Source organism: Kogia breviceps, chromosome 3 (genome assembly GCF_026419965.1).
Source record: "Kogia breviceps isolate mKogBre1 chromosome 3, mKogBre1 haplotype 1, whole genome shotgun sequence".
Classification (NCBI taxonomy): Eukaryota; Metazoa; Chordata; class Mammalia; order Artiodactyla; family Physeteridae; genus Kogia; species Kogia breviceps.
This window is the reverse complement of record NC_081312.1, coordinates 107,806,450-108,082,390: the sequence shown is the minus strand read 5'-3', so window position 1 is coordinate 108,082,390 and position 275,941 is coordinate 107,806,450. Positions and strand designations below refer to the sequence as shown.

At 57.6% G+C, this 275,941-nt stretch overlaps 1 long non-coding RNA gene and 101 other non-coding genes across 110 annotated transcripts; all 102 read right to left on the bottom strand.

Annotated features, from left to right (window-relative positions):
- Positions 1-1,935: 1,935 nt before the first annotated feature.
- On the bottom strand, positions 1,936-2,027 carry LOC131753929 (small nucleolar RNA SNORD116). Its single transcript, XR_009334986.1, has one exon. It is a non-coding gene; the product is annotated as a small nucleolar RNA SNORD116 (small nucleolar RNA).
- Positions 2,028-2,136: 109 nt separating this feature from the next.
- LOC136793933 (uncharacterized) lies at positions 2,137-70,235 on the bottom strand. Of its 9 annotated transcripts, none has more exons than XR_010840022.1 (9): positions 70,195-70,235; positions 18,726-18,849; positions 18,330-18,467; positions 15,539-15,676; positions 12,833-13,294; positions 10,927-11,061; positions 7,663-8,532; positions 5,756-5,923; positions 2,137-2,435 (listed from the first exon to the last, which is right to left on the bottom strand). It is a non-coding gene; the product is annotated as an uncharacterized lncRNA (long non-coding RNA). The 9 variants fall into 9 exon arrangements; XR_010840021.1 differs by lacking the exon at positions 70,195-70,235 and adding an exon at positions 23,815-23,837; XR_010840020.1 differs by lacking the exon at positions 70,195-70,235 and adding an exon at positions 21,095-22,121.
- On the bottom strand, positions 5,423-5,514 carry LOC131754015 (small nucleolar RNA SNORD116). The gene has a single exon (XR_009335067.1). It is a non-coding gene; the product is annotated as a small nucleolar RNA SNORD116 (small nucleolar RNA).
- On the bottom strand, positions 8,037-8,128 carry LOC131754078 (small nucleolar RNA SNORD116). Its single transcript, XR_009335126.1, has one exon. It is a non-coding gene; the product is annotated as a small nucleolar RNA SNORD116 (small nucleolar RNA).
- LOC131754072 (small nucleolar RNA SNORD116) lies at positions 10,571-10,662 on the bottom strand. The gene has a single exon (XR_009335121.1). It is a non-coding gene; the product is annotated as a small nucleolar RNA SNORD116 (small nucleolar RNA).
- LOC131754014 (small nucleolar RNA SNORD116) lies at positions 13,052-13,143 on the bottom strand. The gene has a single exon (XR_009335066.1). It is a non-coding gene; the product is annotated as a small nucleolar RNA SNORD116 (small nucleolar RNA).
- On the bottom strand, positions 15,211-15,303 carry LOC131754083 (small nucleolar RNA SNORD116). The gene has a single exon (XR_009335131.1). It is a non-coding gene; the product is annotated as a small nucleolar RNA SNORD116 (small nucleolar RNA).
- LOC131754082 (small nucleolar RNA SNORD116) lies at positions 18,026-18,118 on the bottom strand. The gene has a single exon (XR_009335130.1). It is a non-coding gene; the product is annotated as a small nucleolar RNA SNORD116 (small nucleolar RNA).
- LOC131754011 (small nucleolar RNA SNORD116) lies at positions 20,789-20,881 on the bottom strand. The gene has a single exon (XR_009335063.1). It is a non-coding gene; the product is annotated as a small nucleolar RNA SNORD116 (small nucleolar RNA).
- Positions 23,469-23,561, bottom strand: LOC131754068 (small nucleolar RNA SNORD116). The gene has a single exon (XR_009335117.1). It is a non-coding gene; the product is annotated as a small nucleolar RNA SNORD116 (small nucleolar RNA).
- On the bottom strand, positions 26,247-26,339 carry LOC131754010 (small nucleolar RNA SNORD116). Its single transcript, XR_009335062.1, has one exon. It is a non-coding gene; the product is annotated as a small nucleolar RNA SNORD116 (small nucleolar RNA).
- Positions 28,924-29,016, bottom strand: LOC131754067 (small nucleolar RNA SNORD116). Its single transcript, XR_009335116.1, has one exon. It is a non-coding gene; the product is annotated as a small nucleolar RNA SNORD116 (small nucleolar RNA).
- LOC131754009 (small nucleolar RNA SNORD116) lies at positions 31,700-31,792 on the bottom strand. Its single transcript, XR_009335061.1, has one exon. It is a non-coding gene; the product is annotated as a small nucleolar RNA SNORD116 (small nucleolar RNA).
- Positions 34,377-34,469, bottom strand: LOC131754066 (small nucleolar RNA SNORD116). The gene has a single exon (XR_009335115.1). It is a non-coding gene; the product is annotated as a small nucleolar RNA SNORD116 (small nucleolar RNA).
- On the bottom strand, positions 37,153-37,245 carry LOC131754007 (small nucleolar RNA SNORD116). The gene has a single exon (XR_009335059.1). It is a non-coding gene; the product is annotated as a small nucleolar RNA SNORD116 (small nucleolar RNA).
- On the bottom strand, positions 39,833-39,925 carry LOC131754064 (small nucleolar RNA SNORD116). The gene has a single exon (XR_009335113.1). It is a non-coding gene; the product is annotated as a small nucleolar RNA SNORD116 (small nucleolar RNA).
- Positions 42,609-42,701, bottom strand: LOC131754006 (small nucleolar RNA SNORD116). The gene has a single exon (XR_009335058.1). It is a non-coding gene; the product is annotated as a small nucleolar RNA SNORD116 (small nucleolar RNA).
- LOC131754063 (small nucleolar RNA SNORD116) lies at positions 45,289-45,381 on the bottom strand. The gene has a single exon (XR_009335112.1). It is a non-coding gene; the product is annotated as a small nucleolar RNA SNORD116 (small nucleolar RNA).
- On the bottom strand, positions 48,065-48,157 carry LOC131754005 (small nucleolar RNA SNORD116). Its single transcript, XR_009335057.1, has one exon. It is a non-coding gene; the product is annotated as a small nucleolar RNA SNORD116 (small nucleolar RNA).
- Positions 50,745-50,837, bottom strand: LOC131754062 (small nucleolar RNA SNORD116). The gene has a single exon (XR_009335111.1). It is a non-coding gene; the product is annotated as a small nucleolar RNA SNORD116 (small nucleolar RNA).
- Positions 53,521-53,613, bottom strand: LOC131754004 (small nucleolar RNA SNORD116). Its single transcript, XR_009335056.1, has one exon. It is a non-coding gene; the product is annotated as a small nucleolar RNA SNORD116 (small nucleolar RNA).
- Positions 56,201-56,293, bottom strand: LOC131754061 (small nucleolar RNA SNORD116). The gene has a single exon (XR_009335110.1). It is a non-coding gene; the product is annotated as a small nucleolar RNA SNORD116 (small nucleolar RNA).
- LOC131754003 (small nucleolar RNA SNORD116) lies at positions 58,977-59,069 on the bottom strand. The gene has a single exon (XR_009335055.1). It is a non-coding gene; the product is annotated as a small nucleolar RNA SNORD116 (small nucleolar RNA).
- On the bottom strand, positions 61,657-61,749 carry LOC131754060 (small nucleolar RNA SNORD116). The gene has a single exon (XR_009335109.1). It is a non-coding gene; the product is annotated as a small nucleolar RNA SNORD116 (small nucleolar RNA).
- Positions 64,433-64,525, bottom strand: LOC131754002 (small nucleolar RNA SNORD116). The gene has a single exon (XR_009335054.1). It is a non-coding gene; the product is annotated as a small nucleolar RNA SNORD116 (small nucleolar RNA).
- On the bottom strand, positions 67,113-67,205 carry LOC131754059 (small nucleolar RNA SNORD116). Its single transcript, XR_009335108.1, has one exon. It is a non-coding gene; the product is annotated as a small nucleolar RNA SNORD116 (small nucleolar RNA).
- LOC131754001 (small nucleolar RNA SNORD116) lies at positions 69,889-69,981 on the bottom strand. The gene has a single exon (XR_009335053.1). It is a non-coding gene; the product is annotated as a small nucleolar RNA SNORD116 (small nucleolar RNA).
- Positions 70,236-72,568: 2,333 nt separating the features above from the next.
- LOC131754057 (small nucleolar RNA SNORD116) lies at positions 72,569-72,661 on the bottom strand. The gene has a single exon (XR_009335107.1). It is a non-coding gene; the product is annotated as a small nucleolar RNA SNORD116 (small nucleolar RNA).
- A 2,684-nt stretch (positions 72,662-75,345) lies between these two features.
- On the bottom strand, positions 75,346-75,438 carry LOC131754000 (small nucleolar RNA SNORD116). The gene has a single exon (XR_009335052.1). It is a non-coding gene; the product is annotated as a small nucleolar RNA SNORD116 (small nucleolar RNA).
- Positions 75,439-78,025: 2,587 nt separating this feature from the next.
- Positions 78,026-78,118, bottom strand: LOC131754056 (small nucleolar RNA SNORD116). The gene has a single exon (XR_009335106.1). It is a non-coding gene; the product is annotated as a small nucleolar RNA SNORD116 (small nucleolar RNA).
- A 2,684-nt stretch (positions 78,119-80,802) lies between these two features.
- Positions 80,803-80,895, bottom strand: LOC131754013 (small nucleolar RNA SNORD116). Its single transcript, XR_009335065.1, has one exon. It is a non-coding gene; the product is annotated as a small nucleolar RNA SNORD116 (small nucleolar RNA).
- A 2,587-nt stretch (positions 80,896-83,482) lies between these two features.
- LOC131754055 (small nucleolar RNA SNORD116) lies at positions 83,483-83,575 on the bottom strand. The gene has a single exon (XR_009335105.1). It is a non-coding gene; the product is annotated as a small nucleolar RNA SNORD116 (small nucleolar RNA).
- Positions 83,576-86,258: 2,683 nt separating this feature from the next.
- On the bottom strand, positions 86,259-86,351 carry LOC131753999 (small nucleolar RNA SNORD116). Its single transcript, XR_009335051.1, has one exon. It is a non-coding gene; the product is annotated as a small nucleolar RNA SNORD116 (small nucleolar RNA).
- A 2,587-nt stretch (positions 86,352-88,938) lies between these two features.
- Positions 88,939-89,031, bottom strand: LOC131754081 (small nucleolar RNA SNORD116). Its single transcript, XR_009335129.1, has one exon. It is a non-coding gene; the product is annotated as a small nucleolar RNA SNORD116 (small nucleolar RNA).
- A 2,684-nt stretch (positions 89,032-91,715) lies between these two features.
- On the bottom strand, positions 91,716-91,808 carry LOC131753998 (small nucleolar RNA SNORD116). Its single transcript, XR_009335050.1, has one exon. It is a non-coding gene; the product is annotated as a small nucleolar RNA SNORD116 (small nucleolar RNA).
- Positions 91,809-94,395: 2,587 nt separating this feature from the next.
- Positions 94,396-94,488, bottom strand: LOC131754054 (small nucleolar RNA SNORD116). The gene has a single exon (XR_009335104.1). It is a non-coding gene; the product is annotated as a small nucleolar RNA SNORD116 (small nucleolar RNA).
- Positions 94,489-97,172: 2,684 nt separating this feature from the next.
- LOC131754018 (small nucleolar RNA SNORD116) lies at positions 97,173-97,265 on the bottom strand. The gene has a single exon (XR_009335070.1). It is a non-coding gene; the product is annotated as a small nucleolar RNA SNORD116 (small nucleolar RNA).
- A 2,586-nt stretch (positions 97,266-99,851) lies between these two features.
- On the bottom strand, positions 99,852-99,944 carry LOC131754052 (small nucleolar RNA SNORD116). Its single transcript, XR_009335102.1, has one exon. It is a non-coding gene; the product is annotated as a small nucleolar RNA SNORD116 (small nucleolar RNA).
- A 2,683-nt stretch (positions 99,945-102,627) lies between these two features.
- Positions 102,628-102,720, bottom strand: LOC131753996 (small nucleolar RNA SNORD116). Its single transcript, XR_009335048.1, has one exon. It is a non-coding gene; the product is annotated as a small nucleolar RNA SNORD116 (small nucleolar RNA).
- A 2,588-nt stretch (positions 102,721-105,308) lies between these two features.
- On the bottom strand, positions 105,309-105,401 carry LOC131754025 (small nucleolar RNA SNORD116). The gene has a single exon (XR_009335075.1). It is a non-coding gene; the product is annotated as a small nucleolar RNA SNORD116 (small nucleolar RNA).
- A 2,683-nt stretch (positions 105,402-108,084) lies between these two features.
- LOC131753995 (small nucleolar RNA SNORD116) lies at positions 108,085-108,177 on the bottom strand. Its single transcript, XR_009335047.1, has one exon. It is a non-coding gene; the product is annotated as a small nucleolar RNA SNORD116 (small nucleolar RNA).
- Positions 108,178-110,764: 2,587 nt separating this feature from the next.
- Positions 110,765-110,857, bottom strand: LOC131754051 (small nucleolar RNA SNORD116). The gene has a single exon (XR_009335101.1). It is a non-coding gene; the product is annotated as a small nucleolar RNA SNORD116 (small nucleolar RNA).
- A 2,683-nt stretch (positions 110,858-113,540) lies between these two features.
- LOC131753994 (small nucleolar RNA SNORD116) lies at positions 113,541-113,633 on the bottom strand. The gene has a single exon (XR_009335046.1). It is a non-coding gene; the product is annotated as a small nucleolar RNA SNORD116 (small nucleolar RNA).
- A 2,587-nt stretch (positions 113,634-116,220) lies between these two features.
- On the bottom strand, positions 116,221-116,313 carry LOC131754075 (small nucleolar RNA SNORD116). Its single transcript, XR_009335123.1, has one exon. It is a non-coding gene; the product is annotated as a small nucleolar RNA SNORD116 (small nucleolar RNA).
- Positions 116,314-118,997: 2,684 nt separating this feature from the next.
- Positions 118,998-119,090, bottom strand: LOC131753993 (small nucleolar RNA SNORD116). The gene has a single exon (XR_009335045.1). It is a non-coding gene; the product is annotated as a small nucleolar RNA SNORD116 (small nucleolar RNA).
- Positions 119,091-121,677: 2,587 nt separating this feature from the next.
- On the bottom strand, positions 121,678-121,770 carry LOC131754050 (small nucleolar RNA SNORD116). Its single transcript, XR_009335100.1, has one exon. It is a non-coding gene; the product is annotated as a small nucleolar RNA SNORD116 (small nucleolar RNA).
- Positions 121,771-124,448: 2,678 nt separating this feature from the next.
- LOC131753992 (small nucleolar RNA SNORD116) lies at positions 124,449-124,541 on the bottom strand. Its single transcript, XR_009335044.1, has one exon. It is a non-coding gene; the product is annotated as a small nucleolar RNA SNORD116 (small nucleolar RNA).
- A 2,584-nt stretch (positions 124,542-127,125) lies between these two features.
- Positions 127,126-127,218, bottom strand: LOC131754049 (small nucleolar RNA SNORD116). Its single transcript, XR_009335099.1, has one exon. It is a non-coding gene; the product is annotated as a small nucleolar RNA SNORD116 (small nucleolar RNA).
- A 2,683-nt stretch (positions 127,219-129,901) lies between these two features.
- On the bottom strand, positions 129,902-129,994 carry LOC131753991 (small nucleolar RNA SNORD116). Its single transcript, XR_009335043.1, has one exon. It is a non-coding gene; the product is annotated as a small nucleolar RNA SNORD116 (small nucleolar RNA).
- A 2,587-nt stretch (positions 129,995-132,581) lies between these two features.
- Positions 132,582-132,674, bottom strand: LOC131754048 (small nucleolar RNA SNORD116). The gene has a single exon (XR_009335098.1). It is a non-coding gene; the product is annotated as a small nucleolar RNA SNORD116 (small nucleolar RNA).
- A 2,683-nt stretch (positions 132,675-135,357) lies between these two features.
- Positions 135,358-135,450, bottom strand: LOC131753990 (small nucleolar RNA SNORD116). Its single transcript, XR_009335042.1, has one exon. It is a non-coding gene; the product is annotated as a small nucleolar RNA SNORD116 (small nucleolar RNA).
- Positions 135,451-138,037: 2,587 nt separating this feature from the next.
- LOC131754047 (small nucleolar RNA SNORD116) lies at positions 138,038-138,130 on the bottom strand. Its single transcript, XR_009335097.1, has one exon. It is a non-coding gene; the product is annotated as a small nucleolar RNA SNORD116 (small nucleolar RNA).
- A 2,683-nt stretch (positions 138,131-140,813) lies between these two features.
- On the bottom strand, positions 140,814-140,906 carry LOC131753989 (small nucleolar RNA SNORD116). Its single transcript, XR_009335041.1, has one exon. It is a non-coding gene; the product is annotated as a small nucleolar RNA SNORD116 (small nucleolar RNA).
- A 2,587-nt stretch (positions 140,907-143,493) lies between these two features.
- LOC131754046 (small nucleolar RNA SNORD116) lies at positions 143,494-143,586 on the bottom strand. Its single transcript, XR_009335096.1, has one exon. It is a non-coding gene; the product is annotated as a small nucleolar RNA SNORD116 (small nucleolar RNA).
- Positions 143,587-146,269: 2,683 nt separating this feature from the next.
- Positions 146,270-146,362, bottom strand: LOC131753988 (small nucleolar RNA SNORD116). The gene has a single exon (XR_009335040.1). It is a non-coding gene; the product is annotated as a small nucleolar RNA SNORD116 (small nucleolar RNA).
- Positions 146,363-148,949: 2,587 nt separating this feature from the next.
- On the bottom strand, positions 148,950-149,042 carry LOC131754045 (small nucleolar RNA SNORD116). The gene has a single exon (XR_009335095.1). It is a non-coding gene; the product is annotated as a small nucleolar RNA SNORD116 (small nucleolar RNA).
- A 2,684-nt stretch (positions 149,043-151,726) lies between these two features.
- On the bottom strand, positions 151,727-151,819 carry LOC131753987 (small nucleolar RNA SNORD116). Its single transcript, XR_009335039.1, has one exon. It is a non-coding gene; the product is annotated as a small nucleolar RNA SNORD116 (small nucleolar RNA).
- Positions 151,820-154,406: 2,587 nt separating this feature from the next.
- On the bottom strand, positions 154,407-154,499 carry LOC131754044 (small nucleolar RNA SNORD116). The gene has a single exon (XR_009335094.1). It is a non-coding gene; the product is annotated as a small nucleolar RNA SNORD116 (small nucleolar RNA).
- Positions 154,500-157,183: 2,684 nt separating this feature from the next.
- On the bottom strand, positions 157,184-157,276 carry LOC131753985 (small nucleolar RNA SNORD116). The gene has a single exon (XR_009335037.1). It is a non-coding gene; the product is annotated as a small nucleolar RNA SNORD116 (small nucleolar RNA).
- A 2,587-nt stretch (positions 157,277-159,863) lies between these two features.
- Positions 159,864-159,956, bottom strand: LOC131754043 (small nucleolar RNA SNORD116). The gene has a single exon (XR_009335093.1). It is a non-coding gene; the product is annotated as a small nucleolar RNA SNORD116 (small nucleolar RNA).
- A 2,683-nt stretch (positions 159,957-162,639) lies between these two features.
- Positions 162,640-162,732, bottom strand: LOC131753984 (small nucleolar RNA SNORD116). The gene has a single exon (XR_009335036.1). It is a non-coding gene; the product is annotated as a small nucleolar RNA SNORD116 (small nucleolar RNA).
- A 2,584-nt stretch (positions 162,733-165,316) lies between these two features.
- On the bottom strand, positions 165,317-165,409 carry LOC131754041 (small nucleolar RNA SNORD116). Its single transcript, XR_009335091.1, has one exon. It is a non-coding gene; the product is annotated as a small nucleolar RNA SNORD116 (small nucleolar RNA).
- A 2,683-nt stretch (positions 165,410-168,092) lies between these two features.
- On the bottom strand, positions 168,093-168,185 carry LOC131753983 (small nucleolar RNA SNORD116). Its single transcript, XR_009335035.1, has one exon. It is a non-coding gene; the product is annotated as a small nucleolar RNA SNORD116 (small nucleolar RNA).
- Positions 168,186-170,769: 2,584 nt separating this feature from the next.
- On the bottom strand, positions 170,770-170,862 carry LOC131754040 (small nucleolar RNA SNORD116). The gene has a single exon (XR_009335090.1). It is a non-coding gene; the product is annotated as a small nucleolar RNA SNORD116 (small nucleolar RNA).
- A 2,683-nt stretch (positions 170,863-173,545) lies between these two features.
- On the bottom strand, positions 173,546-173,638 carry LOC131753982 (small nucleolar RNA SNORD116). Its single transcript, XR_009335034.1, has one exon. It is a non-coding gene; the product is annotated as a small nucleolar RNA SNORD116 (small nucleolar RNA).
- A 2,584-nt stretch (positions 173,639-176,222) lies between these two features.
- Positions 176,223-176,315, bottom strand: LOC131754039 (small nucleolar RNA SNORD116). The gene has a single exon (XR_009335089.1). It is a non-coding gene; the product is annotated as a small nucleolar RNA SNORD116 (small nucleolar RNA).
- A 2,683-nt stretch (positions 176,316-178,998) lies between these two features.
- Positions 178,999-179,091, bottom strand: LOC131753981 (small nucleolar RNA SNORD116). Its single transcript, XR_009335033.1, has one exon. It is a non-coding gene; the product is annotated as a small nucleolar RNA SNORD116 (small nucleolar RNA).
- Positions 179,092-181,675: 2,584 nt separating this feature from the next.
- On the bottom strand, positions 181,676-181,768 carry LOC131754038 (small nucleolar RNA SNORD116). Its single transcript, XR_009335088.1, has one exon. It is a non-coding gene; the product is annotated as a small nucleolar RNA SNORD116 (small nucleolar RNA).
- Positions 181,769-184,451: 2,683 nt separating this feature from the next.
- On the bottom strand, positions 184,452-184,544 carry LOC131753980 (small nucleolar RNA SNORD116). The gene has a single exon (XR_009335032.1). It is a non-coding gene; the product is annotated as a small nucleolar RNA SNORD116 (small nucleolar RNA).
- Positions 184,545-187,128: 2,584 nt separating this feature from the next.
- On the bottom strand, positions 187,129-187,221 carry LOC131754037 (small nucleolar RNA SNORD116). Its single transcript, XR_009335087.1, has one exon. It is a non-coding gene; the product is annotated as a small nucleolar RNA SNORD116 (small nucleolar RNA).
- Positions 187,222-189,904: 2,683 nt separating this feature from the next.
- On the bottom strand, positions 189,905-189,997 carry LOC131754012 (small nucleolar RNA SNORD116). Its single transcript, XR_009335064.1, has one exon. It is a non-coding gene; the product is annotated as a small nucleolar RNA SNORD116 (small nucleolar RNA).
- Positions 189,998-192,581: 2,584 nt separating this feature from the next.
- LOC131754036 (small nucleolar RNA SNORD116) lies at positions 192,582-192,674 on the bottom strand. The gene has a single exon (XR_009335086.1). It is a non-coding gene; the product is annotated as a small nucleolar RNA SNORD116 (small nucleolar RNA).
- Positions 192,675-195,357: 2,683 nt separating this feature from the next.
- Positions 195,358-195,450, bottom strand: LOC131753979 (small nucleolar RNA SNORD116). Its single transcript, XR_009335031.1, has one exon. It is a non-coding gene; the product is annotated as a small nucleolar RNA SNORD116 (small nucleolar RNA).
- A 2,584-nt stretch (positions 195,451-198,034) lies between these two features.
- Positions 198,035-198,127, bottom strand: LOC131754071 (small nucleolar RNA SNORD116). Its single transcript, XR_009335120.1, has one exon. It is a non-coding gene; the product is annotated as a small nucleolar RNA SNORD116 (small nucleolar RNA).
- Positions 198,128-200,811: 2,684 nt separating this feature from the next.
- On the bottom strand, positions 200,812-200,904 carry LOC131753978 (small nucleolar RNA SNORD116). The gene has a single exon (XR_009335030.1). It is a non-coding gene; the product is annotated as a small nucleolar RNA SNORD116 (small nucleolar RNA).
- A 2,584-nt stretch (positions 200,905-203,488) lies between these two features.
- LOC131754020 (small nucleolar RNA SNORD116) lies at positions 203,489-203,581 on the bottom strand. Its single transcript, XR_009335071.1, has one exon. It is a non-coding gene; the product is annotated as a small nucleolar RNA SNORD116 (small nucleolar RNA).
- Positions 203,582-206,264: 2,683 nt separating this feature from the next.
- LOC131753977 (small nucleolar RNA SNORD116) lies at positions 206,265-206,357 on the bottom strand. The gene has a single exon (XR_009335029.1). It is a non-coding gene; the product is annotated as a small nucleolar RNA SNORD116 (small nucleolar RNA).
- Positions 206,358-208,940: 2,583 nt separating this feature from the next.
- Positions 208,941-209,033, bottom strand: LOC131754017 (small nucleolar RNA SNORD116). Its single transcript, XR_009335069.1, has one exon. It is a non-coding gene; the product is annotated as a small nucleolar RNA SNORD116 (small nucleolar RNA).
- A 2,683-nt stretch (positions 209,034-211,716) lies between these two features.
- LOC131753976 (small nucleolar RNA SNORD116) lies at positions 211,717-211,809 on the bottom strand. The gene has a single exon (XR_009335028.1). It is a non-coding gene; the product is annotated as a small nucleolar RNA SNORD116 (small nucleolar RNA).
- A 2,587-nt stretch (positions 211,810-214,396) lies between these two features.
- On the bottom strand, positions 214,397-214,489 carry LOC131754070 (small nucleolar RNA SNORD116). The gene has a single exon (XR_009335119.1). It is a non-coding gene; the product is annotated as a small nucleolar RNA SNORD116 (small nucleolar RNA).
- Positions 214,490-217,172: 2,683 nt separating this feature from the next.
- Positions 217,173-217,265, bottom strand: LOC131753974 (small nucleolar RNA SNORD116). The gene has a single exon (XR_009335027.1). It is a non-coding gene; the product is annotated as a small nucleolar RNA SNORD116 (small nucleolar RNA).
- A 2,587-nt stretch (positions 217,266-219,852) lies between these two features.
- LOC131754035 (small nucleolar RNA SNORD116) lies at positions 219,853-219,945 on the bottom strand. Its single transcript, XR_009335085.1, has one exon. It is a non-coding gene; the product is annotated as a small nucleolar RNA SNORD116 (small nucleolar RNA).
- A 2,684-nt stretch (positions 219,946-222,629) lies between these two features.
- LOC131753973 (small nucleolar RNA SNORD116) lies at positions 222,630-222,722 on the bottom strand. The gene has a single exon (XR_009335026.1). It is a non-coding gene; the product is annotated as a small nucleolar RNA SNORD116 (small nucleolar RNA).
- A 2,587-nt stretch (positions 222,723-225,309) lies between these two features.
- On the bottom strand, positions 225,310-225,402 carry LOC131754034 (small nucleolar RNA SNORD116). The gene has a single exon (XR_009335084.1). It is a non-coding gene; the product is annotated as a small nucleolar RNA SNORD116 (small nucleolar RNA).
- A 2,683-nt stretch (positions 225,403-228,085) lies between these two features.
- On the bottom strand, positions 228,086-228,178 carry LOC131753972 (small nucleolar RNA SNORD116). The gene has a single exon (XR_009335025.1). It is a non-coding gene; the product is annotated as a small nucleolar RNA SNORD116 (small nucleolar RNA).
- Positions 228,179-230,765: 2,587 nt separating this feature from the next.
- Positions 230,766-230,858, bottom strand: LOC131754033 (small nucleolar RNA SNORD116). Its single transcript, XR_009335083.1, has one exon. It is a non-coding gene; the product is annotated as a small nucleolar RNA SNORD116 (small nucleolar RNA).
- Positions 230,859-233,541: 2,683 nt separating this feature from the next.
- LOC131753971 (small nucleolar RNA SNORD116) lies at positions 233,542-233,634 on the bottom strand. The gene has a single exon (XR_009335024.1). It is a non-coding gene; the product is annotated as a small nucleolar RNA SNORD116 (small nucleolar RNA).
- A 2,587-nt stretch (positions 233,635-236,221) lies between these two features.
- LOC131754076 (small nucleolar RNA SNORD116) lies at positions 236,222-236,314 on the bottom strand. The gene has a single exon (XR_009335124.1). It is a non-coding gene; the product is annotated as a small nucleolar RNA SNORD116 (small nucleolar RNA).
- A 2,685-nt stretch (positions 236,315-238,999) lies between these two features.
- On the bottom strand, positions 239,000-239,092 carry LOC131753970 (small nucleolar RNA SNORD116). Its single transcript, XR_009335023.1, has one exon. It is a non-coding gene; the product is annotated as a small nucleolar RNA SNORD116 (small nucleolar RNA).
- A 2,586-nt stretch (positions 239,093-241,678) lies between these two features.
- On the bottom strand, positions 241,679-241,771 carry LOC131754032 (small nucleolar RNA SNORD116). Its single transcript, XR_009335082.1, has one exon. It is a non-coding gene; the product is annotated as a small nucleolar RNA SNORD116 (small nucleolar RNA).
- A 2,685-nt stretch (positions 241,772-244,456) lies between these two features.
- LOC131753969 (small nucleolar RNA SNORD116) lies at positions 244,457-244,549 on the bottom strand. The gene has a single exon (XR_009335022.1). It is a non-coding gene; the product is annotated as a small nucleolar RNA SNORD116 (small nucleolar RNA).
- Positions 244,550-247,136: 2,587 nt separating this feature from the next.
- LOC131754030 (small nucleolar RNA SNORD116) lies at positions 247,137-247,229 on the bottom strand. The gene has a single exon (XR_009335080.1). It is a non-coding gene; the product is annotated as a small nucleolar RNA SNORD116 (small nucleolar RNA).
- A 2,683-nt stretch (positions 247,230-249,912) lies between these two features.
- On the bottom strand, positions 249,913-250,005 carry LOC131753968 (small nucleolar RNA SNORD116). Its single transcript, XR_009335021.1, has one exon. It is a non-coding gene; the product is annotated as a small nucleolar RNA SNORD116 (small nucleolar RNA).
- A 2,587-nt stretch (positions 250,006-252,592) lies between these two features.
- On the bottom strand, positions 252,593-252,685 carry LOC131754073 (small nucleolar RNA SNORD116). Its single transcript, XR_009335122.1, has one exon. It is a non-coding gene; the product is annotated as a small nucleolar RNA SNORD116 (small nucleolar RNA).
- A 2,683-nt stretch (positions 252,686-255,368) lies between these two features.
- LOC131753967 (small nucleolar RNA SNORD116) lies at positions 255,369-255,461 on the bottom strand. The gene has a single exon (XR_009335020.1). It is a non-coding gene; the product is annotated as a small nucleolar RNA SNORD116 (small nucleolar RNA).
- A 2,587-nt stretch (positions 255,462-258,048) lies between these two features.
- On the bottom strand, positions 258,049-258,141 carry LOC131754029 (small nucleolar RNA SNORD116). The gene has a single exon (XR_009335079.1). It is a non-coding gene; the product is annotated as a small nucleolar RNA SNORD116 (small nucleolar RNA).
- A 2,685-nt stretch (positions 258,142-260,826) lies between these two features.
- Positions 260,827-260,919, bottom strand: LOC131753966 (small nucleolar RNA SNORD116). The gene has a single exon (XR_009335019.1). It is a non-coding gene; the product is annotated as a small nucleolar RNA SNORD116 (small nucleolar RNA).
- Positions 260,920-263,506: 2,587 nt separating this feature from the next.
- LOC131754028 (small nucleolar RNA SNORD116) lies at positions 263,507-263,599 on the bottom strand. The gene has a single exon (XR_009335078.1). It is a non-coding gene; the product is annotated as a small nucleolar RNA SNORD116 (small nucleolar RNA).
- A 2,687-nt stretch (positions 263,600-266,286) lies between these two features.
- On the bottom strand, positions 266,287-266,379 carry LOC131753965 (small nucleolar RNA SNORD116). The gene has a single exon (XR_009335018.1). It is a non-coding gene; the product is annotated as a small nucleolar RNA SNORD116 (small nucleolar RNA).
- A 2,587-nt stretch (positions 266,380-268,966) lies between these two features.
- On the bottom strand, positions 268,967-269,059 carry LOC131754027 (small nucleolar RNA SNORD116). Its single transcript, XR_009335077.1, has one exon. It is a non-coding gene; the product is annotated as a small nucleolar RNA SNORD116 (small nucleolar RNA).
- Positions 269,060-271,746: 2,687 nt separating this feature from the next.
- On the bottom strand, positions 271,747-271,839 carry LOC131753963 (small nucleolar RNA SNORD116). The gene has a single exon (XR_009335016.1). It is a non-coding gene; the product is annotated as a small nucleolar RNA SNORD116 (small nucleolar RNA).
- Positions 271,840-274,426: 2,587 nt separating this feature from the next.
- Positions 274,427-274,519, bottom strand: LOC131754024 (small nucleolar RNA SNORD116). The gene has a single exon (XR_009335074.1). It is a non-coding gene; the product is annotated as a small nucleolar RNA SNORD116 (small nucleolar RNA).
- Positions 274,520-275,941: the final 1,422 nt, after the last annotated feature.

Sequence of the window (275,941 nt, the reverse complement as noted above, 5' to 3'; positions counted from 1 at the left end):
GTGAACGCGTCGTGGCGCAGATGCCTTCAGAGCGTGCGGCCATCAGGATAAAGAGCGCCGCCGTCCAACAACCCCCTGGTCTCGGGCCCTGCAATTCCTCTCCTGAGCACTCTCCCCTCCATCACAGCAAAAGGCTGTCGTCCTGAGCCCCTGAGACACCCTGAGGGCAACTGTGCCCCCTCAGCCTAAGAGCCGGTGCCCTCAAGGGGAACACAGCCGCCCTTGGCACAGATGCTTCCACACATGGATGCGCCCTCAGTGGGAAGTGATCTTCCCCAATGGAACGGCCCTTGGCCGAACATGACGGCCTCCATCAAAAGCGGCTTGCAGGGACCCGTGACAAGGGCACCTGAGGAACACCTGGCCTGATCAAGGGAGACTCATCAGCAGGGATATTTCCTGGCTTGCTGCCAAGACAGATGACCTACCCTGGGCCAACACACAAAGCTCATGGCATGGGAACCATTCCGATGACCAACGTGGCGGGGAAAATCCTTGGAGCCTAACGGCACGGGAGCCATTCCGATGCCCAAAGTGGCGGGGCAAACCGTTGCAGCAATTGGGTCATTTGTAGTGGTGCCTGGCACTTTCGCACCCTGGGCCCATCAGTGACGTGGCCTCAGACAAACCGTGAGGCAGAGGTCCTCTAGAAGCAACGTGTTACCCTCAGCCGTGCGACGCGAGAACCCAGCCAACAGCCCAGACACCTGAACTGGTATGACTAGTCTGGCCCGTGGCCAGGCGCGCCGGTTACCACCGTCTCGACGCACCAGGGGCGGCAGGGAAAATGACGCCCGGCCACACATCCTGTCCTGCGCTGAAACCTGTAACCTTTCCTTGGCAGCCGACTCCCTTGTTTCTGCAGGGTTGCACCCAGTGTGCTCCGGGGAGAGCGGCAATCCTCAGGGAACACTATGTGGGCCGGGATTACAAACGATGCTGGGCTGTCCTGTGGTGCACCTTCACACCTTCAACACACGGGGAATGTGGCCTGACACGGACAAATGCCCCCACGGCCTCCAAATCGGTGCCCATGAGAAGACACCATGCTGTGCCACGAATGCAACCATGCGCCGGCACAGGGATCCGCCATGAAGGAAATCAATAAAGGAGGGCCAAAAGGCGGGACAGTGCACAAACCTGCTCCCGTGTTCCCTCCCTACACGTGCTTCCAAACGCTCCGGAGGTAAAAGAAAAATGTGTTCCGGGAGCCCCTTGGCCACTGGCGATCTGTCCACCCACCAGTAAACCTGTGGGCTTAGCCAGACTCCTCAAGTGTCTTTTTCACTCGCCTTGCCTTTCTCTCTCCCCTGGGATCCCAACGTGTGAAGGCAAGAGGCCAGAGCACCCCTCCCCAAAGAAGATTGCCGGGACTAAGCTTGACTACGTCATTTTCCAGCCCCTTCACACGGAACAACACACAGGCAGGACACAACCCGAGGAGGAGCCATCAGCTTCGCCAAACCCCGGCGACGGTGGCCCATTTGATTTCTCGCCCCATCAGGAGAAACCTAAACTGCATCTGGTCTCCCAAGCACAACATGACAAATAAGCCAGCCCTACGCCGGGAATCCTGCTCTGACCCTGAGCATACAGACTTCTCTTTCTCTGGGGGCACAAGGCAACGGCCAGCCGGTGGGGGCGGCCTGGAGAACTCTAGTGCCGACGGCAGGACCACCAACGGCTCACCCTTCCTCTCCCACCCGCATGCTGAACCGTGGCAGGGGACATCAGCCCTGGCCATACCCAGGAAGCCAGAGATGGCACACTGTCCCTAGCCTTCCCACCTGGATTGGCATCCCAGGCTCCTTTCCAAATGGCTCTCCTCCCCATGAGACGGCCACCACCTTCAACGTGAACAACGTGGCTGTGGACACCAACGGCACCACATGCAACGTGAACCACTCCCTACTTTCCTTTTGGGAGCCAAGTGCTGGACCTCAGTTACGATGAGGAGACGGTATGGATTTCTCACTCATTTTGTTCAGATTTCCAAGGAATGCATTTGTGGGACTCATCATCGATCCAAGCACACGCTCAAACGCTGGACATGCAAATTTGCACATTCCACCACGGGACGGCCAGCGAGCTGAATCATGTCTGCCTACGGAGGTGGCCAGAGCCGAGCCATGGGGCAGGAAATGCAGCCAGTTCTCAGGGAATCGAAGCTCGTGTTCCCCGAGAGGAGGCCAGAGGGTGAGGGTGTAGCCGTGTTGTACAAGTTCCCGTGGCCAAAAGTCTAGGTTTTAGCAGAGAGGTGCTGCTTACCACGACAACGGTTCGACCAGGATCCGCATGGAATGCACGCCAACACCCCTCCGAGACCCCTTCGGCTGGCCTCGCCTTGCCGCACCGTCCTCACTTCACTGGTATCACGGATTTTAAGGATGGCCCCAGGCTGCTCTGCTGCTGCCATTCCGCCCTTGGCATTCCACCTGGCTCGGGGTGAGACAACACACACACACACTTGAGGAGGCTGCACAGGCACACCGAGGGAAAAGTCAATACCAGCCAACGAGGTGTGCTCTGTCTCCACTACGCATTTCATTAGGGGCCCGTCTAGCCTGTGTGTCCGCAGCCACATGTGAACGCGTCGTGGCGCAGATGCCTTCAGAGCGTGCGGCCATCAGGATAAAGAGCGCCGCCGTCCAACAACCCCCTGGTCTCGGGCCCTGCAATTCCTCTCCTGAGCACTCTCCCCTCCATCACAGCAAAAGGCTGTCGTCCTGAGCCCCTGAGACACCCTGAGGGCAACTGTGCCCCCTCAGCCTAAGAGCCGGTGCCCTCAAGGGGAACACAGCCGCCCTTGGCACAGATGCTTCCACACATGGATGCGCCCTCAGTGGGAAGTGATCTTCCCCAATGGAACGGCCCTTGGCCGAACATGACGGCCTCCATCAAAAGCGGCTTGCAGGGACCCGTGACAAGGGCACCTGAGGAACACCTGGCCTGATCAAGGGAGACTCATCAGCAGGGATATTTCCTGGCTTGCTGCCAAGACAGATGACCTACCCTGGGCCAACACACAAAGCTCATGGCATGGGAACCATTCCGATGACCAACGTGGCGGGGAAAATCCTTGGAGCCTAACGGCACGGGAGCCATTCCGATGCCCAAAGTGGCGGGGCAAACCGTTGCAGCAATTGGGTCATTTGTAGTGGTGCCTGGCACTTTCGCACCCTGGGCCCATCAGTGACGTGGCCTCAGACAAACCGTGAGGCAGAGGTCCTCTAGAAGCAACGTGTTACCCTCAGCCGTGCGACGCGAGAACCCAGCCAACAGCCCAGACACCTGAACTGGTATGACTAGTCTGGCCCGTGTCCAGGCGCGCCGGTTACCACCGTCTCGACGCACCAGGGGTGGCAGGGAAAATGACGCCCGGCCACACATCCTGTCCTGCGCTGAAACCTGTAACCTTTCCTTGGCAGCCGACTCCCTTGTTTCTGCAGGGTTGCACCCAGTGTGCTCCGGGGAGAGCGGCAATCCTCAGGGAACACTATGTGGGCCGGGATTACAAACGATGCTGGGCTGTCCTGTGGTGCACCTTCACACCTTCAACACACGGGGAATGTGGCCTGACACGGACAAATGCCCCCACGGCCTCCAAATCGGTGCCCATGAGAAGACTGTGCCACTTTTGCCACAGCAAAAGAATGTCTTTCTGAACCCCTGAGACACCCTCAGGACAACAGTGCCCCCTCAGCCTAAGAGCCAGTGCCCTCTAGCGGAACACCCCGGCATTGGTACATATATTTCAACACAGTGAATGTGCCTTCTCAGTGAAGATATCTACCGCAAGTGAAGGACCCTTTGCTGAATATGGTGGACTGCATCAAAAACGATTCGTCGGGGCTCGTGACAAAAGGCACCTGAGGAACACCTGGACTGATCAAGTGAAACTCACCAGCAGGGATAATTCCTGTCCTGCTGCCTATACAGATGACCTACCCTTGGCCCGCACACAGCGCTAATGTCATGGGAAGCATTCTAATGCCCAACGTTGTGAGGAAAATCCCTGCAGCTTCATAGTATGGGAGCCATTCCGATGCCCAAGGTGGTGCGGCAAACTGTTGCAGGTATTGGGTCATTTACAGTGTTGCCTTTCAATTTCGCACTCTGGGCCCATCAGTGACATGACCTCAGAGAAACCATGAGGCCCAGGTCTTCTAGAAGCAACGTTTAACCCACAGCCATTCAACGAGAGAACCCAGCAAACAGCCTAGACACTTGAACTGGTATGACTACTCTGGCCTGTGGGGAGGTACACAGAATAGCACAGTCTTGATACACCAGAGGGTGATAGCAAAAATGTCCCCCGCACCACACTTCCTCTCCTGCTTTTAAACCTGTAGCCTTTCCTTGGGAACTGACTCCCTTCTTTCAACATGATTGAGCCCAATGACTTACGGGAAGTGCAGCATTCCTCAGGGAATGCTGTGTGGGCTGGGTGGACTAACGATGCTGGGCTGTCCTGTGGAACAGCTTCACATCTTCAACACAGGGGGTATGTGGCCAGACACGGAAAAATCCCCCCATGGCCTCCAAATCGGCCCCCATGAGAAGACAGCATGCTGTACCATGAAGGCAATCATTCCCTGGAAAAAGGACCCTGAATGAAGCCAATCGACAATGTAGACGACAAAGGTGGGACAGTCTACAAATGTGCTCCCGTGTTCCCTCCCTACACGTGCTTCCAAACTCTCCTGAGGGAATCCCAAATGTGTTCTGGGAACCCATTGGCCACTGTCGATCTATCCACCCAACAGTAAACCTGTGGGCTTAACCAGCCATCTCACGTGTCTTTTCCACTCGTCTTGCCTTTCTCTCTCCACTGGGATCCCAATGTGTCAAGGCAAGATGCCAGAACCACCCCTCACCAAAGAAGATTGCCAGGACTAAGCTTGACTAAGGCATTTTCCAGCCCCTTCACACAGCACACAAAAGCAGGACACAACCCGAAGAGGAGCCATCCCGGGGACAGTGGCCCATTTGACTTCTCCCCTCATCAGGAGAAACCTAACCTGCATCTGGTCTCCCAAGCAGAACAGGACAAAGAAGCCTGCCCTAGACCAGGAATCCTGCTCTGACCCTGAGCATACAGACTTCTGTTTCTCTGAGGGCACAAGGCAACAACCAGCCGGTGGGGGTGGCCTGTAGAACTCAAGTGCAGGCAACAGGACCACCAATGGCTCATGCTTCCTCTCCTACCCGCATGCTCAACCATGGCAGGAGACTGCAGTCCCTGAGATGGCACATTGTCCCTATCCTTCCCACCTGGATTGGCATCCCAGGCTCCTTTCACAATGGCCCTTTTCTCCAAGAGACGGCCACAACCCTCAACTTGAACAACGTGGCTGCGGACACCCACGGCAGCAAATTCAATGTGAACCTCTCCCTACTTTCCTTTTGGCAGCCACCTGCTGGACCTCAGTTCCAATGAGGAGATGGTAGGGATTTATCACTCATTTTGTTCAGATTTCCAAGGAATGTATTTGTGGGACTCATTGTCGATTCAATCACATGCTGAAACGCTGGGCATGCAAAATTGCAGATTCCACCATGGGACGGCCAGCGAGCTAAATCATGTCAGCATACAGAAGTGGCCAGAGCCTAGCCAAGGGGCAAGAAATGTAGCCAGTTCTCAGGGCATCAAAGCTTGTGTTCTCCGAGAAAAGGTCCGAAGGTGAGAGTGTAGCCCTGGTGCACAAGTTCCTGTGGCCAAACCTCTAGGTTTTTGCAATGAAGTGCCGCTTACCTCAGCAAGGTTTAAACCAGGATCCACACAGAATGCACGCGAACACCCCTCCGAGACTCCTTCACCTGGCCTCACCTTGCTGCACTGTCCTCACTTCACCAGGTGTCACGGATTATACAGATGGTGCCAGGCTTCTCTGATTCTGATATTCCTTCCCTGGCATTCCACCTGGCTCGGGGTGAGAGAACACATGCATACTTGAGGAGAGTGCATGAGTGCATGGAGGGAAAGGGCCATACCACCCAGCAATGTATGCTCTATCTACCCACAACATTTCATTTGCTGCCCATCTTCCCTGTGTGTCTGCTGCCAAACGTGAAATCATCGTGGCGCAGACGCCTTCAGAGCATCTTCAGTGTGCGGCCATCAGGACAAAGAGCTCCGTGGTGTAACAACCCCATGGTCTGCGGCCCTACAATTCCTCTCCTGAGCACTCTCCCCTCCATCACAGCAAAAGGATGTCTTCCTGAACCGCTGAGGCACCCTCACTGCAACTATGCCCCCTCAGCCTTATAGCCAGTGCCCTGTAGGGGAACACACCTGCCCTTGGCACATACGCTTCCACACAATGGATGTGCCCTCAAGGGGAAGAGGTCTTCCACAAGGGAAGGGCCCTTGGCCAAATATGACAGCCTGCATCAAAAGCAGCTTGTACGGACCCATGACAAAGCACACCTGAGGAACCCCTGGACTGACCAAGTGCAACTCACCAGCAGGCCTACTTCCTGGACCCCAGCTAAACCATAGGACTCTTCCTTGGACCACATGCAAATCTAATGTCGTGGGAGCCATTTCGATTCCCAAAATGCCGTGGCAAATGCTTGCAGTGTAGTGGCATGGGAGCCATTCCGATGCCCTATATGGCGGGGCAAACTCTTGCAGCAACTGGGTAACTATCATGGCACCTTGCACTTTCACACTTATGATGGCACCTTGCCCTTTTGCACTCCTCTCTTCAATGAGAATAACTCGGAGAAACCATGAGACCCAGGTACTGCAGAACCAACGTGTCACTCACAGCCGTTCAACAATAGAATGCAGCCAACATCCAGACCCTTGAACAGCCATGACTTCTCTGGCCCGAGGCCAGGCATGCCAGAGATCATAGGCTCACAGCAGCAGCGGGTTGCAGGACCAAATTATCCCCGCACCACACATCCTCTGCTGCCCTTAAACCTATAGACTTTCATTGCAACCAACTCCCTTGTTTCTGCATGGTTGCACCCAATGACCTTTGGAAGAGCTCAAAACCTCAGGGAACATTATGTGGGCTTGGTATAGAAATGACGCTGTGCTGTCCTGAGGAACAACTTCATATCTTCAACACAGGGGGAACGTGTATAGATATGGACAAAACACAGCATGACCTCCAAATAGTACCCCATGAGAAGACAGCATACTCTGCTGTGAAGGCAACCATTTACTGGAACCGGGACAAGCCATGTAGCAAGTCGACAATGGAGAGGAAAAGCGTGGGATGGTCCATGAACGTGCACCCATACTCCTTCCCTACACGTACCTCCAAATGGTCCTGAAGGAATCCCAAAGGTGTTCCGGGAACCCTGTGGCCACCGTTGATCTATCCACCCAAGAGTAAACCTATGGGTTTTGCCAGCCATCTCACGTGTATTTCCTGCTCACCTTTCCTTTCTCCCTCAACCAGGATTAAAATGTCTGAAGGCAAGGTGCCAGAGCCACCCCTCACCAAAGAAGCTTTATTTTCCTGAGAACTGCCTAAGGCATATTCAAGTCTGCCTGCACACAGTACACAAGGGGGTCACAACTGAGGAGGAACCATCAGCTTGGCCCAACTTCCAGGGACAGTGGCCCATTTGATTTCACCCCTCATTATGAGAAACCTAATCTGCAACCTGTCTCCCAAGCAGAACATGATAAAGAAGACTGACCTAGGCCAGGACTCCAGCTCTGACCCTGAGCGCAGAGACTTCTGTTTCCTTGAGGGCACAAGGCCATGAATAGGGGGCAGAAGAGGATGTTAGAACTCAATGGCAGGCAAGAGCCCCACCAAGGGCTAATGCTTCCTCTTCTGAATGCATGCTAGACTGTGGCAGGAGACAGCAGACCTTGATAGACTCAGTTGGCCATAGATGACTCATTGTCCTAAGCCTTCCCAGGTGGATGGGCATAACAGGCTTCTCTCCAAATGGCCCTTTTCCCAGAGAAGGCCGCCACTCTCCACTTGAACAACGTGGCTGTGGATCCCCACGGTAGCTAAATGCAACGTGACCTCTCCCTACTCTTCTTTTGGGAGCCACGTGCTGGACATCAGTGCCAATGAGGAGATGGTAGGGATTGCTCATTCATTTTGTTCAGATTTCCAAGGAATTCATTTTTGAGAGTCATCACCGATCCAAGCACGTGCTCAAAGCCTGGACATGCAAAGTCACAGCATCCACCATGGGACAGCCAGTGAGCTCAATCATGTCAGCAGTCAGGAGCGGCCAGAATCAAGCCATGGAGCAGGAAGTGCAGCCAAATCTCAGGGCATCGGAGTTTGGGTGCCCCAGGAAGAGCCCAGAAGTTAATGGTGTACTCTTGGTGTACAATATCCTGTGGATAAACATGTAGGTTTCTGCAAAGAAATTCCACTTGCCGCCACAAGGTTTCCACCAGGAACCTCAAGGACTTCATGCCAACACCCCTCTGAGACTCCTTTGCCTCGCCTCTCCTTGCCACAATGTCCACTATTCGCCAGGTATCACGGACTATACGGAGGGCCCAATGCTGCTGCTGGCATTCATTCTCTGGCAATGCACCTGGTTTGGGGTGAGAGAACACATGCACGTTTGAGGATGGTGCACGGGTGCACAGAGGGAAAGGGTGATACCACCCAGAGATGTGTGCTCTATCTCGCCTCAACATTTCATTTGCTGCCCATCTTGTCTGTGTGTCCGCAGCCAAACGTGAATGCATTGTGATGCAGAGGTCTTCAGAGCATGTAGCCATCAGCACAAAGAGCACCACTGTCCATCAACCCCCTGATACAGGCCTTGCAATTCCCCTCCTGAGAGACCTCCCCACCAACACAGCATAAGGATGTCATCCTGAACCTCTGAGACACCCTCAGGGGAAGTGGGTCCCCTCAGCCTAAGAGCCACTGTCCTCCAGGTGAACACACCCACTCTTGGCATATATGCTTCCTCACAATGGACTCGCCCTCAAGGGAAAATGTGGTCCCTGAGATCTTCCACAAGCGAATGGCCCTTTGCTGAATGTGATGACCTCCATAAAATGTGGCTCGTAGGGACCCATGACAAAGGGCACCTGAGGAATCCCTGGACTGACCAAGGGTGACTCACTAGCAGGGATACTTCCTGGACTCCTGCCAAGCCAGAGAACCTTCCCTTTGACCACACACAAAGCTAAAGGCATCGGAGCCATTCCAATGCCCAAAGTTTCAGTGCAAACCCTTGCAGCAACTGGGTAATTTGCCGTGGTTCCTTGCAATTTTGCAGTCTCAGCCCGTCAGTGAAATGACCTCGAAGGACCTGTGAGACCCAGGTCCTCCAGCACCAAAATGCACCCACAGCCGTGAAACAAGAGAACCCAGCCAACAGCATGGACACTTGAACTGGCATGACATCTGTGGCCTGAGGCCAGGGACACCAGAGACCACAGGCTTGCTGCACCAGCTGGTGGTGGGACCAAATGACCCCAGCACCATACATCCTCTCCTGCCCTTAAACCTGTAGCCTTTCCTTGGCAGCCGACTCCCTTGTTTCCGCATGATCGCACCCAGTGACCTCAGGGAAGAGCTCAAATCCTCAGGGAACGCTACGTGGGCCAGCTATAGAAATGATGCTGGGTTGTCCTGAGGAACACATTCACATTTTCAACACAGGGAGAACGTTGCCAGACAGGGACAAAACACTCCACGGCCTCCAAATCGGCCCCCATGAGAAGACATCATACTGTGCCACGAAGGCAACCATTTATTGGCACAGGGACAATCCATGAAGCAAATCGACAAAGGAGAGGAAAACAGTGAGATGGTCCTGGAATGTGCATCCGTATTCCTTCCCTGCACATGCCTTCAAACGCTCCTGAGTGCATCACAAAGACCTTCCGGGAACCCTACGCCCACCGTGATCTATCCACCCACCAGACTACCTGAGGGATTAGCCAAGCAACTCATGTGTATTTCCTGCCTAGCTTGCCCTTCTGTTTCCACCTGCATAAAAACGTCTCAGGGCAAGGTACAAGAGGAACCCCTCACCACAGAAGCTTGATTCCCCAGGGAATTGCCTAAGGCATTTTCCAGCCCCCCAGCCCACTAACACACAAGGGTGATACAACCCAAGGAGGAGCCATCAGCTTGGCCCAACTTCCAGGGACAGTGGCCCATTTGATTTCCCCCAATCAACAGGAGACACCTATCCTGCATCCCATCTCCCAAGCAGACCATGACAAAGAAGCCTGGCCTAGGCTAGGACTCCTGCTCTGACCCTGAGTGTAGAGACACCTGTTTCCTTGAGGGAACAAAGCAACGACCGGAGGGTGAGGAAGGCCTGTAGAACTCAATGGCAGGCGTGAGGCCCATCACAAGCTCAGACTTCCTCTGTCACCTCCACGCTCAACTGCGGCAGGGGACAGCAATCCTGGCTAGACTCAAGCACACCAAGATGGCATGCTGTCCCTAGCCATCCCACATGGATGGGTATCCCAGGAACGTTTCCCAGACATCTTCCCCACAAGAAGCCTGCCACCTTCAACTTGAACAACGTTGCTGTGGACGCCTATGGTAGCAAATGCAACGTGAACCTTTCTCTACTTTCCCTTTGGGAGCCATGTGTTGGACCTCAATTCCAATGAGGAGATGGTAGGGATTGCTCACTCATTTTGTTCAGATTTCCAAGGAATGCCTTTGTGGGAGACTTCACCGATGCAAGCACCTGCTCAAAGGCTGGATGTGCAAAGTCACAGCCTTCATTGCCATTTGGCCAGTGAGCTCAATCATGTCAGCATTTGGGAGCGCCCAGAGACGACCACATGGCAGGAATTGCAGCCAAGTATTAGGGCGTCAGAACTCATGTGCCACAGGAAAAGCTCAGAAGCTGAGTGTGTAGCCCCAGTGCACAAGTCCCCTTTGCCAAACATCTAGGGTTTTGCATATAAGTGCAGCTTGCCACCATGATGGTTCCACCACTAACCTCGCAGACTGCACACCAACACGCCTCCGAGACTCCATCTTTCGCCTGGCTGCCGCACCGTCCTCACCTCACAGGATATCATGGAATATGCTGAGTGTCTCACGCTGCTGCTGGAATTCATTCGTAGCACTCCACCTGGCTCGGCATGAGAGAACACATGCACTCTTGAGGACGGTGCATGGGCACACAAAGGGATAGGGTGATACCACCCTGGGATGTGTGCCCTATCTTGTCTCTGCGTTTCATTTGCTGCCCAGCTTGTCTGTGTGTCAGCAGCCAAATGAGAATGCATCGTGGTGAGGATGCCTAGAGAGCATGCGGCCATCAGGAAAAGAGTACCACTATTCATCAACCCCCTGGGTTTGGGCCCTGTAATTCCCCTCCTGAGCTCCCTCCCCACCGACACAGCATAATGATGTCATCCTGAACCCGAGACACCCTCAGGGGAACTGGGGCCACTCAGCCAAAGAGCCACTGCCCTCCAGGGAAACACACCCACTCTTGGTACACATGCTTCTTCACAATGGACTCACTCAAGGGAATGGCCCTTGCCCGAATATGATGACCTCCATCAAAAGCGGCTCCTTGGCCCAGTGACAAAGGGCACCTGAGGCAACCCTGGACTGACCAAGGGGGACTCACCAGCTGGCATGCTTCCTGGCCTCTTGCCAAGCCAGAGGAACTTCACGTGGATCATACGCAAAGCTAATGACATCGGAGCCATTCCGATGCCCAAAGTTGTGGGGCAAGACCCTTGCTACAACTGGGAAACGTGCCGTGGTGCCTTGCACTTTCACACTCTGGGCCCATCAGTGACATGGCCCCGGAGAAGCCATGAGACCCAGGTCCTCCAGAACAAACTTGTCACCCACAGTCGCATGAAGAGAGAACCTAGTCAACTGCCTGTACCCTTGAACCAGCGTGACTTCTCTGTCTTGAGGCCAGGCACGCCAGAGACCACAGGCTTCGGCCCCAGTGGGTGGCAGGACAAAATGACCCCCACGCCACACAGCCTCTCCTGCCCTTAAATCTGTAGCCTTTCCTTATTTCCACATGGTTGCACCCAATGACTTCCAGGAAGAGCTCCAATCCTCAGGGACTGCTATGTGGGCCAGGTGTAGAAAAGATGCTGGGCTCTCCTGAGGAACACCTTCACATCTTCAACACAGGGGTAACGTGGCCAGACACAGACAAAAACCCCCATGGCCTCCAAATCGTCCCCCTTTCGAACACCACATACTGTGCCACAAAGGCAACCATTCACTGGCATGGGGACCAGTCAGGAAGCAAATTGACAAAGGAGAGGCATAGGATGGGATGGTCCATGAATGTCCACACATAATCCTTTCCTACACGTGTCTCCACATGCAACTGAAGGCATCCCAGAGGAGTTCTGGGAACCCTATGGCCACCGTTGATCTATTCAGCCACCAGTCTACCAGAGGGATTATCCAAGCAACCCATGTGTATTTCCCGCTCACCTTGCCTTTCTCTCTCCACTCGCATGCAAACGTCTCACGGCAAGGTGCCAGAGCAACCCCTCGGCACAGAAGCTTGATTTCCCCGGGAATTGCCTAAAGCATTGTCCTGCCCCCGCAGCCCACAAACACACAAGGAGGACACAACCCAAGGAGGAGCCATCAGCTTGGCGCAACCTCCGGGGACAGTGGCCCATTTGATTTTCCCCCATCATCAGGAGAAACCTACCCTGCATCCCATCTCTGAAGCAGAACATGACAAGGAAGCCTGGTCTAGGCCAAGACTCCTGCTCTGACCCTGAGTGTAGAGACGTCTGTTTCCTTGAGGGAGTAAAGTAACGGCAGGTGGTCTGGGAGGCCTGTAGAACTCAGTGGCAGGCCCGAGGCCCGCCAGAGGCTCCCACTTCCTCTGCCACCCGCACACTTACCCACAGCAGGGGACAGCAGTCCTAGCAAGACTCAGGCTCTCAGAGACGGCATGTTGTCTGAGCCTTCCCACATGCATGGATATCCCAGGCTCCTTTCCCAGTGGCTCTTCTCCCCACGAGAACGCCGCCACCCTCAACATGAGCAAGGTGTCTGTGGACAGCCAATGCAGCAAATGCAACATGAACTTCTCCCTACTTTCCCTTTGGGAGGCAAATGCTGGACCTCAGTTCTGATGAGGAGATGGTAGGGATTGCTCACTAATTTTGTTCAGATTTCCAAGGAATGCATTTGTGGGAGTCATCATCGATCCAAGCACATGTTCAAACGCTGGATGTGCAAAGTCGCAGCCTCCACTGCTGGACAGCCAGTGAGCTCAATCTTGTCAGCCTTCGGGAGCACCCAGAGCCGAGACGTGGGGCAGGAATCGCAGCCAAGACTCAGAGCACCGGAGCTTGTGTTCCCTGGGAAAACCACAGAAGATTATGGTGCAGCCCCAATGCAAAAGTACTGTGGGCAAACATCTATGTTTTGTAAAGAAGTGCAGTTTACCGCAACGAGGGTTCCACCAGTAACCTCACGAACTGCATGCCAACAAGCATCTGAGACTCCCTCGCCTCACCTTGCCTCGCCTTGCCACGCCTTCCTTGACTCACTGGGTATTACAGAATATGCAGAGGGTCACACGTTGCTGCTGGCCTTTGTTCCCTGGCACTCAACCTGGCTCGGAGTGATAGAAAACACAGATTCTTGAGGATGGTACACGTGTGCACAGGCACACAGAGGGAAAGGGTGATACCACCCAGACATGTGAGCTCTATGTCACCTCTATGTTTAATTTGCTGCCCATTTTGTCTGTGTGTCAGCAGCCAAACATGAAAGCATCGGGGCCTGGATGCCTTCAGAGCAGGCATCCATCAGGACAATGTGCACTGCAGTCCATCAATCCCCTGGTCTCGAGCCCTGTAATTCCCCTCCTGAGTGCCCTCCCCACCGACACAGCATAATGATGTCATCCTGAACCCCTGAGACACCCTCAGGGGAATTGGTTCCCCTCAGCCTAAGAGCCACTGCCCTCCAGGGAAACACACCCGCTCTTGGCACATACGCTTTCTCACAATGGACTCACAATCAAGGGGAAACGCGGTCCCAGTTACTTTCCAGAAGGGAAAGTCCCTTGGCCAAAAGTGATGACCTCCTTCAAAAGTGGCTTGCCGGGCCCCACAACAAAGGGCACCCGAGGCACTCCTGGACTGACCAAGGGGACTCACCAACTGGCATTCTTCCTGGCCTCCTGCCAAGCCAGAGCCCCTTTACTTGGATCACATGAAAAGTGAATGGCATCAGAGTTATTTTGATGCCCAAATTTGCGGGACAAGACTCTTGTTGCAACTGGCTTACTTCACGTGGTGCCTTGCAATTTCGCATGCTGGGCCCATCACTACCACAACTTCAGAGAAAGCTTGAGACCCAGGTCCTCCAGAACCAATGTGTCAGCCAGAACTGCACAATAAGAAAACCCAGCCAGCAGCCTGGACTCTTGAACCGGCATGACTTCTCTGGCCTGAGGCCAGGCACACCAGAGACCACAGGTTCGCCCACCAGTGGGTGACAGGACAAAATGATCCCAGTGCCACAAAACCTCTCCTGCCCTTAAACCTGCAGGCTCTCCTTGGAAGCCGAATCCCTTGTTTCTGGGTTGTGCTCAAAGACCTCTGGGAAGATCTCTAATCCTCAGGGAACAGTGTGTGAGCTGGGTACAGTAATGATGCAGGGAAGTCCTGAGGAAAACCTTCACATCTTCAACATAGGGTGAACGTGGCCAGACAGGGTCAAAACACCCCATGGCCTTCAAATCAGCCCTCTTGCGAAGACACCATACTGTGCCACAAAGGCAACCACTAGCTGGCACAGGGACCCGCCGTGATGCAAATTGACAAAGGAGAGGCCAAGGGCGGGATGGTTCAAAAATGTGCACCCATAATCCTTCCCTATATATGCCTTCAAATGCACCTGAAGGCATCCCAGAGGAGTTCCAGGAATCCTATGCCCACTGTCAATCTATCTGCCCACCAGTCCACCCATGGGATTAGCCAATCATGTCACATTTATTTCCCATTTGCCTTGCCTTTCTCTTTCTCCCCAGATCAAAATGTCTCCAGAGCCACCCCTCACCACAGAAGCTTGATTAAACTCGGGTGCCCAGAGATGACATGTCTCCTTAGCCTTCCTCCATGGATGTGAATCCCAGGCTCTTTCCCAATGTCTCTTCTTCCCACAAGAATCCCATGAACTAAACCCTCACAACGTGACTGCAGATATCCAAGGCAGCAACTGCAACGTGACACTCTCCTTACATTCCCCCTGGAAGCCACAGAGTGGACCTCAGTTTCAATAAGGAGATGATAGGGTGTTCACAATCATTTCCTATAGATCTTCCAAGGAATGCATGTGAGGAAGACATCATTGTTCCCAGTACGTGCTGGGATGCTGGAGAACCCAAAGGGCAGGCGGCTCAGTGTTAAGATCAGTCAATCTGTATGGGTCCACAGAGAACTCAGTGACCTCGGAGAGCTCCAGAGCCTGGGGAATCCCCACCACCCAGGCCTCTCAGCATTAAGATCAGTCAATCCATGCTTGCAACCACTGGGACCATCCAAGGAAACCCTAATATCGAATGGCACACCTTGGAGTGGGAGAATACCTACTGTCCTGAGTGATCCACAGCCATGCTCGGCACCCTGGGCTGCCCCATTTCTTCTATGTCTCCCTTGCACCTCCAGTCATCAGACCACGCTAAGGTCTTCTTGTCTTAGTCAATGGCCAGCCTTGCCCAGCAACTGCATCTGAGAAGTGGACAGAAATCACACAGGTTTCAGAATTGGACCAGCGTACTCAGAGAACAGTATTCACGCCAACATTTACCTGGGGATAAGCCCTGCACCTGCTTCCCAAGTACCTCAATCCCTTATGGGGGAGTGAATGCGTGTCTGACAGCACGACTGAAGGAAGGTAGGCATGTACGTGGGCCCGCGAGTGTGAGGATATATGTGTACACGTGCACACTTGCACATGTGTGTGACTGTAACTGCACACAAGGACTCGCTTGCGGGTTTCTATGTGTGCCTCTGTACCTGTGTCTGGGCTTCTGTGTGTCTCTGTACCCCTCTGCAAAGGCCTCAAACAGGAAAAGCAACAATTTATACACAGAGCCATGGCCTCGGGCCCTGCCACAGAATGTTGAAAGACCCCTGCTACCTTCAAGAGGCCGCATGCAAACTTTGACCCCAGGGGCTGTTGAAATAAGCAACGGACTCCTGCTCTCCAACAGCACTGTCTTCTGACCAAAGCACATAGACTTGTTGAGACTGGCTTGGCCTCCTGGCTGTGGGTGTGACGTCTACATAAGCCTGGAGACCCTGCCAGCTACCCTAGCACATCTGATGTGCACTTGCTGGCCACTCCCAGCACCTCTGGGAAGAAGGGAACCTCCCACGGGCAGGCCAACACTGCCCTGCAGCTGGCTACAGGCAACATGCAGCCCCTCTTCCTCTCAAGGGGCCAAAGGACTTAAGACCAGGTGCCACTTAAGGCCAACTATGCCAAATCACTTGCCGTGGGCCCACGGGCATGGCGACCATGGGAAGTGCTGGTCTTCAACCACCATTATGCAGGGTCGAACCACACAAGGAAACTAGGCCACCTTCCTGGCCAGGTTCCAGCAAGATAAACAACTGACAGGATTCGTGGCTCTGGTTCCTGAGGAAATGCTCAGATGCTGGATATGCTTGTCCCACGTGCCCTCCTCCTGCCACAGGGCAATTGGACACAACAAGAAGCCACAGACACCATGGTAACATGGGAGGCACTGAGCACCATGGAAGACAGACAGTAAGCATGTCGGCTTTCATGAGGTTGACCCCATGCCATACATTCTGTAACCTCTTCACCATCACAGCAACACCAACAAGGACCTCACAGAGAACAAAGGTGCCATCTACAAGGATCACAGAAAGACTTCAAATGGAGGACCTCTGCCACGGGAGGGGAACTGAAACCCTGAAAGAGCACAACTGACTGTCCATGGCAGCGTGCCTGGCATCACAATATCGCCCCCATCTCTGCCACACCCATGGTTTTCCACAGATAAACATCTGGCCCTGTGAAAGACTTGCGTGCTACCTGGGCAGGCCGTGTCATGCCCTTTGGGAGAAACACTTCCACCTCACACATTACATAACCAGGGAACAAAGGGGCCAAAGGGCATGTTTGCATAACTCACCTCCCCCTAGGGGGGCTAGCCCCAACTCCTCAGCAAGTGGATCTCTTATACCCCCTGCAATAAACCATTTGGGTGTCATTCCTCAGGCAAGTGTCCCTGATCAACATAGGTCACCAATCACACACATCCACTTGGACCGCAAAAGCCCTCTCCTTCCTAGGCAGCTGATGGCAACCCTCATGGTTCGGGGACATACTAGGGAAGCCGAGGAAACTGCCTGCAACACAATGATGACAGCCCACCCCATTACATAACACAGGACTTGTCCTCATCATTCAGTACCTTCCTGTCCAGGCCATCAGCCATTATACAGGCTTAAATGCAGCACTTGGTTCTCACCCAACTACATGATGACCCACTTGGCGCCAACGTTGTGCCGAGAGTTGCAGTGCACAAGCTGACAAGGGCAACACTGAAGCCTAATCCATCAGCCCCCTTCTGCTGATGCCCAGCCCAGCTCACCCCCACCCATTGCTCCAGCCCCACTGGGCATTCAAGAAACTCATCACGGCAAAGGCAACAACAGGGAGGGCCACATGCCTGGCCTGGGGATCCAGGCCACAGCCAGGGAAGCTTGATCATTTTGGTTTCCAAACACCCTCTGAAGTGCCACGACCAAAGAGGAAACATGGCCAAAACACACATCTCCAAGCCACATGCTCAGTGAGCCTGGACCAGCACACACTATGACACCTAAAACCAGCAAGACAGCCTGCCACCTTGTAATCTGTCATTGGCCTTTCACCAAGGACCTGGGATTCATAGACGTCCCAGCTAATGTGCAGATATGGTTGACCTTCAGATAGGAGCCCCTCAAATGCTGGCACCCTAGGTGGTGTTTCCATGCATGTCAGCAAGCAGACAGTGGCCCTCACTCCCAACTGTACCCTACCCCCGAGGGAGGAAACGTGCTGGAACTCAGTTTCAATGAGGAGACAGTACAGCGTTCTCACTCGTTTTATTCAGATTTTCCAAGGAATGCATACAAGGGTGTCATCTTCCATCCAAGAAGATGCTGGGACAGTGCACAACACAACAGGGCAGGCTGCTTGGCTCTGCAGAGGAGCCATGACCCCAGAGTATTCGAAAAGCCTGAGGAATCCACAGCCCTCAGGGCACTCAGCAAGAGGAACAGGCAATCCACTACTGCAGCCACTGAGCCCGTCTCAGGAAACCCTAATATCCATTGGCACATCATGGGGTGGTTGAATGCCTACCGTCCTGAGTTATCCACAGCCACAATCAGCAACATGGGCACGCCTCACTTTTTCCATTTCTCCTTAGCACCTCCAGTCTCAGACCATGCGAAGGTCTTTTTCTCTATGCCAACGGCCAGCCTTGTCCAGCGACTTCACCTGAGAAGTGGACAGAAAACACACAGGCTTCAGAATTGGACAGGGGTCCTCAGAGAACATGATCCATGCAAACATTTACCTGGGCTTAAGCTCTGAACCTGATTCCCAAGGACCTCTAACCCTTACGAAGAACTGAATGTTTGTCTGACAGCACGACTGCAGGAAGTTAGGCACGTACATTGGCCTGTGTGTGAGATGCTGTATGTGTTTATTCACACGTGTGTGCATGTGTGAATGTGACTGCCCATGAGGACTTACTTGTGGGTTTCTGTGTGTGCCTGTGAATAGGCATCTTGTTCTCTGTGTGCCCCTGTGGCCTTCTTCAGATGTCTCCAACAGTGAATGCCACAGTTTATACACAGCACCCTGGATGGTCCATCAACTGAAAGGAAAAAGACACCTGTCAGTTTCAAGAGGCCGAATGTGAACTTTGAGCCCCAGGGGCTATTGAAATATGCCACGGACAACTGCTCTCCAACAGCCAAGCCTTCTGACCAAAGCACAAAGACTGGACGAGACCTGCCTCCCGGCCGTGGGTGTCACATCTACATGACCTGGAGAGCTTGCCAGCTAGTAACACATCTGATGTGCACTTGGGGCCACTCCCAGCACTTCCAGAAGAAAGGGAAACTCCTAAAGGGGGGGGCAAGACAGACGTACAGCTGGCTATATGCCAGATGCAGCATGGTAGCTCTCATGGGGCTAATGAACAATGGAACAAGTGCCACTTCTTCCCAACTATGCCGAATCACTTTCCATGGCGCAATGGGAATAACCACCACGGGAAGTGGTGGGCTTCAGCAACCATGACCCACGTTGGAACCCCACGGCAGAAACTAGGACACCTTCATGGCCACGTTTCAGAAAGCTGCCAGGTGGCAGGGTCCATGGCCGAGAACAGTGAGGAAATGATCAAACACTCAATAGTCTCAACTTAAGTGCCCTTCTCCTGCCAAAAGGGCGCCTCAACCATCCTGGAAGCCATAGACATCATGTGAACACGGTGACATTGAACACCAGGGAAGACAGACCACAAGCATATCTGCTTTGACGATGTCCACCCCACCCAATGCAACCAGGCAATACTGCACTGCCACAGAGACACTACTAAGAATCTCAGAGAGATCAAAGGCACCATCCGCGAGGACCAGAGACAGACTTCCAACAGTAGACCTCGGCTACGCGAGGGTACCTAGAAGCTTAAATGGCACAGTGGCTGTCCACGGCAGTGCACCAGGCATCAAAACAGTGCCCTCATGTCCGGCCCGCATAAATCTCTGCCTGTTTGAAAGGCCCGCGTGACACACGGGCTGGCCACGTCATGCCCTCTGGGAGAAACACTTTCACGCTGCACATTCCCAAACGGGGGAACAAAGCGGCCAAAGCGCATGTTTGCATAACTCACCTTCCTCCTCGGAGGCCGGCACAAATACCTCAGCATGTCCATCTACTCTAGGTCCCGCAAGACACCCTTTGGGAATCATTCCTCCGGCAAAGGGATCGCAACTGAACACAAGTTACCTACCTCACCGCATCCTCATGAACTGTCAAAGCCTCCCCTTCTTAGGCAGCTGATGCCAGCCCATCACAAATAGGACACATCCTTGGGAAGCCGAGGCCAGCACCTGCCACCCAATGATGACAGCCCATTTCATGACATCACAGAGGACCTGTCCTCATCCTCCCGTACATTCCTGTCCCGGCCATCAGCCACCACGCAGGCTTAAGTGCAGCGCGGTCCTCACCCCACTCCACGATGACCCACTTGTCCCCAGCACTGTGCCGGCAGTTAAAGTAGGGGAGCAGACAAGGGCAATACCCAGGCCTGATCCATCAGCCGCATTAGGCCGACGCCCAACCCGAGCCACACCCGTCCACAGCTCCAGCCTCACTTGGCACTCAAGAAACTCACCGTGCCAAACGCAAGAACACGGAGGGCCAGAGGCCTGGCCTCAGCCTCCGGGTTCCAACCAGAGAAGCTCGCTCATTTTGGCCTCCAGAATGAAACCCCGAAGCAGCATGCACCAAGCGTGATCCTAGCCAAAACACACTTTGCCAAGCTGCAAGCTCACTTGGCCTACACCAGCACACACCCCGACTCTCAAGACCAGCAGGAGAGCATGCCCCCTCGCATGGCCTCAACGGCCTTGCAGCAGACACCTGATATTCATAAGCGACCCAGCTTATGGGTAGACACAGTCGACCCTCAGACAGGGGCCCCTCCAATATTAGGAGCCTTGGGTGGTGTTTGCATGCATGTCAGCAGGGGACGCTGGCCCGCCCTCCTCACGGTCCCCTACCCCCGAGAGAGGAAACGTGCTGGACCTCAGTTTCGATGAGGAGACGGTAGAGGGTTCTCACTCATTTTGTTCAGATTTTCCAAGGAATGCATACAAGGGTGTCATCATCGATCCAAGCACGTGCTGGGAGGCGGCAGCACACAAGCGGGCATGCCGTGGGGGTCTGCAGAGGGTCCATGACCCCCTGGTACTCCAAAACCCTGGGGAATCCACAGTCCTCAGGCCAGAGGACTCAAGAGCAACACTCAATCCACTCTGGCAGCCACTGGGCCCGTCTGAGGAAAACCTAATATCCAATGGCACATCTTAGGCTGGGTGAATGCCTACCTTCCAGAGTTAGCCACGGCCACACTTAGCAACATGCGCCCGCCCCGTTCTTCCAATTCTCCTTAGCACGTCCAGTCATCAGACAACGCGAAGGTCTTCTGGTCTTTGCCGACGGCCAGCCTTGCCCAGCAGCTGCGCCTGAGCAGTGCCCATAAATCACACAGGCTTCAGAATTGGACCGCGTTCCTAAGAGAACATGATTCACACGCCCTTTTACCTGGGCTTGAGCCCAGACCCTGCTTCCCAAGGACCTCTACCCTTACCGAGAACTCAATGTTTGTCTAACTGCACAACTGCAGGAAGTTCGGCACGTACGTTGGCCGGTGTCAGAGAGGGAGTATGCGTGTGTTCACGCGCGTGAGCGTGTGTCACTGTGACTGCGCACGAGGACGCGCGCTTCTGGGCTTCTTTGTGTGCCTCTGAATCCGCATCCTGGTCTCTGTGTGTCGCTGTGGCCCTCTGCTGAGACCTCGAACAATGAAACCCACAGTTGATACACAGCGCCGTGGCTTTGGACCCCCCCAATTGAATGGAGAAAGACCCCTGCAAGTTTCAAGAGGCTGAAGGTGAACTTTGACCCCCAGGGGCTGTTGACATAGGCCACAGGAGATCCTGCCAGCTTGTAGCACATCTGATGTGCACTTGGGGCCACCCCCAGCGCCTCTGGAAGCAAGGAAACACCCTGTGGGCGGGCCAATACTTTTGTGCAGCTGCCTACAGACAAGATGCGGCCCGGCACCTCTCAGGGGCTAACCAAATTCAGCCCAAGTGACAATTCTCGCCAAATAGGCCAAATCACTTTCCGAGGACCCATGGGAGTGTCCACCACAGGAAGCGGGCGGCTTCAGCAACCATGACCCAGGTCCCAGCCCCACGGCGGAAACTAGGCCACCTTCCCGGCCAAGTGTCGCCAGCGCCCGGCCGGAAGGGTTCGCGGCCCTGAATCCGGAGTAAGCGCTCAAATGCTGGACAGCTTCGTCCTATGTGCCCTCCTCCTGCTCACAGGGCAACTTGACCCTACCGGAAGCACACACGGGGACACTGTACACCAGGGAAGACAGACCGCAAGCATGTCTGCTTTCATGACACCGACCTTACCCCGTGCATCCTGGCACTTCTGCCCTGCCACAGCGACACTACTAAGAACCAAACAGAGGTCAAAGGCACTGTCCCCGAGGACCACAGACAGATTTCAAGCGGAAGACCTGTGCCACGCGAGGGGACCTGGAAGCTTCAAAGGGAACAGTGGCTGTCCACGGCAGCGCACCTGGCATCGCAACAGTGACACCCACCTCTGCCCCGCCAACGGACTGCTCCAGATAAACCTCTGGCTGTTCGAAAAGCCTGCCTGCCACACGGGCCGGCCGCGTCATGCCCGCCTGGAGAAACACCTTCGCTTTGCACATTCCCAAATCAGGGAACAGAGTGGCCAAAGGGCACGTTCGCATAACTCACCTACCCGCAAGGAGACCGGCACAGACGCCTCAGCATGTCTATCTTGTCTACGTCCTGCAAGACACGCTTGGGGCGTCATTCCTCCCGCAATGGAATCACAAGTCTAGGCAGGTTACCTACCTCACCGCATCCACATGAACTGCCAAAGCCATCCCCTCCATAGGCAGCTGATGCCAGCCCAGCATGAACATGACACATCCTTGGGAAGACGAGGCCAGTGCCTGCAACCCAATGATGCCAGCCCATGCCACAACATCGCGCAGGACCTGTCCTCATCACGGCTTACCTTTCTGTCCAGTCCGTCAGCCGCCACGCAGGCCTAAATACAGCACTCCGGCCTCACCCCACTCCACCGTGACCCACTGGCAGCCAACGCAGTGCCAGGAGTTGCAGTACAGGAGCTCACAAGGGCAACGGCAAAGCCTACTCCCTCAGCATCCTTCTGCAGATGCTCAACCCGAGCCCACCGCCACGCACTGCTCGAGACCCACTGGGCACTCGAGAACCTCACCGGGCCACACGCAAAATCGGGGAAGGCCACAGGCCTGGCGTGAGGCTCCAGGCTGCAACAAAGGAAGCTTGCTCATTTTGGCTTCCGGACTCAAACCCAGAAGCGGCATGAATAAAGTGTGATCCTGGCCAAAACACACCTATCCAAGCTGCAAGCTCACTGGGCCTAAAAGAGCACACACTCCGACTCTGAAGACCAGAAGGGGAGCTAGGTGCCTCGCAAGCCCTCACCGGCCTCTCAGCAGGGACCTGGGATTCATGGACGACCCAGCTCTCGTACAGACATGGTTGAACCTTAGACAGGAGCCCCTCCAATGCTGGAGCCCCGGGTGGTGTTTGCATGCATGTCGGCAGGGGACGCTGGCCCTCACTCCTCACAGTCCCCTATCCCTGAGAGAGGAAACGTCCTGGACCTCAGTTTCGAGGAGGAGACGGTACAGCGTTCTCACTCATTTTGTTCAGATTTTCCAAGGAATGCATACAAGGGTGTCATCGTCGATCGAAGCACATGCTGGGACGCTGTAGCACACAGCCGGGCAGGCCGTGGGGCTGTTCAGAGGAGCCTAGACCTCAGAGTACGCCAAAAGAGTGGGAAATACACAGCCCTCAGGCCTCTCAGCAAGAGCGACAGTCAATCCACTCTTGCAGCCACTGGGCCCGTCAGAGGGAAACCTAATACCCAATGGCACGTCTCGGGGTGGTTGAATGCCTACCGACCTGTGTTATCCACGTCCACGCTCGGCAACGTGGCCCACCTCACTCGTTCCAGTTCTCCTCTTCACCTCCAGTCGTCGGACCACGCAAACGTCCTCTTCCCTTTGCCATCGGCCAGCCTTGCCAATCAACCGCACCTGAGAAGTGGACAGAAATCACTCAGGATTCAGAATTGGACCGGCGTCCTTAGAACATGATTCCTGAGAACATTTACCTGGGCCAGAGCTCCGAACCTGCTTCACAAGGACCTCTAGCCCTTACGAAGAACTGAATGTTTGTCTGACAGCACGACTGCAGTAAGTTAGGCACGTACGTCGGCCGTTGTGTGTGAGGGTGTGTGTGTGTGTGTGTGTACCTGCGTGCGCGAGGCCGTGACAATCACTGCGCAGGGTGACGCACTCGTGGGTTTCTCTGTGGGCCTCTGAATCCGCGTCTTGGTCTTTGGGTATGCTTGAGGCCCTCGGCAGTGACCTTGAACAGTAAAAGCCACAGTTTATACACAGCACCGAGGCTTTGGACCACCCCACCGAATGCAGAAAGACGCCTGTCAGCTTCAAGAGGCCACGTGTGAACGTGGACCCCCAGACGCTGTTGAAATAGGCAACGGTCTCCCGCTCTCCCACAGCCATGCCTTCTGACCAAAGCACAGAGATTGGTCCAGACATGAGTCCCGGCCGTGGGTGTCGCACGTACGTGGACCTGGAGACCCTGCCACCTAGTAGCACATCTGATGTCCACCTGGGGCCACTCCCAGCACTTTTGGAAGCAAGGAAACCTCCCATGGTTGGCGTTGACACTGACCTTCAGCTGGCTACAGGCAAGACGCAGCCCCGCACCTCTCAAGGGGCTAGCGGACTTCAGCCCAAGTGCCAAGTGCCACTTCTCGCCAACTAGGACAAATCACGTTCTGTGGACCCTTGGGAATGCCCACCACGGGAAGTGGTGGGCCTTAGCAACCATGACCCAGGTGGGAACCCCACGACGGAAACTAGGCCATTTTCCCGGCCACGTCTCGCCAGCTCCCAGCCGGCAGGTTTTGCAGCCCTCAACCCGGAGGAGACGCTCAAATGCTTGACAGCCTCGTCCTACGTGCCCACCTCCTGCCCGCACGGCGACTCGACCTTGCTCAAAGCCACAGGCATCGTGCGGACATGGCGACACTGTACACCAAGGAAGACAGACCGCATACATGTCTGCTTTGAGGACGCTGACCACACCCCATGCATTCTGGCACTTCTTCACTGCCACAGCGACACTCCCGAGGACCTCACAGACTTCAAGGCCACCGTCCCCGAGGATCACACACAGACATTCAATGGAAGACCTCTGTCACGCGAGGGGACTTGCAAGTCTGAAAGGGCACAGTGGCTGTCCGCGGCAGTGCACCGGCCATCGCAACGGTGCCCCCATCTCCGGCCCGCATAAACCTCTGCCTGCTTGAAAGGCCCACGTGCCACACGGGCCGGCCACGTCATGCCCTCTGGGAGAAACACTTTCGCGCTGCACATTCCCAAACGGGGGAACAAAGCGGCCAAAGCGCATGTTTGCATAACTCACCTTCCTTCTCGAAGGCCGGTACAAATACCTCAGCATGTCCATCTACTCTAGGTCCCGCAAGACACCCTTTGGGAGTCATTCCTCCGGCAAAGGGATCGCAACTGAACACAAGTTACCTACCTCACCGCATCCTCATGAACTGTCAAAGCCTCCCCTTCTTAGGCAGCTGATGCCAGCCCATCACAAACAGGACACATCCTTGGGAAGCCGAGGCCAGCACCTGCCACCCAATGATGACAGCCCATTTCATGACATCACAGAGGACCTGTCCTCATCCTCCCGTACATTCCTGTCCCGGCCATCAGCCACCACGCAGGCTTAAGTGCAGCGCGGTCCTCACCCCACTCCACGATGACCCACTTGTCCCCAGCACTGTGCCGGCAGTTAAAGTAGGGGAGCAGACAAGGGCAACACCCAGGCCTGATCCATCAGCCACATTAGGCCGACGCCCAACCCGAGCCACACCCGTCCACAGCTCCAGCCTCACTTGGCACTCAAGAAACTCACCGTGCCAAACGCAAGAACACGGAGGGCCACAGGCCTGGCCTCAGCCTCCGGGTTCCAACCAGAGAAGCTTGCTCATTTTGGCCTCCAGAATTAAACCCCGAAGCGGCATGTACCAAGCGTGATCCTGGCCAAAACACACTTTGCCAAGCTGCAAGCTCACTTGGCCTACACCAGCACACACCCCGACTCTCAAGACCAGCAGGAGAGCACGCCCCCTCGCATGGCCTCAACGGCCTTGCAGCAGACACCTGATATTCATAGGCGACCCAGCTTATGGGTAGACACAGTCGACCCTCAGACAGGGGCCCCTCCAATATTAGGAGCCCTGGGTGGTGTTTGCATGCATGTCAGCAGGGGACGCTGGCCCGCCCTCCTCACGGTCCCCTACCCCCGACAGAGGAAACATGCTGGACCTCAGTTTCGATGAGGAGACGGTAGAGGGTTCTCACTCATTTTGTTCAGATTTTCCAAGGAATGCATACAAGGGTGTCATCATCGATCCAAGCACGTGCTGGGAGGCTGCAGCACACAAGCGGGCATGCCATGGGGGTCTGCAGAGGGTCCACGACCCCCTGGTACTCCAAAACCCTGGGGAATCCACAGTCCTCAGGCCAGAGGACTCAAGAGCAACACTCAATCCACTCTGGCAGCCACTGGGCCCGTCTGAGGCAAACCTAATATCCAATGGCACATCTTAGGCTGGGTGAATGCCTACCTTCCAGAGTTAGCCACGGCCACACTTAGCAACATGCGCCCGCCCCGTTCTTCCAATTCTCCTTAGCACGTCCAGTCATCAGACAACGCGAAGGTCTGGTCTTTGCCGACGGCCAGCCTTGCCCAGCAGCTGCGCCTGAGCAGTGCCCATAAATCACACAGGCTTCAGAATTGGACCGCGTTCCTAAGAGAACATGATTCACACGCCCTTTTACCTGGGCTTGAGCCCAGACCCTGCTTCCCAAGGACCTCTACCCTTACCGAGAACTCAATGTTTGTCTAACTGCACAACTGCAGGAAGTTCGGCACGTACGTTGGCCGGTGTCAGAGAGGGAGTATGCGTGTGTTCACGCGCGTGAGCGTGTGTCACTGTGACTGCGCACGAGGACGCGCGCTTCTGGGCTTCTTTGTGTGCCTCTGAATCCGCATCCTGGTCTCTGTGTGTCGCTGTGGCCCTCTGCTGAGACCTTGAACAATGAAACCCACAGTTGATACACAGCGCCGTGGCTTTGGACCCCCCCAATTGAATGGACAAAGACCCCTGCAAGTTTCAAGAGGCTGAAGGTGAACTTTGACCCCCAGGGGCTGTTGACATAGGCCACAGGAGATCCTGCCAGCTTGTAGCACATCTGATGTGCACTTGGGGCCACCCCCAGCGCCTCTGGAAGCAAGGAAACACCCTGTGGGCGGGCCAATACTTTTGTGCAGCTGCCTACAGACAAGATGCGGCCCGGCACCTCTCAGGGGCTAACCAAATTCAGCCCAAGTGACAATTCTCGCCAAATAGGCCAAATCACTTTCCGAGGACCCATGGGAGTGTCCACCACAGGAAGCGGGCGGCTTCAGCAACCATGACCCAGGTCCCAGCCCCACGGCGGAAACTAGGCCACCTTCCCGGCCAAGTGTCGCCAGCGCCCGGCCGGAAGGGTTCGCGGCCCTGAATCCGGAGTAAGCGCTCAAATGCTGGACAGCTTCGTCCTATGTGCCCTCCTCCTGCTCACAGGGCAACTTGACCCTACCGGAAGCACACACGGGGACACTGTACACCAGGGAAGACAGACCGCAAGCATGTCTGCTTTCATGACACCGACCTTACCCCGTGCATCCTGGCACTTCTGCCCTGCCACAGCGACACTACTAAGAACCAAACAGAGGTCAAAGGCACTGTCCCCGAGGACCACAGACAGATTTCAAGCGGAAGACCTGTGCCACGCGAGGGGACCTGGAAGCTTCAAAGGGAACAGTGGCTGTCCACGGCAGCGCACCTGGCATCGCAACAGTGACACCCACCTCTGCCCCGCCAACGGACTGCTCCAGATAAACCTCTGGCTGTTCGAAAAGCCTGCCTGCCACACGGGCCGGCCGCGTCATGCCCGCCTGGAGAAACACCTTCGCTTTGCACATTCCCAAATCAGGGAACAGAGTGGCCAAAGGGCACGTTCGCATAACTCACCTACCCGCAAGGAGACCGGCACAGACGCCTCAGCATGTCTATCTTCTCTACGTCCCGCAAGACACCCTTGGGGCGTCATTCCTCCCGCAATGGAATCACAAGTCTAGGCAGGTTACCTACCTCACCGCATCCACATGAACTGCCAAAGCCATCCCCTCCATAGGCAGCTGATGCCAGCCCAGCATGAACATGACACATCCTTGGGAAGACGAGGCCAGTGCCTGCAACCCAATGATGCCAGCCCATGCCACAACATCACGCAGGACCTGTCCTCATCACGGCTTACCTTTCTGTCCAGTCCGTCAGCCGCCACGCAGGCCTAAATACAGCACTCCGGCCTCAACCCACTCCACCGTGACCCACTGGCAGCCAACGCAGTGCCGGGAGTTGCAGTACAGGAGCTCACAAGGGCAACGGCAAAGCCTACTCCCTCAGCACCCTTCTGCAGATGCTCAACCCGAGCCCACCGCCACGCACTGCTCGAGACCCACTGGGCACTCGAGAACCTCACCGCGCCACACGCAAAATCGGGGAAGGCCACAGGCCTGGCGTGAGGCTCCAGGCTGCAACAAAGGAAGCTTGCTCATTTTGGCTTCCGGACTCAAACCCAGAAGCGGCATGAATAAAGTGTGATCCTGGCCAAAACACACCTATCCAAGCTGCAAGCTCACTGGGCCTAAAAGAGCACACACTCCGACTCTGAAGACCAGAAGGGGAGCTAGGTGCCTCGCAAGCCCTCACCGGCCTCTCAGCAGGGACCTGGGATTCATGGACGACCCAGCTCTCGTACAGACATGGTTGAACCTTAGACAGGAGCCCCTCCAATGCTGGAGCCCTGGGTGGTGTTTGCATGCATGTCGGCAGGGGACGCTGGCCCTCACTCCTCACAGTCCCCTATCCCCGAGAGAGGAAACGTCCTGGACCTCAGTTTCGAGGAGGAGACGGTACAGCGTTCTCACTCATTTTGTTCAGATTTTCCAAGGAATGCATACAAGGGTGTCATCGTCGATCGAAGCACATGCTGGGACGCTGTAGCACACAGCCGGGCAGGCTGTGGGGCTGTTCAGAGGAGCCTAGACCTCAGAGTACGCCAAAAGAGTGGGAAATACACAGCCCTCAGGCCTCTCAGCAAGAGCGACAGTCAATCCACTCTTGCAGCCACTGGGCCCGTCAGAGGGAAACCTAATACCCAATGGCACGTCTCGGGGTGGTTGAATGCCTACCGACCTGTGTTATCCACGTCCACGCTCGGCAACGTGGCCCACCTCACTCGTTCCAGTTCTCCTCTTCACCTCCAGTCGTCGGACCACGCAAACGTCCTCTTCCCTTTGCCATCGGCCAGCCTTGCCAATCAACCGCACCTGAGAAGTGGACAGAAATCACTCAGGATTCAGAATTGGACCGGCGTCCTTAGAACATGATTCCTGAGAACATTTACCTGGGCCAGAGCTCCGAACCTGCTTCACAAGGACCTCTAGCCCTTACGAAGAACTGAATGTTTGTCTGACAGCACGACTGCAGTAAGTTAGGCACGTACGTCGGCCGTTGTGTGTGAGGGTGTGTGTGTGTGTGTGTTCCTGCGTGCGCGAGGGCGTGACAATCACTGCGCAGGGTGACGCACTCGTGGGTTTCTCTCTGGGGCTCTGAATCCGCGTCTTGGTCTTTGGGTATGCTTGAGGCCCTCGGCAGTGACCTTGAACAGTAAAAGCCACAGTTTATACACAGCACCAAGGCTTTGGACCACCCCACCGAATGCAGAAAGACGCCTGTCAGCTTCAAGAGGCCACGTGTGAACGTGGACCCCCAGACGCTGTTGAAATAGGCAACGGTCTCCCGCTCTCCCACAGCCATGCCTTCTGACCAAAGCACAGAGATTGGTCCAGACATGAGTCCCGGCCGTGGGTGTCGCACGTACGTGGACCTGGAGACCCTGCCACCTAGTAGCACATCTGATGTCCACCTGGGGCCACTCCCAGCACTTTTGGAAGCAAGGAAACCTCCCATGGTTGGCGTTGACACTGACCTTCAGCTGGCTACAGGCAAGACGCAGCCCCGCACCTCTCAAGGGGCTAGCGGACTTCAGCCCAAGTGCCAAGTGCCACTTCTCGCCAACTAGGACAAATCACGTTCTGTGGACCCTTGGGAATGCCCACCACGGGAAGTGGTGGGCCTTAGCAACCATGACCCAGGTGGGAACCCCACGACGGAAACTAGGCCATTTTCCCGGCCACGTCTCGCCAGCTCCCAGCCGGCAGGTTTTGCAGCCCTCAACCCGGAGGAGACGCTCAAATGCTTGACAGCCTCGTCCTACGTGCCCACCTCCTGCCCGCACGGCGACTCGACCTTGCTCAAAGCCACAGGCATCGTGCGGACATGGCGACACTGTACACCAAGGAAGACAGACCGCATACATGTCTGCTTTGAGGACGCTGACCACACCCCATGCATTCTGGCACTTCTTCACTGCCACAGCGACACTCCCGAGGACCTCACAGACTTCAAGGCCACCGTCCCCGAGGATCACACACAGACATTCAATGGAAGACCTCTGTCACGCGAGGGGACTTGCAAGTCTGAAAGGGCACAGTGGCTGTCCGCGGCAGTGCACCGGCCATCGCAACGGTGCCCCCATCTCCGGCCCGCATAAACCTCTGCCTGCTTGAAAGGCCCACGTGCCACACGGGCCGGCCACGTCATGCCCTCTGGGAGAAACACTTTCGCGCTGCACATTCCCAAACGGGGGAACAAAGCGGCCAAAGCGCATGTTTGCATAACTCACCTTCCTTCTCGGAGGCCGGTACAAATACCTCAGCATGTCCATCTACTCTAGGTCCCGCAAGACACCCTTTGGGAGTCATTCCTCCGGCAAAGGGATCGCAACTGAACACAAGTTACCTACCTCACCGCATCCTCATGAACTGTCAAAGCCTCCCCTTCTTAGGCAGCTGATGCCAGCCCATCACAAACAGGACACATCCTTGGGAAGCCGAGGCCAGCACCTGCCACCCAATGATGACAGCCCATTTCATGACATCACAGAGGACCTGTCCTCATCCTCCCGTACATTCCTGTCCCGGCCATCAGCCACCACGCAGGCTTAAGTGCAGCGCGGTCCTCACCCCACTCCACGATGACCCACTTGTCCCCAGCACTGTGCCGGCAGTTAAAGTAGGGGAGCAGACAAGGGCAACACCCAGGCCTGATCCATCAGCCGCATTAGGCCGACGCCCAACCCGAGCCACACCCGTCCACAGCTCCAGCCTCACTTGGCACTCAAGAAACTCACCGTGCCAAACGCAAGAACACGGAGGGCCACAGGCCTGGCCTCAGCCTCCGGGTTCCAACCAGAGAAGCTTGCTCATTTTGGCCTCCAGAATTAAACCCCGAAGCGGCATGTACCAAGCGTGATCCTGGCCAAAACACACTTTGCCAAGCTGCAAGCTCACTTGGCCTACACCAGCACACACCCCGACTCTCAAGACCAGCAGGAGAGCACGCCCCCTCGCATGGCCTCAACGGCCTTGCAGCAGACACCTGATATTCATAGGCGACCCAGCTTATGGGTAGACACAGTCGACCCTCAGACAGGGGCCCCTCCAATATTAGGAGCCCTGGGTGGTGTTTGCATGCATGTCAGCAGGGGACGCTGGCCCGCCCTCCTCACGGTCCCCTACCCCCGACAGAGGAAACGTGCTGGACCTCAGTTTCGATGAGGAGACGGTAGAGGGTTCTCACTCATTTTGTTCAGATTTTCCAAGGAATGCATACAAGGGTGTCATCATCGATCCAAGCACGTGCTGGGAGGCTGCAGCACACAAGCGGGCATGCCATGGGGGTCTGCAGAGGGTCCACGACCCCCTGGTACTCCAAAACCCTGGGGAATCCACAGTCCTCAGGCCAGAGGACTCAAGAGCAACACTCAATCCACTCTGGCAGCCACTGGGCCCGTCTGAGGCAAACCTAATATCCAATGGCACATCTTAGGCTGGGTGAATGCCTACCTTCCAGAGTTAGCCACGGCCACACTTAGCAACATGCGCCCGCCCCGTTCTTCCAATTCTCCTTAGCACGTCCAGTCATCAGACAACGCGAAGGTCTGGTCTTTGCCGACGGCCAGCCTTGCCCAGCAGCTGCGCCTGAGCAGTGCCCATAAATCACACAGGCTTCAGAATTGGACCGCGTTCCTAAGAGAACATGATTCACACGCCCTTTTACCTGGGCTTGAGCCCAGACCCTGCTTCCCAAGGACCTCTACCCTTACCGAGAACTCAATGTTTGTCTAACTGCACAACTGCAGGAAGTTCGGCACGTACGTTGGCCGGTGTCAGAGAGGGAGTATGCGTGTGTTCACGCGCGTGAGCGTGTGTCACTGTGACTGCGCACGAGGACGCGCGCTTCTGGGCTTCTTTGTGTGCCTCTGAATCCGCATCCTGGTCTCTGTGTGTCGCTGTGGCCCTCTGCTGAGACCTTGAACAATGAAACCCACAGTTGATACACAGCGCCGTGGCTTTGGACCCCCCCAATTGAATGGAGAAAGACCCCTGCAAGTTTCAAGAGGCTGAAGGTGAACTTTGACCCCCAGGGGCTGTTGACATAGGCCACAGGAGATCCTGCCAGCTTGTAGCACATCTGATGTGCACTTGGGGCCACCCCCAGCGCCTCTGAAAGCAAGGAAACACCCTGTGGGCGGGCCAATACTTTTGTGCAGCTGCCTACAGACAAGATGCGGCCCGGCACCTCTCAGGGGCTAACCAAATTCAGCCCAAGTGACAATTCTCGCCAAATAGGCCAAATCACTTTCCGAGGACCCATGGGAGTGTCCACCACAGGAAGCGGGCGGCTTCAGCAACCATGACCCAGGTCCCAGCCCCACGGCGGAAACTAGGCCACCTTCCCGGCCAAGTGTCGCCAGCGCCCGGCCGGAAGGGTTCGCGGCCCTGAATCCGGAGTAAGCGCTCAAATGCTGGACAGCTTCGTCCTATGTGCCCTCCTCCTGCTCACAGGGCAACTTGACCCTACCGGAAGCACACACGGGGACACTGTACACCAGGGAAGACAGACCGCAAGCATGTCTGCTTTCATGACACCGACCTTACCCCGTGCATCCTGGCACTTCTGCCCTGCCACAGCGACACTACTAAGAACCAAACAGAGGTCAAAGGCACTGTCCCCGAGGACCACAGACAGATTTCAAGCGGAAGACCTGTGCCACGCGAGGGGACCTGGAAGCTTCAAAGGGAACAGTGGCTGTCCACGGCAGCGCACCTGGCATCGCAACAGTGACACCCACCTCTGCCCCGCCAACGGACTGCTCCAGATAAACCTCTGGCTGTTCGAAAAGCCTGCCTGCCACACGGGCCGGCCGCGTCATGCCCGCCTGGAGAAACACCTTCGCTTTGCACATTCCCAAATCAGGGAACAGAGTGGCCAAAGGGCACGTTCGCATAACTCACCTACCCGCAAGGAGACCGGCACAGACGCCTCAGCATGTCTATCTTCTCTACGTCCCGCAAGACACCCTTGGGGCGTCATTCCTCCCGCAATGGAATCACAAGTCTAGGCAGGTTACCTACCTCACCGCATCCACATGAACTGCCAAAGCCATCCCCTCCATAGGCAGCTGATGCCAGCCCAGCATGAACATGACACATCCTTGGGAAGACGAGGCCAGTGCCTGCAACCCAATGATGCCAGCCCATGCCACAACATCACGCAGGACCTGTCCTCATCACGGCTTACCTTTCTGTCCAGTCCGTCAGCCGCCACGCAGGCCTAAATACAGCACTCCGGCCTCAACCCACTCCACCGTGACCCACTGGCAGCCAACGCAGTGCCGGGAGTTGCAGTACAGGAGCTCACAAGGGCAACGGCAAAGCCTACTCCCTCAGCACCCTTCTGCAGATGCTCAACCCGAGCCCACCGCCACGCACTGCTCGAGACCCACTGGGCACTCGAGAACTTCACCGCGCCACACGCAAAATCGGGGAAGGCCACAGGCCTGGCGTGAGGCTCCAGGCTGCAACAAAGGAAGCTTGCTCATTTTGGCTTCCGGACTCAAACCCAGAAGCGGCATGAATAAAGTGTGATCCTGGCCAAAACACACCTATCCAAGCTGCAAGCTCACTGGGCCTAAAAGAGCACACACTCCGACTCTGAAGACCAGAAGGGGAGCTAGGTGCCTCGCAAGCCCTCACCGGCCTCTCAGCAGGGACCTGGGATTCATGGACGACCCAGCTCTCGTACAGACATGGTTGAACCTTAGACAGGAGCCCCTCCAATGCTGGAGCCCTGGGTGGTGTTTGCATGCATGTCGGCAGGGGACGCTGGCCCTCACTCCTCACAGTCCCCTATCCCCGAGAGAGGAAACGTCCTGGACCTCAGTTTCGAGGAGGAGACGGTACAGCGTTCTCACTCATTTTGTTCAGATTTTCCAAGGAATGCATACAAGGGTGTCATCGTCGATCGAAGCACATGCTGGGACGCTGTAGCACACAGCCGGGCAGGCTGTGGGGCTGTTCAGAGGAGCCTAGACCTCAGAGTACGCCAAAAGAGTGGGAAATACACAGCCCTCAGGCCTCTCAGCAAGAGCGACAGTCAATCCACTCTTGCAGCCACTGGGCCCGTCAGAGGGAAACCTAATACCCAATGGCACGTCTCGGGGTGGTTGAATGCCTACCGACCTGTGTTATCCACGTCCACGCTCGGCAACGTGGCCCACCTCACTCGTTCCAGTTCTCCTCTTCACCTCCAGTCGTCGGACCACGCAAACGTCCTCTTCCCTTTGCCATCGGCCAGCCTTGCCAATCAACCGCACCTGAGAAGTGGACAGAAATCACTCAGGATTCAGAATTGGACCGGCGTCCTTAGAACATGATTCCTGAGAACATTTACCTGGGCCAGAGCTCCGAACCTGCTTCACAAGGACCTCTAGCCCTTACGAAGAACTGAATGTTTGTCTGACAGCACGACTGCAGTAAGTTAGGCACGTACGTCGGCCGTTGTGTGTGAGGGTGTGTGTGTGTGTGTGTTCCTGCGTGCGCGAGGGCGTGACAATCACTGCGCAGGGTGACGCACTCGTGGGTTTCTCTCTGGGGCTCTGAATCCGCGTCTTGGTCTTTGGGTATGCTTGAGGCCCTCGGCAGTGACCTTGAACAGTAAAAGCCACAGTTTATACACAGCACCAAGGCTTTGGACCACCCCACCGAATGCAGAAAGACGCCTGTCAGCTTCAAGAGGCCACGTGTGAACGTGGACCCCCAGACGCTGTTGAAATAGGCAACGGTCTCCCGCTCTCCCACAGCCATGCCTTCTGACCAAAGCACAGAGATTGGTCCAGACATGAGTCCCGGCCGTGGGTGTCGCACGTACGTGGACCTGGAGACCCTGCCACCTAGTAGCACATCTGATGTCCACCTGGGGCCACTCCCAGCACTTTTGGAAGCAAGGAAACCTCCCATGGTTGGCGTTGACACTGACCTTCAGCTGGCTACAGGCAAGACGCAGCCCCGCACCTCTCAAGGGGCTAGCGGACTTCAGCCCAAGTGCCAAGTGCCACTTCTCGCCAACTAGGACAAATCACGTTCTGTGGACCCTTGGGAATGCCCACCACGGGAAGTGGTGGGCCTTAGCAACCATGACCCAGGTGGGAACCCCACGACGGAAACTAGGCCATTTTCCCGGCCACGTCTCGCCAGCTCCCAGCCGGCAGGTTTTGCAGCCCTCAACCCGGAGGAGACGCTCAAATGCTTGACAGCCTCGTCCTACGTGCCCACCTCCTGCCCGCACGGCGACTCGACCTTGCTCAAAGCCACAGGCATCGTGCGGACATGGCGACACTGTACACCAAGGAAGACAGACCGCATACATGTCTGCTTTGAGGACGCTGACCACACCCCATGCATTCTGGCACTTCTTCACTGCCACAGCGACACTCCCGAGGACCTCACAGACTTCAAGGCCACCGTCCCCGAGGATCACACACAGACATTCAATGGAAGACCTCTGTCACGCGAGGGGACTTGCAAGTCTGAAAGGGCACAGTGGCTGTCCGCGGCAGTGCACCGGCCATCGCAACGGTGCCCCCATCTCCGGCCCGCATAAACCTCTGCCTGCTTGAAAGGCCCACGTGACACACGGGCCGGCCACGTCATGCCCTCTGGGAGAAACACTTTCGCGCTGCACATTCCCAAACGGGGGAACAAAGCGGCCAAAGCGCATGTTCGCATAACTCACCTTCCTCCTCGGAGGCCGGCACAAATACCTCAGCATGTCCATCTACTCTAGGTCCCGCAAGACACCCTTTGGGAGTCATTCCTCCGGCAAAGGGATCGCAACTGAACACAAGTTACCTACCTCACCGCATCCTCGTGAACTGTCAAAGCCTCCCCTTCTTAGGCAGCTGATGCCAGCCCATCACAAACAGGACACATCCTTGGGAAGCCGAGGCCAGCACCTGCCACCCAATGATGACAGCCCATTTCATGACATCACAGAGGACCTGTCCTCATCCTCCCGTACATTCCTGTCCCGGCCATCAGCCACCACGCAGGCTTAAGTGCAGCGCGGTCCTCACCCCACTCCACGATGACCCACTTGTCCCCAGCAGTGTGCCGGCAGTTAAAGTAGGGGAGCAGACAAGGGCAACACCCAGGCCTGATCCATCAGCCGCATTAGGCCGACGCCCAACCCGAGCCACACCCGTCCACAGCTCCAGCCTCACTTGGCACTCAAGAAACTCACCGTGCCAAACGCAAGAACACGGAGGGCCACAGGCCTGGCCTCAGCCTCCGGGTTCCAACCAGAGAAGCTTGCTCATTTTGGCCTCCAGAATTAAACCCCGAAGCGGCATGCACCAAGCGTGATCCTGGCCAAAACACACTTTGCCAAGCTGCAAGCTCACTTGGCCTACACCAGCACACACCCCGACTCTCAAGACCAGCAGGAGAGCACGCCCCCTCGCATGGCCTCAACGGCCTTGCAGCAGACACCTGATATTCATAGGCGACCCAGCTTATGGGTAGACACAGTCGACCCTCAGACAGGGGCCCCTCCAATATTAGGAGCCCTGGGTGGTGTTTGCATGCATGTCAGCAGGGGACGCTGGCCCGCCCTCCTCACGGTCCCCTACCCCCGACAGAGGAAACGTGCTGGACCTCAGTTTCGATGAGGAGACGGTAGAGGGTTCTCACTCATTTTGTTCAGATTTTCCAAGGAATGCATACAAGGGTGTCATCATCGATCCAAGCACGTGCTGGGAGGCTGCAGCACACAAGCGGGCATGCCATGGGGGTCTGCAGAGGGTCCACGACCCCCTGGTACTCCAAAACCCTGGGGAATCCACAGTCCTCAGGCCAGAGGACTCAAGAGCAACACTCAATCCACTCTGGCAGCCACTGGGCCCGTCTGAGGAAAACCTAATATCCAATGGCACATCTTAGGCTGGGTGAATGCCTACCTTCCAGAGTTAGCCACGGCCACACTTAGCAACATGCGCCCGCCCCGTTCTTCCAATTCTCCTTAGCACGTCCAGTCATCAGACAACGCGAAGGTCTTCTGGTCTTTGCCGACGGCCAGCCTTGCCCAGCAGCTGCGCCTGAGCAGTGCCCATAAATCACACAGGCTTCAGAATTGGACCGCGTTCCCAAGAGAACATGATTCACACGCCCTTTTACCTGGGCTTGAGCCCAGACCCTGCTTCCCAAGGACCTCTACCCTTACCGCGAACTCAATGTTTGTCTAACTGCACAACTGCAGGAAGTTCGGCACGTACGTTGGCCGGTGTCAGAGAGGGAGTATGCGTGTGTTCACGCGCGTGAGCGTGTGTCACTGTGACTGCGCACGAGGACGCGCGCTTCTGGGCTTCTTTGTGTGCCTCTGAATCCGCATCCTGGTCTCTGTGTGTCGCTGTGGCCCTCTGCTGAGACCTCGAACAATGAAACCCACAGTTGATACACAGCGCCGTGGCTTTGGACCCCCCCAATTGAATGGACAAAGACCCCTGCAAGTTTCAAGAGGCTGAAGGTGAACTTTGACCCCCAGGGGCTGTTGACATAGGCCACAGGAGATCCTGCCAGCTTGTAGCACATCTGATGTGCACTTGGGGCCACCCCCAGCGCCTCTGGAAGCAAGGAAACACCCTGTGGGCGGGCCAATACTTTTGTGCAGCTGCCTACAGACAAGATGCGGCCCGGCACCTCTCAGGGGCTAACCAAATTCAGCCCAAGTGACAATTCTCGCCAAATAGGCCAAATCACTTTCCGAGGACCCATGGGAGTGTCCACCACAGGAAGCGGGCGGCTTCAGCAACCATGACCCAGGTCCCAGCCCCACGGCGGAAACTAGGCCACCTTCCCGGCCAAGTGTCGCCAGCGCCCGGCCGGAAGGGTTCGCGGCCCTGAATCCGGAGTAAGCGCTCAAATGCTGGACAGCTTCGTCCTATGTGCCCTCCTCCTGCTCACAGGGCAACTTGACCCTACCGGAAGCACACACGGGGACACTGTACACCAGGGAAGACAGACCGCAAGCATGTCTGCTTTCATGACACCGACCTTACCCCGTGCATCCTGGCACTTCTGCCCTGCCACAGCGACACTACTAAGAACCTAACAGAGGTCAAAGGCACTGTCCCCGAGGACCACAGACAGATTTCAAACGGAAGACCTGTGCCACGCGAGGGGACCTGGAAGCTTCAAAGGGAACAGTGGCTGTCCACGGCAGCGCACCTGGCATCGCAACAGTGACACCCACCTCTCCCCCGCCAACGGACTGCTCCAGATAAACCTCTGGCTGTTCGAAAAGCCTGCCTGCCACACGGGCCGGCCGCGTCATGCCCGCCTGGAGAAACACCTTCGCTTTGCACATTCCCAAATCAGGGAACAGAGTGGCCAAAGGGCACGTTCGCATAACTCACCTACCCGCAAGGAGACCGGCACAGACGCCTCAGCATGTCTATCTTCTCTACGTCCCGCAAGACACCCTTGGGGAGTCATTCCTCCCGCAATGGAATCACAAGTCTAGGCAGGTTACCTACCTCACCGCATCCACATGAACTGCCAAAGCCATCCCCTCCATAGGCAGCTGATGCCAGCCCAGCATGAACATGACACATCCTTGGGAAGACGAGGCCAGTGCCTGCAACCCAATGATGCCAGCCCATGCCACAACATCACGCAGGACCTGTCCTCATCACGGCTTACCTTTCTGTCCAGTCCGTCAGCCGCCACGCAGGCCTAAATACAGCACTCCGGCCTCACCCCACTCCACCGTGACCCACTGGCAGCCAACGCAGTGCCGGGAGTTGCAGTACAGGAGCTCACAAGGGCAACGGCAAAGCCTACTCCCTCCGCACCCTTCTGCAGATGCTCAACCCGAGCCCACCGCCACGCACTGCTCGAGACCCACTGGGCACTCGAGAACCTCACCGGGCCACACGCAAAATCGGGGAAGGCCACAGGCCTGGCGTGAGGCTCCAGGCTGCAACAAAGGAAGCTTGCTCATTTTGGCTTCCGGACTCAAACCCAGAAGCGGCATGAATAAAGTGTGATCCTGGCCAAAACACACCTATCCAAGCTGCAAGCTCACTGGGCCTAAAAGAGCACACACTCCGACTCTGAAGACCAGAAGGGGAGCTAGGTGCCTCGCAAGCCCTCACCGGCCTCTCAGCAGGGACCTGGGATTCATGGACGACCCAGCTCTCGTACAGACATGGTTGAACCTTAGACAGGAGCCCCTCCAATGCTGGAGCCCTGGGTGGTGTTTGCATGCATGTCGGCAGGGGACGCTGGCCCTCACTCCTCACAGTCCCCTATCCCCGAGAGAGGAAACGTCCTGGACCTCAGTTTCGAGGAGGAGACGGTACAGCGTTCTCACTCATTTTGTTCAGATTTTCCAAGGAATGCATACAAGGGTGTCATCGTCGATCGAAGCACATGCTGGGATGCTGTAGCACACAGCCGGGCAGGCCGTGGGGCTGTTCAGAGGAGCCTAGACCTCAGAGTACGCCAAAAGAGTGGGAAATACACAGCCCTCAGGCCTCTCAGCAAGAGCGACAGTCAATCCACTCTTGCAGCCACTGGGCCCGTCAGAGGGAAACCTAATACCCAATGGCACGTCTCGGGGTGGTTGAATGCCTACCGACCTGTGTTATCCACGTCCACGCTCGGCAACGTGGCCCACCTCACTCGTTCCAGTTCTCCTCTTCACCTCCAGTCGTCGGACCACGCAAACGTCCTCTTCCCTTTGCCATCGGCCAGCCTTGCCAATCAACCGCACCTGAGAAGTGGACAGAAATCACTCAGGATTCAGAATTGGACCGGCGTCCTTAGAACATGATTCCTGAGAACATTTACCTGGGCCAGAGCTCCGAACCTGCTTCACAAGGACCTCTAGCCCTTACGAAGAACTGAATGTTTGTCTGACAGCATGACTGCAGTAAGTTAGGCACGTACGTCGGCCGTTGTGTGTGAGGGTGTGTGTGTGTGTGTGTTCCTGCGTGCGCGAGGCCGTGACAATCACTGCGCAGGGTGACGCACTCGTGGGTTTCTCTGTGGGCCTCTGAATCCGCGTCTTGGTCTTTGGGTATGCTTGAGGCCCTCGGCAGTGACCTTGAACAGTAAAAGCCACAGTTTATACACAGCACCGAGGCTTTGGACCACCCCACCGAATGCAGAAAGACGCCTGTCAGCTTCAAGAGGCCACGTGTGAACGTGGACCCCCAGACGCTGTTGAAATAGGCAACGGTCTCCCGCTCTCCCACAGCCATGCCTTCTGACCAAAGCACAGAGATTGGTCCAGACATGAGTCCCGGCCGTGGGTGTCCCACGTACGTGGACCTGGAGACCCTGCCACCTAGTAGCACATCTGATGTCCACCTGGGGCCACTCCCAGCACTTTTGGAAGCAAGGAAACCTCCCATGGTTGGCGTTGACACTGACCTTCAGCTGGCTACAGGCAAGACGCAGCCCCGCACCTCTCAAGGGGCTAGCGGACTTCAGCCCAAGTGCCAAGTGCCACTTCTCGCCAACTAGGACAAATCACGTTCTGTGGACCCTTGGGAATGCCCACCACGGGAAGTGGTGGGCCTTAGCAACCATGACCCAGGTGGGAACCCCACGACGGAAACTAGGCCATTTTCCCGGCCACGTCTCGCCAGCTCCCAGCCGGCAGGTTTTGCAGCCCTCAACCCGGAGGAGACGCTCAAATGCTTGACAGCCTCGTCCTACGTGCCCACCTCCTGCCCGCACGGCGACTCGACCTTGCTCAAAGCCACAGGCATCGTGCGGACATGGCGACACTGTACACCAAGGAAGACAGACCGCATACATGTCTGCTTTGAGGACGCTGACCACACCCCATGCATTCTGGCACTTCTTCACTGCCACAGCGACACTCCCGAGGACCTCACAGACTTCAAGGCCACCGTCCCCGAGGATCACACACAGACATTCAATGGAAGACCTCTGTCACGCGAGGGGACTTGCAAGTCTGAAAGGGCACAGTGGCTGTCCGCGGCAGTGCACCGGCCATCGCAACGGTGCCCCCATCTCCGGCCCGCATAAACCTCTGCCTGCTTGAAAGGCCCACGTGCCACACGGGCCGGCCACGTCATGCCCTCTGGGAGAAACACTTTCGCGCTGCACATTCCCAAACGGGGGAACAAAGCGGCCAAAACGCATGTTCGCATAACTCACCTTCCTCCTCGGAGGCCGGCACAAATACCTCAGCATGTCCATCTACTCTAGGTCCCGCAAGACACCCTTTGGGAGTCATTCCTCCGGCAAAGGGATCGCAACTGAACACAAGTTACCTACCTCACCGCATCCTCGTGAACTGTCAAAGCCTCCCCTTCTTAGGCAGCTGATGCCAGCCCATCACAAACAGGACACATCCTTGGGAAGCCGAGGCCAGCACCTGCCACCCAATGATGACAGCCCATTTCATGACATCACAGAGGACCTGTCCTCATCCTCCCGTACATTCCTGTCCCGGCCATCAGCCACCACGCAGGCTTAAGTGCAGCGCGGTCCTCACCCCACTCCACGATGACCCACTTGTCCCCAGCACTGTGCCGGCAGTTAAAGTAGGGGAGCAGACAAGGGCAACACCCAGGCCTGATCCATCAGCCGCATTAGGCCGACGCCCAACCCGAGCCACACCCGTCCACAGCTCCAGCCTCACTTGGCACTCAAGAAACTCACCGTGCCAAACGCAAGAACACGGAGGGCCACAGGCCTGGCCTCAGCCTCCGGGTTCCAACCAGAGAAGCTTGCTCATTTTGGCCTCCAGAATTAAACCCCGAAGCGGCATGCACCAAGCGTGATCCTGGCCAAAACACACTTTGCCAAGCTGCAAGCTCACTTGGCCTACACCAGCACACACCCCGACTCTCAAGACCAGCAGGAGAGCACGCCCCCTCGCATGGCCTCAACGGCCTTGCAGCAGACACCTGATATTCATAGGCGACCCAGCTTATGGGTAGACACAGTCGACCCTCAGACAGGGGCCCCTCCAATATTAGGAGCCCTGGGTGGTGTTTGCATGCATGTCAGCAGGGGACGCTGGCCCGCCCTCCTCACGGTCCCCTACCCCCGAGAGAGGAAACGTGCTGGACCTCAGTTTCGATGAGGAGACGGTAGAGGGTTCTCACTCATTTTGTTCAGATTTTCCAAGGAATGCATACAAGGGTGTCATCATCGATCCAAGCACGTGCTGGGAGGCTGCAGCACACAAGCGGGCATGCCATGGGGGTCTGCAGAGGGTCCACGACCCCCTGGTACTCCAAAACCCTGGGGAATCCACAGTCCTCAGGCCAGAGGACTCAAGAGCAACACTCAATCCACTCTGGCAGCCACTGGGCCCGTCTGAGGAAAACCTAATATCCAATGGCACATCTTAGGCTGGGTGAATGCCTACCTTCCAGAGTTAGCCACGGCCACACTTAGCAACATGCGCCCGCCCCGTTCTTCCAATTCTCCTTAGCACGTCCAGTCATCAGACAACGCGAAGGTCTTCTGGTCTTTGCCGACGGCCAGCCTTGCCCAGCAGCTGCGCCTGAGCAGTGCCCATAAATCACACAGGCTTCAGAATTGGACCGCGTTCCTAAGAGAACATGATTCACACGCCCTTTTACCTGGGCTTGAGCCCAGACCCTGCTTCCCAAGGACCTCTACCCTTACCGCGAACTCAATGTTTGTCTAACTGCACAACTGCAGGAAGTTCGGCACGTACGTTGGCCGGTGTCAGAGAGGGAGTATGCGTGTGTTCACGCGCGTGAGCGTGTGTCACTGTGACTGCGCACGAGGACGCGCGCTTCTGGGCTTCTTTGTGTGCCTCTGAATCCGCATCCTGGTCTCTGTGTGTCGCTGTGGCCCTCTGCTGAGACCTCGAACAATGAAACCCACAGTTGATACACAGCGCCGTGGCTTTGGACCCCCCCAATTGAATGGACAAAGACCCCTGCAAGTTTCAAGAGGCTGAAGGTGAACTTTGACCCCCAGGGGCTGTTGACATAGGCCACAGGAGATCCTGCCAGCTTGTAGCACATCTGATGTGCACTTGGGGCCACCCCCAGCGCCTCTGGAAGCAAGGAAACACCCTGTGGGCGGGCCAATACTTTTGTGCAGCTGCCTACAGACAAGATGCAGCCCGGCACCTCTCAGGGGCTAACCAAATTCAGCCCAAGTGACAATTCTCGCCAAATAGGCCAAATCACTTTCCGAGGACCCATGGGAGTGTCCACCACAGGAAGCGGGCGGCTTCAGCAACCATGACCCAGGTCCCAGCCCCACGGCGGAAACTAGGCCACCTTCCCGGCCAAGTGTCGCCAGCGCCCGGCCGGAAGGGTTCGCGGCCCTGAATCCGGAGTAAGCGCTCAAATGCTGGACAGCTTCGTCCTATGTGCCCTCCTCCTGCTCACAGGGCAACTTGACCCTACCGGAAGCACACACGGGGACACTGTACACCAGGGAAGACAGACCGCAAGCATGTCTGCTTTCATGACACCGACCTTACCCCGTGCATCCTGGCACTTCTGCCCTGCCACAGCGACACTACTAAGAACCTAACAGAGGTCAAAGGCACTGTCCCCGAGGACCACAGACAGATTTCAAACGGAAGACCTGTGCCACGCGAGGGGACCTGGAAGCTTCAAAGGGAACAGTGGCTGTCCACGGCAGCGCACCTGGCATCGCAACAGTGACACCCACCTCTGCCCCGCCAACGGACTGCTCCAGATAAACCTCTGGCTGTTCGAAAAGCCTGCCTGCCACACGGGCCGGCCGCGTCATGCCCGCCTGGAGAAACACCTTCGCTTTGCACATTCCCAAATCAGGGAACAGAGTGGCCAAAGGGCACGTTCGCATAACTCACCTACCCGCAAGGAGACCGGCACAGACGCCTCAGCATGTCTATCTTCTCTACGTCCCGCAAGACACCCTTGGGGAGTCATTCCTCCCGCAATGGAATCACAAGTCTAGGCAGGTTACCTACCTCACCGCATCCACATGAACTGCCAAAGCCATCCCCTCCATAGGCAGCTGATGCCAGCCCAGCATGAACATGACACATCCTTGGGAAGACGAGGCCAGTGCCTGCAACCCAATGATGCCAGCCCATGCCACAACATCACGCAGGACCTGTCCTCATCACGGCTTACCTTTCTGTCCAGTCCGTCAGCCGCCACGCAGGCCTAAATACAGCACTCCGGCCTCACCCCACTCCACCGTGACCCACTGGCAGCCAACGCAGTGCCGGGAGTTGCAGTACAGGAGCTCACAAGGGCAACGGCAAAGCCTACTCCCTCCGCACCCTTCTGCAGATGCTCAACCCGAGCCCACCGCCACGCACTGCTCGAGACCCACTGGGCACTCGAGAACCTCACCGGGCCACACGCAAAATCGGGGAAGGCCACAGGCCTGGCGTGAGGCTCCAGGCTGCAACAAAGGAAGCTTGCTCATTTTGGCTTCCGGACTCAAACCCAGAAGCGGCATGAATAAAGTGTGATCCTGGCCAAAACACACCTATCCAAGCTGCAAGCTCACTGGGCCTAAAAGAGCACACACTCCGACTCTGAAGACCAGAAGGGGAGCTAGGTGCCTCGCAAGCCCTCACCGGCCTCTCAGCAGGGACCTGGGATTCATGGACGACCCAGCTCTCGTACAGACATGGTTGAACCTTAGACAGGAGCCCCTCCAATGCTGGAGCCCTGGGTGGTGTTTGCATGCATGTCGGCAGGGGACGCTGGCCCTCACTCCTCACAGTCCCCTATCCCCGAGAGAGGAAACGTCCTGGACCTCAGTTTCGAGGAGGAGACGGTACAGCGTTCTCACTCATTTTGTTCAGATTTTCCAAGGAATGCATACAAGGGTGTCATCGTCGATCGAAGCACATGCTGGGACGCTGTAGCACACAGCCGGGCAGGCCGTGGGGCTGTTCAGAGGAGCCTAGACCTCAGAGTACGCCAAAAGAGTGGGAAATACACAGCCCTCAGGCCTCTCAGCAAGAGCGACAGTCAATCCACTCTTGCAGCCACTGGGCCCGTCAGAGGGAAACCTAATACCCAATGGCACGTCTCGGGGTGGTTGAATGCCTACCGACCTGTGTTATCCACGTCCACGCTCGGCAACGTGGCCCACCTCACTCGTTCCAGTTCTCCTCTTCACCTCCAGTCGTCGGACCACGCAAACGTCCTCTTCCCTTTGCCATCGGCCAGCCTTGCCAATCAACCGCACCTGAGAAGTGGACAGAAATCACTCAGGATTCAGAATTGGACCGGCGTCCTTAGAACATGATTCCTGAGAACATTTACCTGGGCCAGAGCTCCGAACCTGCTTCACAAGGACCTCTAGCCCTTACGAAGAACTGAATGTTTGTCTGACAGCACGACTGCAGTAAGTTAGGCACGTACGTCGGCCGTTGTGTGTGAGGGTGTGTGTGTGTGTGTGTTCCTGCGTGCGCGAGGCCGTGACAATCACTGCGCAGGGTGACGCACTCGTGGGTTTCTCTGTGGGCCTCTGAATCCGCGTCTTGGTCTTTGGGTATGCTTGAGGCCCTCGGCAGTGACCTTGAACAGTAAAAGCCACAGTTTATACACAGCACCGAGGCTTTGGACCACCCCACCGAATGCAGAAAGACGCCTGTCAGCTTCAAGAGGCCACGTGTGAACGTGGACCCCCAGACGCTGTTGAAATAGGCAACGGTCTCCCGCTCTCCCACAGCCATGCCTTCTGACCAAAGCACAGAGATTGGTCCAGACATGAGTCCCGGCCGTGGGTGTCCCACGTACGTGGACCTGGAGACCCTGCCACCTAGTAGCACATCTGATGTCCACCTGGGGCCACTCCCAGCACTTTTGGAAGCAAGGAAACCTCCCATGGTTGGCGTTGACACTGACCTTCAGCTGGCTACAGGCAAGACGCAGCCCCGCACCTCTCAAGGGGCTAGCGGACTTCAGCCCAAGTGCCAAGTGCCACTTCTCGCCAACTAGGACAAATCACGTTCTGTGGACCCTTGGGAATGCCCACCACGGGAAGTGGTGGGCCTTAGCAACCATGACCCAGGTGGGAACCCCACGACGGAAACTAGGCCATTTTCCCGGCCACGTCTCGCCAGCTCCCAGCCGGCAGGTTTTGCAGCCCTCAACCCGGAGGAGACGCTCAAATGCTTGACAGCCTCGTCCTACGTGCCCACCTCCTGCCCGCACGGCGACTCGACCTTGCTCAAAGCCACAGGCATCGTGCGGACATGGCGACACTGTACACCAAGGAAGACAGACCGCATACATGTCTGCTTTGAGGACGCTGACCACACCCCATGCATTCTGGCACTTCTTCACTGCCACAGCGACACTCCCGAGGACCTCACAGACTTCAAGGCCACCGTCCCCGAGGATCACACACAGACATTCAATGGAAGACCTCTGTCACGCGAGGGGACTTGCAAGTCTGAAAGGGCACAGTGGCTGTCCGCGGCAGTGCACCGGCCATCGCAACGGTGCCCCCATCTCCGGCCCGCATAAACCTCTGCCTGCTTGAAAGGCCCACGTGCCACACGGGCCGGCCACGTCATGCCCTCTGGGAGAAACACTTTCGCGCTGCACATTCCCAAACGGGGGAACAAAGCGGCCAAAACGCATGTTCGCATAACTCACCTTCCTCCTCGGAGGCCGGCACAAATACCTCAGCATGTCCATCTACTCTAGGTCCCGCAAGACACCCTTTGGGAGTCATTCCTCCGGCAAAGGGATCGCAACTGAACACAAGTTACCTACCTCACCGCATCCTCGTGAACTGTCAAAGCCTCCCCTTCTTAGGCAGCTGATGCCAGCCCATCACAAACAGGACACATCCTTGGGAAGCCGAGGCCAGCACCTGCCACCCAATGATGACAGCCCATTTCATGACATCACAGAGGACCTGTCCTCATCCTCCCGTACATTCCTGTCCCGGCCATCAGCCACCACGCAGGCTTAAGTGCAGCGCGGTCCTCACCCCACTCCACGATGACCCACTTGTCCCCAGCACTGTGCTGGCAGTTAAAGTAGGGGAGCAGACAAGGGCAACACCCAGGCCTGATCCATCAGCCGCATTAGGCCGACGCCCAACCCGAGCCACACCCGTCCACAGCTCCAGCCTCACTTGGCACTCAAGAAACTCACCGTGCCAAACGCAAGAACACGGAGGGCCACAGGCCTGGCCTCAGCCTCCGGGTTCCAACCAGAGAAGCTTGCTCATTTTGGCCTCCAGAATTAAACCCCGAAGCGGCATGCACCAAGCGTGATCCTGGCCAAAACACACTTTGCCAAGCTGCAAGCTCACTTGGCCTACACCAGCACACACCCCGACTCTCAAGACCAGCAGGAGAGCACGCCCCCTCGCATGGCCTCAACGGCCTTGCAGCAGACACCTGATATTCATAGGCGACCCAGCTTATGGGTAGACACAGTCGACCCTCAGACAGGGGCCCCTCCAATATTAGGAGCCCTGGGTGGTGTTTGCATGCATGTCAGCAGGGGACGCTGGACCGCCCTCCTCACGGTCCCCTACCCCCGAGAGAGGAAACGTGCTGGACCTCAGTTTCGATGAGGAGACGGTAGAGGGTTCTCACTCATTTTGTTCAGATTTTCCAAGGAATGCATACAAGGGTGTCATCATCGATCCAAGCACGTGCTGGGAGGCTGCAGCACACAAGCGGGCATGCCATGGGGGTCTGCAGAGGGTCCACGACCCCCTGGTACTCCAAAACCCTGGGGAATCCACAGTCCTCAGGCCAGAGGACTCAAGAGCAACACTCAATCCACTCTGGCAGCCACTGGGCCCGTCTGAGGAAAACCTAATATCCAATGGCACATCTTAGGCTGGGTGAATGCCTACCTTCCAGAGTTAGCCACGGCCACACTTAGCAACATGCGCCCGCCCCGTTCTTCCAATTCTCCTTAGCACGTCCAGTCATCAGACAACGCGAAGGTCTTCTGGTCTTTGCCGACGGCCAGCCTTGCCCAGCAGCTGCGCCTGAGCAGTGCCCATAAATCACACAGGCTTCAGAATTGGACCGCGTTCCTAAGAGAACATGATTCACACGCCCTTTTACCTGGGCTTGAGCCCAGACCCTGCTTCCCAAGGACCTCTACCCTTACCGCGAACTCAATGTTTGTCTAACTGCACAACTGCAGGAAGTTCGGCACGTACGTTGGCCGGTGTCAGAGAGGGAGTATGCGTGTGTTCACGCGCGTGAGCGTGTGTCACTGTGACTGCGCACGAGGACGCGCGCTTCTGGGCTTCTTTGTGTGCCTCTGAATCCGCATCCTGGTCTCTGTGTGTCGCTGTGGCCCTCTGCTGAGACCTCGAACAATGAAACCCACAGTTGATACACAGCGCCGTGGCTTTGGACCCCCCCAATTGAATGGACAAAGACCCCTGCAAGTTTCAAGAGGCTGAAGGTGAACTTTGACCCCCAGGGTCTGTTGACATAGGCCACAGGAGATCCTGCCAGCTTGTAGCACATCTGATGTGCACTTGGGGCCACCCCCAGCGCCTCTGGAAGCAAGGAAACACCCTGTGGGCGGGCCAATACTTTTGTGCAGCTGCCTACAGACAAGATGCGGCCCGGCACCTCTCAGGGGCTAACCAAATTCAGCCCAAGTGACAATTCTCGCCAAATAGGCCAAATCACTTTCCGAGGACCCATGGGAGTGTCCACCACAGGAAGCGGGCGGCTTCAGCAACCATGACCCAGGTCCCAGCCCCACGGCGGAAACTAGGCCACCTTCCCGGCCAAGTGTCGCCAGCGCCCGGCCGGAAGGGTTCGCGGCCCTGAATCCGGAGTAAGCGCTCAAATGCTGGACAGCTTCGTCCTATGTGCCCTCCTCCTGCTCACAGGGCAACTTGACCCTACCGGAAGCACACACGGGGACACTGTACACCAGGGAAGACAGACCGCAAGCATGTCTGCTTTCATGACACCGACCTTACCCCGTGCATCCTGGCACTTCTGCCCTGCCACAGCGACACTACTAAGAACCTAACAGAGGTCAAAGGCACTGTCCCCGAGGACCACAGACAGATTTCAAACGGAAGACCTGTGCCACGCGAGGGGACCTGGAAGCTTCAAAGGGAACAGTGGCTGTCCACGGCAGCGCACCTGGCATCGCAACAGTGACACCCACCTCTCCCCCGCCAACGGACTGCTCCAGATAAACCTCTGGCTGTTCGAAAAGCCTGCCTGCCACACGGGCCGGCCGCGTCATGCCCGCCTGGAGAAACACCTTCGCTTTGCACATTCCCAAATCAGGGAACAGAGTGGCCAAAGGGCACGTTCGCATAACTCACCTACCCGCAAGGAGACCGGCACAGACGCCTCAGCATGTCTATCTTCTCTACGTCCCGCAAGACACCCTTGGGGAGTCATTCCTCCCGCAATGGAATCACAAGTCTAGGCAGGTTACCTACCTCACCGCATCCACATGAACTGCCAAAGCCATCCCCTCCATAGGCAGCTGATGCCAGCCCAGCATGAACATGACACATCCTTGGGAAGACGAGGCCAGTGCCTGCAACCCAATGATGCCAGCCCATGCCACAACATCACGCAGGACCTGTCCTCATCACGGCTTACCTTTCTGTCCAGTCCGTCAGCCGCCACGCAGGCCTAAATACAGCACTCCGGCCTCACCCCACTCCACCGTGACCCACTGGCAGCCAACGCAGTGCCGGGAGTTGCAGTACAGGAGCTCACAAGGGCAACGGCAAAGCCTACTCCCTCACCACCCTTCTGCAGATGCTCAACCCGAGCCCACCGCCACGCACTGCTCGAGACCCACTGGGCACTCGAGAACCTCACCGGGCCACACGCAAAATCGGGGAAGGCCACAGGCCTGGCGTGAGGCTCCAGGCTGCAACAAAGGAAGCTTGCTCATTTTGGCTTCCGGACTCAAACCCAGAAGCGGCATGAATAAAGTGTGATCCTGGCCAAAACACACCTATCCAAGCTGCAAGCTCACTGGGCCTAAAAGAGCACACACTCCGACTCTGAAGACCAGAAGGGGAGCTAGGTGCCTCGCAAGCCCTCACCGGCCTCTCAGCAGGGACCTGGGATTCATGGACGACCCAGCTCTCGTACAGACATGGTTGAACCTTAGACAGGAGCCCCTCCAATGCTGGAGCCCTGGGTGGTGTTTGCATGCATGTCGGCAGGGGACGCTGGCCCTCACTCCTCACAGTCCCCTATCCCCGAGAGAGGAAACGTCCTGGACCTCAGTTTCGAGGAGGAGACGGTACAGCGTTCTCACTCATTTTGTTCAGATTTTCCAAGGAATGCATACAAGGGTGTCATCGTCGATCGAAGCACATGCTGGGACGCTGTAGCACACAGCCGGGCAGGCCGTGGGGCTGTTCAGAGGAGCCTAGACCTCAGAGTACGCCAAAAGAGTGGGAAATACACAGCCCTCAGGCCTCTCAGCAAGAGCGACAGTCAATCCACTCTTGCAGCCACTGGGCCCGTCAGAGGGAAACCTAATACCCAATGGCACGTCTCGGGGTGGTTGAATGCCTACCGACCTGTGTTATCCACGTCCACGCTCGGCAACGTGGCCCACCTCACTCGTTCCAGTTCTCCTCTTCACCTCCAGTCGTCGGACCACGCAAACGTCCTCTTCCCTTTGCCATCGGCCAGCCTTGCCAATCAACCGCACCTGAGAAGTGGACAGAAATCACTCAGGATTCAGAATTGGACCGGCGTCCTTAGAACATGATTCCTGAGAACATTTACCTGGGCCAGAGCTCCGAACCTGCTTCACAAGGACCTCTAGCCCTTACGAAGAACTGAATGTTTGTCTGACAGCACGACTGCAGTAAGTTAGGCACGTACGTCGGCCGTTGTGTGTGAGGGTGTGTGTGTGTGTGTGTTCCTGCGTGCGCGAGGCCGTGACAATCACTGCGCAGGGTGACGCACTCGTGGGTTTCTCTGTGGGCCTCTGAATCCGCGTCTTGGTCTTTGGGTATGCTTGAGGCCCTCGGCAGTGACCTTGAACAGTAAAAGCCACAGTTTATACACAGCACCGAGGCTTTGGACCACCCCACCGAATGCAGAAAGACGCCTGTCAGCTTCAAGAGGCCACGTGTGAACGTGGACCCCCAGACGCTGTTGAAATAGGCAACGGTCTCCCGCTCTCCCACAGCCATGCCTTCTGACCAAAGCACAGAGATTGGTCCAGACATGAGTCCCGGCCGTGGGTGTCCCACGTACGTGGACCTGGAGACCCTGCCACCTAGTAGCACATCTGATGTCCACCTGGGGCCACTCCCAGCACTTTTGGAAGCAAGGAAACCTCCCATGGTTGGCGTTGACACTGACCTTCAGCTGGCTACAGGCAAGACGCAGCCCCGCACCTCTCAAGGGGCTAGCGGACTTCAGCCCAAGTGCCAAGTGCCACTTCTCGCCAACTAGGACAAATCACGTTCTGTGGACCCTTGGGAATGCCCACCACGGGAAGTGGTGGGCCTTAGCAACCATGACCCAGGTGGGAACCCCACGACGGAAACTAGGCCATTTTCCCGGCCACGTCTCGCCAGCTCCCAGCCGGCAGGTTTTGCAGCCCTCAACCCGGAGGAGACGCTCAAATGCTTGACAGCCTCGTCCTACGTGCCCACCTCCTGCCCGCACGGCGACTCGACCTTGCTCAAAGCCACAGGCATCGTGCGGACATGGCGACACTGTACACCAAGGAAGACAGACCGCATACATGTCTGCTTTGAGGACGCTGACCACACCCCATGCATTCTGGCACTTCTTCACTGCCACAGCGACACTCCCGAGGACCTCACAGACTTCAAGGCCACCGTCCCCGAGGATCACACACAGACATTCAATGGAAGACCTCTGTCACGCGAGGGGACTTGCAAGTCTGAAAGGGCACAGTGGCTGTCCGCGGCAGTGCACCGGCCATCGCAACGGTGCCCCCATCTCCGGCCCGCATAAACCTCTGCCTGCTTGAAAGGCCCACGTGCCACACGGGCCGGCCACGTCATGCCCTCTGGGAGAAACACTTTCGCGCTGCACATTCCCAAACGGGGGAACAAAGCGGCCAAAACGCATGTTCGCATAACTCACCTTCCTCCTCGGAGGTCGGCACAAATACCTCAGCATGTCCATCTACTCTAGGTCCCGCAAGACACCCTTTGGGAGTCATTCCTCCGGCAAAGGGATCGCAACTGAACACAAGTTACCTACCTCACCGCATCCTCGTGAACTGTCAAAGCCTCCCCTTCTTAGGCAGCTGATGCCAGCCCATCACAAACAGGACACATCCTTGGGAAGCCGAGGCCAGCACCTGCCACCCAATGATGACAGCCCATTTCATGACATCACAGAGGACCTGTCCTCATCCTCCCGTACATTCCTGTCCCGGCCATCAGCCACCACGCAGGCTTAAGTGCAGCGCGGTCCTCACCCCACTCCACGATGACCCACTTGTCCCCAGCACTGTGCCGGCAGTTAAAGTAGGGGAGCAGACAAGGGCAACACCCAGGCCTGATCCATCAGCCGCATTAGGCCGACGCCCAACCCGAGCCACACCCGTCCACAGCTCCAGCCTCACTTGGCACTCAAGAAACTCACCGTGCCAAACGCAAGAACACGGAGGGCCACAGGCCTGGCCTCAGCCTCCGGGTTCCAACCAGAGAAGCTTGCTCATTTTGGCCTCCAGAATTAAACCCCGAAGCGGCATGCACCAAGCGTGATCCTGGCCAAAACACACTTTGCCAAGCTGCAAGCTCACTTGGCCTACACCAGCACACACCCCGACTCTCAAGACCAGCAGGAGAGCACGCCCCCTCGCATGGCCTCAACGGCCTTGCAGCAGACACCTGATATTCATAGGCGACCCAGCTTATGGGTAGACACAGTCGACCCTCAGACAGGGGCCCCTCCAATATTAGGAGCCCTGGGTGGTGTTTGCATGCATGTCAGCAGGGGACGCTGGCCCGCCCTCCTCACGGTCCCCTACCCCCGAGAGAGGAAACGTGCTGGACCTCAGTTTCGATGAGGAGACGGTAGAGGGTTCTCACTCATTTTGTTCAGATTTTCCAAGGAATGCATACAAGGGTGTCATCATCGATCCAAGCACGTGCTGGGAGGCTGCAGCACACAAGCGGGCATGCCATGGGGGTCTGCAGAGGGTCCACGACCCCCTGGTACTCCAAAACCCTGGGGAATCCACAGTCCTCAGGCCAGAGGACTCAAGAGCAACACTCAATCCACTCTGGCAGCCACTGGGCCCGTCTGAGGAAAACCTAATATCCAATGGCACATCTTAGGCTGGGTGAATGCCTACCTTCCAGAGTTAGCCACGGCCACACTTAGCAACATGCGCCCGCCCCGTTCTTCCAATTCTCCTTAGCACGTCCAGTCATCAGACAACGCGAAGGTCTTCTGGTCTTTGCCGACGGCCAGCCTTGCCCAGCAGCTGCGCCTGAGCAGTGCCCATAAATCACACAGGCTTCAGAATTGGACCGCGTTCCTAAGAGAACATGATTCACATGCCCTTTTACCTGGGCTTGAGCCCAGACCCTGCTTCCCAAGGACCTCTACCCTTACCGCGAACTCAATGTTTGTCTAACTGCACAACTGCAGGAAGTTCGGCACGTACGTTGGCCGGTGTCAGAGAGGGAGTATGCGTGTGTTCACGCGCGTGAGCGTGTGTCACTGTGACTGCGCACGAGGACGCGCGCTTCTGGGCTTCTTTGTGTGCCTCTGAATCCGCATCCTGGTCTCTGTGTGTCGCTGTGGCCCTCTGCTGAGACCTCGAACAATGAAACCCACAGTTGATACACAGCGCCGTGGCTTTGGACCCCCCCAATTGAATGGAGAAAGACCCCTGCAAGTTTCAAGAGGCTGAAGGTGAACTTTGACCCCCAGGGGCTGTTGACATAGGCCACAGGAGATCCTGCCAGCTTGTAGCACATCTGATGTGCACTTGGGGCCACCCCCAGCGCCTCTGGAAGCAAGGAAACACCCTGTGGGCGGGCCAATACTTTTGTGCAGCTGCCTACAGACAAGATGCGGCCCGGCACCTCTCAGGGGCTAACCAAATTCAGCCCAAGTGACAATTCTCGCCAAATAGGCCAAATCACTTTCCGAGGACCCATGGGAGTGTCCACCACAGGAAGCGGGCGGCTTCAGCAACCATGACCCAGGTCCCAGCCCCACGGCGGAAACTAGGCCACCTTCCCGGCCAAGTGTCGCCAGCGCCCGGCCGGAAGGGTTCGCGGCCCTGAATCCGGAGTAAGCGCTCAAATGCTGGACAGCTTCGTCCTATGTGCCCTCCTCCTGCTCACAGGGCAACTTGACCCTACCGGAAGCACACACGGGGACACTGTACACCAGGGAAGACAGACCGCAAGCATGTCTGCTTTCATGACACCGACCTTACCCCGTGCATCCTGGCACTTCTGCCCTGCCACAGCGACACTACTAAGAACCTAACAGAGGTCAAAGGCACTGTCCCCGAGGACCACAGACAGATTTCAAACGGAAGACCTGTGCCACGCGAGGGGACCTGGAAGCTTCAAAGGGAACAGTGGCTGTCCACGGCAGCGCACCTGGCATCGCAACAGTGACACCCACCTCTCCCCCGCCAACGGACTGCTCCAGATAAACCTCTGGCTGTTCGAAAAGCCTGCCTGCCACACGGGCCGGCCGCGTCATGCCCGCCTGGAGAAACACCTTCGCTTTGCACATTCCCAAATCAGGGAACAGAGTGGCCAAAGGGCACGTTCGCATAACTCACCTACCCGCAAGGAGACCGGCACAGACGCCTCAGCATGTCTATCTTCTCTACGTCCCGCAAGACACCCTTGGGGAGTCATTCCTCCCGCAATGGAATCACAAGTCTAGGCAGGTTACCTACCTCACCGCATCCACATGAACTGCCAAAGCCATCCCCTCCATAGGCAGCTGATGCCAGCCCAGCATGAACATGACACATCCTTGGGAAGACGAGGCCAGTGCCTGCAACCCAATGATGCCAGCCCATGCCACAACATCACGCAGGACCTGTCCTCATCACGGCTTACCTTTCTGTCCAGTCCGTCAGCCGCCACGCAGGCCTAAATACAGCACTCCGGCCTCACCCCACTCCACCGTGACCCACTGGCAGCCAACGCAGTGCCGGGAGTTGCAGTACAGGAGCTCACAAGGGCAACGGCAAAGCCTACTCCCTCACCACCCTTCTGCAGATGCTCAACCCGAGCCCACCGCCACGCACTGCTCGAGACCCACTGGGCACTCGAGAACCTCACCGGGCCACACGCAAAATCGGGGAAGGCCACAGGCCTGGCGTGAGGCTCCAGGCTGCAACAAAGGAAGCTTGCTCATTTTGGCTTCCGGACTCAAACCCAGAAGCGGCATGAATAAAGTGTGATCCTGGCCAAAACACACCTATCCAAGCTGCAAGCTCACTGGGCCTAAAAGAGCACACACTCCGACTCTGAAGACCAGAAGGGGAGCTAGGTGCCTCGCAAGCCCTCACCGGCCTCTCAGCAGGGACCTGGGATTCATGGACGACCCAGCTCTCGTACAGACATGGTTGAACCTTAGACAGGAGCCCCTCCAATGCTGGAGCCCTGGGTGGTGTTTGCATGCATGTCGGCAGGGGACGCTGGCCCTCACTCCTCACAGTCCCCTATCCCCGAGAGAGGAAACGTCCTGGACCTCAGTTTCGAGGAGGAGACGGTACAGCGTTCTCACTCATTTTGTTCAGATTTTCCAAGGAATGCATACAAGGGTGTCATCGTCGATCGAAGCACATGCTGGGACGCTGTAGCACACAGCCGGGCAGGCCGTGGGGCTGTTCAGAGGAGCCTAGACCTCAGAGTACGCCAAAAGAGTGGGAAATACACAGCCCTCAGGCCTCTCAGCAAGAGCGACAGTCAATCCACTCTTGCAGCCACTGGGCCCGTCAGAGGGAAACCTAATACCCAATGGCACGTCTCGGGGTGGTTGAATGCCTACCGACCTGTGTTATCCACGTCCACGCTCGGCAACGTGGCCCACCTCACTCGTTCCAGTTCTCCTCTTCACCTCCAGTCGTCGGACCACGCAAACGTCCTCTTCCCTTTGCCATCGGCCAGCCTTGCCAATCAACCGCACCTGAGAAGTGGACAGAAATCACTCAGGATTCAGAATTGGACCGGCGTCCTTAGAACATGATTCCTGAGAACATTTACCTGGGCCAGAGCTCCGAACCTGCTTCACAAGGACCTCTAGCCCTTACGAAGAACTGAATGTTTGTCTGACAGCACGACTGCAGTAAGTTAGGCACGTACGTCGGCCGTTGTGTGTGAGGGTGTGTGTGTGTGTGTGTTCCTGCGTGCGCGAGGCCGTGACAATCACTGCGCAGGGTGACGCACTCGTGGGTTTCTCTGTGGGCCTCTGAATCCGCGTCTTGGTCTTTGGGTATGCTTGAGGCCCTCGGCAGTGACCTTGAACAGTAAAAGCCACAGTTTATACACAGCACCGAGGCTTTGGACCACCCCACCGAATGCAGAAAGACGCCTGTCAGCTTCAAGAGGCCACGTGTGAACGTGGACCCCCAGACGCTGTTGAAATAGGCAACGGTCTCCCGCTCTCCCACAGCCATGCCTTCTGACCAAAGCACAGAGATTGGTCCAGACATGAGTCCCGGCCGTGGGTGTCCCACGTACGTGGACCTGGAGACCCTGCCACCTAGTAGCACATCTGATGTCCACCTGGGGCCACTCCCAGCACTTTTGGAAGCAAGGAAACCTCCCATGGTTGGCGTTGACACTGACCTTCAGCTGGCTACAGGCAAGACGCAGCCCCGCACCTCTCAAGGGGCTAGCGGACTTCAGCCCAAGTGCCAAGTGCCACTTCTCGCCAACTAGGACAAATCACGTTCTGTGGACCCTTGGGAATGCCCACCACGGGAAGTGGTGGGCCTTAGCAACCATGACCCAGGTGGGAACCCCACGACGGAAACTAGGCCATTTTCCCGGCCACGTCTCGCCAGCTCCCAGCCGGCAGGTTTTGCAGCCCTCAACCCGGAGGAGACGCTCAAATGCTTGACAGCCTCGTCCTACGTGCCCACCTCCTGCCCGCACGGCGACTCGACCTTGCTCAAAGCCACAGGCATCGTGCGGACATGGCGACACTGTACACCAAGGAAGACAGACCGCATACATGTCTGCTTTGAGGACGCTGACCACACCCCATGCATTCTGGCACTTCTTCACTGCCACAGCGACACTCCCGAGGACCTCACAGACTTCAAGGCCACCGTCCCCGAGGATCACACACAGACATTCAATGGAAGACCTCTGTCACGCGAGGGGACTTGCAAGTCTGAAAGGGCACAGTGGCTGTCCGCGGCAGTGCACCGGCCATCGCAACGGTGCCCCCATCTCCGGCCCGCATAAACCTCTGCCTGCTTGAAAGGCCCACGTGCCACACGGGCCGGCCACGTCATGCCCTCTGGGAGAAACACTTTCGCGCTGCACATTCCCAAACGGGGGAACAAAGCGGCCAAAACGCATGTTCGCATAACTCACCTTCCTCCTCGGAGGTCGGCACAAATACCTCAGCATGTCCATCTACTCTAGGTCCCGCAAGACACCCTTTGGGAGTCATTCCTCCGGCAAAGGGATCGCAACTGAACACAAGTTACCTACCTCACCGCATCCTCGTGAACTGTCAAAGCCTCCCCTTCTTAGGCAGCTGATGCCAGCCCATCACAAACAGGACACATCCTTGGGAAGCCGAGGCCAGCACCTGCCACCCAATGATGACAGCCCATTTCATGACATCACAGAGGACCTGTCCTCATCCTCCCGTACATTCCTGTCCCGGCCATCAGCCACCACGCAGGCTTAAGTGCAGCGCGGTCCTCACCCCACTCCACGATGACCCACTTGTCCCCAGCACTGTGCCGGCAGTTAAAGTAGGGGAGCAGACAAGGGCAACACCCAGGCCTGATCCATCAGCCGCATTAGGCCGACGCCCAACCCGAGCCACACCCGTCCACAGCTCCAGCCTCACTTGGCACTCAAGAAACTCACCGTGCCAAACGCAAGAACACGGAGGGCCACAGGCCTGGCCTCAGCCTCCGGGTTCCAACCAGAGAAGCTTGCTCATTTTGGCCTCCAGAATTAAACCCCGAAGCGGCATGCACCAAGCGTGATCCTGGCCAAAACACACTTTGCCAAGCTGCAAGCTCACTTGGCCTACACCAGCACACACCCCGACTCTCAAGACCAGCAGGAGAGCACGCCCCCTCGCATGGCCTCAACGGCCTTGCAGCAGACACCTGATATTCATAGGCGACCCAGCTTATGGGTAGACACAGTCGACCCTCAGACAGGGGCCCCTCCAATATTAGGAGCCCTGGGTGGTGTTTGCATGCATGTCAGCAGGGGACGCTGGCCCGCCCTCCTCACGGTCCCCTACCCCCGAGAGAGGAAACGTGCTGGACCTCAGTTTCGATGAGGAGACGGTAGAGGGTTCTCACTCATTTTGTTCAGATTTTCCAAGGAATGCATACAAGGGTGTCATCATCGATCCAAGCACGTGCTGGGAGGCTGCAGCACACAAGCGGGCATGCCATGGGGGTCTGCAGAGGGTCCACGACCCCCTGGTACTCCAAAACCCTGGGGAATCCACAGTCCTCAGGCCAGAGGACTCAAGAGCAACACTCAATCCACTCTGGCAGCCACTGGGCCCGTCTGAGGAAAACCTAATATCCAATGGCACATCTTAGGCTGGGTGAATGCCTACCTTCCAGAGTTAGCCACGGCCACACTTAGCAACATGCGCCCGCCCCGTTCTTCCAATTCTCCTTAGCACGTCCAGTCATCAGACAACGCGAAGGTCTTCTGGTCTTTGCCGACGGCCAGCCTTGCCCAGTAGCTGCGCCTGAGCAGTGCCCATAAATCACACAGGCTTCAGAATTGGACCGCGTTCCTAAGAGAACATGATTCACATGCCCTTTTACCTGGGCTTGAGCCCAGACCCTGCTTCCCAAGGACCTCTACCCTTACCGCGAACTCAATGTTTGTCTAACTGCACAACTGCAGGAAGTTCGGCACGTACGTTGGCCGGTGTCAGAGAGGGAGTATGCGTGTGTTCACGCGCGTGAGCGTGTGTCACTGTGACTGCGCACGAGGACGCGCGCTTCTGGGCTTCTTTGTGTGCCTCTGAATCCGCATCCTGGTCTCTGTGTGTCGCTGTGGCCCTCTGCTGAGACCTCGAACAATGAAACCCACAGTTGATACACAGTGCCGTGGCTTTGGACCCCCCCAATTGAATGGAGAAAGACCCCTGCAAGTTTCAAGAGGCTGAAGGTGAACTTTGACCCCCAGGGGCTGTTGACATAGGCCACAGGAGATCCTGCCAGCTTGTAGCACATCTGATGTGCACTTGGGGCCACCCCCAGCGCCTCTGGAAGCAAGGAAACACCCTGTGGGCGGGCCAATACTTTTGTGCAGCTGCCTACAGACAAGATGCGGCCCGGCACCTCTCAGGGGCTAACCAAATTCAGCCCAAGTGACAATTCTCGCCAAATAGGCCAAATCACTTTCCGAGGACCCATGGGAGTGTCCACCACAGGAAGCGGGCGGCTTCAGCAACCATGACCCAGGTCCCAGCCCCACGGCGGAAACTAGGCCACCTTCCCGGCCAAGTGTCGCCAGCGCCCGGCCGGAAGGGTTCGCGGCCCTGAATCCGGAGTAAGCGCTCAAATGCTGGACAGCTTCGTCCTATGTGCCCTCCTCCTGCTCACAGGGCAACTTGACCCTACCGGAAGCACACACGGGGACACTGTACACCAGGGAAGACAGACCGCAAGCATGTCTGCTTTCATGACACCGACCTTACCCCGTGCATCCTGGCACTTCTGCCCTGCCACAGCGACACTACTAAGAACCTAACAGAGGTCAAAGGCACTGTCCCCGAGGACCACAGACAGATTTCAAACGGAAGACCTGTGCCACGCGAGGGGACCTGGAAGCTTCAAAGGGAACAGTGGCTGTCCACGGCAGCGCACCTGGCATCGCAACAGTGACACCCACCTCTCCCCCGCCAACGGACTGCTCCAGATAAACCTCTGGCTGTTCGAAAAGCCTGCCTGCCACACGGGCCGGCCGCGTCATGCCCGCCTGGAGAAACACCTTCGCTTTGCACATTCCCAAATCAGGGAACAGAGTGGCCAAAGGGCACGTTCGCATAACTCACCTACCCGCAAGGAGACCGGCACAGACGCCTCAGCATGTCTATCTTCTCTACGTCCCGCAAGACACCCTTGGGGAGTCATTCCTCCCGCAATGGAATCACAAGTCTAGGCAGGTTACCTACCTCACCGCATCCACATGAACTGCCAAAGCCATCCCCTCCATAGGCAGCTGATGCCAGCCCAGCATGAACATGACACATCCTTGGGAAGACGAGGCCAGTGCCTGCAACCCAATGATGCCAGCCCATGCCACAACATCACGCAGGACCTGTCCTCATCACGGCTTACCTTTCTGTCCAGTCCGTCAGCCGCCACGCAGGCCTAAATACAGCACTCCGGCCTCACCCCACTCCACCGTGACCCACTGGCAGCCAACGCAGTGCCGGGAGTTGCAGTACAGGAGCTCACAAGGGCAACGGCAAAGCCTACTCCCTCCGCACCCTTCTGCAGATGCTCAACCCGAGCCCACCGCCACGCACTGCTCGAGACCCACTGGGCACTCGAGAACCTCACCGGGCCACACGCAAAATCGGGGAAGGCCACAGGCCTGGCGTGAGGCTCCAGGCTGCAACAAAGGAAGCTTGCTCATTTTGGCTTCCGGACTCAAACCCAGAAGCGGCATGAATAAAGTGTGATCCTGGCCAAAACACACCTATCCAAGCTGCAAGCTCACTGGGCCTAAAAGAGCACACACTCCGACTCTGAAGACCAGAAGGGGAGCTAGGTGCCTCGCAAGCCCTCACCGGCCTCTCAGCAGGGACCTGGGATTCATGGACGACCCAGCTCTCGTACAGACATGGTTGAACCTTAGACAGGAGCCCCTCCAATGCTGGAGCCCTGGGTGGTGTTTGCATGCATGTCGGCAGGGGACGCTGGCCCTCACTCCTCACAGTCCCCTATCCCCGAGAGAGGAAACGTCCTGGACCTCAGTTTCGAGGAGGAGACGGTACAGCGTTCTCACTCATTTTGTTCAGATTTTCCAAGGAATGCATACAAGGGTGTCATCGTCGATCGAAGCACATGCTGGGACGCTGTAGCACACAGCCGGGCAGGCCGTGGGGCTGTTCAGAGGAGCCTAGACCTCAGAGTACGCCAAAAGAGTGGGAAATACACAGCCCTCAGGCCTCTCAGCAAGAGCGACAGTCAATCCACTCTTGCAGCCACTGGGCCCGTCAGAGGGAAACCTAATACCCAATGGCACGTCTCGGGGTGGTTGAATGCCTACCGACCTGTGTTATCCACGTCCACGCTCGGCAACGTGGCCCACCTCACTCGTTCCAGTTCTCCTCTTCACCTCCAGTCGTCGGACCACGCAAACGTCCTCTTCCCTTTGCCATCGGCCAGCCTTGCCAATCAACCGCACCTGAGAAGTGGACAGAAATCACTCAGGATTCAGAATTGGACCGGCGTCCTTAGAACATGATTCCTGAGAACATTTACCTGGGCCAGAGCTCCGAACCTGCTTCACAAGGACCTCTAGCCCTTACGAAGAACTGAATGTTTGTCTGACAGCACGACTGCAGTAAGTTAGGCACGTACGTCGGCCGTTGTGTGTGAGGGTGTGTGTGTGTGTGTGTTCCTGCGTGCGCGAGGCCGTGACAATCACTGCGCAGGGTGACGCACTCGTGGGTTTCTCTGTGGGCCTCTGAATCCGCGTCTTGGTCTTTGGGTATGCTTGAGGCCCTCGGCAGTGACCTTGAACAGTAAAAGCCACAGTTTATACACAGCACCGAGGCTTTGGACCACCCCACCGAATGCAGAAAGACGCCTGTCAGCTTCAAGAGGCCACGTGTGAACGTGGACCCCCAGATGCTGTTGAAATAGGCAACGGTCTCCCGCTCTCCCACAGCCATGCCTTCTGACCAAAGCACAGAGATTGGTCCAGACATGAGTCCCGGCCGTGGGTGTCCCACGTACGTGGACCTGGAGACCCTGCCACCTAGTAGCACATCTGATGTCCACCTGGGGCCACTCCCAGCACTTTTGGAAGCAAGGAAACCTCCCATGGTTGGCGTTGACACTGACCTTCAGCTGGCTACAGGCAAGACGCAGCCCCGCACCTCTCAAGGGGCTAGCGGACTTCAGCCCAAGTGCCAAGTGCCACTTCTCGCCAACTAGGACAAATCACGTTCTGTGGACCCTTGGGAATGCCCACCACGGGAAGTGGTGGGCCTTAGCAACCATGACCCAGGTGGGAACCCCACGACGGAAACTAGGCCATTTTCCCGGCCACGTCTCGCCAGCTCCCAGCCGGCAGGTTTTGCAGCCCTCAACCCGGAGGAGACGCTCAAATGCTTGACAGCCTCGTCCTACGTGCCCACCTCCTGCCCGCACGGCGACTCGACCTTGCTCAAAGCCACAGGCATCGTGCGGACATGGCGACACTGTACACCAAGGAAGACAGACCGCATACATGTCTGCTTTGAGGACGCTGACCACACCCCATGCATTCTGGCACTTCTTCACTGCCACAGCGACACTCCCGAGGACCTCACAGACTTCAAGGCCACCGTCCCCGAGGATCACACACAGACATTCAATGGAAGACCTCTGTCACGCGAGGGGACTTGCAAGTCTGAAAGGGCACAGTGGCTGTCCGCGGCAGTGCACCGGCCATCGCAACGGTGCCCCCATCTCCGGCCCGCATAAACCTCTGCCTGCTTGAAAGGCCCACGTGCCACACGGGCCGGCCACGTCATGCCCTCTGGGAGAAACACTTTCGCGCTGCACATTCCCAAACGGGGGAACAAAGCGGCCAAAACGCATGTTCGCATAACTCACCTTCCTCCTCGGAGGTCGGCACAAATACCTCAGCATGTCCATCTACTCTAGGTCCCGCAAGACACCCTTTGGGAGTCATTCCTCCGGCAAAGGGATCGCAACTGAACACAAGTTACCTACCTCACCGCATCCTCGTGAACTGTCAAAGCCTCCCCTTCTTAGGCAGCTGATGCCAGCCCATCACAAACAGGACACATCCTTGGGAAGCCGAGGCCAGCACCTGCCACCCAATGATGACAGCCCATTTCATGACATCACAGAGGACCTGTCCTCATCCTCCCGTACATTCCTGTCCCGGCCATCAGCCACCACGCAGGCTTAAGTGCAGCGCGGTCCTCACCCCACTCCACGATGACCCACTTGTCCCCAGCACTGTGCCGGCAGTTAAAGTAGGGGAGCAGACAAGGGCAACACCCAGGCCTGATCCATCAGCCGCATTAGGCCGACGCCCAACCCGAGCCACACCCGTCCACAGCTCCAGCCTCACTTGGCACTCAAGAAACTCACCGTGCCAAACGCAAGAACACGGAGGGCCACAGGCCTGGCCTCAGCCTCCGGGTTCCAACCAGAGAAGCTTGCTCATTTTGGCCTCCAGAATTAAACCCCGAAGCGGCATGCACCAAGCGTGATCCTGGCCAAAACACACTTTGCCAAGCTGCAAGCTCACTTGGCCTACACCAGCACACACCCCGACTCTCAAGACCAGCAGGAGAGCACGCCCCCTCGCATGGCCTCAACGGCCTTGCAGCAGACACCTGATATTCATAGGCGACCCAGCTTATGGGTAGACACAGTCGACCCTCAGACAGGGGCCCCTCCAATATTAGGAGCCCTGGGTGGTATTTGCATGCATGTCAGCAGGGGACGCTGGCCCGCCCTCCTCACGGTCCCCTACCCCCGAGAGAGGAAACGTGCTGGACCTCAGTTTCGATGAGGAGACGGTAGAGGGTTCTCACTCATTTTGTTCAGATTTTCCAAGGAATGCATACAAGGGTGTCATCATCGATCCAAGCACGTGCTGGGAGGCTGCAGCACACAAGCGGGCATGCCATGGGGGTCTGCAGAGGGTCCACGACCCCCTGGTACTCCAAAACCCTGGGGAATCCACAGTCCTCAGGCCAGAGGACTCAAGAGCAACACTCAATCCACTCTGGCAGCCACTGGGCCCGTCTGAGGAAAACCTAATATCCAATGGCACATCTTAGGCTGGGTGAATGCCTACCTTCCAGAGTTAGCCACGGCCACACTTAGCAACATGCGCCCGCCCCGTTCTTCCAATTCTCCTTAGCACGTCCAGTCATCAGACAACGCGAAGGTCTTCTGGTCTTTGCCGACGGCCAGCCTTGCCCAGCAGCTGCGCCTGAGCAGTGCCCATAAATCACACAGGCTTCAGAATTGGACCGCGTTCCTAAGAGAACATGATTCACACGCCCTTTTACCTGGGCTTGAGCCCAGACCCTGCTTCCCAAGGACCTCTACCCTTACCGCGAACTCAATGTTTGTCTAACTGCACAACTGCAGGAAGTTCGGCACGTACGTTGGCCGGTGTCAGAGAGGGAGTATGCGTGTGTTCACGCGCGTGAGCGTGTGTCACTGTGACTGCGCACGAGGACGCGCGCTTCTGGGCTTCTTTGTGTGCCTCTGAATCCGCATCCTGGTCTCTGTGTGTCGCTGTGGCCCTCTGCTGAGACCTCGAACAATGAAACCCACAGTTGATACACAGCGCCGTGGCTTTGGACCCCCCCAATTGAATGGAGAAAGACCCCTGCAAGTTTCAAGAGGCTGAAGGTGAACTTTGACCCCCAGGGGCTGTTGACATAGGCCACAGGAGATCCTGCCAGCTTGTAGCACATCTGATGTGCACTTGGGGCCACCCCCAGCGCCTCTGGAAGCAAGGAAACACCCTGTGGGCGGGCCAATACTTTTGTGCAGCTGCCTACAGACAAGATGCGGCCCGGCACCTCTCAGGGGCTAACCAAATTCAGCCCAAGTGACAATTCTCGCCAAATAGGCCAAATCACTTTCCGAGGACCCATGGGAGTGTCCACCACAGGAAGCGGGCGGCTTCAGCAACCATGACCCAGGTCCCAGCCCCACGGCGGAAACTAGGCCACCTTCCCGGCCAAGTGTCGCCAGCGCCCGGCCGGAAGGGTTCGCGGCCCTGAATCCGGAGTAAGCGCTCAAATGCTGGACAGCTTCGTCCTATGTGCCCTCCTCCTGCTCACAGGGCAACTTGACCCTACCGGAAGCACACACGGGGACACTGTACACCAGGGAAGACAGACCGCAAGCATGTCTGCTTTCATGACACCGACCTTACCCCGTGCATCCTGGCACTTCTGCCCTGCCACAGCGACACTACTAAGAACCTAACAGAGGTCAAAGGCACTGTCCCCGAGGACCACAGACAGATTTCAAACGGAAGACCTGTGCCACGCGAGGGGACCTGGAAGCTTCAAAGGGAACAGTGGCTGTCCACGGCAGCGCACCTGGCATCGCAACAGTGACACCCACCTCTCCCCCGCCAACGGACTGCTCCAGATAAACCTCTGGCTGTTCGAAAAGCCTGCCTGCCACACGGGCCGGCCGCGTCATGCCCGCCTGGAGAAACACCTTCGCTTTGCACATTCCCAAATCAGGGAACAGAGTGGCCAAAGGGCACGTTCGCATAACTCACCTACCCGCAAGGAGACCGGCACAGACGCCTCAGCATGTCTATCTTCTCTACGTCCCGCAAGACACCCTTGGGGAGTCATTCCTCCCGCAATGGAATCACAAGTCTAGGCAGGTTACCTACCTCACCGCATCCACATGAACTGCCAAAGCCATCCCCTCCATAGGCAGCTGATGCCAGCCCAGCATGAACATGACACATCCTTGGGAAGACGAGGCCAGTGCCTGCAACCCAATGATGCCAGCCCATGCCACAACATCACGCAGGACCTGTCCTCATCACGGCTTACCTTTCTGTCCAGTCCGTCAGCCGCCACGCAGGCCTAAATACAGCACTCCGGCCTCACCCCACTCCACCGTGACCCACTGGCAGCCAACGCAGTGCCGGGAGTTGCAGTACAGGAGCTCACAAGGGCAACGGCAAAGCCTACTCCCTCCGCACCCTTCTGCAGATGCTCAACCCGAGCCCACCGCCACGCACTGCTCGAGACCCACTGGGCACTCGAGAACCTCACCGGGCCACACGCAAAATCGGGGAAGGCCACAGGCCTGGCGTGAGGCTCCAGGCTGCAACAAAGGAAGCTTGCTCATTTTGGCTTCCGGACTCAAACCCAGAAGCGGCATGAATAAAGTGTGATCCTGGCCAAAACACACCTATCCAAGCTGCAAGCTCACTGGGCCTAAAAGAGCACACACTCCGACTCTGAAGACCAGAAGGGGAGCTAGGTGCCTCGCAAGCCCTCACCGGCCTCTCAGCAGGGACCTGGGATTCATGGACGACCCAGCTCTCGTACAGACATGGTTGAACCTTAGACAGGAGCCCCTCCAATGCTGGAGCCCTGGGTGGTGTTTGCATGCATGTCGGCAGGGGACGCTGGCCCTCACTCCTCACAGTCCCCTATCCCCGAGAGAGGAAACGTCCTGGACCTCAGTTTCGAGGAGGAGACGGTACAGCGTTCTCACTCATTTTGTTCAGATTTTCCAAGGAATGCATACAAGGGTGTCATCGTCGATCGAAGCACATGCTGGGACGCTGTAGCACACAGCCGGGCAGGCCGTGGGGCTGTTCAGAGGAGCCTAGACCTCAGAGTACGCCAAAAGAGTGGGAAATACACAGCCCTCAGGCCTCTCAGCAAGAGCGACAGTCAATCCACTCTTGCAGCCACTGGGCCCGTCAGAGGGAAACCTAATACCCAATGGCACGTCTCGGGGTGGTTGAATGCCTACCGACCTGTGTTATCCACGTCCACGCTCGGCAACGTGGCCCACCTCACTCGTTCCAGTTCTCCTCTTCACCTCCAGTCGTCGGACCACGCAAACGTCCTCTTCCCTTTGCCATCGGCCAGCCTTGCCAATCAACCGCACCTGAGAAGTGGACAGAAATCACTCAGGATTCAGAATTGGACCGGCGTCCTTAGAACATGATTCCTGAGAACATTTACCTGGGCCAGAGCTCCGAACCTGCTTCACAAGGACCTCTAGCCCTTACGAAGAACTGAATGTTTGTCTGACAGCACGACTGCAGTAAGTTAGGCACGTACGTCGGCCGTTGTGTGTGAGGGTGTGTGTGTGTGTGTGTTCCTGCGTGCGCGAGGCCGTGACAATCACTGCGCAGGGTGACGCACTCGTGGGTTTCTCTGTGGGCCTCTGAATCCGCGTCTTGGTCTTTGGGTATGCTTGAGGCCCTCGGCAGTGACCTTGAACAGTAAAAGCCACAGTTTATACACAGCACCGAGGCTTTGGACCACCCCACCGAATGCAGAAAGACGCCTGTCAGCTTCAAGAGGCCACGTGTGAACGTGGACCCCCAGACGCTGTTGAAATAGGCAACGGTCTCCCGCTCTCCCACAGCCATGCCTTCTGACCAAAGCACAGAGATTGGTCCAGACATGAGTCCCGGCCGTGGGTGTCGCACGTACGTGGACCTGGAGACCCTGCCACCTAGTAGCACATCTGATGTCCACCTGGGGCCACTCCCAGCACTTTTGGAAGCAAGGAAACCTCCCATGGTTGGCGTTGACACTGACCTTCAGCTGGCTACAGGCAAGACGCAGCCCCGCACCTCTCAAGGGGCTAGCGGACTTCAGCCCAAGTGCCAAGTGCCACTTCTCGCCAACTAGGACAAATCACGTTCTGTGGACCCTTGGGAATGCCCACCACGGGAAGTGGTGGGCCTTAGCAACCATGACCCAGGTGGGAACCCCACGACGGAAACTAGGCCATTTTCCCGGCCACGTCTCGCCAGCTCCCAGCCGGCAGGTTTTGCAGCCCTCAACCCGGAGGAGACGCTCAAATGCTTGACAGCCTCGTCCTACGTGCCCACCTCCTGCCCGCACGGCGACTCGACCTTGCTCAAAGCCACAGGCATCGTGCGGACATGGCGACACTGTACACCAAGGAAGACAGACCGCATACATGTCTGCTTTGAGGACGCTGACCACACCCCATGCATTCTGGCACTTCTTCACTGCCACAGCGACACTCCCGAGGACCTCACAGACTTCAAGGCCACCGTCCCCGAGGATCACACACAGACATTCAATGGAAGACCTCTGTCACGCGAGGGGACTTGCAAGTCTGAAAGGGCACAGTGGCTGTCCGCGGCAGTGCACCGGCCATCGCAACGGTGCCCCCATCTCCGGCCCGCATAAACCTCTGCCTGCTTGAAAGGCCCACGTGCCACACGGGCCGGCCACGTCATGCCCTCTGGGAGAAACACTTTCACGCTGCACATTCCCAAACGGGGGAACAAAGCGGCCAAAGCGCATGTTCGCATAACTCACCTTCCTCCTCGGAGGCCGGCACAAATACCTCAGCATGTCTATCTACTCTAGGTCCCGCAAGACACCCTTTGGGAGTCATTCCTCCGGCAAAGGGATCGCAACTGAACACAAGTTACCTACCTCACCGCATCCTCATGAACTGTCAAAGCCTCCCCTTCTTAGGCAGCTGATGCCAGCCCATCACAAACAGGACACATCCTTGGGAAGCCGAGGCCAGCACCTGCCACCCAATGATGACAGCCCATTTCATGACATCACAGAGGACCTGTCCTCATCCTCCCGTACATTCCTGTCCCGGCCATCAGCCACCACGCAGGCTTAAGTGCAGCGCGGTCCTCACCCCACTCCACGATGACCCACTTGTCCCCAGCACTGTGCCGGCAGTTAAAGTAGGGGAGCAGACAAGGGCAACACCCAGGCCTGATCCATCAGCCGCATTAGGCCGACGCCCAACCCGAGCCACACCCGTCCACAGCTCCAGCCTCACTTGGCACTCAAGAAACTCACCGTGCCAAACGCAAGAACACGGAGGGCCACAGGCCTGGCCTCAGCCTCCGGGTTCCAACCAGAGAAGCTTGCTCATTTTGGCCTCCAGAATTAAACCCCGAAGCGGCATGCACCAAGCGTGATCCTGGCCAAAACACACTTTGCCAAGCTGCAAGCTCACTTGGCCTACACCAGCACACACCCCGACTCTCAAGACCAGCAGGAGAGCACGCCCCCTCGCATGGCCTCAACGGCCTTGCAGCAGACACCTGATATTCATAGGCGACCCAGCTTATGGGTAGACACAGTCGACCCTCAGACAGGGGCCCCTCCAATATTAGGAGCCCTGGGTGGTGTTTGCATGCATGTCAGCAGGGGACGCTGACCCGCCCTCCTCACGGTCCCCTACCCCCGAGAGAGGAAACGTGCTGGACCTCAGTTTCGATGAGGAGACGGTAGAGGGTTCTCACTCATTTTGTTCAGATTTTCCAAGGAATGCATACAAGGGTGTCATCATCGATCCAAGCACGTGCTGGGAGGCTGCAGCACACAAGCGGGCATGCCATGGGGGTCTGCAGAGGGTCCATGACCCCCTGGTACTCCAAAACCCTGGGGAATCCACAGTCCTCAGGCCAGAGGACTCAAGAGCAACACTCAATCCACTCTGGCAGCCACTGGGCCCGTCTGAGGAAAACCTAATATCCAATGGCACATCTTAGGCTGGGTGAATGCCTACCTTCCAGAGTTAGCCACGGCCACACTTAGCAACATGCGCCTGCCCCGTTCTTCCAATTCTCCTTAGCACGTCCAGTCATCAGACAACGCGAAGGTCTTCTGGTCTTTGCCGACGGCCAGCCTTGCCCAGCAGCTGCGCCTGAGCAGTGCCCATAAATCACACAGGCTTCAGAATTGGACCGCGTTCCTAAGAGAACATGATTCACACGCCCTTTTACCTGGGCTTGAGCCCAGACCCTGCTTCCCAAGGACCTCTACCCTTACCGAGAACTCAATGTTTGTCTAACTGCACAACTGCAGGAAGTTCGGCACGTACGTTGGCCGGTGTCAGAGAGGGAGTATGCGTGTGTTCACGCGCGTGAGCGTGTGTCACTGTGACTGTGCACGAGGACGCGCGCTTCTGGGCTTCTTTGTGTGCCTCTGAATCCGCATCCTGGTCTCTGTGTGTCGCTGTGGCCCTCTGCTGAGACCTCGAACAATGAAACCCACAGTTGATACACAGCGCCGTGGCTTTGGACCCCCCCAATTGAATGGAGAAAGACCCCTGCAAGTTTCAAGAGGCTGAAGGTGAACTTTGACCCCCAGGGGCTGTTGACATAGGCCACAGGAGATCCTGCCAGCTTGTAGCACATCTGATGTGCACTTGGGGCCACCCCCAGCGCCTCTGGAAGCAAGGAAACACCCTGTGGGCGGGCCAATACTTTTGTGCAGCTGCCTACAGACAAGATGCGGCCCGGCACCTCTCAGGGGCTAACCAAATTCAGCCCAAGTGACAATTCTCGCCAAATAGGCCAAATCACTTTCCGAGGACCCATGGGAGTGTCCACCACAGGAAGCGGGCGGCTTCAGCAACCATGACCCAGGTCCCAGCCCCACGGCGGAAACTAGGCCACCTTCCCGGCCAAGTGTCGCCAGCGCCCGGCCGGAAGGGTTCGCGGCCCTGAATCCGGAGTAAGCGCTCAAATGCTGGACAGCTTCGTCCTATGTGCCCTCCTCCTGCTCACAGGGCAACTTGACCCTACCGGAAGCACACACGGGGACACTGTACACCAGGGAAGACAGACCGCAAGCATGTCTGCTTTCATGACACCGACCTTACCCCGTGCATCCTGGCACTTCTGCCCTGCCACAGCGACACTACTAAGAACCTAACAGAGGTCAAAGGCACTGTCCCCGAGGACCACAGACAGATTTCAAACGGAAGACCTGTGCCACGCGAGGGGACCTGGAAGCTTCAAAGGGAACAGTGGCTGTCCACGGCAGCGCACCTGGCATCGCAACAGTGACACCCACCTCTGCCCCGCCAACGGACTGCTCCAGATAAACCTCTGGCTGTTCGAAAAGCCTGCCTGCCACACGGGCCGGCCGCGTCATGCCCGCCTGGAGAAACACCTTCGCTTTGCACATTCCCAAATCAGGGAACAGAGTGGCCAAAGGGCACGTTCGCATAACTCACCTACCCGCAAGGAGACCGGCACAGACGCCTCAGCATGTCTATCTTCTCTACGTCCCGCAAGACACCCTTGGGGCGTCATTCCTCCCGCAATGGAATCACAAGTCTAGGCAGGTTACCTACCTCACCGCATCCACATGAACTGCCAAAGCCATCCCCTCCATAGGCAGCTGATGCCAGCCCAGCATGAACATGACACATCCTTGGGAAGACGAGGCCAGTGCCTGCAACCCAATGATGCCAGCCCATGCCACAACATCACGCAGGACCTGTCCTCATCACGGCTTACCTTTCTGTCCAGTCCGTCAGCCGCCACGCAGGCCTAAATACAGCACTCCGGCCTCACCCCACTCCACCGTGACCCACTGGCAGCCAACGCAGTGCCGGGAGTTGCAGTACAGGAGCTCACAAGGGCAACGGCAAAGCCTACTCCCTCCGCACCCTTCTGCAGATGCTCAACCCGAGCCCACCGCCACGCACTGCTCGAGACCCACTGGGCACTCGAGAACCTCACCGCGCCACACGCAAAATCGGGGAAGGCCACAGGCCTGGCGTGAGGCTCCAGGCTGCAACAAAGGAAGCTTGCTCATTTTGGCTTCCGGACTCAAACCCAGAAGCGGCATGAATAAAGTGTGATCCTGGCCAAAACACACCTATCCAAGCTGCAAGCTCACTGGGCCTAAAAGAGCACACACTCTGACTCTGAAGACCAGAAGGGGAGCTAGGTGCCTCGCAAGCCCTCACCGGCCTCTCAGCAGGGACCTGGGATTCATGGACGACCCAGCTCTCGTACAGACATGGTTGAACCTTAGACAGGAGCCCCTCCAATGCTGGAGCCCCGGGTGGTGTTTGCATGCATGTCGGCAGGGGACGCTGGCCCTCACTCCTCACAGTCCCCTATCCCCGAGAGAGGAAACGTCCTGGACCTCAGTTTCGAGGAGGAGACGGTACAGCGTTCTCACTCATTTTGTTCAGATTTTCCAAGGAATGCATACAAGGGTGTCATCGTCGATCGAAGCACATGCTGGGACGCTGTAGCACACAGCCGGGCAGGCCGTGGGGCTGTTCAGAGGAGCCTAGACCTCAGAGTACGCCAAAAGAGTGGGAAATACACAGCCCTCAGGCCTCTCAGCAAGAGCGACAGTCAATCCACTCTTGCAGCCACTGGGCCCGTCAGAGGGAAACCTAATACCCAATGGCACGTCTCGGGGTGGTTGAATGCCTACCGACCTGTGTTATCCACGTCCACGCTTGGCAACGTGGCCCCCCTCTCTCGTTCCAGTTCTCCTCTTCACCTCCAGTCGTCGGACCACGCAAACGTCCTCTTCCCTTTGCCATCGGCCAGCCTTGCCAATCAACCGCACCTGAGAAGTGGACAGAAATCACTCAGGATTCAGAATTGGACCGGCGTCCTTAGAACATGATTCCTGAGAACATTTACCTGGGCCAGAGCTCCGAACCTGCTTCACAAGGACCTCTAGCCCTTACGAAGAACTGAATGTTTGTCTGACAGCACGACTGCAGTAAGTTAGGCACGTACGTCGGCCGTTGTGTGTGAGGGTGTGTGTGTGTGTGTGTTCCTGCGTGCGCGAGGGCGTGACAATCACTGCGCAGGGTGACGCACTCGTGGGTTTCTCTGTGGGCCTCTGAATCCGCGTCTTGGTCTTTGGGTATGCTTGAGGCCCTCGGCAGTGACCTTGAACAGTAAAAGCCACAGTTTATACACAGCACCGAGGCTTTGGACCACCCCACCGAATGCAGAAAGACGCCTGTCAGCTTCAAGAGGCCACGTGTGAACGTGGACCCCCAGTCGCTGTTGAAATAGGCAACGGTCTCCCGCTCTCCCACAGCCATGCCTTCTGACCAAAGCACAGAGATTGGTCCAGACATGAGTCCCGGCCGTGGGTGTCGCACGTATGTGGACCTGGAGACCCTGCCACGTAGTAGCACATCTGATGTCCACCTGGGGCCACTCCAAAGCACTTTTGGAAGCAAGGAAACCTCCCATGGTTGGCGTTGACACTGACCTTCAGCTGGCTACAGGCAAGACGCAGCCCCGCACCTCTCAAGGGGCTAGCGGACTTCAGCCCAAGTGCCAAGTGCCACTTCTCGCCAACTAGGACAAATCACGTTCTGTGGACCCTTGGGAATGCCCACCACGGGAAGTGGTGGGCCTTAGCAACCATGACCCAGGTGGGAACCCCACGACGGAAACTCGGCCATTTTCCCGGCCACGTCTCGCCAGCTCCCAGCCGGCAGGTTTTGCAGCCCTCAACCCGGAGGAGACGCTCAAATGCTTGACAGCCTCGTCCTACGTGCCCACCTCCTGCCCGCACGGCGACTCGACCTTGCTCAAAGCCACAGGCATCGTGCGGACATGGCGACACTGTACACCAAGGAAGACAGACCGCATACATGTCTGCTTTGAGGACGCTGACCACACCCCATGCATTCTGGCACTTCTTCACTGCCACAGCGACACTCCCGAGGACCTCACAGACTTCAAGGCCACCGTCCCCGAGGATCACACACAGACATTCAATGGAAGACCTCTGTCACGCGAAGGGACTTGCAAATCTGAAAGGGCACAGTGGCTGTCCGCGGCAGTGCACCGGCCATCGCAACGGTGCCCCCATCTCCGGCCCGCATAAACCTCTGCCTGCTTGAAAGGCCCACGTGCCACACGGGCCGGCCACGTCATGCCCTCTGGGAGAAACACTTTCACGCTGCACATTCCCAAACGGGGGAACAAAGCGGCCAAAGCGCATGTTCGCATAACTCACCTTCCTCCTCGGAGGCCGGCACAAATACCTCAGCATGTCCATCTACTCTAGGTCCCGCAAGACACCCTTTGGGAGTCATTCCTCCGGCAAAGGGATCGCAACTGAACACAAGTTACCTACCTCACCGCATCCTCATGAACTGTCAAAGCCTCCCCTTCTTAGGCAGCTGATGCCAGCCCATCACAAACAGGACACATCCTTGGGAAGCCGAGGCCAGCACCTGCCACCCAATGATGACAGCCCATTTCATGACATCACAGAGGACCTGTCCTCATCCTCCCGTACATTCCTGTCCCGGCCATCAGCCACCACGCAGGCTTAAGTGCAGCGCGGTCCTCACCCCACTCCACGATGACCCACTTGTCCCCAGCACTGTGCTGGCAGTTAAAGTAGGGGAGCAGACAAGGGCAACACCCAGGCCTGATCCATCAGCCGCATTAGGCCGACGCCCAACCCGAGCCACACCCGTCCACAGCTCCAGCCTCACTTGGCACTCAAGAAACTCACCGTGCCAAACGCAAGAACACGGAGGGCCACAGGCCTGGCCTCAGCCTCCGGGTTCCAACCAGAGAAGCTTGCTCATTTTGGCCTCCAGAATTAAACCCCGAAGCGGCATGCACCAAGCGTGATCCTGGCCAAAACACACTTTGCCAAGCTGCAAGCTCACTTGGCCTACACCAGCACACACCCCGACTCTCAAGACCAGCAGGAGAGCACGCCCCCTCGCATGGCCTCAACGGCCTTGCAGCAGACACCTGATATTCATAGGCGACCCAGCTTATGGGTAGACACAGTCGACCCTCAGACAGGGGCCCCTCCAATATTAGGAGCCCTGGGTGGTGTTTGCATGCATGTCAGCAGGGGACGCTGGCCCGCCCTCCTCACGGTCCCCTACCCCCGAGAGAGGAAACGTGCTGGACCTCAGTTTCGATGAGGAGACGGTAGAGGGTTCTCACTCATTTTGTTCAGATTTTCCAAGGAATGCATACAAGGGTGTCATCATCGATCCAAGCACGTGCTGGGAGGCTGCAGCACACAAGCGGGCATGCCATGGGGGTCTGCAGAGGGTCCACGACCCCCTGGTACTCCAAAACCCTGGGGAATCCACAGTCCTCAGGCCAGAGGACTCAAGAGCAACACTCAACCCACTCTGGCAGCCACTGGGCCCGTCTGAGGAAAACCTAATATCCAATGGCACATCTTAGGCTGGGTGAATGCCTACCTTCCAGAGTTAGCCACGGCCACACTTAGCAACATGCGCCCGCCCCGTTCTTCCAATTCTCCTTAGCACGTCCAGTCATCAGACAACGCGAAGGTCTTCTGGTCTTTGCCGACGGCCAGCCTTGCCCAGCAGCTGCGCCTGAGCAGTGCCCATAAATCACACAGGCTTCAGAATTGGACCGCGTTCCTAAGAGAACATGATTCACACGCCCTTTTACCTGGGCTTGAGCCCAGACCCTGCTTCCCAAGGACCTCTACCCTTACCGCGAACTCAATGTTTGTCTAACTGCACAACTGCAGGAAGTTCGGCACGTACGTTGGCCGGTGTCAGAGAGGGAGTATGCGTGTGTTCACGCGCGTGAGCGTGTGTCACTGTGACTGCGCACGAGGACGCGCGCTTCTGGGCTTCTTTGTGTGCCTCTGAATCCGCATCCTGGTCTCTGTGTGTCGCTGTGGCCCTCTGCTGAGACCTCGAACAATGAAACCCACAGTTGATACACAGCGCCGTGGCTTTGGACCCCCCCAATTGAATGGAGAAAGACCCCTGCAAGTTTCAAGAGGCTGAAGGTGAACTTTGACCCCCAGGGGCTGTTGACATAGGCCACAGGAGATCCTGCCAGCTTGTAGCACATCTGATGTGCACTTGGGGCCACCCCCAGCGCCTCTGGAAGCAAGGAAACACCCTGTGGGCGGGCCAATACTTTTGTGCAGCTGCCTACAGACAAGATGCGGCCCGGCACCTCTCAGGGGCTAACCAAATTCAGCCCAAGTGACAATTCTCGCCAAATAGGCCAAATCACTTTCCGAGGACCCATGGGAGTGTCCACCACAGGAAGCGGGCGGCTTCAGCAACCATGACCCAGGTCCCAGCCCCACGGCGGAAACTAGGCCACCTTCCCGGCCAAGTGTCGCCAGCGCCCGGCCGGAAGGGTTCGCGGCCCTGAATCCGGAGTAAGCGCTCAAATGCTGGACAGCTTCGTCCTATGTGCCCTCCTCCTGCTCACAGGGCAACTTGACCCTACCGGAAGCACACACGGGGACACTGTACACCAGGGAAGACAGACCGCAAGCATGTCTGCTTTCATGACACCGACCTTACCCCGTGCATCCTGGCACTTCTGCCCTGCCACAGCGACACTACTAAGAACCTAACAGAGGTCAAAGGCACTGTCCCCGAGGACCACAGACAGATTTCAAACGGAAGACCTGTGCCACGCGAGGGGACCTGGAAGCTTCAAAGGGAACAGTGGCTGTCCACGGCAGCGCACCTGGCATCGCAACAGTGACACCCACCTCTGCCCCGCCAACGGACTGCTCCAGATAAACCTCTGGCTGTTCGAAAAGCCTGCCTGCCACACGGGCCGGCCGCGTCATGCCCGCCTGGAGAAACACCTTCGCTTTGCACATTCCCAAATCAGGGAACAGAGTGGCCAAAGGGCACGTTCTCATAACTCACCTACCCGCAAGGAGACCGGCACAGACGCCTCAGCATGTCTATCTTCTCTACGTCCCGCAAGACACCCTTGGGGCGTCATTCCTCCCGCAATGGAATCACAAGTCTAGGCAGGTTACCTACCTCACCGCATCCACATGAACTGCCAAAGCCATCCCCTCCATAGGCAGCTGATGCCAGCCCAGCATGAACATGACACATCCTTGGGAAGACGAGGCCAGTGCCTGCAACCCAATGATGCCAGCCCATGCCACAACATCACGCAGGACCTGTCCTCATCACGGCTTACCTTTCTGTCCAGTCCGTCAGCCGCCACGCAGGCCTAAATACAGCACTCCGGCCTCACCCCACTCCACCGTGACCCACTGGCAGCCAACGCAGTGCCGGGAGTTGCAGTACAGGAGCTCACAAGGGCAACGGCAAAGCCTACTCCCTCCGCACCCTTCTGCAGATGCTCAACCCGAGCCCACCGCCACGCACTGCTCGAGACCCACTGGGCACTCGAGAACCTCACCGCGCCACACGCAAAATCGGGGAAGGCCACAGGCCTGGCGTGAGGCTCCAGGCTGCAACAAAGGAAGCTTGCTCATTTTGGCTTCCGGACTCAAACCCAGAAGCGGCATGAATAAAGTGTGATCCTGGCCAAAACACACCTATCCAAGCTGCAAGCTCACTGGGCCTAAAAGAGCACACACTCCGACTCTGAAGACCAGAAGGGGAGCTAGGTGCCTCGCAAGCCCTCACCGGCCTCTCAGCAGGGACCTGGGATTCATGGACGACCCAGCTCTCGTACAGACATGGTTGAACCTTAGACAGGAGCCCCTCCAATGCTGGAGCCCCGGGTGGTGTTTGCATGCATGTCGGCAGGGGACGCTGGCCCTCACTCCTCACAGTCCCCTATCCCCGAGAGAGGAAACGTCCTGGACCTCAGTTTCGAGGAGGAGACGGTACAGCGTTCTCACTCATTTTGTTCAGATTTTCCAAGGAATGCATACAAGGGTGTCATCGTCGATCGAAGCACATGCTGGGACGCTGTAGCACACAGCCGGGCAGGCCGTGGGGCTGTTCAGAGGAGCCTAGACCTCAGAGTACGCCAAAAGAGTGGGAAATACACAGCCCTCAGGCCTCTCAGCAAGAGCGACAGTCAATCCACTCTTGCAGCCACTGGGCCCGTCAGAGGGAAACCTAATACCCAATGGCACGTCTCGGGGTGGTTGAATGCCTACCGACCTGTGTTATCCACGTCCACGCTCGGCAACGTGGCCCACCTCACTCTTTCCAGTTCTCCTCTTCACCTCCAGTCGTCGGACCACGCAAACGTCCTCTTCCCTTTGCCATCGGCCAGCCTTGCCAATCAACCGCACCTGAGAAGTGGACAGAAATCACTCAGGATTCAGAATTGGACCGGCGTCCTTAGAACATGATTCCTGAGAACATTTACCTGGGCCAGAGCTCCGAACCTGCTTCACAAGGACCTCTAGCCCTTACGAAGAACTGAATGTTTGTCTGACAGCACGACTGCAGTAAGTTAGGCACGTACGTCGGCCGTTGTGTGTGAGGGTGTGTGTGTGTGTGTGTTCCTGCGTGCGCGAGGCCGTGACAATCACTGCGCAGGGTGACGCACTCGTGGGTTTCTCTGTGGGCCTCTGAATCCGCGTCTTGGTCTTTGGGTATGCTTGAGGCCCTCGGCAGTGACCTTGAACAGTAAAAGCCACAGTTTATACACAGCACCGAGGCTTTGGACCACCCCACCGAATGCAGAAAGACGCCTGTCAGCTTCAAGAGGCCACGTGTGAACGTGGACCCCCAGTCGCTGTTGAAATAGGCAACGGTCTTCCGCTCTCCCACAGCCATGTCTTCTGACCAAAGCACAGAGATTGGTCCAGACATGAGTCCCGGCCGTGGGTGTCGCACGTATGTGGACCTGGAGACCCTGCCACGTAGTAGCACATCTGATGTCCACCTGGGGCCACTCCGAAGCACTTTTGGAAGCAAGGAAACCTCCCATGGTTGGCGTTGACACTGACCTTCAGCTGGCTACAGGCAAGACGCAGCCCCGCACCTCTCAAGGGGCTAGCGGACTTCAGCCCAAGTGCCAAGTGCCACTTCTCGCCAACTAGGACAAATCACGTTCTGTGGACCCTTGGGAATGCCCACCACGGGAAGTGGTGGGCCTTAGCAACCATGACCCAGGTGGGAACCCCACGACGGAAACTAGGCCATTTTCCCGGCCACGTCTCGCCAGCTCCCAGCCGGCAGGTTTTGCAGCCCTCAACCCGGAGGAGACGCTCAAATGCTTGACAGCCTCGTCCTACGTGCCCACCTCCTGCCCGCACGGCGACTCGACCTTGCTCAAAGCCACAGGCATCGTGCGGACATGGCGACACTGTACACCAAGGAAGACAGACCGCATACATGTCTGCTTTGAGGACGCTGACCACACCCCATGCATTCTGGCACTTCTTCACTGCCACAGCGACACTCCCGAGGACCTCACAGACTTCAAGGCCACCGTCCCCGAGGATCACACACAGACATTCAATGGAAGACCTCTGTCACGCGAGGGGACTTGCAAGTCTGAAAGGGCACAGTGGCTGTCCGCGGCAGTGCACCGGCCATCGCAACGGTGCCCCCATCTCCGGCCCGCATAAACCTCTGCCTGCTTGAAAGGCCCACGTGCCACACGGGCCGGCCACGTCATGCCCTCTGGGAGAAACACTTTCACGCTGCACATTCCCAAACGGGGGAACAAAGCGGCCAAAGCGCATGTTCGCATAACTCACCTTCCTCCTCGGAGGCCGGCACAAATACCTCAGCATGTCCATCTACTCTAGGTCCCGCAAGACACCCTTTGGGAGTCATTCCTCCGGCAAAGGGATCGCAACTGAACACAAGTTACCTACCTCACCGCATCCTCATGAACTGTCAAAGCCTCCCCTTCTTAGGCAGCTGATGCCAGCCCATCACAAACAGGACACATCCTTGGGAAGCCGAGGCCAGCACCTGCCACCCAATGATGACAGCCCATTTCATGACATCACAGAGGACCTGTCCTCATCCTCCCGTACATTCCTGTCCCGGCCATCAGCCACCACGCAGGCTTAAGTGCAGCGCGGTCCTCACCCCACTCCACGATGACCCACTTGTCCCCAGCACTGTGCCGGCAGTTAAAGTAGGGGAGCAGACAAGGGCAACACCCAGGCCTGATCCATCAGCCGCATTAGGCCGACGCCCAACCCGAGCCACACCCGTCCACAGCTCCAGCCTCACTTGGCACTCAAGAAACTCACCGTGCCAAACGCAAGAACACGGAGGGCCACAGGCCTGGCCTCAGCCTCCGGGTTCCAACCAGAGAAGCTTGCTCATTTTGGCCTCCAGAATTAAACCCCGAAGCGGCATGCACCAAGCGTGATCCTGGCCAAAACACACTTTGCCAAGCTGCAAGCTCACTTGGCCTACACCAGCACACACCCCGACTCTCAAGACCAGCAGGAGAGCACGCCCCCTCGCATGGCCTCAACGGCCTTGCAGCAGACACCTGATATTCATAGGCGACCCAGCTTATGGGTAGACACAGTCGACCCTCAGACAGGGGCCCCTCCAATATTAGGAGCCCTGGGTGGTGTTTGCATGCATGTCAGCAGGGGACGCTGGCCCGCCCTCCTCACGGTCCCCTACCCCCGAGAGAGGAAACGTGCTGGACCTCAGTTTCGATGAGGAGACGGTAGAGGGTTCTCACTCATTTTGTTCAGATTTTCCAAGGAATGCATACAAGGGTGTCATCATCAATCCAAGCACGTGCTGGGAGGCTGCAGCACACAAGCGGGCATGCCATGGGGGTCTGCAGAGGGTCCACGACCCCCTGGTACTCCAAAACCCTGGGGAATCCACAGTCCTCAGGCCAGAGGACTCAAGAGCAACACTCAATCCACTCTGGCAGCCACTGGGCCCGTCTGAGGAAAACCTAATATCCAATGGCACATCTTAGGCTGGGTGAATGCCTACCTTCCAGAGTTAGCCACGGCCACACTTAGCAACATGCGCCCGCCCCGTTCTTCCAATTCTCCTTAGCACGTCCAGTCATCAGACAACGCGAAGGTCTTCTGGTCTTTGCCGACGGCCAGCCTTGCCCAGCAGCTGCGCCTGAGCAGTGCCCATAAATCACACAGGCTTCAGAATTGGACCGCGTTCCTAAGAGAACATGATTCACACGCCCTTTTACCTGGGCTTGAGCCCAGACCCTGCTTCCCAAGGACCTCTACCCTTACCGCGAACTCAATGTTTGTCTAACTGCACAACTGCAGGAAGTTCGGCACGTACGTTGGCCGGTGTCAGAGAGGGAGTATGCGTGTGTTCACGCGCGTGAGCGTGTGTCACTGTGACTGCGCACGAGGACGCGCGCTTCTGGGCTTCTTTGTGTGCCTCTGAATCCGCATCCTGGTCTCTGTGTGTCACTGTGGCCCTCTGCTGAGACCTCGAACAATGAAACCCACAGTTGATACACAGCGCCGTGGCTTTGGACCCCCCCAATTGAATGGAGAAAGACCCCTGCAAGTTTCAAGAGGCTGAAGGTGAACTTTGACCCCCAGGGGCTGTTGACATAGGCCACAGGAGATCCTGCCAGCTTGTAGCACATCTGATGTGCACTTGGGGCCACCCCCAGCGCCTCTGGAAGCAAGGAAACACCCTGTGGGCGGGCCAATACTTTTGTGCAGCTGCCTACAGACAAGATGCGGCCCGGCACCTCTCAGGGGCTAACCAAATTCAGCCCAAGTGACAATTCTCGCCAAATAGGCCAAATCACTTTCCGAGGACCCATGGGAGTGTCCACCACAGGAAGCGGGCGGCTTCAGCAACCATGACCCAGGTCCCAGCCCCACGGCGGAAACTAGGCCACCTTCCCGGCCAAGTGTCGCCAGCGCCCGGCCGGAAGGGTTCGCGGCCCTGAATCCGGAGTAAGCGCTCAAATGCTGGACAGCTTCGTCCTATGTGCCCTCCTCCTGCTCACAGGGCAACTTGACCCTACCGGAAGCACACACGGGGACACTGTACACCAGGGAAGACAGACCGCAAGCATGTCTGCTTTCATGACACCGACCTTACCCCGTGCATCCTGGCACTTCTGCCCTGCCACAGCGACACTACTAAGAACCTAACAGAGGTCAAAGGCACTGTCCCCGAGGACCACAGACAGATTTCAAACGGAAGACCTGTGCCACGCGAGGGGACCTGGAAGCTTCAAAGGGAACAGTGGCTGTCCACGGCAGCGCACCTGGCATCGCAACAGTGACACCCACCTCTCCCCCGCCAACGGACTGCTCCAGATAAACCTCTGGCTGTTCGAAAAGCCTGCCTGCCACACGGGCCGGCCGCGTCATGCCCGCCTGGAGAAACACCTTCGCTTTGCACATTCCCAAATCAGGGAACAGAGTGGCCAAAGGGCACGTTCGCATAACTCACCTACCCGCAAGGAGACCGGCACAGACGCCTCAGCATGTCTATCTTCTCTACGTCCCGCAAGACACCCTTGGGGAGTCATTCCTCCCGCAATGGAATCACAAGTCTAGGCAGGTTACCTACCTCACCGCATCCACATGAACTGCCAAAGCCATCCCCTCCATAGGCAGCTGATGCCAGCCCAGCATGAACATGACACATCCTTGGGAAGACGAGGCCAGTGCCTGCAACCCAATGATGCCAGCCCATGCCACAACATCACGCAGGACCTGTCCTCATCACGGCTTACCTTTCTGTCCAGTCCGTCAGCCGCCACGCAGGCCTAAATACAGCACTCCGGCCTCACCCCACTCCACCGTGACCCACTGGCAGCCAACGCAGTGCCGGGAGTTGCAGTACAGGAGCTCACAAGGGCAACGGCAAAGCCTACTCCCTCCGCACCCTTCTGCAGATGCTCAACCCGAGCCCACCGCCACGCACTGCTCGAGACCCACTGGGCACTCGAGAACCTCACCGGGCCACACGCAAAATCGGGGAAGGCCACAGGCCTGGCGTGAGGCTCCAGGCTGCAACAAAGGAAGCTTGCTCATTTTGGCTTCCGGACTCAAACCCAGAAGCGGCATGAATAAAGTGTGATCCTGGCCAAAACACACCTATCCAAGCTGCAAGCTCACTGGGCCTAAAAGAGCACACACTCCGACTCTGAAGACCAGAAGGGGAGCTAGGTGCCTCGCAAGCCCTCACCGGCCTCTCAGCAGGGACCTGGGATTCATGGACGACCCAGCTCTCGTACAGACATGGTTGAACCTTAGACAGGAGCCCCTCCAATGCTGGAGCCCTGGGTGGTGTTTGCATGCATGTCGGCAGGGGACGCTGGCCCTCACTCCTCACAGTCCCCTATCCCCGAGAGAGGAAACGTCCTGGACCTCAGTTTCGAGGAGGAGACGGTACAGCGTTCTCACTCATTTTGTTCAGATTTTCCAAGGAATGCATACAAGGGTGTCATCGTCGATCGAAGCACATGCTGGGACGCTGTAGCACACAGCCGGGCAGGCAGTGGGGCTGTTCAGAGGAGCCTAGACCTCAGAGTACGCCAAAAGAGTGGGAAATACACAGCCCTCAGGCCTCTCAGCAAGAGCGACAGTCAATCCACTCTTGCAGCCACTGGGCCCGTCAGAGGGAAACCTAATACCCAATGGCACGTCTCGGGGTGGTTGAATGCCTACCGACCTGTGTTATCCACGTCCACGCTCGGCAACGTGGCCCACCTCACTCGTTCCAGTTCTCCTCTTCACCTCCAGTCGTCGGACCACACAAACGTCCTCTTCCCTTTGCCATCGGCCAGCCTTGCCAATCAACCGCACCTGAGAAGTGGACAGAAATCACTCAGGATTCAGAATTGGACCGGCGTCCTTAGAACATGATTCCTGAGAACATTTACCTGGGCCAGAGCTCCGAACCTGCTTCACAAGGACCTCTAGCCCTTACGAAGAACTGAATGTTTGTCTGACAGCACGACTGCAGTAAGTTAGGCACGTACGTCGGCCGTTGTGTGTGAGGGTGTGTGTGTGTGTGTGTTCCTGCGTGCGCGAGGCCGTGACAATCACTGCGCAGGGTGACGCACTCGTGGGTTTCTCTGTGGGCCTCTGAATCCGCGTCTTGGTCTTTGGGTATGCTTGAGGCCCTCGGCAGTGACCTTGAACAGTAAAAGCCACAGTTTATACACAGCACCGAGGCTTTGGACCACCCCACCGAATGCAGAAAGACGCCTGTCAGCTTCAAGAGGCCACGTGTGAACGTGGACCCCCAGACGCTGTTGAAATAGGCAACGGTCTCCCGCTCTCCCACAGCCATGCCTTCTGACCAAAGCACAGAGATTGGTCCAGACATGAGTCCCGGCCGTGGGTGTCGCACGTACGTGGACCTGGAGACCCTGCCACCTAGTAGCACATCTGATGTCCACCTGGGGCCACTCCCAGCACTTTTGGAAGCAAGGAAACCTCCCATGGTTGGCGTTGACACTGACCTTCAGCTGGCTACAGGCAAGACGCAGCCCCGCACCTCTCAAGGGGCTAGCGGACTTCAGCCCAAGTGCCAAGTGCCACTTCTCGCCAACTAGGACAAATCACGTTCTGTGGACCCTTGGGAATGCCCACCACGGGAAGTGGTGGGCCTTAGCAACCATGACCCAGGTGGGAACCCCACGACGGAAACTAGGCCATTTTCCCGGCCACGTCTCGCCAGCTCCCAGCCGGCAGGTTTTGCAGCCCTCAACCCGGAGGAGACGCTCAAATGCTTGACAGCCTCGTCCTACGTGCCCACCTCCTGCCCGCACGGCGACTCGACCTTGCTCAAAGCCACAGGCATCGTGCGGACATGGCGACACTGTACACCAAGGAAGACAGACCGCATACATGTCTGCTTTGAGGACGCTGACCACACCCCATGCATTCTGGCACTTCTTCACTGCCACAGCGACACTCCCGAGGACCTCACAGACTTCAAGGCCACCGTCCCCGAGGATCACACACAGACATTCAATGGAAGACCTCTGTCACGCGAGGGGACTTGCAAGTCTGAAAGGGCACAGTGGCTGTCCGCGGCAGTGCACCGGCCATCGCAACGGTGCCCCCATCTCCGGCCCGCATAAACCTCTGCCTGCTTGAAAGGCCCACGTGCCACACGGGCCGGCCACGTCATGCCCTCTGGGAGAAACACTTTCACGCTGCACATTCCCAAACGGGGGAACAAAGCGGCCAAAGCGCATGTTCGCATAACTCACCTTCCTCCTCGGAGGCCGGCACAAATACCTCAGCATGTCTATCTACTCTAGGTCCCGCAAGACACCCTTTGGGAGTCATTCCTCCGGCAAAGGGATCGCAACTGAACACAAGTTACCTACCTCACCGCATCCTCATGAACTGTCAAAGCCTCCCCTTCTTAGGCAGCTGATGCCAGCCCATCACAAACAGGACACATCCTTGGGAAGCCGAGGCCAGCACCTGCCACCCAATGATGACAGCCCATTTCATGACATCACAGAGGACCTGTCCTCATCCTCCCGTACATTCCTGTCCCGGCCATCAGCCACCACGCAGGCTTAAGTGCAGCGCGGTCCTCACCCCACTCCACGATGACCCACTTGTCCCCAGCACTGTGCCGGCAGTTAAAGTAGGGGAGCAGACAAGGGCAACACCCAGGCCTGATCCATCAGCCGCATTAGGCCGATGCCCAACCCGAGCCACACCCGTCCACAGCTCCAGCCTCACTTGGCACTCAAGAAACTCACCGTGCCAAACGCAAGAACACGGAGGGCCACAGGCCTGGCCTCAGCCTCCGGGTTCCAACCAGAGAAGCTTGCTCATTTTGGCCTCCAGAATTAAACCCCGAAGCGGCATGCACCAAGCGTGATCCTGGCCAAAACACACTTTGCCAAGCTGCAAGCTCACTTGGCCTACACCAGCACACACCCCGACTCTCAAGACCAGCAGGAGAGCACGCCCCCTCGCATGGCCTCAACGGCCTTGCAGCAGACACCTGATATTCATAGGCGACCCAGCTTATGGGTAGACACAGTCGACCCTCAGACAGGGGCCCCTCCAATATTAGGAGCCCTGGGTGGTGTTTGCATGCATGTCAGCAGGGGACGCTGACCCGCCCTCCTCACGGTCCCCTACCCCCGAGAGAGGAAACGTGCTGGACCTCAGTTTCGATGAGGAGACGGTAGAGGGTTCTCACTCATTTTGTTCAGATTTTCCAAGGAATGCATACAAGGGTGTCATCATCGATCCAAGCACGTGCTGGGAGGCGGCAGCACACAAGCGGGCATGCCATGGGGGTCTGCAGAGGGTCCACGACCCCCTGGTACTCCAAAACCCTGGGGAATCCACAGTCCTCAGGCCAGAGGACTCAAGAGCAACACTCAATCCACTCTGGCAGCCACTGGGCCCGTCTGAGGAAAACCTAATATCCAATGGCACATCTTAGGCTGGGTGAATGCCTACCTTCCAGAGTTAGCCACGGCCACACTTAGCAACATGCGCCCGCCCCGTTCTTCCAATTCTCCTTAGCACGTCCAGTCATCAGACAACGCGAAGGTCTTCTGGTCTTTGCCGACGGCCAGCCTTGCCCAGCAGCTGCGCCTGAGCAGTGCCCATAAATCACACAGGCTTCAGAATTGGACCGCGTTCCTAAGAGAACATGATTCACACGCCCTTTTACCTGGGCTTGAGCCCAGACCCTGCTTCCCAAGGACCTCTACCCTTACCGCGAACTCAATGTTTGTCTAACTGCACAACTGCAGGAAGTTCGGCACGTACGTTGGCCGGTGTCAGAGAGGGAGTATGCGTGTGTTCACGCGCGTGAGCGTGTGTCACTGTGACTGTGCACGAGGACGCGCGCTTCTGGGCTTCTTTGTGTGCCTCTGAATCCGCATCCTGGTCTCTGTGTGTCGCTGTGGCCCTCTGCTGAGACCTCGAACAATGAAACCCACAGTTGATACACAGCGCCGTGGCTTTGGACCCCCCCAATTGAATGGAGAAAGACCCCTGCAAGTTTCAAGAGGCTGAAGGTGAACTTTGACCCCCAGGGGCTGTTGACATAGGCCACAGGAGATCCTGCCAGCTTGTAGCACATCTGATGTGCACTTGGGGCCACCCCCAGCGCCTCTGGAAGCAAGGAAACACCCTGTGGGCGGGCCAATACTTTTGTGCAGCTGCCTACAGACAAGATGCGGCCCGGCACCTCTCAGGGGCTAACCAAATTCAGCCCAAGTGACAATTCTCGCCAAATAGGCCAAATCACTTTCCGAGGACCCATGGGAGTGTCCACCACAGGAAGCGGGCGGCTTCAGCAACCATGACCCAGGTCCCAGCCCCACGGCGGAGACTAGGCCACCTTCCCGGCCAAGTGTCGCCAGCGCCCGGCCGGAAGGGTTCGCGGCCCTGAATCCGGAGTAAGCGCTCAAATGCTGGACAGCTTCGTCCTATGTGCCCTCCTCCTGCTCACAGGGCAACTTGACCCTACCGGAAGCACACACGGGGACACTGTACACCAGGGAAGACAGACCGCAAGCATGTCTGCTTTCATGACACCGACCTTACCCCGTGCATCCTGGCACTTCTGCCCTGCCACAGCGACACTACTAAGAACCTAACAGAGGTCAAAGGCACTGTCCCCGAGGACCACAGACAGATTTCAAACGGAAGACCTGTGCCACGCGAGGGGACCTGGAAGCTTCAAAGGGAACAGTGGCTGTCCACGGCAGCGCACCTGGCATCGCAACAGTGACACCCACCTCTCCCCCGCCAACGGACTGCTCCAGATAAACCTCTGGCTGTTCGAAAAGCCTGCCTGCCACACGGGCCGGCAGCGTCATGCCCACCTGGAGAAACACCTTCGCTTTGCACATTCCCAAATCTGGGAACAGAGTGGCCAAAGGGCACGTTCGCATAACTCACCTACCCGCAAGGAGACCGGCACAGACGCCTCAGCATGTCTATCTTCTCTACGTCCCGCAAGACACCCTTGGGGCGTCATTCCTCCCGCAATGGAATCACAAGTCTAGGCAGGTTACCTACCTCACCGCATCCACATGAACTGCCAAAGCCATCCCCTCCATAGGCAGCTGATGCCAGCCCAGCATGAACATGACACATCCTTGGGAAGACGAGGCCAGTGCCTGCAACCCAATGATGCCAGCCCATGCCACAACATCACGCAGGACCTGTCCTCATCACGGCTTACCTTTCTGTCCAGTCCGTCAGCCGCCACGCAGGCCTAAATACAGCACTCCGGCCTCACCCCACTCCACCGTGACCCACTGGCAGCCAACGCAGTGCCGGGAGTTGCAGTACAGGAGCTCACAAGGGCAACGGCAAAGCCTACTCCCTCCGCACCCTTCTGCAGATGCTCAACCCGAGCCCACCGCCACGCACTGCTCGAGACCCACTGGGCACTCGAGAACCTCACCGCGCCACACGCAAAATCGGGGAAGGCCACAGGCCTGGCGTGAGGCTCCAGGCTGCAACAAAGGAAGCTTGCTCATTTTGGCTTCCGGACTCAAACCCAGAAGCGGCATGAATAAAGTGTGATCCTGGCCAAAACACACCTATCCAAGCTGCAAGCTCACTGGGCCTAAAAGAGCACACACTCCGACTCTGAAGACCAGAAGGGGAGCTAGGTGCCTCGCAAGCCCTCACCGGCCTCTCAGCAGGGACCTGGGATTCATGGACGACCCAGCTCTCGTACAGACATGGTTGAACCTTAGACAGGAGCCCCTCCAATGCTGGAGCCCCGGGTGGTGTTTGCATGCATGTCGGCAGGGGACGCTGGCCCTCACTCCTCACAGTCCCCTATCCCCGAGAGAGGAAACGTCCTGGACCTCAGTTTCGAGGAGGAGACGGTACAGCGTTCTCACTCATTTTGTTCAGATTTTCCAAGGAATGCATACAAGGGTGTCATCGTCCATCGCAGCACATGCTGGGACGCTGTAGCACACAGCCGGGCAGGCCGTGGGGCTGTTCAGAGGAGCCTAGACCTCAGAGTACGCCAAAAGAGTGGGAAATACACAGCCCTCAGGCCTCTCAGCAAGAGCGACAGTCAATCCACTCTTGCAGCCACTGGGCCCGTCAGAGGGAAACCTAATACCCAATGGCACGTCTCGGGGTGGTTGAATGCCTACCGACCTGTGTTATCCACGTCCACGCTTGGCAACGTGGCCCCCCTCTCTCGTTCCAGTTCTCCTCTTCACCTCCAGTCGTCGGACCACGCAAACGTCCTCTTCCCTTTGCCATCGGCCAGCCTTGCCAATCAACCGCACCTGAGAAGTGGACAGAAATCACTCAGGATTCAGAATTGGACCGGCGTCCTTAGAACATGATTCCTGAGAACATTTACCTGGGCCAGAGCTCCGAACCTGCTTCACAAGGACCTCTAGCCCTTACGAAGAACTGAATGTTTGTCTGACAGCACGACTGCAGTAAGTTAGGCACGTACGTCGGCCGTTGTGTGTGAGGGTGTGTGTGTGTGTGTGTTCCTGCGTGCGCGAGGCCGTGACAATCACTGCGCAGGGTGACGCACTCGTGGGTTTCTCTGTGGGCCTCTGAATCCGCGTCTTGGTCTTTGGGTATGCTTGAGGCCCTCGGCAGTGACCTTGAACAGTAAAAGCCACAGTTTATACACAGCACCGAGGCTTTGGACCACCCCACCGAATGCAGAAAGACGCCTGTCAGCTTCAAGAGGCCACGTGTGAACGTGGACCCCCAGTCGCTGTTGAAATAGGCAACGGTCTCCCGCTCTCCCACAGCCATGCCTTCTGACCAAAGCACAGAGATTGGTCCAGACATGAGTCCCGGCCGTGGGTGTCGCACGTATGTGGACCTGGAGACCCTGCCACGTAGTAGCACATCTGATGTCCACCTGGGGCCACTCCAAAGCACTTTTGGAAGCAAGGAAACCTCCCATGGTTGGCGTTGACACTGACCTTCAGCTGGCTACAGGCAAGACGCAGCCCCGCACCTCTCAAGGGGCTAGCGGACTTCAGCCCAAGTGCCAAGTGCCACTTCTCGCCAACTAGGACAAATCACGTTCTGTGGACCCTTGGGAATGCCCACCACGGGAAGTGGTGGGCCTTAGCAACCATGACCCAGGTGGGAACCCCACGACGGAAACTAGGCCATTTTCCCGGCCACGTCTCGCCAGCTCCCAGCCGGCAGGTTTTGCAGCCCTCAACCCGGAGGAGACGCTCAAATGCTTGACAGCCTCGTCCTACGTGCCCACCTCCTGCCCGCACGGCGACTCGACCTTGCTCAAAGCCACAGGCATCGTGCGGACATGGCGACACTGTACACCAAGGAAGACAGACCGCATACATGTCTGCTTTGAGGACGCTGACCACACCCCATGCATTCTGGCACTTCTTCACTGCCACAGCGACACTCCCGAGGACCTCACAGACTTCAAGGCCACCGTCCCCGAGGATCACACACAGACATTCAATGGAAGACCTCTGTCACGCGAAGGGACTTGCAAATCTGAAAGGGCACAGTGGCTGTCCGCGGCAGTGCACCGGCCATCGCAACGGTGCCCCCATCTCCGGCCCGCATAAACCTCTGCCTGCTTGAAAGGCCCACGTGCCACACGGGCCGGCCACGTCATGCCCTCTGGGAGAAACACTTTCACGCTGCACATTCCCAAACGGGGGAACAAAGCGGCCAAAGCGCATGTTCGCATAACTCACCTTCCTCCTCGGAGGCCGGCACAAATACCTCAGCATGTCCATCTACTCTAGGTCCCGCAAGACACCCTTTGGGAGTCATTCCTCCGGCAAAGGGATCGCAACTGAACACAAGTTACCTACCTCACCGCATCCTCATGAACTGTCAAAGCCTCCCCTTCTTAGGCAGCTGATGCCAGCCCATCACAAACAGGACACATCCTTGGGAAGCCGAGGCCAGCACCTGCCACCCAATGATGACAGCCCATTTCATGACATCACAGAGGACCTGTCCTCATCCTCCCGTACATTCCTGTCCCGGCCATCAGCCACCACGCAGGCTTAAGTGCAGCGCGGTCCTCACCCCACTCCACGATGACCCACTTGTCCCCAGCACTGTGCCGGCAGTTAAAGTAGGGGAGCAGACAAGGGCAACACCCAGGCCTGATCCATCAGCCGCATTAGGCCGACGCCCAACCCGAGCCACACCCGTCCACAGCTCCAGCCTCACTTGGCACTCAAGAAACTCACCGTGCCAAACGCAAGAACACGGAGGGCCACAGGCCTGGCCTCAGCCTCCGGGTTCCAACCAGAGAAGCTTGCTCATTTTGGCCTCCAGAATTAAACCCCGAAGCGGCATGCACCAAGCGTGATCCTGGCCAAAACACACTTTGCCAAGCTGCAAGCTCACTTGGCCTACACCAGCACACACCCCGACTCTCAAGACCAGCAGGAGAGCACGCCCCCTCGCATGGCCTCAACGGCCTTGCAGCAGACACCTGATATTCATAAGCGACCCAGCTTATGGGTAGACACAGTCGACCCTCAGACAGGGGCCCCTCCAATATTAGGAGCCCTGGGTGGTGTTTGCATGCATGTCAGCAGGGGACGCTGGACCGCCCTCCTCACGGTCCCCTACCCCCTAGAGAGGAAACGTGCTGGACCTCAGTTTCGATGAGGAGACGGTAGAGGGTTCTCACTCATTTTGTTCAGATTTTCCAAGGAATGCATACAAGGGTGTCATCATCGATCCAAGCACGTGCTGGGAGGCTGCAGCACACAAGCGGGCATGCCATGGGGGTCTGCAGAGGGTCCACGACCCCCTGGTACTCCAAAACCCTGGGGAATCCACAGTCCTCAGGCCAGAGGACTCAAGAGCAACACTCAACCCACTCTGGCAGCCACTGGGCCCGTCTGAGGAAAACCTAATATCCAATGGCACATCTTAGGCTGGGTGAATGCCTACCTTCCAGAGTTAGCCACGGCCACACTTAGCAACATGCGCCCGCCCCGTTCTTCCAATTCTCCTTAGCACGTCCAGTCATCAGACAACGCGAAGGTCTTCTGGTCTTTGCCGACGGCCAGCCTTGCCCAGCAGCTGCGCCTGAGCAGTGCCCATAAATCACACAGGCTTCAGAATTGGACCGCGTTCCTAAGAGAACATGATTCACACGCCCTTTTACCTGGGCTTGAGCCCAGACCCTGCTTCCCAAGGACCTCTACCCTTACCGCGAACTCAATGTTTGTCTAACTGCACAACTGCAGGAAGTTCGGCACGTACGTTGGCCGGTGTCAGAGAGGGAGTATGCGTGTGTTCACGCGCGTGAGCGTGTGTCACTGTGACTGCGCACGAGGACGCGCGCTTCTGGGCTTCTTTGTGTGCCTCTGAATCCGCATCCTGGTCTCTGTGTGTCGCTGTGGCCCTCTGCTGAGACCTCGAACAATGAAACCCACAGTTGATACACAGCGCCGTGGCTTTGGACCCCCCCAATTGAATGGAGAAAGACCCCTGCAAGTTTCAAGAGGCTGAAGGTGAACTTTGACCCCCAGGGGCTGTTGACATAGGCCACAGGAGATCCTGCCAGCTTGTAGCACATCTGATGTGCACTTGGGGCCACCCCCAGCGCCTCTGGAAGCAAGGAAACACCCTGTGGGCGGGCCAATACTTTTGTGCAGCTGCCTACAGACAAGATGCGGCCCGGCACCTCTCAGGGGCTAACCAAATTCAGCCCAAGTGACAATTCTCGCCAAATAGGCCAAATCACTTTCCGAGGACCCATGGGAGTGTCCACCACAGGAAGCGGGCGGCTTCAGCAACCATGACCCAGGTCCCAGCCCCACGGCGGAAACTAGGCCACCTTCCCGGCCAAGTGTCGCCAGCGCCCGGCCGGAAGGGTTCGCGGCCCTGAATCCGGAGTAAGCGCTCAAATGCTGGACAGCTTCGTCCTATGTGCCCTCCTCCTGCTCACAGGGCAACTTGACCCTACCGGAAGCACACACGGGGACACTGTACACCAGGGAAGACAGACCGCAAGCATGTCTGCTTTCATGACACCGACCTTACCCCGTGCATCCTGGCACTTCTGCCCTGCCACAGCGACACTACTAAGAACCTAACAGAGGTCAAAGGCACTGTCCCCGAGGACCACAGACAGATTTCAAACGGAAGACCTGTGCCACGCGAGGGGACCTGGAAGCTTCAAAGGGAACAGTGGCTGTCCACGGCAGCGCACCTGGCATCGCAACAGTGACACCCACCTCTGCCCCGCCAACGGACTGCTCCAGATAAACCTCTGGCTGTTCGAAAAGCCTGCCTGCCACACGGGCCGGCCGCGTCATGCCCGCCTGGAGAAACACCTTCGCTTTGCACATTCCCAAATCAGGGAACAGAGTGGCCAAAGGGCACGTTCGCATAACTCACCTACCCGCAAGGAGACCGGCACAGACGCCTCAGCATGTCTATCTTCTCTACGTCCCGCAAGACACCCTTGGGGCGTCATTCCTCCCGCAATGGAATCACAAGTCTAGGCAGGTTACCTACCTCACCGCATCCACATGAACTGCCAAAGCCATCCCCTCCATAGGCAGCTGATGCCAGCCCAGCATGAACATGACACATCCTTGGGAAGACGAGGCCAGTGCCTGCAACCCAATGATGCCAGCCCATGCCACAACATCACGCAGGACCTGTCCTCATCACGGCTTACCTTTCTGTCCAGTCCGTCAGCCGCCACGCAGGCCTAAATACAGCACTCCGGCCTCACCCCACTCCACCGTGACCCACTGGCAGCCAACGCAGTGCCGGGAGTTGCAGTACAGGAGCTCACAAGGGCAACGGCAAAGCCTACTCCCTCCGCACCCTTCTGCAGATGCTCAACCCGAGCCCACCGCCACGCACTGCTCGAGACCCACTGGGCACTCGAGAACCTCACCGCGCCACACGCAAAATCGGGGAAGGCCACAGGCCTGGCGTGAGGCTCCAGGCTGCAACAAAGGAAGCTTGCTCATTTTGGCTTCCGGACTCAAACCCAGAAGCGGCATGAATAAAGTGTGATCCTGGCCAAAACACACCTATCCAAGCTGCAAGCTCACTGGGCCTAAAAGAGCACACACTCCGACTCTGAAGACCAGAAGGGGAGCTAGGTGCCTCGCAAGCCCTCACCGGCCTCTCAGCAGGGACCTGGGATTCATGGACGACCCAGCTCTCGTACAGACATGGTTGAACCTTAGACAGGAGCCCCTCCAATGCTGGAGCCCCGGGTGGTGTTTGCATGCATGTCGGCAGGGGACGCTGGCCCTCACTCCTCACAGTCCCCTATCCCCGAGAGAGGAAACGTCCTGGACCTCAGTTTCGAGGAGGAGACGGTACAGCGTTCTCACTCATTTTGTTCAGATTTTCCAAGGAATGCATACAAGGGTGTCATCGTCGATCGAAGCACATGCTGGGACGCTGTAGCACACAGCCGGGCAGGCCGTGGGGCTGTTCAGAGGAGCCTAGACCTCAGAGTACGCCAAAAGAGTGGGAAATACACAGCCCTCAGGCCTCTCAGCAAGAGCGACAGTCAATCCACTCTTGCAGCCACTGGGCCCGTCAGAGGGAAACCTAATACCCAATGGCACGTCTCGGGGTGGTTGAATGCCTACCGACCTGTGTTATCCACGTCCACGCTCGGCAACGTGGCCCACCTCACTCTTTCCAGTTCTCCTCTTCACCTCCAGTCGTCGGACCACGCAAACGTCCTCTTCCCTTTGCCATCGGCCAGCCTTGCCAATCAACCGCACCTGAGAAGTGGACAGAAATCACTCAGGATTCAGAATTGGACCGGCGTCCTTAGAACATGATTCCTGAGAACATTTACCTGGGCCAGAGCTCCGAACCTGCTTCACAAGGACCTCTAGCCCTTACGAAGAACTGAATGTTTGTCTGACAGCACGACTGCAGTAAGTTAGGCACGTACGTCGGCCGTTGTGTGTGAGGGTGTGTGTGTGTGTGTGTTCCTGCGTGCGCGAGGCCGTGACAATCACTGCGCAGGGTGACGCACTCGTGGGTTTCTCTGTGGGCCTCTGAATCCGCGTCTTGGTCTTTGGGTATGCTTGAGGCCCTCGGCAGTGACCTTGAACAGTAAAAGCCACAGTTTATACACAGCACCGAGGCTTTGGACCACCCCACCGAATGCAGAAAGACGCCTGTCAGCTTCAAGAGGCCACGTGTGAACGTGGACCCCCAGTCGCTGTTGAAATAGGCAACGGTCTTCCGCTCTCCCACAGCCATGTCTTCTGACCAAAGCACAGAGATTGGTCCAGACATGAGTCCCGGCCGTGGGTGTCGCACGTATGTGGACCTGGAGACCCTGCCACGTAGTAGCACATCTGATGTCCACCTGGGGCCACTCCGAAGCACTTTTGGAAGCAAGGAAACCTCCCATGGTTGGCGTTGACACTGACCTTCAGCTGGCTACAGGCAAGACGCAGCCCCGCACCTCTCAAGGGGCTAGCGGACTTCAGCCCAAGTGCCAAGTGCCACTTCTCGCCAACTAGGACAAATCACGTTCTGTGGACCCTTGGGAATGCCCACCACGGGAAGTGGTGGGCCTTAGCAACCATGACCCAGGTGGGAACCCCACGACGGAAACTCGGCCATTTTCCCGGCCACGTCTCGCCAGCTCCCAGCCGGCAGGTTTTGCAGCCCTCAACCCGGAGGAGACGCTCAAATGCTTGACAGCCTCGTCCTACGTGCCCACCTCCTGCCCGCACGGCGACTCGACCTTGCTCAAAGCCACAGGCATCGTGCGGACATGGCGACACTGTACACCAAGGAAGACAGACCGCATACATGTCTGCTTTGAGGACGCTGACCACACCCCATGCATTCTGGCACTTCTTCACTGCCACAGCGACACTCCCGAGGACCTCACAGACTTCAAGGCCACCGTCCCCGAGGATCACACACAGACATTCAATGGAAGACCTCTGTCACGGGAGGGGACTTGCAAATCTGAAAGGGCACAGTGGCTGTCCGCGGCAGTGCACCGGCCATCGCAACGGTGCCCCCATCTCCGGCCCGCATAAACCTCTGCCTGCTTGAAAGGCCCACGTGCCACACGGGCCGGCCACGTCATGCCCTCTGGGAGAAACACTTTCACGCTGCACATTCCCAAACGGGGGAACAAAGCGGCCAAAGCGCATGTTCGCATAACTCACCTTCCTCCTCGGAGGCCGGCACAAATACCTCAGCATGTCCATCTACTCTAGGTCCCGCAAGACACCCTTTGGGAGTCATTCCTCCGGCAAAGGGATCGCAACTGAACACAAGTTACCTACCTCACCGCATCCTCATGAACTGTCAAAGCCTCCCCTTCTTAGGCAGCTGATGCCAGCCCATCACAAACAGGACACATCCTTGGGAAGCCGAGGCCAGCACCTGCCACCCAATGATGACAGCCCATTTCATGACATCACAGAGGACCTGTCCTCATCCTCCCGTACATTCCTGTCCCGGCCATCAGCCACCACGCAGGCTTAAGTGCAGCGCGGTCCTCACCCCACTCCACGATGACCCACTTGTCCCCAGCACTGTGCCGGCAGTTAAAGTAGGGGAGCAGACAAGGGCAACACCCAGGCCTTATCCATCAGCCGCATTAGGCCGACGCCCAACCCGAGCCACACCCGTCCACAGCTCCAGCCTCACTTGGCACTCAAGAAACTCACCGTGCCAAACGCAAGAACACGGAGGGCCACAGGCCTGGCCTCAGCCTCCGGGTTCCAACCAGAGAAGCTTGCTCATTTTGGCCTCCAGAATTAAACCCCGAAGCGGCATGCACCAAGCGTGATCCTGGCCAAAACACACTTTGCCAAGCTGCAAGCTCACTTGGCCTACACCAGCACACACCCCGACTCTCAAGACCAGCAGGAGAGCACGCCCCCTCGCATGGCCTCAACGGCCTTGCAGCAGAAACCTGATATTCATAGGCGACCCAGCTTATGGGTAGACACAGTCGACCCTCAGACAGGGGCCCCTCCAATATTAGGAGCCCTGGGTGGTGTTTGCATGCATGTCAGCAGGGGACGCTGGCCCGCCCTCCTCACGGTCCCCTACCCCCGAGAGAGGAAACGTGCTGGACCTCAGTTTCGATGAGGAGACGGTAGAGGGTTCGCACTCATTTTGTTCAGATTTTCCAAGGAATGCATACAAGGGTGTCATCATCTATCCAAGCACGTGCTGGGAGGCTGCAGCACACAAGCGGGCATGCCATGGGGGTCTGCAGAGGGTCCACGACCCCCTGGTACTCCAAAACCCTGGGGAATCCACAGTCCTCAGGCCAGAGGACTCAAGAGCAACACTCAACCCACTCTGGCAGCCACTGGGCCCGTCTGAGGAAAACCTAATATCCAATGGCACATCTTAGGCTGGGTGAATGCCTACCTTCCAGAGTTAGCCACGGCCACACTTAGCAACATGCGCCCGCCCCGTTCTTCCAATTCTCCTTAGCACGTCCAGTCATCAGACAACGCGAAGGTCTTCTGGTCTTTGCCGACGGCCAGCCTTGCCCAGCAGCTGCGCCTGAGCAGTGCCCATAAATCACACAGGCTTCAGAATTGGACCGCGTTCCTAAGAGAACATGATTCACACGCCCTTTTACCTGGGCTTGAGCCCAGACCCTGCTTCCCAAGGACCTCTACCCTTACCGCGAACTCAATGTTTGTCTAACTGCACAACTGCAGGAAGTTCGGCACGTACGTTGGCCGGTGTCAGAGAGGGAGTATGCGTGTGTTCACGCGCGTGAGCGTGTGTCACTGTGACTGCGCACGAGGACGCGCGCTTCTGGGCTTCTTTGTGTGCCTCTGAATCCGCATCCTGGTCTCTGTGTGTCGCTGTGGCCCTCTGCTGAGACCTCGAACAATGAAACCCACAGTTGATACACAGCGCCGTGGCTTTGGACCCCCCAATTGAATGGAGAAAGACCCCTGCAAGTTTCAAGAGGCTGAAGGTGAACTTTGACCCCCAGGGGCTGTTGACATAGGCCACAGGAGATCCTGCCAGCTTGTAGCACATCTGATGTGCACTTGGGGCCACCCCCAGCGCCTCTGGAAGCAAGGAAACACCCTGTGGGCGGGCCAATACTTTTGTGCAGCTGCCTACAGACAAGATGCGGCCCGGCACCTCTCAGGGGCTAACCAAATTCAGCCCAAGTGACAATTCTCGCCAAATAGGCCAAATCACTTTCCGAGGACCCATGGGAGTGTCCACCACAGGAAGCGGGCGGCTTCAGCAACCATGACCCAGGTCCCAGCCCCACGGCGGAAACTAGGCCACCTTCCCGGCCAAGTGTCGCCAGCGCCCGGCCGGAAGGGTTCGCGGCCCTGAATCCGGAGTAAGCGCTCAAATGCTGGACAGCTTCGTCCTATGTGCCCTCCTCCTGCTCACAGGGCAACTTGACCCTACCGGAAGCACACACGGGGACACTGTACACCAGGGAAGACAGACCGCAAGCATGTCTGCTTTCATGACACCGACCTTACCCCGTGCATCCTGGCACTTCTGCCCTGCCACAGCGACACTACTAAGAACCTAACAGAGGTCAAAGGCACTGTCCCCGAGGACCACAGACAGATTTCAAACGGAAGACCTGTGCCACGCGAGGGGACCTGGAAGCTTCAAAGGGAACAGTGGCTGTCCACGGCAGCGCACCTGGCATCGCAACAGTGACACCCACCTCTGCCCCGCCAACGGACTGCTCCAGATAAACCTCTGGCTGTTCGAAAAGCCTGCCTGCCACACGGGCCGGCCGCCTCATGCCCGCCTGGAGAAACACCTTCGCTTTGCACATTCCCAAATCAGGGAACAGAGTGGCCAAAGGGCACGTTCTCATAACTCACCTACCCGCAAGGAGACCGGCACAGACGCCTCAGCATGTCTATCTTCTCTACGTCCCGCAAGACACCCTTGGGGCGTCATTCCTCCCGCAATGGAATCACAAGTCTAGGCAGGTTACCTACCTCACCGCATCCACATGAACTGCCAAAGCCATCCCCTCCATAGGCAGCTGATGCCAGCCCAGCATGAACATGACACATCCTTGGGAAGACGAGGCCAGTGCCTGCAACCCAATGATGCCAGCCCATGCCACAACATCACGCAGGACCTGTCCTCATCACGGCTTACCTTTCTGTCCAGTCCGTCAGCCGCCACGCAGGCCTAAATACAGCACTCCGGCCTCACCCCACTCCACCGTGACCCACTGGCAGCCAACGCAGTGCCGGGAGTTGCAGTACAGGAGCTCACAAGGGCAACGGCAAAGCCTACTCCCTCCGCACCCTTCTGCAGATGCTCAACCCGAGCCCACCGCCACGCACTGCTCGAGACCCACTGGGCACTCGAGAACCTCACCGCGCCACACGCAAAATCGGGGAAGGCCACAGGCCTGGCGTGAGGCTCCAGGCTGCAACAAAGGAAGCTTGCTCATTTTGGCTTCCGGACTCAAACCCAGAAGCGGCATGAATAAAGTGTGATCCTGGCCAAAACACACCTATCCAAGCTGCAAGCTCACTGGGCCTAAAAGAGCACACACTCCGACTCTGAAGACCAGAAGGGGAGCTAGGTGCCTCGCAAGCCCTCACCGGCCTCTCAGCAGGGACCTGGGATTCATGGACGACCCAGCTCTCGTACAGACATGGTTGAACCTTAGACAGGAGCCCCTCCAATGCTGGAGCCCCGGGTGGTGTTTGCATGCATGTCGGCAGGGGACGCTGGCCCTCACTCCTCACAGTCCCCTATCCCCGAGAGAGGAAACGTCCTGGACCTCAGTTTCGAGGAGGAGACGGTACAGCGTTCTCACTCATTTTGTTCAGATTTTCCAAGGAATGCATACAAGGGTGTCATCGTCGATCGAAGCACATGCTGGGACGCTGTAGCACACAGCCGGGCAGGCCGTGGGGCTGTTCAGAGGAGCCTAGACCTCAGAGTACGCCAAAAGAGTGGGAAATACACAGCCCTCAGGCCTCTCAGCAAGAGCGACAGTCAATCCACTCTTGCAGCCACTGGGCCCGTCAGAGGGAAACCTAATACCCAATGGCACGTCTCGGGGTGGTTGAATGCCTACCGACCTGTGTTATCCACGTCCACGCTCGGCAACGTGGCCCACCTCACTCGTTCCAGTTCTCCTCTTCACCTCCAGTCGTCGGACCACGCAAACGTCCTCTTCCCTTTGCCATCGGCCAGCCTTGCCAATCAACCGCACCTGAGAAGTGGACAGAAATCACTCAGGATTCAGAATTGGACCGGCGTCCTTAGAACATGATTCCTGAGAACATTTACCTGGGCCAGAGCTCCGAACCTGCTTCACAAGGACCTCTAGCCCTTACGAAGAACTGAATGTTTGTCTGACAGCACGACTGCAGTAAGTTAGGCACGTACGTCGGCCGTTGTGTGTGAGGGTGTGTGTGTGTGTGTGTTCCTGCGTGCGCGAGGCCGTGACAATCACTGCGCAGGGTGACGCACTCGTGGGTTTCTCTGTGGGCCTCTGAATCCGCGTCTTGGTCTTTGGGTATGCTTGAGGCCCTCGGCAGTGACCTTGAACAGTAAAAGCCACAGTTTATACACAGCACCGAGGCTTTGGACCACCCCACCGAATGCAGAAAGACGCCTGTCAGCTTCAAGAGGCCACGTGTGAACGTGGACCCCCAGACGCTGTTGAAATAGGCAACGGTCTCCCGCTCTCCCACAGCCATGCCTTCTGACCAAAGCACAGAGATTGGTCCAGACATGAGTCCCGGCCGTGGGTGTCGCACGTACGTGGACCTGGAGACCCTGCCACCTAGTAGCACATCTGATGTCCACCTGGGGCCACTCCCAGCACTTTTGGAAGCAAGGAAACCTCCCATGGTTGGCGTTGACACTGACCTTCAGCTGGCTACAGGCAAGACGCAGCCCCGCACCTCTCAAGGGGCTAGCGGACTTCAGCCCAAGTGCCAAGTGCCACTTCTCGCCAACTAGGACAAATCACGTTCTGTGGACCCTTGGGAATGCCCACCACGGGAAGTGGTGGGCCTTAGCAACCATGACCCAGGTGGGAACCCCACGACGGAAACTAGGCCATTTTCCCGGCCACGTCTCGCCAGCTCCCAGCCGGCAGGTTTTGCAGCCCTCAACCCGGAGGAGACGCTCAAATGCTTGACAGCCTCGTCCTACGTGCCCACCTCCTGCCCGCACGGCGACTCGACCTTGCTCAAAGCCACAGGCATCGTGCGGACATGGCGACACTGTACACCAAGGAAGACAGACCGCATACATGTCTGCTTTGAGGACGCTGACCACACCCCATGCATTCTGGCACTTCTTCACTGCCACAGCGACACTCCCGAGGACCTCACAGACTTCAAGGCCACCGTCCCCGAGGATCACACACAGACATTCAATGGAAGACCTCTGTCACGGGAGGGGACTTGCAAATCTGAAAGGGCACAGTGGCTGTCCGCGGCAGTGCACCGGCCATCGCAACGGTGCCCCCATCTCCGGCCCGCATAAACCTCTGCCTGCTTGAAAGGCCCACGTGCCACACGGGCCGGCCACGTCATGCCCTCTGGGAGAAACACTTTCACGCTGCACATTCCCAAACGGGGGAACAAAGCGGCCAAAGCGCATGTTCGCATAACTCACCTTCCTCCTCGGAGGCCGGCACAAATACCTCAGCATGTCCATCTACTCTAGGTCCCGCAAGACACCCTTTGGGAGTCATTCCTCCGGCAAAGGGATCGCAACTGAACACAAGTTACCTACCTCACCGCATCCTCATGAACTGTCAAAGCCTCCCCTTCTTAGGCAGCTGATGCCAGCCCATCACAAACAGGACACATCCTTGGGAAGCCGAGGCCAGCACCTGCCACCCAATGATGACAGCCCATTTCATGACATCACAGAGGACCTGTCCTCATCCTCCCGTACATTCCTGTCCCGGCCATCAGCCACCACGCAGGCTTAAGTGCAGCGCGGTCCTCACCCCACTCCACGATGACCCACTTGTCCCCAGCACTGTGCCGGCAGTTAAAGTAGGGGAGCAGACAAGGGCAACACCCAGGCCTGATCCATCAGCCGCATTAGGCCGACGCCCAACCCGAGCCACACCCGTCCACAGCTCCAGCCTCACTTGGCACTCAAGAAACTCACCGTGCCAAACGCAAGAACACGGAGGGCCACAGGCCTGGCCTCAGCCTCCGGGTTCCAACCAGAGAAGCTTGCTCATTTTGGCCTCCAGAATTAAACCCCGAAGCGGCATGCACCAAGCGTGATCCTGGCCAAAACACACTTTGCCAAGCTGCAAGCTCACTTGGCCTACACCAGCACACACCCCGACTCTCAAGACCAGCAGGAGAGCACGCCCCCTCGCATGGCCTCAACGGCCTTGCAGCAGACACCTGATATTCATAGGCGACCCAGCTTATGGGTAGACACAGTCGACCCTCAGACAGGGGCCCCTCCAATATTAGGAGCCCTGGGTGGTGTTTGCATGCATGTCAGCAGGGGACGCTGGCCCGCCCTCCTCACGGTCCCCTACCCCCGAGAGAGGAAACGTGCTGGACCTCAGTTTCGATGAGGAGACGGTAGAGGGTTCTCACTCATTTTGTTCAGATTTTCCAAGGAATGCATACAAGGGTGTCATCATCGATCCAAGCACGTGCTGGGAGGCTGCAGCACACAAGCGGGCATGCCATGGGGGTCTGCAGAGGGTCCACGACCCCCTGGTACTCCAAAACCCTGGGGAATCCACAGTCCTCAGGCCAGAGGACTCAAGAGCAACACTCAATCCACTCTGGCAGCCACTGGGCCCGTCTGAGGAAAACCTAATATCCAATGGCACATCTTAGGCTGGGTGAATGCCTACCTTCCAGAGTTAGCCACGGCCACACTTAGCAACATGCGCCCGCCCCGTTCTTCCAATTCTCCTTAGCACGTCCAGTCATCAGACAACGCGAAGGTCTTCTGGTCTTTGCCGACGGCCAGCCTTGCCCAGCAGCTGCGCCTGAGCAGTGCCCATAAATCACACAGGCTTCAGAATTGGACCGCGTTCCTAAGAGAACATGATTCACACGCCCTTTTACCTGGGCTTGAGCCCAGACCCTGCTTCCCAAGGACCTCTACCCTTACCGAGAACTCAATGTTTGTCTAACTGCACAACTGCAGGAAGTTCGGCACGTACGTTGGCCGGTGTCAGAGAGGGAGTATGCGTGTGTTCACGCGCGTGAGCGTGTGTCACTGTGACTGCGCACGAGGACGCGCGCTTCTGGGCTTCTTTGTGTGCCTCTGAATCCGCATCCTGGTCTCTGTGTGTCGCTGTGGCCCTCTGCTGAGACCTCGAACAATGAAACCCACAGTTGATACACAGCGCCGTGGCTTTGGACCCCCCCAATTGAATGGAGAAAGACCCCTGCAAGTTTCAAGAGGCTGAAGGTGAACTTTGACCCCCAGGGGCTGTTGACATAGGCCACAGGAGATCCTGCCAGCTTGTAGCACATCTGATGTGCACTTGGGGCCACCCCCAGCGCCTCTGGAAGCAAGGAAACACCCTGTGGGCGGGCCAATACTTTTGTGCAGCTGCCTACAGACAAGATGCGGCCCGGCACCTCTCAGGGGCTAACCAAATTCAGCCCAAGTGACAATTCTCGCCAAATAGGCCAAATCACTTTCCGAGGACCCATGGGAGTGTCCACCACAGGAAGCGGGCGGCTTCAGCAACCATGACCCAGGTCCCAGCCCCACGGCGGAAACTAGGCCACCTTCCCGGCCAAGTGTCGCCAGCGCCCGGCCGGAAGGGTTCGCGGCCCTGAATCCGGAGTAAGCGCTCAAATGCTGGACAGCTTCGTCCTATGTGCCCTCCTCCTGCTCACAGGGCAACTTGACCCTACCGGAAGCACACACGGGGACACTGTACACCAGGGAAGACAGACCGCAAGCATGTCTGCTTTCATGACACCGACCTTACCCCGTGCATCCTGGCACTTCTGCCCTGCCACAGCGACACTACTAAGAACCTAACAGAGGTCAAAGGCACTGTCCCCGAGGACCACAGACAGATTTCAAACGGAAGACCTGTGCCACGCGAGGGGACCTGGAAGCTTCAAAGGGAACAGTGGCTGTCCACGGCAGCGCACCTGGCATCGCAACAGTGACACCCACCTCTGCCCCGCCAACGGACTGCTCCAGATAAACCTCTGGCTGTTCGAAAAGCCTGCCTGCCACACGGGCCGGCCGCGTCATGCCCGCCTGGAGAAACACCTTCGCTTTGCACATTCCCAAATCAGGGAACAGAGTGGCCAAAAGGGCACGTTCGCATAACTCACCTACCCGCAAGGAGACCGGCACAGACGCCTCAGCATGTCTATCTTCTCTACGTCCCGCAAGACACCCTTGGGGCGTCATTCCTCCCGCAATGGAATCACAAGTCTAGGCAGGTTACCTACCTCACCGCATCCACATGAACTGCCAAAGCCATCCCCTCCATAGGCAGCTGATGCCAGCCCAGCATGAACATGACACATCCTTGGGAAGACGAGGCCAGTGCCTGCAACCCAATGATGCCAGCCCATGCCACAACATCACGCAGGACCTGTCCTCATCACGGCTTACCTTTCTGTCCAGTCCGTCAGCCGCCACGCAGGCCTAAATACAGCACTCCGGCCTCACCCCACTCCACCGTGACCCACTGGCAGCCAACGCAGTGCCGGGAGTTGCAGTACAGGAGCTCACAAGGGCAACGGCAAAGCCTACTCCCTCCGCACCCTTCTGCAGATGCTCAACCCGAGCCCACTGCCACGCACTGCTCGAGACCCACTGGGCACTCGAGAATCTCACCGCGCCACACGCAAAATCGGGGAAGGCCACAGGCCTGGCGTGAGGCTCCAGGCTGCAACAAAGAAAGCTTGCTCATTTTGGCTTCCGGACTCAAACCCAGAAGCGGCATGAATAAAGTGTGATCCTGGCCAAAACACACCTATCCAAGCTGCAAGCTCACTGGGCCTAAAAGAGCACACACTCCGACTCTGAAGACCAGAAGGGGAGCTAGGTGCCTCGCAAGCCCTCACCGGCCTCTCAGCAGGGACCTGGGATTCATGGACGACCCAGCTCTCGTACAGACATGGTTGAACCTTAGACAGGAGCCCCTCCAATGCTGGAGCCCCGGGTGGTGTTTGCATGCATGTCGGCAGGGGACGCTGGCCCTCACTCCTCACAGTCCCCTATCCCCGAGAGAGGAAACGTCCTGGACCTCAGTTTCGAAGAGGAGACGGTACAGCGTTCTCACTCATTTTGTTCAGATTTTCCAAGGAATGCATACAAGGGTGTCATCGTCGATCGAAGCACATGCTGGGACGCTGTAGCACACAGCCGGGCAGGCCGTGGGGCTGTTCAGAGGAGCCTAGACCTCAGAGTACGCCAAAAGAGTGGGAAATACACAGCCCTCAGGCCTCTCAGCAAGAGCGACAGTCAATCCACTCTTGCAGCCACTGGGCCCGTCAGAGGGAAACCTAATACCCAATGGCACGTCTCGGGGTGGTTGAATGCCTACCGACCTGTGTTATCCACGTCCACGCTCGGCAACGTGGCCCACCTCACTCTTTCCAGTTCTCCTCTTCACCTCCAGTCGTCGGACCACGCAAACGTCCTCTTCCCTTTGCCATCGGCCAGCCTTGCCAATCAACCGCACCTGAGAAGTGGACAGAAATCACTCAGGATTCAGAATTGGACCGGCGTCCTTAGAACATGATTCCTGAGAACATTTACCTGGGCCAGAGCTCCGAACCTGCTTCACAAGGACCTCTAGCCCTTACGAAGAACTGAATGTTTGTCTGACAGCACGACTGCAGTAAGTTAGGCACGTACGTCGGCCGTTGTGTGTGAGGGTGTGTGTGTGTGTGTGTTCCTGCGTGCGCGAGGCCGTGACAATCACTGCGCAGGGTGACGCACTCGTGGGTTTCTCTGTGGGCCTCTGAATCCGCGTCTTGGTCTTTGGGTATGCTTGAGGCCCTCGGCAGTGACCTTGAACAGTAAAAGCCACAGTTTATACACAGCACCGAGGCTTTGGACCACCCCACCGAATGCAGAAAGACGCCTGTCAGCTTCAAGAGGCCACGTGTGAACGTGGACCCCCAGACGCTGTTGAAATAGGCAACGGTCTCCCGCTCTCCCACAGCCATGCCTTCTGACCAAAGCACAGAGATTGGTCCAGACATGAGTCCCGGCCGTGGGTGTCGCACGTACGTGGACCTGGAGACCCTGCCACCTAGTAGCACATCTGATGTCCACCTGGGGCCACTCCCAGCACTTTTGGAAGCAAGGAAACCTCCCATGGTTGGCGTTGACACTGACCTTCAGCTGGCTACAGGCAAGACGCAGCCCCGCACCTCTCAAGGGGCTAGCGGACTTCAGCCCAAGTGCCAAGTGCCACTTCTCGCCAACTAGGACAAATCACGTTCTGTGGACCCTTGGGAATGCCCACCACGGGAAGTGGTGGGCCTTAGCAACCATGACCCAGGTGGGAACCCCACGACGGAAACTAGGCCATTTTCCCGGCCACGTCTCGCCAGCTCCCAGCCGGCAGGTTTTGCAGCCCTCAACCCGGAGGAGACGCTCAAATGCTTGACAGCCTCGTCCTACGTGCCCACCTCCTGCCCGCACGGCGACTCGACCTTGCTCAAAGCCACAGGCATCGTGCGGACATGGCGACACTGTACACCAAGGAAGACAGACCGCATACATGTCTGCTTTGAGGACGCTGACCACACCCCATGCATTCTGGCACTTCTTCACTGCCACAGCGACACTCCCGAGGACCTCACAGACTTCAAGGCCACCGTCCCCGAGGATCACACACAGACATTCAATGGAAGACCTCTGTCACGCGAGGGGACTTGCAAGTCTGAAAGGGCACAGTGGCTGTCCGCGGCAGTGCACCGGCCATCGCAACGGTGCCCCCATCTCCGGCCCGCATAAACCTCTGCCTGCTTGAAAGGCCCACGTGCCACACGGGCCGGCCACGTCATGCCCTCTGGGAGAAACACTTTCACGCTGCACATTCCCAAACGGGGGAACAAAGCGGCCAAAGCGCATGTTCGCATAACTCACCTTCCTCCTCGGAGGCCGGCACAAATACCTCAGCATGTCCATCTACTCTAGGTCCCGCAAGACACCCTTTGGGAGTCATTCCTCCGGCAAAGGGATCGCAACTGAACACAAGTTACCTACCTCACCGCATCCTCATGAACTGTCAAAGCCTCCCCTTCTTAGGCAGCTGATGCCAGCCCATCACAAACAGGACACATCCTTGGGAAGCCGAGGCCAGCACCTGCCACCCAATGATGACAGCCCATTTCATGACATCACAGAGGACCTGTCCTCATCCTCCCGTACATTCCTGTCCCGGCCATCAGCCACCACGCAGGCTTAAGTGCAGCGCGGTCCTCACCCCACTCCACGATGACCCACTTGTCCCCAGCACTGTGCCGGCAGTTAAAGTAGGGGAGCAGACAAGGGCAACACCCAGGCCTGATCCATCAGCCGCATTAGGCCGACGCCCAACCCGAGCCACACCCGTCCACAGCTCCAGCCTCACTTGGCACTCAAGAAACTCACCGTGCCAAACGCAAGAACACGGAGGGCCACAGGCCTGGCCTCAGCCTCCGGGTTCCAACCAGAGAAGCTTGCTCATTTTGGCCTCCAGAATTAAACCCCGAAGCGGCATGCACCAAGCGTGATCCTGGCCAAAACACACTTTGCCAAGCTGCAAGCTCACTTGGCCTACACCAGCACACACCCCGACTCTCAAGACCAGCAGGAGAGCACGCCCCCTCGCATGGCCTCAACGGCCTTGCAGCAGACACCTGATATTCATAGGCGACCCAGCTTATGGGTAGACACAGTCGACCCTCAGACAGGGGCCCCTCCAATATTAGGAGCCCTGGGTGGTGTTTGCATGCATGTCAGCAGGGGACGCTGGCCCGCCCTCCTCACGGTCCCCTACCCCCGAGAGAGGAAACGTGCTGGACCTCAGTTTCGATGAGGAGACGGTAGAGGGTTCTCACTCATTTTGTTCAGATTTTCCAAGGAATGCATACAAGGGTGTCATCATCGATCCAAGCACGTGCTGGGAGGCTGCAGCACACAAGCGGGCATGCCATGGGGGTCTGCAGAGGGTCCACGACCCCCTGGTACTCCAAAACCCTGGGGAATCCACAGTCCTCAGGCCAGAGGACTCAAGAGCAACACTCAATCCACTCTGGCAGCCACTGGGCCCGTCTGAGGAAAACCTAATATCCAATGGCACATCTTAGGCTGGGTGAATGCCTACCTTCCAGAGTTAGCCACGGCCACACTTAGCAACATGCGCCCGCCCCGTTCTTCCAATTCTCCTTAGCACGTCCAGTCATCAGACAACGCGAAGGTCTTCTGGTCTTTGCCGACGGCCAGCCTTGCCCAGCAGCTGCGCCTGAGCAGTGCCCATAAATCACACAGGCTTCAGAATTGGACCGCGTTCCTAAGAGAACATGATTCACATGCCCTTTTACCTGGGCTTGAGCCCAGACCCTGCTTCCCAAGGACCTCTACCCTTACCGCGAACTCAATGTTTGTCTAACTGCACAACTGCAGGAAGTTCGGCACGTACGTTGGCCGGTGTCAGAGAGGGAGTATGCGTGTGTTCACGCGCGTGAGCGTGTGTCACTGTGACTGCGCACGAGGACGCGCGCTTCTGGGCTTCTTTGTGTGCCTCTGAATCCGCATCCTGGTCTCTGTGTGTCGCTGTGGCCCTCTGCTGAGACCTCGAACAATGAAACCCACAGTTGATACACAGCGCCGTGGCTTTGGACCCCCCCAATTGAATGGAGAAAGACCCCTGCAAGTTTCAAGAGGCTGAAGGTGAACTTTGACCCCCAGGGGCTGTTGACATAGGCCACAGGAGATCCTGCCAGCTTGTAGCACATCTGATGTGCACTTGGGGCCACCCCCAGCGCCTCTGGAAGCAAGGAAACACCCTGTGGGCGGGCCAATACTTTTGTGCAGCTGCCTACAGACAAGATGCGGCCCGGCACCTCTCAGGGGCTAACCAAATTCAGCCCAAGTGACAATTCTCGCCAAATAGGCCAAATCACTTTCCGAGGACCCATGGGAGTGTCCACCACAGGAAGCGGGCGGCTTCAGCAACCATGACCCAGGTCCCAGCCCCACGGCGGAAACTAGGCCACCTTCCCGGCCAAGTGTCGCCAGCGCCCGGCCGGAAGGGTTCGCGGCCCTGAATCCGGAGTAAGCGCTCAAATGCTGGACAGCTTCGTCCTATGTGCCCTCCTCCTGCTCACAGGGCAACTTGACCCTACCGGAAGCACACACGGGGACACTGTACACCAGGGAAGACAGACCGCAAGCATGTCTGCTTTCATGACACCGACCTTACCCCGTGCATCCTGGCACTTCTGCCCTGCCACAGCGACACTACTAAGAACCTAACAGAGGTCAAAGGCACTGTCCCCGAGGACCACAGACAGATTTCAAACGGAAGACCTGTGCCACGCGAGGGGACCTGGAAGCTTCAAAGGGAACAGTGGCTGTCCACGGCAGCGCACCTGGCATCGCAACAGTGACACCCACCTCTGCCCCGCCAACGGACTGCTCCAGATAAACCTCTGGCTGTTCGAAAAGCCTGCCTGCCACACGGGCCGGCAGCGTCATGCCCACCTGGAGAAACACCTTCGCTTTGCACATTCCCAAATCTGGGAACAGAGTGGCCAAAGGGCACGTTCGCATAACTCACCTACCCGCAAGGAGACCGGCACAGACGCCTCAGCATGTCTATCTTCTCTACGTCCCGCAAGACACCCTTGGGGCGTCATTCCTCCCGCAATGGAATCACAAGTCTAGGCAGGTTACCTACCTCACCGCATCCACATGAACTGCCAAAGCCATCCCCTCCATAGGCAGCTGATGCCAGCCCAGCATGAACATGACACATCCTTGGGAAGACGAGGCCAGTGCCTGCAACCCAATGATGCCAGCCCATGCCACAACATCACGCAGGACCTGTCCTCATCACGGCTTACCTTTCTGTCCAGTCCGTCAGCCGCCACGCAGGCCTAAATACAGCACTCTGGCCTCACCCCACTCCACCGTGACCCACTGGCAGCCAACGCAGTGCCGGGAGTTGCAGTACAGGAGCTCACAAGGGCAACGGCAAAGCCTACTCCCTCAGCACCCTTCTGCAGATGCTCAACCCGAGCCCACCGCCACGCACTGCTCGAGACCCACTGGGCACTCGAGAACCTCACCGCGCCACACGCAAAATCGGGGAAGGCCACAGGCCTGGCGTGAGGCTCCAGGCTGCAACAAAGGAAGCTTGCTCATTTTGGCTTCCGGACTCAAACCCAGAAGCGGCATGAATAAAGTGTGATCCTGGCCAAAACACACCTATCCAAGCTGCAAGCTCACTGGGCCTAAAAGAGCACACACTCCGACTCTGAAGACCAGAAGGGGAGCTAGGTGCCTCGCAAGCCCTCACCGGCCTCTCAGCAGGGACCTGGGATTCATGGACGACCCAGCTCTCGTACAGACATGGTTGAACCTTAGACAGGAGCCCCTCCAATGCTGGAGCCCCGGGTGGTGTTTGCATGCATGTCGGCAGGGGACGCTGGCCCTCACTCCTCACAGTCCCCTATCCCCGAGAGAGGAAACGTCCTGGACCTCAGTTTCGAGGAGGAGACGGTACAGCGTTCTCACTCATTTTGTTCAGATTTTCCAAGGAATGCATACAAGGGTGTCATCGTCGATCGAAGCACATGCTGGGACGCTGTAGCACACAGCCGGGCAGGCCGTGGGGCTGTTCAGAGGAGCCTAGACCTCAGAGTACGCCAAAAGAGTGGGAAATACACAGCCCTCAGGCCTCTCAGCAAGAGCGACAGTCAATCCACTCTTGCAGCCACTGGGCCCGTCAGAGGGAAACCTAATACCCAATGGCACGTCTCGGGGTGGTTGAATGCCTACCGACCTGTGTTATCCACGTCCACGCTCGGCAACGTGGCCCACCTCACTCTTTCCAGTTCTCCTCTTCACCTCCAGTCGTCGGACCACGCAAACGTCCTCTTCCCTTTGCCATCGGCCAGCCTTGCCAATCAACCGCACCTGAGAAGTGGACAGAAATCACTCAGGATTCAGAATTGGACCGGCGTCCTTAGAACATGATTCCTGAGAACATTTACCTGGGCCAGAGCTCCGAACCTGCTTCACAAGGACCTCTAGCCCTTACGAAGAACTGAATGTTTGTCTGACAGCACGACTGCAGTAAGTTAGGCACGTACGTCGGCCGTTGTGTGTGAGGGTGTGTGTGTGTGTGTGTTCCTGCGTGCGCGAGGCCGTGACAATCACTGCGCAGGGTGACGCACTCGTGGGTTTCTCTGTGGGCCTCTGAATCCGCGTCTTGGTCTTTGGGTATGCTTGAGGCCCTCGGCAGTGACCTTGAACAGTAAAAGCCACAGTTTATACACAGCACCGAGGCTTTGGACCACCCCACCGAATGCAGAAAGACGCCTGTCAGCTTCAAGAGGCCACGTGTGAACGTGGACCCCCAGACGCTGTTGAAATAGGCAACGGTCTCCCGCTCTCCCACAGCCATGCCTTCTGACCAAAGCACAGAGATTGGTCCAGACATGAGTCCCGGCCGTGGGTGTCCCACGTACGTGGACCTGGAGACCCTGCCACCTAGTAGCACATCTGATGTCCACCTGGGGCCACTCCCAGCACTTTTGGAAGCAAGGAAACCTCCCATGGTTGGCGTTGACACTGACCTTCAGCTGGCTACAGGCAAGACGCAGCCCCGCACCTCTCAAGGGGCTAGCGGACTTCAGCCCAAGTGCCAAGTGCCACTTCTCGCCAACTAGGACAAATCACGTTCTGTGGACCCTTGGGAATGCCCACCACGGGAAGTGGTGGGCCTTAGCAACCATGACCCAGGTGGGAACCCCACGACGGAAACTAGGCCATTTTCCCGGCCACGTCTCGCCAGCTCCCAGCCGGCAGGTTTTGCAGCCCTCAACCCGGAGGAGACGCTCAAATGCTTGACAGCCTCGTCCTACGTGCCCACCTCCTGCCCGCACGGCGACTCGACCTTGCTCAAAGCCACAGGCATCGTGCGGACATGGCGACACTGTACACCAAGGAAGACAGACCGCATACATGTCTGCTTTGAGGACGCTGACCACACCCCATGCATTCTGGCACTTCTTCACTGCCACAGCGACACTCCCGAGGACCTCACAGACTTCAAGGCCACCGTCCCCGAGGATCACACACAGACATTCAATGGAAGACCTCTGTCACGCGAAGGGACTTGCAAATCTGAAAGGGCACAGTGGCTGTCCGCGGCAGTGCACCGGCCATCGCAACGGTGCCCCCATCTCCCGCCCACATAAACCTCTGCCTGCTTGAAAGGCCCACGTGCCACACGGGCCGGCCACGTCATGCCCTCTGGGAGAAACACTTTCACGCTGCACATTCCCAAACGGGGGAACAAAGCGGCCAAAGCGCATGTTCGCATAACTCACCTTCCTCCTCGGAGGCCGGCACAAATACCTCAGCATGTCCATCTACTCTAGGTCCCGCAAGACACCCTTTGGGAGTCATTCCTCCGGCAAAGGGATCGCAACTGAACACAAGTTACCTACCTCACCGCATCCTCATGAACTGTCAAAGCCTCCCCTTCTTAGGCAGCTGATGCCAGCCCATCACAAACAGGACACATCCTTGGGAAGCCGAGGCCAGCACCTGCCACCCAATGATGACAGCCCATTTCATGACATCACAGAGGACCTGTCCTCATCCTCCCGTACATTCCTGTCCCGGCCATCAGCCACCACGCAGGCTTAAGTGCAGCGCGGTCCTCACCCCACTCCACGATGACCCACTTGTCCCCAGCACTGTGCCGGCAGTTAAAGTAGGGGAGCAGACAAGGGCAACACCCAGGCCTGATCCATCAGCTGCATTAGGCCGACGCCCAACCCGAGCCACACCCGTCCACAGCTCCAGCCTCACTTGGCACTCAAGAAACTCACCGTGCCAAACGCAAGAACACGGAGGGCCACAGGCCTGGCCTCAGCCTCCGGGTTCCAACCAGAGAAGCTTGCTCATTTTGGCCTCCAGAATTAAACCCCGAAGCGGCATGCACCAAGCGTGATCCTGGCCAAAACACACTTTGCCAAGCTGCAAGCTCACTTGGCCTACACCAGCACACACCCCGACTCTCAAGACCAGCAGGAGAGCACGCCCCCTCGCATGGCCTCAACGGCCTTGCAGCAGACACCTGATATTCATAGGCGACCCAGCTTATGGGTAGACACAGTCGACCCTCAGACAGGGGCCCCTCCAATATTAGGAGCCCTGGGTGGTGTTTGCATGCATGTCAGCAGGGGACGCTGGCCCGCCCTCCTCACGGTCCCCTACCCCCGAGAGAGGAAACGTGCTGGACCTCAGTTTCGATGAGGAGACGGTAGAGGGTTCTCACTCATTTTGTTCAGATTTTCCAAGGAATGCATACAAGGGTGTCATCATCGATCCAAGCACGTGCTGGGAGGCTGCAGCACACAAGCGGGCATGCCATGGGGGTCTGCAGAGGGTCCACGACCCCCTGGTACTCCAAAACCCTGGGGAATCCACAGTCCTCAGGCCAGAGGACTCAAGAGCAACACTCAATCCACTCTGGCAGCCACTGGGCCCGTCTGAGGAAAACCTAATATCCAATGGCACATCTTAGGCTGGGTGAATGCCTACCTTCCAGAGTTAGCCACGGCCACACTTAGCAACATGCGCCCGCCCCGTTCTTCCAATTCTCCTTAGCACGTCCAGTCATCAGACAACGCGAAGGTCTTCTGGTCTTTGCCGACGGCCAGCCTTGCCCAGCAGCTGCGCCTGAGCAGTGCCCATAAATCACACAGGCTTCAGAATTGGACCGCGTTCCTAAGAGAACATGATTCACACGCCCTTTTACCTGGGCTTGAGCCCAGACCCTGCTTCCCAAGGACCTCTACCCTTACCGCGAACTCAATGTTTGTCTAACTGCACAACTGCAGGAAGTTCGGCACGTACGTTGGCCGGTGTCAGAGAGGGAGTATGCGTGTGTTCACGCGCGTGAGCGTGTGTCACTGTGACTGCGCACGAGGACGCGCGCTTCTGGGCTTCTTTGTGTGCCTCTGAATCCGCATCCTGGTCTCTGTGTGTCGCTGTGGCCCTCTGCTGAGACCTCGAACAATGAAACCCACAGTTGATACACAGCGCCGTGGCTTTGGACCCCCCCAATTGAATGGAGAAAGACCCCTGCAAGTTTCAAGAGGCTGAAGGTGAACTTTGACCCCCAGGGGCTGTTGACATAGGCCACAGGAGATCCTGCCAGCTTGTAGCACATCTGATGTGCACTTGGGGCCACCCCCAGCGCCTCTGGAAGCAAGGAAACACCCTGTGGGCGGGCCAATACTTTTGTGCAGCTGCCTACAGACAAGATGCGGCCCGGCACCTCTCAGGGGCTAACCAAATTCAGCCCAAGTGACAATTCTCGCCAAATAGGCCAAATCACTTTCCGAGGACCCATGGGAGTGTCCACCACAGGAAGCGGGCGGCTTCAGCAACCATGACCCAGGTCCCAGCCCCACGGCGGAAACTAGGCCACCTTCCCGGCCAAGTGTCGCCAGCGCCCGGCCGGAAGGGTTCGCGGCCCTGAATCCGGAGTAAGCGCTCAAATGCTGGACAGCTTCGTCCTATGTGCCCTCCTCCTGCTCACAGGGCAACTTGACCCTACCGGAAGCACACACGGGGACACTGTACACCAGGGAAGACAGACCGCAAGCATGTCTGCTTTCATGACAGCGACCTTACCCCGTGCATCCTGGCACTTCTGCCCTGCCACAGCGACACTACTAAGAACCTAACAGAGGTCAAAGGCACTGTCCCCGAGGACCACAGACAGATTTCAAACGGAAGACCTGTGCCACGCGAGGGGACCTGGAAGCTTCAAAGGGAACAGTGGCTGTCCACGGCAGCGCACCTGGCATCGCAACAGTGACACCCACCTCTGCCCCGCCAACGGACTGCTCCAGATAAACCTCTGGCTGTTCGAAAAGCCTGCCTGCCACACGGGCCGGCAGCGTCATGCCCACCTGGAGAAACACCTTCGCTTTGCACATTCCCAAATCTGGGAACAGAGTGGCCAAAGGGCACGTTCGCATAACTCACCTACCCGCAAGGAGACCGGCACAGACGCCTCAGCATGTCTATCTTCTCTACGTCCCGCAAGACACCCTTGGGGCGTCATTCCTCCCGCAATGGAATCACAAGTCTAGGCAGGTTACCTACCTCACCGCATCCACATGAACTGCCAAAGCCATCCCCTCCATAGGCAGCTGATGCCAGCCCAGCATGAACATGACACATCCTTGGGAAGACGAGGCCAGTGCCTGCAACCCAATGATGCCAGCCCATGCCACAACATCACGCAGGACCTGTCCTCATCACGGCTTACCTTTCTGTCCAGTCCGTCAGCCGCCACGCAGGCCTAAATACAGCACTCTGGCCTCACCCCACTCCACCGTGACCCACTGGCAGCCAACGCAGTGCCGGGAGTTGCAGTACAGGAGCTCACAAGGGCAACGGCAAAGCCTACTCCCTCAGCACCCTTCTGCAGATGCTCAACCCGAGCCCACCGCCACGCACTGCTCGAGACCCACTGGGCACTCGAGAACCTCACCGCGCCACACGCAAAATCGGGGAAGGCCACAGGCCTGGCGTGAGGCTCCAGGCTGCAACAAAGGAAGCTTGCTCATTTTGGCTTCCGGACTCAAACCCAGAAGCGGCATGAATAAAGTGTGATCCTGGCCAAAACACACCTATCCAAGCTGCAAGCTCACTGGGCCTAAAAGAGCACACACTCCGACTCTGAAGACCAGAAGGGGAGCTAGGTGCCTCGCAAGCCCTCACCGGCCTCTCAGCAGGGACCTGGGATTCATGGACGACCCAGCTCTCGTACAGACATGGTTGAACCTTAGACAGGAGCCCCTCCAATGCTGGAGCCCCGGGTGGTGTTTGCATGCATGTCGGCAGGGGACGCTGGCCCTCACTCCTCACAGTCCCCTATCCCCGAGAGAGGAAACGTCCTGGACCTCAGTTTCGAGGAGGAGATGGTACAGCGTTCTCACTCATTTTGTTCAGATTTTCCAAGGAATGCATACAAGGGTGTCATCGTCGATCGAACCACATGCTGGGACGCTGTAGCACACAGCCGGGCAGGCCGTGGGGCTGTTCAGAGGAGCCTAGACCTCAGAGTACGCCAAAAGAGTGGGAAATACACAGCCCTCAGGCCTCTCAGCAAGAGCGACAGTCAATCCACTCTTGCAGCCACTGGGCCCGTCAGAGGGAAACCTAATACCCAATGGCACGTCTCGGGGTGGTTGAATGCCTACCGACCTGTGTTATCCACGTCCACGCTTGGCAACGTGGCCCACCTCTCTCGTTCCAGTTCTCCTCTTCACCTCCAGTCGTCGGACCACGCAAACGTCCTCTTCCCTTTGCCATCGGCCAGCCTTGCCAATCAACCGCACCTGAGAAGTGGACAGAAATCACTCAGGATTCAGAATTGGACCGGCGTCCTTAGAACATGATTCCTGAGAACATTTACCTGGGCCAGAGCTCCGAACCTGCTTCACAAGGACCTCTAGCCCTTACGAAGAACTGAATGTTTGTCTGACAGCACGACTGCAGTAAGTTAGGCACGTACGTCGGCCGTTGTGTGTGAGGGTGTGTGTGTGTGTGTGTTCCTGCGTGCGCGAGGGCGTGACAATCACTGCGCAGGGTGACGCACTCGTGGGTTTCTCTGTGGGCCTCTGAATCCGCGTCTTGGTCTTTGGGTATGCTTGAGGCCCTCGGCAGTGACCTTGAACAGTAAAAGCCACAGTTTATACACAGCACCGAGGCTTTGGACCACCCCACCGAATGCAGAAAGACGCCTGTCAGCTTCAAGAGGCCACGTGTGAACGTGGACCCCCAGTCGCTGTTGAAATAGGCAACGGTCTCCCGCTCTCCCACAGCCATGCCTTCTGACCAAAGCACAGAGATTGGTCCAGACATGAGTCCCGGCCGTAGGTGTCCCACGTACGTGGACCTGGAGACCCTGCCACGTAGTAGCACATCTGATGTCCACCTGGGGCCACTCCGAAGCACTTTTGGAAGCAAGGAAACCTCCCATGGTTGGCGTTGACACTGACCTTCAGCTGGCTACAGGCAAGACGCAGCCCCGCACCTCTCAAGGGGCTAGCGGACTTCAGCCCAAGTGCCAAGTGCCACTTCTCGCCAACTAGGACAAATCACGTTCTGTGGACCCTTGGGAATGCCCACCACGGGAAGTGGTGGGCCTTAGCAACCATGACCCAGGTGGGAACCCCACGACGGAAACTCGGGCATTTTCCCGGCCACGTCTCGCCAGCTCCCAGCCGGCAGGTTTTGCAGCCCTCAACCCGGAGGAGACGCTCAAATGCTTGACAGCCTCGTCCTACGTGCCCACCTCCTGCCCGGACGGCGACTCGACCTTGCTCAAAGCCACAGGCATCGTGCGGACATGGCGACACTGTACACCAAGGAAGACAGACCACATACATGTCTGCTTTGAGGACGCTGACCACACCCCATGCATTCTGGCACTTCTTCACTGCCACAGCGACACTCCCGAGGACCTCACAGACTTCAAGGCCACTGTCCCCGAGGATCACACACAGACATTCAATGGAAGACCTCTGTCACGCGAGGGGACTTGCAAGTCTGAAAGGGCACAGTGGCTGTCCGCGGCAGTGCACCGGCCATCGCAACGGTGCCCCCATCTCCGGCCCGCATAAACCTCTGCCTGCTTGAAAGGCCCACATGCCACACGGGCCGGCCACGTCATGCCCTCTGGGAGAAACACTTTCACGCTGCACATTCCCAAACGGGGGAACAAAGCGGCCAAAGCGCATGTTCGCATAACTCACCTTCCTCCTCGGAGGCCGGCACAAATACCTCAGCATGTCCATCTACTCTAGGTCCCGCAAGACACCCTTTGGGAGTCATTCCTCTGGCAAAGGGATCGCAACTGAACACAAGTTACCTACCTCACCGCATCCTCATGAACTGTCAAAGCCTCCCCTTCTTAGGCAGCTGATGCCAGCCCATCACAAACAGGACACATCCTTGGGAAGCCGAGGCCAGCACCTGCCACCCAATGATGACAGCCCATTTCATGACATCACAGAGGACCTGTCCTCATCCTCCCGTACATTCCTGTCCCGGCCATCAGCCACCACGCAGGCTTAAGTGCAGCGCGGTCCTCACCCCACTCCACGATGACCCACTTGTCCCCAGCACTGTGCCGGCAGTTAAAGTAGGGGAGCAGACAAGGGCAACACCCAGGCCTGATCCATCAGCCGCATTAGGCCGACGCCCAACCCGAGCCACACCCGTCCACAGCTCCAGCCTCACTTGGCACTCAAGAAACTCACCGTGCCAAACGCAAGAACACGGAGGGCCACAGGCCTGGCCTCAGCCTCCGGGTTCCAACCAGAGAAGCTTGCTCATTTTGGCCTCCAGAATTAAACCCCGAAGCGGCATGCACCAAGCGTGATCCTGGCCAAAACACACTTTGCCAAGCTGCAAGCTCACTTGGCCTACACCAGCACACACCCCGACTCTCAAGACCAGCAGGAGAGCACGCCCCCTCGCATGGCCTCAACGGCCTTGCAGCAGACACCTGATATTCATAGGCGACCCAGCTTATGGGTAGACACAGTCGACCCTCAGACAGGGGCCCCTCCAATATTAGGAGCCCTGGGTGGTGTTTGCATGCATGTCAGCAGGGGACGCTGGCCCGCCCTCCTCACGGTCCCCTACCCCCGAGAGAGGAAACGTGCTGGACCTCAGTTTCGATGAGGAGACGGTAGAGGGTTCTCACTCATTTTGTTCAGATTTTCCAAGGAATGCATACAAGGGTGTCATCATCGATCCAAGCACGTGCTGGGAGGCTGCAGCACACAAGCGGGCATGCCATGGGGGTCTGCAGAGGGTCCACGACCCCCTGGTACTCCAAAACCCTGGGGAATCCACAGTCCTCAGGCCAGAGGACTCAAGAGCAACACTCAATCCACTCTGGCAGCCACTGGGCCCGTCTGAGGAAAACCTAATATCCAATGGCACATCTTAGGCTGGGTGAATGCCTAACTTCCAGAGTTAGCCACGGCCACACTTAGCAACATGCGCCCGCCCCGTTCTTCCAATTCTCCTTAGCACGTCCAGTCATCAGACAACGCGAAGGTCTTCTGGTCTTTGCCGACGGCCAGCCTTGCCCAGCAGCTGCGCCTGAGCAGTGCCCATAAATCACACAGGCTTCAGAATTGGACCGCGTTCCTAAGAGAACATGATTCACACGCCCTTTTACCTGGGCTTGAGCCCAGACCCTGCTTCCCAAGGACCTCTACCCTTACCGAGAACTCAATGTTTGTCTAACTGCACAACTGCAGGAAGTTCGGCACGTACGTTGGCCGGTGTCAGAGAGGGAGTATGCGTGTGTTCACGCGTGTGAGCGTGTGTCACTGTGACTGCGCACGAGGACGCGCGCTTCTGGGCTTCTTTGTGTGCCTCTGAATCCGCATCCTGGTTTCTGTGTGTCGCTGTGGCCCTCTGCTGAGACCTCGAACAATGAAACCCACAGTTGATACACAGCGCCGTGGCTTTGGACCCCCCCAATTGAATGGAGAAAGACCCCTGCAAGTTTCAAGAGGCTGAAGGTGAACTTTGACCCCCAGGGGCTGTTGACATAGGCCACAGGAGATCCTGCCAGCTTGTAGCACATCTGATGTGCACTTGGGGCCACCCCCAGCGCCTCTGGAAGCAAGGAAACACCCTGTGGGCGGGCCAATACTTTTGTGCAGCTGCCTACAGACAAGATGCGGCCCGGCACCTCTCAGGGGCTAACCAAATTCAGCCCAAGTGACAATTCTCGCCAAATAGGCCAAATCACTTTCCGAGGACCCATGGGAGTGTCCACCACAGGAAGCGGGCGGCTTCAGCAACCATGACCCAGGTCCCAGCCCCACGGCGGAAACTAGGCCACCTTCCCGGCCAAGTGTCGCCAGCGCCCGGCCGGAAGGGTTCGCGGCCCTGAATCCGGAGTAAGCGCTCAAATGCTGGACAGCTTCGTCCTATGTGCCCTCCTCCTGCTCACAGGGCAACTTGACCCTACCGGAAGCACACACGGGGACACTGTACACCAGGGAAGACAGACCGCAAGCATGTCTGCTTTCATGACACCGACCTTACCCCGTGCATCCTGGCACTTCTGCCCTGCCACAGCGACACTACTAAGAACCTAACAGAGGTCAAAGGCACTGTCCCCGAGGACCACAGACAGATTTCAAACGGAAGACCTGTGCCACGCGAGGGGACCTGGAAGCTTCAAAGGGAACAGTGGCTGTCCACGGCAGCGCACCTGGCATCGCAACAGTGACACCCACCTCTCCCCCGCCAACGGACTGCTCCAGATAAACCTCTGGCTGTTCGAAAAGCCTGCCTGCCACACGGGCCGGCCGCGTCATGCCCGCGTGGAGAAACACCTTCGCTTTGCACATTCCCAAATCAGGGAACAGAGTGGCCAAAGGGCACGTTCGCATAACTCACCTACCCGCAAGGAGACCGGCACAGACGCCTCAGCATGTCTATCTTCTCTACGTCCCGCAAGACACCCTTGGGGCGTCATTCCTCCCGCAATGGAATCACAAGTCTAGGCAGGTTACCTACCTCACCGCATCCACATGAACTGCCAAAGCCATCCCCTCCATAGGCAGCTGATGCCAGCCCAGCATGAACATGACACATCCTTGGGAAGACGAGGCCAGTGCCTGCAACCCAATGATGCCAGCCCATGCCACAACATCACGCAGGACCTGTCCTCATCACGGCTTACCTTTCTGTCCAGTCCGTCAGCCACCACGCAGGCCTAAATACAGCACTCCGGCCTCACCCCACTCCACCGTGACCCACTGGCAGCCAACGCAGTGCCGGGAGTTGCAGTACAGGAGCTCACAAGGGCAACGGCAAAGCCTACTCCCTCAGCACCCTTCTGCAGATGCTCAACCCGAGCCCACCGCCACGCACTGCTCGAGACCCACTGGGCACTCGAGAACCTCACCGCGCCACACGCAAAATCGGGGAAGGCCACAGGCCTGGCGTGAGGCTCCAGGCTGCAACAAAGGAAGCTTGCTCATTTTGGCTTCCAGACTCAAACCCAGAAGCGGCATGAATAAAGTGTGATCCTGGCCAAAACACACCTATCCAAGCTGCAAGCTCACTGGGCCTAAAAGAGCACACACTCCGACTCTGAAGACCAGAAGGGGAACTAGGTGCCTCGCAAGCCCTCACCGGCCTCTCAGCAGGGACCTGGGATTCATGGACGACCCAGCTCTCGTACAGACATGGTTGAACCTTAGACAGGAGCCCCTCCAATGCTGGAGCCCTGGGTGGTGTTTGCATGCATGTCGGCAGGGGACGCTGGCCCTCACTCCTCACAGTCCCCTATCCCCGAGAGAGGAAACGTCCTGGACCTCAGTTTCGAGGAGGAGACGGTACAGCGTTCTCACTCATTTTGTTCAGATTTTCCAAGGAATGCATACAAGGGTGTCATCGTCGATCGAAGCACATGCTGGGACGCTGTAGCACACAGCCGGGCAGGCCGTGGGGCTGTTCAGAGGAGCCTAGACCTCAGAGTACGCCAAAAGAGTGGGAAATACACAGCCCTCAGGCCTCTCAGCAAGAGCGACAGTCAATCCACTCTTGCAGCCACTGGGCCCGTCAGAGGGAAACCTAATACCCAATGGCACGTCTCGGGGTGGTTGAATGCCTACCAACCTGTGTTATCCACGTCCACGCTCGGCAACGTGGCCCACCTCACTCGTTCCAGTTCTCCTCTTCACCTCCAGTCGTCGGACCACGCAAACGTCCTCTTCCCTTTGCCATCGGCCAGCCTTGCCAATCAACCGCACCTGAGAAGTGGACAGAAATCACTCAGGATTCAGAATTGGACCGGCGTCCTTAGAACATGATTCCTGAGAACATTTACCTGGGCCAGAGCTCCGAACCTGCTTCACAAGGACCTCTAGCCCTTACGAAGAACTGAATGTTTGTCTGACAGCACGACTGCAGTAAGTTAGGCACGTACGTCGGCCGTTGTGTGTGAGGGTGTGTGTGTGTGTGTGTGTTCCTGCGTGCGCGAGGCCGTGACAATCACTGCGCAGGGTGACGCACTCGTGGGTTTCTCTGTGGGCCTCTGAATCCGCGTCTTGGTCTTTGGGTATGCTTGAGGCCCTCGGCAGTGACCTTGAACAGTAAAAGCCACAGTTTATACACAGCACCGAGGCTTTGGACCACCCCACCGAATGCAGAAAGACGCCTGTCAGCTTCAAGAGGCCACGTGTGAACGTGGACCCCCAGACGCTGTTGAAATAGGCAACGGTCTCCCGCTCTCCCACAGCCATGCCTTCTGACCAAAGCACAGAGATTGGTCCAGACATGAGTCCCGGCCGTGGGTGTCCCACGTACGTGGACCTGGAGACCCTGCCACCTAGTAGCACATCTGATGTCCACCTGGGGCCACTCCCAGCACTTTTGGAAGCAAGGAAACCTCCCATGGTTGGCGTTGACACTGACCTTCAGCTGGCTACAGGCAAGACGCAGCCCCGCACCTCTCAAGGGGCTAGCGGACTTCAGCCCAAGTGCCACTTCTCGCCAACTAGGACAAATCACGTTCTGTGGACCCTTGGGAATGCCCACCACGGGAAGTGGTGGGCCTTAGCAACCATGACCCAGGTGGGAACCCCACGACGGAAACTAGGCCATTTTCCCGGCCACGTCTCGCCAGCTCCCAGCCGGCAGGTTTTGCAGCCCTCAACCCGGAGGAGACGCTCAAATGCTTGACAGCCTCGTCCTACGTGCCCACCTCCTGCCCGCACGGCGACTCGACCTTGCTCAAAGCCACAGGCATCGTGCGGACATGGCGACACTGTACACCAAGGAAGACAGACCGCATACATGTCTGCTTTGAGGACGCTGACCACACCCCATGCATTCTGGCACTTCTTCACTGCCACAGCGACACTCCCGAGGACCTCACAGACTTCAAGGCCACCGTCCCCGAGGATCACACACAGACATTCAATGGAAGACCTCTGTCACGCAAGGGGACTTGCAAGTCTGAAAGGGCACAGTGGCTGTCCGCGGCAGTGCACCGGCCATCGCAACGGTGCCCCCATCTCCGGCCCGCATAAACCTCTGCCTGCTTGAAAGGCCCACGTGCCACACGGGCCGGGCACGTCATGCCCTCTGGGAGAAACACTTTCGCGCTGCACATTCCCAAACGGGTGAACAAAGCGGCCAAAGCGCATGTTCGCATAACTCACCTTCCTCCTCGGAGGCCGGCACAAATACCTCAGCATGTCCATCTACTCTAGGTCCCGCAAGACACCCTTTGGGAGTCATTCCTCCGGCAAAGGGATCGCAACTGAACACAAGTTACCTACCTCACCGCATCCTCATGAACTGTCAAAGCCTCCCCTTCTTAGGCAGCTGATGCCAGCCCATCACAAACAGGACACATCCTTGGGAAGCCGAGGCCAGCACCTGCCACCCAATGATGACAGCCCATTTCATGACATCACAGAGGACCTGTCCTCATCCTCCCGTACATTCCTGTCCCGGCCATCAGCCACCACGCAGGCTTAAGTGCAGCGCGGTCCTCACCCCACTCCACGATGACCCACTTGTCCCCAGCACTGTGCCGGCAGTTAAAGTAGGGGAGCAGACAAGGGCAACACCCAGGCCTGATCCATCAGCCGCATTAGGCCGACGCCCAACCCGAGCCACACCCGTCCACAGCTCCAGCCTCACTTGGCACTCAAGAAACTCACCGTGCCAAACGCAAGAACACGGAGGGCCACAGGCCTGGCCTCAGCCTCCGGGTTCCAACCAGAGAAGCTTGCTCATTTTGGCCTCCAGAATTAAACCCCGAAGCGGCATGCACCAAGCGTGATCCTGGCCAAAACACACTTTGCCAAGCTGCAAGCTCACTTGGCCTACACCAGCACACACCCCGACTCTCAAGACCAGCAGGAGAGCATGCCCCCTCGCATGGCCTCAACGGCCTTGCAGCAGACACCTGATATTCATAGGCGACCCAGCTTATGGGTAGACACAGTCGACCCTCAGACAGGGGCCCCTCCAATATTAGGAGCCCTGGGTGGTGTTTGCATGCATGTCAGCAGGGGACGCTGGCCCGCCCTCCTCACGGTCCCCTACCCCCGAGAGAGGAAACGTGCTGGACCTCAGTTTCGATGAGGAGACGGTAGAGGGTTCTCACTCATTTTGTTCAGATTTTCCAAGGAATGCATACAAGGGTGTCATCATCGATCCAAGCACGTGCTGGGAGGCTGCAGCACACAAGCGGGCATGCCATGGGGGTCTGCAGAGGGTCCACGACCCCCTGGTACTCCAAAACCCTGGGGAATCCACAGTCCTCAGGCCAGAGGACTCAAGAGCAACACTCAATCCACTCTGGCAGCCACTGGGCCCGTCTGAGGAAAACCTAATATCCAATGGCACATCTTAGGCTGGGTGAATGCCTACCTTCCAGAGTTAGCCACGGCCACACTTAGCAACATGCGCCCGCCCCGTTCTTCCAATTCTCCTTAGCACGTCCAGTCATCAGACAACGCGAAGGTCTGGTCTTTGCCGACGGCCAGCCTTGCCCAGCAGCTGCGCCTGAGCAGTGCCCATAAATCACACAGGCTTCAGAATTGGACCGCGTTCCTAAGAGAACATGATTCACACGCCCTTTTACCTGGGCTTGAGCCCAGACCCTGCTTCCCAAGGACCTCTACCCTTACCGAGAACTCAATGTTTGTCTAACTGCACAACTGCAGGAAGTTCGGCACGTACGTTGGCCGGTGTCAGAGAGGGAGTATGCGTGTGTTCACGCGCGTGAGCGTGTGTCACTGTGACTGCGTACGAGGACGCGCGCTTCTGGGCTTCTTTGTGTGTCTCTGAATCCGCATCCTGGTCTCTGTGTGTCGCTGTGGCCCTCTGCTGAGACCTCGAACAATGAAACCCACAGTTGATACACAGCGCCGTGGCTTTGGACCCCCCCAATTTAATGGAGAAAGACCCCTGCAAGTTTCAAGAGGCTGAAGGTGAACTTTGACCCCCAGGGGCTGTTGACATAGGCCACAGGAGATCCTGCCAGCTTGTAGCACATCTGATGTGCACTTGGGGCCACCCCCAGCGCCTCTGGAAGCAAGGAAACACCCTGTGGGCGGGCCAATACTTTTGTGCAGCTGCCTACAGACAAGATGCGGCCCGGCACCTCTCAGGGGCTAACCAAATTCAGCCCAAGTGACAATTCTCGCCAAATAGGCCAAATCACTTTCCGAGGACCCATGGGAGTGTCCACCACAGGAAGCGGGCGGCTTCAGCAACCATGACCCAGGTCCCAGCCCCACGGCGGAAACTAGGCCACCTTCCCGGCCAAGTGTCGCCAGCGCCCGGCCGGAAGGGTTCGCGGCCCTGAATCCGGAGTAAGCGCTCAAATGCTGGACAGCTTCGTCCTATGTGCCCTCCTCCTGCTCACAGGGCAACTTGACCCTACCGGAAGCACACACGGGGACACTGTACACCAGGGAAGACAGACCGCAAGCATGTCTGCTTTCATGACACCGACCTTACCCCGTGCATCCTGGCACTTCTGCCCTGCCACAGCGACACTACTAAGAACCTAACAGAGGTCAAAGGCACTGTCCCCGAGGACCACAGACAGATTTCAAACGGAAGACCTGTGCCACGCGAGGGGACCTGGAAGCTTCAAAGGGAACAGTGGCTGTCCACGGCAGCGCACCTGGCATCGCAACAGTGACACCCACCTCTCCCCCGCCAACGGACTGCTCCAGATAAACCTCTGGCTGTTCGAAAAGCCTGCCTGCCACACGGGCCGGCCGCGTCATGCCCGCCTGGAGAAACACCTTCGCTTTGCACATTCCCAAATCAGGGAACAGAGTGGCCAAAGGGCACGTTCGCATAACTCACCTACCCGCAAGGAGACCGGCACAGACGCCTCAGCATGTCTATCTTCTCTACGTCCCGCAAGACACCCTTGGGGCGTCATTCCTCCCGCAATGGAATCACAAGTCTAGGCAGGTTACCTACCTCACCGCATCCACATGAACTGCCAAAGCCATCCCCTCCATAGGCAGCTGATGCCAGCCCAGCATGAACATGACACATCCTTGGGAAGACGAGGCCAGTGCCTGCAACCCAATGATGCCAGCCCATGCCACAACATCACGCAGGACCTGTCCTCATCACGGCTTACCTTTCTGTCCAGTCCGTCAGCCGCCACGCAGGCCTAAATACAGCACTCCGGCCTCACCCCACTCCACCGTGACCCACTGGCAGCCAACGCAGTGCCGGGAGTTGCAGTACAGGAGCTCACAAGGGCAACGGCAAAGCCTACTCCCTCAGCACCCTTCTGCAGATGCTCAACCCGAGCCCACCGCCACGCACTGCTCGAGACCCACTGGGCACTCGAGAACCTCACTGCGCCACACGCAAAATCGGGGAAGGCCACAGGCCTGGCGTGAGGCTCCAGGCTGCAACAAAGGAAGCTTGCTCATTTTGGCTTCCGGACTCAAACCCAGAAGCGGCATGAATAAAGTGTGATCCTGGCCAAAACACACCTATCCAAGCTGCAAGCTCACTGGGCCTAAAAGAGCACACACTCCGACTCTGAAGACCAGAAGGGGAGCTAGGTGCCTCGCAAGCCCTCACCGGCCTCTCAGCAGGGACCTGGGATTCATGGACGACCCAGCTCTCGTACAGACATGGTTGAACCTTAGACAGGAGCCCCTCCAATGCTGGAGCCCTGGGTGGTGTTTGCATGCATGTCGGCAGGGGACGCTGGCCCTCACTCCTCACAGTCCCCTATCCCCGAGAGAGGAAACGTCCTGGACCTCAGTTTCGAGGAGGAGACGGTACAGCGTTCTCACTCATTTTGTTCAGATTTTCCAAGGAATGCATACAAGGGTGTCATCGTCGATCGAAGCACATGCTGGGACGCTGTAGCACACAGCCGGGCAGGCAGTGGGGCTGTTCAGAGGAGCCTAGACCTCAGAGTACGCCAAAAGAGTGGGAAATACACAGCCCTCAGGCCTCTCAGCAAGAGCGACAGTCAATCCACTCTTGCAGCCACTGGGCCCGTCAGAGGGAAACCTAATACCCAATGGCACGTCTCGGGGTGGTTGAATGCCTACCGACCTGTGTTATCCACGTCCACGCTCGGCAACGTGGCCCACCTCACTCTTTCCAGTTCTCCTCTTCACCTCCAGTCGTCGGACCACGCAAACGTCCTCTTCCCTTTGCCATCGGCCAGCCTTGCCAATCAACCGCACCTGAGAAGTGGACAGAAATCACTCAGGATTCAGAATTGGACCGGCGTCCTTAGAACATGATTCCTGAGAACATTTACCTGGGCCAGAGCTCCGAACCTGCTTCACAAGGACCTCTAGCCCTTACGAAGAACTGAATGTTTGTCTGACAGCACGACTGCAGTAAGTTAGGCACGTACGTCGGCCGTTGTGTGTGAGGGTGTGTGTGTGTGTGTGTTCCTGCGTGCGCGAGGGCGTGACAATCACTGCGCAGGGTGACGCACTCGTGGGTTTCTCTGTGGGCCTCTGAATCCGCGTCTTGGTCTTTGGGTATGCTTGAGGCCCTCGGCAGTGACCTTGAACAGTAAAAGCCACAGTTTATACACAGCACCGAGGCTTTGGACCACCCCACCGAATGCAGAAAGACGCCTGTCAGCTTCAAGAGGCAACGTGTGAACGTGGACCCCCAGACGCTGTTGAAATAGGCAACGGTCTCCCGCTCTCCCACAGCCATGCCTTCTGACCAAAGCACAGAGATTGGTCCAGACATGAGTCCCGGCCGTGGGTGTCGCACGTACGTGGACCTGGAGACCCTGCCACCTAGTAGCACATCTGATGTCCACCTGGGGCCACTCCCAGCACTTTTGGAAGCAAGGAAACCTCCCATGGTTGGCGTTGACACTGACCTTCAGCTGGCTACAGGCAAGACGCAGCCCCGCACCTCTCAAGGGGCTAGCGGACTTCAGCCCAAGTGCCAAGTGCCACTTCTCGCCAACTAGGACAAATCACGTTCTGTGGACCCTTGGGAATGCCCACCACGGGAAGTGGTGGGCCTTAGCAACCATGACCCAGGTGGGAACCCCACGACGGAAACTAGGCCATTTTCCCGGCCACGTCTCGCCAGCTCCCAGCCGGCAGGTTTTGCAGCCCTCAACCCGGAGGAGACGCTCAAATGCTTGACAGCCTCGTCCTACGTGCCCACCTCCTGCCCGCACGGCGACTCGACCTTGCTCAAAGCCACAGGCATCGTGCGGACATGGCGACACTGTACACCAAGGAAGACAGACCGCATACATGTCTGCTTTGAGGACGCTGACCACACCCCATGCATTCTGGCACTTCTTCACTGCCACAGCGACACTCCCGAGGACCTCACAGACTTCAAGGCCACCGTCCCCGAGGATCACACACAGACATTCAATGGAAGACCTCTGTCACGCGAGGGGACTTGCAAGTCTGAAAGGGCACAGTGGCTGTCCGCGGCAGTGCACCGGCCATCGCAACGGTGCCCCCATCTCCGGCCCGCATAAACCTCTGCCTGCTTGAAAGGCCCACGTGCCACACGGGCCGGCCACGTCATGCCCTCTGGGAGAAACACTTTCGCGCTGCACATTCCCAAACGGGGGAACAAAGCGGCCAAAGCGCATGTTCGCATAACTCACCTTCCTCCTCGGAGGCCGGCACAAATACCTCAGCATGTCCATCTACTCTAGGTCCCGCAAGACACCCTTTGGGAGTCATTCCTCCGGCAAAGGGATCGCAACTGAACACAAGTTACCTACCTCACCGCATCCTCATGAACTGTCAAAGCCTCCCCTTCTTAGGCAGCTGATGCCAGCCCATCACAAACAGGACACATCCTTGGGAAGCCGAGGCCAGCACCTGCCACCCAAAGATGACAGCCCATTTCATGACATCACAGAGGACCTGTCCTCATCCTCCCGTACATTCCTGTCCCGGCCATCAGCCACCACGCAGGCTTAAGTGCAGCGCGGTCCTCACCCCACTCCACGATGACCCACTTGTCCCCAGCACTGTGCCGGCAGTTAAAGTAGGGGAGCAGACAAGGGCAACACCCAGGCCTGATCCATCAGCCGCATTAGGCCGATGCCCAACCCGAGCCACACCCGTCCACAGCTCCAGCCTCACTTGGCACTCAAGAAACTCACTGTGCCAAACGCAAGAACACGGAGGGCCACAGGCCTGGCCTCAGCCTCCGGGTTCCAACCAGAGAAGCTTGCTCATTTTGGCCTCCAGAATTAAACCCCAAAGCGGCATGCACCAAGCGTGATCCTGGCCAAAACACACTTTGCCAAGCTGCAAGCTCACTTGGCCTACACCAGCACACACCCCGACTCTCAAGACCAGCAGGAGAGCACGCCCCCTCGCATGGCCTCAACGGCCTTGCAGCAGACACCTGATATTCATAAGCGACCCAGCTTATGGGTAGACACAGTCGACCCTCAGACAGGGGCCCCTCCAATATTAGGAGCCCTGGGTGGTGTTTGCATGCATGTCAGCAGGGGACGCTGGCCCGCCCTCCTCACGGTCCCCTACCCCCGAGAGAGGAAACGTGCTGGACCTCAGTTTCGATGAGGAGACGGTAGAGGGTTCTCACTCATTTTGTTCAGATTTTCCAAGGAATGCATACAAGGGTGTCATCATCGATCCAAGCACGTGCTGGGAGGCGGCAGCACACAAGCGGGCATGCCGTGGGGGTCTGCAGAGGGTCCATGACCCCCTGGTACTCCAAAACCCTGGGGAATCCACAGTCCTCAGGCCAGAGAACTCAAGAGCAACACTCAATCCACTCTGGCAGCCACTGGGCCCGTCTGAGGAAAACCTAATATCCAATGGCACATCTTAGGCTGGGTGAATGCCTACCTTCCAGAGTTAGCCACGGCCACACTTAGCAACATGCGCCCGCCCCGTTCTTCCAATTCTCCTTAGCACGTCCAGTCATCAGACAACGCGAAGGTCTTCTGGTCTTTGCCGACGGCCAGCCTTGCCCAGCAGCTGCGCCTGAGCAGTGCCCATAAATCACACAGGCTTCAGAATTGGACCGCGTTCCTAAGAGAACATGATTCACACGCCCTTTTACCTGGGCTTGAGCCCAGACCCTGCTTCCCAAGGACCTCTACCCTTACCGAGAACTCAATGTTTGTCTAACTGCACAACTGCAGGAAGTTCGGCACGTACGTTGGCCGGTGTCAGAGAGGGAGTATGCGTGTGTTCACGCGCGTGAGCGTGTGTCACTGTGACTGCGCACGAGGACGCGCGCTTCTGGGCTTCTTTGTGTGCCTCTGAATCCGCATCCTGGTCTCTGTGTGTCGCTGTGGCCCTCTGCTGAGACCTCGAACAATGAAACCCACAGTTGATACACAGCGCCGTGGCTTTGGACCCCCCCAATTGAATGGAGAAAGACCCCTGCAAGTTTCAAGAGGCTGAAGGTGAACTTTGACCCCCAGGGGCTGTTGACATAGGCCACAGGAGATCCTGCCAGCTTGTAGCACATCTGATGTGCACTTGGGGCCACCCCCAGCGCCTCTGGAAGCAAGGAAACACCCTGTGGGCGGGCCAATACTTTTGTGCAGCTGCCTACAGACAAGATGCGGCCCGGCACCTCTCAGGGGCTAACCAAATTCAGCCCAAGTGACAATTCTCGCCAAATAGGCCAAATCACTTTCCGAGGACCCATGGGAGTGTCCACCACAGGAAGCGGGCGGCTTCAGCAACCATGACCCAGGTCCCAGCCCCACGGCGGAAACTAGGCCACCTTCCCGGCCAAGTGTCGCCAGCGCCCGGCCGGAAGGGTTCGCGGCCCTGAATCTGGAGTAAGCGCTCAAATGCTGGACAGCTTCGTCCTATGTGCCCTCCTCCTGCTCACAGGGCAACTTGACCCTACCGGAAGCACACACGGGGACACTGTACACCAGGGAAGACAGACCGCAAGCATGTCTGCTTTCATGACACTGACCTTACCCCGTGCATCCTGGCACTTCTGCCCTGCCACAGCGACACTACTAAGAACCTAACAGAGGTCAAAGGCACTGTCCCCGAGGACCACAGACAGATTTCAAATGGAAGACCTGTGCCACGCGAGGGGACCTGGAAGCTTCAAAGGGAACAGTGGCTGTCCACGGCAGCGCACCTGGCATCGCAACAGTGACACCCACCTCTGCCCCGCCAACGGACTGCTCCAGATAAACCTCTGGCTGTTCGAAAAGCCTGCCTGCCACACGGGCCGGCCGCGTCATGCCCGCCTGGAGAAACACCTTCGCTTTGCACATTCCCAAATCAGGGAACAGAGTGGCCAAAGGGCACGTTCGCATAACTCACCTACCCGCAAGGAGACCGGCACAGACGCCTCAGCATGTCTATCTTCTCTACGTCCCGCAAGACACCCTTGGGGCGTCATTCCTCCCGCAATGGAATCACAAGTCTAGGCAGGTTACCTACCTCACCGCATCCACATGAACTGCCAAAGCCATCCCCTCCATAGGCAGCTGATGCCAGCCCAGCATGAACATGACACATCCTTGGGAAGACGAGGCCAGTGCCTGCAACCCAATGATGCCAGCCCATGCCACAACATCATGCAGGACCTGTCCTCATCAGGGCTTACCTTTCTGTCCAGTCCGTCAGCCGCCACGCAGGCCTAAATACAGCACTCCGGCCTCACCCCACTCCACCGTGACCCACTGGCAGCCAACGCAGTGCCGGGAGTTGCAGTACAGGAGCTCACAAGGGCAACGGCAAAGCCTACTCCCTCCGCACCCTTCTGCAGATGCTCAACCCGAGCCCACCGCCACGCACTGCTCGAGACCCACTGGGCACTCGAGAACCTCACCGCGCCACACGCAAAATCGGGGAAGGCCACAGGCCTGGCGTGAGGCTCCAGGCTGCAACAAAGGAAGCTTGCTCATTTTGGCTTCCGGACTCAAACCCAGAAGCGGCATGAATAAAGTGTGATCCTGGCCAAAACACACCTATCCAAGCTGCAAGCTCACTGGGCCTAAAAGAGCACACACTCCGACTCTGAAGACCAGAAGGGGAGCTAGGTGCCTCGCAAGCCCTCACCGGCCTCTCAGCAGGGACCTGGGATTCATGGACGACCCAGCTCTCGTACAGACATGGTTGAACCTTAGACAGGAGCCCCTCCAATGCTGGAGCCCCGGGTGGTGTTTGCATGCATGTCGGCAGGGGACGCTGGCCCTCACTCCTCACAGTCCCCTATCCCCGAGAGAGGAAACGTCCTGGACCTCAGTTTCGAGGAGGAGACGGTACAGCGTTCTCACTCATTTTGTTCAGATTTTCCAAGGAATGCATACAAGGGTGTCATCGTCGATCGAAGCACATGCTGGGACGCTGTAGCACACAGCCGGGCAGGCCGTGGGGCTGTTCAGAGGAGCCTAGACCTCAGAGTACGCCAAAAGAGTGGGAAATACACAGCCCTCAGGCCTCTCAGCAAGAGCGACAGTCAATCCACTCTTGCAGCCACTGGGCCCGTCAGAGGGAAACCTAATACCCAATGGCACGTCTCGGGGTGGTTGAATGCCTACCGACCTGTGTTATCCACGTCCACGCTCGGCAACGTGGCCCACCTCACTCGTTCCAGTTCTCCTCTTCACCTCCAGTCGTCGGACCACGCAAACGTCCTCTTCCCTTTGCCATCGGCCAGCCTTGCCAATCAACCGCACCTGAGAAGTGGACAGAAAGCACTCAGGATTCAGAATTGGACCGGCGTCCTTAGAACATGATTCCTGAGAACATTTACCTGGGCCAGAGCTCCGAACCTGCTTCACAAGGACCTCTAGCCCTTACGAAGAACTGAATGTTTGTCTGACAGCACGACTGCAGTAAGTTAGGCACGTACGTCGGCCGTTGTGTGTGAGGGTGTGTGTGTGTGTGTGTTCCTGCGTGCGCGACGGCGTGACAATCACTGCGCAGGGTGACGCACTCGTGGGTTTCTCTGTGGGCCTCTGAATCCGCGTCTTGGTCTTTGGGTATGCTTGAGGCCCTTGGCAGTGACCTTGAACAGTAAAAGCCACAGTTTATACACAGCACCGAGGCTTTGGACCACCCCACCGAATGCAGAAAGACGCCTGTCAGCTTCAAGAGGCCACGTGTGAACGTGGACCCCCAGACGCTGTTGAAATAGGCAACGGTCTCCCGCTCTCCCACAGCCATGCCTTCTGACCAAAGCACAGAGATTGGTCCAGACATGAGTCCCGGCCGTGGGTGTCGCACGTACGTGGACCTGGAGACCCTGCCACCTAGTAGCACATCTGATGTCCACCTGGGGCCACTCCCAGCACTTTTGGAAGCAAGGAAACCTCCCATGGTTGGCGTTGACACTGACCTTCAGCTGGCTACAGGCAAGACGCAGCCCCGCACCTCTCAAGGGGCTAGCGGACTTCAGCCCAAGTGCCAAGTGCCACTTCTCGCCAACTAGGACAAATCAAGTTCTGTGGACCCTTGGGAATGCCCACCACGGGAAGTGGTGGGCTTTAACAACCATGACCCAGGTGGGAACCCCACGACGGAAACTAGGCCATTTTCCCGGCCACGTCTCGCCAGCTCCCAGCCGGCAGGTTTTGCAGCCCTCAACCCGGAGGAGACGCTCAAATGCTTGACAGCCTCGTCCTACGTGCCCACCTCCTGCCCGCACGGCGACTCGACCTTGCTCAAAGCCACAGGCATCGTGCGGACATGGCGACACTGTACACCAAGGAAGACAGACCGCATACATGTCTGCTTTGAGGACGCTGACCACACCCCATGCATTCTGGCACTTCTTCACTGCCACAGCGACACTCCCGAGGACCTCACAGACTTCAAGGCCACCGTCCCCGAGGATCACACACAGACATTCAATGGAAGACCTCTGTCACGCGAGGGGACTTGCAAGTCTGAAAGGGCACAGTGGCTGTCCGCGGCAGTGCACCGGCCATCGCAACGGTGCCCCCATCTCCGGCCCGCATAAACCTCTGCCTGCTTGAAAGGCCCACGTGCCACACGGGCCGGCCACGTCATGCCCTCTGGGAGAAACACTTTCGCGCTGCACATTCCCAAACGGGGGAACAAAGCGGCCAAAGCGCATGTTCGCATAACTCACCTTCCTCCTCGGATGCCGGCACAAATACCTCAGCATGTCCATCTACTCTAGGTCCCGCAAGACACCCTTTGGGAGTCATTCCTCCGGCAAAGGGATCGCAACTGAACACAAGTTACCTACCTCACCGCATCCTCATGAACTGTCAAAGCCTCCCCTTCTTAGGCAGCTGATGCCAGCCCATCACAAACAGGACACATCCTTGGGAAGCCGAGGCCAGCACCTGCCACCCAAAGATGACAGCCCATTTCATGACATCACAGAGGACCTGTCCTCATCCTCCCGTACATTCCTGTCCCGGCCATCAGCCACCACGCAGGCTTAAGTGCAGCGCGGTCCTCACCCCACTCCACGATGACCCACTTGTCCCCAGCACTGTGCCGGCAGTTAAAGTAGGGGAGCAGACAAGGGCAACACCCAGGCCTGATCCATCAGCCGCATTAGGCCGACGCCCAACACGAGCCACACCCGTCCACAGCTCCAGCCTCACTTGGCACTCAAGAAACTCACCGTGCCAAACGCAAGAACACGGAGGGCCACAGGCCTGGCCTCAGCCTCCGGGTTCCAACCAGAGAAGCTTGCTCATTTTGGCCTCCAGAATTAAACCCCAAAGCGGCATGCACCAAGCGTGATCCTGGCCAAAACACACTTTGCCAAGCTGCAAGCTCACTTGGCCTACACCAGCACACACCCCGACTCTCAAGACCAGCAGGAGAGCACGCCCCCTCGCATGGCCTCAACGGCCTTGCAGCAGACACCTGATATTCATAAGCGACCCAGCTTATGGGTAGACACAGTCGACCCTCAGACAGGGGCCCCTCCAATATTAGGAGCCCTGGGTGGTGTTTGCATGCATGTCAGCAGGGGACGCTGGCCCGCCCTCCTCACGGTCCCCTACCCCCGAGAGAGGAAACGTGCTGGACCTCAGTTTCGATGAGGAGACGGTAGAGGGTTCTCACTCATTTTGTTCAGATTTTCCAAGGAATGCATACAAGGGTGTCATCATCGATCCAAGCACGTGCTGGGAGGCTGCAGCACACAAGCGGGCATGCCGTGGGGGTCTGCAGAGGGTCCATGACCCCCTGGTACTCCAAAACCCTGGGGAATCCACAGTCCTCAGGCCAGAGGACTCAAGAGCAACACTCAATCCACTCTGGCAGCCACTGGGCCCGTCTGAGGAAAACCTAATATCCAATGGCACATCTTAGGCTGGGTGAATGCCTACCTTCCAGAGTTAGCCACGGCCACACTTAGCAACATGCGCCCGCCCCGTTCTTCCAATTCTCCTTAGCACGTCCAGTCATCAGACAACGCGAAGGTCTTCTGGTCTTTGCCGACGGCCAGCCTTGCCCAGCAGCTGCGCCTGAGCAGTGCCCATAAATCACACAGGCTTCAGAATTGGACCGCATTCCTAAGAGAACATGATTCACACGCCCTTTTACCTGGGCTTGAGCCCAGACCCTGCTTCCCAAGGACCTCTACCCTTACCGAGAACTCAATGTTTGTCTAACTGCACAACTGCAGGAAGTTCGGCACGTACGTTGGCCGGTGTCAGAGAGGGAGTATGCGTGTGTTCACGCGCGTGAGCGTGTGTCACTGTGACTGCGCACGAGGACGCGCGCTTCTGGGCTTCTTTGTGTGCCTCTGAATCCGCATCCTGGTCTCTGTGTGTCGCTGTGGCCCTCTGCTGAGACCTCGAACAATGAAACCCACAGTTGATACACAGCGCCGTGGCTTTGGACCCCCCCAATTGAATGGAGAAAGACCCCTGCAAGTTTCAAGAGGCTGAAGGTGAACTTTGACCCCCAGGGGCTGTTGACATAGGCCACAGGAGATCCTGCCAGCTTGTAGCACATCTGATGTGCACTTGGGGCCACCCCCAGCGCCTCTGGAAGCAAGGAAACACCCTGTGGGCGGGCCAATACTTTTGTGCAGCTGCCTACAGACAAGATGCGGCCCGGCACCTCTCAGGGGCTAACCAAATTCAGCCCAAGTGACAATTCTCGCCAAATAGGCCAAATCACTTTCCGAGGACCCATGGGAGTGTCCACCACAGGAAGCGGGCGGCTTCAGCAACCATGACCCAGGTCCCAGCCCCACGGCGGAAACTAGGCCACCTTCCCGGCCAAGTGTCGCCAGCGCCCGGCCGGAAGGGTTCGCGGCCCTGAATCCGGAGTAAGCGCTCAAATGCTGGACAGCTTCGTCCTATGTGCCCTCCTCCTGCTCACAGGGCAACTTGACCCTACCGGAAGCACACACGGGGACACTGTACACCAGGGAAGACAGACCGCAAGCATGTCTGCTTTCATGACACCGACCTTACCCCGTGCATCCTGGCACTTCTGCCCTGCCACAGCGACACTACTAAGAACCTAACAGAGGTCAAAGGCACTGTCCCCGAGGACCACAGACAGATTTCAAACGGAAGACCTGTGCCACGCGAGGGGACCTGGAAGCTTCAAAGGGAACAGTGGCTGTCCACGGCAGCGCACCTGGCATCGCAACAGTGACACCCACCTCTCCCCCGCCAACGGACTGCTCCAGATAAACCTCTGGCTGTTCGAAAAGCCTGCCTGCCACACGGGCCGGCCGCGTCATGCCCGCCTGGAGAAACACCTTCGCTTTGCACATTCCCAAATCAGGGAACAGAGTGGCCAAAGGGCACGTTCGCATAACTCACCTACCCGCAAGGAGACCGGCACAGACGCCTCAGCATGTCTATCTTCTCTACGTCCCGCAAGACACCCTTGGGGCGTCATTCCTCCCGCAATGGAATCACAAGTCTAGGCAGGTTACCTACCTCACCGCATCCACATGAACTGCCAAAGCCATCCCCTCCATAGGCAGCTGATGCCAGCCCAGCATGAACATGACACATCCTTGGGAAGACGAGGCCAGTGCCTGCAACCCAATGATGCCAGCCCATGCCACAACATCATGCAGGACCTGTCCTCATCAGGGCTTACCTTTCTGTCCAGTCCGTCAGCCGCCACGCAGGCCTAAATACAGCACTCCGGCCTCACCCCACTCCACCGTGACCCACTGGCAGCCAACGCAGTGCCGGGAGTTGCAGTACAGGAGCTCACAAGGGCAACGGCAAAGCCTACTCCCTCCGCACCCTTCTGCAGATGCTCAACCCGAGCCCACCGCCACGCACTGCTCGAGACCCACTGGGCACTCGAGAACCTCACCGGGCCACACGCAAAATCGGGGAAGGCCACAGGCCTGGCGTGAGGCTCCAGGCTGCAACAAAGGAAGCTTGCTCATTTTGGCTTCCGGACTCAAACCCAGAAGCGGCATGAATAAAGTGTGATCCTGGCCAAAACACACCTATCCAAGCTGCAAGCTCACTGGGCCTAAAAGAGCACACACTCCGACTCTGAAGACCAGAAGGGGAGCTAGGTGCCTCGCAAGCCCTCACCGGCCTCTCAGCAGGGACCTGGGATTCATGGACGACCCAGCTCTCGTACAGACATGGTTGAACCTTAGACAGGAGCCCCTCCAATGCTGGAGCCCCGGGTGGTGTTTGCATGCATGTCGGCAGGGGACGCTGGCCCTCACTCCTCACAGTCCCCTATCCCCGAGAGAGGAAACGTCCTGGACCTCAGTTTCGAGGAGGAGACGGTACAGCGTTCTCACTCATTTTGTTCAGATTTTCCAAGGAATGCATACAAGGGTGTCATCGTCGATCGAAGCACATGCTGGGACGCTGTAGCACACAGCCGGGCAGGCCGTGGGGCTGTTCAGAGGAGCCTAGACCTCAGAGTACGCCAAAAGAGTGGGAAATACACAGCCCTCAGGCCTCTCAGCAAGAGCGACAGTCAATCCACTCTTGCAGCCACTGGGCCCGTCAGAGGGAAACCTAATACCCAATGGCACGTCTCGGGGTGGTTGAATGCCTACCGACCTGTGTTATCCACGTCCACGCTCGGCAACGTGGCCCACCTCACTCGTTCCAGTTCTCCTCTTCACCTCCAGTCGTCGGACCACGCAAACGTCCTCTTCCCTTTGCCATCGGCCAGCCTTGCCAATCAACCGCACCTGAGAAGTGGACAGAAATCACTCAGGATTCAGAATTGGACCGGCGTCCTTAGAACATGATTCCTGAGAACATTTACCTGGGCCAGAGCTCCGAACCTGCTTCACAAGGACCTCTAGCCCTTACGAAGAACTGAATGTTTGTCTGACAGCACGACTGCAGTAAGTTAGGCACGTACGTCGGCCGTTGTGTGTGAGGGTGTGTGTGTGTGTGTGTTCCTGCGTGCGCGACGGCGTGACAATCACTGCGCAGGGTGACGCACTCGTGGGTTTCTCTGTGGGCCTCTGAATCCGCGTCTTGGTCTTTGGGTATGCTTGAGGCCCTCGGCAGTGACCTTGAACAGTAAAAGCCACAGTTTATACACAGCACCGAGGCTTTGGACCACCCCACCGAATGCAGAAAGACGCCTGTCAGCTTCAAGAGGCCACGTGTGAACGTGGACCCCCAGACGCTGTTGAAATAGGCAACGGTCTCCCGCTCTCCCACAGCCATGCCTTCTGACCAAAGCACAGAGATTGGTCCAGACATGAGTCCCGGCCGTGGGTGTCGCACGTACGTGGACCTGGAGACCCTGCCACCTAGTAGCACATCTGATGTCCACCTGGGGCCACTCCCAGCACTTTTGGAAGCAAGGAAACCTCCCATGGTTGGCGTTGACACTGACCTTCAGCTGGCTACAGGCAAGACGCAGCCCCGCACCTCTCAAGGGGCTAGCGGACTTCAGCCCAAGTGCCAAGTGCCACTTCTCGCCAACTAGGACAAATCACGTTCTGTGGACCCTTGGGAATGCCCACCACGGGAAGTGGTGGGCCTTAGCAACCATGACCCAGGTGGGAACCCCACGACGGAAACTAGGCCATTTTCCCGGCCACGTCTCGCCAGCTCCCAGCCGGCAGGTTTTGCAGCCCTCAACCCGGAGGAGACGCTCAAATGCTTGACAGCCTCGTCCTACGTGCCAACCTCCTGCCCGCACGGCGACTCGACCTTGCTCAAAGCCACAGGCATCGTGCGGACATGGCGACACTGTACACCAAGGAAGACAGACCGCATACATGTCTGCTTTGAGGACGCTGACCACACCCCATGCATTCTGGCACTTCTTCACTGCCACAGCGACACTCCCGAGGACCTCACAGACTTCAAGGCCACTGTCCCCGAGGATCACACACAGACATTCAATGGAAGACCTCTGTCACGCGAGGGGACTTGCAAGTCTGAAAGGGCACAGTGGCTGTCCGCGGCAGTGCACCGGCCATCGCAACGGTGCCCCCATCTCCGGCCCGCATAAACCTCTGCCTGCTTGAAAGGCCCACGTGCCACACGGGCCGGCCACGTCATGCCCTCTGGGAGAAACACTTTCGCGCTGCACATTCCCAAACGGGGGAACAAAGCGGCCAAAACGCATGTTCGCATAACTCACCTTCCTCCTCGGAGGCCGGCACAAATACCTCAGCATGTCCATCTACTCTAGGTCCCGCAAGACACCCTTTGGGAGTCATTCCTCCGGCAAAGGGATCGCAACTGAACACAAGTTACCTACCTCACCGCATCCTCATGAACTGTCAAAGCCTCCCCTTCTTAGGCAGCTGATGCCAGCCCATCACAAACAGGACACATCCTTGGGAAGCCGAGGCCAGCACCTGCCACCCAATGATGACAGCCCATTTCATGACATCACAGAGGACCTGTCCTCATCCTCCCGTACATTCCTGTCCCGGCCATCAGCCACCACGCAGGCTTAAGTGCAGCGCGGTCCTCACCCCACTCCACGATGACCCACTTGTCCCCAGCACTGTGCCGGCAGTTAAAGTAGGGGAGCAGACAAGGGCAACACCCAGGCCTGATCCATCAGCCGCATTAGGCCGACGCCCAACACGAGCCACACCCGTCCACAGCTCCAGCCTCACTTGGCACTCAAGAAACTCACCGTGCCAAACGCAAGAACACGGAGGGCCACAGGCCTGGCCTCAGCCTCCGGGTTCCAACCAGAGAAGCTTGCTCATTTTGGCCTCCAGAATTAAACCCCAAAGCGGCATGCACCAAGCGTGATCCTGGCCAAAACACACTTTGCCAAGCTGCAAGCTCACTTGGCCTACACCAGCACACACCCCGACTCTCAAGACCAGCAGGAGAGCACGCCCCCTCGCATGGCCTCAACGGCCTTGCAGCAGACACCTGATATTCATAAGCGACCCAGCTTATGGGTAGACACAGTCGACCCTCAGACAGGGGCCCCTCCAATATTAGGAGCCCTGGGTGGTGTTTGCATGCATGTCAGCAGGGGACGCTGGCCCGCCCTCCTCACGGTCCCCTACCCCCGAGAGAGGAAACGTGCTGGACCTCAGTTTCGATGAGGAGACGGTAGAGGGTTCTCACTCATTTTGTTCAGATTTTCCAAGGAATGCATACAAGGGTGTCATCATCGATCCAAGCACGTGCTGGGAGGCTGCAGCACACAAGCGGGCATGCCGTGGGGGTCTGCAGAGGGTCCATGACCCCCTGGTACTCCAAAACCCTGGGGAATCCACAGTCCTCAGGCCAGAGGACTCAAGAGCAACACTCAATCCACTCTGGCAGCCACTGGGCCCGTCTGAGGAAAACCTAATATCCAATGGCACATCTTAGGCTGGGTGAATGCCTACCTTCCAGAGTTAGCCACGGCCACACTTAGCAACATGCGCCCGCCCCGTTCTTCCAATTCTCCTTAGCACGTCCAGTCATCAGACAACGCGAAGGTCTTCTGGTCTTTGCCGACGGCCAGCCTTGCCCAGCAGCTGCGCCTGAGCAGTGCCCATAAATCACACAGGCTTCAGAATTGGACCGCATTCCTAAGAGAACATGATTCACACGCCCTTTTACCTGGGCTTGAGCCCAGACCCTGCTTCCCAAGGACCTCTACCCTTACCGAGAACTCAATGTTTGTCTAACTGCACAACTGCAGGAAGTTCGGCACGTACGTTGGCCGGTGTCAGAGAGGGAGTATGCGTGTGTTCACGCGCGTGAGCGTGTGTCACTGTGACTGCGCACGAGGACGCGCGCTTCTGGGCTTCTTTGTGTGCCTCTGAATCCGCATCCTGGTCTCTGTGTGTCGCTGTGGCCCTCTGCTGAGACCTCGAACAATGAAACCCACAGTTGATACACAGCGCCGTGGCTTTGGACCCCCCCAATTGAATGGAGAAAGACCCCTGCAAGTTTCAAGAGGCTGAAGGTGAACTTTGACCCCCAGGGGCTGTTGACATAGGCCACAGGAGATCCTGCCAGCTTGTAGCACATCTGATGTGCACTTGGGGCCACCCCCAGCGCCTCTGGAAGCAAGGAAACACCCTGTGGGCGGGCCAATACTTTTGTGCAGCTGCCTACAGACAAGATGCGGCCCGGCACCTCTCAGGGGCTAACCAAATTCAGCCCAAGTGACAATTCTCGCCAAATAGGCCAAATCACTTTCCGAGGACCCATGGGAGTGTCCACCACAGGAAGCGGGCGGCTTCAGCAACCATGACCCAGGTCCCAGCCCCACGGCGGAAACTAGGCCACCTTCCCGGCCAAGTGTCGCCAGCGCCCGGCCGGAAGGGTTCGCGGCCCTGAATCCGGAGTAAGCGCTCAAATGCTGGACAGCTTCGTCCTATGTGCCCTCCTCCTGCTCACAGGGCAACTTGACCCTACCGGAAGCACACACGGGGACACTGTACACCAGGGAAGACAGACCGCAAGCATGTCTGCTTTCATGACACCGACCTTACCCCGTGCATCCTGGCACTTCTGCCCTGCCACAGCGACACTACTAAGAACCTAACAGAGGTCAAAGGCACTGTCCCCGAGGACCACAGACAGATTTCAAATGGAAGACCTGTGCCACGCGAGGGGACCTGGAAGCTTCAAAGGGAACAGTGGCTGTCCACGGCAGCGCACCTGGCATCGCAACAGTGACACCCACCTCTGCCCCGCCAACGGACTGCTCCAGATAAACCTCTGGCTGTTCGAAAAGCCTGCCTGCCACACGGGCCGGCCGCGTCATGCCCGCCTGGAGAAACACCTTCGCTTTGCACATTCCCAAATCAGGGAACAGAGTGGCCAAAGGGCACGTTCGCATAACTCACCTACCCGCAAGGAGACCGGCACAGACGCCTCAGCATGTCTATCTTCTCTACGTCCCGCAAGACACCCTTGGGGCGTCATTCCTCCCGCAATGGAATCACAAGTCTAGGCAGGTTACCTACCTCACCGCATCCACATGAACTGCCAAAGCCATCCCCTCCATAGGCAGCTGATGCCAGCCCAGCATGAACATGACACATCCTTGGGAAGACGAGGCCAGTGCCTGCAACCCAATGATGCCAGCCCATGCCACAACATCATGCAGGACCTGTCCTCATCAGGGCTTACCTTTCTGTCCAGTCCGTCAGCCGCCACGCAGGCCTAAATACAGCACTCCGGCCTCACCCCACTCCACCGTGACCCACTGGCAGCCAACGCAGTGCCGGGAGTTGCAGTACAGGAGCTCACAAGGGCAACGGCAAAGCCTACTCCCTCCGCACCCTTCTGCAGATGCTCAACCCGAGCCCACCGCCACGCACTGCTCGAGACCCACTGGGCACTCGAGAACCTCACCGCGCCACACGCAAAATCGGGGAAGGCCACAGGCCTGGCGTGAGGCTCCAGGCTGCAACAAAGGAAGCTTGCTCATTTTGGCTTCCGGACTCAAACCCAGAAGCGGCATGAATAAAGTGTGATCCTGGCCAAAACACACCTATCCAAGCTGCAAGCTCACTGGGCCTAAAAGAGCACACACTCCGACTCTGAAGACCAGAAGGGGAGCTAGGTGCCTCGCAAGCCCTCACCGGCCTCTCAGCAGGGACCTGGGATTCATGGACGACCCAGCTCTCGTACAGACATGGTTGAACCTTAGACAGGAGCCCCTCCAATGCTGGAGCCCCGGGTGGTGTTTGCATGCATGTCGGCAGGGGACGCTGGCCCTCACTCCTCACAGTCCCCTATCCCCGAGAGAGGAAACGTCCTGGACCTCAGTTTCGAGGAGGAGACGGTACAGCGTTCTCACTCATTTTGTTCAGATTTTCCAAGGAATGCATACAAGGGTGTCATCGTCGATCGAAGCACATGCTGGGACGCTGTAGCACACAGCCGGGCAGGCCGTGGGGCTGTTTAGAGGAGCCTAGACCTCAGAGTACGCCAAAAGAGTGGGAAATACACAGCCCTCAGGCCTCTCAGCAAGAGCGACAGTCAATCCACTCTTGCAGCCACTGGGCCCGTCAGAGGGAAACCTAATACCCAATGGCACGTCTCGGGGTGGTTGAATGCCTACCGACCTGTGTTATCCACGTCCACGCTCGGCAACGTGGCCCACCTCACTCGTTCCAGTTCTCCTCTTCACCTCCAGTCGTCGGACCACGCAAACGTCCTCTTCCCTTTGCCATCGGCCAGCCTTGCCAATCAACCGCACCTGAGAAGTGGACAGAAAGCACTCAGGATTCAGAATTGGACCGGCGTCCTTAGAACATGATTCCTGAGAACATTTACCTGGGCCAGAGCTCCGAACCTGCTTCACAAGGACCTCTAGCCCTTACGAAGAACTGAATGTTTGTCTGACAGCACGACTGCAGTAAGTTAGGCACGTACGTCGGCCGTTGTGTGTGAGGGTGTGTGTGTGTGTGTGTTCCTGCGTGCGCGACGGCGTGACAATCACTGCGCAGGGTGACGCACTCGTGGGTTTCTCTGTGGGCCTCTGAATCCGCGTCTTGGTCTTTGGGTATGCTTGAGGCCCTTGGCAGTGACCTTGAACAGTAAAAGCCACAGTTTATACACAGCACCGAGGCTTTGGACCACCCCACCGAATGCAGAAAGACGCCTGTCAGCTTCAAGAGGCCACGTGTGAACGTGGACCCCCAGACGCTGTTGAAATAGGCAACGGTCTCCCGCTCTCCCACAGCCATGCCTTCTGACCAAAGCACAGAGATTGGTCCAGACATGAGTCCCGGCCGTGGGTGTCGCACGTACGTGGACCTGGAGACCCTGCCACCTAGTAGCACATCTGATGTCCACCTGGGGCCACTCCCAGCACTTTTGGAAGCAAGGAAACCTCCCATGGTTGGCGTTGACACTGACCTTCAGCTGGCTACAGGCAAGACGCAGCCCCGCACCTCTCAAGGGGCTAGCGGACTTCAGCCCAAGTGCCAAGTGCCACTTCTCGCCAACTAGGACAAATCAAGTTCTGTGGACCCTTGGGAATGCCCACCACGGGAAGTGGTGGGCTTTAACAACCATGACCCAGGTGGGAACCCCACGACGGAAACTAGGCCATTTTCCCGGCCACGTCTCGCCAGCTCCCAGCCGGCAGGTTTTGCAGCCCTCAACCCGGAGGAGACGCTCAAATGCTTGACAGCCTCGTCCTACGTGCCCACCTCCTGCCCGCACGGCGACTCGACCTTGCTCAAAGCCACAGGCATCGTGCGGACATGGCGACACTGTACACCAAGGAAGACAGACCGCATACATGTCTGCTTTGAGGACGCTGACCACACCCCATGCATTCTGGCACTTCTTCACTGCCACAGCGACACTCCCGAGGACCTCACAGACTTCAAGGCCACCGTCCCCGAGGATCACACACAGACATTCAATGGAAGACCTCTGTCACGCGAGGGGACTTGCAAGTCTGAAAGGGCACAGTGGCTGTCCGCGGCAGTGCACCGGCCATCGCAACGGTGCCCCCATCTCCGGCCCGCATAAACCTCTGCCTGCTTGAAAGGCCCACGTGCCACACGGGCCGGCCACGTCATGCCCTCTGGGAGAAACACTTTCGCGCTGCACATTCCCAAACGGGGGAACAAAGCGGCCAAAGCGCATGTTCGCATAACTCACCTTCCTCCTCGGAGGCCGGCACAAATACCTCAGCATGTCCATCTACTCTAGGTCCCGCAAGACACCCTTTGGGAGTCATTCCTCCGGCAAAGGGATCGCAACTGAACACAAGTTACCTACCTCACCGCATCCTCATGAACTGTCAAAGCCTCCCCTTCTTAGGCAGCTGATGCCAGCCCATCACAAACAGGACACATCCTTGGGAAGCCGAGGCCAGCACCTGCCACCCAATGATGACAGCCCATTTCATGACATCACAGAGGACCTGTCCTCATCCTCCCGTACATTCCTGTCCCGGCCATCAGCCACCACGCAGGCTTAAGTGCAGCGCGGTCCTCACCCCACTCCACGATGACCCACTTGTCCCCAGCACTGTGCCGGCAGTTCAAGTAGGGGAGCAGACAAGGGCAACACCCAGGCCTGATCCATCAGCCGCATTAGGCCGACGCCCAACCCGAGCCACACCCGTCCACAGCTCCAGCCTCACTTGGCACTCAAGAAACTCACCGTGCCAAACGCAAGAACACGGAGGGCCACAGGCCTGGCCTCAGCCTCCGGGTTCCAACCAGAGAAGCTTGCTCATTTTGGCCTCCAGAATTAAACCCCAAAGCGGCATGCACCAAGCGTGATCCTGGCCAAAACACACTTTGCCAAGCTGCAAGCTCACTTGGCCTACACCAGCACACACCCCGACTCTCAAGACCAGCAGGAGAGCACGCCCCCTCGCATGGCCTCAACGGCCTTGCAGCAGACACCTGATATTCATAAGCGACCCAGCTTATGGGTAGACACAGTCGACCCTCAGACAGGGGCCCCTCCAATATTAGGAGCCCTGGGTGGTGTTTGCATGCATGTCAGCAGGGGACGCTGGCCCGCCCTCCTCACGGTCCCCTACCCCCGAGAGAGGAAACGTGCTGGACCTCAGTTTCGATGAGGAGACGGTAGAGGGTTCTCACTCATTTTGTTCAGATTTTCCAAGGAATGCATACAAGGGTGTCATCATCGATCCAAGCACGTGCTGGGAGGCTGCAGCACACAGGCGGGCATGCCGTGGGGGTCTGCAGAGGGTCCATGACCCCCTGGTACTCCAAAACCCTGGGGAATCCACAGTCCTCAGGCCAGAGGACTCAAGAGCAACACTCAATCCACTCTGGCAGCCACTGGGCCCGTCTGAGGAAAACCTAATATCCAATGGCACATCTTAGGCTGGGTGAATGCCTACCTTCCAGAGTTAGCCACGGCCACACTTAGCAACATGCGCCCGCCCCGTTCTTCCAATTCTCCTTAGCACGTCCAGTCATCAGACAACGCGAAGGTCTTCTGGTCTTTGCCGACGGCCAGCCTTGCCCAGCAGCTGCGCCTGAGCAGTGCCCATAAATCACACAGGCTTCAGAATTGGACCGCGTTCCTAAGAGAACATGATTCACACGCCCTTTTACCTGGGCTTGAGCCCAGACCCTGCTTCCCAAGGACCTCTACCCTTACCGAGAACTCAATGTTTGTCTAACTGCACAACTGCAGGAAGTTCGGCACGTACGTTGGCCGGTGTCAGAGAGGGAGTATGCGTGTGTTCACGCGCGTGAGCGTGTGTCACTGTGACTGCGCACGAGGACGCGCGCTTCTGGGCTTCTTTGTGTGCCTCTGAATCCGCATCCTGGTCTCTGTGTGTCGCTGTGGCCCTCTGCTGAGACCTCGAACAATGAAACCCACAGTTGATACACAGCGCCGTGGCTTTGGACCCCCCCAATTGAATGGAGAAAGACCCCTGCAAGTTTCAAGAGGCTGAAGGTGAACTTTGACCCCCAGGGGCTGTTGACATAGGCCACAGGAGATCCTGCCAGCTTGTAGCACCTCTGACGTGCACTTGGGGCCACCCCCAGCGCCTCTGGAAGCAAGGAAACACCCTGTGGGCGGGCCAATACTTTTGTGCAGCTGCCTACAGACAAGATGCGGCCCGGCACCTCTCAGGGGCTAACCAAATTCAGCCCAAGTGACAATTCTCGCCAAATAGGCCAAATCACTTTCCGAGGACCCATGGGAGTGTCCACCACAGGAAGCGGGCGGCTTCAGCAACCATGACCCAGGTCCCAGCCCCACGGCGGAAACTAGGCCACCTTCCCGGCCAAGTGTCGCCAGCGCCCGGCCGGAAGGGTTCGCGGCCCTGAATCCGGAGTAAGCGCTCAAATGCTGGACAGCTTCGTCCTATGTGCCCTCCTCCTGCTCACAGGGCAACTTGACCCTACCGGAAGCACACACGGGGACACTGTACACCAGGGAAGACAGACCGCAAGCATGTCTGCTTTCATGACACCGACCTTACCCCGTGCATCCTGGCACTTCTGCCCTGCCACAGCGACACTACTAAGAACCTAACAGAGGTCAAAGGCACTGTCCCCGAGGACCACAGACAGATTTCAAACGGAAGACCTGTGCCACGCGAGGGGACCTGGAAGCTTCAAAGGGAACAGTGGCTGTCCACGGCAGCGCACCTGGCATCGCAACAGTGACACCCACCTCTGCCCCGCCAACGGACTGCTCCAGATAAACCTCTGGCTGTTCGAAAAGCCTGCCTGCCACACGGGCCGGCCGCGTCATGCCCGCCTGGAGAAACACCTTCGCTTTGCACATTCCCAAATCAGGGAACAGAGTGGCCAAAGGGCACGTTCGCATAACTCACCTACCCGCAAGGAGACCGGCACAGACGCCTCAGCATGTCTATCTTCTCTACGTCCCGCAAGACACCCTTGGGGCGTCATTCCTCCCGCAATGGAATCACAAGTCTAGGCAGGTTACCTACCTCACCGCATCCACATGAACTGCCAAAGCCATCCCCTCCATAGGCAGCTGATGCCAGCCCAGCATGAACATGACACATCCTTGGGAAGACGAGGCCAGTGCCTGCAACCCAATGATGCCAGCCCATGCCACAACATCACGCAGGACCTGTCCTCATCACGGCTTACCTTTCTGTCCAGTCCGTCAGCCGCCACGCAGGCCTAAATACAGCACTCCGGCCTCACCCCACTCCACCGTGACTCACTGGCAGCCAACGCAGTGCCGGGAGTTGCAGTACAGGAGCTCACAAGGGCAACGGCAAAGCCTACTCCCTCAGCACCCTTCTGCAGATGCTCAACCCGAGCCCACCGCCACGCACTGCTCGAGACCCACTGGGCACTCGAGAACCTCACCGCGCCACACGCAAAATCGGGGAAGGCCACAGGCCTGGCGTGAGGCTCCAGGCTGCAACAAAGGAAGCTTGCTCATTTTGGCTTCCGGACTCAAACCCAGAAGCGGCATGAATAAAGTGTGATCCTGGCCAAAACACACCTATCCAAGCTGCAAGCTCACTGGGCCTAAAAGAGCACACACTCCGACTCTGAAGACCAGAAGGGGAGCTAGGTGCCTTGCAAGCCCTCACCGGCCTCTCAGCAGGGACCTGGGATTCATGGACGACCCAGCTCTCGTACAGACATGGTTGAACCTTAGACAGGAGCCCCTCCAATGCTGGAGCCCTGGGTGGTGTTTGCATGCATGTCGGCAGGGGACGCTGGCCCTCACTCCTCACAGTCCCCTATCCCCGAGAGAGGAAACGTCCTGGACCTCAGTTTCGAGGAGGAGACGGTACAGCGTTCTCACTCATTTTGTTCAGATTTTCCAAGGAATGCATACAAGGGTGTCATCGTCGATCGAAGCACATGCTGGGACGCTGTAGCACACAGCCGGGCAGGCCGTGGGGCTGTTCAGAGGAGCCTAGACCTCAGAGTACGCCAAAAGAGTGGGAAATACACAGCCCTCAGGCCTCTCAGCAAGAGCGACAGTCAATCCACTCTTGCAGCCACTGGGCCCGTCAGAGGGAAACCTAATACCCAATGGCACGTCTCGGGGTGGTTGAATGCCTACCAACCTGTGTTATCCACGTCCACGCTCGGCAACGTGGCCCACCTCACTCGTTCCAGTTCTCCTCTTCACCTCCAGTCGTCGGACCACGCAAACGTCCTCTTCCCTTTGCCATCGGCCAGCCTTGCCAATCAACCGCACCTGAGAAGTGGACAGAAAGCACTCAGGATTCAGAATTGGACCGGCGTCCTTAGAACATGATTCCTGAGAACATTTACCTGGGCCAGAGCTCCGAACCTGCTTCACAAGGACCTCTAGCCCTTACGAAGAACTGAATGTTTGTCTGACAGCACGACTGCAGTAAGTTAGGCATGTACGTCGGCCGTTGTGTGTGAGGGTGTGTGTGTGTGTGTGTTCCTGCGTGCGCGAGGGCGTGACAATCACTGCGCAGGGTGACGCACTCGTGGGTTTCTCTGTGGGCCTCTGAATCCGCGTCTTGGTCTTTGGGTATGCTTGAGGCCCTCGGCAGTGACCTTGAACAGTAAAAGCCACAGTTTATACACAGCACCGAGGCTTTGGGCCACCCCACCGAATGCAGAAAGACGCCTGTCAGCTTCAAGAGGCCACGTGTGAACGTGGACCCCCAGTCGCTGTTGAAATAGGCAACGGTCTCCCGCTCTCCCACAGCCATGCCTTCTGACCAAAGCACAGAGATTGGTCCAGACATGAGTCCCGGCCGTGGGTGTCGCACGTACGTGGACCTGGAGACCCTGCCACCTAGTAGCACATCTGATGTCCACCTGGGGCCACTCAGAAGCACTTTTGGAAGCAAGGAAACCTCCCATGGTTGGCGTTGACACTGACCTTCAGCTGGCTACAGGCAAGACGCAGCCCCGCACCTCTCAAGGGGCTAGCGGACTTCAGCCCAAGTGCCAAGTGCCACTTCTCGCCAACTAGGACAAATCACGTTCTGTGGACCCTTGGGAATGCCCACCACGGGAAGTGGTGGGCCTTAGCAACCATGACCCAGGTGGGAACCCCACGACGGAAACTAGGCCATTTTCCCGGCCACGTCTCGCCAGCTCCCAGCCGGCAGGTTTTGCAGCCCTCAACCCGGAGGAGACGCTCAAATGCTTGACAGCCTCGTCCTACGTGCCCACCTCCTGCCCGCACGGCGACTCGACCTTGCTCAAAGCCACAGGCATCGTGCGGACATGGCGACACTGTACACCAAGGAAGACAGACCGCATACATGTCTGCTTTGAGGACGCTGACCACACCCCATGCATTCTGGCACTTCTTCACTGCCACAGCGACACTCCCGAGGACCTCACAGACTTCAAGGCCACTGTCCCCGAGGATCACACACAGACATTCAATGGAAGACCTCTGTCGTGCGAGGGGACTTGCAAGTCTGAAAGGGCACAGTGGCTGTCTGCGGCAGTGCACCGGCCATCGCAACGGTGCCCCCATCTCCGGCCCGCATAAACCTCTGCCTGCTTGAAAGGCCCACGTGCCACACGGGCCGGCCACGTCATGCCCTCTGGGAGAAACACTTTCGCGCTGCACATTCCCAAACGGGGGAACAAAGCGGCCAAAGCGCATGTTCGCATAACTCACCTTCCTCCTCGGAGGCCGGCACAAATACCTCAGCATGTCCATCTACTCTAGGTCCCGCAAGACACCCTTTGGGAGTCATTCCTCCGGCAAAGGGATCGCAACTGAACACAAGTTACCTACCTCACCGCATCCTCATGAACTGTCAAAGCCTCCCCTTCTTAGGCAGCTGATGCCAGCCCATCACAAACAGGACACATCCTTGGGAAGCCGAGGCCAGCACCTGCCACCCAATGATGACAGCCCATTTCATGACATCACAGAGGACCTGTCCTCATCCTCCCGTACATTCCTGTCCCGGCCATCAGCCACCACGCAGGCTTAAGTGCAGCGCGGTCCTCACCCCACTCCACGATGACCCACTTGTCCCCAGCACTGTGCCGGCAGTTCAAGTAGGGGAGCAGACAAGGGCAACACCCAGGCCTGATCCATCAGCCGCATTAGGCCGACGCCCAACCCGAGCCACACCCGTCCACAGCTCCAGCCTCACTTGGCACTCAAGAAACTCACCGTGCCAAACGCAAGAACACGGAGGGCCACAGGCCTGGCCTCAGCCTCCGGGTTCCAACCAGAGAAGCTTGCTCATTTTGGCCTCCAGAATTAAACCCCGAAGCGGCATGCACCAAGCGTGATCCTGGCCAAAACACACTTTGCCAAGCTGCAAGCTCACTTGGCCTACACCAGCACACACCCCGACTCTCAAGACCAGCAGGAGAGCACACCCCCTCGCATGGCCTCAACGGCCTTGCAGCAGACACCTGATATTCATAAGCGACCCAGCTTATGGGTAGACACAGTCGACCCTCAGACAGGGGCCCCTCCAATATTAGGAGCCCTGGGTGGTGTTTGCATGCATGTCAGCAGGGGACGCTGGCCCGCCCTCCTCACGGTCCCCTACCCCCGAGAGAGGAAACGTGCTGGACCTCAGTTTCGATGAGGAGACGGTAGAGGGTTCTCACTCATTTTGTTCAGATTTTCCAAGGAATGCATACAAGGGTGTCATCATCGATCCAAGCACGTGCTGGGAGGCTGCAGCACACAAGCGGGCATGCCGTGGGGGTCTGCAGAGGGTCCATGACCCCCTGGTACTCCAAAACCCTGGGGAATCCACAGTCCTCAGGCCAGAGGACTCAAGAGCAACACTCAATCCACTCTGGCAGCCACTGGGCCCGTCTGAGGAAAACCTAATATCCAATGGCACATCTTAGGCTGGGTGAATGCCTACCTTCCAGAGTTAGCCACGGCCACACTTAGCAACATGCGCCCGCCCCGTTCTTCCAATTCTCCTTAGCACGTCCAGTCATCAGACAACGCGAAGGTCTTCTGGTCTTTGCCGACGGCCAGCCTTGCCCAGCAGCTGCGCCTGAGCAGTGCCCATAAATCACACAGGCTTCAGAATTGGACCGCGTTCCTAAGAGAACATGATTCACACGCCCTTTTACCTGGGCTTGAGCCCAGACCCTGCTTCCCAAAGACCTCTACCCTTACCGGGAACTCAATGTTTGTCTAACTACACAACTGCAGGAAGTTCGGCACGTACGTTGGCCGGTGTCAGAGAGGGAGTATGCGTGTGTTCACGCGCGTGAGCGTGTGTCACTGTGACTGCGCACGAGGACGCGCGCTTCTGGGCTTCTTTGTGTGCCTCTGAATCCGCATCCTGGTCTCTGTGTGTCGCTGTGGCCCTCTGCTGAGACCTCGAACAATGAAACCCACAGTTGATACACAGCGCCGTGGCTTTGGACCCCCCCAATTGAATGGACAAAGACCCCTGCAAGTTTCAAGAGGCTGAAGGTGAACTTTGACCCCCAGGGGCTGTTGACATAGGCCACAGGAGATCCTGCCAGCTTGTAGCACATCTGATGTGCACTTGGGGCCACCCCCAGCGCCTCTGGAAGCAAGGAAACACCCTGTGGGCGGGCCAATACTTTTGTGCAGCTGCCTACAGACAAGATGCGGCCCGGCACCTCTCAGGGGCTAACCAAATTCAGCCCAAGTGACAATTCTCGCCAAATAGGCCAAATCACTTTCCGAGGACCCATGGGAGTGTCCACCACAGGAAGCGGGCGGCTTCAGCAACCATGACCCAGGTCCCAGCCCCACGGCGGAAACTAGGCCACCTTCCCAGCCAAGTGTCGCCAGCGCCCGGCCGGAAGGGTTCGCGGCCCTGAATCCGGAGTAAGCGCTCAAATGCTGGACAGCTTCGTCCTATGTGCCCTCCTCCTGCTCACAGGGCAACTTGACCCTACCGGAAGCACACACGGGGACACTGTACACCAGGGAAGACAGACCGCAAGCATGTCTGCTTTCATGACACCGACCTTACCCCGTGCATCCTGGCACTTCTGCCCTGCCACAGCGACACTACTAAGAACCTAACAGAGGTCAAAGGCACTGTCCCCGAGGACCACAGACAGATTTCAAACGGAAGACCTGTGCCACGCGAGGGGACCTGGAAGCTTCAAAGGGAACAGTGGCTGTCCACGGCAGCGCACCTGGCATCGCAACAGTGACACCCACCTCTCCCCCGCCAACGGACTGCTCCAGATAAACCTCTGGCTGTTCGAAAAGCCTGCCTGCCACACGGGCCGGCCGCGTCATGCCCGCCTGGAGAAACACCTTCGCTTTGCACATTCCCAAATCAGGGAACAGAGTGGCCAAAGGGCACGTTCGCATAACTCACCTACCCGCAAGGAGACCGGCACAGACGCCTCAGCATGTCTATCTTCTCTACGTCCCGCAAGACACCCTTGGGGCGTCATTCCTCCCGCAATGGAATCACAAGTCTAGGCAGGTTACCTACCTCACCGCATCCACATGAACTGCCAAAGCCATCCCCTCCATAGGCAGCTGATGCCAGCCCAGCATGAACATGACACATCCTTGGGAAGACGAGGCCAGTGCCTGCAACCCAATGATGCCAGCCCATGCCACAACATCACGCAGGACCTGTCCTCATCACGGCTTACCTTTCTGTCCAGTCCGTCAGCCACCACGCAGGCCTAAATACAGCACTCCGGCCTCACCCCACTCCACCGTGACCCACTGGCAGCCAACGCAGTGCCGGGAGTTGCAGTACAGGAGCTCACAAGGGCAACGGCAAAGCCTACTCCCTCAGCACCCTTCTGCAGATGCTCAACCCGAGCCCACTGCCACGCACTGCTCGAGACCCACTGGGCACTCGAGAACCTCACCGCGCCACACGCAAAATCGGGGAAGGCCACAGGCCTGGCGTGAGGCTCCAGGCTGCAACAAAGGAAGCTTGCTCATTTTGGCTTCCGGACTCAAACCCAGAAGCGGCATGAATAAAGTGTGATCCTGGCCAAAACACACCTATCCAAGCTGCAAGCTCACTGGGCCTAAAAGAGCACACACTCCGACTCTGAAGACCAGAAGGGGAGCTAGGTGCCTCGCAAGCCCTCACCGGCCTCTCAGCAGGGACCTGGGATTCATGGACGACCCAGCTCTCGTACAGACATGGTTGAACCTTAGACAGGAGCCCCTCCAATGCTGGAGCCCTGGGTGGTGTTTGCATGCATGTCGGCAGGGGACGCTGGCCCTCACTCCTCACAGTCCCCTATCCCCGAGAGAGGAAACGTCCTGGACCTCAGTTTCGAGGAGGAGACGGTACAGCGTTCTCACTCATTTTGTTCAGATTTTCCAAGGAATGCATACAAGGGTGTCATCGTCGATCGAAGCACATGCTGGGACGCTGTAGCACACAGCCGGGCAGGCCGTGGGGCTGTTCAGAGGAGCCTAGACCTCAGAGTACGCCAAAAGAGTGGGAAATACACAGCCCTCAGGCCTCTCAGCAAGAGCGACAGTCAATCCACTCTTGCAGCCACTGGGCCCGTCAGAGGGAAACCTAATACCCAATGGCACGTCTCGGGGTGGTTGAATGCCTACCGACCTGTGTTATCCACGTCCACGCTCGGCAACGTGGCCCACCTCACTCGTTCCAGTTCTCCTCTTCACCTCCAGTCGTCGGACCACGCAAACGTCCTCTTCCCTTTGCCATCGGCCAGCCTTGCCAATCAACCGCACCTGAGAAGTGGACAGAAATCACTCAGGATTCAGAATTGGACCGGCGTCCTTAGAACATGATTCCTGAGAACATTTACCTGGGCCAGAGCTCCGAACCTGCTTCACAAGGACCTCTAGCCCTTACGAAGAACTGAATGTTTGTCTGACAGCACGACTGCAGTAAGTTAGGCACGTACGTCGGCCGTTGTGTGTGAGGGTGTGTGTGTGTGTGTGTTCCTGCGTGCGCGAGGGCGTGACAATCACTGCGCAGGGTGACGCACTCGTGGGTTTCTCTGTGGGCCTCTGAATCCGCGTCTTGGTCTTTGGGTATGCTTGAGGCCCTCGGCAGTGACCTTGAACAGTAAAAGCCACAGTTTATACACAGCACCGAGGCTTTGGGCCACCCCACCGAATGCAGAAAGACGCCTGTCAGCTTCAAGAGGCCACGTGTGAACGTGGACCCCCAGTCGCTGTTGAAATAGGCAACGGTCTCCCGCTCTCCCACAGCCATGCCTTCTGACCAAAGCACAGAGATTGGTCCAGACATGAGTCCCGGCCGTGGGTGTCGCACGTACGTGGACCTGGAGACCCTGCCACCTAGTAGCACATCTGATGTCCACCTGGGGCCACTCAGAAGCACTTTTGGAAGCAAGGAAACCTCCCATGGTTGGCGTTGACACTGACCTTCAGCTGGCTACAGGCAAGACGCAGCCCCGCACCTCTCAAGGGGCTAGCGGACTTCAGCCCAAGTGCCAAGTGCCACTTCTCGCCAACTAGGACAAATCACGTTCTGTGGACCCTTGGGAATGCCCACCACGGGAAGTGGTGGGCCTTAGCAACCATGACCCAGGTGGGAACCCCACGACGGAAACTCGGCCATTTTCCCGGCCACGTCTCGCCAGCTCCCAGCCGGCAGGTTTTGCAGCCCTCAACCCGGAGGAGACGCTCAAATGCTTGACAGCCTCGTCCTACGTGCCCACCTCCTGCCCGCACGGCGACTCGACCTTGCTCAAAGCCACAGGCATCGTGCGGACATGGCGACACTGTACACCAAGGAAGACAGACCGCATACATGTCTGCTTTGAGGACGCTGACCACACCCCATGCATTCTGGCACTTCTTCACTGCCACAGCGACACTCCCGAGGACCTCACAGACTTCAAGGCCACTGTCCACAAGGATCACACACAGACATTCAATGGAAGACCTCTGTCGTGCGAGGGGACTTGCAAGTCTGAAAGGGCACAGTGGCTGTCTGCGGCAGTGCACCGGCCATCGCAACGGTGCCCCCATCTCCGGCCCGCATAAACCTCTGCCTGCTTGAAAGGCCCACGTGCCACACGGGCCGGCCACGTCATGCCCTCTGGGAGAAACACTTTCGCGCTGCACATTCCCAAACGGGGGAACAAAGCGGCCAAAGCGCATGTTCGCATAACTCACCTTCCTCCTCGGAGGCCGGCACAAATACCTCAGCATGTCCATCTACTCTAGGTCCCGCAAGACACCCTTTGGGAGTCATTCCTCCGGCAAAGGGATCGCAACTGAACACAAGTTACCTACCTCACCGCATCCTCATGAACTGTCAAAGCCTCCCCTTCTTAGGCAGCTGATGCCAGCCCATCACAAACAGGACACATCCTTGGGAAGCCGAGGCCAGCACCTGCCACCCAATGATGACAGCCCATTTCATGACATCACAGAGGACCTGTCCTCATCCTCCCGTACATTCCTGTCCCGGCCATCAGCCACCACGCAGGCTTAAGTGCAGCGCGGTCCTCACCCCACTCCACGATGACCCACTTGTCCCCAGCACTGTGCCGGCAGTTAAAGTAGGGGAGCAGACAAGGGCAACACCCAGGCCTGATCCATCAGCCGCATTAGGCCGACGCCCAACCCGAGCCACACCCGTCCACAGCTCCAGCCTCACTTGGCACTCAAGAAACTCACCGTGCCAAACGCAAGAACACGGAGGGCCACAGGCCTGGCCTCAGCCTCCGGGTTCCAACCAGAGAAGCTTGCTCATTTTGGCCTCCAGAATTAAACCCCGAAGCGGCATGCACCAAGCGTGATCCTGGCCAAAACACACTTTGCCAAGCTGCAAGCTCACTTGGCCTACACCAGCACACACCCCGACTCTCAAGACCAGCAGGAGAGCACACCCCCTCGCATGGCCTCAACGGCCTTGCAGCAGACACCTGATATTCATAAGCGACCCAGCTTATGGGTAGACACAGTCGACCCTCAGACAGGGGCCCCTCCAATATTAGGAGCCCTGGGTGGTGTTTGCATGCATGTCAGCAGGGGACGCTGGCCCGCCCTCCTCACGGTCCCCTACCCCCGAGAGAGGAAACGTGCTGGACCTCAGTTTCGATGAGGAGACGGTAGAGGGTTCTCACTCATTTTGTTCAGATTTTCCAAGGAATGCATACAAGGGTGTCATCATCGATCCAAGCACGTGCTGGGAGGCTGCAGCACACAAGCGGGCATGCCGTGGGGGTCTGCAGAGGGTCCATGACCCCCTGGTACTCCAAAACCCTGGGGAATCCACAGTCCTCAGGCCAGAGGACTCAAGAGCAACACTCAATCCACTCTGGCAGCCACTGGGCCCGTCTGAGGAAAACCTAATATCCAATGGCACATCTTAGGCTGGGTGAATGCCTACCTTCCAGAGTTAGCCACGGCCACACTTAGCAACATGCGCCCGCCCCGTTCTTCCAATTCTCCTTAGCACGTCCAGTCATCAGACAACGCGAAGGTCTTCTGGTCTTTGCCGACGGCCAGCCTTGCCCAGCAGCTGCGCCTGAGCAGTGCCCATAAATCACACAGGCTTCAGAATTGGACCGCGTTCCTAAGAGAACATGATTCACACGCCCTTTTACCTGGGCTTGAGCCCAGACCCTGCTTCCCAAGGACCTCTACCCTTACCGCGAACTCAATGTTTGTCTAACTGCACAACTGCAGGAAGTTCGGCACGTACGTTGGCCGGTGTCAGAGAGGGAGTATGCGTGTGTTCACGCGCGTGAGCGTGTGTCACTGTGACTGCGCACGAGGACGCGCGCTTCTGGGCTTCTTTGTGTGCCTCTGAATCCGCATCCTGGTCTCTGTGTGTCGCTGTGGCCCTCTGCTGAGACCTCGAACAATGAAACCCACAGTTGATACACAGCGCCGTGGCTTTGGACCCCCCCAATTGAATGGAGAAAGACCCCTGCAAGTTTCAAGAGGCTGAAGGTGAACTTTGACCCCCAGGGGCTGTTGACATAGGCCACAGGAGATCCTGCCAGCTTGTAGCACATCTGATGTGCACTTGGGGCCACCCCCAGCGCCTCTGGAAGCAAGGAAACACCCTGTGGGCGGGCCAATACTTTTGTGCAGCTGCCTACAGACAAGATGCGGCCCGGCACCTCTCAGGGGCTAACCAAATTCAGCCCAAGTGACAATTCTCGCCAAATAGGCCAAATCACTTTCCGAGGACCCATGGGAGTGTCCACCACAGGAAGCGGGCGGCTTCAGCAACCATGACCCAGGTCCCAGCCCCACGGCGGAAACTAGGCCACCTTCCCGGCCAAGTGTCGCCAGCGCCCGGCCGGAAGGGTTCGCGGCCCTGAATCCGGAGTAAGCGCTCAAATGCTGGACAGCTTCGTCCTATGTGCCCTCCTCCTGCTCACAGGGCAACTTGACCCTACCGGAAGCACACACGGGGACACTGTACACCAGGGAAGACAGACCGCAAGCATGTCTGCTTTCATGACACCGACCTTACCCCGTGCATCCTGGCACTTCTGCCCTGCCACAGCGACACTACTAAGAACCTAACAGAGGTCAAAGGCACTGTCCCCGAGGACCACAGACAGATTTCAAACGGAAGACCTGTGCCACGCGAGGGGACCTGGAAGCTTCAAAGGGAACAGTGGCTGTCCACGGCAGCGCACCTGGCATCGCAACAGTGACACCCACCTCTCCCCCGCCAACGGACTGCTCCAGATAAACCTCTGGCTGTTCGAAAAGCCTGCCTGCCACACGGGCCGGCCGCGTCATGCCCGCCTGGAGAAACACCTTCGCTTTGCACATTCCCAAATCAGGGAACAGAGTGGCCAAAGGGCACGTTCGCATAACTCACCTACCCGCAAGGAGACCGGCACAGACGCCTCAGCATGTCTATCTTCTCTACGTCCCGCAAGACACCCTTGGGGCGTCATTCCTCCCGCAATGGAATCACAAGTCTAGGCAGGTTACCTACCTCACCGCATCCACATGAACTGCCAAAGCCATCCCCTCCATAGGCAGCTGATGCCAGCCCAGCATGAACATGACACATCCTTGGGAAGACGAGGCCAGTGCCTGCAACCCAATGATGCCAGCCCATGCCACAACATCACGCAGGACCTGTCCTCATCACGGCTTACCTTTCTGTCCAGTCCGTCAGCCGCCACGCAGGCCTAAATACAGCACTCCGGCCTCACCCCACTCCACCGTGACCCACTGGCAGCCAACGCAGTGCCGGGAGTTGCAGTACAGGAGCTCACAAGGGCAACGGCAAAGCCTACTCCCTCCGCACCCTTCTGCAGATGCTCAACCCGAGCCCACCGCCACGCACTGCTCGAGACCCACTGGGCACTCGAGAACCTCACCGCGCCACACGCAAAATCGGGGAAGGCCACAGGCCTGGCGTGAGGCTCCAGGCTGCAACAAAGGAAGCTTGCTCATTTTGGCTTCCGGACTCAAACCCAGAAGCGGCATGAATAAAGTGTGATCCTGGCCAAAACACACCTATCCAAGCTGCAAGCTCACTGGGCCTAAAAGAGCACACACTCCAACTCTGAAGACCAGAAGGGGAGCTAGGTGCCTCGCAAGCCCTCACCGGCCTCTCAGCAGGGACCTGGGATTCATGGACGACCCAGCTCTCGTACAGACATGGTTGAACCTTAGACAGGAGCCCCTCCAATGCTGGAGCCCTGGGTGGTGTTTGCATGCATGTCGGCAGGGGACGCTGGCCCTCACTCCTCACAGTCCCCTATCCCCGAGAGAGGAAACGTCCTGGACCTCAGTTTCGAGGAGGAGACGGTACAGCGTTCTCACTCATTTTGTTCAGATTTTCCAAGGAATGCATACAAGGGTGTCATCGTCGATCGAAGCACATGCTGGGACGCTGTAGCACACAGCCGGGCAGGCCGTGGGGCTGTTCAGAGGAGCCTAGACCTCAGAGTACGCCAAAAGAGTGGGAAATACACAGCCCTCAGGCCTCTCAGCAAGAGCGACAGTCAATCCACTCTTGCAGCCACTGGGCCCGTCAGAGGGAAACCTAATACCCAATGGCACGTCTCGGGGTGGTTGAATGCCTACCGACCTGTGTTATCCACGTCCACGCTCGGCAACGTGGCCCACCTCACTCGTTCCAGTTCTCCTCTTCACCTCCAGTCGTCGGACCACGCAAACGTCCTCTTCCCTTTGCCATCGGCCAGCCTTGCCAATCAACCGCACCTGAGAAGTGGACAGAAATCACTCAGGATTCAGAATTGGACCGGCGTCCTTAGAACATGATTCCTGAGAACATTTACCTGGGCCAGAGCTCCGAACCTGCTTCACAAGGACCTCTAGCCCTTACGAAGAACTGAATGTTTGTCTGACAGCACGACTGCAGTAAGTTAGGCACGTACGTCGGCCGTTGTGTGTGAGGGTGTGTGTGTGTGTGTGTTCCTGCGTGCGCGAGGGCGTGACAATCACTGCGCAGGGTGACGCACTCGTGGGTTTCTCTGTGGGCCTCTGAATCCGCGTCTTGGTCTTTGGGTATGCTTGAGGCCCTCGGCAGTGACCTTGAACAGTAAAAGCCACAGTTTATACACAGCACCGAGGCTTTGGACCACCCCACCGAATGCAGAAAGACGCCTGTCAGCTTCAAGAGGCCACGTGTGAACGTGGACCCCCAGACGCTGTTGAAATAGGCAACGGTCTCCCGCTCTCCCACAGCCATGCCTTCTGACCAAAGCACAGAGATTGGTCCAGACATGAGTCCCGGCCGTGGGTGTCGCACGTACGTGGACCTGGAGACCCTGCCACCTAGTAGCACATCTGATGTCCACCTGGGGCCACTCCCAGCACTTTTGGAAGCAAGGAAACCTCCCATGGTTGGCGTTGACACTGACCTTCAGCTGGCTACAGGCAAGACGCAACCCCGCACCTCTCAAGGGGCTAGCGGACTTCAGCCCAAGTGCCAAGTGCCACTTCTCGCCAACTAGGACAAATCACGTTCTGTGGACCCTTGGGAATGCCCACCACGGGAAGTGGTGGGCTTTAGCAACCATGACCCAGGTGGGAACCCCACGACGGAAACTAGGCCATTTTCCCGGCCACGTCTCGCCAGCTCCCAGCCGGCAGGTTTTGCAGCCCTCAACCCGGAGGAGACGCTCAAATGCTTGACAGCCTCATCCTACGTGCCCACCTCCTGCCCGCACGGCGACTCGACCTTGCTCAAAGCCACAGGCATCGTGCGGACATGGCGACACTGTACACCAAGGAAGACAGACCGCATACATGTCTGCTTTGAGGACGCTGACCACACCCCATGCATTCTGGCACTTCTTCACTGCCACAGCGACACTCCCGAGGACCTCACAGACTTCAAGGCCACTGTCCCCGAGGATCACACACAGACATTCAATGGAAGACCTCTGTCACGCGAGGGGACTTGCAAGTCTGAAAGGGCACAGTGGCTGTCCGCGGCAGTGCACCGGCCATCGCAACGGTGCCCCCATCTCCGGCCCGCATAAACCTCTGCCTGCTTGAAAGGCCCACGTGCCACACGGGCCGGCCACGTCATGCCCTCTGGGAGAAACACTTTCGCGCTGCACATTCCCAAACGGGGGAACAAAGCGGCCAAAGCGCATGTTCGCATAACTCACCTTCCTCCTCGGAGGCCGGCACAAATACCTCAGCATGTCCATCTACTCTAGGTCCCGCAAGACACCCTTTGGGAGTCATTCCTCCGGCAAAGGGATCGCAACTGAACACAAGTTACCTACCTCACCGCATCCTCATGAACTGTCAAAGCCTCCCCTTCTTAGGCAGCTGATGCCAGCCCATCACAAACAGGACACATCCTTGGGAAGCCGAGGCCAGCACCTGCCACCCAATGATGACAGCCCATTTCATGACATCACAGAGGACCTGTCCTCATCCTCCCGTACATTCCTGTCCCGGCCATCAGCCACCACGCAGGCTTAAGTGCAGCGCGGTCCTCACCCCACTCCACGATGACCCACTTGTCCCCAGCACTGTGCCGGCAGTTAAAGTAGGGGAGCAGACAAGGGCAACACCCAGGCCTGATCCATCAGCCGCATTAGGCCGACGCCCAACCCGAGCCACACCCGTCCACAGCTCCAGCCTCACTTGGCACTCAAGAAACTCACCGTGCCAAACGCAAGAACACGGAGGGCCACAGGCCTGGCCTCAGCCTCCGGGTTCCAACCAGAGAAGCTTGCTCATTTTGGCCTCCAGAATTAAACCCCGAAGCGGCATGCACCAAGCGTGATCCTGGCCAAAACACACTTTGCCAAGCTGCAAGCTCACTTGGCCTACACCAGCACACACCCTGACTCTCAAGACCAGCAGGAGAGCATGCCCCCTCGCATGGCATCAACGGCCTTGCAGCAGACACCTGATATTCATAGGCGACCCAGCTTATGGGTAGACACAGTCGACCCTCAGACAGGGGCCCCTCCAATATTAGGAGCCCTGGGTGGTGTTTGCATGCATGTCAGCAGGGGACGCTGGCCCGCCCTCCTCACGGTCCCCTACCCCCGAGAGAGGAAACGTGCTGGACCTCAGTTTCGATGAGGAGACGGTAGAGGGTTCTCACTCATTTTGTTCAGATTTTCCAAGGAATGCATACAAGGGTGTCATCATCGATCCAAGCACGTGCTGGGAGGCGGCAGCACACAAGCGGGCATGCCATGGGGGTCTGCAGAGGGTCCATGACCCCCTGGTACTCCAAAACCCTGGGGAATCCACAGTCCTCAGGCCAGAGGACTCAAGAGCAACACTCAATCCACTCTGGCAGCCACTGGGCCCGTCTGAGGAAAACCTAATATCCAATGGCACATCTTAGGCTGGGTGAATGCCTACCTTCCAGAGTTAGCCATGGCCACACTTAGCAACATGCGCCCGCCCCGTTCTTCCAATTCTCCTTAGCACGTCCAGTCATCAGACAACGCGGTCTTCTGGTCTTTGCCGACGGCCAGCTTTGCCCAGCAGCTGCGCCTGAGCAGTGCCCATAAATCACACAGGCTTCAGAATTGGACCGCGTTCCTAAGAGAACATGATTCACACGCCCTTTTACCTGGGCTTGAGCCCAGACCCTGCTTCCCAAGGACCTCTACCCTTACCGCGAACTCAATGTTTGTCTAACTGCACAACTGCAGGAAGTTCGGCACGTACGTTGGCCGGTGTCAGAGAGGGAGTATGCGTGTGTTCACGCGCGTGAGCGTGTGTCACTGTGACTGCGCACGAGGACGCGCGCTTCTGGGCTTCTTTGTGTGCCTCTGAATCCGCATCCTGGTCTCTGTGTGTCGCTGTGGCCCTCTGCTGAGACCTCGAACAATGAAACCCACAGTTGATACACAGCGCCGTGGCTTTGGACCCCCCCAATTGAATGGAGAAAGACCCCTGCAAGTTTCAAGAGGCTGAAGGTGAACTTTGACCCCCAGGGGCTGTTGACATAGGCCACAGGAGATCCTGCCAGCTTGTAGCACATCTGATGTGCACTTGGGGCCACCCCCAGCGCCTCTGGAAGCAAGGAAACACCCTGTGGGCGGGCCAATACTTTTGTGCAGCTGCCTACAGACAAGATGCGGCCCGGCACCTCTCAGGGGCTAACCAAATTCAGCCCAAGTGACAATTCTCGCCAAATAGGCCAAATCACTTTCCGAGGACCCATGGGAGTGTCCACCACAGGAAGCGGGCGGCTTCAGCAACCATGACCCAGGTCCCAGCCCCACGGCGGAAACTAGGCCACCTTCCCGGCCAAGTGTCGCCAGCGCCCGGCCGGAAGGGTTCGCGGCCCTGAATCCGGAGTAAGCGCTCAAATGCTGGACAGCTTCGTCCTATGTGCCCTCCTCCTGCTCACAGGGCAACTTGACCCTACCGGAAGCACACACGGGGACACTGTACACCAGGGAAGACAGACCGCAAGCATGTCTGCTTTCATGACACCGACCTTACCCCGTGCATCCTGGCACTTCTGCCCTGCCACAGCGACACTACTAAGAACCTAACAGAGGTCAAAGGCACTGTCCCCGAGGACCACAGACAGATTTCAAACGGAAGACCTGTGCCACGCGAGGGGACCTGGAAGCTTCAAAGGGAACAGTGGCTGTCCACGGCAGCGCACCTGGCATCGCAACAGTGACACCCACCTCTGCCCCGCCAACGGACTGCTCCAGATAAACCTCTGGCTGTTCGAAAAGCCTGCCTGCCACACGGGCCGGCCGCGTCATGCCCGCCTGGAGAAACACCTTCGCTTTGCACATTCCCAAATCAGGGAACAGAGTGGCCAAAGGGCACGTTCGCATAACTCACCTACCCGCAAGGAGACCGGCACAGACGCCTCAGCATGTCTATCTTCTCTACGTCCCGCAAGACACCCTTGGGGCGTCATTCCTCCCGCAATGGAATCACAAGTCTAGGCAGGTTACCTACCTCACCGCATCCACATGAACTGCCAAAGCCATCCCCTCCATAGGCAGCTGATGCCAGCCCAGCATGAACATGACACATCCTTGGGAAGACGAGGCCAGTGCCTGCAACCCAATGATGCCAGCCCATGCCACAACATCACGCAGGACCTGTCCTCATCACGGCTTACCTTTCTGTCCAGTCCGTCAGCCGCCACGCAGGCCTAAATACAGCACTCCGGCCTCACCCCACTCCACCGTGACCCACTGGCAGCCAACGCAGTGCCGGGAGTTGCAGTACAGGAGCTCACAAGGGCAACGGCAAAGCCTACTCCCTCAGCACCCTTCTGCAGATGCTCAACCCGAGCCCACCGCCACGCACTGCTCGAGACCCACTGGGCACTCGAGAACCTCACCGGGCCACACGCAAAATCGGGGAAGGCCACAGGCCTGGCGTGAGGCTCCAGGCTGCAACAAAGGAAGCTTGCTCATTTTGGCTTCCGGACTCAAACCCAGAAGCGGCATGAATAAAGTGTGATCCTGGCCAAAACACACCTATCCAAGCTGCAAGCTCACTGGGCCTAAAAGAGCACACACTCCGACTCTGAAGACCAGAAGGGGAGCTAGGTGCCTCGCAAGCCCTCACCGGCCTCTCAGCAGGGACCTGGGATTCATGGACGACCCAGCTCTCGTACAGACATGGTTGAACCTTAGACAGGAGCCCCTCCAATGCTGGAGCCCTGGGTGGTGTTTGCATGCATGTCGGCAGGGGACGCTGGCCCTCACTCCTCACAGTCCCCTATCCCCGAGAGAGGAAACGTCCTGGACCTCAGTTTCGAGGAGGAGACGGTACAGCGTTCTCACTCATTTTGTTCAGATTTTCCAAGGAATGCATACAAGGGTGTCATCGTCGATCGAAGCACATGCTGGGACGCTGTAGCACACAGCCGGGCAGGCCGTGGGGCTGTTCAGAGGAGCCTAGACCTCAGAGTACGCCAAAAGAGTGGGAAATACACAGCCCTCAGGCCTCTCAGCAAGAGCGACAGTCAATCCACTCTTGCAGCCACTGGGCCCGTCAGAGGGAAACCTAATACCCAATGGCACGTCTCGGGGTGGTTGAATGCCTACCGACCTGTGTTATCCACGTCCACGCTCGGCAACGTGGCCCACCTCACTCGTTCCAGTTCTCCTCTTCACCTCCAGTCGTCGGACCACGCAAACGTCCTCTTCCCTTTGCCATCGGCCAGCCTTGCCAATCAACCGCACCTGAGAAGTGGACAGAAATCACTCAGGATTCAGAATTGGACCGGCGTCCTTAGAACATGATTCCTGAGAACATTTACCTGGGCCAGAGCTCCGAACCTGCTTCACAAGGACCTCTAGCCCTTACGAAGAACTGAATGTTTGTCTGACAGCACGACTGCAGTAAGTTAGGCACGTACGTCGGCCGTTGTGTGTGAGGGTGTGTGTGTGTGTGTGTTCCTGCGTGCGCGAGGGCGTGACAATCACTGCGCAGGGTGACGCACTCGTGGGTTTCTCTGTGGGCCTCTGAATCCGCGTCTTGGTCTTTGGGTATGCTTGAGGCCCTCGGCAGTGACCTTGAACAGTAAAAGCCACAGTTTATACACAGCACCGAGGCTTTGGACCACCCCACCGAATGCAGAAAGACGCCTGTCAGCTTCAAGAGGCCACGTGTGAACGTGGACCCCCAGACGCTGTTGAAATAGGCAACGGTCTCCCGCTCTCCCACAGCCATGCCTTCTGACCAAAGCACAGAGATTGGTCCAGACATGAGTCCCGGCCGTGGGTGTCGCACGTACGTGGACCTGGAGACCCTGCCACCTAGTAGCACATCTGATGTCCACCTGGGGCCACTCCCAGCACTTTTGGAAGCAAGGAAACCTCCCATGGTTGGCGTTGACACTGACCTTCAGCTGGCTACAGGCAAGACGCAACCCCGCACCTCTCAAGGGGCTAGCGGACTTCAGCCCAAGTGCCAAGTGCCACTTCTCGCCAACTAGGACAAATCACGTTCTGTGGACCCTTGGGAATGCCCACCACGGGAAGTGGTGGGCTTTAGCAACCATGACCCAGGTGGGAACCCCACGACGGAAACTAGGCCATTTTCCCGGCCACGTCTCGCCAGCTCCCAGCCGGCAGGTTTTGCAGCCCTCAACCCGGAGGAGACGCTCAAATGCTTGACAGCCTCATCCTACGTGCCCACCTCCTGCCCGCACGGCGACTCGACCTTGCTCAAAGCCACAGGCATCGTGCGGACATGGCGACACTGTACACCAAGGAAGACAGACCGCATACATGTCTGCTTTGAGGACGCTGACCACACCCCATGCATTCTGGCACTTCTTCACTGCCACAGCGACACTCCCGAGGACCTCACAGACTTCAAGGCCACTGTCCCCGAGGATCACACACAGACATTCAATGGAAGACCTCTGTCACGCGAGGGGACTTGCAAGTCTGAAAGGGCACAGTGGCTGTCCGCGGCAGTGCACCGGCCATCGCAACGGTGCCCCCATCTCCGGCCCGCATAAACCTCTGCCTGCTTGAAAGGCCCACGTGCCACACGGGCCGGCCACGTCATGCCCTCTGGGAGAAACACTTTCGCGCTGCACATTCCCAAACGGGGGAACAAAGCGGCCAAAGCGCATGTTCGCATAACTCACCTTCCTCCTCGGAGGCCGGCACAAATACCTCAGCATGTCCATCTACTCTAGGTCCCGCAAGACACCCTTTGGGAGTCATTCCTCCGGCAAAGGGATCGCAACTGAACACAAGTTACCTACCTCACCGCATCCTCATGAACTGTCAAAGCCTCCCCTTCTTAGGCAGCTGATGCCAGCCCATCACAAACAGGACACATCCTTGGGAAGCCGAGGCCAGCACCTGCCACCCAATGATGACAGCCCATTTCATGACATCACAGAGGACCTGTCCTCATCCTCCCGTACATTCCTGTCCCGGCCATCAGCCACCACGCAGGCTTAAGTGCAGCGCGGTCCTCACCCCACTCCACGATGACCCACTTGTCCCCAGCACTGTGCCGGCAGTTAAAGTAGGGGAGCAGACAAGGGCAACACCCAGGCCTGATCCATCAGCCGCATTAGGCCGACGCCCAACCCGAGCCACACCCGTCCACAGCTCCAGCCTCACTTGGCACTCAAGAAACTCACCGTGCCAAACGCAAGAACACGGAGGGCCACAGGCCTGGCCTCAGCCTCCGGGTTCCAACCAGAGAAGCTTGCTCATTTTGGCCTCCAGAATTAAACCCCGAAGCGGCATGCACCAAGCGTGATCCTGGCCAAAACACACTTTGCCAAGCTGCAAGCTCACTTGGCCTACACCAGCACACACCCTGACTCTCAAGACCAGCAGGAGAGCATGCCCCCTCGCATGGCATCAACGGCCTTGCAGCAGACACCTGATATTCATAGGCGACCCAGCTTATGGGTAGACACAGTCGACCCTCAGACAGGGGCCCCTCCAATATTAGGAGCCCTGGGTGGTGTTTGCATGCATGTCAGCAGGGGACGCTGGCCCGCCCTCCTCACGGTCCCCTACCCCCGAGAGAGGAAACGTGCTGGACCTCAGTTTCGATGAGGAGACGGTAGAGGGTTCTCACTCATTTTGTTCAGATTTTCCAAGGAATGCATACAAGGGTGTCATCATCGATCCAAGCACGTGCTGGGAGGCGGCAGCACACAAGCGGGCATGCCATGGGGGTCTGCAGAGGGTCCATGACCCCCTGGTACTCCAAAACCCTGGGGAATCCACAGTCCTCAGGCCAGAGGACTCAAGAGCAACACTCAATCCACTCTGGCAGCCACTGGGCCCGTCTGAGGAAAACCTAATATCCAATGGCACATCTTAGGCTGGGTGAATGCCTACCTTCCAGAGTTAGCCATGGCCACACTTAGCAACATGCGCCCGCCCCGTTCTTCCAATTCTCCTTAGCACGTCCAGTCATCAGACAACGCGGTCTTCTGGTCTTTGCCGACGGCCAGCTTTGCCCAGCAGCTGCGCCTGAGCAGTGCCCATAAATCACACAGGCTTCAGAATTGGACCGCGTTCCTAAGAGAACATGATTCACACGCCCTTTTACCTGGGCTTGAGCCCAGACCCTGCTTCCCAAGGACCTCTACCCTTACCGCGAACTCAATGTTTGTCTAACTGCACAACTGCAGGAAGTTCGGCACGTACGTTGGCCGGTGTCAGAGAGGGAGTATGCGTGTGTTCACGCGCGTGAGCGTGTGTCACTGTGACTGCGCACGAGGACGCGCGCTTCTGGGCTTCTTTGTGTGCCTCTGAATCCGCATCCTGGTCTCTGTGTGTCGCTGTGGCCCTCTGCTGAGACCTCGAACAATGAAACCCACAGTTGATACACAGCGCCGTGGCTTTGGACCCCCCCAATTGAATGGAGAAAGACCCCTGCAAGTTTCAAGAGGCTGAAGGTGAACTTTGACCCCCAGGGGCTGTTGACATAGGCCACAGGAGATCCTGCCAGCTTGTAGCACATCTGATGTGCACTTGGGGCCACCCCCAGCGCCTCTGGAAGCAAGGAAACACCCTGTGGGCGGGCCAATACTTTTGTGCAGCTGCCTACAGACAAGATGCGGCCCGGCACCTCTCAGGGGCTAACCAAATTCAGCCCAAGTGACAATTCTCGCCAAATAGGCCAAATCACTTTCCGAGGACCCATGGGAGTGTCCACCACAGGAAGCGGGCGGCTTCAGCAACCATGACCCAGGTCCCAGCCCCACGGCGGAAACTAGGCCACCTTCCCGGCCAAGTGTCGCCAGCGCCCGGCCGGAAGGGTTCGCGGCCCTGAATCCGGAGTAAGCGCTCAAATGCTGGACAGCTTCGTCCTATGTGCCCTCCTCCTGCTCACAGGGCAACTTGACCCTACCGGAAGCACACACGGGGACACTGTACACCAGGGAAGACAGACCGCAAGCATGTCTGCTTTCATGACACCGACCTTACCCCGTGCATCCTGGCACTTCTGCCCTGCCACAGCGACACTACTAAGAACCTAACAGAGGTCAAAGGCACTGTCCCCGAGGACCACAGACAGATTTCAAACGGAAGACCTGTGCCACGCGAGGGGACCTGGAAGCTTCAAAGGGAACAGTGGCTGTCCACGGCAGCGCACCTGGCATCGCAACAGTGACACCCACCTCTGCCCCGCCAACGGACTGCTCCAGATAAACCTCTGGCTGTTCGAAAAGCCTGCCTGCCACACGGGCCGGCCGCGTCATGCCCGCCTGGAGAAACACCTTCGCTTTGCACATTCCCAAATCAGGGAACAGAGTGGCCAAAGGGCACGTTCGCATAACTCACCTACCCGCAAGGAGACCGGCACAGACGCCTCAGCATGTCTATCTTCTCTACGTCCCGCAAGACACCCTTGGGGCGTCATTCCTCCCGCAATGGAATCACAAGTCTAGGCAGGTTACCTACCTCACCGCATCCACATGAACTGCCAAAGCCATCCCCTCCATAGGCAGCTGATGCCAGCCCAGCATGAACATGACACATCCTTGGGAAGACGAGGCCAGTGCCTGCAACCCAATGATGCCAGCCCATGCCACAACATCACGCAGGACCTGTCCTCATCACGGCTTACCTTTCTGTCCAGTCCGTCAGCCGCCACGCAGGCCTAAATACAGCACTCCGGCCTCACCCCACTCCACCGTGACCCACTGGCAGCCAACGCAGTGCCGGGAGTTGCAGTACAGGAGCTCACAAGGGCAACGGCAAAGCCTACTCCCTCAGCACCCTTCTGCAGATGCTCAACCCGAGCCCACCGCCACGCACTGCTCGAGACCCACTGGGCACTCGAGAACCTCACCGGGCCACACGCAAAATCGGGGAAGGCCACAGGCCTGGCGTGAGGCTCCAGGCTGCAACAAAGGAAGCTTGCTCATTTTGGCTTCCGGACTCAAACCCAGAAGCGGCATGAATAAAGTGTGATCCTGGCCAAAACACACCTATCCAAGCTGCAAGCTCACTGGGCCTAAAAGAGCACACACTCCGACTCTGAAGACCAGAAGGGGAGCTAGGTGCCTCGCAAGCCCTCACCGGCCTCTCAGCAGGGACCTGGGATTCATGGACGACCCAGCTCTCGTACAGACATGGTTGAACCTTAGACAGGAGCCCCTCCAATGCTGGAGCCCTGGGTGGTGTTTGCATGCATGTCGGCAGGGGACGCTGGCCCTCACTCCTCACAGTCCCCTATCCCCGAGAGAGGAAACGTCCTGGACCTCAGTTTCGAGGAGGAGACGGTACAGCGTTCTCACTCATTTTGTTCAGATTTTCCAAGGAATGCATACAAGGGTGTCATCGTCGATCGAAGCACATGCTGGGACGCTGTAGCACACAGCCGGGCAGGCCGTGGGGCTGTTCAGAGGAGCCTAGACCTCAGAGTACGCCAAAAGAGTGGGAAATACACAGCCCTCAGGCCTCTCAGCAAGAGCGACAGTCAATCCACTCTTGCAGCCACTGGGCCCGTCAGAGGGAAACCTAATACCCAATGGCACGTCTCGGGGTGGTTGAATGCCTACCGACCTGTGTTATCCACGTCCACGCTCGGCAACGTGGCCCACCTCACTCGTTCCAGTTCTCCTCTTCACCTCCAGTCGTCGGACCACGCAAACGTCCTCTTCCCTTTGCCATCGGCCAGCCTTGCCAATCAACCGCACCTGAGAAGTGGACAGAAATCACTCAGGATTCAGAATTGGACCGGCGTCCTTAGAACATGATTCCTGAGAACATTTACCTGGGCCAGAGCTCCGAACCTGCTTCACAAGGACCTCTAGCCCTTACGAAGAACTGAATGTTTGTCTGACAGCACGACTGCAGTAAGTTAGGCACGTACGTCGGCCGTTGTGTGTGAGGGTGTGTGTGTGTGTGTGTTCCTGCGTGCGCGAGGGCGTGACAATCACTGCGCAGGGTGACGCACTCGTGGGTTTCTCTGTGGGCCTCTGAATCCGCGTCTTGGTCTTTGGGTATGCTTGAGGCCCTCGGCAGTGACCTTGAACAGTAAAAGCCACAGTTTATACACAGCACCGAGGCTTTGGACCACCCCACCGAATGCAGAAAGACGCCTGTCAGCTTCAAGAGGCCACGTGTGAACGTGGACCCCCAGACGCTGTTGAAATAGGCAACGGTCTCCCGCTCTCCCACAGCCATGCCTTCTGACCAAAGCACAGAGATTGGTCCAGACATGAGTCCCGGCCGTGGGTGTCGCACGTACGTGGACCTGGAGACCCTGCCACCTAGTAGCACATCTGATGTCCACCTGGGGCCACTCCCAGCACTTTTGGAAGCAAGGAAACCTCCCATGGTTGGCGTTGACACTGACCTTCAGCTGGCTACAGGCAAGACGCAACCCCGCACCTCTCAAGGGGCTAGCGGACTTCAGCCCAAGTGCCAAGTGCCACTTCTCGCCAACTAGGACAAATCACGTTCTGTGGACCCTTGGGAATGCCCACCACGGGAAGTGGTGGGCTTTAGCAACCATGACCCAGGTGGGAACCCCACGACGGAAACTAGGCCATTTTCCCGGCCACGTCTCGCCAGCTCCCAGCCGGCAGGTTTTGCAGCCCTCAACCCGGAGGAGACGCTCAAATGCTTGACAGCCTCATCCTACGTGCCCACCTCCTGCCCGCACGGCGACTCGACCTTGCTCAAAGCCACAGGCATCGTGCGGACATGGCGACACTGTACACCAAGGAAGACAGACCGCATACATGTCTGCTTTGAGGACGCTGACCACACCCCATGCATTCTGGCACTTCTTCACTGCCACAGCGACACTCCCGAGGACCTCACAGACTTCAAGGCCACTGTCCCCGAGGATCACACACAGACATTCAATGGAAGACCTCTGTCACGCGAGGGGACTTGCAAGTCTGAAAGGGCACAGTGGCTGTCCGCGGCAGTGCACCGGCCATCGCAACGGTGCCCCCATCTCCGGCCCGCATAAACCTCTGCCTGCTTGAAAGGCCCACGTGCCACACGGGCCGGCCACGTCATGCCCTCTGGGAGAAACACTTTCGCGCTGCACATTCCCAAACGGGGGAACAAAGCGGCCAAAGCGCATGTTCGCATAACTCACCTTCCTCCTCGGAGGCCGGCACAAATACCTCAGCATGTCCATCTACTCTAGGTCCCGCAAGACACCCTTTGGGAGTCATTCCTCCGGCAAAGGGATCGCAACTGAACACAAGTTACCTACCTCACCGCATCCTCATGAACTGTCAAAGCCTCCCCTTCTTAGGCAGCTGATGCCAGCCCATCACAAACAGGACACATCCTTGGGAAGCCGAGGCCAGCACCTGCCACCCAATGATGACAGCCCATTTCATGACATCACAGAGGACCTGTCCTCATCCTCCCGTACATTCCTGTCCCGGCCATCAGCCACCACGCAGGCTTAAGTGCAGCGCGGTCCTCACCCCACTCCACGATGACCCACTTGTCCCCAGCACTGTGCCGGCAGTTAAAGTAGGGGAGCAGACAAGGGCAACACCCAGGCCTGATCCATCAGCCGCATTAGGCCGACGCCCAACCCGAGCCACACCCGTCCACAGCTCCAGCCTCACTTGGCACTCAAGAAACTCACCGTGCCAAACGCAAGAACACGGAGGGCCACAGGCCTGGCCTCAGCCTCCGGGTTCCAACCAGAGAAGCTTGCTCATTTTGGCCTCCAGAATTAAACCCCGAAGCGGCATGCACCAAGCGTGATCCTGGCCAAAACACACTTTGCCAAGCTGCAAGCTCACTTGGCCTACACCAGCACACACCCTGACTCTCAAGACCAGCAGGAGAGCATGCCCCCTCGCATGGCATCAACGGCCTTGCAGCAGACACCTGATATTCATAGGCGACCCAGCTTATGGGTAGACACAGTCGACCCTCAGACAGGGGCCCCTCCAATATTAGGAGCCCTGGGTGGTGTTTGCATGCATGTCAGCAGGGGACGCTGGCCCGCCCTCCTCACGGTCCCCTACCCCCGAGAGAGGAAACGTGCTGGACCTCAGTTTCGATGAGGAGACGGTAGAGGGTTCTCACTCATTTTGTTCAGATTTTCCAAGGAATGCATACAAGGGTGTCATCATCGATCCAAGCACGTGCTGGGAGGCGGCAGCACACAAGCGGGCATGCCATGGGGGTCTGCAGAGGGTCCATGACCCCCTGGTACTCCAAAACCCTGGGGAATCCACAGTCCTCAGGCCAGAGGACTCAAGAGCAACACTCAATCCACTCTGGCAGCCACTGGGCCCGTCTGAGGAAAACCTAATATCCAATGGCACATCTTAGGCTGGGTGAATGCCTACCTTCCAGAGTTAGCCATGGCCACACTTAGCAACATGCGCCCGCCCCGTTCTTCCAATTCTCCTTAGCACGTCCAGTCATCAGACAACGCGGTCTTCTGGTCTTTGCCGACGGCCAGCTTTGCCCAGCAGCTGCGCCTGAGCAGTGCCCATAAATCACACAGGCTTCAGAATTGGACCGCGTTCCTAAGAGAACATGATTCACACGCCCTTTTACCTGGGCTTGAGCCCAGACCCTGCTTCCCAAGGACCTCTACCCTTACCGCGAACTCAATGTTTGTCTAACTGCACAACTGCAGGAAGTTCGGCACGTACGTTGGCCGGTGTCAGAGAGGGAGTATGCGTGTGTTCACGCGCGTGAGCGTGTGTCACTGTGACTGCGCACGAGGACGCGCGCTTCTGGGCTTCTTTGTGTGCCTCTGAATCCGCATCCTGGTCTCTGTGTGTCGCTGTGGCCCTCTGCTGAGACCTCGAACAATGAAACCCACAGTTGATACACAGCGCCGTGGCTTTGGACCCCCCCAATTGAATGGAGAAAGACCCCTGCAAGTTTCAAGAGGCTGAAGGTGAACTTTGACCCCCAGGGGCTGTTGACATAGGCCACAGGAGATCCTGCCAGCTTGTAGCACATCTGATGTGCACTTGGGGCCACCCCCAGCGCCTCTGGAAGCAAGGAAACACCCTGTGGGCGGGCCAATACTTTTGTGCAGCTGCCTACAGACAAGATGCGGCCCGGCACCTCTCAGGGGCTAACCAAATTCAGCCCAAGTGACAATTCTCGCCAAATAGGCCAAATCACTTTCCGAGGACCCATGGGAGTGTCCACCACAGGAAGCGGGCGGCTTCAGCAACCATGACCCAGGTCCCAGCCCCACGGCGGAAACTAGGCCACCTTCCCGGCCAAGTGTCGCCAGCGCCCGGCCGGAAGGGTTCGCGGCCCTGAATCCGGAGTAAGCGCTCAAATGCTGGACAGCTTCGTCCTATGTGCCCTCCTCCTGCTCACAGGGCAACTTGACCCTACCGGAAGCACACACGGGGACACTGTACACCAGGGAAGACAGACCGCAAGCATGTCTGCTTTCATGACACCGACCTTACCCCGTGCATCCTGGCACTTCTGCCCTGCCACAGCGACACTACTAAGAACCTAACAGAGGTCAAAGGCACTGTCCCCGAGGACCACAGACAGATTTCAAACGGAAGACCTGTGCCACGCGAGGGGACCTGGAAGCTTCAAAGGGAACAGTGGCTGTCCACGGCAGCGCACCTGGCATCGCAACAGTGACACCCACCTCTGCCCCGCCAACGGACTGCTCCAGATAAACCTCTGGCTGTTCGAAAAGCCTGCCTGCCACACGGGCCGGCCGCGTCATGCCCGCCTGGAGAAACACCTTCGCTTTGCACATTCCCAAATCAGGGAACAGAGTGGCCAAAGGGCACGTTCGCATAACTCACCTACCCGCAAGGAGACCGGCACAGACGCCTCAGCATGTCTATCTTCTCTACGTCCCGCAAGACACCCTTGGGGCGTCATTCCTCCCGCAATGGAATCACAAGTCTAGGCAGGTTACCTACCTCACCGCATCCACATGAACTGCCAAAGCCATCCCCTCCATAGGCAGCTGATGCCAGCCCAGCATGAACATGACACATCCTTGGGAAGACGAGGCCAGTGCCTGCAACCCAATGATGCCAGCCCATGCCACAACATCACGCAGGACCTGTCCTCATCACGGCTTACCTTTCTGTCCAGTCCGTCAGCCGCCACGCAGGCCTAAATACAGCACTCCGGCCTCACCCCACTCCACCGTGACCCACTGGCAGCCAACGCAGTGCCGGGAGTTGCAGTACAGGAGCTCACAAGGGCAACGGCAAAGCCTACTCCCTCAGCACCCTTCTGCAGATGCTCAACCCGAGCCCACCGCCACGCACTGCTCGAGACCCACTGGGCACTCGAGAACCTCACCGGGCCACACGCAAAATCGGGGAAGGCCACAGGCCTGGCGTGAGGCTCCAGGCTGCAACAAAGGAAGCTTGCTCATTTTGGCTTCCGGACTCAAACCCAGAAGCGGCATGAATAAAGTGTGATCCTGGCCAAAACACACCTATCCAAGCTGCAAGCTCACTGGGCCTAAAAGAGCACACACTCCGACTCTGAAGACCAGAAGGGGAGCTAGGTGCCTCGCAAGCCCTCACCGGCCTCTCAGCAGGGACCTGGGATTCATGGACGACCCAGCTCTCGTACAGACATGGTTGAACCTTAGACAGGAGCCCCTCCAATGCTGGAGCCCTGGGTGGTGTTTGCATGCATGTCGGCAGGGGACGCTGGCCCTCACTCCTCACAGTCCCCTATCCCCGAGAGAGGAAACGTCCTGGACCTCAGTTTCGAGGAGGAGACGGTACAGCGTTCTCACTCATTTTGTTCAGATTTTCCAAGGAATGCATACAAGGGTGTCATCGTCGATCGAAGCACATGCTGGGACGCTGTAGCACACAGCCGGGCAGGCCGTGGGGCTGTTCAGAGGAGCCTAGACCTCAGAGTACGCCAAAAGAGTGGGAAATACACAGCCCTCAGGCCTCTCAGCAAGAGCGACAGTCAATCCACTCTTGCAGCCACTGGGCCCGTCAGAGGGAAACCTAATACCCAATGGCACGTCTCGGGGTGGTTGAATGCCTACCGACCTGTGTTATCCACGTCCACGCTCGGCAACGTGGCCCACCTCACTCGTTCCAGTTCTCCTCTTCACCTCCAGTCGTCGGACCACGCAAACGTCCTCTTCCCTTTGCCATCGGCCAGCCTTGCCAATCAACCGCACCTGAGAAGTGGACAGAAATCACTCAGGATTCAGAATTGGACCGGCGTCCTTAGAACATGATTCCTGAGAACATTTACCTGGGCCAGAGCTCCGAACCTGCTTCACAAGGACCTCTAGCCCTTACGAAGAACTGAATGTTTGTCTGACAGCACGACTGCAGTAAGTTAGGCACGTACGTCGGCCGTTGTGTGTGAGGGTGTGTGTGTGTGTGTGTTCCTGCGTGCGCGAGGGCGTGACAATCACTGCGCAGGGTGACGCACTCGTGGGTTTCTCTGTGGGCCTCTGAATCCGCGTCTTGGTCTTTGGGTATGCTTGAGGCCCTCGGCAGTGACCTTGAACAGTAAAAGCCACAGTTTATACACAGCACCGAGGCTTTGGACCACCCCACCGAATGCAGAAAGACGCCTGTCAGCTTCAAGAGGCCACGTGTGAACGTGGACCCCCAGACGCTGTTGAAATAGGCAACGGTCTCCCGCTCTCCCACAGCCATGCCTTCTGACCAAAGCACAGAGATTGGTCCAGACATGAGTCCCGGCCGTGGGTGTCGCACGTACGTGGACCTGGAGACCCTGCCACCTAGTAGCACATCTGATGTCCACCTGGGGCCACTCCCAGCACTTTTGGAAGCAAGGAAACCTCCCATGGTTGGCGTTGACACTGACCTTCAGCTGGCTACAGGCAAGACGCAACCCCGCACCTCTCAAGGGGCTAGCGGACTTCAGCCCAAGTGCCAAGTGCCACTTCTCGCCAACTAGGACAAATCACGTTCTGTGGACCCTTGGGAATGCCCACCACGGGAAGTGGTGGGCTTTAGCAACCATGACCCAGGTGGGAACCCCACGACGGAAACTAGGCCATTTTCCCGGCCACGTCTCGCCAGCTCCCAGCCGGCAGGTTTTGCAGCCCTCAACCCGGAGGAGACGCTCAAATGCTTGACAGCCTCATCCTACGTGCCCACCTCCTGCCCGCACGGCGACTCGACCTTGCTCAAAGCCACAGGCATCGTGCGGACATGGCGACACTGTACACCAAGGAAGACAGACCGCATACATGTCTGCTTTGAGGACGCTGACCACACCCCATGCATTCTGGCACTTCTTCACTGCCACAGCGACACTCCCGAGGACCTCACAGACTTCAAGGCCACTGTCCCCGAGGATCACACACAGACATTCAATGGAAGACCTCTGTCACGCGAGGGGACTTGCAAGTCTGAAAGGGCACAGTGGCTGTCCGCGGCAGTGCACCGGCCATCGCAACAGTGCCCCCATCTCCGGCCCGCATAAACCTCTGCCTGCTTGAAAGGCCCACGTGCCACACGGGCCGGCCACGTCATGCCCTCTGGGAGAAACACTTTCGCGCTGCACATTCCCAAACGGGGGAACAAAGCGGCCAAAGCGCATGTTCGCATAACTCACCTTCCTCCTCGGAGGCCGGCACAAATACCTCAGCATGTCCATCTACTCTAGGTCCCGCAAGACACCCTTTGGGAGTCATTCCTCCGGCAAAGGGATCGCAACTGAACACAAGTTACCTACCTCACCGCATCCTCATGAACTGTCAAAGCCTCCCCTTCTTAGGCAGCTGATGCCAGCCCATCACAAACAGGACACATCCTTGGGAAGCCGAGGCCAGCACCTGCCACCCAATGATGACAGCCCATTTCATGACATCACAGAGGACCTGTCCTCATCCTCCCGTACATTCCTGTCCCGGCCATCAGCCACCACGCAGGCTTAAGTGCAGCGCGGTCCTCACCCCACTCCACGATGACCCACTTGTCCCCAGCACTGTGCCGGCAGTTAAAGTAGGGGAGCAGACAAGGGCAACACCCAGGCCTGATCCATCAGCCGCATTAGGCCGACGCCCAACCCGAGCCACACCCGTCCACAGCTCCAGCCTCACTTGGCACTCAAGAAACTCACCGTGCCAAACGCAAGAACACGGAGGGCCACAGGCCTGGCCTCAGCCTCCGGGTTCCAACCAGAGAAGCTTGCTCATTTTGGCCTCCAGAATTAAACCCCGAAGCGGCATGCACCAAGCGTGATCCTGGCCAAAACACACTTTGCCAAGCTGCAAGCTCACTTGGCCTACACCAGCACACACCCTGACTCTCAAGACCAGCAGGAGAGCATGCCCCCTCGCATGGCATCAACGGCCTTGCAGCAGACACCTGATATTCATAGGCGACCCAGCTTATGGGTAGACACAGTCGACCCTCAGACAGGGGCCCCTCCAATATTAGGAGCCCTGGGTGGTGTTTGCATGCATGTCAGCAGGGGACGCTGGCCCGCCCTCCTCACGGTCCCCTACCCCCGAGAGAGGAAACGTGCTGGACCTCAGTTTCGATGAGGAGACGGTAGAGGGTTCTCACTCATTTTGTTCAGATTTTCCAAGGAATGCATACAAGGGTGTCATCATCGATCCAAGCACGTGCTGGGAGGCGGCAGCACACAAGCGGGCATGCCATGGGGGTCTGCAGAGGGTCCATGACCCCCTGGTACTCCAAAACCCTGGGGAATCCACAGTCCTCAGGCCAGAGGACTCAAGAGCAACACTCAATCCACTCTGGCAGCCACTGGGCCCGTCTGAGGAAAACCTAATATCCAATGGCACATCTTAGGCTGGGTGAATGCCTACCTTCCAGAGTTAGCCATGGCCACACTTAGCAACATGCGCCCGCCCCGTTCTTCCAATTCTCCTTAGCACGTCCAGTCATCAGACAACGCGGTCTTCTGGTCTTTGCCGACGGCCAGCTTTGCCCAGCAGCTGCGCCTGAGCAGTGCCCATAAATCACACAGGCTTCAGAATTGGACCGCGTTCCTAAGAGAACATGATTCACACGCCCTTTTACCTGGGCTTGAGCCCAGACCCTGCTTCCCAAGGACCTCTACCCTTACCGCGAACTCAATGTTTGTCTAACTGCACAACTGCAGGAAGTTCGGCACGTACGTTGGCCGGTGTCAGAGAGGGAGTATGCGTGTGTTCACGCGCGTGAGCGTGTGTCACTGTGACTGCGCACGAGGACGCGCGCTTCTGGGCTTCTTTGTGTGCCTCTGAATCCGCATCCTGGTCTCTGTGTGTCGCTGTGGCCCTCTGCTGAGACCTCGAACAATGAAACCCACAGTTGATACACAGCGCCGTGGCTTTGGACCCCCCCAATTGAATGGAGAAAGACCCCTGCAAGTTTCAAGAGGCTGAAGGTGAACTTTGACCCCCAGGGGCTGTTGACATAGGCCACAGGAGATCCTGCCAGCTTGTAGCACATCTGATGTGCACTTGGGGCCACCCCCAGCGCCTCTGGAAGCAAGGAAACACCCTGTGGGCGGGCCAATACTTTTGTGCAGCTGCCTACAGACAAGATGCGGCCCGGCACCTCTCAGGGGCTAACCAAATTCAGCCCAAGTGACAATTCTCGCCAAATAGGCCAAATCACTTTCCGAGGACCCATGGGAGTGTCCACCACAGGAAGCGGGCGGCTTCAGCAACCATGACCCAGGTCCCAGCCCCACGGCGGAAACTAGGCCACCTTCCCGGCCAAGTGTCGCCAGCGCCCGGCCGGAAGGGTTCGCGGCCCTGAATCCGGAGTAAGCGCTCAAATGCTGGACAGCTTCGTCCTATGTGCCCTCCTCCTGCTCACAGGGCAACTTGACCCTACCGGAAGCACACACGGGGACACTGTACACCAGGGAAGACAGACCGCAAGCATGTCTGCTTTCATGACACCGACCTTACCCCGTGCATCCTGGCACTTCTGCCCTGCCACAGCGACACTACTAAGAACCTAACAGAGGTCAAAGGCACTGTCCCCGAGGACCACAGACAGATTTCAAACGGAAGACCTGTGCCACGCGAGGGGACCTGGAAGCTTCAAAGGGAACAGTGGCTGTCCACGGCAGCGCACCTGGCATCGCAACAGTGACACCCACCTCTCCCCCGCCAACGGACTGCTCCAGATAAACCTCTGGCTGTTCGAAAAGCCTGCCTGCCACACGGGCCGGCCGCGTCATGCCCGCCTGGAGAAACACCTTCGCTTTGCACATTCCCAAATCAGGGAACAGAGTGGCCAAAGGGCACGTTCGCATAACTCACCTACCCGCAAGGAGACCGGCACAGACGCCTCAGCATGTCTATCTTCTCTACGTCCCGCAAGACACCCTTGGGGAGTCATTCCTCCCGCAATGGAATCACAAGTCTAGGCAGGTTACCTACCTCACCGCATCCACATGAACTGCCAAAGCCATCCCCTCCATAGGCAGCTGATGCCAGCCCAGCATGAACATGACACATCCTTGGGAAGACGAGGCCAGTGCCTGCAACCCAATGATGCCAGCCCATGCCACAACATCACGCAGGACCTGTCCTCATCACGGCTTACCTTTCTGTCCAGTCCGTCAGCCGCCACGCAGGCCTAAATACAGCACTCCGGCCTCACCCCACTCCACCGTGACCCACTGGCAGCCAACGCAGTGCCGGGAGTTGCAGTACAGGAGCTCACAAGGGCAACGGCAAAGCCTACTCCCTCACCACCCTTCTGCAGATGCTCAACCCGAGCCCACCGCCACGCACTGCTCGAGACCCACTGGGCACTCGAGAACCTCACCGGGCCACACGCAAAATCGGGGAAGGCCACAGGCCTGGCGTGAGGCTCCAGGCTGCAACAAAGGAAGCTTGCTCATTTTGGCTTCCGGACTCAAACCCAGAAGCGGCATGAATAAAGTGTGATCCTGGCCAAAACACACCTATCCAAGCTGCAAGCTCACTGGGCCTAAAAGAGCACACACTCCGACTCTGAAGACCAGAAGGGGAGCTAGGTGCCTCGCAAGCCCTCACCGGCCTCTCAGCAGGGACCTGGGATTCATGGACGACCCAGCTCTCGTACAGACATGGTTGAACCTTAGACAGGAGCCCCTCCAATGCTGGAGCCCTGGGTGGTGTTTGCATGCATGTCGGCAGGGGACGCTGGCCCTCACTCCTCACAGTCCCCTATCCCCGAGAGAGGAAACGTCCTGGACCTCAGTTTCGAGGAGGAGACGGTACAGCGTTCTCACTCATTTTGTTCAGATTTTCCAAGGAATGCATACAAGGGTGTCATCGTCGATCGAAGCACATGCTGGGACGCTGTAGCACACAGCCGGGCAGGCCGTGGGGCTGTTCAGAGGAGCCTAGACCTCAGAGTACGCCAAAAGAGTGGGAAATACACAGCCCTCAGGCCTCTCAGCAAGAGCGACAGTCAATCCACTCTTGCAGCCACTGGGCCCGTCAGAGGGAAACCTAATACCCAATGGCACGTCTCGGGGTGGTTGAATGCCTACCGACCTGTGTTATCCACGTCCACGCTCGGCAACGTGGCCCACCTCACTCGTTCCAGTTCTCCTCTTCACCTCCAGTCGTCGGACCACGCAAACGTCCTCTTCCCTTTGCCATCGGCCAGCCTTGCCAATCAACCGCACCTGAGAAGTGGACAGAAATCACTCAGGATTCAGAATTGGACCGGCGTCCTTAGAACATGATTCCTGAGAACATTTACCTGGGCCAGAGCTCCGAACCTGCTTCACAAGGACCTCTAGCCCTTACGAAGAACTGAATGTTTGTCTGACAGCACGACTGCAGTAAGTTAGGCACGTACGTCGGCCGTTGTGTGTGAGGGTGTGTGTGTGTGTGTGTTCCTGCGTGCGCGAGGGCGTGACAATCACTGCGCAGGGTGACGCACTCGTGGGTTTCTCTGTGGGCCTCTGAATCCGCGTCTTGGTCTTTGGGTATGCTTGAGGCCCTCGGCAGTGACCTTGAACAGTAAAAGCCACAGTTTATACACAGCACCGAGGCTTTGGACCACCCCACCGAATGCAGAAAGACGCCTGTCAGCTTCAAGAGGCCACGTGTGAACGTGGACCCCCAGACGCTGTTGAAATAGGCAACGGTCTCCCGCTCTCCCACAGCCATGCCTTCTGACCAAAGCACAGAGATTGGTCCAGACATGAGTCCCGGCCGTGGGTGTCGCACGTACGTGGACCTGGAGACCCTGCCACCTAGTAGCACATCTGATGTCCACCTGGGGCCACTCCCAGCACTTTTGGAAGCAAGGAAACCTCCCATGGTTGGCGTTGACACTGACCTTCAGCTGGCTACAGGCAAGACGCAACCCCGCACCTCTCAAGGGGCTAGCGGACTTCAGCCCAAGTGCCAAGTGCCACTTCTCGCCAACTAGGACAAATCACGTTCTGTGGACCCTTGGGAATGCCCACCACGGGAAGTGGTGGGCTTTAGCAACCATGACCCAGGTGGGAACCCCACGACGGAAACTAGGCCATTTTCCCGGCCACGTCTCGCCAGCTCCCAGCCGGCAGGTTTTGCAGCCCTCAACCCGGAGGAGACGCTCAAATGCTTGACAGCCTCATCCTACGTGCCCACCTCCTGCCCGCACGGCGACTCGACCTTGCTCAAAGCCACAGGCATCGTGCGGACATGGCGACACTGTACACCAAGGAAGACAGACCGCATACATGTCTGCTTTGAGGACGCTGACCACACCCCATGCATTCTGGCACTTCTTCACTGCCACAGCGACACTCCCGAGGACCTCACAGACTTCAAGGCCACTGTCCCCGAGGATCACACACAGACATTCAATGGAAGACCTCTGTCACGCGAGGGGACTTGCAAGTCTGAAAGGGCACAGTGGCTGTCCGCGGCAGTGCACCGGCCATCGCAACGGTGCCCCCATCTCCGGCCCGCATAAACCTCTGCCTGCTTGAAAGGCCCACGTGCCACACGGGCCGGCCACGTCATGCCCTCTGGGAGAAACACTTTCGCGCTGCACATTCCCAAACGGGGGAACAAAGCGGCCAAAGCGCATGTTCGCATAACTCACCTTCCTCCTCGGAGGCCGGCACAAATACCTCAGCATGTCCATCTACTCTAGGTCCCGCAAGACACCCTTTGGGAGTCATTCCTCCGGCAAAGGGATCGCAACTGAACACAAGTTACCTACCTCACCGCATCCTCATGAACTGTCAAAGCCTCCCCTTCTTAGGCAGCTGATGCCAGCCCATCACAAACAGGACACATCCTTGGGAAGCCGAGGCCAGCACCTGCCACCCAATGATGACAGCCCATTTCATGACATCACAGAGGACCTGTCCTCATCCTCCCGTACATTCCTGTCCCGGCCATCAGCCACCACGCAGGCTTAAGTGCAGCGCGGTCCTCACCCCACTCCACGATGACCCACTTGTCCCCAGCACTGTGCCGGCAGTTAAAGTAGGGGAGCAGACAAGGGCAACACCCAGGCCTGATCCATCAGCCGCATTAGGCCGACGCCCAACCCGAGCCACACCCGTCCACAGCTCCAGCCTCACTTGGCACTCAAGAAACTCACCGTGCCAAACGCAAGAACACGGAGGGCCACAGGCCTGGCCTCAGCCTCCGGGTTCCAACCAGAGAAGCTTGCTCATTTTGGCCTCCAGAATTAAACCCCGAAGCGGCATGCACCAAGCGTGATCCTGGCCAAAACACACTTTGCCAAGCTGCAAGCTCACTTGGCCTACACCAGCACACACCCTGACTCTCAAGACCAGCAGGAGAGCATGCCCCCTCGCATGGCATCAACGGCCTTGCAGCAGACACCTGATATTCATAGGCGACCCAGCTTATGGGTAGACACAGTCGACCCTCAGACAGGGGCCCCTCCAATATTAGGAGCCCTGGGTGGTGTTTGCATGCATGTCAGCAGGGGACGCTGGCCCGCCCTCCTCACGGTCCCCTACCCCCGAGAGAGGAAACGTGCTGGACCTCAGTTTCGATGAGGAGACGGTAGAGGGTTCTCACTCATTTTGTTCAGATTTTCCAAGGAATGCATACAAGGGTGTCATCATCGATCCAAGCACGTGCTGGGAGGCGGCAGCACACAAGCGGGCATGCCATGGGGGTCTGCAGAGGGTCCATGACCCCCTGGTACTCCAAAACCCTGGGGAATCCACAGTCCTCAGGCCAGAGGACTCAAGAGCAACACTCAATCCACTCTGGCAGCCACTGGGCCCGTCTGAGGAAAACCTAATATCCAATGGCACATCTTAGGCTGGGTGAATGCCTACCTTCCAGAGTTAGCCATGGCCACACTTAGCAACATGCGCCCGCCCCGTTCTTCCAATTCTCCTTAGCACGTCCAGTCATCAGACAACGCGGTCTTCTGGTCTTTGCCGACGGCCAGCTTTGCCCAGCAGCTGCGCCTGAGCAGTGCCCATAAATCACACAGGCTTCAGAATTGGACCGCGTTCCTAAGAGAACATGATTCACACGCCCTTTTACCTGGGCTTGAGCCCAGACCCTGCTTCCCAAGGACCTCTACCCTTACCGCGAACTCAATGTTTGTCTAACTGCACAACTGCAGGAAGTTCGGCACGTACGTTGGCCGGTGTCAGAGAGGGAGTATGCGTGTGTTCACGCGCGTGAGCGTGTGTCACTGTGACTGCGCACGAGGACGCGCGCTTCTGGGCTTCTTTGTGTGCCTCTGAATCCGCATCCTGGTCTCTGTGTGTCGCTGTGGCCCTCTGCTGAGACCTCGAACAATGAAACCCACAGTTGATACACAGCGCCGTGGCTTTGGACCCCCCCAATTGAATGGAGAAAGACCCCTGCAAGTTTCAAGAGGCTGAAGGTGAACTTTGACCCCCAGGGGCTGTTGACATAGGCCACAGGAGATCCTGCCAGCTTGTAGCACATCTGATGTGCACTTGGGGCCACCCCCAGCGCCTCTGGAAGCAAGGAAACACCCTGTGGGCGGGCCAATACTTTTGTGCAGCTGCCTACAGACAAGATGCGGCCCGGCACCTCTCAGGGGCTAACCAAATTCAGCCCAAGTGACAATTCTCGCCAAATAGGCCAAATCACTTTCCGAGGACCCATGGGAGTGTCCACCACAGGAAGCGGGCGGCTTCAGCAACCATGACCCAGGTCCCAGCCCCACGGCGGAAACTAGGCCACCTTCCCGGCCAAGTGTCGCCAGCGCCCGGCCGGAAGGGTTCGCGGCCCTGAATCCGGAGTAAGCGCTCAAATGCTGGACAGCTTCGTCCTATGTGCCCTCCTCCTGCTCACAGGGCAACTTGACCCTACCGGAAGCACACACGGGGACACTGTACACCAGGGAAGACAGACCGCAAGCATGTCTGCTTTCATGACACCGACCTTACCCCGTGCATCCTGGCACTTCTGCCCTGCCACAGCGACACTACTAAGAACCTAACAGAGGTCAAAGGCACTGTCCCCGAGGACCACAGACAGATTTCAAACGGAAGACCTGTGCCACGCGAGGGGACCTGGAAGCTTCAAAGGGAACAGTGGCTGTCCACGGCAGCGCACCTGGCATCGCAACAGTGACACCCACCTCTGCCCCGCCAACGGACTGCTCCAGATAAACCTCTGGCTGTTCGAAAAGCCTGCCTGCCACACGGGCCGGCCGCGTCATGCCCGCCTGGAGAAACACCTTCGCTTTGCACATTCCCAAATCAGGGAACAGAGTGGCCAAAGGGCACGTTCGCATAACTCACCTACCCGCAAGGAGACCGGCACAGACGCCTCAGCATGTCTATCTTCTCTACGTCCCGCAAGACACCCTTGGGGCGTCATTCCTCCCGCAATGGAATCACAAGTCTAGGCAGGTTACCTACCTCACCGCATCCACATGAACTGCCAAAGCCATCCCCTCCATAGGCAGCTGATGCCAGCCCAGCATGAACATGACACATCCTTGGGAAGACGAGGCCAGTGCCTGCAACCCAATGATGCCAGCCCATGCCACAACATCACGCAGGACCTGTCCTCATCACGGCTTACCTTTCTGTCCAGTCCGTCAGCCGCCACGCAGGCCTAAATACAGCACTCCGGCCTCACCCCACTCCACCGTGACCCACTGGCAGCCAACGCAGTGCCGGGAGTTGCAGTACAGGAGCTCACAAGGGCAACGGCAAAGCCTACTCCCTCAGCACCCTTCTGCAGATGCTCAACCCGAGCCCACCGCCACGCACTGCTCGAGACCCACTGGGCACTCGAGAACCTCACCGGGCCACACGCAAAATCGGGGAAGGCCACAGGCCTGGCGTGAGGCTCCAGGCTGCAACAAAGGAAGCTTGCTCATTTTGGCTTCCGGACTCAAACCCAGAAGCGGCATGAATAAAGTGTGATCCTGGCCAAAACACACCTATCCAAGCTGCAAGCTCACTGGGCCTAAAAGAGCACACACTCCGACTCTGAAGACCAGAAGGGGAGCTAGGTGCCTCGCAAGCCCTCACCGGCCTCTCAGCAGGGACCTGGGATTCATGGACGACCCAGCTCTCGTACAGACATGGTTGAACCTTAGACAGGAGCCCCTCCAATGCTGGAGCCCTGGGTGGTGTTTGCATGCATGTCGGCAGGGGACGCTGGCCCTCACTCCTCACAGTCCCCTATCCCCGAGAGAGGAAACGTCCTGGACCTCAGTTTCGAGGAGGAGACGGTACAGCGTTCTCACTCATTTTGTTCAGATTTTCCAAGGAATGCATACAAGGGTGTCATCGTCGATCGAAGCACATGCTGGGACGCTGTAGCACACAGCCGGGCAGGCCGTGGGGCTGTTCAGAGGAGCCTAGACCTCAGAGTACGCCAAAAGAGTGGGAAATACACAGCCCTCAGGCCTCTCAGCAAGAGCGACAGTCAATCCACTCTTGCAGCCACTGGGCCCGTCAGAGGGAAACCTAATACCCAATGGCACGTCTCGGGGTGGTTGAATGCCTACCGACCTGTGTTATCCACGTCCACGCTCGGCAACGTGGCCCACCTCACTCGTTCCAGTTCTCCTCTTCACCTCCAGTCGTCGGACCACGCAAACGTCCTCTTCCCTTTGCCATCGGCCAGCCTTGCCAATCAACCGCACCTGAGAAGTGGACAGAAATCACTCAGGATTCAGAATTGGACCGGCGTCCTTAGAACATGATTCCTGAGAACATTTACCTGGGCCAGAGCTCCGAACCTGCTTCACAAGGACCTCTAGCCCTTACGAAGAACTGAATGTTTGTCTGACAGCACGACTGCAGTAAGTTAGGCACGTACGTCGGCCGTTGTGTGTGAGGGTGTGTGTGTGTGTGTGTTCCTGCGTGCGCGAGGGCGTGACAATCACTGCGCAGGGTGACGCACTCGTGGGTTTCTCTGTGGGCCTCTGAATCCGCGTCTTGGTCTTTGGGTATGCTTGAGGCCCTCGGCAGTGACCTTGAACAGTAAAAGCCACAGTTTATACACAGCACCGAGGCTTTGGACCACCCCACCGAATGCAGAAAGACGCCTGTCAGCTTCAAGAGGCCACGTGTGAACGTGGACCCCCAGACGCTGTTGAAATAGGCAACGGTCTCCCGCTCTCCCACAGCCATGCCTTCTGACCAAAGCACAGAGATTGGTCCAGACATGAGTCCCGGCCGTGGGTGTCGCACGTACGTGGACCTGGAGACCCTGCCACCTAGTAGCACATCTGATGTCCACCTGGGGCCACTCCCAGCACTTTTGGAAGCAAGGAAACCTCCCATGGTTGGCGTTGACACTGACCTTCAGCTGGCTACAGGCAAGACGCAACCCCGCACCTCTCAAGGGGCTAGCGGACTTCAGCCCAAGTGCCAAGTGCCACTTCTCGCCAACTAGGACAAATCACGTTCTGTGGACCCTTGGGAATGCCCACCACGGGAAGTGGTGGGCTTTAGCAACCATGACCCAGGTGGGAACCCCACGACGGAAACTAGGCCATTTTCCCGGCCACGTCTCGCCAGCTCCCAGCCGGCAGGTTTTGCAGCCCTCAACCCGGAGGAGACGCTCAAATGCTTGACAGCCTCATCCTACGTGCCCACCTCCTGCCCGCACGGCGACTCGACCTTGCTCAAAGCCACAGGCATCGTGCGGACATGGCGACACTGTACACCAAGGAAGACAGACCGCATACATGTCTGCTTTGAGGACGCTGACCACACCCCATGCATTCTGGCACTTCTTCACTGCCACAGCGACACTCCCGAGGACCTCACAGACTTCAAGGCCACTGTCCCCGAGGATCACACACAGACATTCAATGGAAGACCTCTGTCACGCGAGGGGACTTGCAAGTCTGAAAGGGCACAGTGGCTGTCCGCGGCAGTGCACCGGCCATCGCAACGGTGCCCCCATCTCCGGCCCGCATAAACCTCTGCCTGCTTGAAAGGCCCACGTGCCACACGGGCCGGCCACGTCATGCCCTCTGGGAGAAACACTTTCGCGCTGCACATTCCCAAACGGGGGAACAAAGCGGCCAAAGCGCATGTTCGCATAACTCACCTTCCTCCTCGGAGGCCGGCACAAATACCTCAGCATGTCCATCTACTCTAGGTCCCGCAAGACACCCTTTGGGAGTCATTCCTCCGGCAAAGGGATCGCAACTGAACACAAGTTACCTACCTCACCGCATCCTCATGAACTGTCAAAGCCTCCCCTTCTTAGGCAGCTGATGCCAGCCCATCACAAACAGGACACATCCTTGGGAAGCCGAGGCCAGCACCTGCCACCCAATGATGACAGCCCATTTCATGACATCACAGAGGACCTGTCCTCATCCTCCCGTACATTCCTGTCCCGGCCATCAGCCACCACGCAGGCTTAAGTGCAGCGCGGTCCTCACCCCACTCCACGATGACCCACTTGTCCCCAGCACTGTGCCGGCAGTTAAAGTAGGGGAGCAGACAAGGGCAACACCCAGGCCTGATCCATCAGCCGCATTAGGCCGACGCCCAACCCGAGCCACACCCGTCCACAGCTCCAGCCTCACTTGGCACTCAAGAAACTCACCGTGCCAAACGCAAGAACACGGAGGGCCACAGGCCTGGCCTCAGCCTCCGGGTTCCAACCAGAGAAGCTTGCTCATTTTGGCCTCCAGAATTAAACCCCGAAGCGGCATGCACCAAGCGTGATCCTGGCCAAAACACACTTTGCCAAGCTGCAAGCTCACTTGGCCTACACCAGCACACACCCCGACTCTCAAGAGCAGCAGGAGAGCATGCCCCCTCGCATGGCATCAACGGCCTTGCAGCAGACACCTGATATTCATAGGCGACCCAGCTTATGGGTAGACACAGTCGACCCTCAGACAGGGGCCCCTCCAATATTAGGAGCCCTGGGTGGTGTTTGCATGCATGTCAGCAGGGGACGCTGGACCGCCCTCCTCACGGTCCCCTACCCCCGAGAGAGGAAACGTGCTGGACCTCAGTTTCGATGAGGAGACGGTAGAGGGTTCTCACTCATTTTGTTCAGATTTTCCAAGGAATGCATACAAGGGTGTCATCATTGATCCAAGCACGTGCTGGGAGGCGGCAGCACACAAGCAGGCATGCCATGGGGGTCTGCAGAGGGTCCATGACCCCCTGGTACTCCAAAACCCTGGGGAATCCACAGTCCTCAGGCCAGAGGACTCAAGAGCAACACTCAATCCACTCTGGCAGCCACTGGGCCCGTCTGAGGAAAACCTAATATCCAATGGCACATCTTAGGCTGGGTGAATGCCTACCTTCCAGAGTTAGCCATGGCCACACTTAGCAACATGCGCCCGCCCCGTTCTTCCAATTCTCCTTAGCACGTCCAGTCATCAGACAACGCGGTCTTCTGGTCTTTGCCGACGGCCAGCCTTGCCCAGCAGCTGCGCCTGAGCAGTGCCCATAAATCACACAGGCTTCAGAATTGGACCGCGTTCCTAAGAGAACATGATTCACACGCCCTTTTACCTGGGCTTGAGCCCAGACCCTGCTTCCCAAGGACCTCTACCCTTACCGAGAACTCAATGTTTGTCTAACTGCACAACTGCAGGAAGTTTGGCACGTACGTTGGCCGGTGTCAGAGAGGGAGTATGCGTGTGTTCACGCGCGTGAGCGTGTGTCACTGTGACTGCGCACGAGGACGCGCGCTTCTGGGCTTCTTTGTGTGCCTCTGAATCCACATCCTGGTCTCTGTGTGTCGCTGTGGCCCTCTGCTGAGACCTCGAACAATGAAACCCACAGTTGATACACAGCGCCGTGGCTTTGGACCCCCCCAATTGAATGGAGAAAGACCCCTGCAAGTTTCAAGAGGCTGAAGGTGAACTTTGACCCCCAGGGGCTGTTGACATAGGCCACAGGAGATCCTGCCAGCTTGTAGCACATCTGATGTGCACTTGGGGCCACCCCCAGCGCCTCTGGAAGCAAGGAAACACCCTGTGGGCGGGCCAATACTTTTGTGCAGCTGCCTACAGACAAGATGCGGCCCGGCACCTCTCAGGGGCTAACCAAATTCAGCCCAAGTGACAATTCTCGCCAAATAGGCCAAATCACTTTCCGAGGACCCATGGGAGTGTCCACCACAGGAAGCGGGCGGCTTCAGCAACCATGACCCAGGTCCCAGCCCCACGGCGGAAACTAGGCCACCTTCCCGGCCAAGTGTCGCCAGCGCCCGGCCGGAAGGGTTCGCGGCCCTGAATCCGGAGTAAGCGCTCAAATGCTGGACAGCTTCGTCCTATGTGCCCTCCTCCTGCTCACAGGGCAACTTGACCCTACCGGAAGCACACACGGGGACACTGTACACCAGGGAAGACAGACCGCAAGCATGTCTGCTTTCATGACACCGACCTTACCCCGTGCATCCTGGCACTTCTGCCCTGCCACAGCGACACTACTAAGAACCTAACAGAGGTCAAAGGCACTGTCCCCGAGGACCACAGACAGATTTCAAACGGAAGACCTGTGCCACGCGAGGGGACCTGGAAGCTTCAAAGGGAACAGTGGCTGTCCACGGCAGCGCACCTGGCATCGCAACAGTGACACCCACCTCTGCCCCGCCAACGGACTGCTCCAGATAAACCTCTGGCTGTTCGAAAAGCCTGCCTGCCACACGGGCCGGCCGCGTCATGCCCGCCTGGAGAAACACCTTCGCTTTGCACATTCCCAAATCAGGGAACAGAGTGGCCAAAGGGCACGTTCGCATAACTCACCTACCCGCAAGGAGACCGGCACAGACGCCTCAGCATGTCTATCTTCTCTACGTCCCGCAAGACACCCTTGGGGCGTCATTCCTCCCGCAATGGAATCACAAGTCTAGGCAGGTTACCTACCTCACCGCATCCACATGAACTGCCAAAGCCATCCCCTCCATAGGCAGCTGATGCCAGCCCAGCATGAACATGACACATCCTTGGGAAGACGAGGCCAGTGCCTGCAACCCAATGATGCCAGCCCATGCCACAACATCACGCAGGACCTGTCCTCATCACGGCTTACCTTTCTGTCCAGTCCGTCAGCCGCCACGCAGGCCTAAATACAGCACTCCGGCCTCACCCCACTCCACCGTGACCCACTGGCAGCCAACGCAGTGCCGGGAGTTGCAGTACAGGAGCTCACAAGGGCAACGGCAAAGCCTACTCCCTCAGCACCCTTCTGCAGATGCTCAACCCGAGCCCACCGCCACGCACTGCTCGAGACCCACTGGGCACTCGAGAACCTCACCGGGCCACACGCAAAATCGGGGAAGGCCACAGGCCTGGCGTGAGGCTCCAGGCTGCAACAAAGGAAGCTTGCTCATTTTGGCTTCCGGACTCAAACCCAGAAGCGGCATGAATAAAGTGTGATCCTGGCCAAAACACACCTATCCAAGCTGCAAGCTCACTGGGCCTAAAAGAGCACACACTCCGACTCTGAAGACCAGAAGGGGAGCTAGGTGCCTCGCAAGCCCTCACCGGCCTCTCAGCAGGGACCTGGGATTCATGGACGACCCAGCTCTCGTACAGACATGGTTGAACCTTAGACAGGAGCCCCTCCAATGCTGGAGCCCTGGGTGGTGTTTGCATGCATGTCGGCAGGGGACGCTGGCCCTCACTCCTCACAGTCCCCTATCCCCGAGAGAGGAAACGTCCTGGACCTCAGTTTCGAGGAGGAGACGGTACAGCGTTCTCACTCATTTTGTTCAGATTTTCCAAGGAATGCATACAAGGGTGTCATCGTCGATCGAAGCACATGCTGGGACGCTGTAGCACACAGCCGGGCAGGCCGTGGGGCTGTTCAGAGGAGCCTAGACCTCAGAGTACGCCAAAAGAGTGGGAAATACACAGCCCTCAGGCCTCTCAGCAAGAGCGACAGTCAATCCACTCTTGCAGCCACTGGGCCCGTCAGAGGGAAACCTAATACCCAATGGCACGTCTCGGGGTGGTTGAATGCCTACCGACCTGTGTTATCCACGTCCACGCTCGGCAACGTGGCCCACCTCACTCGTTCCAGTTCTCCTCTTCACCTCCAGTCGTCGGACCACGCAAACGTCCTCTTCCCTTTGCCATCGGCCAGCCTTGCCAATCAACCGCACCTGAGAAGTGGACAGAAATCACTCAGGATTCAGAATTGGACCGGCGTCCTTAGAACATGATTCCTGAGAACATTTACCTGGGCCAGAGCTCCGAACCTGCTTCACAAGGACCTCTAGCCCTTACGAAGAACTGAATGTTTGTCTGACAGCACGACTGCAGTAAGTTAGGCACGTACGTCGGCCGTTGTGTGTGAGGGTGTGTGTGTGTGTGTGTTCCTGCGTGCGCGAGGGCGTGACAATCACTGCGCAGGGTGACGCACTCGTGGGTTTCTCTGTGGGCCTCTGAATCCGCGTCTTGGTCTTTGGGTATGCTTGAGGCCCTCGGCAGTGACCTTGAACAGTAAAAGCCACAGTTTATACACAGCACCGAGGCTTTGGACCACCCCACCGAATGCAGAAAGACGCCTGTCAGCTTCAAGAGGCCACGTGTGAACGTGGACCCCCAGACGCTGTTGAAATAGGCAACGGTCTCCCGCTCTCCCACAGCCATGCCTTCTGACCAAAGCACAGAGATTGGTCCAGACATGAGTCCCGGCCGTGGGTGTCGCACGTACGTGGACCTGGAGACCCTGCCACCTAGTAGCACATCTGATGTCCACCTGGGGCCACTCCCAGCACTTTTGGAAGCAAGGAAACCTCCCATGGTTGGCGTTGACACTGACCTTCAGCTGGCTACAGGCAAGACGCAACCCCGCACCTCTCAAGGGGCTAGCGGACTTCAGCCCAAGTGCCAAGTGCCACTTCTCGCCAACTAGGACAAATCACGTTCTGTGGACCCTTGGGAATGCCCACCACGGGAAGTGGTGGGCTTTAGCAACCATGACCCAGGTGGGAACCCCACGACGGAAACTAGGCCATTTTCCCGGCCACGTCTCGCCAGCTCCCAGCCGGCAGGTTTTGCAGCCCTCAACCCGGAGGAGACGCTCAAATGCTTGACAGCCTCGTCCTACGTGCCCACCTCCTGCCCGCACGGCGACTCGACCTTGCTCAAAGCCACAGGCATCGTGCGGACATGGCGACACTGTACACCAAGGAAGACAGACCGCATACATGTCTGCTTTGAGGACGCTGACCACACCCCATGCATTCTGGCACTTCTTCACTGCCACAGCGACACTCCCGAGGACCTCACAGACTTCAAGGCCACCGTCCCCGAGGATCACACACAGACATTCAATGGAAGACCTCTGTCACGCGAGGGGACTTGCAAGTCTGAAAGGGCACAGTGGCTGTCCGCGGCAGTGCACCGGCCATCGCAACGGTGCCCCCATCTCCGGCCCGCATAAACCTCTGCCTGCTTGAAAGGCCCACGTGCCACACGGGCCGGCCACGTCATGCCCTCTGGGAGAAACACTTTCGCGCTGCACATTCCCAAACGGGGGAACAAAGCGGCCAAAGCGCATGTTCGCATAACTCACCTTCCTCCTCGGAGGCCGGCACAAATACCTCAGCATGTCCATCTACTCTAGGTCCCGCAAGACACCCTTTGGGAGTCATTCCTCCGGCAAAGGGATCGCAACTGAACACAAGTTACCTACCTCACCGCATCCTCATGAACTGTCAAAGCCTCCCCTTCTTAGGCAGCTGATGCCAGCCCATCACAAACAGGACACATCCTTGGGAAGCCGAGGCCAGCACCTGCCACCCAATGATGACAGCCCATTTCATGACATCACAGAGGACCTGTCCTCATCCTCCCGTACATTCCTGTCCCGGCCATCAGCCACCACGCAGGCTTAAGTGCAGCGCGGTCCTCACCCCACTCCACGATGACCCACTTGTCCCCAGCACTGTGCCGGCAGTTAAAGTAGGGGAGCAGACAAGGGCAACACCCAGGCCTGATCCATCAGCCGCATTAGGCCGACGCCCAACCCGAGCCACACCCGTCCACAGCTCCAGCCTCACTTGGCACTCAAGAAACTCACCGTGCCAAACGCAAGAACACGGAGGGCCACAGGCCTGGCCTCAGCCTCTGGGTTCCAACCAGAGAAGCTTGCTCATTTTGGCCTCCAGAATTAAACCCCGAAGCGGCATGCACCAAGCGTGATCCTGGCCAAAACACACTTTGCCAAGCTGCAAGCTCACTTGGCCTACACCAGCACACACCCCGACTCTCAAGAGCAGCAGGAGAGCATGCGCCCTCGCATGGCAGCAACGGCCTTGCAGCAGACACCTGATATTCATAGGCGACCCAGCTTATGGGTAGACACAGTCGACCCTCAGACAGGGGCCCCTCCAATATTAGGAGCCCTGGGTGGTGTTTGCATGCATGTCAGCAGGGGACGCTGGCCCGCCCTCCTCACGGTCCCCTACCCCCGAGAGAGGAAACGTGCTGGACCTCAGTTTCGATGAGGAGACGGTAGAGGGTTCTCACTCATTTTGTTCAGATTTTCCAAGGAATGCATACAAGGGTGTCATCATCGATCCAAGCACGTGCTGGGAGGCGGCAGCACACAAGCGGGCATGCCATGGGGGTCTGCAGAGGGTCCATGACCCCCTGGTACTCCAAAACCCTGGGGAATCCACAGTCCTCAGGCCAGAGGACTCAAGAGCAACACTCAATCCACTCTGGCAGCCACTGGGCCCGTCTGAGGAAAACCTAATATCCAATGGCACATCTTAGGCTGGGTGAATGCCTACCTTCCAGAGTTAGCCATGGCCACACTTAGCAACATGCGCCCGCCCCGTTCTTCCAATTCTCCTTAGCACGTCCAGTCATCAGACAACGCGGTCTTCTGGTCTTTGCCGACGGCCAGCCTTGCCCAGCAGCTGCGCCTGAGCAGTGCCCATAAATCACACAGGCTTCAGAATTGGACCGCGTTCCTAAGAGAACATGATTCACACGCCCTTTTACCTGGGCTTGAGCCCAGACCCTGCTTCCCAAGGACCTCTACCCTTACCGAGAACTCAATGTTTGTCTAACTGCACAACTGCAGGAAGTTTGGCACGTACGTTGGCCGGTGTCAGAGAGGGAGTATGCGTGTGTTCACGCGCGTGAGCGTGTGTCACTGTGACTGCGCACGAGGACGCGCGCTTCTGGGCTTCTTTGTGTGCCTCTGAATCCACATCCTGGTCTCTGTGTGTCGCTGTGGCCCTCTGCTGAGACCTCGAACAATGAAACCCACAGTTGATACACAGCGCCGTGGCTTTGGACCCCCCCAATTGAATGGAGAAAGACCCCTGCAAGTTTCAAGAGGCTGAAGGTGAACTTTGACCCCCAGGGGCTGTTGACATAGGCCACAGGAGATCCTGCCAGCTTGTAGCACATCTGATGTGCACTTGGGGCCACCCCCAGCGCCTCTGGAAGCAAGGAAACACCCTGTGGGCGGGCCAATACTTTTGTGCAGCTGCCTACAGACAAGATGCGGCCCGGCACCTCTCAGGGGCTAACCAAATTCAGCCCAAGTGACAATTCTCGCCAAATAGGCCAAATCACTTTCCGAGGACCCATGGGAGTGTCCACCACAGGAAGCGGGCGGCTTCAGCAACCATGACCCAGGTCCCAGCCCCACGGCGGAAACTAGGCCACCTTCCCGGCCAAGTGTCGCCAGCGCCCGGCCGGAAGGGTTCGCGGCCCTGAATCCGGAGTAAGCGCTCAAATGCTGGACAGCTTCGTCCTATGTGCCCTCCTCCTGCTCACAGGGCAACTTGACCCTACCGGAAGCACACACGGGGACACTGTACACCAGGGAAGACAGACCGCAAGCATGTCTGCTTTCATGACACCGACCTTACCCCGTGCATCCTGGCACTTCTGCCCTGCCACAGCGACACTACTAAGAACCTAACAGAGGTCAAAGGCACTGTCCCCGAGGACCACAGACAGATTTCAAACGGAAGACCTGTGCCACGCGAGGGGACCTGGAAGCTTCAAAGGGAACAGTGGCTGTCCACGGCAGCGCACCTGGCATCGCAACAGTGACACCCACCTCTGCCCCGCCAACGGACTGCTCCAGATAAACCTCTGGCTGTTCGAAAAGCCTGCCTGCCACACGGGCCGGCCGCGTCATGCCCGCCTGGAGAAACACCTTCGCTTTGCACATTCCCAAATCAGGGAACAGAGTGGCCAAAGGGCACGTTCGCATAACTCACCTACCCGCAAGGAGACCGGCACAGACGCCTCAGCATGTCTATCTTCTCTACGTCCCGCAAGACACCCTTGGGGCGTCATTCCTCCCGCAATGGAATCACAAGTCTAGGCAGGTTACCTACCTCACCGCATCCACATGAACTGCCAAAGCCATCCCCTCCATAGGCAGCTGATGCCAGCCCAGCATGAACATGACACATCCTTGGGAAGACGAGGCCAGTGCCTGCAACCCAATGATGCCAGCCCATGCCACAACATCACGCAGGACCTGTCCTCATCACGGCTTACCTTTCTGTCCAGTCCGTCAGCCGCCACGCAGGCCTAAATACAGCACTCCAGCCTCACCCCACTCCACCGTGACCCACTGGCAGCCAACGCAGTGCCGGGAGTTGCAGTACAGGAGCTCACAAGGGCAACGGCAAAGCCTACTCCCTCAGCACCCTTCTGCAGATGCTCAACCCGAGCCCACCGCCACGCACTGCTCGAGACCCACTGGGCACTCGAGAACCTCACCGCGCCACACGCAAAATCGGGGAAGGCCACAGGCCTGGCGTGAGGCTCCAGGCTGCAACAAAGGAAGCTTGCTCATTTTGGCTTCCGGACTCAAACCCAGAAGCGGCATGAATAAAGTGTGATCCTGGCCAAAACACACCTATCCAAGCTGCAAGCTCACTGGGCCTAAAAGAGCACACACTCCGACTCTGAAGACCAGAAGGGGAGCTAGGTGCCTCGCAAGCCCTCACCGGCCTCTCAGCAGGGACCTGGGATTCATGGACGACCCAGCTCTCGTACAGACATGGTTGAACCTTAGACAGGAGCCCCTCCAATGCTGGAGCCCTGGGTGGTGTTTGCATGCATGTCGGCAGGGGACGCTGGCCCTCACTCCTCACAGTCCCCTATCCCCGAGAGAGGAAACGTCCTGGACCTCAGTTTCGAGGAGGAGACGGTACAGCATTCTCACTCATTTTGTTCAGATTTTCCAAGGAATGCATACAAGGGTGTCATCGTCGATCGAAGCACATGCTGGGACGCTGTAGCACACAGCCGGGCAGGCCGTGGGGCTGTTCAGAGGAGCCTAGACCTCAGAGTACGCCAAAAGAGTGGGAAATACACAGCCCTCAGGCCTCTCAGCAAGAGCGACAGTCAATCCACTCTTGCAGCCACTGGGCCCGTCAGAGGGAAACCTAATACCCAATGGCACGTCTCGGGGTGGTTGAATGCCTACCGACCTGTGTTATCCACGTCCACGCTCGGCAACGTGGCCCACCTCACTCGTTCCAGTTCTCCTCTTCACCTCCAGTCGTCGGACCACGCAAACGTCCTCTTCCCTTTGCCATCGGCCAGCCTTGCCAATCAACCGCACCTGAGAAGTGGACAGAAATCACTCAGGATTCAGAATTGGACCGGCGTCCTTAGAACATGATTCCTGAGAACATTTACCTGGGCCAGAGCTCCGAACCTGCTTCACAAGGACCTCTAGCCCTTACGAAGAACTGAATGTTTGTCTGACAGCACGACTGCAGTAAGTTAGGCACGTACGTCGGCCGTTGTGTGTGAGGGTGTGTGTGTGTGTGTGTTCCTGCGTGCGCGAGGGCGTGACAATCACTGCGCAGGGTGACGCACTCGTGGGTTTCTCTGTGGGCCTCTGAATCCGCGTCTTGGTCTTTGGGTATGCTTGAGGCCCTCGGCAGTGACCTTGAACAGTAAAAGCCACAGTTTATACACAGCACCGAGGCTTTGGACCACCCCACCGAATGCAGAAAGACGCCTGTCAGCTTCAAGAGGCCACGTGTGAACGTGGACCCCCAGACGCTGTTGAAATAGGCAACGGTCTCCCGCTCTCCCACAGCCATGCCTTCTGACCAAAGCACAGAGATTGGTCCAGACATGAGTCCCGGCCGTGGGTGTCGCACGTACGTGGACCTGGAGACCCTGCCACCTAGTAGCACATCTGATGTCCACCTGGGGCCACTCCGAAGCACTTTTGGAAGCAAGGAAACCTCCCATGGTTGGCGTTGACACTGACCTTCAGCTGGCTACAGGCAAGACGCAACCCCGCACCTCTCAAGGGGCTAGCGGACTTCAGCCCAAGTGCCAAGTGCCACTTCTCGCCAACTAGGACAAATCACGTTCTGTGGACCCTTGGGAATGCCCACCACGGGAAGTGGTGGGCTTTAGCAACCATGACCCAGGTGGGAACCCCACGACGGAAACTAGGCCATTTTCCCGGCCACGTCTCGCCAGCTCCCAGCCGGCAGGTTTTGCAGCCCTCAACCCGGAGGAGACGCTCAAATGCTTGACAGCCTCGTCCTACGTGCCCACCTCCTGCCCGCACGGCGACTCGACCTTGCTCAAAGCCACAGGCATCGTGCGGACATGGCGACACTGTACACCAAGGAAGACAGACCGCATACATGTCTGCTTTGAGGACGCTGACCACACCCCATGCATTCTGGCACTTCTTCACTGCCACAGCGACACTCCCGAGGACCTCACAGACTTCAAGGCCACCGTCCCCGAGGATCACACACAGACATTCAATGGAAGACCTCTGTCACGCGAGGGGACTTGCAAGTCTGAAAGGGCACAGTGGCTGTCCGCGGCAGTGCACCGGCCATCGCAACGGTGCCCCCATCTCCGGCCCGCATAAACCTCTGCCTGCTTGAAAGGCCCACGTGCCACACGGGCCGGCCACGTCATGCCCTCTGGGAGAAACACTTTCGCGCTGCACATTCCCAAACGGGGGAACAAAGCGGCCAAAGCGCATGTTCGCATAACTCACCTTCCTCCTCGGAGGCCGGCACAAATACCTCAGCATGTCCATCTACTCTAGGTCCCGCAAGACACCCTTTGGGAGTCATTCCTCCGGCAAAGGGATCGCAACTGAACACAAGTTACCTACCTCACCGCATCCTCATGAACTGTCAAAGCCTCCCCTTCTTAGGCAGCTGATGCCAGCCCATCACAAACAGGACACATCCTTGGGAAGCCGAGGCCAGCACCTGCCACCCAATGATGACAGCCCATTTCATGACATCACAGAGGACCTGTCCTCATCCTCCCGTACATTCCTGTCCCGGCCATCAGCCACCACGCAGGCTTAAGTGCAGCGCGGTCCTCACCCCACTCCACGATGACCCACTTGTCCCCAGCACTGTGCCGGCAGTTAAAGTAGGGGAGCAGACAAGGGCAACACCCAGGCCTGATCCATCAGCCGCATTAGGCCGACGCCCAACCCGAGCCACACCCGTCCACAGCTCCAGCCTCACTTGGCACTCAAGAAACTCACCGTGCCAAACGCAAGAACACGGAGGGCCACAGGCCTGGCCTCAGCCTCCGGGTTCCAACCAGAGAAGCTTGCTCATTTTGGCCTCCAGAATTAAACCCCGAAGCGGCATGCACCAAGCGTGATCCTGGCCAAAACACACTTTGCCAAGCTGCAAGCTCACTTGGCCTACACCAGCACACACCCCGACTCTCAAGAGCAGCAGGAGAGCATGCCCCCTCGCATGGCATCAACGGCCTTGCAGCAGACACCTGATATTCATAGGCGACCCAGCTTATGGGTAGACACAGTCGACCCTCAGACAGGGGCCCCTCCAATATTAGGAGCCCTGGGTGGTGTTTGCATGCATGTCAGCAGGGGACGCTGGACCGCCCTCCTCACGGTCCCCTACCCCCGAGAGAGGAAACGTGCTGGACCTCAGTTTCGATGAGGAGACGGTAGAGGGTTCTCACTCATTTTGTTCAGATTTTCCAAGGAATGCATACAAGGGTGTCATCATCGATCCAAGCACGTGCTGGGAGGCGGCAGCACACAAGCGGGCATGCCATGGGGGTCTGCAGAGGGTCCATGACCCCCTGGTACTCCAAAACCCTGGGGAATCCACAGTCCTCAGGCCAGAGGACTCAAGAGCAACACTCAATCCACTCTGGCAGCCACTGGGCCCGTCTGAGGAAAACCTAATATCCAATGGCACATCTTAGGCTGGGTGAATGCCTACCTTCCAGAGTTAGCCATGGCCACACTTAGCAACATGCGCCCGCCCCGTTCTTCCAATTCTCCTTAGCACGTCCAGTCATCAGACAACGCGGTCTTCTGGTCTTTGCCGACGGCCAGCCTTGCCCAGCAGCTGCGCCTGAGCAGTGCCCATAAATCACACAGGCTTCAGAATTGGACCGCGTTCCTAAGAGAACATGATTCACACGCCCTTTTACCTGGGCTTGAGCCCAGACCCTGCTTCCCAAGGACCTCTACCCTTACCGAGAACTCAATGTTTGTCTAACTGCACAACTGCAGGAAGTTTGGCACGTACGTTGGCCGGTGTCAGAGAGGGAGTATGCGTGTGTTCACGCGCGTGAGCGTGTGTCACTGTGACTGCGCACGAGGACGCGCGCTTCTGGGCTTCTTTGTGTGCCTCTGAATCCACATCCTGGTCTCTGTGTGTCGCTGTGGCCCTCTGCTGAGACCTCGAACAATGAAACCCACAGTTGATACACAGCGCCGTGGCTTTGGACCCCCCCAATTGAATGGAGAAAGACCCCTGCAAGTTTCAAGAGGCTGAAGGTGAACTTTGACCCCCAGGGGCTGTTGACATAGGCCACAGGAGATCCTGCCAGCTTGTAGCACATCTGATGTGCACTTGGGGCCACCCCCAGCGCCTCTGGAAGCAAGGAAACACCCTGTGGGCGGGCCAATACTTTTGTGCAGCTGCCTACAGACAAGATGCGGCCCGGCACCTCTCAGGGGCTAACCAAATTCAGCCCAAGTGACAATTCTCGCCAAATAGGCCAAATCACTTTCCGAGGACCCATGGGAGTGTCCACCACAGGAAGCGGGCGGCTTCAGCAACCATGACCCAGGTCCCAGCCCCACGGCGGAAACTAGGCCACCTTCCCGGCCAAGTGTCGCCAGCGCCCGGCCGGAAGGGTTCGCGGCCCTGAATCCGGAGTAAGCGCTCAAATGCTGGACAGCTTCGTCCTATGTGCCCTCCTCCTGCTCACAGGGCAACTTGACCCTACCGGAAGCACACACGGGGACACTGTACACCAGGGAAGACAGACCGCAAGCATGTCTGCTTTCATGACACCGACCTTACCCCGTGCATCCTGGCACTTCTGCCCTGCCACAGCGACACTACTAAGAACCTAACAGAGGTCAAAGGCACTGTCCCCGAGGACCACAGACAGATTTCAAACGGAAGACCTGTGCCACGCGAGGGGACCTGGAAGCTTCAAAGGGAACAGTGGCTGTCCACGGCAGCGCACCTGGCATCGCAACAGTGACACCCACCTCTGCCCCGCCAACGGACTGCTCCAGATAAACCTCTGGCTGTTCGAAAAGCCTGCCTGCCACACGGGCCGGCCGCGTCATGCCCGCCTGGAGAAACACCTTCGCTTTGCACATTCCCAAATCAGGGAACAGAGTGGCCAAAGGGCACGTTCGCATAACTCACCTACCCGCAAGGAGACCGGCACAGACGCCTCAGCATGTCTATCTTCTCTACGTCCCGCAAGACACCCTTGGGGCGTCATTCCTCCCGCAATGGAATCACAAGTCTAGGCAGGTTACCTACCTCACCGCATCCACATGAACTGCCAAAGCCATCCCCTCCATAGGCAGCTGATGCCAGCCCAGCATGAACATGACACATCCTTGGGAAGACGAGGCCAGTGCCTGCAACCCAATGATGCCAGCCCATGCCACAACATCACGCAGGACCTGTCCTCATCACGGCTTACCTTTCTGTCCAGTCCGTCAGCCGCCACGCAGGCCTAAATACAGCACTCCAGCCTCACCCCACTCCACCGTGACCCACTGGCAGCCAACGCAGTGCCGGGAGTTGCAGTACAGGAGCTCACAAGGGCAACGGCAAAGCCTACTCCCTCAGCACCCTTCTGCAGATGCTCAACCCGAGCCCACCGCCACGCACTGCTCGAGACCCACTGGGCACTCGAGAACCTCACCGCGCCACACGCAAAATCGGGGAAGGCCACAGGCCTGGCGTGAGGCTCCAGGCTGCAACAAAGGAAGCTTGCTCATTTTGGCTTCCGGACTCAAACCCAGAAGCGGCATGAATAAAGTGTGATCCTGGCCAAAACACACCTATCCAAGCTGCAAGCTCACTGGGCCTAAAAGAGCACACACTCCGACTCTGAAGACCAGAAGGGGAGCTAGGTGCCTCGCAAGCCCTCACCGGCCTCTCAGCAGGGACCTGGGATTCATGGACGACCCAGCTCTCGTACAGACATGGTTGAACCTTAGACAGGAGCCCCTCCAATGCTGGAGCCCTGGGTGGTGTTTGCATGCATGTCGGCAGGGGACGCTGGCCCTCACTCCTCACAGTCCCCTATCCCCGAGAGAGGAAACGTCCTGGACCTCAGTTTCGAGGAGGAGACGGTACAGCATTCTCACTCATTTTGTTCAGATTTTCCAAGGAATGCATACAAGGGTGTCATCATCGATCGAAGCACATGCTGGGACGCTGTAGCACACAGCCGGGCAGGCCGTGGGGCTGTTCAGAGGAGCCTAGACCTCAGAGTACGCCAAAAGAGTGGGAAATACACAGCCCTCAGGCCTCTCAGCAAGAGCGACAGTCAATCCACTCTTGCAGCCACTGGGCCCGTCAGAGGGAAACCTAATACCCAATGGCACGTCTCGGGGTGGTTGAATGCCTACCGACCTGTGTTATCCACGTCCACGCTCGGCAACGTGGCCCACCTCACTCGTTCCAGTTCTCCTCTTCACCTCCAGTCGTCGGACCACGCAAACGTCCTCTTCCCTTTGCCATCGGCCAGCCTTGCCAATCAACCGCACCTGAGAAGTGGACAGAAATCACTCAGGATTCAGAATTGGACCGGCGTCCTTAGAACATGATTCCTGAGAACATTTACCTGGGCCAGAGCTCCGAACCTGCTTCACAAGGACCTCTAGCCCTTACGAAGAACTGAATGTTTGTCTGACAGCACGACTGCAGTAAGTTAGGCACGTACGTCGGCCGTTGTGTGTGAGGGTGTGTGTGTGTGTGTGTTCCTGCGTGCGCGAGGGCGTGACAATCACTGCGCAGGGTGACGCACTCGTGGGTTTCTCTGTGGGCCTCTGAATCCGCGTCTTGGTCTTTGGGTATGCTTGAGGCCCTCGGCAGTGACCTTGAACAGTAAAAGCCACAGTTTATACACAGCACCGAGGCTTTGGACCACCCCACCGAATGCAGAAAGACGCCTGTCAGCTTCAAGAGGCCACGTGTGAACGTGGACCCCCAGACGCTGTTGAAATAGGCAACGGTCTCCCGCTCTCCCACAGCCATGCCTTCTGACCAAAGCACAGAGATTGGTCCAGACATGAGTCCCGGCCGTGGGTGTCGCACGTACGTGGACCTGGAGACCCTGCCACCTAGTAGCACATCTGATGTCCACCTGGGGCCACTCCCAGCACTTTTGGAAGCAAGGAAACCTCCCATGGTTGGCGTTGACACTGACCTTCAGCTGGCTACAGGCAAGACGCAACCCCGCACCTCTCAAGGGGCTAGCGGACTTCAGCCCAAGTGCCAAGTGCCACTTCTCGCCAACTAGGACAAATCACGTTCTGTGGACCCTTGGGAATGCCCACCACGGGAAGTGGTGGGCTTTAGCAACCATGACCCAGGTGGGAACCCCACGACGGAAACTAGGCCATTTTCCCGGCCACGTCTCGCCAGCTCCCAGCCGGCAGGTTTTGCAGCCCTCAACCCGGAGGAGACGCTCAAATGCTTGACAGCCTCATCCTACGTGCCCACCTCCTGCCCGCACGGCGACTCGACCTTGCTCAAAGCCACAGGCATCGTGCGGACATGGCGACACTGTACACCAAGGAAGACAGACCGCATACATGTCTGCTTTGAGGACGCTGACCACACCCCATGCATTCTGGCACTTCTTCACTGCCACAGCGACACTCCCGAGGACCTCACAGACTTCAAGGCCACTGTCCCCGAGGATCACACACAGACATTCAATGGAAGACCTCTGTCACGCGAGGGGACTTGCAAGTCTGAAAGGGCACAGTGGCTGTCCGCGGCAGTGCACCGGCCATCGCAACGGTGCCCCCATCTCCGGCCCGCATAAACCTCTGCCTGCTTGAAAGGCCCACGTGCCACACGGGCCGGCCACGTCATGCCCTCTGGGAGAAACACTTTCGCGCTGCACATTCCCAAACGGGGGAACAAAGCGGCCAAAGCGCATGTTCGCATAACTCACCTTCCTCCTCGGAGGCCGGCACAAATACCTCAGCATGTCCATCTACTCTAGGTCCCGCAAGACACCCTTTGGGAGTCATTCCTCCGGCAAAGGGATCGCAACTGAACACAAGTTACCTACCTCACCGCATCCTCATGAACTGTCAAAGCCTCCCCTTCTTAGGCAGCTGATGCCAGCCCATCACAAACAGGACACATCCTTGGGAAGCCGAGGCCAGCACCTGCCACCCAATGATGACAGCCCATTTCATGACATCACAGAGGACCTGTCCTCATCCTCCCGTACATTCCTGTCCCGGCCATCAGCCACCACGCAGGCTTAAGTGCAGCGCGGTCCTCACCCCACTCCACGATGACCCACTTGTCCCCAGCACTGTGCCGGCAGTTAAAGTAGGGGAGCAGACAAGGGCAACACCCAGGCCTGATCCATCAGCCGCATTAGGCCGACGCCCAACCCGAGCCACACCCGTCCACAGCTCCAGCCTCACTTGGCACTCAAGAAACTCACCGTGCCAAACGCAAGAACACGGAGGGCCACAGGCCTGGCCTCAGCCTCCGGGTTCCAACCAGAGAAGCTTGCTCATTTTGGCCTCCAGAATTAAACCCCGAAGCGGCATGCACCAAGCGTGATCCTGGCCAAAACACACTTTGCCAAGCTGCAAGCTCACTTGGCCTACACCAGCACACACCCCGACTCTCAAGAGCAGCAGGAGAGCATGCCCCCTCGCATGGCATCAACGGCCTTGCAGCAGACACCTGATATTCATAGGCGACCCAGCTTATGGGTAGACACAGTCGACCCTCAGACAGGGGCCCCTCCAATATTAGGAGCCCTGGGTGGTGTTTGCATGCATGTCAGCAGGGGACGCTGGACCGCCCTCCTCACGGTCCCCTACCCCCGAGAGAGGAAACGTGCTGGACCTCAGTTTCGATGAGGAGACGGTAGAGGGTTCTCACTCATTTTGTTCAGATTTTCCAAGGAATGCATACAAGGGTGTCATCATCGATCCAAGCACGTGCTGGGAGGCGGCAGCACACAAGCGGGCATGCCATGGGGGTCTGCAGAGGGTCCATGACCCCCTGGTACTCCAAAACCCTGGGGAATCCACAGTCCTCAGGCCAGAGGACTCAAGAGCAACACTCAATCCACTCTGGCAGCCACTGGGCCCGTCTGAGGAAAACCTAATATCCAATGGCACATCTTAGGCTGGGTGAATGCCTACCTTCCAGAGTTAGCCATGGCCACACTTAGCAACATGCGCCCGCCCCGTTCTTCCAATTCTCCTTAGCACGTCCAGTCATCAGACAACGCGGTCTTCTGGTCTTTGCCGACGGCCAGCCTTGCCCAGCAGCTGCGCCTGAGCAGTGCCCATAAATCACACAGGCTTCAGAATTGGACCGCGTTCCTAAGAGAACATGATTCACACGCCCTTTTACCTGGGCTTGAGCCCAGACCCTGCTTCCCAAGGACCTCTACCCTTACCGAGAACTCAATGTTTGTCTAACTGCACAACTGCAGGAAGTTTGGCACGTACGTTGGCCGGTGTCAGAGAGGGAGTATGCGTGTGTTCACGCGCGTGAGCGTGTGTCACTGTGACTGCGCACGAGGACGCGCGCTTCTGGGCTTCTTTGTGTGCCTCTGAATCCACATCCTGGTCTCTGTGTGTCGCTGTGGCCCTCTGCTGAGACCTCGAACAATGAAACCCACAGTTGATACACAGCGCCGTGGCTTTGGACCCCCCCAATTGAATGGAGAAAGACCCCTGCAAGTTTCAAGAGGCTGAAGGTGAACTTTGACCCCCAGGGGCTGTTGACATAGGCCACAGGAGATCCTGCCAGCTTGTAGCACATCTGATGTGCACTTGGGGCCACCCCCAGCGCCTCTGGAAGCAAGGAAACACCCTGTGGGCGGGCCAATACTTTTGTGCAGCTGCCTACAGACAAGATGCGGCCCGGCACCTCTCAGGGGCTAACCAAATTCAGCCCAAGTGACAATTCTCGCCAAATAGGCCAAATCACTTTCCGAGGACCCATGGGAGTGTCCACCACAGGAAGCGGGCGGCTTCAGCAACCATGACCCAGGTCCCAGCCCCACGGCGGAAACTAGGCCACCTTCCCGGCCAAGTGTCGCCAGCGCCCGGCCGGAAGGGTTCGCAGCCCTGAATCCGGAGTAAGCGCTCAAATGCTGGACAGCTTCGTCCTATGTGCCCTCCTCCTGCTCACAGGGCAACTTGACCCTACCGGAAGCACACACGGGGACACTGTACACCAGGGAAGACAGACCGCAAGCATGTCTGCTTTCATGACACCGACCTTACCCCGTGCATCCTGGCACTTCTGCCCTGCCACAGCGACACTACTAAGAACCTAACAGAGGTCAAAGGCACTGTCCCCGAGGACCACAGACAGATTTCAAACGGAAGACCTGTGCCACGCGAGGGGACCTGGAAGCTTCAAAGGGAACAGTGGCTGTCCACGGCAGCGCACCTGGCATCGCAACAGTGACACCCACCTCTGCCCCGCCAACGGACTGCTCCAGATAAACCTCTGGCTGTTCGAAAAGCCTGCCTGCCACACGGGCCGGCCGCGTCATGCCCGCCTGGAGAAACACCTTCGCTTTGCACATTCCCAAATCAGGGAACAGAGTGGCCAAAGGGCACGTTCGCATAACTCACCTACCCGCAAGGAGACCGGCACAGACGCCTCAGCATGTCTATCTTCTCTACGTCCCGCAAGACACCCTTGGGGCGTCATTCCTCCCGCAATGGAATCACAAGTCTAGGCAGGTTACCTACCTCACCGCATCCACATGAACTGCCAAAGCCATCCCCTCCATAGGCAGCTGATGCCAGCCCAGCATGAACATGACACATCCTTGGGAAGACGAGGCCAGTGCCTGCAACCCAATGATGCCAGCCCATGCCACAACATCACGCAGGACCTGTCCTCATCACGGCTTACCTTTCTGTCCAGTCCGTCAGCCGCCACGCAGGCCTAATACAGCACTCCGGCCTCACCCCACTCCACCGTGACCCACTGGCAGCCAACGCAGTGCCGGGAGTTGCAGTACAGGAGCTCACAAGGGCAACGGCAAAGCCTACTCCCTCAGCACCCTTCTGCAGATGCTCAACCCGAGCCCACCGCCACGCACTGCTCGAGACCCACTGGGCACTCGAGAACCTCACCGCGCCACACGCAAAATCGGGGAAGGCCACAGGCCTGGCGTGAGGCTCCAGGCTGCAACAAAGGAAGCTTGCTCATTTTGGCTTCCGGACTCAAACCCAGAAGCGGCATGAATAAAGTGTGATCCTGGCCAAAACACACCTATCCAAGCTGCAAGCTCACTGGGCCTAAAAGAGCACACACTCCGACTCTGAAGACCAGAAGGGGAGCTAGGTGCCTCGCAAGCCCTCACCGGCCTCTCAGCAGGGACCTGGGATTCATGGACGACCCAGCTCTCGTACAGACATGGTTGAACCTTAGACAGGAGCCCCTCCAATGCTGGAGCCCTGGGTGGTGTTTGCATGCATGTCGGCAGGGGACGCTGGCCCTCACTCCTCACAGTCCCCTATCCCCGAGAGAGGAAACGTCCTGGACCTCAGTTTCGAGGAGGAGACGGTACAGCGTTCTCACTCATTTTGTTCAGATTTTCCAAGGAATGCATACAAGGGTGTCATCATCGATCGAAGCACATGCTGGGACGCTGTAGCACACAGCCGGGCAGGCCGTGGGGCTGTTTAGAGGAGCCTAGACCTCAGAGTACGCCAAAAGAGTGGGAAATACACAGCCCTCAGGCCTCTCAGCAAGAGCGACAGTCAATCCACTCTTGCAGCCACTGGGCCCGTCAGAGGGAAACCTAATACCCAATGGCACGTCTCGGGGTGGTTGAATGCCTACCGACCTGTGTTATCCACGTCCACGCTCGGCAACGTGGCCCACCTCACTCGTTCCCGTTCTCCTCTTCACCTCCAGTCGTCGGACCACGCAAACGTCCTCTTCCCTTTGCCATCGGCCAGCCTTGCCAATCAACCGCACCTGAGAAGTGGACAGAAATCACTCAGGATTCAGAATTGGACCGGCGTCCTTAGAACATGATTCCTGAGAACATTTACCTGGGCCAGAGCTCCGAACCTGCTTCACAAGGACCTCTAGCCCTTACGAAGAACTGAATGTTTGTCTGACAGCACGACTGCAGTAAGTTAGGCACGTACGTCGGCCGTTGTGTGTGAGGGTGTGTGTGTGTGTGTGTTCCTGCGTGCGCGAGGGCGTGACAATCACTGCGCAGGGTGACGCACTCGTGGGTTTCTCTGTGGGCCTCTGAATCCGCGTCTTGGTCTTTGGGTATGCTTGAGGCCCTCGGCAGTGACCTTGAACAGTAAAAGCCACAGTTTATACACAGCACCGAGGCTTTGGACCACCCCACCGAATGCAGAAAGACGCCTGTCAGCTTCAAGAGGCCACGTGTGAACGTGGACCCCCAGACGCTGTTGAAATAGGCAACGGTCTCCCGCTCTCCCACAGCCATGCCTTCTGACCAAAGCACAGAGATTGGTCCAGACATGAGTCCCGGCCGTGGGTGTCGCACGTACGTGGACCTGGAGACCCTGCCACCTAGTAGCACATCTGATGTCCACCTGGGGCCACTCCCAGCACTTTTGGAAGCAAGGAAACCTCCCATGGTTGGCGTTGACACTGACCTTCAGCTGGCTACAGGCAAGACGCAGCCCCGCACCTCTCAAGGGGCTAGCGGACTTCAGCCCAAGTGCCAAGTGCCACTTCTCGCCAACTAGCACAAATCACGTTCTGTGGACCCTTGCGAATGCCCACCACGGGAAGTGGTGGGCTTTAGCAACCATGACCCAGGTGGGAACCCCACGACGGAAACTAGGCCATTTTCCCGGCCACGTCTCGCCAGCTCCCAGCCGGCAGGTTTTGCAGCCCTCAACCCGGAGGAGACGCTCAAATGCTTGACAGCCTCGTCCTACGTGCCCACCTCCTGCCCGCACGGCGACTCGACCTTGCTCAAAGCCACAGGCATCGTGCGGACATGGCGACACTGTACACCAAGGAAGACAGACCGCATACATGTCTGCTTTGAGGACGCTGACCACACCCCATGCATTCTGGCACTTCTTCACTGCCACAGCGACACTCGCGAGGACCTCACAGACTTCAAGGCCACCGTCCCCGAGGATCACACACAGACATTCAATGGAAGACCTCTGTCACGCGAGGGGACTTGCAAGTCTGAAAGGGCACAGTGGCTGTCCGCAGCAGTGCACCGGCCATCGCAACGTTGCCCCCATCTCCGGCCCGCATAAACCTCTGCCTGCTTGAAAGGCCCACGTGCCACACGGGCCGGCCACGTCATGCCCTCTGGGAGAAACACTTTCGCGCTGCACATTCCCAAACGGGGGAACAAAGTGGCCAAAGCGCATGTTCGCATAACTCACCTTCCTCCTCGGAGGCCGGCACAAATACCTCAGCATGTCCATCTACTCTAGGTCCCGCAAGACACCCTTTGGGAGTCATTCCTCCGGCAAAGGGATCGCAACTGAACACAAGTTACCTACCTCACCGCATCCTCATGAACTGTCAAAGCCTCCCCTTCTTAGGCAGCTGATGCCAGCCCATCACAAACAGGACACATCCTTGGGAAGCCGAGGCCAGCACCTGCCACCCAATGATGACAGCCCATTTCATGACATCACAGAGGACCTGTCCTCATCCTCCCGTACATTCCTGTCCCGGCCATCAGCCACCACGCAGGCTTAAGTGCAGCGCGGTCCTCACCCCACTCCACGATGACCCACTTGTCCCCAGCACTGTGCCGGCAGTTAAAGTAGGGGAGCAGACAAGGGCAACACCCAGGCCTGATCCATCAGCCGCATTAGGCCGACGCCCAACCCGAGCCACACCCGTCCACAGCTCCAGCCTCACTTGGCACTCAAGAAACTCACCGTGCCAAACGCAAGAACACGGAGGGCCACAGGCCTGGCCTCAGCCTCCGGGTTCCAACCAGAGAAGCTTGCTCATTTTGGCCTCCAGAATTAAACCCCGAAGCGGCATGCACCAAGCGTGATCCTGGCCAAAACACACTTTGCCAAGCTGCAAGCTCACTTGGCCTACACCAGCACACACCCCGACTCTCAAGACCAGCAGGAGACCACACCCCCTCGCATGGCCTCAACGGCCTTGCAGCAGACACCTGATATTCATAGGCGACCCAGCTTATGGGTAGACACAGTCGACCCTCAGACAGGGGCCCCTCCAATATTAGGAGCCCTGGGTGGTGTTTGCATGCATGTCAGCAGGGGACGCTGGCCCGCCCTCCTCACGGTCCCCTACCCCCGAGAGAGGAAACGTGCTGGACCTCAGTTTCGATGAGGAGACGGTAGAGGGTTCTCACTCATTTTGTTCAGATTTTCCAAGGAATGCATACAAGGGTGTCATCATCGATCCAAGCACGTGCTGGGAGGCTGCAGCACACAAGCGGGCATGCCATGGGGGTCTGCAGAGGGTCCATGACCCCCTGGTACTCCAAAACCCTGGGGAATCCACAGTCCTCAGGCCAGAGGACTCAAGAGCAACACTCAATCCACTCTGGCAGCCACTGGGCCCGTCTGAGGAAAACCTAATATCCAATGGCACATCTTAGGCTGGGTGAATGCCTACCTTCCAGAGTTAGCCACGGCCACACTTAGCAACATGCGCCCGCCCCGTTCTTCCAATTCTCCTTAGCACGTCCAGTCATCAGACAACGCGAAGGTCTTCTGGTCTTTGCCGACGGCCAGCCTTGCCCAGCAGCTGCGCCTGAGCAGTGCCCATAAATCACACAGGCTTCACAATTGGACCGCGTTCCTAAGAGAACATGATTCACACGCCCTTTTACCTGGGCTTGAGCCCAGACCCTGCTTCCCAAGGACCTCTACCCTTACCGAGAACTCAATGTTTGTCTAACTGCACAACTGCAGGAAGTTCGGCACGTACGTTGGCCGGTGTCAGAGAGGGAGTATGCGTGTGTTCACGCGCGTGAGCGTGTGTCACTGTGACTGCGCACGAGGACGCGCGCTTCTGGGCTTCTTTGTGTGCCTCTGAATCCGCATCCTGGTCTCTGTGTGTCGCTGTGGCCCTCTGCTGACACCTCGAACAATGAAACCCACAGTTGATACACAGCGCCGTGGCTTTGGACCCCCCCAATTGAATGGAGAAAGACCCCTGCAAGTTTCAAGAGGCTGAAGGTGAACTTTGACCCCCAGGGGCTGTTGACATAGGCCACAGGAGATCCTGCCAGCTTGTAGCACATCTGATGTGCACTTGGGGCCACCCCCAGCGCCTCTGGAAGCAAGGAAACACCCTGTGGGCGGGCCAATACTTTTGTGCAGCTGCCTACAGACAAGATGCGGCCCGGCACCTCTCAGGGGCTAACCAAATTCAGCCCAAGTGACAATTCTCGCCAAATAGGCCAAATCACTTTCCGAGGACCCATGGGAGTGTCCACCACAGGAAGCGGGCGGCTTCAGCAACCATGACCCAGGTCCCAGCCCCACGGCGGAAACTAGGCCACCTTCCCGGCCAAGTGTCGCCAGCGCCCGGCCGGAAGGGTTCGCGGCCCTGAATCCGGAGTAAGCGCTCAAATGCTGGACAGCTTCGTCCTATGTGCCCTCCTCCTGCTCACAGGGCAACTTGACCCTACCGGAAGCACACACGGGGACACTGTACACCAGGGAAGACAGACCGCAAGCATGTCTGCTTTCATGACACCGACCTTACCCCGTGCATCCTGGCACTTCTGCCCTGCCACAGCGACACTACTAAGAACCTAACAGAGGTCAAAGGCACTGTCCCCGAGGACCACAGACAGATTTCAAACGGAAGACCTGTGCCACGCGAGGGGACCTGGAAGCTTCAAAGGGAACAGTGGCTGTCCACGGCAGCGCACCTGGCATCGCAACAGTGACACCCACCTCTGCCCCGCCAACGGACTGCTCCAGATAAACCTCTGGCTGTTCGAAAAGCCTGCCTGCCACACGGGCCGGCCGCGTCATGCCCGCCTGGAGAAACACCTTCGCTTTGCACATTCCCAAATCAGGGAACAGAGTGGCCAAAGGGCACGTTCGCATAACTCACCTACCCGCAAGGAGACCGGCACAGACGCCTCAGCATGTCTATCTTCTCTACGTCCCGCAAGACACCCTTGGGGCGTCATTCCTCCCGCAATGGAATCACAAGTCTAGGCAGGTTACCTACCTCACCGCATCCACATGAACTGCCAAAGCCATCCCCTCCATAGGCAGCTGATGCCAGCCCAGCATGAACATGACACATCCTTGGGAAGACGAGGCCAGTGCCTGCAACCCAATGATGCCAGCCCATGCCACAACATCACGCAGGACCTGTCCTCATCACGGCTTACCTTTCTGTCCAGTCCGTCAGCCACCACGCAGGCCTAAATACAGCACTCCGGCCTCACCCCACTCCACCGTGACACACTGGCAGCCAACGCAGTGCCGGGAGTTGCAGTACAGGAGCTCACAAGGGCAACGGCAAAGCCTACTCCCTCAGCACCCTTCTGCAGATGCTCAACCCGAGCCCACCGCCACGCACTGCTCGAGACCCACTGGGCACTCGAGAACCTCACCGCGCCACACGCAAAATCGGGGAAGGCCACAGGCCTGGCGTGAGGCTCCAGGCTGCAACAAAGGAAGCTTGCTCATTTTGGCTTCCGGACTCAAACCCAGAAGCGGCATGAATAAAGTGTGATCCTGGCCAAAACACACCTATCCAAGCTGCAAGCTCACTGGGCCTAAAAGAGCACACACTCCGACTCTGAAGACCAGAAGGGGAGCTAGGTGCCTCGCAAGCCCTCACCGGCCTCTCAGCAGGGACCTGGGATTCATGGACGACCCAGCTCTCGTACAGACATGGTTGAACCTTAGACAGGAGCCCCTCCAATGCTGGAGCCCTGGGTGGTGTTTGCATGCATGTCGGCAGGGGACGCTGGCCCTCACTCCTCACAGTCCCCTATCCCCGAGAGAGGAAACGTCCTGGACCTCAGTTTCGAGGAGGAGACAGTACAGCGTTCTCACTCATTTTGTTCAGATTTTCCAAGGAATGCATACAAGGGTGTCATCGTCGATCGAAGCACATGCTGGGACGCTGTAGCACACAGCCGGGCAGGCCGTGGGGCTGTTCAGAGGAGCCTAGACCTCAGAGTACGCCAAAAGAGTGGGAAATACACAGCCCTCAGGCCTCTCAGCAAGAGCGACAGTCAATCCACTCTTGCAGCCACTGGGCCCGTCAGAGGGAAACCTAATACCCAATGGCACGTCTCGGGGTGGTTGAATGCCTACCGACCTGTGTTATCCACGTCCACGCTCGGCAACGTGGCCCACCTCACTCGTTCCAGTTCTCCTCTTCACCTCCAGTCGTCGGACCACGCAAACGTCCTCTTCCCTTTGCCATCGGCAAGCCTTGCCAATCAACCGCACCTGAGAAGTGGACAGAAATCACTCAGGATTCAGAATTGGACCGGCGTCCTTAGAACATGATTCCTGAGAACATTTACCTGGGCCAGAGCTCCGAACCTGCTTCACAAGGACCTCTAGCCCTTACGAAGAACTGAATGTTTGTCTGACAGCACGACTGCAGTAAGTTAGGCACGTACGTCGGCCGTTGTGTGTGAGGGTGTGTGTGTGTGTGTGTTCCTGCGTGCGCGAGGCCGTGACAATCACTTCGCAGGGTGACGCACTCGTGGGTTTCTCTGTGGGCCTCTGAATCCGCGTCTTGGTCTTTGGGTATGCTTGAGGCACTCGGCAGTGACCTTGAACAGTAAAAGCCACAGTTTATACACAGCACCGAGGCTTTGGACCACCCCACCGAATGCAGAAAGACGCCTGTCAGCTTCAAGAGGCCACGTGTGAACGTGGATCCCCAGACGCTGTTGAAATAGGCAACGGTCTCCCGCTCTCCCACAGCCATGCCTTCTGACCAAAGCACAGAGATTGGTCCAGACATGAGTCCCGGCCGTGGGTGTCGCACGTACGTGGACCTGGAGACCCTGCCACCTAGTAGCACATCTGATGTCCACCTGGGGCCACTCCCAGCACTTTTGGAAGCAAGGAAACCTCCCATGGTTGGCGTTGACACTGACCTTCAGCTGGCTACAGGCAAGACGCAGCCCCGCACCTCTCAAGGGGCTAGCGGACTTCAGCCCAAGTGCCAAGTGCCACTTCTCGCCAACTAGGACAAATCACGTTCTGTGGACCCTTGGGAATGCCCACCACGGGAAGTGGTGGGCCTTAGCAACCATGACCCAGGTGGGAACCCCACGACGGAAACTAGGCCATTTTCCCGGCCACGTCTCGCCAGCTCCCAGCCGGCAGGTTTTGCAGCCCTCAACCCGGAGGAGACGCTCAAATGCTTGACAGCCTCGTCCTACGTGCCCACCTCCTGCCCGCACGGCGACTCGACCTTGCTCAAAGCCACAGGCATCGTGCGGACATGGCGACACTGTACACCAAGGAAGACAGACCGCATACATGTCTGCTTTGAGGACGCTGACCACACCCCATGCATTCTGGCACTTCTTCACTGCCACAGCGACACTCCCGAGGACCTCACAGACTTCAAGGCCACTGTCCCCGAGGATCACACACAGACATTCAATGGAAGACCTCTGTCGTGCGAGGGGACTTGCAAGTCTGAAAGGGCACAGTGGCTGTCTGCGGCAGTGCACCGGCCATCGCAACGGTGCCCCCATCTCCGGCCCGCATAAACCTCTGCCTGCTTGAAAGGCCCACGTGCCACACGGGCCGGCCACGTCATGCCCTCTGGGAGAAACACTTTCACGCTGCACATTCCCAAACGGGGGAACAAAGCGGCCAAAGCGCATGTTCGCATAACTCACCTTCCTCCTTGGAGGCCGGCACAAATACCTCAGCATGTCCATCTACTCTAGGTCCCGCAAGACACCCTTTGGGAGTCATTCCTCCGGCAAAGGGATCGCAACTGAACACAAGTTACCTACCTCACCGCATCCTCATGAACTGTCAAAGCCTCCCCTTCTTAGGCAGCTGATGCCAGCCCATCACAAACAGGACACATCCTTGGGAAGCCGAGGCCAGCACCTGCCACCCAATGATGACAGCCCATTTCATGACATCACAGAGGACCTGTCCTCATCCTCCCGTACATTCCTGTCCCGGCCATCAGCCACCACGCAGGCTTAAGTGCAGCGCGGTCCTCACCCCACTCCACGATGACCCACTTGTCCCCAGCACTGTGCCGGCAGTTAAAGTAGGGGAGCAGACAAGGGCAACACCCAGGCCTGATCCATCAGCCGCATTAGGCCGACGCCCAACCCGAGCCACACCCGTCCACAGCTCCAGCCTCACTTGGCACTCAAGAAACTCACCGTGCCAAACGCAAGAACACGGAGGGCCACAGGCCTGGCCTCAGCCTCCGGGTTCCAACCAGAGAAGCTTGCTCATTTTGGCGTCCAGAATTAAACCCCAAAGCGGCATGCACCAAGCGTGATCCTGGCCAAAACACACTTTGCCAAGCTGCAAGCTCACTTGGCCTACACCAGCACACACCCCGACTCTCAAGACCAGCAGGAGAGCACGCCCCCTCGCATGGCCTCAACGGCCTTGCAGCAGACACCTGATATTCATAGGCGACCCAGATTATGGGTAGACACAGTCGACCCTCAGACAGGGGCCCCTCCAATATTAGGAGCCCTGGGTGGTGTTTGCATGCATGTCAGCAGGGGACGCTGGACCGCCCTCCTCATGGTCCCCTACCCCCGAGAGAGGAAACGTGCTGGACCTCAGTTTCGATGAGGAGACGGTAGAGGGTTCTCACTCATTTTGTTCAGATTTTCCAAGGAATGCATACAAGGGTGTCATCATCGATCCAAGCACGTGCTGGGAGGCTGCAGCACACAAGCGGGCATGCCATGGGGGTCTGCAGAGGGTCCACGACCCCCTGGTACTCCAAAACCCTGGGGAATCCACAGTCCTCAGGCCAGAGGACTCAAGAGCAACACTCAATCCACTCTGGCAGCCACTGGGCCCGTCTGAGGAAAACCTAATATCCAATGGCACATCTTAGGCTGGGTGAATGCCTACCTTCCAGAGTTAGCCACGGCCACACTTAGCAACATGCGCCCGCCCCGTTCTTCCAATTCTCCTTAGCACGTCCAGTCATCAGACAACGCGAAGGTCTTCTGGTCTTTGCCGACGGCCAGCCTTGCCCAGCAGCTGCGCCTGAGCAGTGCCCATAAATCACACAGGCTTCACAATTGGACCGCGTTCCTAAGAGAACATGATTCACACGCCCTTTTACCTGGGCTTGTGCCCAGACCCTGCTTCCCAAGGACCTCTACCCTTACCGAGAACTCAATGTTTGTCTAACTGCACAACTGCAGGAAGTTCGGCACGTACGTTGGCCGGTGTCATAGAGGGAGTATGCGTGTGTTCACGCGCGTGAGCGTGTGTCACTGTGACTGCGCACGAGGACGCGCGCTTCTGGGCTTCTTTGTGTGCCTCTGAATCCGCATCCTGGTCTCTGTGTGTCGCTGTGGCCCTCTGCTGAGACCTCGAACAATGAAACCCACAGTTGATACACAGCGCCGTGGCTTTGGACCTCCCCAATTGAATGGAGAAAGACCCCTGCAAGTTTCAAGAGGCTGAAGGTGAACTTTGACCCCCAGGGGCTGTTGACATAGGCCACAGGAGATCCTGCCAGCTTGTAGCACATCTGATGTGCACTTGGGGCCACCCCCAGCGCCTCTGGAAGCAAGGAAACACCCTGTGGGCGGGCCAATACTTTTGTGCAGCTGCCTACAGACAAGATGCGGCCCGGCACCTCTCAGGGGCTAACCAAATTCAGCCCAAGTGACAATTCTCGCCAAATAGGCCAAATCACTTTCCGAGGACCCATGGGAGTGTCCACCACAGGAAGCGGGCGGCTTCAGCAACCATGACCCAGGTCCCAGCCCCACGGCGGAAACTAGGCCACCTTCCCGGCCAAGTGTCGCCAGCGCCCGGCCGGAAGGGTTCGCGGCCCTGAATCCGGAGTAAGCGCTCAAATGCTGGACAGCTTCGTCCTATGTGCCCTCCTCCTGCTCACAGGGCAACTTGACCCTACCGGAAGCACACACGGGGACACTGTACACCAGGGAAGACAGACCGCAAGCATGTCTGCTTTCATGACACCGACCTTACCCCGTGCATCCTGGCACTTCTGCCCTGCCACAGCGACACTACTAAGAACCTAACAGAGGTCAAAGGCACTGTCCCCGAGGACCACAGACAGATTTCAAACGGAAGACCTGTGCCACGCGAGGGGACCTGGAAGCTTCAAAGGGAACAGTGGCTGTCCACGGCAGCGCACCTGGCATCGCAACAGTGACACCCACCTCTGCCCCGCCAACGGACTGCTCCAGATAAACCTCTGGCTGTTCGAAAAGCCTGCCTGCCACACGGGCCGGCCGCGTCATGCCCGCCTGGAGAAACACCTTCGCTTTGCACATTCCCAAATCAGGGAACAGAGTGGCCAAAGGGCACGTTCGCATAACTCACCTACCCGCAAGGAGACCGGCACAGACGCCTCAGCATGTCTATCTTCTCTACGTCCCGCAAGACACCCTTGGGGCGTCATTCCTCCCGCAATGGAATCACAAGTCTAGGCAGGTTACCTACCTCACCGCATCCACATGAACTGCCAAAGCCATCCCCTCCATAGGCAGCTGATGCCAGCCCAGCATGAACATGACACATCCTTGGGAAGACGAGGCCAGTGCCTGCAACCCAATGATGCCAGCCCATGCCACAACATCACGCAGGACCTGTCCTCATCACGGCTTACCTTTCTGTCCAGTCCGTCAGCCGCCACGCAGGCCTAAATACAGCACTCCGGCCTCACCCCACTCCACCGTGACCCACTGGCAGCCAACGCAGTGCCGGGAGTTGCAGTACAGGAGCTCACAAGGGCAACGGCAAAGCCTACTCCCTCAGCACCCTTCTGCAGATGCTCAACCCGAGCCCACCGCCACGCACTGCTCGAGACCCACTGGGCACTCGAGAACCTCACCGCGCCACACGCAAAATCGGGGAAGGCCACAGGCCTGGCGTGAGGCTCCAGGCTGCAACAAAGGAAGCTTGCTCATTTTGGCTTCCGGACTCAAACCCAGAAGCGGCATGAATAAAGTGTGATCCTGGCCAAAACACACCTATCCAAGCTGCAAGCTCACTGGGCCTAAAAGAGCACACACTCCGACTCTGAAGACCAGAAGGGGAGCTAGGTGCCTCGCAAGCCCTCACCGGCCTCTCAGCAGGGACCTGGGATTCATGGACGACCCAGCTCTCGTACAGACATGGTTGAACCTTAGACAGGAGCCCCTCCAATGCTGGAGCCCTGGGTGGTGTTTGCATGCATGTCGGCAGGGGACGCTGGCCCTCACTCCTCACAGTCCCCTATCCCCGAGAGAGGAAACGTCCTGGACCTCAGTTTCGAGGAGGAGACGGTACAGCGTTCTCACTCATTTTGTTCAGATTTTCCAAGGAATGCATACAAGGGTGTCATCGTCGATCGAAGCACATGCTGGGACGCTGTAGCACACAGCCGGGCAGGCCGTGGGGCTGTTCAGAGGAGCCTAGACCTCAGAGTACGCCAAAAGAGTGGGAAATACACAGCCCTCAGGCCTCTCAGCAAGAGCGACAGTCAATCCACTCTTGCAGCCACTGGGCCCGTCAGAGGGAAACCTAATACCCAATGGCACGTCTCGGGCTGGTTGAATGCCTACCGACCTGTGTTATCCACGTCCACGCTCGGCAACGTGGCCCACCTCACTCGTTCCAGTTCTCCTCTTCACCTCCAGTCGTCGGACCACGCAAACGTCCTCTTCCCTTTGCCATCGGCCAGCCTTGCCAATCAACCGCACCTGAGAAGTGGACAGAAATCACTCAGGATTCAGAATTGGACCGGCGTCCTTAGAACATGATTCCTGAGAACATTTACCTGGGCCAGAGCTCCGAACCTGCTTCACAAGGACCTCTAGCCCTTACGAAGAACTGAATGTTTGTCTGACAGCACGACTGCAGTAAGTTAGGCACGTACGTCGGCCGTTGTGTGTGAGGGTGTGTGTGTGTGTGTGTTCCTGCGTGCGCGAGGGCGTGACAATCACTGCGCAGGGTGACGCACTCGTGGGTTTCTCTGTGGGCCTCTGAATCCGCGTCTTGGTCTTTGGGTATGCTTGAGGCCCTCGGCAGTGACCTTGAACAGTAAAAGCCACAGTTTATACACAGCACCGAGGCTTTGGACCACCCCACCGAATGCAGAAAGACGCCTGTCAGCTTCAAGAGGCCACGTGTGAACGTGGACCCCCAGACGCTGTTGAAATAGGCAACGGTCTCCCGCTCTCCCACAGCCATGCCTTCTGACCAAAGCACAGAGATTGGTCCAGACATGAGTCCCGGCCGTGGGTGTCGCACGTACGTGGACCTGGAGACCCTGCCACCTAGTAGCACATCTGATGTCCACCTGGGGCCACTCAGAAGCACTTTTGGAAGCAAGGAAACCTCCCATGGTTGGCGTTGACACTGACCTTCAGCTGGCTACAGGCAAGACGCAGCCCCGCACCTCTCAAGGGGCTAGCGGACTTCAGCCCAAGTGCCAAGTGCCACTTCTCGCCAACTAGGACAAATCACGTTCTGTGGACCCTTGGGAATGCCCACCACGGGAAGTGGTGGGCCTTAGCAACCATGACCCAGGTGGGAACCCCACGACGGAAACTAGGCCATTTTCCCGGCCACGTCTCGCCAGCTCCCAGCCGGCAGGTTTTGCAGCCCTCAACCCGGAGGAGACGCTCAAATGCTTGACAGCCTCGTCCTACGTGCCCACCTCCTGCCCGCACGGCGACTCGACCTTGCTCAAAGCCACAGGCATCGTGCGGACATGGCGACACTGTACACCAAGGAAGACAGACCGCGTACATGTCTGCTTTGAGGACGCTGACCACACCCCATGCATTCTGGCACTTCTTCACTGCCACAGCGACACTCCCGAGGACCTCACAGACTTCAAGGCCACCGTCCCCGAGGATCACACACAGACATTCAATGGAAGACCTCTGTCACGCGAGGGGACTTGCAAGTCTGAAAGGGCACAGTGGCTGTCCGCGGCAGTGCACCGGCCATCGCAACGGTGCCCCCATCTCCGGCCCGCATAAACCTCTGCCTGCTTGAAAGGCCCACGTGCCACACGGGCCGGCCACGTCATGCCCTCTGGGAGAAACACTTTCGCGCTGCACATTCCCAAACGGGGGAACAAAGCGGCCAAAGCGCATGTTCGCATAACTCACCTTCCTCCTCGCACGCCGGCACAAATACCTCAGCATGTCCATCTACTCTAGGTCCCGCAAGACACCCTTTGGGAGTCATTCCTCCGGCAAAGGGGTCGCAACTGAACACAAGTTACCTACCTCACCGCATCCTCATGAACTGTCAAAGCCTCCCCTTCTTAGGCAGCTGATGCCAGCCCATCACAAACAGGACACATCCTTGGGAAGCCGAGGCCAGCACCTGCCACCCAATGATGACAGCCCATTTCATGACATCACAGAGGACCTGTCCTCATCCTCCCGTACATTCCTGTCCCGGCCATCAGCCACCACGCAGGCTTAAGTGCAGTGCGGTCCTCACCCCACTCCACGATGACCCACTTGTCCCCAGCACTGTGCCGGCAGTTAAAGTAGGGGAGCAGACAAGGGCAACACCCAGGCCTGATCCATCAGCCGCATTAGGCCGACGCCCAACCCGAGCCACACCCGTCCACAGCTCCAGCCTCACTTGGCACTCAAGAAACTCACCGTGCCAAACGCAAGAACACGGAGGGCCACAGGCCTGGCCTCAGCCTCCGGGTTCCAACCAGAGAAGCTTGCTCATTTTGGCCTCCAGAATTAAACCCCGAAGCGGCATGCACCAAGCGTGATCCTGGCCAAAACACACTTTGCCAAGCTGCAAGCTCACTTGGCCTACACCAGCACACACCCCGACTCTCAAGACCAGCAGGAGAGCACGCCCCCTCGCATGGCATCAACGGCCTTGCAGCAGACACCTGATATTCATAGGTGACCCAGCTTATGGGTAGACACAGTCGACCCTCAGACAGGGGCCCCTCCAATATTAGGAGCCCTGGGTGGTGTTTGCATGCATGTCAGCAGGGGACGCTGGCCCGCCCTCCTCACGGTCCCCTACCCCCGAGAGACGAAACGTGATGGACCTCAGTTTCGATGAGGAGACGGTAGAGGGTTCTCACTCATTTTGTTCAGATTTTCCAAGGAATGCATACAAGGGTGTCATCATCGATCCAAGCACGTGCTGGGAGGCTGCAGCACACAAGCGGGCATGCCATGGGGGTCTGCAGAGGGTCCATGACCCCCTGGTACTCCAAAACCCTGGGGAATCCACAGTCCTCAGGCCAGAGGACTCAAGAGCAACACTCAATCCACTCTGGCAGCCACTGGGCCCGTCTGAGGAAAACCTAATATCCAATGGCACATCTTAGGCTGGGTGAATGCCTACCTTCCAGAGTTAGCCACGGCCACACTTAGCAACATGCGCTCGCCCCGTTCTTCCAATTCTCCTTAGCAAGTCCAGTCATCAGACAACGCGAAGGTCTTCTGGTCTTTGCCGACGGCCAGCCTTGCCCAGCAGCTGCGCCTGAGCAGTGCCCATAAATCACACAGGCTTCAGAATTGGACCGCGTTCCTAAGAGAACATGATTCACACGCCCTTTTACCTGGGCTTGAGCCCAGACCCTGCTTCCCAAGGACCTCTACCCTTACCGAGAACTCAATGTTTGTCTAACTGCACAACTGCAGGAAGTTCGGCTCGTACGTTGGCCGGTGTCAGAGAAGGAGTATGCGTGTGTTCACGCGCGTGAGCGTGTGTCACTGTGACTGCGCACGAGGACGCGCGCTTCTGGGCTTCTTTGTGTGCCTCTGAATCCGCATCCTGGTCTCTGTGTGTCGCTGTGGCCATCTGCTGAGACCTCGAACAATGAAACCCACAGTTGATACACAGCGCCGTGGCTTTGGACCCCCCCAATTGAATGGAGAAAGACCCCTGCAAGTTTCAAGAGGCTGAAGGTGAACTTTGACCCCCAGGGGCTGTTGACATAGGCCACAGGAGATCCTGCCAGCTTGTAGCACATCTGATGTGCACTTGGGGCCACCCCCAGCGCCTCTGGAAGCAAGGAAACACCCTGTGGGCGGGCCAATACTTTTGTGCAGCTGCCTACAGACAAGATGCGGCCCGGCACCTCTCAGGGGCTAACCAAATTCAGCCCAAGTGACAATTCTCGCCAAATAGGCCAAATCACTTTCCGAGGACCCATGGGAGTGTCCACCACAGGAAGCGGGCGGCTTCAGCAACCATGACCCAGGTCCCAGCCCCACGGCGGAAACTAGGCCACCTTCCCGGCCAAGTGTCGCCAGCGCCCGGCCGGAAGGGTTCGCGGCCCTGAATCCGGAGTAAGCGCTCAAATGCTGGACAGCTTCGTCCTCTGTGCCCTCCTCCTGCTCACAGGGCAACTTGACCCTACCGGAAGCACACACGGGGACACTGTACACCAGGGAAGACAGACCGCAAGCATGTCTGCTTTCATGACACCGACCTAACCCCGTGCATCCTGGCACTTCTGCCCTGCCACAGCGACACTACTAAGAACCTAACAGAGATCAAAGGCACTGTCCGCGAGGACCACAGACAGATTTCAAACGGAAGACCTGTGCCACGCGAGGGGACCTGGAAGCTTCAAAGGGAACAGTGGCTGTCCACGGCAGCGCACCTGGCATCGCAACAGTGACACCCACCTCTGCCCCGCCAACGGACTGCTCCAGATAAACCTCTGGCTGTTCGAAAAGCCTGCCTGCCACACGGGCCGGCCGCGTCCTGCCCGCCGGGAGAAACACCTTCGCTTTGCACATTCCCAAATCAGGGAACAGAGTGGCCAAAGGGCACGTTCGCATAACTCACCTACCCGCAAGGAGACCGGCACAGACGCCTCAGCATGTCTATCTTCTCTACGTCCCGCAAGACACCCTTGGGGCGTCATTCCTCCCGCAATGGAATCACAAGTCTAGGCAGGTTACCTACCTCACCGCATCCACATGAACTGCCAAAGCCATCCCCTCCATAGGCAGCTGATGCCAGCCCAGCATGAACATGACACATCCTTGGGAAGACGAGGCCAGTGCCTGCAACCCAATGATGCCAGCCCATGCCACAACATCACGCAGGACCTGTCCTCATCACGGCTTACCTTTCTGTCCACTCCGTCAGCCGCCACGCAGGCCTAAATACAGCACTCCGGCCTCACCCTACTCCACCGTGACACACTGGCAGCCAACGCAGTGCCGGGAGTTGCAGTACAGGAGCTCACAAGGGCAACGGCAAAGCCTACTCCCTCAGCACCCTTCTGCAGATGCTCAACCCGAGCCCACCGCCACGCACTGCTCGAGACCCACTGGGCACTCGAGAACCTCACCGCGCCACACGCAAAATCGGGGAAGGCCACAGGCCTGGCGTGAGGCTCCAGGCTGCAACAAAGGAAGCTTGCTCATTTTGGCTTCCGGACTCAAACCCAGAAGCGGCATGAATAAAGTGTGATCCTGGCCAAAACACACCTATCCAAGCTGCAAGCTCACTGGGCCTAAAAGAGCACACACTCCGACTCTGAAGACCAGAAGGGGAGCTAGGTGCCTCGCAAGCCCTCACCGGCCTCTCAGCAGGGACCTGGGATTCATGGACGACCCAGCTCTCGTACAGACATGGTTGAACCTTAGACAGGAGCCCCTCCAATGCTGGAGCCCTGGGTGGTGTTTGCATGCATGTCGGCAGGGGACGCTGGCCCTCACTCCTCACAGTCCCCTATCCCCGAGAGAGGAAACGTCCTGGACCTCAGTTTCGAGGAGGAGACGGTACAGCGTTCTCACTCATTTTGTTCAGATTTTCCAAGGAATGCATACAAGGGTGTCATCGTCGATCGAAGCACATGCTGGGACGCTGTAGCACACTGCCGGGCAGGCCGTGGGGCTGTTCAGAGGAGCCTAGACCTCAGAGTACGCCAAAAGAGTGGGAAATACACAGCCCTCAGGCCTCTCAGCAAGAGCGACAGTCAATCCACTCTTGCAGCCACTGGGCCCGTCAGAGGGAAACCTAATACCCAATGGCACGTCTCGGGGTGGTTGAATGCCTACCGACCTGTGTTATCCACGTCCACGCTCGGCAACGTGGCCCACCTCACTCGTTCCAGTTCTCCTCTTCACCTCCAGTCGTCGGACCACGCAAACGTCCTCTTCCCTTTGCCATCGGCCAGCCTTGCCAATCAACCGCACCTGAGAAGTGGACAGAAATCACTCAGGATTCAGAATTGGACCGGCGTCCTTAGAACATGATTCCTGAGAACATTTACCTGGGCCAGAGCTCCGAACCTGCTTCACAAGGACCTCTAGCCCTTACGAAGAACTGAATGTTTGTCTGACAGCACGACTGCAGTAAGTTAGGCACGTACGTCGGCCGTTGTGTGTGAGGGTGTGTGTGTGTGTGTGTTCCTGCGTGCGCGAGGGCGTGACAATCACTGCGCAGGGTGACGCACTCGTGGGTTTCTCTGTGGGCCTCTGAATCCGCGTCTTGGTCTTTGGGTATGCTTGAGGCCCTCGGCAGTGACCTTGAACAGTAAAAGCCACAGTTTATACACAGCACCGAGGCTTTGGACCACCCCACCGAATGCAGAAAGACGCCTGTCAGCTTCAAGAGGCCACGTGTGAACGTGGACCCCCAGACGCTGTTGAAATAGGCAACGGTCTCCCGCTCTCCCACAGCCATGCCTTCTGACCAAAGCACAGAGATTGGTCCAGACATGAGTCCCGGCCGTGGGTGTCGCACGTACGTGGACCTGGAGACCCTGCCACCTAGTAGCACATCTGATGTCCACCTGGGGCCACTCCCAGCACTTTTGGAAGCAAGGAAACCTCCCATGGTTGGCGTTGACACTGACCTTCAGCTGGCTACAGGCAAGACGCAGCCCCGCACCTCTCAAGGGGCTAGCGGACTTCAGCCCAAGTGCCAAGTGCCACTTCTCGCCAACTAGGACAAATCACGTTCTGTGGACCCTTGGGAATGCCCACCACGGGAAGTGGTGGGCTTTAGCAACCATGACCCAGGTGGGAACCCCACGACGGAAACTAGGCCATTTTCCCGGCCACGTCTCGCCAGCTCCCAGCCGGCAGGTTTTGCAGCCCTCAACCCGGAGGAGACGCTCAAATGCTTGACAGCCTCGTCCTACATGCCCTCCTCCTGCCCGCACGGCGACTTGACCTTGCTCAAAGCCACAGGCATCGTGCGGACATGGCGACACTGTACACCAAGGAAGACAGACCGCATACATGTCTGCTTTGAGGACGCTGACCACACCCCATGCATTCTGGCACTTCTTCACTGCCACAGCGACACTCCCGAGGACCTCACAGACTTCAAGGCCACCGTCCCCGAGGATCACACACAGACATTCAATGGAAGACCTCTATCACGCTAGGGGACTTGCAAGTCTGAAAGGGCACAGTGGCTGTCCGCGGCAGTGCACCGGCCATCGCAACGGTGCCCCCATCTCCGGCCCGCATAAACCTCTGCCTGCTTGAAAGGCCCACGTGCCACACGGGCCGGCCACGTCATGCCCTCTGGGAGAAACACTTTCGCGCTGCACATTCCCAAACGGGGGAACAAAGCGGCCAAAGCGCATGTTCGCATAACTCACCTTCCTCCTCGGAGGCCGGCACAAATACCTCAGCATGTCCATCTACTCTAGGTCCCGCAAGACACCCTTTGGGAGTCATTCCTCCGGCAAAGGGATCGCAACTGAACACAAGTTACCTACCTCACCGCATCCTCATGAACTGTCAAAGCCTCCCCTTCTTAGGCAGCTGATGCCAGCCCATCACAAACAGGACACATCCTTGGGAAGCTGAGGCCAGCACCTGCCACCCAATGATGACAGCCCATTTCATGACATCACAGAGGACCTGTCCTCATCCTCCCGTACATTCCTGTCCCGGCCATCAGCCACCACGCAGGCTTAAGTGCAGTGCGGTCCTCACCCCACTCCACGATGACCCACTTGTCCCCAGCACTGTGCCGGCAGTTCAAGTAGGGGAGCAGACAAGGGCAACACCCAGGCCTGATCCATCAGCCGCATTAGGCCGACGCCCAACCCGAGCCACACCCGTCCACAGCTCCAGCCTCACTTGGCACTCAAGAAACTCACCGTGCCAAACGCAAGAACACGGAGGGCCACAGGCCTGGCCTCAGCCTCCGGGTTCCAACCAGAGAAGCTTGCTCATTTTGGCCTCCAGAATTAAACCCCGAAGCGGCATGCACCAAGCGTGATCCTGGCCAAAACACACTTTGCCAAGCTGCAAGCTCACTTGGCCTACACCAGCACACACCCCGACTCTCAAGACCAGCAGGAGAGCACGCCCCCTCGCATGGCCTCAACGGCCTTGCAGCAGACACCTGATATTCATAGGTGACCCAGCTTATGGGTAGACACAGTCGACCCTCAGACAGGGGCCCCTCCAATATTAGGAGCCCTGGGTGGTGTTTGCATGCATGTCAGCAGGGGACGCTGGCCCGCCCTCCTCACGGTCCCCTACCCCCGAGAGAGGAAACGTGCTGGACCTCAGTTTCGATGAGGAGACGGTAGAGGGTTCTCACTCATTTTGTTCAGATTTTCCAAGGAATGCATACAAGGGTGTCATCATCGATCCAAGCACGTGCTGGGAGGCTGCAGCACACAAGCGGGCATGCCATGGGGGTCTGCAGAGGGTCCATGACCCCCTGGTACTCCAAAACCCTGGGGAATCCACAGTCCTCAGGCCAGAGGACTCAAGAGCAACACTCAATCCACTCTGGCAGCCACTGGGCCCGTCTGAGGAAAACCGAATATCCAATGGCACATCTTAGGCTGGGTGAATGCCTACCTTCCAGAGTTAGCCACGGCCACACTTAGCAACATGCGCCCGCCCCGTTCTTCCAATTCTCCTTAGCAAGTCCAGTCATCAGACAACGCGAAGGTCTTCTGGTCTTTGCCGACGGCCAGCCTTGCCCAGCAGCTGCGCCTGAGCAGTGCCCATAAATCACACAGGCTTCAGAATTGGACCGCGTTCCTAAGAGAACATGATTCACACGCCCTTTTACCTGGGCTTGAGCCCAGACCCTGCTTCCCAAGGACCTCTACCCTTACCGAGAACTCAATGTTTGTCTAACTGCACAACTGCAGGAAGTTCGGCACGTACGTTGGCCGGTGTCAGAGAAGGAGTATGCGTGTGTTCACGCGCGTGAGCGTGTGTCACTGTGACTGCGCACGAGGACGCGCGCTTCTGGGCTTCTTTGTGTGCCTCTGAATCCGCATCCTGGTCTCTGTGTGTCGCTGTGGCCATCTGCTGAGACCTCGAACAATGAAACCCACAGTTGATACACAGCGCCGTGGCTTTGGACCCCCCCAATTGAATGGAGACAGACCCCTGCAAGTTTCAAGAGGCTGAAGGTGAACTTTGACCCCCAGGGGCTGTTGACATAGGCCACAGGAGATCCTGCCAGCTTGTAGCACATCTGATGTGCACTTGGGGCCACCCCCAGCGCCTCTGGAAGCAAGGAAACACCCTGTGGGCGGGCCAATACTTTTGTGCAGCTGCCTACAGACAAGATGCGGCCCGGCACCTCTCAGGGGCTAACCTAATTCAGCCCAAGTGACAATTCTCGCCAAATAGGCCAAATCACTTTCCGAGGACCCATGGGAGTGTCCACCACAGGAAGCGGGCGGCTTCAGCAACCATGACCCAGGTCCCAGCCCCACGGCGGAAACTAGGCCACCTTCCCGGCCAAGTGTCGCCAGCGCCCGGCTGGAAGGGTTCGCGGCCCTGAATCCGGAGTAAGCGCTCAAATGCTGGACAGCTTCGTCCTCTGTGCCCTCCTCCTGCTCACAGGGCAACTTGACCCTACCGGAAGCACACACGGGGACACTGTACACCAGGGAAGACAGACCGCAAGCATGTCTGCTTTCATGACACCGACCTAACCCCGTGCATCCTGGCACTTCTGCCCTGCCACAGCGACACTACTAAGAACCTAACAGAGATCAAAGGCACTGTCCAAGAGGACCACAGACAGATTTCAAACGGAAGACCTGTGCCACGCGAGGGGACCTGGAAGCTTCAAAGGGAACAGTGGCTGTCCACGGCAGCGCACCTGGCATCGCAACAGTGACACCCACCTCTGCCCCGCCAACGGACTGCTCCAGATAAACCTCTGGCTGTTCGAAAAGCCTGCCTGCCACACGGGCCGGCCGCGTCATGCCCGCCGGGAGAAACACCTTCGCTTTGCACATTCCCAAATCAGGGAACAGAGTGGCCAAAGGGCACGTTCGCATAACTCACCTACCCGCAAGGAGACCGGCACAGACGCCTCAGCATGTCTATCTTCTCTACGTCCCGCAAGACACCCTTGGGGCGTCATTCCTCCCGCAATGGAATCACAAGTCTAGGCAGGTTACCTACCTCACCGCATCCACATGAACTGCCAAAGCCATCCCCTCCATAGGCAGCTGATGCCAGCCCAGCATGAACATGACACATCCTTGGGAAGACGAGGCCAGTGCCTGCAACCCAATGATGCCAGCCCATGCCACAACATCACGCAGGACCTGTCCTCATCACGGCTTACCTTTCTGTCCACTCCGTCAGCCGCCACGCAGGCCTAAATACAGCACTCCGGCCTCACCCTACTCCACCGTGACCCACTGGCAGCCAACGCAGTGCCGGGAGTTGCAGTACAGGAGCTCACAAGGGCAACGGCAAAGCCTACTCCCTCCGCACCCTTCTGCAGATGCTCAACCCGAGCCCACCGCCACGCACTGCTCGAGACCCACTGGGCACTCGAGAACCTCACCGCGCCACACGCAAAATCGGGGAAGGCCACAGGCCTGGCGTGAGGCTCCAGGCTGCAACAAAGGAAGCTTGCTCATTTTGGCTTCCGGACTCAAACCCAGAAGCGGCATGAATAAAGTGTGATCCTGGCCAAAACACACCTATCCAAGCTGCAAGCTCACTGGGCCTAAAAGAGCACACACTCCGACTCTGAAGACCAGAAGGGGAGCTAGGTGCCTCGCAAGCCCTCACCGGCCTCTCAGCAGGGACCTGGGATTCATGGACGACCCAGCTCTCGTACAGACATGGTTGAACCTTAGACAGGAGCCCCTCCAATGCTGGAGCCCTGGGTGGTGTTTGCATGCATGTCGGCAGGGGACGCTGGCCCTCACTCCTCACAGTCCCCTATCCCCGAGAGAGGAAACGTCCTGGACCTCAGTTTCGAGGAGGAGACGGTACAGCGTTCTCACTCATTTTGTTCAGATTTTCCAAGGAATGCATACAAGGGTGTCATCGTCGATCGAAGCACATGCTGGGACGCTGTAGCACACTGCCGGGCAGGCCGTGGGGCTGTTCAGAGGAGCCTAGACCTCAGAGTACGCCAAAAGAGTGGGAAATACACAGCCCTCAGGCCTCTCAGCAAGAGCGACAGTCAATCCACACTTGCAGCCACTGGGCCCGTCAGAGGGAAACCTAATACCCAATGGCACGTCTCGGGGTGGTTGAATGCCTACCGACCTGTGTTATCCACGTCCACGCTCGGCAACGTGGCCCACCTCACTCGTTCCAGTTCTCCTCTTCACCTCCAGTCGTCGGACCACGCAAACGTCCTCTTCCCTTTGCCATCGGCCAGCCTTGCCAATCAACCGCACCTGAGAAGTGGACAGAAATCACTCAGGATTCAGAATTGGACCGGCGTCCTTAGAACATGATTCCTGAGAACATTTACCTGGGCCAGAGCTCCGAACCTGCTTCACAAGGACCTCTAGCCCTTACGAAGAACTGAATGTTTGTCTGACAGCACGACTGCAGTAAGTTAGGCACGTACGTCGGCCGTTGTGTGTGAGGGTGTGTGTGTGTGTGTGTTCCTGCGTGCGCGAGGGCGTGACAATCACTGCGCAGGGTGACGCACTCGTGGGTTTCTCTGTGGGCCTCTGAATCCGCGTCTTGGTCTTTGGGTATGCTTGAGGCCCTCGGCAGTGACCTTGAACAGTAAAAGCCACAGTTTATACACAGCACCGAGGCTTTGGACCACCCCACCGAATGCAGAAAGACGCCTGTCAGCTTCAAGAGGCCACGTGTGAACGTGGACCCCCAGACGCTGTTGAAATAGGCAACGGTCTCCCGCTCTCCCACAGCCATGCCTTCTGACCAAAGCACAGAGATTGGTCCAGACATGAGTCCCGGCCGTGGGTGTCGCACGTACGTGGACCTGGAGACCCTGCCACCTAGTAGCACATCTGATGTCCACCTGGGGCCACTCCCAGCACTTTTGGAAGCAAGGAAACCTCCCATGGTTGGCGTTGACACTGACCTTCAGCTGGCTACAGGCAAGACGCAGCCCCGCACCTCTCAAGGGGCTAGCGGACTTCAGCCCAAGTGCCAAGTGCCACTTCTCGCCAACTAGGACAAATCACGTTCTGTGGACCCTTGGGAATGCCCACCACGGGAAGTGGTGGGCTTTAGCAACCATGACCCAGGTGGGAACCCCACGACGGAAACTAGGCCATTTTCCCGGCCACGTCTCGCCAGCTCCCAGCCGGCAGGTTTTGCAGCCCTCAACCCGGAGGAGACGCTCAAAAGCTTGACAGCCTCGTCCTACGTGCCCACCTCCTGCCCGCACGGCGACTCGACCTTGCTCAAAGCCACAGGCATCGTGCGGACATGGCGACACTGTACACCAAGGAAGACAGACCGCGTACATGTCTGCTTTGAGGACGCTGACCACACCCCATGCATTCTGGCACTTCTTCACTGCCACAGCGACACTCCCGAGGACCTCACAGTCTTCAAGGCCACTGTCCCCGAGGATCACACACAGACATTCAATGGAAAACCTCTGTCGTGCAAGGGGACTTGCAAGTCGGAAAGGGCACAGTGGCTGTCCGCGGCAGTGCACCGGCCATCGCAACGGTGCCCCCATCTCCGGCCCGCATAAACCTCTGCCTGCTTGAAAGGCCCACGTGCCACACGGGCCGGCCACGTCATGCCCTCTGGGAGAAACACTTTCGCGCTGCACATTCCCAAACGGGGGAACAAAGCGGCCAAAGCGCATGTTCGCATAACTCACCTTCCTCCTCGGAGGCCGGCACAAATACCTCAGCATGTCCATCTACTCTAGGTCCCGCAAGACACCCTTTGGGAGTCATTCCTCCGGCAAAGGGATCGCAACTGAACACAAGTTACCTACCTCACCGCATCCTCATGAACTGTCAAAGCCTCCCCTTCTTAGGCAGCTGATGCCAGCCCATCACAAACAGGACACATCCTTGGGAAGCCGAGGCCAGCACCTGCCACCCAATGATGACAGCCCATTTCATGACATCACAGAGGACCTGTCCTCATCCTCCCGTACATTCCTGTCCCGGCCATCAGCCACCACGCAGGCTTAAGTGCAGCGCGGTCCTCACCCCACTCCACGATGACCCACTTGGCCCCAGCACTGTGCCGGCAGTTAAAGTAGGGGAGCAGACAAGGGCAACACCCAGGCCTGATCCATCAGCCGCATTAGGCCGACGCCCAACCCGAGCCACACCCGTCCACAGCTCCAGCCTCACTTGGCACTCAAGAAACTCACCGTGCCAAACGCAAGAACACGGAGGGCCACAGGCCTGGCCTCAGCCTCCGGGTTCCAACCAGAGAAGCTTGCTCATTTTGGCCTCCAGAATTAAACCCCAAAGCGGCATGCACCAAGCGTGATCCTGGCCAAAGCACACTTTGCCAAGCTGCAAGCTCACTTGGCCTACACCAGCACACACCCCGACTCTCAAGATCAGCAGGAGAGCACGCCCCCTCGCATGGCCTCAACGGCCTTGCAGCAGACACCTGATATTCATAGGCGACCCAGCTTATGGGTAGACACAGTCGACCCTCAGACAGGGGCCCCTCCAATATTAGGAGCCCTGGGTGGTGTTTGCATGCATGTCAGCAGGGGACGCTGGCCCGCCCTCCTCACGGTCCCCTACCCCCGAGAGAGGAAACGTGCTGGACCTCAGTTTCGATGAGGAGACGGTAGAGGGTTCTCACTCATTTTGTTCAGATTTTCCAAGGAATGCATACAAGGGTGTCATCATCGATCCAAGCACGTGCTGGGAGGCTGCAGCACACAAGCGGGCATGCCATGGGGGTCTGCAGAGGGTCCATGACCCCCTGGTACTCCAAAACCCTGGGGAATCCACAGTCCTCAGGCCAGAGGACTCAAGAGCAACACTCAATCCACTCTGGCAGCCACTGGGCCCGTCTGAGGAAAACCTAATATCCAATGGCACATCTTAGGCTGGGTGAATGCCTACCTTCCAGAGTTAGCCACGGCCACACTTAGCAACATGCGCCCGCCCCGTTCTTCCAATTCTCCTTAGCACGTCCAGTCATCAGACAACGCGAAGGTCTTCTGGTCTTTGCCGACGGCCAGCCTTGCCCAGCAGCTGCGCCTGAGCAGTGCCCATAAATCACACAGGCTTCAGAATTGGACCGCGTTCCTAAGAGAACATGATTTACACGCCCTTTTACCTGGGCTTGAGCCCAGACCCTGCTTCCCAAGGACCTCTACCCTTACCGAGAACTCAATGTTTGTCTAACTGCACAACTGCAGGAAGTTCGGCACGTACGTTGGCCGGTGTCAGAGAGGGAGTATGCGTGTGTTCACGCGCATGAGCGTGTGTCACTGTGACTGCGCACGAGGACGCGCGCTTCTGGGCTTCTTTGTGTGCCTCTGAATCCGCATCCTGGTCTCTGTGTGTCGCTGTGGCCCTCTGCTGAGACCTCGAACAATGAAACCCACAGTTGATACACAGCGCCGTGGCTTTGGACCCCCCCAATTGAATGGACAAAGACCCCTGCAAGTTTCAAGAGGCTGAAGGTGAACTTTGACCCCCAGGGGCTGTTGACATAGGCCACAGGAGATCCTGCCAGCTTGTAGCACATCTGATGTGCACTTGGGGCCACCCCCAGCGCCTCTGGAAGCAAGGAAACACCCTGTGGGCGGGCCAATACTTTTGTGCAGCTGCCTACAGACAAGATGCGGCCCGGCACCTCTCAGGGGCTAACCTAATTCAGCCCAAGTGACAATTCTCGCCAAATAGGCCAAATCACTTTCCGAGGACCCATGGGAGTGTCCACCACAGGAAGCGGGCGGCTTCAGCAACCATGACCCAGGTCACAGCCCCACGGTGGAAACTAGGCCACCTTCCCGGCCAAGTGTCGCCAGCGCCCGGCCGGAAGGGTTCGCGGCCCTGAATACGGAGTAAGCGCTCAAATGCTGGACAGCTTCGTCCTATGTGCCCTCCTCCTGCTCACAGGGCAACTTGACCCTACCGGAAGCACACACGGGGACACTGTACACCAGGGAAGACAGACCGCAAGCATGTCTGCTTTCATGACACCGACCTTACCCCATGCATCCTGGCACTTCTGCCCTGCCACAGCGACACTACTAAGAACCTAACAGAGATCAAAGGCACTGTCCCCGAGGACCACAGACAGATTTCAAACGGAAGACCTGTGCCACGCGAGGGGACCTGGAAGCTTCAAAGGGAACAGTGGCTGTCCACGGCAGCGCACCTGGCATCGCAACAGTGACACCCACCTCTGCCCCGCCAACGGACTGCTCCAGATAAACCTCTGGCTGTTCGAAAAGCCTGCCTGCCACACGGGCCGGCCGCGTCATGCCCGCCGGGAGAAACACCTTCGCTTTGCACATTCCCAAATCAGGGAACAGAGTGGCCAAAGGGCACGTTCGCATAACTCACCTACCCGCAAGGAGACCGGCACAGACGCCTCAGCATGTCTATCTTCTCTACGTCCCGCAAGACACCCTTGGGGCGTCATTCCTCCCGCAATGGAATCACAAGTCTAGGCAGGTTACCTACCTCACCGCATCCACATGAACTGCCAAAGCCATCCCCTCCATAGGCAGCTGATGCCAGCCCAGCATGAACATGACACATCCTTGGGAAGACGAGGCCAGTGCCTGCAACCCAATGATGCCAGCCCATGCCACAACATCACGCAGGACCTGTCCTCATCACGGCTTACCTTTCTGTCCACTCCGTCAGCCGCCACGCAGGCCTAAATACAGCACTCCGGCCTCACCCCACTCCACCGTGACACACTGGCAGCCAACGCAGTGCCGGGAGTTGCAGTACAGGAGCTCACAAGGGCAACGGCAAAGCCTACTCCCTCAGCACCCTTCTGCAGATGCTCAACCCGAGCCCACCGCCACGCACTGCTCGAGACCCACTGGGCACTCGAGAAACTCACCGCGCCACACGCAAAATCGGGGAAGGCCACAGGCCTGGCGTGAGGCTCCAGGCTGCAACAAAGGAAGCTTGCTCATTTTGGCTTCCGGACTCAAACCCAGAAGCGGCATGAATAAAGTGTGATCCTGGCCAAAACACACCTATCCAAGCTGCAAGCTCACTGGGCCTAAAAGAGCACACACTCCGACTCTGAAGACCAGAAGGGGAGCTAGGTGCCTCGCAAGCCCTCACCGGCCTCTCAGCAGGGACCTGGGATTCATGGACGACCCAGCTCTCGTACAGACATGGTTGAACCTTAGACAGGAGCCCCTCCAATGCTGGAGCCCTGGGTGGTGTTTGCATGCATGTCGGCAGGGGACGCTGGCCCTCACTCCTCACAGTCCCCTATCCCCGAGAGAGGAAACGTCCTGGACCTCAGTTTCGAGGAGGAGACGGTACAGCGTTCTCACTCATTTTGCTCAGATTTTCCAAGGAATGCATACAAGGGTGTCATCGTCGATCGAAGCACATGCTGGGACGCTGTAGCACACAGCCGGGCAGGCCGTGGGGCTGTTCAGAGGAGCCTAGACCTCAGAGTACGCCAAAAGAGTGGGAAATACACAGCCCTCAGGCCTCTCAGTAAGAGCGACAGTCAATCCACTCTTGCAGCCACTGGGCCCGTCAGAGGGAAACCTAATACCCAATGGCACGTCTCGGGGTGGTTGAATGCCTACCGACCTGTGTTATCCACGTCCACGCTCGGCAACGTGGCCCACCTCACTCGTTCCAGTTCTCCTCTTCACCTCCAGTCGTCGGACCACGCAAACGTCCTCTTCCCTTTGCCATCGGCCAGCCTTGCCAATCAACCGCACCTGAGAAGTGGACAGAAATCACTCAGGATTCAGAATTGGACCGGCGTCCTTAGAACATGATTCCTGAGAACATTTACCTGAGCCAGAGCTCCGAAACTGCTTCACAAGGACCTCTAGCCCTTACGAAGAACTGAATGTTTGTCTGACAGCACGACTGCAGTAAGTTAGGCACGTACGTCGGCCGTTGTGTGTGAGGGTGTGTGTGTGTGTGTGTGTTCCTGCGTGCGCGAGGGCGTGACAATCACTGCGCAGGGTAACGCACTCGTGGGTTTCTCTGTGGGCCTCTGAATCCGCGTCTTGGTCTTTGGGTATGCTTGAGGCCCTCGGCAGTGACCTTGAACAGTAAAAGCCACAGTTTATACACAGCACCGAGGCTTTGGACCACCCCACCAAATGCAGAAAGACGCCTGTCAGCTTCAAGAGGCCACGTGTGAACGTGGACCCCCAGACGCTGTTGAAATAGGCAACGGTCTCCCGCTCTCCCACAGCCATGCCTTCTGACCAAAGCACAGAGATTGGTCCAGACATGAGTCCCGGCCGTGGGTGTCGCACGTACGTGGACCTGGAGACCCTGCCACCTAGTAGCACATCTGATGTCCACCTGGGGCCACTCCCAGCACTTTTGGAAGCAAGGAAACCTCCCATGGTTGGCGTTGACACTGACCTTCAGCTGGCTACAGGCAAGACGCAGCCCCGCACCTCTCAAGGGGCTAGCGGACTTCAGCCCAAGTGCCAAGTGCCACTTCTCGCCAACTAGGACAAATCACGTTCTGTGGACCCTTGGGAATGCCCACCACGGGAAGTGGTGGGCCTTAGCAACCATGACCCAGGTGGGAACCCCACGACGGAAACTAGGCCATTTTCCCGGCCACGTCTCGCCAGCTCCCAGCCGGCAGGTTTTGCAGCCCTCAACCCGGAGGAGACGCTCAAATGCTTGACAGCCTCGTCCTACGTGCCCACCTCCTGCCCGCACGGCGACTCGACCTTGCTCAAAGCCACAGGCATCGTGCGGACATGGCGACACTGTACACCAAGGAAGACAGACCGCATACATGTCTGCTTTGAGGACGCTGACCACACCCCATGCATTCTGGCACTTCTTCACTGCCACAGCGACACTCCCGAGGACCTCACAGACTTCAAGGCCACCGTCCCCGAGGATCACACACAGACATTCAATGGAAGACCTCTGTCACGCGAGGGGACTTGCAAGTCTGAAAGTGCACAGTGGCTGTCCGCGGCAGTGCACCGGCCATCGCAACGGTGCCCCCATCTCCGGCCCGCATAAACCTCTGCCTGCTTGAAAGGCCCACGTGCCACACGGGCCGGCCACGTCATGCCCTCTGGGAGAAACACTTTCGCGCTGCACATTCCCAAACGGGGGAACAAAGCGGCCAAAGCGCATGTTCGCATAACTCACCTTCCTCCTCGCAGGCCGGCACAAATACCTCAGCATGTCCATCTACTCTAGGTCCCGCAACACACCCTTTGGGATTCATTCCTCCGGCAAAGGGATCGCAACTGAACACAAGTTACCTACCTCACCGCATCCTCATGAACTGTCAAAGCCTCCCCTTCTTAGGCAGCTGATGCCAGCCCATCACAAACAGGACACATCCTTGGGAAGCCGAGGCCAGCACCTGCCACCCAATGATGACAGCCCATTTCATGACATCACAGAGGACCTATCCTCATCCTCCCGTACATTCCTGTCCCGGCCATCAGCCACCACGCAGGCTTAAGTGCAGTGCGGTCCTCACCCCACTCCACGATGACCCACTTGGCCCCAGCACTGTGCCGGCAGTTAAAGTAGGGGAGCAGACAAGGGCAACACCCAGGCCTGATCCATCAGCCGCATTAGGCCGACGCCCAACACGAGCCACACCCGTCCACAGCTCCAGCCTCACTTGGCACTCAAGAAACTCACCGTGCCAAACGCAAGAACACGGAGGGCCACAGGCCTGGCCTCAGCCTCCGGGTTCCAACCAGAGAAGCTTGCTCATTTTGGCCTCCAGAATTAAACCCCGAAGCGGCATGCACCAAGCGTGATCCTGGCCAAAGCACACTTTGCCAAGCTGCAAGCTCACTTGGCCTACACCAGCACACACCCCGACTCTCAAGACCAGCAGGAGAGCACGCCCCCTCGCATGGCCTCAACGGCCTTGCAGCAGACACCTGATATTCATAGGCGACCCAGCTTATGGGTAGACACAGTCGACCCTTAGACAGGGGCCCCTCCAATATTAGGAGCCCTGGGTGGTGTTTGCATGCATGTCAGCAGGGGACGCTGGCCCGCCCTCCTCACGGTCCCCTACCCCCGAGAGAGGAAACGTGCTGGACCTCAGTTTCGATGAGGAGACGGTAGAGGGTTCTCACTCATTTTGTTCAGATTTTCCAAGGAATGCATACAAGGGTGTCATCATCGATCCAAGCACGTGCTGGGAGGCTGCAGCACACAAGCGGGCATGCCGTGGGGGTCGGCAGAGGGTCCATGACCCCCTGGTACTCCAAAACCCTGGGGAATCCACAGTCCTCAGGCCAGAGGACTCAAGAGCAACACTCAATCCACTCTGGCAGCCACTGGGCCCGTCTGAGGAAAACCTAATATCCAATGGCACATCTTAGGCTGGGTGAATGCCTACCTTCCAGAGTTAGCCACGGCCACACTTAGCAACATGCGCCCGCCCCGTTCTTCCAATTCTCCTTAGCACGTCCAGTCATCAGACAACGCGAAGGTCTTCTGGTCTTTGCCGACGGCCAGCCTTGCCCAGCAGCTGCGCCTGAGCAGTGCCCATAAATCACACAGGCTTCAGAATTGGACCGCGTTCCTAAGAGAACATGATTCACACGCCCTTTTACCTGGGCTTGAGCCCAGACCCTGCTTCCCAAGACCTCTACCCTTACCGAGAACTCAATGTTTGTCTAACTGCACAACTGCAGGAAGTTCGGCACGTACGTTGGCCGGTGTCAGAGAGGGAGTATGCGTGTGTTCACGCGCGTGAGCGTGTGTCACTGTGACTGCGCACGAGGACGCGCGCTTCTGGGCTTCCTTGTGTGCCTCTGAATCCGCATCCTGGTCTCTGTGTGTCGCTGTGGCCCTCTGCTGAGACCTCGAACAATGAAACCCACAGTTGATACACAGCGCCGTGGCTTTGGACCCCCCCAATTGAATGGAGAAAGACCCCTGCAAGTTTCAAGAGGCTGAAGGTGAACTTTGACCCCCAGGGGTTGTTGACATAGGCCACAGGAGATCCTGCCAGCTTGTAGCACATCTGATGTGCACTTGGGGCCACCCCCAGCGCCTCTGGAAGCAAGGAAACACCCTGTGGGCGGGCCAATACTTTTGTGCAGCTGCCTACAGACAAGATGCGGCCCGGCACCTCTCAGGGGCTAACCAAATTCAGCCCAAGTGACAATTCTCGCCAAATAGGCCAAATCACTTTCCGAGGACCCATGGGAGTGTCCACCACAGGAAGCGGGCGGCTTCAGCAACCATGACCCAGGTCCCAGCCCCACGGCGGAAACTAGGCCACCTTCCCGGCCAAGTGTCGCCAGCGCCCGGCCGGAAGGGTTCGCGGCCCTGAATCCGGAGTAAGCGCTCAAATGCTGGACAGCTTCGTCCTATGTGCCCTCCTCCTGCTCACAGGGCAACTTGACCCTACCGGAAGCACACACGGGGACACTGTACACCAGGGAAGACAGACCGCAAGCATGTCTGCTTTCATGACACCGACCTTACCCCGTGCATCCTGGCACTTCTGCCCTGCCACAGCGACACTACTAAGAACCTAACAGAGGTCAAAGGCACTGTCCCCGAGGACCACAGACAGATTTCAAACGGAAGACCTGTGCCACGCGAGGGGACCTGGAAGCTTCAAAGGGAACAGTGGCTGTCCACGGCAGCGCACCTGGCATCGCAACAGTGACACCCACCTCTGCCCCGCCAACGGACTGCTCCAGATAAACCTCTGGCTGTTCGAAAAGCCTGCCTGCCACACGGGCCAGCCGCGTCATGCCCGCCGGGAGAAACACCTTCGCTTTGCACATTCCCAAATCAGGGAACAGAGTGGCCAAAGGGCACGTTCGCATAACTCACCTACCCGCAAGGAGACCGGCACAGACGCCTCAGCATGTCTATCTTCTCTACGTCCCGCAAGACACCCTTGGGGCGTCATTCCTCCCGCAATGGACTCACAAGTCTAGGCAGGTTACCTACCTCACCGCATCCACATGAACTGCCAAAGCCATCCCCTCCATAGGCAGCTGATGCCAGCCCAGCATGAACATGACACATCCTTGGGAAGACGAGGCCAGTGCCTGCAACCCAATGATGCCAGCCCATGCCACAACATCACGCAGGACCTGTCCTCATCACGTCTTACCTTTCTGTCCAGTCCGTCAGCCGCCACGCAGGCCTAAATACAGCACTCCGGCCTCACCCCACTCCACCGTGACCCACTGGCACCCAACGCAGTGCCGGGAGTTGCAGTACAGGAGCTCACAAGGGCAACGGCAAAGCCTACTCCCTCCGCACCCTTCTGCAGATGCTCAACCCGAGCCCACCGCCACGCACTGCTCGAGACCCACTGGGCACTCGAGAACCTCACCGCGCCACACGCAAAATCGGGGAAGGCCACAGGCCTGGCCTGAGGCTCCAGGCTGCAACAAAGGAAGCTTGCTCATTTTGGCTTCCGGACTCAAACCCAGAAGCGGCATGAATAAAGTGTGATCCTGGCCAAAACACACCTATCCAAGCTGCAAGCTCACTGGGCCTAAAAGAGCACACACTCCGACTCTGAAGACCAGAAGGGGAGCTAGGTGCCTCGCAAGCCCTCACCGGCCTCTCAGCAGGGACCTGGGATTCATGGACGACCCAGCTCTCGTACAGACATGGTTGAACCTTAGACAGGAGCCCCTCCAATGCTGGAGCCCTGGGTGGTGTTTGCATGCATGTCGGCAGGGGACGCTGGCCCTCACTCCTCACAGTCCCCTATCCCCGAGAGAGGAAACGTCCTGGACCTCAGTTTCGAGGAGGAGACGGTACAGCGTTCTCACTCATTTTGTTCAGATTTTCCAAGGAATGCATACAAGGGTGTCATCGTCGATCGAAGCACATGCTGGGAGGCTGTAGCACACAGCCGGGCAGGCCGTGGGGCTGTTCAGAGGAGCCTAGACCTCAGAGTACGCCAAAAGAGTGGGAAATACACAGCCCTCAGGCCTCTCAGTAAGAGCGACAGTCAATCCACTCTTGCAGCCACTGGGCCCGTCAGAGGGAAACCTAATACCCAATGGCACGTCTCGGGGTGGTTGAATGCCTACCGACCTGTGTTATCCACGTCCACGCTCGGCAACGTGGTCCACCTCACTCGTTCCAGTTCTCCTCTTCACCTCCAGTCGTCGGACCACGCAAACGTCCTCTTCCCTTTGCCATCGGCCAGCCTTGCCAATCAACCGCACCTGAGAAGTGGACAGAAATCACTCAGGATTCAGAATTGGACCGGCGTCCTTAGAACATGATTCCTGAGAACATTTACCTGAGCCAGAGCTCCGAAACTGCTTCACAAGGACCTCTAGCCCTTACGAAGAACTGAATGTTTGTCTGACAGCACGACTGCAGTAAGTTAGGCACGTACGTCGGCCGTTGTGTGTGAGGGTGCGTGTGTGTGTGTGTGTTCCTGCGTGCGCGAGGGCGTGACAATCACTGCGCAGGGTGACGCACTCGTGGGTTTCTCTGTGGGCCTCTGAATCCGCGTCTTGGTCTTTGGGTATGCTTGAGGCCCTCCGCAGTGACCTTGAACAGTAAAAGCCACAGTTTATACACAGCACCGAGGCTTTGGACCACCCCACCGAATGCAGAAAGACGCCTGTCAGCTTCAAGAGGCCACGTGTGAACATGGACCCCCAGACGCTGTTGAAATAGGCAACGGTCTCCCGCTCTCCCACAGCCATGCCTTCTGACCAAAGCACAGAGATTGGTCCAGACATGAGTCCCGGCCGTGGGTGTCGCACGTACGTGGACCTGGAGACCCTGCCACCTAGTAGCACATCTGATGTCCACCTGGGGCCACTCCCAGCACTTTTGGAAGCAAGGAAACCTCCCATGGTTGGCGTTGACACTGACCTTCAGCTGGCTACAGGCAAGACGCAGCCCCGCACCTCTCAAGGGGCTAGCGGACTTCAGCCCAAGTGCCAAGTGCCACTTCTCGCCAACTAGGACAAATCACGTTCTGTGGACCCTTGGGAATGCCCACCACGGGAAGTGGTGGGCCTTAGCAACCATGACCCAGGTGGGAACCCCACGACGGAAACTAGGCCATTTTCCCGGCCACGTCTCGCCAGCTCTCAGCCGGCAGGTTTTGCAGCCCTCAACCCTGAGGAGACGCTCAAATGCTTGACAGCCTCGTCCTACGTGCCCACCTCCTGCCCGCACGGCGACTCGACCTTGCTCAAAGCCACAGGCATCGTGCGGACATGGCGACACTGTACACCAAGGAAGACAGACCGCATACATGTCTGCTTTGAGGACGCTGACCACACCCCATGCATTCTGGCACTTCTTCACTGCCACAGCGACACTCCCGAGGACCTCACAGACTTCAAGGCCACCGTCCCCGAGGATCACACACAGACATTCAATGGAAGACCTCTGTCACGCGAGGGGACTTGCAAGTCTGAAAGGGCACAGTGGCTGTCCGCGGCAGTGCACCGGCCATCGCAACGATGCCCCATTCTCCGGCCCGCATAAACCTCTGCCTGCTTGAAAGGCCCACGTGCCACACGGGCCGGCCACGTCATGCCCTCTGGGAGAAACACTTTCGCGCTGCACATTCCCAAACGGGGGAACAAAGCGGCCAAAGCGCATGTTCGCATAACTCACCTTCCTCCTCGCAGGCCGGCACAAATACCTCAGCATGTCCATCTACTCTAGGTCCCGCAGGACACCCTTTGGGAGTCATTCCTCCGGCAAAGGGATCGCAACTGAACACAAGTTACCTACCTCACCGCATCCTCATGAACTGTCAAAGCCTCCCCTTCTTAGGCAGCTGATGCCAGCCCATCACAAACAGGACACATCCTTGGGAAGCCGAGGCCAGCACCTGCCACCCAACGATGACAGCCCATTTCATGACATCACAGAGGACCTGTCCTCATCCTCCCGTACATTCCTGTCCCGGCCATCAGCCACCACGCAGGCTTAAGTGCAGCGCGGTCCTCACCCCACTCCACGATGACCCACTTGTCCCCAGCACTGTGCCGGCAGTTAAAGTAGGGGAGCAGTCAAGGGCAACACCCAGGCCTGATCCATCAGCCGCATTAGGCCGACGCCCAACCCGAGCCACACCCGTCCACAGCTCCAGCCTCACTTGGCACTCAAGAAACTCACCGTGCCAAACGCAAGATCACGGAGGGCCACAGGCCTTGCTTCAGGCTCCGGGTTCCAACCAGAGAAGCTTGCTCATTTTGGCCTCCAGAATTAAACCCCGAAGCGGCATGCACCAAGCGTGATCCTGGCCAAAACACACTTTGCCAAGCTGCAAGCTCACTTGGCCTACACCAGCACACACCCCGACTCTCAAGACCAGCAGGAGAGCACGCTCCCTCGCATGGCCTCAACGGCCTTGCAGCAGACACCTGATATTCATAGGCGACCCAGCTTATGGGTAGACACAGTCGACCCTCAGACAGGGGCCCCTCCAATATTAGGAGCCCTGGGTGGTGTTTGCATGCATGTCAGCAGGGGACGCTGGCCCGCCCTCCTCACGGTCCCCTACCCCCGAGAGAGGAAACGTGCTGGACCTCAGTTTCGATGAGGAGACGGTAGAGGGTTCTCACTCATTTTGTTCAGATTTTCCAAGGAATGCATACAAGGGTGTCATCATCGATCCAAGCACGTGCTGGGAGGCTGCAGCACACAAGCGGGCATGCCGTGGGGGTCGGCAGAGGGTCCATGACCCCCTGGTACTCCAAACCCCTGGGGAATCCACAGTCCTCAGGCCAGAGGACTCAAGAGCAACACTCAATCCACTCTGGCAGCCACTGGGCCCGTCTGAGGAAAACCTAATATCCAATGGCACATCTTAGGCTGGGTGAATGCCTACCTTCCAGAGTTAGCCACGGCCACACTTAGCAACATGCGCCCGCCCCGTTCTTCCAATTCTCCTTAGCACGTCCAGTCATCAGACAACGCGAAGGTCTTCTGGTCTTTGCCGACGGCCAGCCTTGCCCAGCAGCTGCGCCTGAGCAGTGCCCATAAATCACACAGGCTTCAGAATTGGACCGCGTTCCTAAGAGAACATGATTCACACGCCCTTTTACCTGGGCTTGAGCCCAGACCCTGCTTCCCAAAGACCTCTACCCTTACCGCGAACTCAATGTTTGTCTAACTACACAACTGCAGGAAGTTCGGCACGTACGTTGGCCGGTGTCAGAGAGGGAGTATGCGTGTGTTCACGCGCGTGAGCGTGTGTCACTGTGACTGCGCACGAGGACGCGCGCTTCTGGGCTTCTTTGTGTGCCTCTGAGTCCGCATCCTGGTCTCTGTGTGTCGCTGTGGCCCTCTGCTGAGACCTCGAACAATGAAACCCACAGTTGATACACAGCGCCGTGGCTTTGGACCCCCCCAATTGAATGGAGAAAGACCCCTGCAAGTTTCAAGAGGCTGAAGGTGAACTTTGACCCCCAGGGGCTGTTGACATAGGCCACAGGAGATCCTGCCAGCTTGTAGCACATCTGATGTGCACTTGGGGCCACCCCTAGCGCCTCTGGAAGCAAGGAAACACACTGTGGGCGGGCCAATACTTTTGTGCAGCTGCCTACAGATAAGATGCGGCCCGGCACCTCTCAGGGGCTAACCAAATTCAGCCCAAGTGACAATTCTCGCCAAATAGGCCTAATCACTTTCCGAGGACCCATGGGAGTGTCCACCACAGGAAGCGGGCGGTTTCAGCAACCATGAACCAGGTCCCAGCGCCACGGCGGAAACCAGGCCACCTTCCCGGCCAAGTGTCGCCAGCGCCCGGCCGGAAGGGTTCGCGGCCCTGAATCCGGAGTAAGCGCTCAAATGCTGGACAGCTTCGTCCTATGTGCCCTCCTCCTGCTCACAGGGCAACTTGACCCTACCGGAAGCACACACGGGGACACTGTACACCAGGGAAGACAGACCGCAAGCATGTCTGCTTTCATGACACCGACCTTACCCCGTGTATCCTGGCACTTCTGCCCTGCCACAGCGACACTACTAAGAACCTAACAGAGATCAAAGGCACTGTCCCCGAGGACCACAGACAGATTTCAAACGGAAGACCTGTGCCACGCAAGGGGACCTGGAAGCTTCAAAGGGAACAGTGGCTGTCCACGGCAGCGCACCTGGCATCGCAACAGTGACACCCACCTCTGCCCCGCCAACGGACTGCTCCAGATAAACCTCTGGCTGTTCGAAAAGCCTGCCTGCCACACGGGCCGGCCGCGTCATGCACGCTGGGAGAAACACCTTCGCTTTGCACATTCCCAAATCAGGGAACAGAGTGGCCAAAGGGCACGTTCGCATAACTCACCTACCCGCAAGGAGACCGGCACAGACGCCTCAGCATTTCTATCTTCTCTACGTCCTGCAAGACACCCTTGGGGCGTCATTCCTCCCGCAATGGAATCACAAGTCTAGGCAGGTTACCTACCTCACCGCATCCACATGAACTGCCAAAGCCATCCCCTCCATAGGCAGCTGATGCCAGCCCAGCATGAACATGACACATCCTTGGGAAGACGAGGCCAGTGCCTGCAACCCAATGATGCCAGCCCATGCCACAACATCACGCAGGACCTGTCCTCATCACGGCTTACCTTTCTGTCCACTCCGTGAGCCACCACGCAGGCCTAAATACAGCACTCCGGCCTCACCCCACTCCACCGTGACCCACTGGCACCCAACGCAGTGCCTGGAGTTGCAGTACAGGAGCTCACAAGGGCAACAGCAAAGCCTACTCCCTCAGCACCCTTCTGCAGATGCTCAACCCGAGCCCACCGCCACGCACTGCTCGAGACACACTGGGCACTCGAGAACCTCACCGCGCCACACGCAAAATCAGGGAAGGCCACAGGCCTGGCGTGAGGCTCCAGGCTGCAACAAAGGAAGCTTGCTCATTTTGGCTTCCGGACTCAAACCCAGAAGCGGCATGAATAAAGTGTGATCCTGGCCAAAACACACCTATCCAAGCTGCAAGCTCACTGGGCCTAAAAGAGCACACACTCCGACTCTGAAGACCAGAAGGGGAGCTAGGTGCCTCGCAAGGCCTCACTGGCCTCTCAGCAAGGACCTGGGATTCATGGATGACCCAGCTCTCCTACAGACATGGTTGAACCTTAGACAGGAGCCCCTCCAATGCTGGAGCCCTGGGTCGTGTTTGCATGCATGTCGGCAGGGGACGCTGGCCCTCACTCCTCACAGTCCCCTATCCCCGAGAGAGGAAACGTCCTGGACCTCAGTTTCGAGGAGGAGACGGTACAGCGTTCTCACTCATTTTGTTCAGATTTTCCAAGGAATGCATACAAGGGTGTCATCGTCGATCGAAGCACATGCTGGGACGCTGTAGCACACAGCCGGGCAAGCCGTGGGGCTGTTCAGAGGAGCCTAGACCTCAGAGTACGCCAAAAGAGTGGGAAATACACAGCCCTCAGGCCTCTCAGCAAGAGCGACAGTCAATCCACTCTTGCAGCCATTGGGCCCGTCTGAGGGAAACCTAATACCCAATGGCACGTCTTGGGGTGGTTGAATGCCTACCAACCTGTGTGATCCACGTCCACGCTCGGCAACGTGGCCCACCTCACTCGTTCCAGTTCTCCTCTTCACCTCCAGTCGTCGGACCACGCAAACGTCCTCTTCCCTTTGCCATCGGCCAGCCTTGCCAATCAACCGCACCTGAGAAGTGGACAGAAATCACTCAGGATTCAGAATTGGACCGGCGTCCTTAGAACATGATTCCTGAGAACATTTACCTGGGCCAGAGCTCCGAACCTGCTTCACAAGGACCTCTAGCCCTTACGAAGAACTGAATGTTTGTCTGACAGCACGACTGCAGTAAGTTAGGCACGTACGTCGGCCGTTGTGTGTGAGGGTGTGTGTGTGTGTGTGTTCCTGCGTGCGCGAAGGCGTGACAATCACTGCGCAGGGTGACGCACTCGTGGGTTTCTCTGTGGGCCTCTGAATCCGCGTCTTGGTCTTTGGGTATGCTTGAGGCCCTCGGCAGTGACCTTGAACAGTAAAAGCCACAGTTTATACACAGCACCGAGGCTTTGGACCACCCCACCGAATGCAGAAAGACGCCTGTCAGCTTCAAGAGGCCACGTGTGAACGTGGACCCCCAGACGCTGTTGAAATAGGCAACGGTCTCCCGCTCTCCCACAGCCATGCCTTCTGACCAAAGCACAGAGATTGGTCCAGACCTGCCTCCCGGCCGTGGGTGTCCCACGTACGTGGACCTGGAGACCCTGCCACCTAGTAGCACATCTGATGTCCACCTGGGGCCACTCCCAGCACTTTTGGAAGCAAGGAAACCTCCCATGGTTGGCGTTGACACTGACCATCAGCTGGCTACAGGCAAGACGCAGCCCCGCACCTCTCAAGGGGCTAGCGGACTTCAGCCCAAGTGCCAAGTGCCACTTCTCGCCAACTAGGACAAATCACGTTCTGTGGACCCTTGGGAATGCCCACCACGGGAAGTGGTGGGCTTTAGCAACCATGACCCAGGTGGGAACCCCACGACGGAAACTAGGCCATTTTCCCGGCCACGTCTCGCCAGTTCCCAGCCGGCAGGTTTTGCAGCCCTCAACCCGGAGGAGACGCTCAAATGCTTGACAGCCTCGTCCTACGTGCCCACCTCCTGCCCACACGGCGACTCGACCTTGCTCAAAGCCACAGACATCGTGCGGACATGGCGACAAAGTACACCAAGGAAGACAGACCGCATACATGTCTGCTTTGAGGACGCTGACCACACACCATGCATTCTGGCACTTCTTCACAGCCACAGCAACACTCCCGAGGACCTCACAGACTTCAAGGCCACTGTCCCCGAGGATCACACACAGACATTCAATGGAAGACCTCTGTCACGCGAGGGGACTTGCAAGTCTGAAAGGGCACAGTGGCTGTCCGCGGCAGTGCACCGGCCATCGCAACGATGCCCCATTCTCCGGCCCGCATAAACCTCTGCCTGCTTGAAAGGCCCACGTGCCACACGGGCCGGCCACGTCATGCCCTCTGGGAGAAACACTTTCGCGCTGCACATTCCCAAACGGGGGAACAAAGCGGCCAAAGCGCATGTTCGCATAACTCACCTTCCTCCTCGGAGGCCGGCACAAATACCTCAGCATGTCCATCTACTCTAGGTCCCGCAGGACACCCTTTGGGAGTCATTCCTCCGGCAAAGGGATCGCAACTGAACACAAGTTACCTACCTCACCGCATCCTCATGAACTGTCAAAGCCTCCCCTTCTTAGGCAGCTGATGCCAGCCCATCACAAACAGGACACATCCTTGGGAAGCCGAGGCCAGCACCTGCCACCCAACGATGACAGCCCATTTCATGACATCACAGAGGACCTGTCCTCATCCTCCCGTACATTCCTGTCCCGGCCATCAGCCACCACGCAGGCTTAAGTGCAGCGCGGTCCTCACCCCACTCCACGATGACCCACTTGTCCCCAGCACTGTGCCGGCAGTTAAAGTAGGGGAGCAGTCAAGGGCAACACCCAGGCCTGATCCATCAGCCGCATTAGGCCGACGCCCAACCCGAGCCACACCCGTCCACAGCTCCAGCCTCACTTGGCACTCAAGAAACTCACCGTGCCAAACGCAAGATCACGGAGGGCCACAGGCCTTGCTTCAGGCTCCGGGTTCCAACCAGAGAAGCTTGCTCATTTTGGCCTCCAGAATTAAACCCCGAAGCGGCATGCACCAAGCGTGATCCTGGCCAAAAAACACTTTGCCAAGCTGCAAGCTCACTTGGCCTACACCAGCACACACCCCGACTCTCAAGACCAGCAGGAGAGCACGCTCCCTCGCATGGCCTCAACGGCCTTGCAGCAGACACCTGATATTCATAGGCGACCCAGCTTATGGGTAGACACAGTCGACCCTCAGACAGGGGCCCCTCCAATATTAGGAGCCCTGGGTGGTGTTTGCATGCATGTCAGCAGGGGACGCTGGCCCGCCCTCCTCACGGTCCCCTACCCCCGAGAGAGGAAACGTGCTGGACCTCAGTTTCGATGAGGAGACGGTAGAGGGTTCTCACTCATTTTGTTCAGATTTTCCAAGGAATGCATACAAGGGTGTCATCATCGATCCAAGCACGTGCTGGGAGGCTGCAGCACACAAGCGGGCATGCCGTGGGGGTCGGCAGAGGGTCCATGACCCCCTGGTACTCCAAAACCCTGGGGAATCCACAGTCCTCAGGCCAGAGGACTCAAGAGCAACACTCAATCCACTCTGGCAGCCACTGGGCCCGTCTGAGGAAAACCTAATATCCAATGGCACATCTTAGGCTGGGTGAATGCCTACCTTCCAGAGTTAGCCACGGCCACACTTAGCAACATGCGCCCGCCCCGTTCTTCCAATTCTCCTTAGCACGTCCAGTCATCAGACAACGCGAAGGTCTTCTGGTCTTTGCCGACGGCCAGCCTTGCCCAGCAGCTGCGCCTGAGCAGTGCCCATAAATCACACAGGCTTCAGAATTGGACCGCGTTCCTAAGAGAACATGATTCACACGCCCTTTTACCTGGGCTTGAGCCCAGACCCTGCTTCCCAAAGACCTCTACCCTTACCGGGAACTCAATGTTTGTCTAACTACACAACTGCAGGAAGTTCGGCACGTACGTTGGCCGGTGTCAGAGAGGGAGTATGCGTGTGTTCACGCGCGTGAGCGTGTGTCACTGTGACTGCGCACGAGGACGCGCGCTTCTGGGCTTCTTTGTGTGCCTCTGAGTCCGCATCCTGGTCTCTGTGTGTCGCTGTGGCCCTCTGCTGAGACCTCGAACAATGAAACCCACAGTTGATACACAGCGCCGTGGCTTTGGACCCCCCCAATTGAATGGAGAAAGACCCCTGCAAGTTTCAAGAGGCTGAAGGTGAACTTTGACCCCCAGGGGCTGTTGACATAGGCCACAGGAGATCCTGCCAGCTTGTAGCACATCTGATGTGCACTTGGGGCCACCCCTAGCGCCTCTGGAAGCAAGGAAACACACTGTGGGCGGGCCAATACTTTTGTGCAGCTGCCTACAGATAAGATGCGGCCCGGCACCTCTCAGGGGCTAACCAAATTCAGCCCAAGTGACAATTCTCGCCAAATAGGCCTAATCACTTTCCGAGGACCCATGGGAGTGTCCACCACAGGAAGCGGGCGGTTTCAGCAACCATGAACCAGGTCCCAGCGCCACGGCGGAAACCAGGCCACCTTCCCGGCCAAGTGTCGCCAGCGCCCGGCCGGAAGGGTTCGCGGCCCTGAATCCGGAGTAAGCGCTCAAATGCTGGACAGCTTCGTCCTATGTGCCCTCCTCCTGCTCACAGGGCAACTTGACCCTACCGGAAGCACACACGGGGACACTGTACACCAGGGAAGACAGACCGCAAGCATGTCTGCTTTCATGACACCGACCTTACCCCATGCATCCTGGCACTTCTGCCCTGCCACAGCGACACTACTAAGAACCTAACAGAGATCAAAGGCACTGTCCCCGAGGACCACAGACAGATTTCAAACGGAAGACCTGTGCCACGCAAGGGGACCTGGAAGCTTCAAAGGGAACAGTGGCTGTCCACGGCAGCGCACCTGGCATCGCAACAGTGACACCCACCTCTGCCCCGCCAACGGACTGCTCCAGATAAACCTCTGGCTGTTCGAAAAGCCTGCCTGCCACACGGGCCGGCCGCGTCATGCACGCTGGGAGAAACACCTTCGCTTTGCACATTCCCAAATCAGGGAACAGAGTGGCCAAAGGGCACGTTCGCATAACTCACCTACCCGCAAGGAGACCGGCACAGACGCCTCAGCATTTCTATCTTCTCTACGTCCTGCAAGACACCCTTGGGGCGTCATTCCTCCCGCAATGGAATCACAAGTCTAGGCAGGTTACCTACCTCACCGCATCCACATGAACTGCCAAAGCCATCCCCTCCATAGGCAGCTGATGCCAGCCCAGCATGAACATGACACATCCTTGGGAAGACGAGGCCAGTGCCTGCAACCCAATGATGCCAGCCCATGCCACAACATCACGCAGGACCTGTCCTCATCACGTCTTACCTTTCTGTCCAGTCCGTCAGCCACCACGCAAGCCTAAATACAGCACTCCGGCCTCACCCGACTCCACCGTGACCCACTGGCACCCAACGCAGTGCCTGGAGTTGCAGTACAGGAGCTCACAAGGGCAACAGCAAAGCCTACTCCCTCCGCACCCTTCTGCAGATGCTCAACCCGAGCCCACCGCCACGCACTGCTCGAGACACACTGGGCACTCGAGAACCTCACCGCGCCACACGCAAAATCAGGGAAGGCCACAGGCCTGGCGTGAGGCTCCAGGCTGCAACAAAGGAAGCTTGCTCATTTTGGCTTCCGGACTCAAACCCAGAAGCGGCATGAATAAAGTGTGATCCTGGCCAAAACACACCTATCCAAGCTGCAAGCTCACTGGGCCTAAAAGAGCACACACTCCGACTCTGAAGACCAGAAGGGGAGCTAGGTGCCTCGCAAGGCCTCACTGGCCTCTCAGCAAGGACCTGGGATTCATGGATGACCCAGCTCTCCTACAGACATGGTTGAACCTTAGACAGGAGCCCCTCCAATGCTGGAGCCCTGGGTCGTGTTTGCATGCATGTCGGCAGGGGACGCTGGCCCTCACTCCTCACAGTCCCCTATCCCCGAGAGAGGAAACGTCCTGGACCTCAGTTTCGAGGAGGAGATGGTACAGCGTTCTCACTCATTTTGTTCAGATTTTCCAAGGAATGCATACAAGGGTGTCATCGTCGATCGAAGCACATGCTGGGACGCTGTAGCACACAGCCGGGCAAGCCGTGGGGCTGTTCAGAGGAGCCTAGACCTCAGAGTACGCCAAAAGAGTGGGAAATACACAGCCCTCAGGCCTCTCAGCAAGAGCGACAGTCAATCCACTCTTGCAGCCATTGGGCCCGTCTGAGGGAAACCTAATACCCAATGGCACGTCTTGGGGTGGTTGAATGCCTACCAACCTGTGTGATCCACGTCCACGCTCGGCAACGTGGCCCACCTCACTCGTTCCAGTTCTCCTCTTCACCTCCAGTCGTCGGACCACGCAAACGTCCTCTTCCCTTTGCCATCGGCCAGCCTTGCCAATCAACCGCACCTGAGAAGTGGACAGAAATCACTCAGGATTCAGAATTGGACCGGCGTCCTTAGAACATGATTCCTGAGAACATTTACCTGGGCCAGAGCTCCGAACCTGCTTCACAAGGACCTCTAGCCCTTACGAAGAACTGAATGTTTGTCTGACAGCACGACTGCAGTAAGTTAGGCACGTACGTCGGCCGTTGTGTGTGAGGGTGTGTGTGTGTGTGTGTTCCTGCGTGCGCGAAGGCGTGACAATCACTGCGCAGGGTGACGCACTCGTGGGTTTCTCTGTGGGCCTCTGAATCCGCGTCTTGGTCTTTGGGTATGCTTGAGGCCCTCGGCAGTGACCTTGAACAGTAAAAGCCACAGTTTATACACAGCACCGAGGCTTTGGACCACCCCACCGAATGCAGAAAGACGCCTGTCAGCTTCAAGAGGCCACGTGTGAACGTGGACCCCCAGACGCTGTTGAAATAGGCAACGGTCTCCCGCTCTCCCACAGCCATGCCTTCTGACCAAAGCACAGAGATTGGTCCAGACCTGCCTCCCGGCCGTGGGTGTCCCACGTACGTGGACCTGGAGACCCTGCCACCTAGTAGCACATCTGATGTCCACCTGGGGCCACTCCCAGCACTTTTGGAAGCAAGGAAACCTCCCATGGTTGGCGTTGACACTGACCATCAGCTGGCTACAGGCAAGACGCAGCCCCGCACCTCTCAAGGGGCTAGCGGACTTCAGCCCAAGTGCCAAGTGCCACTTCTCGCCACCTAGGACAAATCACGTTCTGTGGACCCTTGGGAATGCCCACCACGGGAAGTGGTGGGCTTTAACAACCATGACCCAGGTGGGAACACCACGACGGAAACTAGGCCATTTTCCCGGCCACGTCTCGCCAGTTCCCAGCCGGCAGGTTTTGCAGCCCTCAACCCGGAGGAGACGCTCAAATGCTTGACAGCCTCGTCCTACGTGCCCACCTCCTGCCCACACGGCGACTCGACCTTGCTCAAAGCCACAGACATCGTGCGGACATGGCGACACTGTACACCAAGGAAGACAGACCGCATACATGTCTGCTTTGAGGACGCTGACCACACACCATGCATTCTGGCACTTCTTCACAGCCACAGCAACACTCCCGAGGACCTCACAGACTTCAAGGCCACTGTCCCCGAGGATCACACACAGACATTCAATGGAAGACCTCTGTCACGCGAGGGGACTTGCAAGTCTGAAAGGGCACAGTGGCTGTCCGCGGCAGTGCACCGGCCATCGCAACGATGCCCCATTCTCCGGCCCGCATAAACCTCTGCCTGCTTGAAAGGACCACGTGCCACACGGGCCGGCCACGTCATGCCCTCTGGGAGAAACACTTTCGCGCTGCACATTCCCAAACGGGGGAACAAAGCGGCCAAAGCGCATGTTCGCATAACTCACCTTCCTCCTCGGAGGCCGGCACAAATACCTCAGCATGTCCATCTACTCTAGGTCCCGCAGGACACCCTTTGGGAGTCATTCCTCCGGCAAAGGGATCGCAACTGAACACAAGTTACCTACCTCACCGCATCCTCATGAACTGTCAAAGCCTCCCCTTCTTAGGCAGCTGATGCCAGCCCATCACAAACAGGACACATCCTTGGGAAGCCGAGGCCAGCACCTGCCACCCAACGATGACAGCCCATTTCATGACATCACAGAGGACCTGTCCTCATCCTCCCGTACATTCCTGTCCCGGCCATCAGCCACCACGCAGGCTTAAGTGCAGCGCGGTCCTCACCCCACTCCACGATGACCCACTTGTCCCCAGCACTGTGCCGGCAGTTAAAGTAGGGGAGCAGTCAAGGGCAACACCCAGGCCTGATCCATCAGCCGCATTAGGCCGACGCCCAACCCGAGCCACACCCGTCCACAGCTCCAGCCTCACTTGGCACTCAAGAAACTCACCGTGCCAAACGCAAGATCACGGAGGGCCACAGGCCTTGCTTCAGGCTCCGGGTTCCAACCAGAGAAGCTTGCTCATTTTGGCCTCCAGAATTAAACCCCGAAGCGGCATGCACCAAGCGTGATCCTGGCCAAAACACACTTTGCCAAGCTGCAAGCTCACTTGGCCTACACCAGCACACACCCCGACTCTCAAGACCAGCAGGAGAGCACGCTCCCTCGCATGGCCTCAACGGCCTTGCAGCAGACACCTGATATTCATAGGCGACCCAGCTTATGGGTAGACACAGTCGACCCTCAGACAGGGGCCCCTCCAATATTAGGAGCCCTGGGTGGTGTTTGCATGCATGTCAGCAGGGGACGCTGGCCCGCCCTCCTCACGGTCCCCTACCCCCGAGAGAGGAAACGTGCTGGACCTCAGTTTCGATGAGGAGACGGTAGAGGGTTCTCACTCATTTTGTTCAGATTTTCCAAGGAATGCATACAAGGGTGTCATCATCGATCCAAGCACGTGCTGGGAGGCTGCAGCACACAAGCGGGCATGTCGTGGGGGTCTGCAGAGGGTCCATGACCCCCTGGTACTCCAAAACCCTGGGGAATCCACAGTCCTCAGGCCAGAGGACTCAAGAGCAACACTCAATCCACTCTGGCAGCCACTGGGCCCGTCTGAGGAAAACCTAATATCCAATGGCACATCTTAGGCTGGGTGAATGCCTACCTTCCAGAGTTAGCCACGGCCACACTTAGCAACATGCGCCCGCCCCGTTCTTCCAATTCTCCTTAGCACGTCCAGTCATCAGACAACGCGAAGGTCTTCTGGTCTTTGCCGACGGCCAGCCTTGCCCAGCAGCTGCGCCTGAGCAGTGCCCATAAATCACACAGGCTTCAGAATTGGACCGCGTTCCTAAGAGAACATGATTCACACGCCCTTTTACCTGGGCTTGAGCCCAGACCCTGCTTCCCAAAGACCTCTACCCTTACCGGGAACTCAATGTTTGTCTAACTACACAACTGCAGGAAGTTCGGCACGTACGTTGGCCGGTGTCAGAGAGGGAGTATGCGTGTGTTCACGCGCGTGAGCGTGTGTCACTGTGACTGCGCACGAGGACGCGCGCTTCTGGGCTTCTTTGTGTGCCTCTGAGTCCGCATCCTGGTCTCTGTGTGTCGCTGTGGCCCTCTGCTGAGACCTCGAACAATGAAACCCACAGTTGATACACAGCGCCGTGGCTTTGGACCCCCCCAATTGAATGGAGAAAGACCCCTGCAAGTTTCAAGAGGCTGAAGGTGAACTTTGACCCCCAGGGGCTGTTGACATAGGCCACAGGAGATCCTGCCAGCTTGTAGCACATCTGATGTGCACTTGGGGCCACCCCTAGCGCCTCTGGAAGCAAGGAAACACACTGTGGGCGGGCCAATACTTTTGTGCAGCTGCCTACAGATAAGATGCGGCCCGGCACCTCTCAGGGGCTAACCAAATTCAGCCCAAGTGACAATTCTCGCCAAATAGGCCTAATCACTTTCCGAGGACCCATGGGAGTGTCCACCACAGGAAGCGGGCGGTTTCAGCAACCATGAACCAGGTCCCAGCGCCACGGCGGAAACCAGGCCACCTTCCCGGCCAAGTGTCGCCAGCGCCCGGCCGGAAGGGTTCGCGGCCCTGAATCCGGAGTAAGCGCTCAAATGCTGGACAGCTTCGTCCTATGTGCCCTCCTCCTGCTCACAGGGCAACTTGACCCTACCGGAAGCACACACGGGGACACTGTACACCAGGGAAGACAGACCGCAAGCATGTCTGCTTTCATGACACCGACCTTACCCCATGCATCCTGGCACTTCTGCCCTGCCACAGCGACACTACTAAGAACCTAACAGAGATCAAAGGCACTGTCCCCGAGGACCACAGACAGATTTCAAACGGAAGACCTGTGCCACGCGAGGGGACCTGGAAGCTTCAAAGGGAACAGTGGCTGTCCACGGCAGCGCACCTGGCATCGCAACAGTGACACCCACCTCTGCCCCGCCAACGGACTGCTCCAGATAAACCTCTGGCTGTTCGAAAAGCCTGCCTGCCACACGGGCCGGCCGCGTCATGCCCGCCGGGAGAAACACCTTCGCTTTGCACATTCCCAAATCAGGGAACAGAGTGGCCAAAGGGCACGTTCGCATAACTCACCTACCCGCAAGGAGACCGGCACAGACGCCTCAGCATGTCTATCTTCTCTACGTCCCGCAAGACACCCTTGGGGCGTCATTCCTCCCGCAATGGAATCACAAGTCTAGGCAGGTTACCTACCTCACCGCATCCACATGAACTGCCAAAGCCATCCCCTCCATAGGCAGCTGATGCCAGCCCAGCATGAACATGACACATCCTTGGGAAGACGAGGCCAGTGCCTGCAACCCAATGATGCCAGCCCATGCCACAACATCACGCAGGACCTGTCCTCATCACGGCTTACCTTTCTGTCCAGTCCGTCAGCCGCCACGCAGGCCTAAATACAGCACTCCGGCCTCACCCCACTCCACCGTGACCCACTGGCAGCCAACGCAGTGCCGGGAGTTGCAGTACAGGAGCTCACAAGGGCAACGGCAAAGCCTACTCCCTCAGCACCCTTCTGCAGATGCTCAACCCGAGCCCACCGCCACGCACTGCTCGAGACCCACTGGGCACTCGAGAACCTCACCGGGCCACACGCAAAATCGGGGAAGGCCACAGGCCTGGCGTGAGGCTCCAGGCTGCAACAAAGGAAGCTTGCTCATTTTGGCTTCCGGACTCAAACCCAGAAGCGGCATGAATAAAGTGTGATCCTGGCCAAAACACACCTATCCAAGCTGCAAGCTCACTGGGCCTAAAAGAGCACACACTCCGACTCTGAAGACCAGAAGGGGAGCTAGGTGCCTCGCAAGCCCTCACCGGCCTCTCAGCAGGGACCTGGGATTCATGGACGACCCAGCTCTCGTACAGACATGGTTGAACCTTAGACAGGAGCCCCTCCAATGCTGGAGCCCTGGGTCGTGTTTGCATGCATGTCGGCAGGGGACGCTGGCCCTCACTCCTCACAGTCCCCTATCCCCGAGAGAGGAAACGTCCTGGACCTCAGTTTCGAGGAGGAGACGGTACAGCGTTCTCACTCATTTTGTTCAGATTTTCCAAGGAATGCATACAAGGGTGTCATCGTCGATCGAAGCACATGCTGGGACGCTGTAGCACACAGCCGGGCAGGCCGTGGGGCTGTTCAGAGGAGCCTAGACCTCAGAGTACGCCAAAAGAGTGGGAAATACACAACCCTCAGGCCTCTCAGCAAGAGCGACAGTCAATCCACTCTTGCAGCCACTGGGCCCGTCAGAGGGAAACCTAATACCCAATGGCACGTCTCGGGGTGGTTGAATGCCTACCGACCTGTGTTATCCACGTCCACGCTCGGCAACGTGGCCCACCTCACTCGTTCCAGTTCTCCTCTTCACCTCCAGTCGTCGGACCACGCAAACGTCCTCTTCCCTTTGCCATCGGCCAGCCTTGCCAATCAACCGCACCTGAGAAGTGGACAGAAATCACTCAGGATTCAGAATTGGACCGGCGTCCTTAGAACATGATTCCTGAGAACATTTACCTGGGCCAGAGCACCGAACCTGCTTCACAAGGACCTCTAGCCCTTACGAAGAACTGAATGTTTGTCTGACAGCACGACTGCAGTAAGTTAGGCACGTACGTCGGCCGTTGTGTGTGAGGGTGTGTGTGTGTGTGTGTGTTCCTGAGTGCGCGAGGCCGTGACAATCACTGCGCAGCGTGACGCACTCGTGGGTTTCTCTCTGGGGCTCTGAATCCGCGTCTTGGTCTTTGGGTATGCTTGAGGCCCTCGGCAGTGACCTTGAACAGTAAAAGCCACAGTTTATACACAGCACCGAGGCTTTGGACCACCCCACCGAATGCAGAAAGACGCCTGTCAGCTTCAAGAGGCCACGTGTGAACGTGGACCCCCAGACGCTGTTGAAATAGGCAACGGTCTCCCGCTCTCCCACAGCCATGCCTTCTGACCAAAGCACAGAGATTGGTCCAGACCTGCCTCCCGGCCGTGGGTGTCGCACGTACGTGGACCTGGAGACCCTGCCACCTAGTAGCACATCTGATGTCCACCTGGGGCCACTCCCAGCACTTTTGGAAGCAAGGAAACCTCCCATGGTTGGCGTTGACACTGACCTTCAGCTGGCTGCAGGCAAGACGCAGCCCCGCACCTCTCAAGGGGCTAGCGGACTTCAGCCCAAGTGCCAAGTGCCACTTCTCGCCAACTAGGACAAATCACGTTCTGTGGACCCTTGGGAATGCCCACCACGGGAAGTGGTGGGCTTTAGCAACCATGACCCAGGTGGGAACCCCACAACGGAAACTAGGCCATTTTCCCGGCCACGTCTCGCCGGCTCCCAGCCGGCAGGTTTTGCAGCCCTCAACCCGGAGGAGACGCTCAAATGCTTGACAGCCTCGTCCTACGTGCCCACCTCCTGCCCGCATGGTGACTCGACCTTGCTCAGAGCCACAGACATCGTGCGGACATGGCGACGCTGTACACCAAGGAAGATAGACCGTATACATGTATGCTTTGAGGACGCTGACCACACCCCATGCATTCTGGCACTTCTTCACTGCCACAGCGACACTCCCGAGGACCTCACAGACTTCAAGGCCACCGTCCCCGAGGATCACACACAGACATTCAATGGAAGACCTCTGTCACGCGAGGGGACTTGCAAGTCTGAAAGTGCACAGTGGCTGTCCGCGGCAGTGCACCGGCCATCGCAACGGTGCCCCCATCTCCGGCCCGCATAAACCTCTGCCTGCTTGAAAGGCCCACGTGCCACACGGGCCGGCCACGTCATGCCCTCTGGGAGAAACACTTTCGCGCTGCACATTCCCAAACGGGGGAACAAAGCGGGCAAAGCGCATGTTCGCATAACTCACCTTCCTCCTCGCAGGCCGGCACAAATACCTCAGCATGTCCATCTACTCTAGGTCCCGCAAGACACCCTTTGGGAGTCATTCCTCCGGCAAAGGGATCGCAACTGAACACAAGTTACCTACCTCACTGCATCCTCATGAACTGTCAAAGCCTCCCCTGCTTAGGCAGCTGATGCCAGCCCATCACAAACAGGACACATCCTTGGGAAGCCGAGGCCAGCACCTGCCACCCAATGATGACAGCCCATTTCATGACATCACAGAGGACCTGTCCTCATCCTCCCGTACATTCCTGTCCCGGCCATCAGCCACCACGCAGGCTTAAGTGCAGCGCGGTCCTCACCCCACTCCACGATGACCCACTTGTCCCCAGCACTGTGCCGGCAGTTAAAGTAGGGGAGCAGACAAGGGCAACACCCAGGCCTGATCCATCAGCCGCATTAGGCCGACGCCCAACCCGAGCCACACCCGTCCACAGCTCCAGCCTCACTTGGCACTCAAGAAACTCACCGTGCCAAACGCAAGAACACGGAGGGCCACAGGCCTGGCCTCAGCCTCCGGGTTCCAACCAGAGAAGCTTGCTCATTTTGGCCTCCAGAATTAAACCCCAAAGCGGCATGCACCAAGCGTGATCCTGGCCAAAACATACTTTGCCAAGCTGCAAGCTCACTTGGCCTACACCAGCACACACCCCGACTCTCAAGACCAGCAGGAGAGCACGCCCCCTCGCATGGCCTCAATGGCCTTGCAGCAGACATCTGATATTCATAAGCGACCCAGCTTATGGGTAGACACAGTCGACCCTCAGACAGGGGCCCCTCCAATATTAGGAGCCCTGGGTGGTGTTTGCATGCATGTCAGCAGGGGACGCTGGCCCGCCCTCCTCACGGTCCCCTACCCCCGAGAGAGGAAACGTGCTGGACCTCAGTTTCGATGAGGAGACGGTAGAGGGTTCTCACTCATTTTGTTCAGATTTTCCAAGGAATGCATACAAGGGTGTCATCATCGATCCAAGCACGTGCTGGGAGGCTGCAGCACACAAGCGGACATGCCGTGGGGGTCTGCAAAGGGTCCATGACCCCCTGGTACTCCAAAACCCTGGGAAATCCACAGACCTCAGGCCAGAGGACTCAAGAGCAACACTCAATCCACTCTGGCAGCCACTGGGCCCGTCTGAGTAAAACCTAATATCCAATGGCACATCTTAGGCTGGGTGAATGCCTACCTTCCAGAATTAGCCACGGCCACACTTAGCAACATGCGCCCGCCCCGTTCTTCCAATTCTCCTTAGCACGTCCAGTCATCAGACAACGCGAAGGTCTTCTGGTCTTTGCCGACGGCCAGCCTTGCCCAGCAGCTTCGCCTGAGCACTGCCCATAAACCACACAGGCTTCAGAATTGGACCGCGTTCCTAAGAGAACATGATTCACACGCATTTTTACCTGGGCTTGAGCCCAGACCCTGCTTCCCAAGGACCTCTACCCTTACCGAGAACTCAATGTTTGTCTAACTGCACAACTGCAGGAAGTTCGGCACGTACGTTGGCCGGTGTCAGAGAGGGAGTATGCGTGTGTTCACGCGCGTGAGCGTGTGTCACTGTGACTGCGCACGAGGACGCGCGCTTCTGGGCTTCTTTGTGTGCCTCTGAATCCGCATCCTGGTCTCTGTGTGTCGCTGTGGCCCTCTGCTGAGACCTCGAACAATGAAACCCACAGTTGATACACAGCGCCGTGGCTTTGGACACCGCCAATTGAATGGAGAAAGACCCCTGCAAGTTTCAAGAGGCTGAAGGTGAACTTTGACCCCCAGGGGCTGTTGACATAGGCCACAGGAGATCCTGCCAGCTTGTAGCACATCTGATGTGCACTTGGGGCCACCCCCAGCGCCTCTGGAAGCAAGGAAACACCCTGTGGGCGGGCCAATACTTTTGTGCAGCTGCCTACAGACAAGATGCGGCCCGGCACCTCTCAGGGGCTAACCAAATTCAGCCCAAGTGACAATTCTCGCCAAATAGGCCAAATCACTTTCCGAGGACCCATGGGAGTGTCCACCACAGGAAGCGGGCGGCTTCAGCAACCATGACCCAGGTCCCAGCCCCACGGCGGAAACTAGGCCACCTTCCCGGCCAAGTGTCGCCCGCGCCCGGCCGGAAGGGTTCGCGGCCCTGAATCCGGAGTAAGCGCTCAAATGCTGGACAGCTTCGTCCTATGTGCCCTCCTCCTGCTCACAGGGCAACTTGACCCTACCGGAAGCACACACGGGGACACTGTACACCAGGGAAGACAGACCGCAAGCATGTCTGCTTTCATGACACCGACCTTACCCCATGCATCCTGGCACTTCTGCCCTGCCACAGCGACACTACTAAGAACCTAACAGAGATCAAAGGCACTGTCCCCGAGGACCACAGACAGATTTCAAACGGAAGACCTGTGCCACGCGAGGGGACCTGGAAGCTTCAAAGGGAACAGTGGCTGTCCACGGCAGCGCACCTGGCATCACAACAGTGACACCCACCTCTGCCCCGCCAACGGACTGCTCCAGATAAACCTCTGGCTGTTCGAAAAGCCTGCCTGCCACACGGGCCGGCCGCGTCATGCCCGCTGGGAGAAACACCTTCGCTTTGCACATTCCCAAATCAGGGAACAGAGTGGCCAAAGGGCACGTTCGCATAACTCACCTACCCCCAAGGAGACCGGCACAGACGCCTCAGCATGTCTATCTTCTCTACGTCCCGCAAGACACCCTTGGGGCGTCATTCCTCCCGCAATGGAATCACAAGTCTAGGCAGGTTACCTACCTCACCGCATCCACATGAACTGCCAAAGCCATCCCCTCCATAGGCAGCTGATGCCATCCCAGCATGAACATGACACATCCTTGGGAAGACGAGGCCAGTGCCCGCAACCCAATGATGCCAGCCCATGCCACAACATCACGCAGGACCTGTCCTCATCACGTCTTACCTTTCTGTCCAGTCCGTCAGCCACCACGCAGGCCTAAATACAGCACTCCGGCCTCACCCCACTCCACCGTGACCCACTGGCAGTCAACGCAGTGCCGGGAGTTGCAGTACAGGAGCTCACAAGGGCAACGGCAAGGCGTACTCCCTCACCACCCTTCTGCAGATGCTCAACCTGAGCCCACCGCCACGCACTGCTTGAGACGCACTGGGCACTCGAGAACCTCACCGCGCCACACGCAAAATCGGGGAAGGCCACAGGCCTGGCGTGAGGCTCCAGGCTGCAACAAAGGAAGCTTGCTCATTTTGGCTTCCGGACTCAAACCCAGAAGCGGCATGAATAAAGTGTGATCCTGGCCAAAACACACCTATCCAAGCTGCAAGCTCACTGGGCCTAAAAGAGCACACACTCCAACTCTGAAGACCAGAAGGGGAGCTAGGTGCCTCGCAAGCCCTCACCGGCCTCTCAGCAGGGACCTGGGATTCATGGACGACCCAGCTCTCGTACAGACATGGTTGAACCTTAGACAGGAGCCCCTCCAATGCTGGAGCCCCGGGTGGTGTTTGCATGCATGTCGGCAGGGGACGCTGGCCCTCACTCCTCACAGTCCCCTATCCCCGAGAGAGGAAACGTCCTGGACCTCAGTTTCGAGGAGGAGACGGTACAGCGTTCTCACTCATTTTGTTCAGATTTTCCAAGGAATGCATACAAGGGTGTCATCGTCGATCGAAGCACATGCTGGGACGCTGTAGCACACAGCCGGGCAAGCCGTGGGGCTGTTCAGAGGAGCCTAGACCTCAGAGTACGCCAAAAGAGTGGGAAATACACAGCCCTCAGGCCTCTCAGCAAGAGCGACAGTCAATCCACTCTTGCAGCCACTGGGCCCGTCAGAGGGAAACCTAATACCCAATGGCACGTCTCGGGGTGGTTGAATGCCTACCGACCTGTGTTATCCACGTCCACGCTCGGCAACGTGGCCCACCTCACTCGTTCCAGTTCTCCTCTTCACCTCCAGTCATCGGACCACGCAAACGTCCTCTTCCCTTTGCCATCGGCCAGCCTTGCCAATCAACCGCACCTGAGAAGTGGACAGAAATCACTCAGGATTCAGAATTGGACCGGCGTCCTTAGAACATGATTCCTGAGAACATTTACCTGGGCCAGAGCTCCGAACCTGCTTCACAATGACCTCTAGCCCTTACGAAGAACTGAATGTTTGTCTGACAGCACGACTGCAGTAAGTTAGGCACGTACGTCGGCCGTTGTGTGTGAGGGTGTGTGTGTGTGTGTGTGTGTTCCTGCGTGCGCGAGGGCGTGACAATCACTGCGCAGGGTGACGCACTCGTGGGTTTCTCTCTGGGGCTCTGAATCCGCGTCTTGGTCTTTGGGTATGCTTGAGGCCCTCGGCAGTGACCTTGAACAGTAAAAGCCACAGTTTATACACAGCACCGAGGCTTTGGACCACCCCACCGAATGCAGAAAGACGCCTGTCAGCTTCAAGAGGCCACGTGTGAACGTGGACCCCCAGACGCTGTTGAAATAGGCAACGGTCTCCCGCTCTCCCACAGCCATGCCTTCTGACCAAAGCACAGAGATTGGTCCAGACCTGCCTCCCGGCCGTGGGTGTCGCACGTACGTGGACCTGGAGACCCTGCCACCTAGTAGCACATCTGATGTCCACCTGGGGCCACTCCCAGCACTTTTGGAAGCAAGGAAACCTCCCATGGTTGGAGTTGACACTGACCTTCAGCTGGCTACAGGCAAGACGCAGCCCCGCACCTCTCAAGGGGCTAGCGGACTTCAGCCCAAGTGCCAAGTGCCACTTCTCGCCAACTAGGACAAATCACGTTCTGTGGACCCTTGGGAATGCCCACCACGGGAAGTGGTGGGCTTTAGCAACCATGACCCAGGTGGGAACCCCACGACGGAAACTAGGCCATTTTCCCGGCCACGTCTCGCCAGCTCCCAGCCGGCAGGTTTTGCAGCCCTCAACCCGGAGGAGACGCTCAAATGCTTGACAGCCTCGTCCTACGTGCCCACCTCCTGCCCGCAGGGCGACTTGACCTTGCTCAAAGCCACAGACATCGTGCGGACATGGCGACACTGTACACCAAGGAAGACAGACCGCATACATGTCTGCTTTGAGGACGCTGACCACACCCCATGCATTCTGGCACTTCTTCACTGCCACAGCGACACTCCCGAGGACCTCACAGACTTCAAGGCCACCGTCCCCGAGGATCACACACAGACATTCAATGGAAGACCTCTGTCACGCGAGGGGACTTGCAAGTCTGAAAGTGCACAGTGGCTGTCCGCGGCAGTGCACCGGCCATCGCAACGGTGCCCCCATCTCCGGCCCGCATAAACCTCTGCCTGCTTGAAAGGCCCACGTGCCACACGGGCCGGCCACGTCATGCCCTCTGGGAGAAACACTTTCGCGCTGCACATTCCCAAACGGGGGAACAAAGCGGCCAAAGCGCATGTTCGCATAACTTACCTTCCTCCTCGCAGGCCGGCACAAATACCTCAGCATGTCCATCTACTCTAGGTCCCACAAGACACCCTTTGGGAGTCATTCCTCTGGCAAAGGGATCGCAACTGAACACAAGTTACCTACCTCACCGCATCCTCATGAACTGTCAAAGCCTCCCCTTCTTAGGCAGCTGATGCCAGCCCATCACAAACAGGACACATCCTTGGGAAGCCGAGGCCAGCACCTGCCACCCAATGATGACAGCCCATTTCATGACATCACAGAGGACCTGTCCTCATCCTCCCGTACATTCCTCTCCGGGCCATCAGCCACCACGCAGGCTTAAGTGCAGCGCGGTCCTCACCCCACTCCACGATGACCCACTTGTCCCCAGCACTGTGCCGGCAGTTAAAGTAGGGGAGCAGACAAGGGCAACACCCAGGCCTGATCCATCAGCCGCATTAGGCCGACGCCCAACCCGAGCCACACCCGTCCACAGCTCCAGCCTCACTTGGCACTCACGAAACTCACCGTGCCAAACGCAAGAACACGGTGGGCCACAGGCCTGGCCTGAGGCTCCGGGTTCCAACCAGAGAAGCTTGCTCATTTTGGCCTCCAGAATTAAACCCCGAAGCGGCATGCACCAAGCGTGATCCTGGCCAAAACACACTTTGCCAAGCTGCAAGCTCACTTGGCCTACACCAGCACACACCCCGACTCTCAAGACCAGCAGGAGAGCATGCCCCCTCGCATGGCCTCAACGGCCTTGCAGCAGACATCTGATATTCATAAGCGACCCAGCTTATGGGTAGACACAGTCGACCCTCAGACAGGGGCCCCTCCAATATTAGGAGCCCTGGGTGGTGTTTGCATGCATGTCAGCAGGGGACGCTGGCCCGCCCTCCTCACGGTCACCTACCCCCGAGAGAGGAAACGTGCTGGACCTCAGTTTCGATGAGGAGACGGTAGAGGGTTCTCACTCATTTTGTTCAGATTTTCCAAGGAATGCATACAAGGGTGTCATCATCGATCCAAGCACGTGCTGGGAGGCTGCAGCACACAAGCGGGCATGCCGTGGGGGTCTGCAGAGGGTCCATGACCCCCTGGTACTCCAAAACCCTGGGGAATACACAGTCCTCAGGCCAGAGGACTCAAGAGCAACACTCAATCCACTCTGGCAGCCACTGGGCCCGTCTGAGGAAAACCTAATATCCAATGGCACATCTTAGGCTGGGTGAATGCCTACTTTCCAGAGTTAGCCACGGCCACACTTAGCAACATGCGCCCGCCCCGTTCTTCCAATTCTCCTTAGCACGTCCAGTCATCAGACAACGCGAAGGTCTTCTGGTCTTTGCCGACGGCCAGCCTTGCCCAGCAGCTGCGCCTGAGCACTGCCCATAAACCACACAGGCTTCAGAATTGGACCGTGTTCCTAAGAGAACATGATTCACACGCATTTTTACCTGGGCTTGAGCCCAGACCCTGCTTCCCAAGGACCTCTACCCTTACCGAGAACTCAATGTTTGTCTAACTGCACAACTGCAGGAAGTTCGGCACGTACGTTGGCCGGTGTCAGAGAGGGAGTATGCGTGTGTTCACGCGCGTAAGCGTGTGTCACTGTGACTGCGCACGAGGACGCGCGCTTCTGGGCTTCTTTGTGTGCCTCTGAATCCGCATCCTGGTCTCTGTGTGTCGCTGTGGCCCTCTGCTGAGACCTCGAACAATGAAACCCACAGTTGATACACAGCGCCGTGGCTTTGGACCCCCCCAATTGAATGGAGAAAGACCCCTGCAAGTTTCAAGAGGCTGAAGGTGAACTTTGACCCCCAGGGGCTGTTGACATAGGCCACAGGAGATCCTGCCAGCTTGTAGCACATCTGATGTGCACTTGGGGCCACCCCTAGCGCCTCTGGAAGCAAGGAAACACCCTGTGGGCGGGCCAATACTTTTGTGCAGCTGCCTACAGACAAGATGCGGCCCGGCACCTCTCAGGGGCTAACCAAATTCAGCCCAAGTGACAATTCTCGCCAAATAGGCCAAATCACTTTCCGAGGACCCATGGGAGTGTCCACCACAGGAAGCGGGCGGCTTCAGCAACCATGACCCAGGTCCCAGCCCCACGGCGGAAACTAGGCCACCTTCCCGGCCAAGTGTCGCCCGCGCCCGGCCGGAAGGGTTCGCGGCCCTGAATCCGGAGTAAGCGCTCAAATGCTGGACAGCTTCGTCCTATGTGCCCTCCTCCTGCTCACAGGGCAACTTGACCCTACCGGAAGCACACACGGGGACACTGTACACCAGGGAAGACAGACCGCAAGCATGTCTGCTTTCATGACACCGACCTTACCCCATGCATCCTGGCACTTCTGCCCTGCCACAGCGACACTACTAAGAACCTAACAGAGATCAAAGGCACTGTCCCCGAGGACCACAGACAGATTTCAAACGGAAGACCTGTGCCACGCGAGGGGACCTGGAAGCTTCAAAGGGAACAGTGGCTGTCCACGGCAGCGCACCTGGCATCACAACAGTGACACCCACCTCTGCCCCGCCAACGGACTGCTCCAGATAAACCTCTGGCTGTTCGAAAAGCCTGCCTGCCACACGGGCCGGCCGCGTCATGCCCGCTGGGAGAAACACCTTCGCTTTGCACATTCCCAAATCAGGGAACAGAGTGGCCAAAGGGCACGTTCGCATAACTCACCTACCCGCAAGGAGACCGGCACAGACGCCTCAGCATGTCTATCTTCTCTACGTCCCGCAAGACACCCTTGGGGCGTCATTCCTCCCGCAATGGAATCATCAGTCTAGGCAGGTTACCTACCTCACCGCATCCACATGAACTGCCAAAGCCATCCCCTCCATAGGCAGCTGATGCCAGCCCAGCATGAACATGACACATCCTTGGGAAGACGAGGCCAGTGCCTGCAACCCAATGATGACAGCCCATGCCACAACATCACGCAGGACCTGTCCTCATCACGTCTTACCTTTCTGTCCAGTCCGTCAGCCACCACGCAGGCCTAAATACAGCACTCCGGCCTCACCCCACTCCACCGTGACCCACTGGCAGCCAACGCAGTGCCGGGAGTTGCAGTACAGGAGCTCACAAGGGCAACGGCAAAGCCTACTCCCTCACCACCCTTCTGCAGATGCTCAACCCGAGCCCACCTGCACGCAATGCTTGAGACGCACTGGGCACTCGAGAACCTCACCGCGCCACACGCAAAATCGGGGAAGGCCACAGGCCTGGCGTGAGGCTCCAGGCTGCAACAAAGGAAGCTTGCTCATTTTGGCTTCCGGACTCAAACCCAGAAGCGGCATGAATAAAGTGTGATCCTGGCCAAAACACACCTATCCAAGCTGCAAGCTCACTGGGCCTAAAAGAGCACACACTCCAACTCTGAAGACCAGAAGGGGAGCTAGGTGCCTCGCAAGCCCTCACCGGCCTCTCAGCAGGGACCTGGGATTCATGGACGACCCAGCTCTCGTACAGACATGGTTGAACCTTAGACAGGAGCCCCTCCAATGCTGGAGCCCCGGGTGGTGTTTGCATGCATGTCGGCAGGGGACGCTGGCCCTCACTCCTCACAGTCCCCTATCCCCGAGAGAGGAAACGTCCTGGACCTCAGTTTCGAGGAGGAGACGGTACAGCGTTCTCACTCATTTTGTTCAGATTTTCCAAGGAATGCATACAAGGGTGTCATCGTCGATCGAAGCACATGCTGGGACGCTGTAGCACACAGCCGGGCAAGCCGTGGGGCTGTTCAGAGGAACCTAGACCTCAGAGTACGCCAAAAGAGTGGGAAATACACAGCCCTCAGGCCTCTCAGCAAGAGCGACAGTCAATCCACTCTTGCAGCCACTGGGCCCGTCAGAGGGAAACCTAATACCCAATGGCACGTCTCGGGGTGGTTGAATGCCTACCGACCTGTGTTATCCACGTCCACGCTCGGCAACGTGGCCCACCTCACTCGTTCCAGTTCTCCTCTTCACCTCCAGTCATCGGACCACGCAAACGTCCTCTTCCCTTTGCCATCGGCCAGCCTTGCCAATCAACCGCACCTGAGAAGTGGACAGAAATCACTCAGGATTCAGAATTGGACCGGCGTCCTTAGAACATGATTCCTGAGAACATTTACCTGGGCCAGAGCTCCGAACCTGCTTCACAATGACCTCTAGCCCTTACGAAGAACTGAATGTTTGTCTGACAGCACGACTGCAGTAAGTTAGGCACGTACGTCGGCCGTTGTGTGTGAGGGTGTGTGTGTGTGTGTGTGTGTTCCTGCGTGCGCGAGGGCGTGACAATCACTGCGCAGGGTGACGCACTCGTGGGTTTCTCTCTGGGGCTCTGAATCCGCGTCTTGGTCTTTGGGTATGCTTGAGGCCCTCGGCAGTGACCTTGAACAGTAAAAGCCACAGTTTATACACAGCACCGAGGCTTTGGACCACCCCACCGAATGCAGAAAGACGCCTGTCAGCTTCAAGAGGCCACGTGTGAACGTGGACCCCCAGACGCTGTTGAAATAGGCAACGGTCTCCCGCTCTCCCACAGCCATGCCTTCTGACCAAAGCACAGAGATTGGTCCAGACCTGCCTCCCGGCCGTGGGTGTCGCACGTACGTGGACCTGGAGACCCTGCCACCTAGTAGCACATCTGATGTCCACCTGGGGCCACTCCCAGCACTTTTGGAAGCAAGGAAACCTCCCATGGTTGGAGTTGACACTGACCTTCAGCTGGCTACAGGCAAGACGCAGCCCCGCACCTCTCAAGGGGCTAGCGGACTTCAGCCCAAGTGCCAAGTGCCACTTCTCGCCAACTAGGACAAATCACGTTCTGTGGACCCTTGGGAATGCCCACCACGGGAAGTGGTGGGCTTTAGCAACCATGACCCAGGTGGGAACCCCACGACGGAAACTAGGCCATTTTCCCGGCCACGTCTCGCCAGCTCCCAGCCGGCAGGTTTTGCAGCCCTCAACCCGGAGGAGACGCTCAAATGCTTGACAGCCTCGTCCTACGTGCCCACCTCCTGCCCGCAGGGCGACTTGACCTTGCTCAAAGCCACAGACATCGTGCGGACATGGCGACACTGTACACCAAGGAAGACAGACCGCATACATGTCTGCTTTGAGGACGCTGACCACACCCCATGCATTCTGGCACTTCTTCACTGCCACAGCGACACTCCCGAGGACCTCACAGACTTCAAGGCCACCGTCCCCGAGGATCACACACAGACATTCAATGGAAGACCTCTGTCACGCGAGGGGACTTGCAAGTCTGAAAGTGCACAGTGGCTGTCCGCGGCAGTGCACCGGCCATCGCAACGGTGCCCCCATCTCCGGCCCGCATAAACCTCTGCCTGCTTGAAAGGCCCACGTGCCACACGGGCCGGCCACGTCATGCCCTCTGGGAGAAACACTTTCGCGCTGCACATTCCCAAACGGGGGAACAAAGCGGCCAAAGCGCATGTTCGCATAACTTACCTTCCTCCTCGCAGGCCGGCACAAATACCTCAGCATGTCCATCTACTCTAGGTCCCGCAAGACACCCTTTGGGAGTCATTCCTCTGGCAAAGGGATCGCAACTGAACACAAGTTACCTACCTCACCGCATCCTCATGAACTGTCAAAGCCTCCCCTTCTTAGGCAGCTGATGCCAGCCCATCACAAACAGGACACATCCTTGGGAAGCCGAGGCCAGCACCTGCCACCCAATGATGACAGCCCATTTCATGACATCACAGAGGACCTGTCCTCATCCTCCCGTACATTCCTCTCCGGGCCATCAGCCACCACGCAGGCTTAAGTGCAGCGCGGTCCTCACCCCACTCCACGATGACCCACTTGTCCCCAGCACTGTGCCGGCAGTTAAAGTAGGGGAGCAGACAAGGGCAACACCCAGGCCTGATCCATCAGCCGCATTAGGCCGACGCCCAACCCGAGCCACACCCGTCCACAGCTCCAGCCTCACTTGGCACTCACGAAACTCACCGTGCCAAACGCAAGAACACGGTGGGCCACAGGCCTGGCCTGAGGCTCCGGGTTCCAACCAGAGAAGCTTGCTCATTTTGGCCTCCAGAATTAAACCCCGAAGCGGCATGCACCAAGCGTGATCCTGGCCAAAACACACTTTGCCAAGCTGCAAGCTCACTTGGCCTACACCAGCACACACCCCGACTCTCAAGACCAGCAGGAGAGCATGCCCCCTCGCATGGCCTCAACGGCCTTGCAGCAGACATCTGATATTCATAAGCGACCCAGCTTATGGGTAGACACAGTCGACCCTCAGACAGGGGCCCCTCCAATATTAGGAGCCCTGGGTGGTGTTTGCATGCATGTCAGCAGGGGACGCTGGCCCGCCCTCCTCACGGTCCCCTACCCCCGAGAGAGGAAACGTGCTGGACCTCAGTTTCGATGAGGAGACGGTAGAGGGTTCTCACTCATTTTGTTCAGATTTTCCAAGGAATGCATACAAGGGTGTCATCATCGATCCAAGCACGTGCTGGGAGGCTGCAGCACACAAGCGGGCATGCCGTGGGGGTCTGCAGAGGGTCCATGACCCCCTGGTACTCCAAAACCCTGGGGAATACACAGTCCTCAGGCCAGAGGACTCAAGAGCAACACTCAATCCACTCTGGCAGCCACTGGGCCCGTCTGAGGAAAACCTAATATCCAATGGCACATCTTAGGCTGGGTGAATGCCTACTTTCCAGAGTTAGCCACGGCCACACTTAGCAACATGCGCCCGCCCCGTTCTTCCAATTCTCCTTAGCACGTCCAGTCATCAGACAACGCGAAGGTCTTCTGGTCTTTGCCGACGGCCAGCCTTGCCCAGCAGCTGCGCCTGAGCACTGCCCATAAACCACACAGGCTTCAGAATTGGACCGTGTTCCTAAGAGAACATGATTCACACGCATTTTTACCTGGGCTTGAGCCCAGACCCTGCTTCCCAAGGACCTCTACCCTTACCGAGAACTCAATGTTTGTCTAACTGCACAACTGCAGGAAGTTCGGCACGTACGTTGGCCGGTGTCAGAGAGGGAGTATGCGTGTGTTCACGCGCGTAAGCGTGTGTCACTGTGACTGCGCACGAGGACGCGCGCTTCTGGGCTTCTTTGTGTGCCTCTGAATCCGCATCCTGGTCTCTGTGTGTCGCTGTGGCCCTCTGCTGAGACCTCGAACAATGAAACCCACAGTTGATACACAGCGCCGTGGCTTTGGACCCCCCCAATTGAATGGAGAAAGACCCCTGCAAGTTTCAAGAGGCTGAAGGTGAACTTTGACCCCCAGGGGCTGTTGACATAGGCCACAGGAGATCCTGCCAGCTTGTAGCACATCTGATGTGCACTTGGGGCCACCCCTAGCGCCTCTGGAAGCAAGGAAACACCCTGTGGGCGGGCCAATACTTTTGTGCAGCTGCCTACAGACAAGATGCGTCCCGGCACCTCTCAGGGGCTAACCAAATTCAGCCCAAGTGACAATTCTCGCCAAATAGGCCAAATCACTTTCCGAGGACCCATGGGAGTGTCCACCACAGGAAGCGGGCGGCTTCAGCAACCATGACCCAGGTCCCAGCCCCACGGCGGAAACTAGGCCACCTTCCCGGCCAAGTGTCGCCCGCGCCCGGCCGGAAGGGTTCGCGTCCCTGAATCCGGAGTAAGCGCTCAAATGCTGGACAGCTTCGTCCTATGTGCCCTCCTCCTGCTCACAGGGCAACTTGACCCTACCGGAAGCACACACGGGGACACTGTACACCAGGGAAGACAGACCGCAAGCATGTCTGCTTTCATGACACCGACCTTACCCCATGCATCCTGGCACTTCTGCCCTGCCACAGCGACACTACTAAGAACCTAACAGAGATCAAAGGCACTGTCCCCGAGGACCACAGACAGATTTCAAACGGAAGACCTGTGCCACGCGAGGGGACCTGGAAGCTTCAAAGGGAACAGTGGCTGTCCACGGCAGCGCACCTGGCATCACAACAGTGACACCCACCTCTGCCCCGCCAACGGACTGCTCCAGATAAACCTCTGGCTGTTCGAAAAGCCTGCCTGCCACACGGGCCGGCCGCGTCATGCCCGCTGGGAGAAACACCTTCGCTTTGCACATTCCCAAATCAGGGAACAGAGTGGCCAAAGGGCACGTTCGCATAACTCACCTACCCGCAAGGAGACCGGCACAGACGCCTCAGCATGTCTATCTTCTCTACGTCCCGCAAGACACCCTTGGGGCGTCATTCCTCCCGCAATGGAATCACCAGTCTAGGCAGGTTACCTACCTCACCGCATCCACATGAACTGCCAAAGCCATCCCCTCCATAGGCAGCTGATGCCAGCCCAGCATGAACATGACACATCCTTGGGAAGACGAGGCCAGTGCCTGCAACCCAATGATGACAGCCCATGCCACAACATCACGCAGGACCTGTCCTCATCACGTCTTACCTTTCTGTCCAGTCCGTCAGCCACCACGCAGGCCTAAATACAGCACTCCGGCCTCACCCCACTCCACCGTGACCCACTGGCAGCCAACGCAGTGCCGGGAGTTGCAGTACAGGAGCTCACAAGGGCAACGGCAAAGCCTACTCCCTCACCACCCTTCTGCAGATGCTCAACCCGAGCCCACCTGCACGCAATGCTTGAGACGCACTGGGCACTCGAGAACCTCACCGCGCCACACGCAAAATCGGGGAAGGCCACAGGCCTGGCGTGAGGCTCCAGGCTGCAACAAAGGAAGCTTGCTCATTTTGGCTTCCGGACTCAAACCCAGAAGCGGCATGAATAAAGTGTGATCCTGGCCAAAACACACCTATCCAAGCTGCAAGCTCACTGGGCCTAAAAGAGCACACACTCCAACTCTGAAGACCAGAAGGGGAGCTAGGTGCCTCGCAAGCCCTCACCGGCCTCTCAGCAGGGACCTGGGATTCATGGACGACCCAGCTCTCGTACAGACATGGTTGAACCTTAGACAGGAGCCCCTCCAATGCTGGAGCCCTGGGTGGTGTTTGCATGCATGTCGGCAGGGGACGCTGGCCCTCACTCCTCACAGTCCCCTATCCCCGAGAGAGGAAACGTCCTGGACCTCAGTTTCGAGGAGGAGACGGTACAGCGTTCTCACTCATTTTGTTCAGATTTTCCAAGGAATGCATACAAGGGTGTCATCGTCGATCAAAGCACATGCTGGGACGCTGTAGCACACAGCCGGGCAGGCCGTGGGGCTGTTCAGAGGAGCCTAGACCTCAGGGTACGCCAAAAGAGTGGGAAATACACAGCCCTCAGGCCTCTCAGCAAGAGCGACAGTCAATCCACTCTTGCAGCCACTGGGCCCGTCAGAGGGAAACCTAATACCCAATGGCACGTCTCGGGGTGGTTGAATGCCTACCGACCTGTGTTATCCACGTCCACGCTCGGCAACGTGGCCCACCTCACTCGTTCCAGTTCTCCTCTTCACCTCCAGTCGTCGGACCACGCAAACGTCCTCTTCCCTTTGCCATCGGCCAGCCTTGCCAATCAACCGCACCTGAGAAGTGGACAGAAATCACTCAGGATTCAGAATTGGACCGGCGTCCTTAGAACATGATTCCTGAGAACATTTACCTGGGCCAGAGCTCCGAACCTGCTTCACAAGGACCTCTAGCCCTTACGAAGAACTGAACGTTTGTCTGACAGCACGACTGCAGTAAGTTAGGCACGTACGTCGGCCGTTGTGTGTGAGGGTGTGTGTGTGTGTGTGTGTACCTGCGTGCGCGCGGCCGTGACAATCACTGCGCAGCGTGACGCACTCGTGGGTTTCTCTCTGGGGCTCTGAATCCGTGTCTTGGTCTTTGGGTATGCTTGAGGCCCTCGGCAGTGACCTTGAACAGTAAAAGCCACAGTTTATACACAGCACCGAGGCTTTGGACCACCCCACCGAATGCAGAAAGACGCCTGTCAGCTTCAAGAGGCCACGTGTGAACGTGGACCCCCAGACGCTGTTGAAATAGGCAACGGTCTCCCGCTCTCCCACAGCCATGCCTTCTGACCAAAGCACAGAGATTGGTCCAGACATGAGTCCCGGCCGTGGGTGTCGCACGTACGTGGACCTGGAGACCCTGCCACCTAGTAGCACATCTGATGTCCACCTGGGGCCACTCCCAGCACTTTTGGAAGCAAGGAAACCTCCCATGGTTGGCGTTGACACTGACCTTCAGCTGGCTACAGGCAAGACGCAGCCCCGCACCTCTCAAGGGGCTAGCGGACTTCAGCCCAAGTGCCAAGTGCCACTTCTCGCCAACTAGGACAAATCACGTTCTGTGGACCCTTGGGAATGCCCACCACGGGAAGTGGTGGGCCTTAGCAACCATGACCCAGGTGGGAACCCCACGACGGAAACTAGGCCATTTTCCCGGCCACGTCTCGCCAGCTCCCAGCCGGCAGGTTTTGCAGCCCTCAACCCGGAGGAGACGCTCAAATGCTTGACAGCCTCGTCCTACGTGCCCACCTCCTGCCCGCACGGCGACTCGACCTTGCTCAAAGCCACAGACATCGTGCGGACATGGCGACACTGTACACCAAGGAAGACAGACCGCATACATGTCTGCTTTGAGGACGCTG